The sequence below is a fragment of the Amphiprion ocellaris genome, chromosome 19, assembly GCF_022539595.1.
Source record: "Amphiprion ocellaris isolate individual 3 ecotype Okinawa chromosome 19, ASM2253959v1, whole genome shotgun sequence".
Lineage (NCBI taxonomy): Eukaryota > Metazoa > Chordata > Actinopteri > Pomacentridae > Amphiprion > Amphiprion ocellaris.
The window spans coordinates 21,300,351-21,530,354 of NC_072784.1; the positions used below are offsets into that span (position 1 = coordinate 21,300,351).

The 230,004-nt window shown below is 41.7% G+C and overlaps 3 protein-coding genes and 1 long non-coding RNA gene across 12 annotated transcripts; 1 reads left to right on the forward strand and 3 right to left on the reverse strand.

The window, feature by feature from the left end:
* The first annotated feature begins 12,928 nt into the window (after positions 1 to 12,928).
* adgrl1a (adhesion G protein-coupled receptor L1a) lies at positions 12,929 to 166,174 on the forward strand. 7 transcript variants are annotated; one of them, XM_055005084.1, is made up of 26 exons: positions 12,929 to 13,010; positions 111,045 to 111,222; positions 124,755 to 124,968; positions 126,434 to 126,543; positions 132,962 to 132,976; positions 140,981 to 141,188; positions 141,401 to 141,665; positions 142,703 to 143,030; positions 144,366 to 144,659; positions 146,051 to 146,154; positions 147,140 to 147,325; positions 147,517 to 147,555; positions 149,311 to 149,491; positions 149,666 to 149,788; positions 150,702 to 150,910; positions 151,001 to 151,174; positions 151,731 to 151,934; positions 152,460 to 152,680; positions 153,007 to 153,073; positions 153,250 to 153,341; positions 153,488 to 153,656; positions 153,935 to 154,090; positions 155,236 to 155,332; positions 158,222 to 158,344; positions 159,788 to 159,805; positions 159,898 to 166,174. In XM_055005084.1, exons 1-26 carry the CDS (start codon positions 12,933 to 12,935, stop codon positions 160,806 to 160,808), a joined length of 4,764 nt encoding a protein of 1,587 aa, XP_054861059.1. In that variant the 5' UTR covers positions 12,929 to 12,932; the 3' UTR covers positions 160,809 to 166,174. The 7 variants fall into 7 exon arrangements, with proteins under 7 accessions (XP_054861059.1, XP_054861061.1, XP_054861062.1 ...); XM_055005087.1 differs by lacking the exon at positions 12,929 to 13,010 and adding an exon at positions 61,923 to 62,012; XM_023277936.3 differs by lacking the exon at positions 12,929 to 13,010 and adding an exon at positions 71,646 to 71,903.
* LOC118470833 (uncharacterized) lies at positions 45,769 to 71,295 on the reverse strand. The gene is made up of 4 exons (XR_004847991.2): positions 71,155 to 71,295; positions 49,544 to 49,699; positions 48,979 to 49,101; positions 45,769 to 45,835 (listed from the first exon to the last, which is right to left on the reverse strand). It is a non-coding gene; the product is annotated as an uncharacterized LOC118470833 (long non-coding RNA).
* Positions 166,175 to 168,450: 2,276 nt separating the features above from the next.
* Positions 168,451 to 173,512, reverse strand: LOC111573699 (uncharacterized). 3 transcript variants are annotated; one of them, XM_035951768.2, is made up of 15 exons: positions 173,370 to 173,512; positions 173,084 to 173,184; positions 172,817 to 172,945; positions 172,661 to 172,706; positions 172,511 to 172,564; positions 172,286 to 172,361; positions 172,087 to 172,188; positions 171,705 to 171,776; positions 171,514 to 171,603; positions 171,198 to 171,284; positions 170,994 to 171,050; positions 170,838 to 170,897; positions 170,128 to 170,211; positions 169,754 to 169,853; positions 168,451 to 169,661 (listed from the first exon to the last, which is right to left on the reverse strand). In XM_035951768.2, the coding sequence occupies exons 1-15, from the start codon at positions 173,473 to 173,475 to the stop codon at positions 169,620 to 169,622; spliced, it is 1,206 nt and encodes a 401-aa protein (XP_035807661.2). In that variant the 5' UTR covers positions 173,476 to 173,512; the 3' UTR covers positions 168,451 to 169,619. The 3 variants fall into 3 exon arrangements, with proteins under 3 accessions (XP_035807661.2, XP_023133755.3, XP_035807662.2); XM_023277987.3 differs by having other exon boundaries at positions 172,087 to 172,191; positions 173,370 to 173,511; XM_035951769.2 differs by lacking the exon at positions 171,198 to 171,284 and having other exon boundaries at positions 172,087 to 172,191.
* A 29,616-nt stretch (positions 173,513 to 203,128) lies between these two features.
* ppap2d (phosphatidic acid phosphatase type 2D) lies at positions 203,129 to 219,974 on the reverse strand. Its single transcript, XM_023277952.3, has 6 exons — positions 219,104 to 219,974; positions 207,420 to 207,577; positions 206,970 to 207,256; positions 206,782 to 206,839; positions 204,952 to 205,128; positions 203,129 to 204,718 (listed from the first exon to the last, which is right to left on the reverse strand). The coding sequence occupies exons 1-6, from the start codon at positions 219,309 to 219,311 to the stop codon at positions 204,614 to 204,616; spliced, it is 993 nt and encodes a 330-aa protein (XP_023133720.1). The 5' UTR covers positions 219,312 to 219,974; the 3' UTR covers positions 203,129 to 204,613.
* Positions 219,975 to 230,004: the final 10,030 nt, after the last annotated feature.

A 230,004-nucleotide genomic window follows, 5' to 3' on the forward strand; every position in this document is an offset into this window, starting at 1 on the left:
AGTAGCTTTACTTGTTTCCAACTGTGCTAATGATAACTTATAGGTAGGGTGGATGCTGCATTATCTCACCCTTTAAAACAATGAAATGGGCTTTGAGCATAGTCGGTCTGGGAACATAGAGGTAACAGACAGCAGCTCTTCGGGGACCATTGGTATACCCCATGGTATATATGCACTACCAGTCAAAAATCTGGATACACCTTCTCATTTAATGGTTTTTGATTTTCGTGACTATTTACATTATAGATTCTTAGTGAAGGCATCTTCCTTTCCCAGGACAGGCCTCATGTGAGCCAGTATGGTCGTAGCGCTTGATGGTTTTTGCGACTGCACTTGCGGGTACATTCAAAGTTTTTAAGTTCTTAAAGTAATGATGGACTGTTCTTTCTCTTTACTTAGCTGATTGGTTCTTGCCATAATATGGATTCTAACAGTTGTCAAATAGGGCTGTCAACTGTGTACCAACCTGACTTCGGCACAACACAACTGATGGTCCCAACCCCATTAAGAAGGCAAGAAATTCTACAAATGAACCTTGACAAGACACAACTGTGAAGTGAAGACCATTTCAGGTGACTACATCATGAAGCTCATGGAGAGAATACCAAGAGTGTGCAAAGCAGTAATCAAAGCAAAGAGTGGTTATTTTGAAGAATCTAAAATATCAAACATGTTTTGACTTATTTCACACTTTTTTGTTTACTACTTAATTCCATATGTGTTCATTCATAGTTTTGATGCCTTCAGTGAGAATTTACAATGTAAGCAAACATGAAAATAAAGAAAAATCATTAAATGAGAAGGTGTGTCCAAACCTTTGACTGGTAGTGTATATGCCATGGTAATGTCAGTGCGCTACCTACGCAGGTGTGTGACCTAAATTTGTTTTTCAGAGGAAATTATTAATTCGTTCCACCAGTGACATAGGCTTTGCAGCACATCCACCATCCAAATTAAGCATGATTCAAAGATTTATCGAGCGTAGACTGGTATAGTCAGGCTGACATCTTACTGTAAGAATCAAAGAACTCCAATTCAGTCTGGAGAAACTACTTAAAACAGTATATTTTTACAGTTGAAAACAAGTAACCATCATGCAAACATAAAACAACATTTTGACTACTATGTAGTTTTGTGCTACATCATCGCCTCTGTGTCGTCTCTGTACTCTGTGTAGAGTAAAAGCAATATGAAACACAGACTGAAAGCAGTGTAAAGGTGCCTATGAATAACAACATGAAGCACACTGTGACTTCAGACAGTAAAAATCACTTTCATAAAGACAATATTTATGTACTACAGAGAACAAAAAGTGGAAGTAGAGTTGAACGAGCAAATGAGAACTGTTCACCAGGGGATATGAACAGTACATGGTGTATTATGTAAGGTGACTACTGATTTCCAATGCCCTGTTATGTGGTGACAGCATAAGTCACAGCACGTGCTGTGCAGTGCTGATGGAAATGGTAATAAATAATCCAGGAGTACAATAAGGACAGATAAAATACATGCTACTGTACTCTTTTTTAAACAGCTATGAAAGTCTTAAATAGAGGTAGAAATGCAGTTTATTTACAGTATTATTAGAAATGATTGAAAAGGGAAAACAGATAATAAAACAGTTGACTGAGTGCAACATATGAACACATTGTTTGAGGTAAAGTGTCCTATTTTATACTGAGAGGTAAATAATATGACACGCACATTATTATCATTGCATTTAAGGATGCTACTTGGGAAGGATATTATATGCGCTCTTCAGTCAAATCTGTGCCTAGCATGGTAAATCCTTGCAAGGAATAATGAGGTCAAAGCCCAGACACCTAATATCACCTTTGTACATACTATGTATTCAAGTGATGAATCTGTTCCACTCCAGCTGGCTGACTGCCTTGCTACAGTTTAAGTTTGGCTTCTTTTACACAGAGCGATTTCCAGCCAGTAGGATCATGGCAAGCATCCAGGGCTTATCCTGTTATCTCACAACCTTCTTCCTGCCCATACCAAGATAGTATACATATGGAGTTTTGGGTGTTTTGTGCTAGCAGTGTTTGTTTTGTTTTTGTTTCTTTCTGAATTCTCAAACAATGAGGAAGGACCTCAATGTTGCCCAGCTGTCTCAACAACTTTCTGACATAGCCTGAACAAAAAGGTCAGAATGGAGTCTGGTCTAACTGCTGTGTCTGTGTCTTACCCTGATGACTGTTACTCAGATTTTTCTGTGTTTAAAGAAAGTCGCAGTCTGAAGTGCATCAGTGAATATTTCCAGAGCTGTCACACCAGTGATGTAACCATTATGGGTTCTGCAGTGTGGAATAATGCTGAAGTCATTCCACTTGCAGTAAAAGTGATTTTAATAATGGCTGTCAATGCCTTTTATGTTTCATTATTTCTCCTGCACCAGCAGCCACGGTTAGCCCAGCTTGAAAAATATAGTTTTGAAAAGCTAGTGAAAATATTTTGGAAATGGCTGGACGGTACATGCTGGAAAGTGTTGCCCCACCACACCATGTGTGAAACATTCACTATACAGTAGTTGGCTCATGGTTAAGCAAACTGCTGGCCTTTTAGTTTTTGAACCACATAGAGCTATTGCTGACAGAGCTGTTAGTTCCCACTGACCCACTGTGCAGTTCTTGTTTGGATATGAAAAGAAAGACAAGGATGGACTAACTAGTAAAATAAGGACAGAATGTCAAACTGTTTGTCTTCTTGCCAACTTGTCCCTCAGTGACTTTTCCACTGTCGGAAACTATAAAACACTAAAAAAGGTTTTATTGACAAATTTTCATTTCCCCTTTTTCCCTTCAGCTTCCCTTCTTTTACAAGGGGCCTACATCAGAAATAGGGCACTGCTTGATACTGTATCTGCCAAGATTAAAACTGTGTTCAGACATATGGCTAGACTTAAACTCCTGAGTGCAAATTTACATTTTTTTGACAGGTTCTTGTTAGTGGTCTAGGTGAAAACATAAAACTAGAGTAGATAAAATCCTTATCAGTAGAGTCTCTGAGATCAGCAACAACCTGTCAGGAGAGCCTAATTTATATATTTATTTTTCAGTTATATTTTATTACTCTTATTTTAAAGGCTTATCCTACTAGTTTGTAAATATATATTACTCTGAAATAAAGCTTACTTAGACTAATTTGCTTAAGTGAGTAAATATACATGAGCTCATAATACTGCATTGCAATGTTTCTGTAAGGTTGTGTATGCAAGGTATGTCTGGTGATTTCCTGTCAGTTTTCACATTGCAGTCATGTGACAGGATAAGATTTTCAAGTGAGATGTAACATGTTACAGTAGATCACCATGGTGAATAAATAAATACCAAAGTATGGTGCAGTCATCTTTAAAGTTTGATAAAATGTTCATGTTAAAACATCTGACTTATTCTGATATGAAACAATGTACAGGACAACACCAAATTAACCCGCTAGCAGCCTTTGCACACAGTGTTCTGTGTACTGAATTCTGTCACAATATGTGCAAAAGGACATTTCCCTTATATTGCTGAGAAAAAAATAGTTCTCATGCACACAGAGGAACTGTGCTCATTTAACACCACTCCTTCACACCATCCAGCTGACGTTTTATAACAGTGCTTGTCTCACAGCGGAAGAGTGGGTGAAAGACACATTTTGTGTTGCAACTTGAGATATGCTGATAACTTTTTTATGATCACTGTGGCATTTGTGTCCAGAATATTTCACACTGTAGATTTTGCCCTTATGGTAAAATATTTCAGAGGAACTATTACAGCAAAAACTCTTTATCGGGGTGCTGGAGGTCATGGTCTGTCACCTTCAGTAAAATCAATGAAAAAGGGGAAATAACTGCAAGGTGGAAGGAAGATGGCTGTTGCGCTTAGCTGTACATTTCCCTTTTCCTCTTATCATATGATCGTGTGAAAAAAAAAAACGCCTTTAATGTCTTATCAAACATAAAGTGCTTCCTGACTGCCACTGAAAAAGGATGTAAGTGTAAAGCCCCTCTCTAGTCATTGATTACACCTCTAAAACACATGTTTATGTATAAATAAATATATATATTTGTATATTTTTCTATGAAAATAATCACTTTCCTTCCTCAAAGTGTCTTAGATCTGACTGCATTGTTGGCACCTGCAGAATGAACAGGTCTATTAAGATCCGACCTCTATTTCCATCCACTGCTCACTTGTTTGTCAGCTCACCTGCATTGAAAAACTACTCTACACTACATAACTGCAGGCAATAATATGGGAGTAATTCAACCCTACATGTCTGAGTTATGTATACACTACCAGTCAAAAGTTTGGACACACCTTCTCATTCAGTGTTTTTTATTTAATTGTTTTGGACATTGTAGATTAATACTGAAGACATCAAAACTATAAAAGAATACATACGGAATTATGTTGTAAACAACAAAGTGTTAACCTTCAGCATAAGTGTACAATGTGGAAAACAATACAAATAAATATAAAGCACTGAATGAGAAGGTGTGTCCAAACTTTTAACTGGTAGTGTACACTACTGTTCAAAAGTTTGGGGTCACTCAGAAATGTCCTTATTTTTGGAAAAATAAAAAGACTTTTTTTCCCCAGACATTGCTAATGTGGTAAATGACTACTGTAGCTGGAAACGGCTGATTTTTAATGGAATATCTCCATAGGGGTAGAGAGGCCTGTTTCCAGCAACCATCACTCCTGTGTTATAATGCTACATTGTGTTAAGTAATGGTGTTGAAAGGCCAATTGGTGATTAGAAAACCCTTGTGCAATTATGTTAGCACGAGCAAAATTGTGAGTTTTCATGGAAAACATGAAATTGTCTGGGTGTACGTATGTCGAAGACACCTGGGTCAAAATCAAAGCCCAAGAAGTAGAAGTCTTCACAGAGCACATTAATTCGGTGAATAGCAACATCAAGTTCACTCAGGAAGATATGAAGGATGGGCAGCTGCCTTTTTTGGAGTGCTCAGTGCATGTTGACGAGAATGGAGGCCTCAGGAAACCGACACATACAGACCGATATCTGCTGTTTGATTCCCACCATCCACTGGAACATAAACTGGAGGTCATCAGAACGGAAAGGAGAAGGAGTATTCTCACATTAGGAAACTTTTGAAAGGGAGTGTATATTCAAGTTGGAAATGGATTCTGAAGGAGAATAATGATGTAGAAAGTTCCACCCTGCAAGTTAATGAGATTGATTCCTTATGTGTGTTTCTGAACCTGTGCCTTCCAGCATATTAAACCTTATGGAGATGTGAAAAAAAACAACATAAAAGAACCTTTTATGATCACCAGCAAGATTTAAAACAAAAACTAAACAAAAACTGCATGACTAAAGGCACAGTCTTGCTATGACCATACGTTGACCCTTTGCGGGTGGCTTTACAGGAAGTAATAGTAACAGGCTTGGGCAAGATGATACATCAAAGCCACAAAGATTTTGCTTAGGTTAGACACAAATTAAAATGGTGTGTTCATGCTCACTAGGAATGTTTTTTCATGGTAAAATTGCATTATCTAGTGGAGGAAATTGGCATTGCATCATGACCCAATGAGATTCTTCTGTAAGTTGAACTGCAAATGTTTGAGATCCGGTTTACAGCACTTGTCTCAATCTCAGTTGCTGCATTTAAGTCTCTGGTGCAATTTCTATTCTGTATCATCTTGTTTTGTTGCTGTTTTGCTTGTTTTAAAATTCTCATACTGTGGAGGTAGGTGCAATAATGTATCCGTTGTGTATAGGGAAATTTACATGCTTGTTTAACTATAAAAATCATGAGAAGTCTTCTCGGTGCTGCAGATTAAGGCAGTCAATTTCTCAGGAGAGACCATATTAGATTTAAGATCATTTTCAGTGCAGAGAATTAGTCTTATCAGCTGCAATGTGGAACAACCATTTGCCTCCTCTTACTGGGTCAGCAAACTCAGCAAGTTTAAGGGAAACTCTTGAAAACGCTGACTTGAGCATTTTGCTGGTTTACATGTACAGTACCAGAGCCAGGAGGCTGCTCTCGGGGAAATGATCAAACCATGTTTTATGTTAGAAGAGAAATAAGCTACTTGCACTGCAACACCTTCTCCAAGCTCCAAGGTTTAAAATCTGGAATTTTTGAGGCTAGTTTTGATCACATTGAATGGGATTATTAGGCAGAATGCATTGAAATTCTCAAGCAGTTAAATTTTATATCATAATTTTACCTCTTACTTTTATGAGGCAACTGTGAAGTACCATTGTAATGCCCAAGTAGCCTTTTCCCAATCAGTGTGCCTACTCAAGGACAAACGGAAACTTTGCAGGCTCCTCTACAGTCTTAGTGCACTTAATGTGAAGGCATTTATTTAATCTGTTATGTAGTGATGGTCCTCTGATACCCGAGGCTTCGACACATGCGCTGTAGCTCATGAAGCAAACGTATCGAGCCACTGTGCCGAGGCGTGGTTTGGTCACGTGACTCGTGACGTTTGAATCACTTCAGTGACGTTTGAAGCACTCAACTGCTTCGAATCACCTGATTGGTTCGGTTTGTTATGTGAATCACTCAGCGGGATCGAGTGTTCCGGGATAGGAGATCCCTAGTGTTGTTCATTTGAATTGTTTTTCGCAGAATAGATTGTTTTTTTTGCTGTTGTTTTTGCTTTGAGAGTTAGTAGTATGTCAGATTTCGTAGAGAATATATATATATATATATATATATATATATATATATATATATATATATATATATATATATATATATATATATATATATATATATATATATATACATATATATATTCCCAACTCACCACCCCCATGCCACAACACCTGGCACAGAACCTTGTCAGGTGCTTAGCTGACAGACTACAAACCAAAGAAAAGAACAGTTCACTGACTGTTGCTACACTTGTGGCTCTGCAGTTCAAAACTTCTGGATTCACCAATCAGAGTGGCAGCCAGTGTGAAAGAACGTTTAATAACAGAATGCACAACAATTAACATAAAGAATACCAAGCAGCAGTCATCTACGTCACAAGCACCACCACAGCCTCGTCCTCCACCACCAGCAGCACCTTCCACAGGTATTTTTTTTTCTCTTCTGAATAGGGAATGACTGACATTTCTGGTGATGATGATGATGATCTTCAATATTTTTCAGTTCAACTGTGGAGCCTATTAGACGAAGACGCAAGTAGAGCCTGGCAAATGCAAAGCGCCACAGCGAATGCAATTGTAGAAAGAACGGCAGACCCACTGGCTTACTGGGCAACCCACAAAACTGTTTACCCAAACTTGTACAATGGAGCCAAACATTTCCTGTGTACCTCAGCCTCATCTGTGCCGTGTGAACAGGTTTTTTTTTTTCTAAGGCTGGGGAGATAGTGAGTAAAAGAAGGAACTGCTTGAGTCCCAAACAATGTTCCCTGTAATTTTTCATGAGTCTGAGCAAACACACAAACTCCCTGAGCGTCCCTTGGACCACTGTGAACAACATCAGACGTGTGCACTGTGGTCACACCAGCATCACATCCATTCAAGTTACATGGTTCATTAAAAGAATCAAATTACAGCATTTACATTTCTGTTAAAACACTTTGTCAACAGGAGCCAGTTGAAGGCTGCAGTGATTTTAGTGACACTACAATGTATAAGAGTGAAGTTATTGAATATTTGTCTCTCTTTACTGTTGCAGCGGTTTTGCAAATTGCAGACGGACCCTGTTCACTCCATAGACACCAATGTTATTCCTGTAGCTTGAAAGACAGCTACTTTTGATAAAACTGGGCTTGTAGCACATTGTCTGCCTTGCAACAATGGGAAAGAGGCACCGTTTATGTTTTGACAACCTATATCTAATGAGTTGTTGATGCTGGAAGTCCGAATCTGTGAATATCTTTCCAACTTTACTGAACTTGGGGCCACTACAACCTAAGGAGTGATATATTTAATTCTGAAAAAAGCATTTAGCCATACTTAAAGCTTTAAGTGCTTTATTAACACGGAACTAAAAATTTTGTATTGTTTTATTATCACAGGTTCTGTCTGAAAAGAGGTGGCATCATTTTAAACAGTGAAATCAAACTAACAAAATGTAATGACCAACCAGTGAGCAATACTTGATTCTGCAAAAACATAAACAAATTTTTTAAAAATCTAAATCTTATCTTAACACAGTTAATGTATTAACTTATTTTTGTGTGTATGCATGTATTTATTGATTTATTTAGTACTGTCAACATATCAGAGTTCTGAGTGAATTTTTCTTAAGATAGGCAAAGGCCACTTATTGATTACATATAGGCTCTTAAATGTTTATTAAAAACTGAAAAGCATTTAAAAAAAAACATCTTAGGCATTTATTGAGTCACTAAAATACTGTAGAGTACAGACCACATCAGCATGATTATAAGCATCCTCTGGTAAATTAACAACCAGATACTGATGTCTCTCACCATATGGACTTCAGGAGATGACTGGGGGATGATAAACTGTGACCTACTGGTTGGGTTCTCTCTGTTCTCATGTTTCTTACATGTTTGTCCCCTGACAGCCGGGTCCTAATGTTTTTTGAGCAACACACCATACTATGACGTTTTTACAATGATGGTTCTACTATGGAACCAGTTTGACATGTTCAGGTGTTCTTTGTGGGAAAACTTAGAGATTTCAGGTATCAGAAGGTGGTTTTCAACTTTCTTTGTTAACTTTCTGCTTCAACTTTAAATTAAATTTCCTTCACTAACCCAGCCCTCTGGACTCCCAGTAAGCTGTGTTCCTATTGGCTGTCCAGGTGGCTGCTAGGTGTTATCAGGAACACCTGAGCAGCTCAGTGTCTTCCTGCTTTATTTAGCTGCAGACAAACATTTCCTCTGCTTCTGTTCACCACTGAACCGGGTTTGGCTCCATTGCTTTAGTCTGTTCTTTAGGCGTTGGCTTTCAGATTCCAGCAGTAAAATAGACTTTAATGTGTTTCTTGGTGTGTTTCAGGGCTTTGTACTGGATAGTTGTCTTGGTAAATGTGGTTCTTTAGCCACAGTTAGTACATGGTGCTAATGTGTGCAGTGATTAGTGGATTTGCTGCAGCTGAGTTGTGTCTTTATCTTGGCTGTAGTGAGTCTTTAGAGGTTTTTGTTCTGACACATTCTGTATTCTTGTTTGAGAACCAAGGTTGGTTGTCCAGAAGGTAAGAGTTCCTGTCCTGATTCTCTGTTCTCAGAGGTTCTCTGGTAGGCTGCAGGAGACTTTAGCGTTTGGGTTGTGCTAGTTTGGTTTTTGTATGGTTTCATTTGGACGACTATCTTGAGGCTCCTCCATGTGGTTTAGTGAGGTTTTCTGGAACAGTTCTACAAAGCAACCTGCAGCAGAAGAGACTTTGAGAGTTTTTAGGAAGTTCTGGAGAGCAGACTTTAGAGCAGCAGAAACATTTGTCAGCGGTTTGAGCAGGAGAAGGTGAGCTTCAGAGTAGAAATGAGACGGAAACCTTCTTGACCCGTGTGGTGAGGTCCTGTACCAAGAGTCTGAGCAGGTTGTGAAGAGTCTGTAGTTCTTTGGTCTGAAAGCACAAGAAGAGTCGACTCATTAAAGGAGAAAACAGGAGATATTGTTGGTTCTTCTGTCGCTCTGCAGTTTCCTTAGACTGAATATCAAGTTTATATATTAAATGATTTCCCATGTGAGCCCAAGAAGACTTCAATAAACTCCCTCCATCCCCTGGACACAACATATTTTATTACCATGTTAAATGTTGTTTTTTTTTTTTTTTTAATGTTTTTGAGTTTTAATCATAGTTTTTTCTCTTTGCTTGTTTAGTTTTGTCATCTGTGTAAAAGGTGCTAAACAAATAAAGTTGAATTGATAAACTGAATAATTGACTAACTCATGATTGTGACAACAGAAGTATTTTAATTGCGATTTAAGGGTTTATTTCATTTTTAAGGTTGGGGTTAAAATCTTGACAGAAAAAGAAATAAACTACTTAACAAAAAGCAATTAAATCAAACAAAAAAAATTTATACAATAAAACTTTTACAAAGTTTTATTGTTAAAAAGATTTAAGAAATTTAAGATGTAATTTTCTAATTAAACATTTAATTTTTTAATTAAATGTTTTGTCTTTTTAAAGGTTTAATAATCTAATTAAATGTTTTGCATTTTTTTAAATGTTTAATATTCTTGTTTAATTTTATTTTTTAAATGTTTAATTATGGAAAATATTTGATCTGTAATTTTTAATATTTGTATTTTAAAAATTTTGTTTAATTTCATAATGACGTATTGTATGTTGTTGAATTATCTAATTCAATATTTTGTCTGTTTAATAGAGTTAAACATTAAATACAATTAAATTATATATGCATATACCACCTTTTAATGTTTAATTTTCTTTTTAAATACTTCATTGTATTTTCTGTTTAATTCCTATTTGAAGTTTTATTGTCTTTATGATGTAATTTTCTAATTAAACATTTAATTTTTTAATTAAATGTTTTGTCTTTTTAAGGGTTTAATAATCTGATTAAATGTTTTGCATTTTTAAAAATGTTTAACATTCTTCTTGTTTAATTGTATTTTTTCAATGTTTAATGATGGAAAATACTTTATCTGTAATTTCTGATATTTGTATTTTAAAAATTTTGTTTAATTTCATAATGACATGTATTGTATCTTGTCGAATTATCTCATTCAATATTTTTGTCTGTTTAATAGAGTTAAACATTAAATTACATTAAATTATATTAAACAGACAAAATATTGAATGAGATAATTCGACAAGATACAATACATGTCATTATGAAATTAAACAAAATTTTTAAAATACAAATATCAGAAATTACAGATAAAGTATTTTCCATCATTAAACATTGAAAAAATACAATTAAACAAGAAGAATGTTAAACATTTTTAAAAATGCAAAACATTTAATCAGATTATTAAACCCTTAAAAAGACAAAACATGGGCGCCCATATAGCTCAACGGGTTAAGCGGGTGACCCATGTACAGGGGCTGGTCTCCGACGCAGCGTCCCGGGTTCGAGTCCCGCTAGTGGCCCTTTGCTGCAAGTCTTCTTCCGTTTTCTGTCTCTCACTACACCTATCCAAAAAAGACAAAACATTTAATTAAAAAATTAAATGTTTAATTAGAAAATTATATCTTAAAGACAATAAAAGTTCAAATAGGAATTACACTGAATATACAATGAAGGATTTAAAAAGAAAATTAAACATTAAAAGGTGGTAAAACGTTTAAAAAGAAAAACCTTAAAGATTTAATCGAAACATTAACAGACTGTCTGAAGGTTCAAACTAACAGAGAACTACTCAGGAACTTAGAAGATATCAGTCCTTGGACTGTCTGGAAGTTAAATCTAACAGAGAACTACTGTGGGACTTAGAAAATTTCAGCCCTCAGACTGTGTGAAAGCTCAGGTCCTGAGGACTCGGGAGGTCTGGAGGCTTGGAAAGTCTTGGAACTGAGGGTTCAACCCTCCAGCACAAAGGCTGAAGTCCAACCTCCTGAGAAAAACGGTCGAGTCGAGACTCGAGTTAAAAAAAACTCGAAAATGGAAAAAAAAATAGATGATAAATGCGCAAAAAAAAAAAAAAAAAAAAGTATCGCGCGCAGCTTAGAGAGAACAGTGGTCCCAAAACTGTTGATAAATTATTTCTCAATAAAACCTCACAACCAGTTACATAAGCACACCCTCTTTACTGACCTCTTTACCAATAAACCCCAAGACATACTTTGCCAAAATCCATAATAATCCATAAAATCTTCATTTGCACCAGCCCCATGTGAAAATGACATCAGTCTGTATTTGTAGAGCATCTCATGAATGTAGCAGCACCGTTTAAATGTTTCATAACACAGAATATAAGCAAAGAGTATATGGGGATACAGACAAACATGGGAAATAAGAAACGTGCTCTTCAATAGTTATTGTCATTATTATTACTAGTAATATTATTTTTGTGTCCACTACAACCCATACAATCATCTAGTGTAGTCAAACAGGAATGTGTGCATGGCGAATCAAATCCAAAACAATCCATGAACCAGCGACAATCTTGATTGCACTTCATATTATTGACCACTAGATGTCCTACTCGAGCACTGTGTGTCATTGAGGCCTCGAGTAATGAACCATATTTTGAATGAAGTGTCGAAGCTTCAACAAAGCCTCGATCAGCCATCACTACTGTTACGCCCAGCCTAGGGGTCACTGTGCGTAACACGAAGAGGCATCCTTCCCCTGGTCCCAAGCATTTCCAACACACGTTTTCGCATAAAGTTTAGGTGTTTATTTCTCAACAAATTTTAAGAACTGAAACAATGGGGACTGGTAACTGAAAGCGACAGTGAGCAAAACCAAAAACAACAAACAAAACGACACTAAGCTATTAACCCAAAACTGATCTGCCAAAAACAAAAAGGTAAACAGAACAACAAAGTCTAACCTCTCTATCCTAACTTAAACATGAGAAAAAAACGGTTAAACAACAGGTGGCTGCTCACTGCGATTACTCAATATTAAATCCCTAAATCACAGCTGATCACTGGAACCCAAGTGTGCTGACTGTAGGTTGGAAGCAGGGTAGGATGTAGCCACGCCCTCTGACCCTCTGACACGGAGACGACGTCACGGTTCCGCCTTTATATCGCGGTCTTCCTGGTACAGCCAACCAATCCAGTGCCGAGCCGTCATCCTGGCGACCAACCGTGGCCGTGGTGCGGTGCAGCCCTATTTGCATACATGATAGGGACATAGAAAGGACACACGCAGCACAGGAGACGACATAAACGACCGCAGTCGAAACAAATCAGGCAAGTCAGTGCTTCATTTTGAACTCTGTAGCAAGTATTGAAGCAAGGAATCACATCTTAGCACTGTAACAAATGCATTTTTTCTGTTCTTTTTTCCAAAAAATCTGTCTTTGAACTTGCCAAAAGTCATATGAAAACGTGCAGCTGTGTTGCTGGGATGTCAGCGGCTGCAGGTACAAGTAACACAGGATTCATTCACTTCACACAAGTGAGTACAAAAATACACTGACACAACTCTTTTTGGAGGGAAATGTGAACAACCATTGGTGCTGCAACACGTGATGTGCGTTTGCATTTCACAAGGTCTGAACAATTAATCGAAATGTTATGGAAAATCAACCTACATCCCAACAGCAGGAGCTGCAATTATTGGAAAAAGTGTGGATAAAATGTGTCTCATCATACCTTTTTTAGAAATGAAGCCCTGTGGTGTTGCAGAGATTCCCAGCCTACTAATCTAATTCTCCAGTTTTAATAAGATTGTTTTGTCACAATATCATTTTTATTGAAATACAAATATTGCTACTCCCATTAGCATTGTGTCTCATTTTTAAATTGCAATATCTCTCTAAACACTCACAATATTTTTTTAAAGGATACACTAAATGGTGTAGAGCCTAATGATTGTGCAGCCTGTGTTTGTGCTTTGATGTTTTGAAGTGAAGCTGCTGTAGAGTTTGCATTGTCAAGGCTATGTGCTGTCTGCACTAATGATATTTCATTTCTGTGAATGCTTGTTGCACCCGCTGCGGTATACATATTATCATTTTTATTTAACTGTCAGTTTTGTCCTCTTTTCTGGTAAATTCTGGTGAGGCTACAGAAGGCAAACGCATGTTTGAAGGGCTAATGAGCCTTTCACAAGGACTGCTAAATGCCTGGTGCTCTGTGGTAGAATTTAGTGATGCTGTTCTGCTAGACATGTTAATACGCTTTATTTTAGAGCCTGAATGAGTTATTTAATTTAATAAGTAGGTCTTATAATATTGTCATCATTGTGTACTCCACCCACTAAGTTAAAAATGCAAAGTTTGCTAAAAGACTCCAAGCTTTGAACAAATTACCCTATTATTTTTACAACCTCAGCAACTTAACATCTGAAAGATCTTTGGCCTTTTCAGCAATCTTTTTGACTTGAACTAGTGCGTGCCAAGATTCAACATTGAAGACTGTCATTTAGTCTGAATAGAGAGATGGACAGAGTGGCAGATGCCCTTTTAATTCCCCACAGAGAGATTGAACTGGACTCTTCTAATTTGCTCCAAGTCTCACAGCCTCCCTCTCAGAGGTGGATGTGAATGAATTTTGAATCATCTCGCAATGCAGTCTGGCCTGAATAATCAGTGCAGTTCAAACTCAAATTAGATACAGGACATGAACTGTACATTATCCCGCCCTGTGCTGTCATTATCAGGGAAGGTGAGAGAGGCTGTCTTTTGTCACTCATGAAGACGGTCAATTCTGCTGGATGATTTGCAAAGTGAGTGCTAAAGAGAAGGCAAAACGGTTGGAATTTGCATCCATCTTCAAACCACCAACAGTCTGTTTTTCTCTGTAAGCGGGTGAACAGTGATGTGCCCCGCAACAAAATATTCCTGACCTTTCTGAACTTCATCCATGAGAACTGCTGCATATCACAGGAAAGCTTCACAATACTCTGTCCCTGAGGTGCTCAGGCCTCCAGAAAAGAAAGCAGTGAAAAGTTCTCCACTTCTGCTTCTTGCTTTGGGCTCTGGCCAGACGCTCTCAGTGTGTATGGAGATGAAGACATTGCAAGCCTTACCACAGTTTATTTGCTGTTTGTTTGTACAACTACACCAGACAGCATCATGGCAAGAAGCATAGATTTGCAGAAGTGATACAGAGGAGGACAAATTTAGAACAGTATCGATGGAGCAATACATTTTAATGCTGCACTTACTGAGGCCAAAGCAACTACAGGTCATGTTGAATTTGCTGATGAATTACAAAATGTATCTCATATTGAAGACAAGGTTGTTAGGCTTGTTGATTCTGTTGATGAATTATAAAATTGACTGCATAAAACTTATTGAGTATTCCCAGCAAGTAACTCCTTGCTTTACCATTTAAATTATTTAAGATCTTGTGTCACAGACAGAAACACAACAGTTATTCTTGACCAGGTTTTTCTAAACAAATCCTCCACCTTTCCTTTCAAGCTCTATTAATATATTACTTTGCACATATTCAGCAAGTGTACAGTAATTCTGGACTAGTGTATCATGTTGGGATATATCATGTTAATGGCGATACCAGACACCCTCATTAAAGCTGTCAGATCCTGTCGTTGCACCCAGAGTTGTGTGCCATGCATAGTTTATTATGTATTGCATTATATTTCTAAAAGTATTTCATGAAATACTGTTTACTAAAGTCTGTGAGGCTATTAGCCAGATTAACTCTGAGAAATTAATGCTTTATAAGGGCCATTTGACCCGCAGTGGATGAAGGATGGTAGTTTAGGGCTTTTTAATGGTTAATAATGAGGATATTTATGTTCTAACAGGGCCGACTGACCGCTGTAACTACACTGTGTTGGTAGAATGGTGGTTTTCAGTAGAGAACAAAGTGGATGAAGAAATAATTGTTAGGAGTTGAAATATTTAGTGTAAAATATGGAGTAAATTATCACATATTAATTGCATTCATGTGATTATTATTATAATACTGTGGTAATATTGCTGGGGATCTGTGCAAATAAGTACTGTATTTGAAGCCACACTGAACCACTAACAGCTCAGCAATTGCACACTACAGAGCACTGATGTCTGTGCCTAATGTGGATTTAAGCATTCACTGCTGTCAGCACCAAGCATGAGACAGCCCATTTGTCTTAAAGTGAGCCCATCTAGACCGATTCAACATCACTAAGTTAGTAATCATCATCAGGGCTGTACTTCATATTGCATGAAACGCATTTGAAGTCGATTCCATCATTTGATTGCAGGCATTTACAGTACAAATGTAACTGTGCGTTTGGTTTTTGAAGAACACGAACACAAAGCTGTAGGGCTTTGCATTGCACCATCTTCAGCAGTGTTTATAACTTCATACCATCGTGTCCATGTATACATCTGTAAAGGGAATATCACAAAGTTTCACCCATAAGTCTTTTAGGAGTTGTGAATGCAGAACATCCACCCAAGTGCTTCGGCTAAAAAATTCTGCTTACACTTTAAGAATTGAAGCACCCTGGAAATGCAGTTGAGTAGGAAAGTGTGTGTAGAAATTGTGCAAAAATGTGGAACCACGTGGAACTCAATGCCAGAGATGTATTACCCACTTTGTAGGATCATTTATTTTAATCAATAGCAATAACATCAAAGACAGCAAGTTTTTAAGGTTGTGTGTGCATCTTTTTCTTTATTGTGTTTCTGTTTGTTCTAGTACAATAACTGACTTACTATCAAAATTTACAGTAAAGGTTTGGCTATTAGTGCAAGCACACACTACTGTAGGTACACTAGTTGCAGTCTCAAATCCCAGACCTCAGTTTGGAAGCCATGTGTGCAATGTGTGAGTGTAAGCATTTTAAGATTCTTGTGAACTCACATCTGAGACACTAAAATGTGTTGATGTTCCTTATGCTTTGTACCGTTGTCCTTATTGTCTCCACTACTATGCAAGCACCACATGTATTTGCCTGTGTACAATTAATAGAGAATAATTTATTCAGACATCCCTTGTCAGAGGAATTGCTTTTGAGTTGTCTCAAGAACAACAATAGCACACTTCTATTACTCATCAGTACGTTTCATCTGAGAAAGGTGCAGCGGCGCCTCAGCTGCGTGATAACAACTGACATGTTTTGAAACTCTAAAATAATTCAAAGGGTGTAAACTCTCCAAGTCATAGATCAAATTCAGTCTCTGAGTTGGGAAATGGTAAAAGAGTTTCAGAGTTTTATCGGTGTTGCTCAAAATCAGGCTGTGCATTCCACTTTAGCTTCAGTCAGGGCTGAGTTTGCAGAGAGCTCTTGCTTTCACTGAGAAACTGTAGATAAAGCAGAAGTTGGTCAAGTGGCCACATATCGGGGAGGTTGTGAGGCTTGTTGTGCTTGTGCTCAACCAGCAGGATGCACTGCAGCCCCATCACACTAACTTTAATGTCATGAAAACTATCAAGCTGAAAAGCACCATTTCAGCGAGTCTGAGATGAATATTTATGTATGTGGGAAAATGAATACCATTTTTCACATAAATGAATATCTGCACTCAAATTAGAGGTTGGAGAAATGGCGGAGATTATCTTGTTGCTTAATACTTAATTGAAGCCAGCTCTAATTAGCTTGGCTATTATCATCCAACTTAGAAACAATTCCAGATTTCTAAAACTTTTCAACGTTGTGAGAATAGAATTTGGCCCCTAGAAATAAATTTAAAGCTACTGCATTATGAAGAATTCTAATCTGTGTCCTCTTGTCACAGCCTCACCCACTGTGACCTCTTTTTAATTCTCGTCCTGCTCAACATTAATTTAGCTAAGAGCAAAATCTCTGAATTAATGTTCCCTCATTCCTTTTTCTTACTGTGTCACCTTCATTACATGCTGTGTAAGTGCTGGGTATCTTAACCTCTCACAAGCCAGATTGGGGTTCAACTATGTTATTGCTGCAGCAGATTTTCTTCACTGTAATTCTGAACACTGCTGGCTGAGGCAAATGACACAGCGTTTGCTATACAGAATGGAGATGTGCTTTGAGCGCTGGGACTATGAATAGACTCCCCGTGGTTTTTGTAAGGGTATAATTCCTCTGGTTGTGTCTGCACTGCAGGCTGATGGCAGCTCTGATTGTGGCCATACTGCGTCGCTGCCAGTGTGAATGAACTGCTCCAAAGTGATGTCCTGCACAAAGAGCTTACCTGGGAACAAAGCCCGACAGATTTCATTGCACTGTAACTATGCCAGAAATCGTGCCTCTGGACCACAAGCACTGGCACACCTGCAGGGTGTTTTCTGGCATGTCTGACATCCATATGCACACGAGTGGCGCCGGTGGTGATTGATAATTTCTAACCTGTGAGCAACCAACACTCACCCTTCCGCCCTCCAGAGCTCTACATACAGTATATTCTAAATACCTGTCAAACAGCAGCTCCCATTCTGCCACCTCCTTCTCCTGCACTCTCTCTTTTTCCACCTCCATTTGAATTATTGAGCTCTTTCTTTCAAGGGGACCAGTTTCTCTCATCAGATGTGTATAGGCCATCAAGTTTGCTTCACCGCTCCTTCACCCGAGGCTGCAGCCGCCCCCATGTTGCCTCATGACATTGAGGAAATCACTCACATGTCCCTCGCTTACTCTTCACTCACTCCACCACTTGCTCCCTTTCAATCTTTTTTCAAGCTCCCGCCCTCCTAACCCCTTCTTTAAATCCTTCTTCCTTGCCTTTACAATCTTTATACCCTTTTTTCTGCAGCGTTCCTCCCTCTATTTCCTTCAGCCCTCCCTCCCTTCACCCCATCTGCTCTCTCCTTCCCTTGCTCTGTTTTTCTGTAATGTCACGGCCCACTGCTGGGTGTCACTGAATTGATGGAGGGAAAAAATGGAGGCAAGGGAGGGGCTTGACAGGAGTATATGCGTGTATAGATGTCTTGGTATGTGAGACGGGGAGAGAGAGAGAGAGAGACGGACAGAGAAACAGACATTATGCCTGCAGGTGTGTCTTGTGTAAAATGCGCCGTCCTGGTGAAAACGCACTCGGCAGTTAGTGCGCCACCGTTTGCAGTAAAGCCATACAGCCTGGTGTTTGTGACTCTTCTAATGGTGTTCCATTACAGTCTCCCAAAGGACTTCTTTCTGTACATACACACACAGTCTATAGTCAGTTTTCACTGACTTATTATGCAATCCTGTGCCACCTGAAGCCAAATGCATTGTCTGCCACTAATGTACACACTTGGCAGAACCGTAGCATACCGATTAAACTGCAACACTGCATCTCATGTTTACCTTGCAGATGACTGCCAAATCACTGCCTCTATCTGACTTTGGAAGAAGAGCAGAGCTGTTTGTACAAAGAAAGAGATCAATGATGCCTGTATTCTCAGTTTTGTTGCCGTAGGTTCATTTGTGCCACAGAAATCACTGAAGCAAAGCTTAAAGATCCCGTTTAAAACCGATGGTAGCGGCACATGTGATCTAAAACCTAATCAGGGAGGCATTTCAGCGAGGTACAATTGCAACATTACGAGAGTCGATAAGACCTTACTGTTTAATACAATGATTTTCACGTGTCATCTCTCTTTATCGCTCAGGTCAGTCAATAGAATTGATTCAATCAGCAGCACAGCACAAAACACAACCTGAAAAAAGAAATCACCCATTCAGTGGCAAACACAATTCGCATTGACAGTGGTAAACATCTCATAGCCCCAACATGAATGCTCACACAATTACCAAACAAGGACTTGGGGACCGGGGCTTGAAGGTGTTTATGCACAAAGGATTTGGACCATGAATTTGGGCGGGAATTCTGTTTGAGGAAAAGACAGATGTGTGCTCAGCCACCAAGACAGTAAATTCAGTGGGAAGTGCTTTTGGAAAGCCCCCCACAGCTATTCAAACAGATTAACAGCAACAAACAGCCAAACAAAGCACTATAAAACACTGACGGTGGACGGTCGCCAACCGAACAATGGCAACAATTGATTTATGCTTTATGGGATGTATTGTATGGAAGGTTGGGAAGGTTCATGAGAGAAAAAGAAGAGTAGTATTTTTGTGTGTGTTTCTGTGTGTAGGATTAGGGTTGAGAAAGGTCTCTGGCATGAGTGGGTGGTAAAATGCCCCAACTCCTGTGATACGTGATGATCTGAGAAGGAAGTGGGAAGTGGCTGATCCGGTCCATGTTATTAGTCGAGCTCTGTTAGACCATGTAATAGCTTCACAGCGCAACAGGGAGCCGCTGTTCCAAGAGCCAGCTCTGCCCAGTATGACATCCCGATATGGAAGGTATTCGTAACAGTGCTACAGCAAAACTCGCAGGATGGCTGTGTACAGGTGTGTGTGTGTGTGTGTGTGTGTGTGTGTGTGTGTGTGTGTGTGTGTGTGTGTGTGTGTGTGTGTGTGTGTGTGTGTGTGTGTGTGTGTGTGTGTGTGTGTGTGTGTGTGTGTGTGTGTGTGTGTGTGTGTGTGTGTGTGTGTGTGTGTGTGTGTGTGTGTGTGTGTGTGTGTGTGTGTGGCTAGCTCCTCAGAGTGTTTGCATAAGTGCTGATTCTGCTCTTCCAAACCCTTCAACTCTGCATTTTTTCACACACTTTCCCCCCTCTGCTGTGCCCTCATCTCCTCTCCTCTCTTCATCGACACACAGCTTGCCTCCTCGCCCTTTGCCTCAATTCGTCACACATACCTTTTCATTACCCCTTCCGCCCCTTACTGCCCTGCCAAAAAATAGAAAAAAGACCTCCACTACTTTCTCCCCTCACGGAGAGTTGCAAACACCATGAGGTAAGGGGGTATCAAGCAATAGCCTATGGAAAAGTGAGAGCTTGACATTTATGAGACAGCTATGAACCATGATGACGGTGAAGGGAACGAGTGTATGCAGTGTGGATGGAGTGGTTGGTGTGTGTGACTGGGAACAAGTGACAAGAGAGGGGGTGACATCATCTAAGAGCCAAGTGTGAAGCAGTTACTTAGGATGAGTGCAAACACATCAAGAGGGGACACAGATTCTTCTGACAAAAGGGGAAAAATCATCAAGTTATGTAACCTCAGGAGGAAATGACTCAGTGGTAAAAGTAAAAACAAACAAACAAACAAACAAAAAACAAGCAGATTGTGTTTATGAGTCACTCCAGGTCTGACTCGGAGCTCAGGAGAATGTTGATCTTATTTCTCAGGAGGGCACTTCACCTGTTTACTGCAGATAACAAGAGGTGGCCAAGTCACAGGGAAGCATTATCACTTATAAAGATTACACTTGGAAATATCTACCTGCAGATCTTTAGAAAGGAGCTGTGTGCAGTTTGATCACACACACATGCGACAATGCTGGTTTATGTAAGTTTTTCAACTGCTGCACTCCCAGGCAAATTTTGGAACGGCACTCTTACACACACACTAACACACATACGAGCTTAGATACACATCAGAGCATAAACACACACACTCACTCCAAAGCGTGTGCTCATGCAACCATACAGCATATTTAGCTAAGTAATGAAGCAGCATTGTTTAAAGAGAGAAAATACAGCAAATGAATCAATATACAGCCCTCATGCCAGGGCATTTTATGTGGCATCTGTTTTCCATTCCTTTGCTCGGCACAAAGAGTTGGCTGGGTGCCGCGCCACTGTGGCCAGTCTCTCTCAGCCAGGGTTGAGGTATGCAATCTGCATTGGGCTTCGTCTCATTCGAGCTCACAACAGTCTGGCTGAACGCGTGCTTGTCTTTTCCCAGAACTTTGGATGTATATCTATCAGAATGGGCCCAGAACAAAGAAAAAATGCAACTGTTGAACTCTACAGGAGATCTGTAATGCAGTTTAGTCAGCTGCTGCAGGATTGTATAGTTTTTCTTGTCATTTTTTTTTGTCAATAACACACTTCTTCTGATGCACTGATCCATAGTCGTCCTTCTTCTCCCCTGTTTGGTTGCTTGCCTGCATCCCTCCCTCTCTCTTTTCCTGAGATTGGTTCCCATCTCCCATGTCTCTTTCTCTCTTTGCCTCATTCTTAGCTATTGTAGTACCACTGGGATCTCATTAAGCTCCTAACTTCAAATAAATAAAACAAACTGCTGAGACAAAATGAGAGTTCTATATCTTACAAAAAACCGAGTTGTAACGAGTTTTCCTTTCCCTCTACTGACACCTTTCTGACGCTCTTTCCACTCTTCCCTGCCTTTGTCTCACTGGCTGCCTCTGTCAATTCAGTTAATTTCAAACAGGCTTTATTGGCCTGACTGAAACATTTTGATGGCGCCAAAGCTTTAGAAAAGAAGAGGAAAAAAAAGACATGCTGCATTATATCTGCCTCTCCATGTCTTCTTCGCTTCCCAGCATCAGCGTATCCCCACTGTTCCCCTGCCAGCGTGCAATCATTGCAGCCAGCAGAAAACACAGACTATCTCCTTTCTCCTTGCCCATCTTCCTCAGCCTCTCCTCTGTTTGGGTATTTTTCCGCTATTGTCCATCTGTAAGAGCCTTGAAACAGAGATATTCCATTTGTCTTTCCCATTAGCGATGAAAAGATGCCAATATGGATAGAGTGGAAGCTGTGGCGTCTACATCTCTCCTCGTTTCTCCTCTCCTCCCTCTGCCTCCATGTTTCTCCCATAGGCCTCTCCTTTGTTTCTCTCTGTTTGTCCAGCATGTGAGTGTGCACAGTAGCAGGTCTGCGTATTTTACCATCTTCTGCAGGCATCAGTCCCAGCTCATCATTTGTTGCTGGACTCTTTGTCCTAGGGTGATGAGAAAGCTGAAGCTGATCCAAGAGTTTCTTTCATGCACACATACAGGTTAGAAATGGGGAGACTTGACCTGCTGTTGCAAGGGTCGGCTTTGTTACACACAGATGAACTGGGAATGGACCAGGCAGGGCAGAAGTGTGGGTCACAGAGAGAGAGAGAGAGAGAGATGAGCATCCTGGGAAAATATCTTATTATTTTAATCGATCAACCTCAGAGGGTGAACACCACCAAAGATCTGCCAGTGGAGAATCTGGTGCCTGGTGCTCGAAGGACTTCCGCTGAGATCAAGAAGCTGCTGGTGTCGATTGAGAAAAGGCAGAGGGAGAGAGAGAGAGGAAACAGAGCGATGGGAGAAAGCAAAAGAGAAAAAAATAGAAGGATAAAAGAAATCTTGATTTTGTCTGAGAGAGTATTGATTTTTTCCTCTGGGTTGGCCATGTGCGCACAGCCTGTTATTAGTTTAGAAACAAAAAATGGAATGGTGTGTGTGAGTGTGTTGTATATGTGTGTGTGTGTGTGTGTGTGCTGCCTCGCTGTGCTGTTTGCATATGTTTCTAATGTGTCAGAGTTCATGTTGCCTGAGTGACCCCACTTGCGCATGTGTGCGTTTGTGCACTGAGTGTGTGCAGGCCTGGCTTTTGGACTGTTCTATGGGCCTGTGTGCTTTGGAGCCCCTGGCTGGTTGGAGATGTTGGGATTAGAGGGAGATTAGAGTGGTGATTACACAATGTCTTCGCTCTAATGATCCCAACTGTTTGTTCATCTTATCAGCTGCGCTGCACTGGATTCCACGACTGCCGCTGATGTGAGATAACGCACGGATTACTCCAATACCTCCAACCCTCCGGTTCCCCAGCTCCAACCGCCACGCCAGTCAGAAAGAGTGACCTGAGCGCAGAGGCCAAACAAACCTCCAGGGAAGAGAAAGAGATGGACATGTACTGTAGGAAATTCATAGACAGAGAGGGTGATTCACGGGGCTGACCTCTTGAGTCCACAGAAGCATTAGCCAGAGTTCTCATTGTTCACTGAGACAATACACTGACCCCCCGGAGAGCCCTCGGTCTGCAGTGCAATGTACCCGCACAGCCACAGCATATTACAGAGGGAGCAGCGGGTGGGAGCAGCGATAAGGTGTCCAGTGTATTCTAGAGTAGTATGGTGGTGAGAGTGTACATTTTCTGGCTATTGGGGAGAAGTATGAGGTTATTAGTGTGTGTGTGTGTGTGTATGTGTGCGTATGTGTAGTGCATATTTCTTTGTAAAAAGAAAATGTAGCTGGTTTCGGTTGGTGTGGCGGCCTATGAAATAAAGGAGAGCGTGTGACGATAGGTGTGTGTTTTTAATAAAGTAAGGATGCACAGGTTTGTGTGCTTAAGCGTGTTTGCCTAAATATGACGGTGTGCATGAGAGAATACAGTATATGTGTGTATCAGCATGTGTGTGCGCACTTCTCTCCATGCCTGCATGCCACTCTGATCTCCCCATTACAAGGTCGATTAAGCCACTAATCCCCAAAATACACGCGTCCAACAGCACGACACTGGGAAAAAAAAAAGTCTCCCAAGGAATAAATGGTTGAATCTTCCCTTCCCTGTTGCTCGGAGCTTAAGCCACACACCAGTGCAGCCTGCTACAGAGCATGAGCACAGAAATGTGTTTTACCTCCATAACCACACAGTCAGGGGATTAACAGGCACCCCAAACCCTGGAAAAGCAGCTACTTTTACACTCCTGTGGCCTGCGAAGTAAAAAAAAAAAATGAATACGCAATGATGGTCACACAGCAGGACTTGAGTGCTATACATTAAGTATCTTTTATGTTGAGTAAGATTCACAGGATAACTGATTTTCAGGATAGATTTGGTATAGGCTGTCATACTTGACAGTGGACGGAAAAAAAGGTGAAAAACAACAGTTTTAAGAAAGATGAACACAAGAAACAAAGATTAAAATAGTGTAGCAGTCATGACCAGTACCTTATATAATATCTTGTCCTCATGCCTACATACTGAAAAATTACCATGGTTCTTTGCTCATGTCGTGCCCTGTTCTCTTGATGGAATGTGGGGGAATCTGCATAACGCTTAATTAGAGTGCTGGTGTTCAGAGCTGACTCCATCAGGGAAATGAACCAGAGCAGAGGACCAGGGGCCCTCAGAGCCAATGTGATTCCACCATCTACTGCCTAATTTGGCCTGATTTACCTGGAGCTATGGTTTAGCCCTCAAGTCCAGGGGGGGCTAGCAGTCATCCTGATCCATTCTTCCATGTCCTTGCTTTTCAGCAAAGTTGGCTTTACATAGTGAAGCATATATGTTACAGTTCTTCATTTAATTCATTTAATTATATTATATGCATGATCATCTTGGTTGTTCAGGATAAATTAAATAATCACATTTTGCTTGCAATCTGTAACTAAATGCACAAAGATAGCCTTTAAGGACCACATTGGTCTCAGTTACGGTGGATATTGCAAAAGAGCAATAAAGTATTAACATATACAACACTTTGTTGTTGTTAGTGCAGTGTAGTGAAGTGATTGCCAGGTTGTGTATGGAAGCTGTATAGTGTCATTCATTTTCATACGAACGACACTCTTGTCAGGTGTTTGCTCCTGTGTCCCACAGTTTTCTTTTTCATCCCAAATCATCTTGCTGCATTTGCTTCAGAATATAATTTATGACCTGCACACCTTGAACTGAACTTAGCTGCTAAATGTTAGCATTCTGCTCCCTTAACAAATTCCACCTTGATAACCTGAATGACCTCGAACATTTATATAGCAAACAGTAGCTGCTCTGGAGCTGAAGGAGCTGTTGTAAATACAGAAAAAATGTTACTAGAATAAATGATTTTGTTAAAAAAAAAACACTCATGATAAAGGGAATATAGTAAATAGTGGATTTTATGTTGTACTCTTGGATCATGACACTGCAGATTGTGGTTGAACGGGGCTCAAGTGGTCCAGGCACTGAAGGATAAATTACTGATTTGGAAGACAAAAGTGCACCATATGTTTTTAATATCTGCTCTTACCTGGGACGACAAAATCCCAAAAATTTAAAACACAGCAAACAGCTGTACAACTTCCTGACTGCATTTTAAGGAAATAAATTAGATCAGATTATATGTGCTGGACACACCTAACAAATTCAACAACGCCTGACTCAAACCTTAGGTTACATATATTCACAGTGGACTTATGTCATAATGGTTTCACATAAAATGTATAGAAAATATATAAAGTGCCTACATCCCATCTACACGATGGGAGTGATGTGGCCTGTGTTCACTGTAGTCAACATTAGTCCAGCTGCTGGGAACAGCTGCTCAGCTGGAACAGATGTCCACAAATACTGGTGCACTAACCTGATCAGTGTAGGAAATTTTATAGTATTTATTACCACTGCTAAAATCTATGTCTACTCAACACAGCAGGGTGCCACTGATGCAGTTTATCTTGCACTTTGCTCTTGGCCTGCATTAACCCAGCACCTGCTTGCTGCTTCTGTTCAACATGCTAGCATGAGCGTAGCTAAGCCAGACAGCTGCCAGACTACAAGAGGTGTTATCACTATGTGCTGCAGTGTTCATCCACACAACCGCCACTGATAGCAGAGATAGGAAAGCAGACATTTTTCTTCCTTAGATGGGAGGTGCAGTCATTCTGCAATTTGTGTGGCACAAAACAGGTGGCCAGCAATTACACCTGTAATTCATCTCTTTATATAGCAAGAGGCCCCACCTAGTGGCACAACCTTGTACTACAGTAAATCGACATATTTTCTGGCAGCTAATCCGCTATCCAATAATATATTTTGTTCAATTAAATCATTATGGGGAAGTAAATAATCAAAAATCAATCAGCATCTCTAAGAAATACTGAAAATTGGCCATGGCTCAGATGAACAAGTGAATTGTCCAATAATTCTAGGGCTGATGGTTCAATCCTCAGCCCTTCTATGTGCCAAAGTGTCTGTACGTAAGACACTGCACTCCAAGTTCCTCCCAGTGGAAGGCGCACCTTGCATGGCTTGGTGTGGGAGTGTGTGGGAGAAGCAGAAACACATTGAAGAAACTATCTTAGGTTAAAAAGGTTCTATGTAAGCGGAGACTATTTAGCATTTACAATGTATGATCTCAAACTGAACTCCTGTGCAAATAGGGCTTGTGTGTGTGTCTATGAAACATAGCCTTTGGACTAATACGATGTGTGAAAAATTCATATGTACACTACTGTTCAAAAGATTGAGGTCATTTAGAAATGTCCTTATTTTTGAAAGAAAAGCATTTTTTCAATGAAGATAACATTAAATGAAACAGAAATACAGTCTAGACATTGTTAATGTAGTAAATGACTATTCCAGCTGGAAACAGCTGATTTTTAATGGAATATCTCCATAGGGGGACAGAGGAACATTTCCAGCATCCATCACTCCTGTGTTCTAATGGTACATTGTGTTAGCTAATGGTGTTAAAAGGCTAATTGATATTTAGAAAACCCTTGTGCAATTATGTTAGCACATGAATGAAAGTGTGAGCTTTCAGGGAAAACATGAAATTGTCTGTTTGACCCCAAACTTTTGAACAGTGGTGTATATTCATACTTCTCCTGGTTTTGATTAAAATAAGCAATGATGGTCAGACTAGTTAATTGTAAAATCAGTCTTTGGTTGAACATATGTCGCTGTTTTTTTTTTTCTACTGCTTGCATATCTAGCACAGTTCTCAACATTCCTGTGTGCAGTGGTGCCACACATACTGCAAGCTATACTACCTTTTGTATGTTCCTGTGGTGTCTGCTGGAATACTTGCATCCTGTCACAGCTGGTGGTCTCACAGCTCGCCTGTGGGATATAGATCTCTTCTACTCTCCAAGGATCCAGTTAACATGGCTGACCTCTATCTCTGCAGGCTATGTGCTCTTAGAGATCTCTGTCTGGGCCTGTCTGCTATATTGCACCACCAGGAGCTGCCCAGGAGAACCTCTTTTGTGACCCTAGTCTAATTGAATTGTAATGAATCAGAAGTTTTGTTTCTGCTCTTTTTAATGTGCAGGTTTGTAATGAGTTTGCTCGAAAATAATTTCAAAACCTAAAACATGTTGTGTCATCATAATAAATGAGATCACGATGGTAAGATACAGATTTGTCAGTTTTGTGATAAATTGAAACTAATCATATGGACTGGTGATAAAACTAATTAGCATCTGGCTTACTGAGGTAATTAGTATGAAGCAATGCAAGTGCAGTCAGTTCATTTGTCCTGCTTACTTATGGCCTATGAATGCATAATTAGCCATGTTAGGGCACAGGTGATGTATTGTAGCTGTACAGGCCAATCATTAATAATGGATATGTGTCACCTTATCTAAAAATCTCATGAACTGCAAAGTGAGAAAACCCACCAGAGGTTTAGAAACATTAAAATGAAATTACATGCAAATGATCCAGCTCATCTTTAAAAAAAAAACAGACATTAGTATCTTTCTTGTTATAATCCCTCTTATGTAACAGTTAAAATATGGTGCGATTTTGCTCCATTTTGTGAAGTCACACCAAAGGGCTAATGTTAACTGCATTAATTATGGTAATAATATATTCAAAGTCTTAGATGTATCCCCATCAGTGCTCGATTTAAGCTAAATACCTGGTTTATCCTTGATTATCTTCTAATGAGAAATTAATTAGTGTTTTTCTGAAACATGATACAAGAGCATCAGGAAAATTAATTACAACCTTCCAGGTGGTTATGACAACCTCAAAAAATTAAATAAATAAATAAAACATTCTCATGACAAGGTATCTCTACCATCAAAACCAAAAGAAACAACAAATCGGGTTGCACAGTACCACACACAGTTGCAAAAAATAAATAGAAAAGTAGGCTCCAAGCAGCAGCATTATAATGGTAGTCACTGTGACAGATGAGTACATTGTTTCTACTCTGATAGAATTTATTCAGACACTTTACTGCATTCTTTTCTCTATGCTCTCACAGATATTCTCCAGAGTCCAGATGTCGCCTCTGGGCATATGAGCATGTGTGTGATTTTGTGTTTGTTGAAAGTGCTATTTTTTTGCAGTGTAATTATATAGTGCACTTTGCAGAATGGTGCTGCTGCTCCAGCTGACCAATCAATGAGTAATGACAGACTCAGAGACCTGTAAAGAGATTGACTGCAACCCGCGACCCCTTCGTCTCATTCAGATCTTAATCACTGAAGTCCCGTAGGATCCCATGATGCATGTCTGGAAATGTTTAGGTCAGTTTGACTCAACAGGGGTATGAACTGCACAGACCTCATCCCTCTTTCCACTCCTTGCTGTCCCTTTCCTCCTCCCCCTACAGGGCCTGATGGAAGTGGGAGGAATTGAAGCCAATAGCTGAACTGTATGATACCTGAGGGGGCAAAGCGGTTGTATAAATGGAGAAGTGAACAGCATTTTAACCTACAGACAGAGTCTGCAGGTTAAAAGGCCCAATCTCACATGGTCATGGTCAAACTAAGAATGGAGGAGAGATTCATTGAAACCCTTAATGAAATCCATTGGTATCTACAGGCAACCTAATTAAGTGAGGGTCGCTGTTTAATTGCATTTTCAAAAGGCTTTTCATTTGATTGGTGTGTTTTCATGTTCTTGAAGCAGCATGGGGGTAGGCTGTAAATGCTATTCCATTCTGTCATTTCTTATGTATGATTAATATTCAACACTGCTTCTCCACTGCTTTTAATCATTATAGTCGTTATGAATGTTTTGCCTTCGCACACCCACATGTAGAAAACCTCTACGGTCCACTCAAACCATTGTGGGATTTCCATTGGACTATTTAATAACCTCAAAGTAAATTTGAGACTCTATGATAAAGCATGTCACTATCATTTGCTGTGAGTCCCCAGTTGTTGTGCTACACATGTGGTTCATTTGGAAGAATGAGGAGAAAGCCGGTGGGAGGAAATGTGTTGTTGGTTGCCTACATTATTCAGCATAAGGTCAGTTTATTTTGTAGTGACAATAGCGTACATCCAGACTGAAAATCTTACCAGAGTAACAGTACACATCTGTTGAGTGGGGAGAAATAAAAATGTGGAGACGAGGATAAAGGGAGGGAAAGATATTGTAAAAGTTACCTTAAGTGCTGAGGAAAAATTAAAAGGTATGAAATATTCAGCAGTTAAGGACCGCAGGCAGTTTTAATACACAGATTTAGACACCTACTCTGTGAAAATAGAGCAAAAAAGAAGAGAGAAACAGAGAGAGAGAGAGGGAGAGAGCGATGATGATTGAAAGGCAGAGGGGGAAGGGGTGAATAGAGTGTGCTGCAGTGAGCCAGTCCCTCAGGAGCACATTCAGTGAACAGTTCTTTAGTGTGTAGGTGTGTAATGTCCCTTTGTAAAACCTGCCCTTGCTTCTATAGCAACACGCCTCTGTGGCTCAATGCACCAACGTGTGAACTCAGCTCTGCATGCTTTCTGATGGCCACCATCCTCAAGTGTTCCCACACTCCTTAACAGAAATAACACTCTACTCCACTGTGCTGGAGCTGCCGCTGCCGCGCTGCTGTCACTTCATTCCGACACTGGAAATGCCTATGAAAAAGCTAATCTGTAAAAACTCAAACTCATTCCACCATGTGAAAAAAAAAAAAACACTTTGAAAAACAAAACAAAAAAAAAGTACGGTATTATGATAAATGTTTCCCCCTCAGGCAGCAGAAGGCTGATTTAAAGGTCTGTTAAGTAAACTCTGACCTCTATTGGCAACCACAACATTAATAGAACTCATCCTCTCCTACACAGTCAACTCACTCCCCTCCCCCCTCAAAGCACTCCCACTCCCTCCATCCACAGTGGTGTGTAACTGAAACAAACAACGAAGCTGCATCCTCACAAGTGAGATGAATAAGGTGGCTAATTAGACACGAGATCCAACAGAAATAGCCTGTGCAAAGGTAATGCATCACCATGTAAAGTAAAAAAAACAAACAAATACTGCTGCGTCATTGGCTTTTTTTCCCCCGGCGTGAGCACATGGGTTTTCAGTCTTTATAGTTGACATGCTAAAGCTAATGGTAACACTGTTTGTTTGTCTGTAGCACCATTCTCTATCATTTTGTATTTTAAAATGTGATTATAGATGACACAGGCTTCTCTTTTGAAGATAGCATATTGGCTACAAAGTAGAGAGAAAGAGATCACAACACCAAAGGGAATAATCATTGAGTCATTTGTATTGATCAAAATCTATAAAAACCTACTTGGTAGAAATATTATGGCCATTTTTTGGAAATAAGACTGCATTTATCGCCCTGTGAAGATGTGTCTCTTCGGTGTCTCCCATGGAAAGCGCAGAAAGTGCACACGGCTGCATTATGCATCGATTGTTCAGCTCACTGTGCGAATTAAAACACTCCCAAAGTGGACAGTGTTTTAGCAGATGAACTGTCTAATGAGTTTCCTGAGATTGACTCAGGACACAGCGTGCACGTTTAACAACTGCATGTACATATTGTGCTTCTCCTAGATGGTCGGCGCACCTTGAATGTGATGTGCGGAAAGTTTTTCTTCTGCTCCTTTGCATATTTCACATTTCTGAGCTTCAGGCAAGGAGCATGTGGGGGGAGAGCTGACTGAGTGGATGTGACTTTATGCAGCAAAGCTTCTGATAAAGCCACTAAAATACTTCTTAAGCTTCACATTTATCCTAAAACATGTCACCTGGGGTTGACTTTTAAGCCCTGGTGCCTGACAAACTGTTACGAGGCTGAGGATAACTCCCACTTTGAAATGTCCATATCGTTTCAAGAAGACAAGGAAGGTTAGTTGATTGAGTAAACAACTGTGGAGGGACTCATAAGGTCTGTGTCCCATTTGGGCATTCAACACCTGTTTTTCTACCCAAAGTGAAATAATTCTTCTGCTAAAACATTGTCTCCGAAAATTAAGCAAATCCCTTACAAGAATAAACCAATTTTTCTTTGAATCCCTGCTTCCAGGGGAAATAAACTGGTCTGTGGCATCTGTTACCAGCCTACTTGCCAGAATTGTATCACCAGTGTCCATATGGTCACTGTCACCCAGAGTCGATCTCTTTACAACTTAGTTTTCTTAATTGAAATAAATATTTTCATTTCTCTCCCTGTAATTGTAAGTAAATTGGATAAACATTAGTGGTGAGAGAGATGATAAGACGGGACAAGCGTGAGGGGAAAAAAAGAAAATGCTTGTAATGAAGGAAAAGTGTAAAAAGCTGAGAGGGCACTTATTGAGTGAAGTATGTGTGAAAATTGAGTCTGAAAGCTTTGTCTGTGGCTGGCAGTTGTGTTGAAAAGGAGCTTGTTCACCATACTAATAGACTAGTCTGTGTTTTGGGGAAGGTGTAAAAGGATACAGAGCCATGTGATAACCCATATATATATATATATATATATATATATATATATATATATATATATATATATATATATATATATATATATATATATATATATAGGATATTACACAGTCATAAGTTTTCACCCTAGACAGGCCACCAGTCTATCATTTCATCACAGGACTAACACAGAGTGACAGACAACCATGCACTAGATTCGAACCCTGGACCTTTATAGCTGTGAGGTGACACACATATATTTTATATATGTATATATGAGACCAGATTCATTTTCAGGAATAAATGCTTTTCATTCTCTTCTGCAGTAATTCTGTGACAGCTGCCAAAACCAGGTAAGGTATTTCCAATTCCCCCTGCTGATATGGACAGTTTATTTAAAACTGTATTTTATTTTGTCCATTAAGGCAGAGCATAAAAGAGAGCGGGTTACGCTGACACACACATGTGCGTGTTTAGAATATGATCAGACACCTTCCTCTCGACAGGTGACAGTACAATGAAAGCCGTCAGATCAGGATACTCCGTACATGAAGATTTCTCTGCCTTTCATTATTATTAATTGCTCCTGGAGAATTTCACTACATGTTGGTTCCCTGTCAATTAAATGCACAACAATGAAGACAAGCTCACCTCCATTGGCCCTCTGTTGCAAGCGAACCGCTTTTTTACATTTTTTTTTCCTGCTCAGGAATCAATTCTCAATGGTAGACTTCAGTAAGCTCATTAGGCTCTCACTAGGCACCAACTCCATTACGGCTGCATAATTACCAGAGTTCTGCCTTCATCTCCCTCTCTGAAAGAAACACCTTCATTCTGGGCCTTACAGTGATTATTGTTATGATACATCACTTGGGAACTGAGAGCTGAAATTATTTTTTGCACCACTGTGTGCTTGCGGACTTTGGCCACAGATGTATTACAAAACCTTGACCCTTTCACGATCAGTATTTACCACCATTTGCACGCAGTATGTAGAGTTATATATGAATACTGTGATTTTTTTTCTTTCCTCTGTGTAGAATGTGTCGTTTTTCATGTCCACTGCGCATGCCTGATATGTAATCCATTCATCAGGGTTTCTTCCATGCAGAAACTACGTATTTATCTGATTTACATATGTTCCTCCTCTCCTGCATATGCAACTGTGTATTGTTGTATACAGATATGAAAGTGTGCATTTGTTTCTATTTCCACGTCTTGTGCGTGTGCGGTGTGCAGTTTGTGCATGTGTGAATAAATGCGCAGATGGGATTCGGGTGGCTAGAGCAGGGAAGGTTGCAGTGGGAGTAGCAGCCACGCTTTGCCTGTCTTTCTTTTCACAGGCTGTGCAAAGGAAGTGTAACATGACATGGAGATAATTAAAAAAGCAGATCCATATATATTAAAAACAGCAAAGCCCACGGTAGCAGGACTGGGCCAGGGATCATTAGGATTCTGTCCATGCTGTAAACTTAAACTGGGCCTTAGCTAACCACCCTGGAGGTAGAACAAGCCTCTCAGAGAGCTGATATTTCATTACTACAGTCTGCGGGGACTGAGAGTACACCCTCACCCCTGCCCCACCTCCCCCATCTCCCTGGCTTGATCTGTACCTGCCTCGTACAGAACTGGACACGCCCTGTGAGAGCATAGCCCATACTATCTTGACTGAAAAAAAAGACATTTTCAGTCCAGCCCACACGTGTGAGGTGATTCAACAAGCACTCCAATCCTGTAGATGTTACCTCTCTGAACAGGTAATATTAAATGTTACTGCTTGCCAAGAAATAAACAAACAAAAAAATAATCTTTTCTAAGCCAGCTGCTATGAATATCAGCACACAAATTTGCTGCCAGGTAGATTTTATTACTTTTAGGCCTCAATTCACATGAGAGCGAATGTGAGCTGCGAAAAGGGTGTGGAAAAATAACAGTGTATAAGTAAAGCAACGGGATGTACAACACCGAGATGTCAACACATCTGGTTCTGTTTTGGGCATGTGCCGCTATAAGCTCAGCTACCATCTTCCCGGTAGTGTCTTTGCTCCCCCTTGTGTGGGTTTTTCTTGAGGTGGACTGCTATGTATATTGCTACCCCTGGCTGCCCTGAGAGCACAGGCACTGGCCACGACAACTGCTGTAACAACACAGTATATGATCTAATAGGAACCCAGTTGTTCGGAAGTGAATATATTTCTTGAGGGGATGATTAAATGAGAACACTGCAGAGGAGGTGATAGATGAAAAAAAACAGATAGAGATGTGCTGGGAAGGAGTGGGAAGGCAGCAGATAGTGAAAGAGAGAGAACAGCAGAAAGAAGTGAAAATTAGCAGGTGGGAGTAGGAGAGCTGAAATAAAGAAAAGGAGAGTGAGGCAGGCTGAAAGTCATAGACAGATCATGGAGCAGGAGGGAGGAAAGGAGGAGAAGAGTCTGATTGCTGGGCAGAGAAGGCACAAGAATATTAGCTGTTTCATTACACAGAGCGAGAGCCCAACTCTTTCCACACAGAAAGGTTTAAGTGTCTTCCATTCCAGAGCTCTAGCTCCCAAAATGCCCCCAGAACAGAGCTCACTCTCTTCCCTCACTTTCACCACAAAAGCAGGATCACCACACCGAGTAGTGATGCACAATGCAGGATTATTGCAGATATGCTGATGTTTTCCAATTCACTTTAGCCAAATGCTAAAGTAATTAGTCCACCTAATTGCAGAAAAATCTCTCCAGTAGTTGAATTAAGATATAATTACACCTACCTCTATCATGATGACCCGCTGGTGGGTGTAGACATCATACAATGCTTTTCAAATGTTAATGTTCACTGAGCAAATTAAAAAAGACTTGAACTTACATATAAAACGTGCATATTTTTTTTAATATTTCATCCAGTACTTTCAAACAGAAATGTGAATCTTTAGACTTACAGGCATTATCGTTATAAAGCATGTATCGGTGGATATCACTAACATGCTGGTTCCCTAGTGAGCAGTCCACCAGACTGTGTATGTGTTAACATGTTTACATTAGAATATTGTGGAAAACAATGACACTTTAGTATGTGAAAGCAACGTTCTAGGAATTGTAAGTGGAATTATATAAGGATGCACATGTCTCTTATATATAAATGCTAAGGAAGTGTTTCTTGTATGTTGGTAAATAGGGCAGAGATTATGCTGTGGAGGGCAGAGAAGGGTTTGCCTGTGTGTGTGTGTGTGTGTGCGTGCGTGCGTGCGTGCGTGCGTGCGTGCGTGCGTGCGTGCGTGCGTGCGTGCGTGCGTGTGTGTGTATGTGTGTGTGTTTCTATTTTACTGTATCTGTAAAAGAAAGCCAGAGAGGGAGAGCTGCAGGTGACTTCATCAGTCAGTGAGACGGGTGGGTTCCGTCAGTGTGACGGCCTCGTCAGCGGCCCATATTAAACACATTAAACACTGGGCTGAGCTCCTCATTAATCAGCCCAGAGGGATGACAGCCAGCTCTGCTATCGGCCCTATACATCCACGCATGCCCAGGGCTGTCTGGGCCCCAGGTAATATACCCCTTCCGCAGATAACACCATGATAGATCGACTGCAGCCGTTCTGATTGGGGCTCGCTAGTGTAATACCACCTCGTCTGGTTTTATCAGAGAAGTCCATTGAGCAGTCACGGCAGATCAGCTTTTCAAACACTTCATGATTCAACTGATTTTTGACTGGGAGGGAGTTTCTTGTTGTTCATGTCAGCTGATTTAGTGTCAGACCTATAAGGTGGGACAGGTACTTTAAAGGTACCATCCAATGATAATTGTCATGTCTACAGCCTCTTGGAGAGAGTGATGACATCCTGTATGCAGGCTGTCACATTAATTTTAACAGTGTTATTAACCCTTCAAGAGATCCTCTACAAGCTTGAGAGGTGTGATAGATTAATTCTCACAATTTCCTACTGTGTGCTTAGTATGAAGTATCTTGGATGCCTGTGTCCACTACATAGAAGCTGCAATTATTTTTAAAGACTACACCTGAAAAGACTAGAAGTCATTTATCATTTATAATATAATGAAGGCAAAAGAAAGTGATACAGTGCATGTTAACTTTTGAGCACTGCCATTATCAGGCTTCTCCAAAAGCAATTCTTGCATTCTGACTATAACTGATTTCTAATTACACTGCCTACCTGAAGGGTGGCTTTTAATCATCCTTGGTCAGTAATATGAGTCTCATTTCTCCTATGCACCACACACCACGCTGATACCACAATAGCAGGCACCTCATCCATAACTGCTTTCCATTTTGCCCTACCTTCCAGAACACCCTCTCCCACCCACCCATCCCTGCTTCCACCAACACCCAAAAAACAAAAACAAATCCTCATTCTCTAGGAAAAGCATCTGTGGCTGATAGCAAGTGATTTGCAAATCACAGCAATAATTGCCATAGTTAGTCGTCCAGTTTGATTAATGTGGCCTTGTTAAGGGTCCTAAGACAGGAGAAAGAATAACTGTGATGTGCGGTTCAGTTAGTTGGGATAGAAAGTGTCATCCAGGTCCGGCGGTAGATTGGGGTTTCTTCTGCACCACTAGGTGTCTCTCTTCAGATGGGTTAGAGTTTGGGTTTGGAACTGAACAGTGCTGAGAGAGGTCAGACCCAGAGGAGGGTGGAGAGGGGAAAGTGAGGAGAAGAAAGGAGCAAGGGCAACTTTACGAGGTCCTCTGCTTCTCTTTGTGCCCTTGTTTGTACACAGACGTGACTGTTTTCTCTGCTCCCTGTAGAGCCATAAAGGCTTAGCGCCTAGCTGTCTAACTGCGTTTGTTGTTTTTCAGAACAACCCTTTAGGTGCATTCTGCTCTCCTCCTCAGCTCAACGCATTTGTGATGTAAAATGCAAAAGGTACAACTGTTGCCTATAAATTCTGCAGAGATAAAATGTTCCTAAAATCCTGGAGCCAGTGAAAGAATTGTCTTCTTTTCATGTATTCATTTACTCAACAAGTACTTTGTATTCACCATTTATCGCCCTTTTTCACCTCCATAGGCTTTTTGTTCTGCCAAATGCACATTTTCTTTCTCTCCCTCCCTGGTTTTGTTGAGATATGCTGCTCTGCTTTGCTATTCCTTTGTCCTTCCCCCCTCTTCGGAAGGAACTCAAACATTTCCTCCATGCTCTTTATTGTCTGCTCCTCTATTCCCTTGTATCAACTGCAATCCTGAGCTGCAGAGGTTATATCGTTTTGTATTGGAGGGTCAGAAGTGCAGCAGTATGTTCGCCCACGGGCAGCTTATCTCAGCAACGCCATAAGACTAGATTCCAGCAAATCCCACTGAAACTGCATAGCATATTCGATCTAGCCGAAATACTTGCAGAATGAAACTGGAATGAAAACTGCAGCACAAACATATCCATAGGCTTTCTATAACCTCTTTGCATATTTGGTTTACTGTCTATTCATAAAAACAGACAAACACCATTTTATTCCCTGGTGTTTGTGTTTCCGTGTGACAGTATGCAGGCCTCTCAGCTGTGAATCTCCAGAGCATGTGAGAATGTGGCCAAGCAGCAGTGGGCATCATGTTGCCACAGTCTGTCTGTGCTGCTGTGCTGTGGAACAGACATGGAGCCAGTGTAATTACTTCCATTATCACTGCCACACAACACAGCACGACAGAGACAAGGAAGACAAGAATTGGAGTTGACTCATAATGGGACATGTGAAATCTACCTCCAACTTGTGCATGTTGGCAGACTGAGAGAGAGTGGTGGGAGTCTCAGAGAGAGGCAGGGTGGTGGGAGGAGACAGGATGCGAAGGAAGCTAGACAACAACAACAACAGAAAAAGGTTTGCTGTGGTTCTGTGTGTGAATCTTCCTGTATTTGCACCATTTTCCTTTTCATGTTTGCAAAGAGAGGAGAGCTATGCAATCAGTTTCTCTCCACAGCTTGTAATCAGCAGGCATGTCAGTAAACACTGTTAATGGGGGTGGACACTTTCTCCCTTCTCACCCAAGACCCCTGCAGTAGCTAATTGGGATAAATGCAACTCCATGCTTCATTTACCCTCACACTCTCTATTTCTTTCTGTCTTCTTTCCCTCCTGTTTTTTTTCTCTTCCTTCGCTTCTGCTTTAACCTCGTCTTTACCCCTCTTTCTGTCTTCTGTTGCTCTCCTTGCTTGTTCTCTGTGCTTGTTAATAGCTTTCCGGCTCATTGACATCCCAGATGTTTGTTTTTTTTTTTTTTTTAATAATCAAAACATGAGACACAGCACAGTGGACATGACTCTGTCTCGTCCACCATGTGTGATTGAAATGAGCCCTTTGTTGCGTGCGTTTAATGCTGACAGACAAAACATTGATTGTGTAATGAATGAGATGTGAGATGCTGTGAACAAGCGGAAAATACAAATCACTTGCTTCCATTTTCTTTGATTAGTGTAAACTACCCCGCAACAGAGACACGTCGTACCAAAAGTTCCTGCGTGTATGCATACCTCATGTACCTCAGAGTAAAGAAATAACTGCTTGATTTGATATTATTCATTATGATTTATTATTTTGCCGCTACTTTCCACCCATGCTCTGTGTATATATGATGGTGTAATGTATTCATGGGTCTTGCTGCACCATCATTGCTTTTGTGATGTAATCTCTTTTCCCTTGGCTTGGACCCCACCTGTGGGAGAAGGAGAGAGAGCTGTAAGTGCTTGTGTGATGTAAAATGCCTAATTTAGGGGGTGATTGATGGTTTAATATTGCAGCCTGCAACCTTGCTGCCCCCACCTACCCAATGAAGCTGCAGGCAGGTGTGAAACTCAAGCACTGTGTGAGTATAATGTCACTTTCTATTCTCACATTCAAACCCAACCGGTGGAATTAAACCAATTCTGAGTTTGTTTGTTTTCGTGTGTGTGTGTGTGTGTGTGTGTGTGCATGCGCGTTTGGAGTGTGTGTACACTGTGGGCATGCTGGAGCGTTTCTTCTATAGTAGCACTGCTAAAATCCACTTAGATATATTGACTGTGGTCTAGAGTCAGTGGTCAATTATTGCAGCCATTTCTGTTTTCCTCATTTTAACCAATTTTCTCTCATCTCCCCTGTCTCCTCTCTTTTCCCTAAGATAGAGTGCAAGTTCTCAATGTCGTTACAATTCTCTTAATGTCGTGAATGCCCTCAACCCTCCGTCCATTTTTGTTTTCCCGGTCTTCTCATTTTCTCTCATCTGCATGCTTCTCTTTCAGTGTTTTTAAGCCTTCACGCTGGTGACAGGCATGGCTAGAGGCATTATGTTTTTGGCTTGAGCATCCTATTTTCAGTATCGCTGCAGATCTCTTGAAGGCCTGAAACAAATTTGTTCGAATTCAGTAAAAATGTTCACTTGAACTCTAAGATGAACTTACTAGATTTTGGTGGTCAAAGATCAAGGTCACTGTGTCCAAGAAAGGCTTTTGGCTGTAACTCAGCAATTCAGCAAAGTTTGATCAAATCTCACACAAATATCTGATTGTGACACCATAATATTCTGCAAAAACACATTTCTGGCCATTATAAAGCATTATAAAGCACTTTAACTTAGGAGCAAAAAGCAAGATTGTGACAATGTTTCACATTTGGTTGGATACAAAACTGGGGACACTAAACTTGAGGACTCTTCTTGAAACTGTAGTGATTGCATAGATCCCCTGTGCTGCTGGATGAGAATTTCTAGCTTCTTTGCAGCAACATCTACACTACCGTTCAAAAGTTTGGGGTCACACAGGCAATTTCATGCTTTCCATGAAAACTCACACTTTTATTCATGTGCTACCATAATTACACAAGAGTTTTCTAATCATCATCAATTAGCCTTTCAACACCATTAGGTAACACAATGTAGCATTAGAACACAGGAGTGATGGTTGCTGGAAATGTTCCTCTGTACTCCTATGTAGATATTCCATTAAAAATCAGCTGTTTCCAGCTAGAATAGTCATTTACCACATTAACAATGTCTAGACTGTATTTCTGATTAATTTAATGCTATCTTCATTGAAAAAAAAATGCTTTTCTTTCAAAAATAAAGACATTTCTTAGTGACCCCAAACTTTTGAACGGTAGTGAAAATTTAAAGTATTATTTAATATTTTGTGTTCTATCAGAAACGGCTGCATTGGCCAAGCATGTAAACATGTGAAGATTCTTTTTCTGTCTTTCTCAATGAACTTACATGCCCTAAAGCCTTCACTACATGTGTTATATGAGTCTAGTCAGACAAAGATGCAAAGTGCAACCTGATGGGTCGAAGGGGGCCTATAGCTGCCAGGCAGTAGTTCTAGTTTGTAGTTTGCTATTTTAGGATCCTGCAGATTTTCATGCTAGATGTGCAACAATACATCAGTCCATGTGGTATCATACCCATATTGTTTAATAAACAAATCACATTGGGCTCTCCAGAAATACAAATTTATCTGTCATTTTTACTATTTTAAAAAAAAAAAAAAAATTGACAAATACTGTGGGGTAGAACCACAAAACTGCTTCCTATTTTGTTCCACATCCCCAGTCTGCTGTTTTCTTTTAATGATAATCATTATCTCTCCCAAACCTTAATCTCTAAATTTTGTGAGTAAGCATAATCATCTATAGTGATTTCATAAAAAGTCATGTAAAACCTTTGAACTGACATCAGAAAGTGTTCCAGCGTTATTTATCTGCTACCAGGCACTACACCCTTAGTTTAGATATTACAGTTAGTTTCAGGAGACAAGAAGTTGAATCAGTAGATTTATGGAAGACACACTGCAAGATGTTTACTGCAAATTTTTTTTATGGGATGTGAATGAATCTGCTCTAAAGGCAACGCTGGATTGGCCCTCAAGTTGAGGGAACAAGTGAAAGTTAAATTTTAAAAAAAGGGCAGACTGTGCCTGGAGGTGTGGTAGTGAGTTGTGAAAGACAGATGAGATGGGCCAGGAAGTTTTATATTTACCAGATGTAGAAGAACATCTGTGCAGGAGAAGATCGTTAAGTTTCTGAGGTTTCTTTTTTGTGTGACCCTTGCCACCAAAAACAAAAATGAAGTGCTGTTTGCCACAAAGTCATGCAAATTCCCGGAAAGAGTGGTGGGTTGCTTATTTATTCAACACTTGCTAACAAGCAAAGTTTGCTTAAAACTCGTGAGTGTTGACACGCCCACAGCGACAAGCGAGTGGTGGCAAAGGTGGTGCCGCACGATTGGATCTTCATGGTAATGCAAGTCATGTAAGAATGTTGTAATTGGACAACTCTTAAAGTCGTTTGTTTTTTGCAGGTGTTGATCTTTTTGTTGTTTTGCCTTGCAGTCTTCTCACAGGGTCCCATTTGTTCACTGGCTGATCTAATTCCCTTCCATCAGTTCTAGAATTATGCGAAGCTGGACAATACATGAGGAGCGGACAGGAAAATAATCAGTCACTTTCCAAAGTTAGACAAAGTGCCTTTAGATCCTTCTGGATGTGTTCATCACCGCGTCAGTGCCGTTGATCTGTATTCTATACAGTTCTCAGCAGGGAAATGAATCATGGTACTATGCCTCTGAGTCATCTGGCTGTGCAGAAACTATGGTGTCATTATGTTGATATTTTGCCTACTATTAGCCATAAGGAACAACTGCTCACAGTGATATGCATAATGCCAGCCAGTGTGGACAAGTGCTAAGAAATACACTAAGAGTACTTTTTCTGAATTTGAAATGCAGCAGCCACACACACCTGCACACACACACACACGCACACACACACACACACACACACACACACACACACACACACACACACCACATGTGCATGTGTATGGACACAGTCTCAAATGGTTGTTGTGCTAATATGTTTTTAATGTCTTTGGGATGCAGTCGACATCTCTAATTTGTTTTTGTCTAAGCTGTGTGCTTATGCGGACGGGGACATCAAAGCAGTAAAAATAGCATTTCTCATTAACCATCCTTTCCTTCTCATTTATTTTCCTCATCCTCACTTGCCAGTTTGTCCACGAGTGTTTTTTTAGGCACAGCTTGTGAAGTTGTGAGGAGGAGTTGCTAAGGAAAAGATAATGGGCCAATGCCTGGTGTCTGTTTACTCTTTCCTATATTCAGTCCTCAGCAGGTTTTCATCAGAAACTCATAATCATTTGAATTATTTACTGTACAAAGCTTGTGTCAAATCAAGTTATATAATGTGAATGAAACATCCAGTTTAGTTGTTCAAAGTGACAGATGATAGCTTGGCATGAATAATGTTTGAGACAAACAGAAATAACAGTTTGCAGCGAGCGGTTTGAAAAATGAGGTCTGATTTTCAAGACAAGACATGAATTTCATTTATGCTATTGATTTCAGAAGGACTTTGACTAGAGCCTGACAGAAATATTCATCACTCGATATTATTTGCTGATATTGGTGTCACAGATTGTCGGTGTATATGTTGTCCCTCTTTTACAGAAAATAATGCAGAATAGAATCCACGTCACATCCATCCATCCATAACTTATATACCGCTTAATCCTCATTAGAGTTGTGGGGGGGCTGGAGTCTATCCCAGCTAACTCAGGGTGAAGGCAAGGGACACCATGGACAGGTCACCAGTCTATCACAGAGCAACACAGAGACAAGCAAGCAGACTCACATTCACACCTACGGACAATTTAGAATCACCAAGTATCCTGAGGATGTTTTTGGACTGTGGGAGGATGTCAGAGAACCCGGAGAAAACCCACGCATGCACAGGGAGAACATACAAACTGCATGCAGAAAGATCCCAGGCCCAGACCAGGACACGAACCGGGAATGCTAACCACCGAGCTACTGTGTAAGCCATACACGTCACAGCTGAACAGAACTTGCCTGAAGTCTAGCGGTGTCTACATGTTAAGTTACCAACTAGTTTGTGAGGTACATTGCTGGAAATTTAATGGATCCCATCATTTTCCCTTTTCAATATAATCAACATACTGTTTGAATGTACACCAATCAGCCACGACAATAAAATCACTGACAAGTAAAGTGTATAACATAGATCTTACAATAAAACGTAAGGCTGGGTAACCTTTTGGCATTCCTTTCATGTTGATGCTACTTTGATGTGTACTACCCACCTAAACATTGTTCCAAACTGAGCACACCTTTTCATGACAGCTGCACTCTCTGATGGCAGTGGCTTTCCCAGCATAGCAATGGGCCCTGCCACACCTCAAAAACTGCTTAAGAATGATCAAAGAGCACGACAAAGGGCCCAAGGTGTTGACCAGGTCTGGATATATCCCCGATCCCAATCCAAATTGAGCGTTCGTGAGCATCCTCCCACCAGCCGACAGGACTCAAAGGGATCTGTGGCCAACGTCCTCATGCCAGACACCACAGGACTGTCCCATAAGTCCAGTGTCCATGCATAGATGGGTCCCAGTTGGTTTAGTTTGACGAAAAAGCAAATTTTTTTTAAGCTACTTTACTTTACTCTGTAATAAAATCTATGTTAGCATTCACATTAGCATTCCAAAACATTACATTTATATTAATGGAATTTCAAGGTCTTGCAATATTTGGTGTTATTTAGTAGTTTTTGTGTCTTCTCAATGAAAGTACATATTGATACCTGCATTCGCTTTGTTTTGGGGGAGCCAGAATGTTGTTTGTGTCACTGTAACCTGCAAGTTGATAGTATTGGTATATTTGCATACGTGGCACAGGAAGAATGGTTAAAACTACAGTAGCATTATTAAGCTAATTTTTGTTTGCTGTAAAATGAAGAAATAGAACTGCTTTACCGTATTTCAGTGCATGCTGAGAGGTAATTGTCTCTTAGAGCTGCAACAAACAAGTGGTCCATCCAATCTGCTGTTTTTTCGGCAAACCAGATCTCACCTCAGTTAACAAAACCAGCTTTGCTTTGGGTATTTTTGGCATAAAAATTTGTTTTGTCAAATTAACAGTGAGGTGAGGAGAGAGCAGTATTTGACTGATTTAGTGGCTGATGAAAACTATCTCACCTCTGCAAGGTATTACAGGCTTATTATTCAGCTCATCGTGACAGTTTCATGCCACTTCTCGTGTTTTCTCTTCATTTGTCTTGGCTCTGTTGCAACATGATGAAAAATGTACAATATTTGCCTCAGCATTAACAGACCTACCTGAAGTAACGGTGCTTAAAATCTCTATGCAGCTTTAAAAGCTTCTGGTTGACTGTAGATTGCTAACAATAAAGACAACAAAAATCACTTTGCACTTATCTTATGGTTTACATAGCCAGAGTTTAGCAAGGTGTGATATTTCAAACATATTCTGCTCTCTTCTCAGCTCAAGTTGTCCAAAATTAATTGAATTTGGTTTGATCTTCCTACTTAAAACATGTTTTTATATTTTATCCAAAACAGCAGGTACTATGTAAGTGAAACCATAGAATATACTTACATCACCAAATATGATGTATAATAATTTTATACATGAATTAACCTTTAATGGATTACCTTTACAGTTAAGTAAAATGAAGTCAGTAACTTACATTTCATCTCAGTGAAAAGTGTGTTGAATGAGGATATATGCAAATGCTGGCTTGCCAGTGAATGAAAAGCTATTTATTATTCTTCTTGTCACTGATTCAGCCTGACTGTGAGCAACTCAGTATGGTCAAATGTTGCTGCTGGAAAATAGTCAGTTCTGAAAGATGTGATCTTGGCCTAAATCTCTGAATTGGATTGGATTTGGTTTCCATAGTAATGGCCACAGACTAGTCCGTCCTTTGAATGGTGCCAGTGAACATGCATTTTTATGACTGTTCAGCCAGTCTGTATAGTTTGTCATGGCCCTCTTCGAACATTGCTATTCAACAAATATGGTGCTCATTTTTATCATATACCTAACTAAGGGGCTTTTATATGGTTATTTCACTGAGCGGATTACCATCAGTTCTAATATGCCTTCAAAACAGTGTGAGACGAGGAGTCTAACATAGATGTTGAAACAGAACAGGATAATGCTAATCATCCCGGCCATAACAGAATACATTATTCTTAGCCACTTCATGTTGCTGTGGAAACTGTTTTAGAGTCAGTAGGTCTGCCAAGGGTGTGCAGATAAACATGTCATTGTGTGTATGTGGGTGTGTGTGTCTGTGTGTGCACGCACATGTTTGTATGGCTTGGCATACTATGTGTTTTATCAATTGAAGTGTTGCACTACCCAGCGGCAATGCGTGTTTGACGGGTTAATTTGAAAAACAGATGAACAGATTCGGAGATTCATGGTGGGTGAGAAAGAAATGAAAAAGTAATGACGGAGAGAAAAGAAAGTGACAGATGATGATGGAGGTGGGTGGGGGAAGCACACTAAGAGTGGCAAGGAAAAGAGAGCCACAAAGAGGGAGTGAGAATAGAGTCTGGTTCAGGGGGGAAAAAAAGGTGAGACAAAGACAGACAAATAGACAGAGAGATAACGCTTGAAATATGAGGGTGTATTGTGACATGTATGTACAGTATATATAGATTGTTATGGGGGCGTGTATTAAACCATCTCTGCGAGGTGCGATGAATTGGCGCTATTAATGAAAGTGTGAGCCACTGTGTGGTCATGGATCCTGGACACACACATAGACGCACACTGTGCTCCCTCTTCAGGCTCATATCATTACCCATCATTACACCCCCCATTTGGCATCAGCCTGCCAGATCGATCATGGCCGATAACTCTGTCTCACTCCAGGCCGGCCTATCTATCTCTATCTCACCCTCTTTCTGTATCTCTTTTTCACACCATATCTCCTCTCTCCCTGTCTCAACCCCCTCACACAACTCTCTCCTGCCCACAAACTGTATCAGTATCAAAATTACTTAAATCGTCCGCCTACCCTATCCTCGTTGCTTTTAGCTTTGCTTTCTCTAAAGTATCTCTTCATCTCCTGCCGACCAGATCTCACTATCTAACATTCACTAATCTCCTGCTGACTCCTCTTTAGGTTTTGTACCATATTTTCCTAAGTCATATCTCCAGCTTTTACCGCTGTGACAGGCACAGCAGTCACCTTGTATTTTCATTTGTCACTGACTTGCTTTCAGCTTCACTATAATATGCCTCTTCTTCTTCCACTGTACCCTCCCACATCCTTTCATCTTTCTCTCAGTCTCTGTCAACCCATCTTGCTCTCGCAGCTCGGTCATACCAGCTGTGTCTTTGCACGTGACTCACCGTCGCTTACTCTTCTTTGTGCTCCTCTTCCTCTTCTAAATCTGCACCACCATCTCCTGCTTCTCTACAAAGAGAAAGTGGTGCTTACATCAAGACTTAAAGGCTTAAGACTGGGCTCAACAATCACTTGAAAAACTTGAGAGTTTTTTGTGTTTGTGTATTCATAGTGTTTGTGTGCATTAAGTGTCAGAGAGCGAGCAACATGCAGATGCGAAGTTGAACACTTTCAAAAGAGTTAAAAACAAAGGAATGCATTCATGCTGGTAGTACTGGAGGGTTTAATCACATAGCCTGAAAAGGGGGGAGAGCGATGAGCTGCTTTTTGTCTCCTTTTCCTTCACTGTCCCTCTTTGCTTACATCTCTTGATCTAATGATGCTCTTGCTTGTGTATGCTCCACATTGATTCTAATTCAATTTGGATGGAATGGGTCTTTCAGACAATTGTCTGCAGCGATGGCCCCAGATGGATTTTTAGCTTCTTCTGCAGGCATTAGAGATTAATGGGAGGAAGGCCACACTGGACAGAAAAGAGCAACAATCAATTTCTCAATAATCCCATATTTACACATTCTCATGTAAAGAGAGTAGTAAAGAAGTGAGAAGGAGAGGAGTGCACCACTCTGAGAGTAAAGCACCTCTCTTCTGGGAAAAAAAAATGCAATACAGGAACAAATTAATGCAAAATTGCCACAACGAGGAAAGTCAGTGTTCTATATTAATGACATGCCCTTCAGTTAAAAAAAACACTTTCCATGAAACATGGGCAGAGACGTTTGATGAATTGATATTCGATGATGATTCACTTGAACCTAGTGCTGCCTCCAGAATAGTAAATAGACTTATATGATGATGCTTTTATATTTTCTATATTGGCCATTCACTTTACTGATCATGACAATATTTTTTACATTAATCTACTGTTTGATTAACAGACCTTTGATGGTTACAGGTATGTCTGTGGATACGCTAAACATCTGCTTGAGTCACAAAACAAACAAGTACACATGCAGTGTGCTGAGATTCACAGCTTGTGATTTTGACAGTTAAGTTGCTAAGTATATTGTTGTAAACCGTTGGCTAAACTGAACCATAAAGGACCCAGGTTGTGAAAAGGCACAATTTCTCTTTGAACACCTTACAAGCCTGCTGCCTAAGAGTCAGAGCTTCTGGCTATGGTTTCATTTGAATGCTATCATGCAGCGACATGCAGCCTTTGTACTGTAGATTTGCTTTGACATAGTCTGTTTTCATGCCCACTGTTGTGACACCATTGCCGCAGGGAACTAAGTGAACGCGTGTCCCTCTGAGCAAGCGTGCACAAGCGTGTTAGCGAGCATGTGCACTTGTCTCGAGGCATATCGCTAAACTACATTTGTCTCACTTCAAAACACTGGTGACTTGCCAGACGTGAGCTGTGTGGTGATGTCATATAAAGCAGCCTAAAGCGGCACGGGTCCACACTGTAGCATCAATGGCCTTATAATATCCCCGGCTCTCTGAAGTGGGAAGTGTTTTCTTGCTTTCCAACTCTTTGAGCATCTGGCTGAGATGGTCTCTGGAGGCCGTGTTATAAGCCCCTGACTCGCTCCCTGCAGGCCGTCTCACTGACAGGAGATCAGACTACATCAGTATGTGTGAGAGGTACAGTGGGATCTGAGGGATGGATCCTATTTCAGCTGATCCAGCACACTGAGAGGTGGTTGCCAGAGACTCACATACACACACACACAGAAAAACTTACTTTGTGCACCTTTGTCTATGTGTGTGTGGACATGTGTGTGCCTAGTTGTGTGTGATGTGAGTGGGCTTTAGAAAAAAGACAGCAGTGAAAGGCAGTTGAGATGGTGAAAGAGTGAGAAAGAGAGAGAGATGGAAAATATGTTTGCCCTGTTCACACCGATCTGTTTGTGTGGGAGTGCATTAACATCTATGTGGGCTGGAAGGGAGGCTGAATATGCAAAACAGTTGGAACAAAGGCTAATAACTCCGAAGCTGCTGTGCAAAAAAGATGGTACATTTCCTTGACTTATAGCCAAACAGGCTTCGTTTGGAGGAGGAACACAGGTTTCTGTTATTTTTTTTGAGTAGTTTAGAGAGCTTATCTGAACCATAGGGAGGTATTTTCAGTCTCAATGGCAGACTGACATGGGTTATTCTTCACATTTTAGCATTCATACTCTTTCAGCAGAGTTCATCTATTATCCTCTAAAATAAGCTTAAGCAATGTATTTAACAACCAAAAACCTGAGAAAACTGTCTTACATTCCAGTTTCTATACTGAGAATGTTTGCGGAAGAAGGACGAATGGAATTAAGGTGATAACTGTACTAACTGGAAGGAATCGGAGTGTGTGATTTAGAAATTTGTGAGTAGAAGTTATTAATTTATGAGCTGTTAATCAATCTGAGTACTAAACTGAGGGAATGAGAAAAAAATGATGTGTACACAAAATAGTAATCTGATGGGACAGTTTGTACTTTAGTACAATGTGCTAATTTGAAGGAGCAATTCATGAAGAAAAAAAATCACCCCAAAATGTACACGACTTCATAGAAAACAATGCATCCAGTCATTGTTTTCACTGTCACTTCTGAGATGCCTTTGTTATTACTGAAATATTTTTTCAGTCATTCAGTCAAGAAGCACAAAAGGCACTGATGCCATTTTTGTATGTTTGTGAGCTAAAAATGTCAGAGTTAGGTTGCATTTTGAAACAGACAGCATGTGTGAATGGGGATCTTTGCATCGACGTCTGATGTTTGCTAGAATGCATACAGGGGAGTGTAATAATGTGCATGTCTGTGTATGTGTGCCTTCTTTTATATCAGTAGTGGAAGGTTGCCGGCAGTAAAGGGATTTGAAAAGTGTGATTTTGAACTTCTTCATGTTAGAAGTCAGTTTGATCAATGTCTGCTGCAGCTCTCACTTGCTTCAGGGCACAGTGAACCACTGATAGATGAATTCCTCTGTGTGAGTCCTTGGACTGATGTGTAGGTGTACAGTGAGGGGAAAAAAGTGAACAAAAGCAAATCAGAGTCTAAAAATGCATGTGTGCATGTATACTTACAATAATATCTACATACTGTATCTTTTTAGTATGGTTGAGGTGTGGGTGTTGTGTATCTGGGAGCCTCTGCTTCACTGTGTGTGTGTTGTGTTTACTGATTCAATCACATATTCGAAGGCTCTAATTAGTATCATCTTACCCGGAGACTGGTGGCGGCTAACAAAGACACCAGTGAGTCTCTGGACTTTATCATCCAGTCCAGCCACTGAGTCCGCCTGGCAGTCAGGCCTCGGTGCCCAGTCTGGCCCCGGAGCCCAGCAGCCTGCGGAGGAACCCATGTGCAGAAAACCTTTTAGAGCTCCAGCAATCCGATTAAGGCAGCTCTTTTTCTGCAGCACTGTTGATGCTGAGATAAGTGTTCTCGTGGACTCCTCAGATCAACTCTAAAAGCACTATTTCATTAAACCAAGAACTCAAATTTCTGAGTGGATCATTTTGGGTTTTTTCATACATTCTTGATAGGTGAGGGAAGCTTGCATACATGCACACACACACACACACACCCACACACACACACACACACACACACACACACACACACACACACACACAGCTGCAGCCATCAAGATGTGAAATAATGATGCTGGATAAAAGCTACTGCTGACAGAGTGAGCGGTGCTTGATGAATAGGCACGGAAAGATAAATTTTTTTATGCTTTTGATTTGCAGAAAAAGATGGGAATTATGAATCTGTGTATGCTTACTCTATGTGGGTTTATGATTGTGTGGTTTCTCAAAGACAGGTACAACTTGAAAAGCCTCCATATTTATCTCCAAGTGTTCTGGCAGAGCGTCAGTGGGATGATGGATGATGTCTTCATCGGTGGCCAATTCTCTGAAGTTGTGGTTTGAGCGCTGGACTGAAAAACAAGATTACATTTAATGGACATTCACTCCCATCCAGAATTAACTGCAGGCTAAACACATACAGCTGCTCATAACACTGCGTCCAATAAACCATTTCAGTATCCAGTGTTTAAAGAAATGGCAAAGAAATGCACAGACAAATACAATTACTTGCAATTTTCACAATAAATATAAATACTTATATTGAGCAATGAGGAACATATCTTCAACTGTCATCTAAATGAAATAAAACGTATTCACTCAGCAGCTGGCAGTATTTGAATAAAGTTTCATGCAGCTTAGTAAGGATGTGCTGTACAGAGTATGTGCTACCTTTGATACAGTTGATGTTTAAAATGTGAAAAAAGTTTTTTTCATAGAAAGCTGTATCTCTAGTACAAATTTAAACTAGCTGTAAACCTTTTCTGGTCACAGTGATTTGTTTTAATTTATAGAGGTTATACAACTTCTTGTAATGCTGAGACATTGGGGAATATAAGTTGTATCAGTTTCGCAATTAGCAGAAAATGGAAAACTGTAAGAAGGTGCAATATTGGGTAAGCGACAGAAAAGCCTTGATAATACATCACATGAAATTTGTGGCTCAAACAAGCAATAATTCATACCAATAATTACTGGGCTCTGCAGGCAACTGCTTCATCAACATATTATTATTTGTCTTGTTTTTTTTTGGATTCTGTAACCAGTATTAATATATTAATGTAGTAAAGTCATGCTTTTTTTGTTGTTCTTCCACCTCCTCCATTTTTCATGGTAATGTCAACGATTGTGGATTGACTTAGTAATAATGTTTCAAGCAGTTACAACACCACATACGTATGCATAGCCAGTCACAGCTCCCTATCTCCATCAGAGGGTGACCTTTAGCACGGCCTGTTCTGTATAGTTCTCCTCAGGGTGCAAGGATGTGGGCAGAGCTCGGCTATATACAGTAGGAGTACTCAGTAGGATCAATAGCTCTCTCTAAAGCTGTTCCCAGACACATCTGCAGTACCTAGGGTGGCCTTTGTGACACAGAGATAAAGAGAAAACACTCCCCAGGCTGTTAGTGTCTCCTCCTGTCCCTGCTTACCCCCTCGCCCCTCCTCCTCAACCCGCTCAGAGGAAGACAGATAAATCAAACTCGCTTGACAGAGGGAGAAGTATTGCTAATATTTTCATGATCCACAACAATATTGTTGTGACTTAACCTTTTCTTAAAGGCGAGGAAAAAATCCCGCCATCCATCCACACGGGGCTGTGCTGAGACAGCTGAAAGAGCTGGAGGGCGGGGTCCATGTATATTTACTAACTCTCCACTCCATCCATCAAAAGACACAGCATGCTGGCTCCACCTGTCTGTCAGTGTCCTCTCAGATTCCGTGGCAACTTCCTCTCCCCCGACCACTCCATAGTCTCCTCCACTTGATATGTGCATGTTTAAGGAGAACGCTCTCCTCTTCGTCTTCGCTGACTCTTTTCTGTTTCTGGTCTTTTGTTGCTGACTCCAATCTTCCCCCCTTTTGCTGTCTTTTCCTTCCATTTCACGCCTCCTTTCTTGTCCAACTCCTGTATGCATTTCCCCAATGCTTCTTGAACAGTAGTACTGTGTAGTATGAGTGTGCTGCCCAAGCAGGTTAGAGGAGGTAATTCGAGGCCCTGAAGGTGCCGCCAGGCTTGGATTTAGTTCTGGAAGGTGTGCTGACAGTCAGCAATCTGGCGCTGATCACACCAAAGTCACACAGATTGGTAAGATCTGTAGAATCCTAGTGGGAAAAGGGTAAGTGTAAATTAGTTAAGGAGAGAGTGCAGGAGAAGGAGTGATTGTAGTTTTATCCACACAGACAGAGCCAACAGAGATGTCACTTTTACCGTAGGCCATGTTAGCTTTTGAGCTGAAGCCCATTTGCACCTGACAAAGTGGAAAAGCAAGCTTTCTGCCTGAATCCACTTGTGTGCAGGTTGGGCATAGTCTTTGTGCTACACATGCGTTGCTGTAGTGTGAGCATATTTAGAAGAATCAACTGTGATTCAGTTCACTGTGAAAATTTCTTTGAAGAAAGAATAGCACATCTCAGCTAAAAGCTTCCTTTTGACAGAACAATTGACACACACTCAATTGTGCGCCATACAAATACACCCAGAAAGAAAGTGAGTTGGAGTTGAAGTTGGAGTTTGAGTGGAGTAGACAAGCGTCTGGTATAGAAGCAGTTTTAATATGTTAGCCTGTCTCCCTGCTGGCCTCCCCTCCCCCTTTCAGGGACGGCACTAATGCCATTAAGTGTGGGACAGATCTGTTCCATGTCTGCAGGCCTGCCAGTCTACTGGTCTGCCCCGAGACCACTCTCCATCTAATCCTATCCTCTCTCTCCCTCTATCCTCCTCCTCCCCTCCACGCCAGAGACAGGAAGAGGCGGCTGGGAGAAAAATCTAATAAATAAATGAGAGGATGCAAGAGGAAAAAAAATATATAAATTAAGTTCTCCGTTCTCGTAAATCATGTTGCCAACTTCCAGTAGACAGGAGGGCGGAGCTTAGGGGGGAGAGAAAGGGAGACCATAGGTGGACGAGGGAGAGGGAGGCAGTGAGCAGAGAGAAAGAGACGAGAGACTGTGAAAGGGAGAGAAAGAGGTGCGGGAAGCGTTTCTATTCCACCCTCAACCTAGGCTCAGCTCTGGAGACTCGGCGGCGAGGTGTTTTTAATTGATTTTTGATTAGATAGACATGAGGAGGGGGGTTGTCCATTAGCATGAGGGGAATGAACCTCTGAGAGGAAGTGAGTGAGAGAGCAATGTACAGTGAAGGAGAGAGAGAGAGAGAGAGAGAAGCTGAGATGAAGAATTGTGAAAGACACTGAGGCAAATGACAAGTAAATAAATGCATATACATATTTGATATGCACCAGTGGGGTATAACTTTTTGTTAAATTCAAACTGCTTTGCTGCTTAATTAACTAAATTATATGCTGTAATTATACCCTATTCGTCAGGGATTTATGCATGAACAGCTTCCGACCAGAAGATAATCTTCGGCCAAATGAAATAACAGTTTACTCCAGGACAAGTTGAAAATTCAGGTTCTTTCTCCTGGGCTCTTAATGCAGCGAGATGTGTTAAGAACAATGCAGGTCAACAGTCGTATTGATAATGTGAACACTATATTATCTAATTCCCCAGCATTAGTAACACCCACCTATAGTCCTACATCTAAACAGTGTGTAAAAGGTGGATCTTTATTTTAAAGATAAAAGCTCTGGGACTTCTGGTGTCTGAAGGCTTTCTATATAAAATTGCATTAAATGTCTCAGTTGTAATTGGCAGGTAAGGTGTCTGTAAGCCCAGCTAACCATGCTGTAATTTCTGTAGCTGCACTGGAGTCATCATATAACAGAAGGATCCTTTAGGAACATAGAATTGTTTTAGCAGTTATATCAGATGTAAAATACCCACTTGTCAGAAAATAAATACAGTAGAACAAGATGAAAACACACGGACGAAAGAGCCCGTAGCAATTTCAGGGCATAACTCGAAGCACTCCTCTTTTAATGAAATAACATTTTTTCTCAACAATAGAATTTCTAGGCAGCAAAACACATCTATCCTCAATTCAGCCCACTTGGGGGATGTTACCACCTTCCTTTTACTTGTTAAGCTATGACAAGCGGCTGATATTAGCCTTTGGTCAAACCCACTTTATACCCGATGTATCTCTGGATTGTGTCTTCTTTAGGGGTTCTATAATGGCTTCTTACAGATCCTTAAGATTTTCATGAAATAAAACTTAATTTCTGTTTCCAAGTTTATAGTTAATGATTGGTTCTGCGTATACATCCCATTTTGAATAGTCCATTGATTCTGCACTGGAGTCAAATTACATTCACAGTCACAAGGGATTCACAAAAAACAAAGTGTTACTGTTTTTAATTTAATCTAATTGAAGTCACAGCTTACTGTATGCTGTCCATATCAGAGCTGTGTCAAGTTACTCATAATGGAAACAGAGCTTTTCCTACAGCGGCTGCTTTATGTTAATAAAAATTTTATAGGCAAAAGATGGGATGGCTTCTACTCACAGGAAAAGCAGCATACTTGTCCTACACAAATAAGGCCTCTCAAACAAGACACCAATTATTATTTTTAAAATCTTATCTATCTGCAGATCCTTTTTATTTATTTATTTATTTATTTACAAGAGAGTGATGGAACAGAAGTCAACAGCCACAGTGAATCTGGAGATTAAAAGCTGCAGGTGACAAACTGCTCTTCAGGCTCTTCAGAAAGAAGGAGTCTCCTTATTGTTCACTGTTCTTGTGTGGAATGTAAAATCACACCAAGATTGCAAAAGAATTTATTCATTAAAACAAGGTGGCTTTGTTTGTCTGTCCTGGAGACAGATGCAGCCGTTGCTTGTCTGTTGTAAGTCTGACCAAGAAACATCTCACTTTCCTGTATTCATTTAATTCATGTGTGTGAGCACTAAAACCAGCTACACTTTTAAATGCAGGACCTATTACCAGTTGTTAAAGGAAGTTTGTAACTTGTACTTCAGCTCACACATGTCCATTAACATGAACAGCTACTGTGAGTAAACCGTGAGGGTCCATAACGGCACAGAAATCATAAGAAGAGTGTCTGCTCTTATCTCATAGTTAGCCCTCCCTCAGTCTCAGTGCAGTTATTCGCTGTTATTTGGAGATTGAACGGCATTGTTTTCGCTCACAGTAACTGTTCCACAGTTCCAATAAACCGCTCCAAACATGTTTAGTGTGATCACACTCTTAAGTGTCCCTTCATGCCAGGAGCAATCAACACAAGAACTTGTTCCTTAGTCTCTGCAAACTGACAAGGTGCAGAAGATAAAATCTGGTCACCCCGCTTTTTACAATTAGTTCATGTTCGGGAGCAAAACTCACACATTTTCTACTCACACATGCCGTTGTGAAACTAATAAATATTTTCATAAGCCTCAATAAAAATGCAATTGTACATTTTGAGAGCGAGATTCATGATAAAGTTGCACAATGATGTGTTTAATTAATATGATGATTTAGCTTCTTGTTACTAAATTACATGTTATATATTAGAATTAATATTCTGTGTTTCTTGGTTGTTGTGTTGCTGCTTATGTACAATGGGCCAATTTTCCCTGAGCAATCAGTTAGCTATTTTATTTAATCATAAGTCTACCTTCATATAGATATGCAGGCAAAGACCCTGCCCCAGTAATGAAGAAAACAGAAGGGAATTTGCTGCAATTATTAGAAATCCCTTATAGGAAGACTGTATTGCCATCAAGAAAAAAATGAACTATCCTCACAGAGAAAAAGGCACTGACAAATGACCTCTCACATATTGATCGCTGTACACCCAGAGCCTCACGCGCAGCATAATAAGAATGAGCAGCAAGCACAGCAGCGTTGATATTTGTTGTGGTGTTTTCTTTTTTTTATATATATATATTTCCTATTTGTCCTCAGGTTTAGTTTTAATGGCTGAGCGAACCAAAGAGAGAAACACAACACAGTATTCTCCAACCATAAATTAGATTTGCACCTCCAGCAAACTTTCACTTTGCTACTTGGTAACTTATCTCAGTTCTCATAAGTTTTCTAGTCTCCAGACGGCCCCCTCCTCCCCTCCTCAACTCTCATCCTCTTGGTCAGTGAAACCGGTCCCAGCTGCACTTAAACAGAAACCCAGAGCTGCGGACGTAGACACATTCACACACTCCCACTCCCTCACCGATTCCCTCTGAGGCACATAGGGTTAGAGTAATATCCAAAGTGCAGGTGGGACCTCGATGTTGTAGCGAGGCTGAACAAAGCAGGGTGAGAGCATGAGCCAAGTAATGGAGTGATGATCACTGCAGAGATTGAACAATCAAAGTGGGGAGGCCGGTGGTGGGGGCACTCATGGACTTAGGGAACTTGCACACTAATTGTATCTTATGACTAATTGGTAAATTAGTGAAACCTATTTCAAGGCGCCAGGCTTAGCTTTGGGGGACACCCACAGCTCATTATAGACTCATATTCTGGGCAGAGGAGGAGAAAAATAAAGGAAATTATACAATTGCTCAGGTGAGAATGGCAATTAAGCAAGTGCTTAAGAAGAGCAGGAAATGAAGCCTCATACACGCATAATTTACTATACTCTCCTGTGTCGGGCTTTAAATCACCGCTGATCCAGGGCATGTATTTATGGTGGCACGGAGAGGGAACAAGCAGTGTATGTGTTTTTGTGTACTTATTTGCATCAATATGTTTGTGTGCTTGCAAACATGTGAGCACGACTATGTTTTCTTACAGTGTATGCATGTAAACATTCATAATTATGCATACTAACTAAGGTTGGTATGGTCATACTGCAAATTTGATTATTTACTTCAATGCAAATTACAGAATCTTTAAAATAATGTCCCTTCAAGGTCCATAAATGGTAAGTATGCTCTCTCAGTGAACCCATTATGCATCTTCCTGGAAAAATATTTTTACACATTAATGCTATAGCTTTTCATCAGTGTAGGCCTAATTGTATGCAGAAGAATTTTGCCAATTCCTGCAGGGTTTAAGAACGGAAGAGGCCAGCTTTGTTGGGAGAGACACACGGGCTAATTCATATGCCCATATTGCTAGATTTAGGTTAGATTTAATTTGAATCTCAACTAAACATCCTGAGTCCATGAAGATAAATGGCTACGTAGATGAGAGCACTGGATGTCAAGTTTGGGAGCTAGCTGTTCCGTTTTTCAAACATTGATTCACCTGTTGTAGATTACACAAATTCTGTTTAAGGGTAGATTTGTGCTCCTTCAGAGTGTACCTCTCCTGAGAAAACTCTAAGCCATGTAATATCCAAAAACACATAGGGAAGTATGAGGCACAGCAACTGCTGCTAAGATTCGACAGAACTATTAAGGAGCAAATGATAAGATGATAATAATCTTAAGGTGAGATTTGTATAATGGAGTCATCTACATTTTGTCTGTGGCTTCGATCTAAGGCATACTTTTCACAAAATAACAGAGTGCGTCTTCAGAAGTGCCAGAGATCAGACACAGGGTTGTTCTGGATAAGTTCTTAACCTTCAGTCCTCCTCATCTTCTCTTGTATTCCCCTCCCTGGCATCCCCTTATCACACTGTCATTGCATGTTGAGTATTTACTCGCCCGGTCGTGCCTCCTCTTATGCTTTTGTTCCATCTCTTCATCACCATTTTTTAGGACATTTGCAATATTTCCACAAGGACACCATTGATCCCTCCAAAACCCCATCACCCGCCCTCCCTAACCAATTTGCCAGCAGTAAAACTAATATTGTCTTTAATCAGATGCAATTAGGTCTGCAAGTTAAGATCTTCTCCCAATTAAAACTCATTAGGCCCATAATGTCATCAGGGGAGTCTTGAGTAACCACCACTTGCATAGGCAGCCCACTTGTCACAAACAACAGTGCAAGCCAGTAGCTCTGTACCACATGAACGGTTTATTACAGGACAGCGCCAAGGAGAGGAGTTTCAGGAGTGAAGGTTCAGCTTTTTAGCCCATTCAGTCACTTGAACTTTAGCTTGAGAAAAGCAAAAATTCAACCTGTGAGAGTAAATTCAAATGGGAATGTTTGTTGTAACAGCAGCCAGGATGATTTTCATATAAGTATAGTTGTACTATGAAGAAGTAAACGTACATGTAAAGGTTAAGACTGCATGAGTCATGTTGGTCCTTTAGTGTACTGGATGGAACCTGGGTAGCAAAAGCACAGAATAACTACTGCTGTGTTGGCATGTGTGGATTATATTGTGACACTTTAGTTCATTCCCATCAAAAAAAAAAAATGTTATTGTTAAAACACGATAGCTTGGAAAGCTGTTAAAACAATTTTAAAAAAAGAAGCAGAACAGATGAAGTGTAAGTATAAAAGGTCTTTGGAAATGGAGTTTTCTAAAATATCACAAACATGCCTAAACTCATTACTCACCACTTTTCTAAACTGGTGTCATTTGAAATGCTGTATATTGTGACCTGAAACAAAATGCCAGTGATTATCACAGTATTTCAGCAGTGATGATTCAGTGTTTGATAAATATGTCATTGGGTTAGTCATATTAAATTTTCTATTTGTCATTATTTAAGCCTGGGAATACACTGATGATACATTACTGACGTGTATGTAGATACGTCTGAGCAGGGGTGCATTTTATAAAAGTTACTTAACCTAAGGTGAAACTAAATGAAGCATTATTAAAGGATTCCACAAATGACACTTTGAATGGAGGCATCTACACCATTGTTTTTAATGACGGTACAATGTTGCAAACCTATAATGATTCTGGGGCTGACTAACAAAAGCAAAATTTAACACAACAGGGGTTAAGCTGCGATCATTGCCTGTGTTGTTGTAAACCTGAGCCACATATGTGCACTGTTGCTGCATGCATGTGTCTCTATATATTTGCTCAGAGAACAAACAATCAGCAACATGGTAGATCCACGACCCTTCCGTTACACAGCTGTAAACAAAAACAGTAGTAAGGTCACATTTTAAATTTTCATTACCGATTGCAAAAGAAATAAATAAATGGATTAGGATGCACAAAACCTAATAAACCATAAGATAACCACGGATGCACAGCGAAATGAAAATATATGAAGTCACTTCTTTTCTGCTTCTCCTGAACTACCCTACATTAAGCTACTACAAAACGTTGAACAAACCCAGACAGCAAAACTGCTGAAGGTATATTGAATTTGTGGGTCTCTCTGTCATGCTCAAAAGCAGTTCATCATTGATTCCTGTGCCCACCACTGGAGAGTTTTCTAAAGCATTGAGTCAGAACTACCTTGAAGTTAATGTGCTAAAGGCACAGATACATGGAGCTCATGGTAGATATAGGTATCTCAATCCTTCCTTTGAAAGCTCTCACATATTCTCATTGGGCATGTAAAGAAATTTTAAAGTCTACTGTTATGGTTCTGCAAACTTTAAATGACCAGAGCAGGGATCCTTTTTAAATGTACAGTATGTTTGTGATAAGACGTGTGGCTGCTTGGTGAAAAAGGGCATTTATCAATATGACGGTGTCAGTTTTGTGGGTAGGGCCTGCAAAATGTCTGTGTGACACCAATCAGCAGTAATTACCGTAGGGGTTAGAGTTTTCCTCCTGCCTCTAATTGGCCTTTGCTGTCAATCAACAAGTGATTTCTGTTCACAATTGAACTAAGGGGAATGATAGAAGCAGCGATGGCGGGATAATTGAAAATAATTGAGCAAATTGCAGATTTGAGAAGTTGGCTTCATCAGCACTGCGGGGGCGGAATATGAGCATGTGGAGAGAGGAGAGGTGAACAGAGGAAAAGCCAGATCTTAATGATAATGAACAAAACATTCGTCTCCATTTTGCCTCCACCCCCGAGGATAGATCTGCTTATCTGAATAATCAGCCCGTACATGCCTCAATGTCACACACATGCGAGGAGATGAGCACCTTTGATCTCTGTATCCTGTGCTTCAGCAGCTTTTCACCAGCCTGAGGGCTTGCATCCTGGCCCTGGTCTGAAAAACCCCTCAAGCACAGAGGAAGTGTTCCTCTTTGGTGCAACTGTGCTGTTTGAGTCTCTGCATATGTGTGCTGTTGGCACAGTGTATCAATATACGGAGTGTCTGTACATGCCAGTGTGATTTTTCGGCTATGTCCGACATGTAATGACTTTGTCCAGCATGAAGTCACATTTGTAAATGTACAATGTTGGGGCAACTGTAAAGACTTTATATGCAAAGTGTATGTAGGAACATAAATGAAATTCATTCCACTGAATTTTTTCGGTGGGTGGATTTGTGTATCTGATAGTGTCGCAATGCCAACAAGCTATTGGGACTAAAGACAGTCCCTCAGTTTCAGTTGTTTGTCATCTCTTCTGTTTCTTCTTCCTACTCTCCCCATCCTCAAGAGCTGCTTACCTTCCACATCTTTCAAAAAAAAAAAAAAAACATCTCGCCTGTAATTTACATTTCCATATGCTGCCAGTGGCGCCAGGGAGAGTGGATAATTGGGTTGAAAGTGGTGACGGTGAAAGCAGGATAGAAAGGGATACAGAGAAGGCCAACTGAAAAAAAAAAACAACAAAAAAGCCATTACAGGATGGTTTCTTTTTTCCCCCCTCACTCGTCATTTTGCCATGCTGCTCTTAACCACTTGTGCAGCTGAAAAGATTTACCTTGGCCTGCTATTCTCTCTCACTCTGTACTCGCCTCCCCCAGAGCCTCGCTCCCACCCTGCTCCTGCCTCATCCATATTCATCCTGCGTCTTTCTCTCTCTCTCTTTCTCTCTCTCATTCCCTCTCTCCCTCTCTCTCACACCCTCTCTCGCTCACGCTTTCTCTCTATCTCACTGTGTCACCCACAGCATGGCGTTAATACACCAATTAGTACTAAGAGCAGATAATGGACTATGTCATATTGCAAAAGGGAAAGAGAGACACAGAAACGGAGCGAGTGAAAAAAGGGGAAAAGAGAGAATGATGAGAGAGAGTGAGTGAGAAAAGGAGAGAGAGAGAGAGAGAGAGAGAGAGAGAGAGAGAGAGAGAGAGAGAGAGAGAGAGAGAGAGAGAGAGAGAGAGAGAGAGAGAGAGAGAGAGAGAGAGAGAGAGAGAGAGAGAGAGAGAGAGAGAGAGAGAGAGAGAGAGAGAGAGAGAGAGGTGGTGGAGGTGCCTTAATAGATGCAGTCTCTGAAAATGTTGAAATGCTGCATTTGCTGTGAACATCCCAATGGAAAGAGAGTGATGGGAAGAGCGCTCTGGTGGTCACAGGTGGCTATATAAAAGCAGAGGTGTTACACCACCGCTTTTCTGGCTCCAAATACTGATGTCTGTTTGGCTTTGTTGGACTCTTTAACCCTTTCTTATTGGTTTTCACCTTTTCAGTACAGGAAATGCCATACAGTTTTCTTTCCTGCCATTGTGTTCATATCTACACCTACAGGCCTTCTACTCCACTACACTGTATATACAAGGTATGCATAAATGATTTTAAAGACTTCCTTCAGTGTTTGTGCTTCTGCAGAAGTGTGTTTTCGTTTTTATATTTAATTTAAATCATATGGCAATACCATGCTTTTGGATCAAAGACATCAATAATTTCATAACAGTGATGAGTTAAATGAGTAGTTAAAAAGTTGCAAATAAGTTCATAGTGTATAAATAAATAAGTTAATTTCATGGTTAAAAAAAAACTGTTCAAAGGCTATGGTTAAAAAGTTGTCAGTGAAGGACCTCTCCATAAAGTATCGTTTTGGTTACTGCAGAGTGGGTGCTCATCTCGTATATAGACAATATTTGGTGTTTTTTTTTTTTTTTTTTTTTTAAATCTCAGCGAAAACAAACTAGTGATTCGGCAGAAACAGCGTCGACAAACCTCACGTATCCGCTGCATTGACTCTAAAACGTTTGAGCCTTTGGGAAATTTTCGTCTTTGTGAGTATTACATGTACAAAACACTTACGTGCACAAATGTTATGAATTATTACTTTGAGTAAGTTTTGTGAACTCCATTACCAGTTACCAATGCTACCGACGTCACGCGTATTAGCTAGCTGTTTGGGTTTAGCATAGCCTACCACATGTACAATAAATACTAATTGCATTTTCCTGTATGTTACAGTTACTAATTGTCACATTTGACTACAGGATATCTTTATAAATCCAAGAAAAGAAAGCCTTGTGTACAGTTACGTGTTGTCTCGTTAATGGTAACAGCCAATATAAGTCCGGACAAACTTTGCAGGATGAGAACGGGGCACTTTATTGAACCAGCAGCAACTGTCCAAACTTACAGTTCATCCAGGGTACACAGCTGGCTTTTCACATTGGCCCTCTATGATTGGCTGTATCATCAAGGTGCATCTCACTATGCCTCCGCTTCCACACTCATATCTGCAACAACACACACCGCTGCAGCAGTCCTCCTTGCGTCACCCTCACTGACAAACATACACACATACACCGCAACCTGCCTAGGTTAAAGGAGAGCAGGCTTGGTCTGCAACACAGGTAACTGACACAGTGTTTACTTGTTGTCATGGTTACGGCGACGCCGTCCCGGCCGCTATATCTCGCAATGGAAAATCCTTAACAAATCTGTGGATCCAGACTATAAGCGGCATCACTGCCAAAATCTAATGATGTGGTCCTTTTGTCATTTCTGACCTTCCCTGAAAATTTCATCCAAATCCATTTGTCTGTTTTAGAGTAATGTTGCAGACGGACGGACAGATTCACAGATCCTCACATAATTCCACCGTTCCTTGGCGGAGTAATAAACAAATCAACACCGAGAGGTAAGTCGCCCTGCACATGCTGACTATGTTTGGCTCCACATACAGCTGTAAGCCAGCTTCTCAACTATAAATATATAATCCAAACTAAATCTGGTTCCAGACTCCCCAATGAGCTCCAAACGTGTTTGAGAATGACCCTGACACCATTCAGACCACGATTCAAAACACTGGCAGCTCACTTCTCCCATTAAGCAGCAGGAGTATAAGGGGAGTGATATAAGACAGAAATAAATTAAAAGTGTTAAACTGTTTAAATTTTTTGAGATTTAGGTATTGTTAAAGATGTATATAAGTTGGTTCAGGTTGTTCGGTCATTATTTTTCACTTTTTTTCAGATGTACAGTTACAGTACAAAATGTTTCTGAACCGTACTGAATTTATTTGATTTCATGGGCAGTTATTGATTACATGCAGACACTAATAAAACTACCAGGTTACATCAACATATATCACACTAATTCAAGTTAGACATTAAGATTTTCTGGACCGTTGCTTTAATACATTTTCTCTGACTGGACCTCTGAATTTTAGTTGAATACCCCTGCAATAAACGGCATGTTGGCCCTCTTTTTGAATACAGAAAAAACCCTAAAGACGGAACAGTACACCAACTTACAGTAATAGGCACACTCTGCAGGAAAGCGTTTTTTTTCACCGAAGCACAGGTGTTTAATAAACATGTTAAGTACATATATATTCCCTTCTTTGTTGAATCTGTTTCCTCATGCAAAATGAAATGCGATTAATATAGATTAAAAAGGAAGGATATTTAATCGTGATTAATTGAAATTAATCCAAAGTGACCCTGTGATTAATCTGATTTAAAAATTTGTGTTTGACAGCACTATTAATTATGAAACAGATGCTTGATATATTATTCATTAGTATCAGACATAAAGCCCTCAATTCATCATAAATAGTAATCTTATCTCTATCAAAACACACGTGAACATTGTTCTGCTGATTATTTTATACAGCACACATTGTAAAATGTGATGCGTTTTCATTACAAGTCTTGCAAAAAGAAGAATTCGGTTTTGTGGTAATGGAGATAATTTGTCAATCAGTGCAAAACAAGAAGCTGCATAACTGTGAAAATCGGAGCTTTCTGTGAATAGGGTAAGTTGTTATGTAAATAATGGTGCCTCGTAAACATGAACTCTGACTAGAAAAAATTGGCATTAATCAAACATGAGCTAGAACAAATTAAAATATGCCAGCTGTATGAGTCCATTTTCTCCTCCTTTCAGAAGGAAACAAGAAATATTCAGGCAAACAGGAGCGCTGATGCTTTGTTGATAAAGTCTGTCTTATCATGCAAGACATCGCTGCGTTGAGAATATAAATGCAACATGGAACACAAATGAACAAAAAGAATGGTTATTAACAAAGGCTGAGATTTTCAGAGTCACGGTCGAGCCTGAATGAATTTATTCAGTGCTAAAACATCCCCACACACAAGTACAAAACCACTACAATGCTACACAGCGGCAGGCTCTTATCTAAGGTTTTCTTTCATTTTTTTCAGGTCCTCTGTGTATTTGAACCACTGCATTTATCAACACTTATCTGAATCATTTTATATGGCCAAAAGCAGGAAAGTAATTACGATGCAGTGCCTAAAAAATTGAAGTCCGCATTTGAATATAGCTAGAGTTTTGATTTGTATCCGCTCCAAAAAATCTGTTTCCTGTGTGTTTCTGAGATGCATCTATTTATTTAAGAGCCTCTTCAGACGATACAGCTGTACTTGAAAAGATGGAAGGCAGATGATAATGATATTGAGCACAGTGAACTTTACACTGGAAAATGTTACATTTACTGTACAAGCAAATGGACAACTGCTTTGTAGGCATATGTGGTAGTTTTCTGTTCTTCTTTGTGTTTATAATGTAATTTTAGAGCAACCACTGACCATCCTAACCACAAAATGTCATGTCATCCCACTTTTTTGAACTACGTGTAGGGCATCTAAAAATCTTCACATCTAAATTCCATATGTTCATTTTTTCTTTTACATCATTTGACCTTCTAAGATGTATTATTGATAAGCAAAGTATTCCAGCTGCACTATTTCTAAGGGACCACTGCTTGTCTTTAGAAGGCCAATCAGCACTTCATCATTTGTAGTCATTATTACTGTTGCTAAGAGACCATGGTGTGATGAACAACTGCTCAGACTTTGCAAAGTATGACATGATGGTTTAAAGTTTAAATCTGTCCACATTTGCTTTTCAGTGGTCCAGGCTGTGCAGTAGGTGATGAGGTTCGCCTGCAGTCTAATTACTCAGTGCACTTTGTGACTTTGCATGAATAGCGTCTAATCTTGAAAAAAATACGGAGAGAGCATGAGACTGCCATAGAGCACAAACTACATTATGTTAGCTGTTTATTGACACAATGAGTCAGGCGGCCCATGAAGGTCAATTGACTAGATTTGAGAGCGGTAGAACAGGGTAGGTACTGTGTGACAGAAGGGTAAGTGGCAAAGGCATGGAGAGCCCATTCAGTCGAACCCAACATTAGCTATCATAATAGAAACTGACAAAAGCATTTTCAGAGGGAAGAGAAAAATTGCAACATGCACTGTGCACTGGTGCAATTACTGCATGATATGGGCGTTAAATAATTTCGTCTGGCAGTGTACCTTAACTCGTGTTCACCTGGAGACGAACTGTGCCTGGCATTAATCATCCAGAATTATCATCAATCTTGGCAAGGATGTTCTGAAATTTTTAAAGAAAAACTCTTTGTTCAGATATTATGGGTAATTTGAGTTAAAATTTAATACATAATGGGTTTAAAGTAGATATAGCAAATAAGTTTCCAGTAAATAAAAAATAACTGAGAAACACAAAATAAATATGCCTTGAAATGAGACTATGTTGCTTTTTTGTTGCAGGGCTGATTGGAGGATAACAACACATTAATTTTTATTATGTTTCAATTACTTTTATTTCATAACCATTCAGCAATCTTGCTGAAAACTAGTGGAACTGAATCACAAATAGGGAACAGTAAACATGGGTTAGCCTCTTATCATATTATTATCTATTATTGTTGATTAACCTAATTGGATAGTAATGCATTAGAGAAGAGTCTTAAAGTCAACAGACTGAAGCAGTAACACTAGTATTTCAATAAATCTAGTTAATTTTAACTAACTGTATTTATTATTATAAACTACAACTGTCAAAAGAGACTATTTAATGGCAGATGTATGGTTATGTGTTGGTGTCTTTGTGTGCAGAAGAAATATGGAAATTCAATTCAATTTTATATATATAGTGCAGATTCACAACATAAGTCATCTCACATCATTTAGCATAGTAAAGTACAGACCTTACGAATTACAAACAGAACAGAAAACCCCAAAATCCAAATAATGTGGTGGCTTTGCAGACACATTTGTGTGCAGACCTCCCACAAGCCAACTGCACTTTGTCCCTCGGCAGCAATGTCAAATACTGAAAAGTTGGCTTGAACTGGAAAGGGTAAAGAGGCAGTTCGATATAATGAACAACGCATGCCTTTGTAAGCACTGCTGATGCAACAGGCCTACCAGTAATGCTCTCTGATGTCCATCCATTATTTTTATCACTTGGGATGTGTTCCAATATCCATACTACCATACTATATAATATGCCAGAAAAAGATTTAGTATGTCCCATTACATAGTATGCCAACTGCAGTATGCCAAAAATATCAGCATGTCCTACCACATCCGGTCGTGTTTTGCAGTATCCAAGCAAACATGCTTTTCTGGCCATTCTGACCCACAATCTTCTGTGCAGTGGAAGACACCTCACATACGTCATGGTGGCTCACACGAGTATAAACAAGCGATCAGCCACCGAGAGTGCACAGCCGAAAGATGACGGCTCATTTCGCACTGCAGATTGTGGCAGATGTATGAGCAAGACGGTCATAGCGTGAGGCACAATGACGAAGTACTTTGTACTAGTATGCATTCTGCACCAGTACGTACTTTGTAATGGCAGCTGCAGTATGTACTGAAAGTATAAGGAAAATGTATGTGATTTGAAAGGCAGAGTTGTTTGCACTCCACTGAGCAAAATCAAAATGACCAACAGCACTAACATGAGCAACAGTGTCTACATTTTCGGTTCAACATATTTTTGACTCTGCTCCCAGGGGGCGGCCAACAGCTACAACAGGTAGCTGTATGTCTGCAAACCTATGCCTAGCACCAATGTGATACCAGTGCATGTATGTTTTTTCCTGAAGGCTATAGCAGCAAAACGTCCAAGTGTAGACAGCTGAAAAAGGATGTTGTGGCTGTTGGACTGTTGCTGTATGTGTGTATTCAGTGTATTGTATGTGTAATAAAATATAATAATACTGTATAGTGTTTGTTATGGTATTGGTGTTAACCTATGTTTACTGTTTCCTTCGCTTGGTAGTGCACTTTCGTCTATGCTGCAAGGTTGATGTAATATGGTCCCTTTATATGAGAAGTACAACATTGTACTTGACTAAAATAAGTTCTGCTACAATGAATATCATAAATTCTGGACTGGGCATGCAGGACTTGCAGTCTCTCTCTCTCTCTCTCTCATATATATATATATATATATATATATATATATATTCAAAAGTTTTAGAAGGGCTCAATTTTTCCATTTTTTAATTGAAATTCAAGTAGTTCAAGTTCAGTGAATAGCTTGAAATGGTACAAAGGTAAGTGGTGAACTGCCAGAGGTTTAAAAAAGGTACGGTTAGTCAAAACTGAAAAATACTGTACATTTTAGAATTATACAAAAAGGCCTTTTTGAGGGAAAAAGAAATGGGTTAACAACTTAAAGTTGTTCTGCAGTGAAGGAGGTTGATCAAGCCTTGAACGTTGGTGCTACCAAATCCTACAGGTGTCCCAACAGGTGTTCACAGAAACTGTGAAGAAAGTCAAGGTGTCAGTGAATACAGTTTTCTTCACCATCAAAAGACATTCAGAAACTGGGGAAAACTCTGGCAAGAAGAAATCTGGAAGACCTAAAGTCACAACAGGACCAGAGACAAGTTTCTGAGAGTCAACAGCTTGATGATAGGCGTCTCACAGGACAACAGCTTCAAGCACAGCATAATAGTGGTCGTAGTAAGAAGTCTCAATTTCATCTGTGACGAGAAGACTTGGAGTTGCAGGTTTGACAGGTCCAGTTGCAGCAAGGAAACCACTGAATTAAAAAGATGAAAGATGTCAGAATTACAAAAAGGCTTTCCTGGGCCACGAAACACCACCAATGGACTACTGAAGACTGGAAGAGGGTATCATGGGCTGATTTTTGAAATCTGGTTCATCATGCAGGATGTTTGTACGCCGTCGAGTAGGAGAAAAGATGGTTCCTCAGTGTGTGACATCAACTGTCAAACATGGAGGAGGAAGCATGATGGTCTGGGGCTGTTTTGCTGGATCCAAGGTCGGTGACTTGTACAGAGTGAGAGGAACCCTGAACCAAAACAGCTACCACAGCATTCTGCAGCACCATGCAGTATCCTCTGGTATGTTTGTAGTTGGTCAGGGGTTCATCCTACAGCAAGATAATAACCCAAAACATAAGTCCAAGCTATGTCAAAACTACCTGAGGAAAAATGAACAAGATGGTAAGCTTGAAAACATGGAGTGGCAGCACAGTGTCCAGACTTAAACCCCATGGAGCTGGTTTGGGATGAACTGGACAGAAGAGTGAAAGCAAAGCAACCTACAAGTGCCACACATTTATGGGAACTTCTGCACCAGAGTTGGGAAGAACTTTATGAAGAATATTTCATTTCCATTGTGGAAAGAATGACACAGTGTGTTCAGCTGTTGTATCTGCCAAAGGTGGCTACTTTGATGAGTCAAAAGTTTAGAATATATTTAGTTTCTAAATAATTTTTTGCATACATTTGCGTTTGACATCAAACAATGAATATGAGGCAGGAGATCAGCATTTCAACTTTTATTTCCAGGTATTTACATCTGGATCTGCGCACACAACTTAGAAGATAGCATTATTTGTAATGGAACACCACATTTTTAAGGGAGCAAAGGTATTGGAACAAATAGACTTAAAATAGATTAAAGTGAATAATATTTATTTTCAAATCCTTTGCTTGCAATAACTGCATCAAGCATGTGACCCACTGACATCACCAAACTTTTGCATTTTCTTTATTGATGCTTTTCTAGGCTTTCACTGCAGCCTCCTTTGGTTGTTGTTTGTTTTGGGGGGTTACTCCCTTCAGTCTCATCTTTAGCAGGTAGAATGCAGCTCTGTGGGGTTGAAGTCTGGACATTGACTTGGCCAGTCCTTCCACTTGTTGCCCCTGATGAACTCCTTTGTTGCCTTGGCAATGTGTTTTGGGTCACTATTTTGATGCACGATGAAGGATCTCCCAATCAGTTTGGTTTCATCTTTCTTTAAATTGGCAGACAAAATGTTTCTGTAGACTTCTAAGTCCATTTTGCTGCTGCCATCATGGGTTCCATCATCAATGAAGATTAATGAGCTCGTCCCAGAAGAAGCCAAGCCATGACATTACTTCCACTGTGTTTCACAAATGAGCTTGTATGTTTGAGATCTTGAGCAGATCCTTTTTTTCTCCAAACTGTAGCCTTTCCGTCACTTTAGTAAAGGTTCATCTTTGTCTCATCAGTAAATAAAATTTGTCCCAGAATTGTTGAGGCTTATCTCTGTACTTTTTGGCAAATTCCAGCCTGGCCTTCCTATTCTTCTTGCTAACGAGTGGTTTGCATCTTCTGGTGTTGCCTTTGTGCTTTTGTTCATGAAGTCTTCTGTGAACAGTAGATTGTGATACCTTCACTCCTGCCCTCTAGAGGTTGTTGCTGATGTCACAAACAGTTGTTTTGGAGTCTTTCTTTATAGCTCTCACAATATTTCTGTCATCAACTGCTGCTGTTTTCTTTGGTCTACCCGTTCGATGTCTGTTACTGAGTACACCAGTGGTTTCTTTTTTCTTCAGGACGTTCCAAATGGTTGTACTGGCTATGGCCAATGTTTGTGCAATGGCTCTGATTGATTTTCCATATTCTCTCATCTTCACAATTGCTTGGTTTTCACAGCTCTTTGGTTTCCATGTTAGTTACACTTAAACTATAGATGCAGTCTGCAGACAAAACCCAAATCTGAAACAGAACGTAGACATTGAGATCTATTTATTGTTTGAATAATCAATGTAATAGGACACACCAGGGCCACAAAACACACCTGTCAGTCACGTTTCAATATTTTTGCTCACATGAAAAATGGGTGGGTTCAACCAAAGATTTCAAACTTTGCTATCTTCTAAGTTGTGTATCAGATCCAGATGTAAATAATTTTGATCTCTTGTCTCATATTCGTCATTTGATGTCAAACCTAAATGTTTTCAGTCTAGAAGTAAAAAGCATAAAGGAATTGGCCTCATTATTCGAATATTTTTGGAGGGGAGTCTATCTATCTATCTATCTATCTATCTATCTATCTATCTATCTATCTATCTATCTATCTATCTATCTATCTATCTATCTATCTATCTATCTATCTATCTATCTATCTATCTATCTATCTATCTGCACTGTATTAGCATTTTTAAGCATGTAGACCTATTTGTAATTATATTTATTTTTGATGAGTCTGATAACAAGCTGAGTAATACAACAAGCTACAACAAATTTCTTACAAGTGCTGTAACAGTGTATGATGGATTAATCTGTGACTTGTTGCAGTGGCACCAATCTGCACTACCACCATGTTTTAACATAGAATAAGACTAACTGCAAGTGAGAAACCTATTTGCACAGTGTGGTGCCTGCTGGTAGTTCAGTAGGCTCGGGAGGAACAGGTACTTCCCGTGCTAGAAGTTTCAGCTCAGCTTGAAACTGTTGCTGTGTGTCATCCCCTGAGTCAGTCTCTTCCCGTAGAGAATCTTGTATGTGCCGTAGAGTAGCAAAATCATGTTCCAGAAAAGGGTTTTAAGTTGTTCATAGCTTTGTAGTCCACAGATTATTTTCTTTTTTCGCTCTCACCCGTGAACATCCTGGAGAGCACCTGAACCGCCAATTTATGACACCCAGTGCAGCACTCCATCTTGTTTTTTCAGCAACCTCTCTGTCAGACGAAGAACCAAAAAAAAAATAAAAAATCTTTTGAAAAATCCATCTGTTCCTGTGCAGAGGGGCAGCAAACTGTAATCTTAAGGACGTCCTTCCTTCTGTGAATCAGTGCTGTGACATTAATCAGAAAAGTTATTTAAAGTGCTGTAAAACTAATGAAAAAAATACAAAGCCCATTTAGATAGATTTAAATTCATGGTGCACATAAGTGAAGAAATGATAAATCTTCTATCTGTAGAAAGGAGTCAATTGTCGTACGGTTGCATTTAGATGACTCCCACACTGTCATAGCTGTGTTTATTAATTCACTGAGCATGCAGTGTGGAAATTGTTGGATTTTACAAAACTAAATCTTTATTACTCACTGAAATACACTGTCCAACACTGAGGATTTGACTTCATCTTCACATCACTGAATGAGTTTGAGCTCTGTCTCATCAAGGTTCAGTCATAGGCTGACTGCATGCTGCCTCATGTACAACAACTTCGAAACGCTCATTTCAGGTTACTGCAGTGAAAGCTCAGGTGATACATGGTAGCACTGGCTGTATTTTATATACAAATATTGATGTCATTTTATCAGATTTATGTTGTGCAAAAGTTCTTAGAAGTGACTTTATGCAGAATTAATTGCCTAACATGTCACAGTCAGATGGAAAGGTGAGAAAAGTTCACCTGTGAGTCAGTATTTATTTTTTTTCCTCATGCAGGTACTTCTGTAGAATTACACCACTGCAATTAAATTTGCAGAGCAATCACAGATGGCCATTTTTAAGGACCTCTGGTGGTTCCTGAACCCCACCTTGGGAAACCACGTGGGTTGAAAAAAGAAGTGCTGGTGTGATACCAAGAAAGCAATTTAACTAGTGGGCGGGCAGAAGTGGAACATTTTCCTGCCTTAAGTCCGGCTTGGTTATAAAAACTGTCTTGAAACTGTCTTTAGGCGACCAAACTGTATGTGAAAGGCAATGACATGCGCTAGATTGTAATAGGCCCGATACAGGACTGCAGAGGTTGAAAATAGCCTACCGTGTGAATGGTCCTGATGAGAGTGTGCGCTGCCTGCCGACAAAGACGGAAACTAGACACGAGTGATCCTCTCGGTGCGTCAGGACGCACAAGACACCCGCATATGGCCTGTGTAAATCATCCTAATTCCAACGGGTGATTTCCAAAACCGTAGAGCTGCATGAGGGTGAAGAGTCTACAGTATAAAAGCGAGACAGCTGAAACACATCAGACATCCGAGTCTGATTTGCCTTACGCAGACGGTTTGCGACGCTGGTACATTTGCTCACATGCTCACCATCTAACCCGCGACGGACGGACGACACGGTTACAGCTTCAATTGTCTTAAGATCCCACTGTCGCTTAACATCGCGCTCACTCTCTTCGGTAGTAACTGTTACTGTTTCTATGCAGGACAATGGTGTCGTCGCTCTTATTTATTTTGATGCCCACACGGGCGCATTTTCGTGAGAACCTGCTCTGTCCGTGAGGATTTTTTCCCCCGGACTGCCATTATTATATATATTTTTTATTAATAGTCGGGTGGATTTTTTTCTCTCTCCCCCTCTCCCGTTTTTCTTTCTCCCGTCGGTTTGTCTTTAAGATAGCAGGCTATTAATTTTTAATTCTTATGCATCCGCACGAAGACGTTGCCATAGAGGAGAAAACGAGTGATAACCAGAGGGGGAGAAAAGGAGAAGGAGGCAAGTGAGGAGAGAATGAATGAGACACTCTGAGCAATCAAGGAGAAGGAGATTGGAGGAAACAAGGTAGGACCGACGCACAGTTTTTTATTTCATCTTATGTGCTTTTAATACATGTCATACCAGTGCGACATTAATAGCCTGTAATGTGCACCAACCGGGCTCCTCGCATCAGCCTGCGTGAGGTGTTCAACCGTGTAATCCGATTTATTTATTTAATATTTTATGTTTGACAGATACGGAGTTCATGTTTACGGTGCGTCGCTGGCAGTCGCTTCATATTTAAAAATGCGCCCTGAATGTTCTAAACTAGTCGAATCTGAAAGCAGGACTCTTCGTTTTGTGGGCCTATTCATTGCACCGTGGCCTGCACACTAATAGATTTAGGTAATTTTAAATAATACGTACAGTGTGCGAGCTTGGAAACGACAGTTGGCTTGTCCCGCGAAAACATTATCTATGGTGGAGGATTTTTCAGTTATGGACAAACAGAGGAGACATATGCGTCTGGTAAATAACCCACAATGTAAGTGATGGAGTCTTTATCGTAGCTGAAAAGTAGATAGGAAAAAGTGATATTCTGGGATGCATAAGTGGTTTCAGTCACTGTTTTTTTCTTTCATTTAAAAAAAAATCTGAGCACAGGTTCATTCACTCGTTGGCTGTTAGAGGAATAAATGCATCAGAGCGAAGTGCAGCCTGAAAGTGAACTGCTCTGTCCAATCCCCCATGTCCAGCAGTGCACTATTAATCCTGCACCTCTTCAAATCATTACCTATAGGCCGGGCTGCCCTCAGAGAGGTCTGGGGAGCCCCAGCAGTCCTTGAGGAATGTTTCAGGGTGTCCCCAGCTAAGTGAGAAATTCCTTCAAAATTTGACTTACCTGAAAATCCCAGTTACAAAATGCATCCAAAAGGCATGTTGACAGGTTCATGTCTCCACATCACCTCCGTATAGTATAAAACCACAGCAGGAAAAATATCCTGATGCATCCAAATTTAATCAAATGTGACCCCGTAATGTTTAGGGGTTCATATCGTGAAAATTGAGGCGCCATTATAATATTTCTATGCTGAACTAATTCCCAATTTAATAATGAAACATCTAATAAAAAGGCATCAGCAGCCTATATTGTAGTTATGATGAATGAAATTAAACCTTTTGCCTTTGTGTGTTATTATGATAAAATTGAACCTGAGGAGGCATATAAGAAAGACCCTGAAAACAGTTATTTTCAGCTGGTAAGCCCTTTCCTCATTTCACCGGGGTGCATTGTGTTTGTCCTGCCAATTCTTGGGGAAAAATTGGCATGTCTACTATTCTGAAGGGGCTGAATGAAATTCAAATTCTTCAGGTGGTAAAACAGCAATATTGCAACTGTCTGATTGCGTTATCTGGGCATTCAAGAAGCCAGACTTGGAATTGGTTTACTGCCAAACACACTCCCCAGGAAGACAGAAGGATTTATTTCCCCCTTGTCTGTGTGTCACATCACCTTCAGAAAAATTATACCCGGCTTTCAATGGTTGAATAATAGTCATATATTAGCATGGCATTAATGATCGTCAGCCATTTAATAAGTCTCTAATCATAATTAGATTTATTTCTTTGTGAGTTTTCGGAGGCTCTGCGATGCTACGGTCAGGATTTGATGAGCATATTGTTCTGTTCAAAGTTGTGAAGCAAATACTGTATACAGAACCTGACTGATGGTCTTTCCATAGAAAAAATGAGTTATTTAGGTTTATTCAATGTGTCCAGTTTTTAAGAATGTTTCCACTGCACATGCATGCATACAACAAATGCACACACTCGTGTGTGTGTCCATGCATGCATGAAGGTGCACGCATGCACACACACATACTATTGTTATGAATAAGAATAATCGTGCTAAACTCTAAAAGGCGGTATGGTTGTTTGTCTTTGACCGTTATGTTACTTTCTCTTATGTGCAATATGTATGACACTTTACAACTCCTTGACAAGGCTGAGTAAACGAATATGTTAATAAAAATGAGCAGAAAGATAAAGCACTGATACGAATTTCAGAAAATGACTTATGATGTTTCACACTCTCAGGACTGCTGAATGTACGAATGTAAGAATAATGTAAAAAAGACAATTTTTTAAAAAATGCTGAAAGCTTTTGGTGTCATGGTAACACCTCACAATGTTTTTATTTTTCCCACCATGGCTATTAATTACAGCAAGCAACACATACGGAATGCAACATGCCAATAAAAGGATTGTTGATTCTGACACAGCATGGAGATTTATCTGTAACCTGTGAGGGACGCTGACATCTTTTTCACGCATAGGATGGTGTGAAATGAAAATGAGTACATCTTTGAGTAACACAGCATAACACTAAATTATTCTACAGTTGCACTTAGGGTTTGAGATCGCAAATAACATAATTGTAAAAGGTAAAGAAGAATATATGACAGTTGTACGAATGTACCGAATCCCCGATTCAATTATATTTTTTATTTTGAGGTCAGAATTGTTTTCCGTTTTCTATTTTGTGCCTCACCTCAACAGGAATTCATGCTGTGGTTGATATTGTTTTGGTATCAATCTAGATTTTTCAGAAAATGTTGGAAAATATATCCAGAAAATAAATCATAAAATATACATATAATCATTAACGATTTTGCACAATGATCCATTTACTACAGCCGCCCATTGTCCAGGACAAATGCTTATTTTTCTAAAACAAACTTGAATTTAACCTGCACATATTTAGCTGTAACTAAACAGCACAAAACATCTAGAACCGTGAAATCGGCCATCACTTGACAGTACATATCAAATTATTTTCATTTCTTAAATTTGCTGTGTGCAGAGGTAATCATAACACACAAACACATACACACACACCTAACAACACACACTTCACTGTACACATGCTGGCATTGTAAGTTTGTTCAACCTTGAGGAGGAAATTGCTTGGAAATATTTCGTGCTCGTACAGAACATACACTTTCACCAATGCACTGCAGTATATTCTGATGATAAACATAATCTTAGAGTTGTCTCTTGATGATGAAAGGTTCCCAGATATAATATCCGATTAGTACTCCAAGCCGGCCTGTCATAGTCTGCAGAACAGCGGAATTTATTTTGTTTTATCATGTCCGTGGTCTGTATAGATTTGTTGTAACTCAGATTATTTGCAATTGTAATGAATGAAAAACAAACCTTTGCAAGATTGAATTGTACCCGAATGTGAATTTTTGACCTTTTTTCATAATCTCATTTCTGCATAGCGTAGCTCACAAAATAATTCAAATGCCTGTTGCAGCATCATCGCAGTACATGATTAGAGCGCTCCCTTCAGCCTATTTCATCTCATTAGCTTGGAGATATCCACTGATGGATGTGGCAGTTTTTTTAATAGTATCTGATCAGGTGCTGTGTACCTCTGTAGCCCTTGAGCATCTGCAAAGATTTTTTTTTGCCCTTTTCTGTTGTGTTAAAATGCTGTGTCTCTCTCGGGCAGTTTTGCTCTGGACTGACCTACCGTGGAAACTGTTTACTGTGTAGTGCCAGGCAGCGTTTTCTTACTCCTTCCCTTTGTAGGCAGCACCGTTTACCTGGCAGTGGGATTTCTGCGGTTGTCACCAGCCTGATAAGACTTGTCCTGACAGGAAAGCCATTGTGACTATAATGACAGTTATTGTGGTTCAGTGTTTTACCACAGCCAACAAAACACACTGGAAATGGGTTTTAACAGCTGCTGTTGGACTAATTATTCCAATCAAAAATACCCTATTATGTTTTCTAAGGCCATTTGTAATGTGTTGGCTGTTTTTCCCTTAAATGCTAGATTACATTTTGGGAGCATAAACATGCAATAATGGATTGGAAAGAAAGGGACAAGGAGAGGAGGAGAGGAAAAGAAAATAGAGGATGAAGAGCAGAGAGTGCAGTAGCAAACAGGAGAGGCACATAATAGGCAACACGCAGAAACTGTCTTTGCTGTGGCAATGAGGTGCAAAAGCGATGGGCCATGCACGTCCATTTTGAAGCTCACGGCCTTTGTGTTGAGGAGTTCTCCGTGAATGTAGCCATGCACTCATGCAGCAGCCTGTAACTGCAAGTTATCGGCTCTGTGGTCTCTGCTACATCTGGAGAAAGTCTGGAGGTGTGGGTTTTGAGAAGCCAATCTTACAGGAACCCTACCACACGCTAATTCAATTCAATTTCTGCCAGCCCTGTGCATGTGTAGGCGCCGGCATGGCGAAAATGAACAGGAGCAACAAGAGCGCATGAACAGGAAAAATCGATGAGGACTCTTTTTCATAAATGGAGTGGGTGTTAAATTAGCTGGATTGGCCCATGTAGCAACACGTTGGATTGAGTGCCTGGTGTATTTGGGTTGTGTCTATCGACTGAGAGACGACTTGGTGTACAGCAGTGAAAAGACTGTGATGCTCAATCAATGTGACCAATCAGCCTCACCAGCAATTCATTCACTTTTACACAGATTTGTCAGGGAGAAAGGGACTCTGAATTGGTGTTTTAAAAAAAGTGTCGCTGCAGTTTTGATGATCAGTATGAAATGGTTACCTTTTCGGGGGGGGGGCGTTTCCTGCCTACAGTAAATAGTCACAGTGATGGATAGCTTAAAGGAAAATGCACCTCAACCGTTCCGCTATTGGGTGATCCTTAATGGAGCTTTCACGAACCCTTTTTAGTCTGTCAGATTTTTCTATTAACATTGTTAGAAGCAACGTGAAATACCAGCTCGCTCACTCTGTTTGCCAGTTTTCATTTCTTAACATGTATTTCATAGATTTTCAAGCCCTTTGTGCCAAGCTACAATTTGGACGGCACTTGAGAATAATGATCACAAATCAGTATAATCTTGGTTTGCAGGATGTCTGGCATTTTAGGAAATCGGTTACGGCAGGTCCTACAAAAGGTGCATAATGCTGGTAACACCATGAGATCAATCCCAGTCCATCTGCACCGATACCAAACCATGTGTGAAATCACAGAGACATGCATGAATGTGAATATATGCAAACACTTACACTTCTGAAATCTTTTAACATGAACTCAGGACTAATTTTACACAAAAACGAAAATTCCCATGGAGTGGACTAGAGGAGCTTAAAAAAAAGCATTGTATATAAAGAGAAAGATGAAGAGAAGGTCCGTCTTAGTTAAACCCTTGTCCTCACATAATTGGAGTAGCTTTCCTCATCCAACCTGTCCATCTGAAAAAGGAGGAGCACACAGATGAAAGGAAACAGGGATCAATTGACCTAATAGCTTGTCCAATCAATCCTTATGTTTTTCAGATAGCTTGATGGAGGGTGCAGGCAGGAGTGCTGGATGAGCCCCTCTAATTGGCTCGACCAAAACGGACAGAGCGGGAGACTGAGTGGTAATGGCAGGTGGAGTCGTCACTCCTCCTCACACCTGGTGCTCTTAGTCTCCAAGCATCAATAGTGACACCTTTATCCTCATTACCTTCAGCTTAGCGCCGTGTACAGACCCTTCATTTACTGTTGCAGGTCTCCAATGTTCCTTATTGCACCTTCAATTATAGAATCCACTTTCTTTCTCGCTTACTGCCACTGACACCTCACCCTCATTCAGTGGCTATCGGAGTTACTCAGCATTGTCTGTGCCATCAGTGCATTTGGTTAAGCAGTAGAATTTGGAGAGACATTTATATCAACATGACCCTTACAAACAATGCTCACCCGAGTCATCCCACAGAGGACGGCTCTGGCGGGTTCGTATTTGTGTCAGCGTCACTCCCCTCGGAGTATATGGTGTTGGACTGGTGTGAGCGTGTTTGTGTTTGTGTTCCATGCTGTGAGCTGTGAGAAGAGGCAACGTCAAGAAACAACACGGGACCAAAAGAAGCTGCTTGTTTTCCCATCTGCCGAGATGGGAGTTGGAGGGAAGCAGGTAGAAAAAAAAAAGAGAGCGATGAGGCAGAGGGGAGGAAGAGGGGGAGGGGAAGGGAGATGGAGAGGTGTGAAAGGGCACGTATATTCATAAACAGCTGCAAAAACACCTAGAGCATTATACATACAGTAGGCAGATGCCAGATAATACAGAGATGGGGGGGGGGGGGAGGGCACCAAGACAGAAAAAGTCCATAAACACCTAGAGCAATGAACTTGGAGAGAGGGAGAGAAAGAGAGAGAGAGGGAGAGAGAAAGCAAGTGTGAGAGAGAGCACATCCGGGGTGGATTAATTAAGGATTATAATTATGTTGGGACTATGCATGTCTCGCCTGAGACTACCCAGTGCCTCGCCTCTCCAATCCTTGTGCCCTCTGCTCCTCTGCACATATGGACACAAACCACAGGAAAATACTACCCACACTTGCGGTAATATAGATTCACCTCTCTGACACTGTTCAAAAAAAGAATGAGTGCAACAGTGTATTAACCTTTTTTGCTGCCGTTTTTTTAATCGGTCAACTACAACATGGATCTTATGATGTTAGCCTTTGTGCTCGTGCAGCAAATTTGGCAAATGAATCTGTGTGCTGCATTCTAGACATTACAATAAGACCTGTCTGGGTTTGTGACCAGGCATTGGTTCAAAACCCCAATGCGGTAGTGCGCACAAGTTTGTGACATCTTGGCTGTAAAACTAATTCAGATTTGGATTCTGTTTTAAAGAACGGTTAGATGATCTACTATTTCATTTGTATTCATCAATTTAGAACATTTTATTTTCTTCTAAAGGTGATACAGTGAATGTGTTCACACATGTCACATTTAGAAATAAAATTTATTTGACATGCTTTTGGCAACCTAATGGAATTCAGTTCTTTTTTTGGTTTAACTTGAAATAGAGCTGCAATGATTATTTAAATAATTCATTATTTGCCAAATGTTAAATTAATCACAGACATTTTTGACAGTTTTTGATAACGCTGGAGTAATTTTTTAGAGAAAAATGTCAGAATTCCTTATTTGTATATTCCCTGGTTTCTTTCCTCCTTTCCATCCCATAAATGGAATATCTTTGTACTGTAACCAAAATGAGCTGTTTGAGAATCTCATCTTTGACTTTGGGAAGCATATTAACATATTTTTCCCCCATCTTGTGGTATTTTATAGACCAACTAACTAATCAATTAATAAAGAAAATAATTGACAGAGTAATCGACAGTAGAAATCAATGTTAGTTGCAGCCCTGCTTGGAAAGATCTGTCATTTTCACTGCAATATGCTCCTCTACATTCATAAACTAGCCACTGACTTTTTCTCTCTGTCATTTGGTCCACGGCAGGCAACATGCAATGTTTATCAGAGATTCTTTTCCAAGTGCCTGCTGTGGTTGGACATGGAGCTGATGAGAGCAAAGGGAATGAATCAAAACAGTAAAGTTATGAGCTGCAAAATCAAAGCCAATGCAATACTAGTGAGCTATTATAGATACAGGCAGCAGAGAGCGTTTTCTAAGATTTACGCTTGTGTTATAAAGATAGGACTGAGACTGTAATCTCCTGTGCCACTAAGTGCATCGAGCTTTGTGTTTTTTCAGTGAAACTGCTCAACAGTCATCAACTGGGGCCCCAGTGTGGAATTAACAGTATCAATGTGAAGTAAGGCACTGCTAAAAATGACCATGCACACTCAACAATCCCTCTGTGGTTCCTTTTTAAATGTGTTTATAAAAACGACACTGTAGGGCACCGATTTTTAGCAGTCTGAGCGCTTTGCTTCTTCTTTTTTTGGAAACATCAACCAAAAATGTGGCATGTTTTATGAGAAAAAAAAATCTAAATGACGGGCACTGTGGCAGACTGTGGTGAATGATGAAGACACATATCTGATGGGATGCACGGGCTTCTCTGTCAAAGTGTGGATATGCTTTTAATCCAGCAATGATTACAAACACACCACTTTTGCTCTTGTAGTCCTGTTAGAACATGAACCACTCGTCGTACGTCATCCAACCGCAAAAGACACTGGCCAGACCACAGCTTAACCTCTAGTGCCCTCACAGCCCCAAGACAACGCAGAAAAGACACACACACACACACACACACACACACACACACACACACACACACACACACACACACACACACACACACACACACCATAACATAAACTGACCACCAAAAGCACACATGCGCACACTTCGTGCAGCCACAGAGGCATTTAGGGAACAGAATGGGAAGGATTTAATTGAGTCTTTGATCATTATAGAATTACCATGTGCCTTCTTGGCACCCTGGTTGTTGTTTCATGGATTAATCATTTTCATTCAACAAATTGTGGAATCCACACAGCAAATCAGTGTGCTGCCTGCTTGACATAGATATGCAGTTGGAGCAAGGGAATTTTAATGTGTTCTTGCCCTCCAATTGGCTCCAGTCGTCCATGCGACTTGATTTATTTGACAGATTGGTTTTATTGATTTACTGAATTAATGTGGTGCCAGTTTAATCAGTGTGCTATGGAACTATGCAGAATTTGACATCTCTGTGAACTCAAATGAATTGAGTGTATAATATTGATCTGGTTATCTACAGTATTTATTCAGCTATTTGTCTAAGAGCTGATTAATTCAGTGTGTACGAAATAATTTAGGTGTGTGTTTATGAGGCTGTGCAGGTGTTTATGTTTGTGTGTCTTTCTCTCTGTGTTTGCGTAACTGGCTGTGCATCTGCTCTGCACTGAAGCTGTCATCCAGTGTTTGAAACAGCAGTATTTCCGATTCATACCTTTAGCTTTCTGTACATGCAAAAGCGTGCTGCTACTCTATGTTACTAAATGTTACGTCACACAGGCTCTGCACGTTCAGCAATAATAAACATGGATTTACACGCAAATGCACACAAACACGCACTCTAACTGCAGTGTATGCGTTTGTGGGGGTTGTGTTTGCATTTGTGCCATGTGTTAAGTGTCACTGTGTAACAGCAGCATGCGCTATAATTACAGATCATATATTGTGGGGTTGGAGCAGTGTTCAGCACTGGTGTGGTGATTGAGCAGTATCTGTCAAAGAGGGCCAGAAGAGGGAGAGCAGTTCTCTAATTAGAGCTAACTCAGGATGGATATGGATGCTTTCTGACAGCTGTCTCATCTGATTCGGCTGCCTCTGGATGAGAGCAGTTGTTTGGAGATGTTTGTTTAGGCTCATTGTGGATAAAAGTAGAAGCTTTGCACGTCTCTTTCCTCTCATTTTGTGTGTAATGGAGGACCATGTAATGTTACTATTACACAGAATCTCACCTGTCATTTGGGTTTTCTGTATTTATAGGGCTGATTCTGTTTGCAAGACATTTAGCAGCCCTAGATGTAATCCTGCTAGAGTACATGGAGGTGAAAACATCAGAAATCATCAGTGATATAGCCGAGGCTTAGCATGTACATTACAGCAGAATTGTAACACTGTATGCTATTTTATGTAGATCTTAAAGCTGTTCTAGATCTAGAAGTAAAATCAAGCAAGGAAATGGGTAACTTTTTAATGGAGGGTAAACTCAAGCATGTACTACAGCAGAAATTAAAGCTCTTACTCCATGTGTTTATTTAATCATATGACATGGACCGCAGCTCAGGTCAGAATTATCATACAAGTTCAGACAACTGCAAAGGGCAGCATTCTGTATTCCACTGACATTTCTGCTGTGCATTATATTACACCGTATTTTTAATAAGATGTATGAGTAAAAATACAGTGGGAATGATCCCCAGGCTTACGGATAAATAGGATTGGGTTTGTACTTTGATTTTGAAAGAATTATGTATGAATGTTAGTCATTCTGTTTTGTATTACTGGCGGTTTTCAGTCACGTAGCACGGCTAGAAATTATACTGTATAGGTTCTGCATGCCTGAAATTCATTTACTGCATTCAAAGAGGAAACACCAGCCTTCAGTACTATGCAGCATTTTCACAGAATGCTTTATTTTTTTTTAAACTACAGAACTGCAGTCAGAGAGGTTATGTGCATGCTAGGAACAGGGTTTTAACTAGATTAGGGAAGTGCTCAAATTATTGCAGCTGTCATGTAAACATGTTAACTGGATTATCTTAGCGGAATTAAATCCTGAATTGAGGAAAGGATACCGCAATTGACTGACCTCAAAATCAATCTTTCGCTGTACTCTTGTATTTACGTCTACTGTGATTTCTTGATTTTTTTTTTGTGTGTGTGCTTCTGTACAAAGCGGAGACATGGCTAGTGGTAAAAAAAAAACAAACCCAAAGGAATACAACGCAAAGGACATTTTTCTGTGGAGCGACAGCAAAAAGGCTTTTGTCTAACAACTTGAGGTTACAGAGCCTGCGTTCTGGGGTTCTGTAAATTCATCATCATAACAAAACAGACACAAAGTCCCTGTAATTTCCTTGTGGTGCAAAAAAAACCAAACATGTTTTGTTTGGCTGCTTTGCATCAGACAAATCATGTGAACATCATCTACCGAGCAAGTTACTGCAAATCATAATCGTACAATTGCCTTTAGGTGGTTACTCATTGCAGACAGGTTAAAGTGTGCATTTAAACAAACAGTTCACACCGATGTGCTACTTTGGGTCTCTGTAAAGCTGCTAGACTGCATTTTTTAACTTCCTCTTTCCATAAATGTGGATGTGTTTTTTCTCTGTAATAACAGTCTGAAAGCATCTAGGCCTACATTAACCTCTTTTTCTGTGCTCTTTCTGTTACCCTCTAAACAATTTGTTCCGCCCTCACAGACTCTATTTGTCGACTAGTCTAAATAATTACGGTGTTTCAGCCCACATACGTACTTGTTTGCTCACCTACCATTTCAGGTTTACAGACCTAAATGTCTATGTGTTCATTGGTTCTCCTAATATGTGCCTGTTTACGCTCTCTTGCCCCTGTAACCTGCACTTACATGCACCTGTGTGGACTCCCCTTCCTCTGCGAGTGTACTAACGTTTGCCCCACACTCACCTTCTCTCTTGCTCATGTGCCCCCTCACTCACCCTTTGATGCAAGCAGATATGGATGGAAATACAAATTACCCCTGATGAACCCAGATATTGAGCTGTTTTAAAGCTTGAGGCTTTAGACAATATCCCTTCCTTGCTCCAACATGCTAGAGAAGGAGGGGCCGGGGTTTCTCACTACATTGAGGTTTTATGGGATTTATGACCCTTGTCCCTAGCAGCCATCTTTCCCTCCACTGGCAGTTCTCCCACTGGGTAGAATTAGCAGGCGAGGAAAACAAACAAATTACAAGGAAACAAATACAACATCTAATAAGCATGTACTGACATGAAGAGAAGGCTTTCAGCAGGATGCAGGCTTGAGAGGGAAAACGGAGGATAAGCAGTGTATAATCTTCACTCTCTGTCCCCTGTCTTCTGTTTTTGCATTTTCCTCTAATTTCCTCTTGCCCCGCTGTCCCCTCCACCCTCTGTGACTCGCCGGTGGGGCTCTCCGAGGAGATCATCTCTGAGCATGGGCAGTGTGAGACAGATGGGCGGATGATGGATCTGACGTGATAGACAGCAGGGTGATGGATGGCTGGCTGGCTGATAGGGGATTAATGCAGTGCTGAGGCCGCTGCTGCACAGCGGATGGCTTAGTGATAGATAGATAAAACTGACGAGCAGATAAACAAGAGAGCACTAATCCACGCCCCCTTGACGGACAGAAAATCAAAGTGAGGGAAAAGAGCCACAGAGGGAGAGGTGGACCTTTATATGGCCATCGCAGGGTGTAGAGCTTTCATGGGAGGGAATGTAAGTGGATGCAAGGTGAGATGAGGTAGGATGCTGAGGAGAGTTAAAGAGGGGCATTGTGTTGCAAAGATGTGGAGGCATGGGTCAGTGATAACACATCGAGTGAGGATTCATGCTTGATTTTTTTCTTCGTTTTTCTTTTTTTTCCCCACTGGACAATAGCATGAGTTTTGGTGATATGGCATGGCAGGTGACAGTGACTGCTGGCGATATGCTATTTCAAATGATAGCGAACAGTTTTAGTGCAGGGGAGAGATTAGGCATCACGGTAAATTGGCCATAGAGGGATGTGATGGGATGATTGGACAGCAGAGAGTGTGCTGGTCGGGAATAGAAGATAGAAGATAGGCATTATTGTTGTGCCTGTTGGTATTTTTTTTAATGCACTTCCCTCAACGCAACAGCTTAACCTTCCGTGTAATGTACGAAAAAATAAAGGTTTTGTCTCTATGTTTATGCAATTCAACTAACTGCTGAGTTGAAAAGGTCTGTCGTGATGAGAGGACGAGAAAAAAAAGTAGGAGGAGTGGAGGACAAGCCCACAGAGAGTTCCTCTGAAAATAGGGAGCAAGCTGCCTATCCTTGCGTTATTATCGAGCGCTAAGCTTTGTCTCTGTTCACCGTTTCAGAGGACCCCAGGGGTTCTGGCATCGATCCGGTGTGCTTAGAATGCACTCCAGTGTCACCTATTTAAACATAGGGAGACACTAGCCAACAGAGACAAGCCTTTATTTATCAAGCCTCTGATTTTGGCTGCATGGATGACAACCTGATTAGCACTTAAAGGAGCTCTTAAATCTTATATTGGAATAGATGGAAGCAATCTATACCGGGAGAGAGACAGCAGTCTGAGTAGGAGAGTGTTAGAGAGGAGGAACAGAAAGGTGGAGGACTGTGTCATTCAGGGGTTTAATAAAGGGGAGGGACAGGCTGGATGAGAAGTGTGTGATAGTGACAAGCAAGAGAGGAAGAGAAAGTGTGAGACAGGGACCAATGGATGAGAAGTCGAAGGAGCAAGGGGATGAGAGCGAGAGCAAAGCATGTTACTGAGGAGTGATGGCGGAGAATGGGGGACCAGATGAGACCTCAAGTGGCTGGGACAACGAGCGAATGTCAAATAAGTGGGTGAGAATATTGTGAACAAGTGAAGGCCTGAACAAATGAACAAATCGCTGAGCAAACAAGTGGGTGATGACTGTACATTCGTGTGCGTTCATGCAGACTGTGGTGGTGTCGGGACACGTGCGCACGCAGGAAAATGAATGAGTGAGGCATGATAGAACAGACTAAGTGAGTGAGTAATGGGGGTTACTGATGGGTGTGTTGACAGAAAGTGTCAGCTTTAACCACACTGACCTGCGAATACAGGCTGCATGCACAAGTGGCTGAATTTGAGTGCCAGCTTGGACGTGAACTGACTGTAAAATTGGATGTGAATTTCGAGTTGGATGTGAAATGAATGTAAATACGAAAAGTAGGTGGATGGTGTTTGCACATTTATCTCTATGTGTCAGTCTCCTGTCGTTTCTACATCACTTTAGATGAGCCCAGGAGATGAGCATCTCTCTAGTCTCTCACACATAAATGCAGCTACATTTGAACACCTCATTTCATCTTCTGTGTAATTATAGCAAGTGGGCTTGCACAGTGATATTTTTCAAGGAAGATCTGCCATCTTTGCTGCTTGTCACCATCAAGGCACTAAAATTAAGGCTTGCGTTTTTAGGTCAGATTAGACTCCATTAAATAATCCAACCTTTTTAGCATTCTGTAAGCGGAAACTGCATTGTTTTGTGTAATAGATGACTATATTAACTCTCATAGAAAGAGGAACACTAAGCGACGCCAGTGCTCGATTAGAGAAGAGCTGTTACCAGAGTGGAGCAGGATAATTTATTCTTCTTTCCCTTGGGATGCCAATGACCAATTCACTCTCCACGGTGAGAAGTATGTATATGATTATGTGTGTGACGGTGGTGGTAGGTTGATGTAGGGACATTTGTGATGAGGGTATTGTCTGTCCTTTAGCCTGTGCTACACTCAAATATTTCCCCCTCTCACCTTGTCTATGTCCATAACATCAGCAGCAAAACAATACCGCCCAAGAAATGTCAAGAGAATTTGCATGGCATAAATGCACACACATTGTTTACTGTCTCCCCTGCTCTGCCGGCTTTTCCCTTTTTTTTCTGCTTGCTCGTCTCTCTCATCTCCTTGTCTACTATAGCTCCATCTCCTGCCCTCTCCACCACCCTTGGCTGCAGCATTCTTGTCTGACCCTGTCGTAGTCTCCTTCAGGGTCTGCCTCTTGGTGATCAAGCTCCATTATTTATGCTGTATCGTGTTTCACCATCAATTACCGCAATGGAACAATTGAGACAGATTTCCTTGACTGTCACAATAGCAGCGAGACTCAGCAGAGGTTGGAAATGGAATTAGCCTTAAATGGAATTTAATTTTCACTGTTGTTGTCTCTGAAGCCTGTCTACCACCCAGACTCAGTGACTCTCTTTGGTAGTGCTTTCACTATTGTGCGTTGTGCGTGAGAGAGATTACTGTTGTGCTGCTTAATGGCAACTGTAGCATTTGTAATGTGATGCACATGTGCAAATGCGTCTGTTTCCTATAACACTGTACTGCCATTGTGCTGCACCTTTGCTCAGTTTTATAAAAGAAAATCTTACAGTGACAATTCACAGTTAAGACTGAGAGATGTCAATGCGTCAGTCCATAATACAGCAGGATACGAGGAGTGCTTTGTTTATTTTTTTTCTTCTGACGGATGGAAAAATACGGTGGCCTGGCAAAGTCTTTTCAAACCAACAATAGACGACATTTTTATATCCATTGAATGCAAAATAAATACAAATAAGAGTCCTACATGAGTCAATAAATTACCAGACTTCATCCACAGCAGCTGGCACTGCTTTGACATGAAATACATAAGCGAATGAATAAGTAAATAGATAAATGAATAAGAGCTGTCGATGTGTGAATCAATGTTTATGGATCGCCATCCAAAGGACCTGCTGTGCGGCCGATCAAATGAATGTGGTGGCGATTTTATGTCTGCAAGTCGATGTTTGTAAGTTAAGCTGGCTCTGGGTTTGAAGCTGCAGCGATGTTTTGCTTCTGTTTTCCGCTGTATAGGTGTGTATGTATGTATATGTATGATGCATTTGGCCTTGTTTGAGGGGTGTGTGTCAGTGGCAGTTATGTTCCCTGAATAGCAATGGTGGCTGTTGTTTCTGATGAATTCCGTGTGGTGTTTTTCCGACTTCTCTGCTCTCCTTTTCCTTGCGCTTAACACAAACATAATCAATACTTGAATTAATGTGCAAGTAAAGAGGCAAAACATGTCACACTGGCCTTGGCACAAGCTGACGCCCTGCCCCCACCCCAACAGCCTCCAACCCAGCTGGGCTGAGCAAAGTCAAGAGAGGGGGGAATTAAAAGACAGAGCAAGAGTGTGTGGAGGAGAAGCGTTCATACCGAGCACATTATGGAAGTAAATTAGAATGCATTCAGAATATGTCTTTTTTGCTGCTGTATTAATTTTACTAATTATTAGTCAAGAGGTAATTATGTCTTGCTTCACGGTTGATGCCTCTTGACAAGGAGGCAGCGGTGTGGTGAATGATGTGTGCACTCAAGTGTTGGAGGTGAGTGCAACGTAAGGAATAAAGAGCAGTGACTACAGAATGACTAGACAGGCCACAGGTGTGGGTGTCGGCTCAAGGTAGGGTGTCTGTCTGTGTGTAGGCATTAGCATTTGTGTGTTGTGTTTGCGTACGAGTGACAGGGTGTGAGGCTCAAGAGGCAGAACGGTGATTCGTGAGTATTGTATTCCCGTAATCTGCTCAGATCAGATCAACCAGAGCCAATAATGCAACACTGAGCCTAATACCACACTGTTCTTTCTTTATCTCTCACTTCTCGTTCTCTCTCTCAGTCTCTATGCCCCCCCATCCTCTCTCTGTATTTTGTCTTTTCACTGCAGTGGGAGCCAGCTCTGCTGCAGAGGGAAAGATGGAGTAAAGATGGAGAGAGAGAGAGAGAGAGAGAGAGAGAGAGAGAGAGAAAGACAGACTAGAAAGAGTCAGGAAGATTGATGGTGAGAAATGGAGATAGGACTAAGAAAGCGACTCAGAGAACAGATGAGGAAGGTGGACGGGATTGAACAGTAAACGAATACTGCTCGGCTTGTGTGTGCTCCTGTTAGAGCCTGATACCGAATCAAACAGTGCTCTTTCTCTCTATTGACACACAACCGGGGACAAACATACACACACACACTGGCCACAAGCATTTGAGTTTGTTTTTGGCCAGTGCTGGGAGGTGCTTGGCAGAAGAAATTAAGCCTAACAACCGTGGCATCTGTCTCAGCAGCAGGAGAGTCCCGCCTCCCCACCCACACATGACCTGCCCTGCTTTCATTCACTGAGCTGCCTGCTGCCAGCCTCAGGATGGGCTGCTGCCTCCGCCACTGCCCGCCACCCCCCTCCGCCCTGGCCTCTCTGCTGCCAACCACGCTGTGCCCGCGCCCATGTTTCCCCCTCGAGCAACAACCAGGAGCCTAGCGATATGGCTGCTTCAAATATTCATAACAGCCACGCTGCAACACAGTGCTCTCTGCTCCCCTCCATTTTGAGAGGCAATTCTCATGCTGTAGCTGCTGTTGGCCTGAACACAGTATTTGTGCTCTGAGTCAACTACTCTGTGGTCAGTGTGTATGAGCAGTACGTACTATAAGTGTTAAGCAGGGCTTTGAATCTTCAGTCTAGCCTCCCAACTGATTATCTGTGGAGCTAAATATAAGCACTCTTTCCACCATCCCTCCATCTAGTACCAAACCTCCCCCTCACCCAGAGCTAGAACAACCACCAGCCTGCTAAAGGGGTCGTGCTGCTTTACACTACACGGAAACCTAGCTGAAACCAGGGAAGAGCAAACTGGTACACATGCAGAAGAGACGCCAATGCTATACTTAGGCACAGGCACACCGCTGGGCCGGTGAGTAATACATGCAAAGACTATTAAGAACAGAAATGTATCTGGGCTTTTCTGCACACACAAACATGTAGGCCCGTAGAGTGATGTGAGAGGCAGCTTCCGGTAAAAGAAGTTCTACTATGTGTCTCCCAGGAAGCCACAGGCTGGATAAACATCCATGTGGAGAAACAGCAGATGCCTCCGTCTTCCTCTAATGCCTGCTCCCCCCTTTCTATTCACTGTCATCCCTTCACATCCTACCACCTACTCAATTCTCTCTCTTGCTCTCTCTTCTCTGCCTCCTTATTGAGGAATACCTCACACTTGCTCTTTTCCGCTCACGTTTTCATCGAGGCATATCCCCTTTCTTTACTCACTTTCCCGGTGTCGTCACCAGTTCTCCTTTTTTCACCATCTCTGTCCCCCTTTCTTTTGTTCTTCCTCCCTTCTCATCATGCAGGCCTCCTGCTAGCCCAGGGCCCTGCTGCTTATCCTCCCCTATTTTCTCGTTGTATCTCCAGATTATTTCTCTGGGGGGCATCCTGCGTATACTCTCCACCATACTGTGTTATCCAGCTCATCAAGTGGTTTGGAGTGGATCAGGATGGGTGAGGGTTCAGGCTTGATGCGCTGGCTTGTGGCAAACAGGTGGCCCATAGGGACAAGCACTAACAGCGATAAGCACAAAGGCATGGGAGGATGGAAGTGTTTCTATAGCAATCTTTCCCGAACTGGCATGGTTTCTAAACAACAAGCAATTATTTGTTATGGTGTGCCATCAATATCATGATGTTGGGAAGCTACACAGCGGGTCCACCAAGCAGTAGCAAACTACAAGACAGATGGGATGGCTGAGGGCATGAGCTTGAATATTATCTGGCTTTGTAGTTAAGTCTTAGAGATTGCTTTTATGTGATTATTTTAACTGCATTGGGGCACCCGCAAATTAGCATTGATCATTGTTGGTTGGCTAGCTTTTAATGGCTGGGCCACTGTTTAATGTTCCTGTCAGGGAGGGGTTATCATGTAGCCCGTTTCTCCTGCCTCCTGTCCTCGCAACTGCTAAATGGCAAGCCATCTTCCTAAGAGAGAAAGCGAGAGAGCATGGGAAAGAGAGTGGTGCAGCATAGAGCCCTTATTAAAGCTGTCCTCCAAGGCTGCCCTCTGACTGATTCCCCCTGTAAATCTCCCCTTTAATTGGAGAGGGCACAAGAAGAAAGGTACTGCCTCAATCACAGATGCATTCTGTGTCTCTAAGAATGGCTGAGAGGGAGAGAGAGAGAGAGAAGGACCGACTGATATGTCTTCAGAATGTATGGGTAGATGCCAAACAAGAGTCAGATACAAACATGATGAGGATTTGAGAAGCGAGATGACATATTTACATTCAGCTGGGAAGCGGGAGGCGGGAGGTGAGAAGATGAAAAGGTAGCATGGTAATGGAGAGAGACGGGCAGAGAGGTGTGCCAAGGGTGATGCAAGGAGAGGAGGAGAAGGACAATGGGTGAGGAAGAAAAAGTAATGGAGGGAGACAAATAGAAATGGCTGGCAGTGAAAGAAAAGGAAGGTGTGTGTATGTGTGTGAAAGACTGAGAGAGAGAGAAAGAGAGAGGTAGAAGAGGGACAGGCTGATTTCACCAGAGTTGCAGCCCGACTGTCCTCCCTTAATGGGGTTGCCATGACAACAGTGTATAAGAGAGTGAGGCTCCAGCAGCCTGTGTGGTATGTGGATGTGAATCTGTGTGCACGTGTCCTGCTCCTCAAGTGATTGATTGCCTATGAGACAATATACAGTACAATACTATACCACAAGTGCACTTTGGGCAGTTTTAGTGAACAAAAGAAAAAAAGTGCGTGGAAGTTTATTTTCTCTTACCGTTTGTTTCGTCGGATGTCCTTGGTTAAGTGATAAAAGGCAAGTGGGAGGGAGAGGGAAGGAAATGAGCTGCATCTCTGTCTCTGTCATTGCACCTACTGGCTGAGCTAAGTAGGTGTGCTGTAAGCTGTTGTGTAGTGGCCATGTCCCTAGTACCACTGAGGTTAGGTGATGTCATGCCAGTCAAATGACGTTGTTTGGAGGCACCCAGCTGTCAAGGAGCAGAGGCAGTCCCACAGGAGCACCAATCTGTCATCATTACATTGATGACACGCCTAACACTGCAATGTCATCTCTTGTGTGTGTCATTGCTAACGAGCAGCGCCTTAATTGTAAAATTAATTGAAAAACATTTTGATTAAAGACCACTCTTACCACCCAGGCCTTCTTCCATCTTCATCAGCTCCCCATTCACTTTCTGCTACCACCTCTCTATCCCCCCGGTTATATCATTTTCGAGTTTCCTCCCAGGCTTTCAGAAGCTCTCTCATTCACACACTATTCTCACTTTCTTTCCTCCGTCTCCTTCTGCATTGTGCATCTCTGACCTTCTATTTTCATCTGTGCTCGGTTTCTCCTTCAACCCTTTCCAACCTACCAAAATGTTCCCTAGCCCATCATTTTCTCCTCCCCTCAGCGTACTCATTTTCTACTATCTGTCACTCTCTTCTTTCGTTAGGCAAATTACAACTCTTTTATGTGCTCAATCTCCATCCTCATACCCTCCCTCCCTCTCCTCCTCTTTGTCTTTTCCCATCAGGCTCCCCTCTGTGCTGCTGTCTCACTTGTCTTTGCTCTTCATGTCTCCATTACTGTCTGTTTTTACATCCTCAGTATGTCTGTGTATCTATGTTTATATACAGTGATGGAGTTAGAAGAACAGAAGTTGGTATGGTAGTTGTCTGTGGCCAGCTTTGACTTTTAACTGCACCCCGAGTCCCCTTTAGCCCTTTGCAGGCTCAGAGATCAGTCAGTCTGTCGTCACTGACTCTCATTCACTCACACTCTTTCTCCGTTTCCTCTCTCTTTTGCAAAGCCCCAGGGCCTTAGGGAAAGAGGGAGAGTGATATGGCTAGTGTACGTTCTCTAACCTCCCCTCTCATCTTGCCTCTCCTTCTGCTGCTCTCTATTTCTCCCCTGTGTGGACTGGGGTCCGGTTTATCATTCTTCCACAGGCTGCACACCAAGATTTCTGCCTTTTGTGTAATCAAGTGTGTGGGGTTTTTTTTTGCACTTGTGTCATTATCTACACGTGCCTGAGAGCATACAGCATGTGTAAGTGCAAAATTCAAAAGGTGTAAGAGAGTGAGAGTATATATAGGCGGGGATAATTGGAGCAACAGGGCTCATTAATGCCACTCGTAATAATGATACAGACAGGGAGGAGACATTGATCATCAGCAAACGATCAATAATGGGCTATATCGATGAGAACAACGGTTTGTCACCATGCAGATCGACGTCCCTGTAGGACACCGGGCTCCTAGCGGAGGGTGTTACTGCCTCACCACAGGCTTTTATCTTCATTTATTCAAGAGGAAACATAGGCACAAACAAATGCCCCTCTGATGAATGTCTGTTTTCTGCATAATTAGGTAAACATAACGGATTCATGAATTCAATCATCCCATGTGAATAATGTGCTCTAAATGAGGGTATTGAACAGCACAGTAACATCCCCAAATTCTTCATGTTAGCCTTAATAGCATGAGAAAGGGAACTTGAGGGGAAAAATGTACTCATCTCAAACTAAATCAGGTGCCTACATGGGGGAGTTGAGCCAGCCCTCTTGTCCTGGCTTGCTTTAAGTAGACCACTCCTGTTGGCTGTTTTTCCAGGACTTAGACTGTTTTGGAGGATAACTGGCACTAAAAGAAAAGACAGCAAAATGACTGTAATACCGGGTGGAGCGTTGCCATAGAGACGCAGCGCCACAGCTCCTAAGGAGATAACACATTCAGTGCTATTCCCTTCATCGTGATTCCCACATCCAAGGATGGAGCGGGAACAGGTGTGATCAACAGCTTTCTTAAATATAAGAGGGGAGGGGTAAGGGAGTGTTTGGCACCAGGGGGGACAGTCTCTCTCTGAATTTTAAAGCTTGCTCTGCAGCAATGACAACCTTGGGAAAAGAGCGTGAGACAGGTCCGAAAAAATGCCAGCATGCACTGAAATACAAAGCAAGGGGATGTAAATAGCAGGACGATTGGAAAGTGCGTGTTAATGATAGTTACATACTTACACATGTTAATATTAAGTACAGTTTCTGATACTTTTTGCATCACACACTGTATGTTATTTCGGTGATTCACTGGGGCTGCAATTGCAAGCCTATCCCTCCGTGCACACCCTCCTTTTTTTACACTTTCTTCTTTCATTGTCTAGAAAAAAAGAGGAGTAGGCAATGTTGGACAAGATATTCAGTGTGTTCCTCTTCACATTCATGTGTGTGTGTTTGTGTGGGGCTGGCCCAAAGGCAGATCACCAAACAGCTGTCTGTTAGTGCCAGTGAGTAGACATTTGGTCCACTCGACCTGTAACGCTGGCACACAGGGTGGGGAATGGTGTCCAAGTCTTCCTCTCAAATCCTCTGTCCATCCTTCCATCCCCTCTCATTGTCCCCGGGGCAGCAGGCGGCCTCAGCTAAATACTGATCTGCCTGAACGGCCACAGGTGCAGTAGGGGGTCTGTCCCACTGCCAAATGTTGTGCCTCTGTTTCCTTTGGGCTTATGAGAGGGTTGTGCTTCTCTCTCTATCACTTCTGGAAGGATTGAAAGAGCTGCAGATGCAAGTGTTTGATCAGCCTGCCGATACAACAGAAAAGTCCATAAAGAAAACACAAGATATTGAAACAACAGAGAAGGAAAATTCTGATGAGGATTTTGCACGGGCTGAAATAAATAACAGCAGTAATGCCACTGTTTGGAAAGTGTCGTGCAGCTTCGGTACTCATGAGTAGAGGATGGAGGTTTGGTTGCATGGATGGACACTGCAGAATGCCTGCAGCTGTCCTCAGGGAGTTGTGTTTGGTGCGGATGTGTCTGCCAGGGGTATCTTTAGAGAGGCACACTGCAGACATCCCTTTGGGAATGCAGGAAGAGGAGGGAATTGAAGAGAGCTCTGGTTTCATGTCTCAATCAGGGAGGCTTCACGAGTACCTCTCAAGGCTCAAGTAGAAGCTAACGTCCATTTGTACTGTATTTAAAAGAGAATACCTGCACTTAAGGGTAGCCGATTTGCTTCATGTAGCTGAACAGAGACAGTGAGCGAAAGCAGATACATGCGTAAAAGCCTCTCTTCACTTATAGATGGACACATAGCAAAGCAAACCTCTTTCTGATACTCTCTCTCTCTCTGAATGCCCTTGCTTTCTCATACGCTTTATGTCTCCCAGGACAGTGCTCAGAAATCTTGAAATGGGGCCTAACCCACGAAGCAAAGAGGGAGAGTCGTTTAAGCTAAGTTAAACAAGGGCACTTAGATTTTAAAGGGCCATAATCTTCAAAAAGGGGTGCTTTAAAATCAATTGACAAGACATATAAAAGGTAAAGACAGATTGAGAGGAGGAAGGTGTAGTTGTTGGCAGTTAAGTGACTTATTTTTATGAATAGGCATGTTTAATTGAATGTCACTGACACTTGTTCTGTGCATGCATCTTTGCCTATGTGCATGTGTCCACGACTGCAAGTGGTGTTTGCGTGTGTGTACGTGTTTGCTGGGCAGTGCAGGTGGGCTGGATCAGCATCCAGAGTAGCACTGAGCCAGTGATTCAGTCCGTGCAGTTTGGGCCGGGATCCAATCAGGGCAGCCATCTGGTGACCAATCAGGGCCCTGGCTGTGATGTCACAAAAAAAGAGATCTGGGTTCCATGGGTACTGGGAGGAGTAAATGCCATGAATCACACTGGACCTCTGTGCTGGTGAAGCTGGCTAGCTGGGCCGCACAGCAGACTATAAGGCCATAGCAATGTGAGCGTCAGCAGATTGGATTATGACACGTGAGGTTGGCGAACTGTGCTGCTGACCAGGATGCTGGGTCACTGAAACCAGGCTGTCATGATATCTGTGCCTGTAAATGTGGGAAGTGTTGTATTTGTGCTCCTTCACTGACAAGCAGGCATTGTTGGCTTGTATACAAGTTTTTTTTGGTTATTTTTTGTGGATCGACAGCCTCGTACACTTATTTTTGCCTTCAGTGTCTTTACTGGAGAAGTCTTGTGGAGGAATTTGGCATTTCTGTCTGTTTCACTTTGCAGATGGTGGCAGTGACACTGGAGCCCACACAGTTAGGGCACAAGGACAATGTACTGTAGCTGGTGTGATTGACAGCTCTGTTAATTCTTATGTGATTAATATTTCAAGACGCTTCTCCATTTGAATGACTTTCTAATGTTAAACAGTCACAAAGAGCGCAAGCTAAGTCTCTAGCACACAGTGAGTCACCCTGACCCAGACCTACAGTGGAAATGTTCCCAGCTTTCACACTACTTGTGGTTAGCAGGCCAGAGGGATGGCGGATGGCTGGCAGAAAAGACAGAAAGAAGGATGTCACAAGAGAATGGCTGTCACTACCAAAAGGCCCTCTGCAGGGCATCAGAGGGGAAACAGGATAGGCTGGCAAGAACGAGTGTCAGTGAAAGTTGACCTCAAAAGGCTTCACAGCACCAGAAATTACTCTAAAACTCAGGTCTGGGAATATTTCATCAGCCCTTAAGCAAGATTTAGAACGAGCAAGCTGGCGATGTGATACAGTTATAGTAGTAATGCAAGGCGATACTGTGAAATCACATAGTACATTATGTCTCAGGCTCCATAAAGGGGTTTGCATGTAAATAGTGACAGAATCCAAACTAGCCCACAGTATTTAATATAAATCTCTCAATTGAGATGTATAGTGGCATGGATATAGGAGGAGGGATGGACTGTTGTGATTACTAAAACCAGTTAAATCCACCCTCCTTCCCTCTGGTGCTTATCTGATCAGTCAGGCAACCAGCTAGCCCCTCAGCATGGGATTTAATATCAAACACAGCCCATAAGCTGTGTTCAATAGGCATGACAAGGATAAACATCAGTGGAAACACGCAATGTACTACTGGCCTTGCCTGCATAAATGGGCAGCAGGGGTGAGGCGTGTGCAGCGTCTTGACATCAGTGCATACGTAAGTAAACAGGAGAGAGCCCACAAGCTGGACTTCACATATGCTACCCACAGAGAGTGTGAGTGCAAAAAAGAGGAAGAGAAAAAAATAGGGAACTGTAGAAAAAAGGAGTGAGAGGTGGAGGCAACCATGCAGAGAGAGACAAATTTGAGGGCCTTGCATGGCAGTGCAGGAGGCAAGAGGTGTATGAGTTTGTGGGACTGGTTGTGTGTGAGTATTTGTATGCTCGGTGTGTGTGTGTGTGCGTGTGCGTGCGTGCGTGTGTGTGTGTGTTCCCGCACTGCCGCCCTGGTGACTTCAGGTGTTATCTTCTTAGCCTCCAGACGTGACAGTGAGATAATTAGAAATGTTAGCACTCACTGGAGCTTGTACTTCTATGAATTCTCTGTTTCTCTCTCACTCTATTTCTTTTGCTCTGTCTCTCATAAACACACACAGACTTTTACACATACACTCTTCAAGTCTGCTACCTCCCTGAGCCTGTGTCATGAATGATGCCCATAAAGTCTGGAATGACTTGGCCGTGTTTCAGTGGATTTAAGTTAATATCAACACTAACATCTGTAGAAATAGTCAAAAATCGGTTTTATTGTGTTCTATTTTTCTTACATTTTCTACTTTAATTTCATTTGTTGGAAATTCAATCATTGAAATTGTGAGAGTTAATTACAGTATTTTCAGAAAGGCACAGGTGATAAGGTGAGAATGGAATCATGAATGTGGCATTTATTGCATTTGCACTTCGATTAATTAAGCTGTAGAGTAAGAATTGAGGCTGCAGTTGCATTTTGTTTTTCCTCGAATAGACATAGACAATAGACATCTTTTTTTTTTGAGACAGCCAACAAACAGAGCCCTGTTTACTGAAGCAGTGGGAGGACACTGTTGAAATTCTGACAAATGTCTTGGCTCTAGGAAAGGGAGAGAGATACAGAGGAAGACATGCTCACTGGAGTGTTTCACATGGAAAAATGAAAAGTGACAGCAAGCTGACGGAGGGATGACAACCTTGTTTGTCCTTTGCTGGATGATCAACATGTGTTACGTGGATATGGGTCCCCAAGGTGGACATGGGGTGGCTGATACAGAGAGTTCCACGCTTCAATGGAATTCCCCTGCCTTTAAATTAGCATCCTAACTCCGCTTACTCAGCTAGCGACACAAGCTGTGGAGCAGTGTGTGAACACCAGTGATAATGAAACGGCACACCGTCGACATCATTAACGATAATCTTGGCTCATTTTGTGCTGGGACGTCTAATCCTAGGAAGATGGCATGAACAAAAGGAAGAGCTAATTTTGTCTGAGCAAGGCACATAAACAACTTACTACCATCACCTCACCAGCTCCCACCACTCTCCACACATCTGATGCTTTGTTAGTGGGATGAAGTACAATAGGTTGGTTTGCAGGAAACAGATCCCAGGTCAAGGCAAAGGCTTGTCTGGAGGCGTCTCCAGCGTGTGTCTAATTGAGCGCTGTGTAGTTAATTGTTTGTGCGTGGGAGGGGAGAAATCAATCTGTTTTCTCATTGCCGTGACTTCTGGGCCCTGGGGTGAGAGACTGAAGCTGGCAGACAGACACACACACACACACACATACACCAACAGCCCTGCCAAAAAAGCCCCAAAACCATGCCTTGCAAGCACAACCCTGCACATGCAGACCCACAGCTTTCCTGTACTGGCACACACACTCAGACGCGCACATGTACACTCATTCCTTAGAGGAAGAGGGGTGTGCACGAAAGGTTATTGAGTCGGGGTAAAGTCAGATCCATCTATCGATTGGCTGCTTGCTGAGAGAAGAGTCAGGAACGTGAGACCTGCACGGGTCAGAGGGCCAAGAGACAGTGGGGATGAGAGCCAAGCCTACAGAGCTTACAGCTAGCAGCGCTCCCTCCACACCCAGCCTCTCTGAATGCAGAGCCAGCGTTCTGCTTTGATGTGGATATTCAGAGAAGCTCTGTTCAGCTTCATGAACATTAGAATGAGATTTCTTCAATTTGTAATTTGGGTCAGTGCCATATGTCAGATCAATGGGACAGAAAGAGATGTATAGAAGCACCTAATTGTTATCTTTATCTTTTTCATCTGTTTCCATTTCAATAGATTATTCTATACTTAATGTATAGTATATATAATTAATCTACAGTGAGCTACTGTGTCAATTAACATATAAATGCCTTCTACAAATAATGAATTAATTTGCATATTCAGCTAATCAGCTCATTTGCATGTGTTTAGTTATCTTTAAGGGTGTTACGTTTATGACTGAGTGCTGCTGTCAGTGAATGCCTATTTGCATTTTAAATCTTTCAGTGCGTGGAAAAAAACATTGTTTTCTTCGATGCCCCAGTCTCCCCCACAGAGCAAAAACGGGGCTGGTTTAGGGGGAATTTGCAGCAAAAGTGAGTGCCACCTGAATAATTTACTTTTTCTTTCAATGGAATCAGAGCCCAAACTCACTTCTCATTTCACTTGAGCCACCAAACCTTCTATGCCATTGGTGAAAGCAGCTGGTGGAATGTCTGCAAATCCCTCCTTGATTGGCTGAGAGTTATTTATTTTCACCCAGTCTAAAAACTCTTTCATTATTGATGGGAATAAAGCAAACTGGGATTTGATGATGAGATGTGAAAATAGGATGAGAACTGCAGAGAGATAGAAGGAGCATGTGAGAACAAAATAGGGCCAGTGGGGGGTGTGGAGGGACAGGAACGTGAGCTTGAAGAAAGAGATCTAGAGGGGGAGGGGAGATGAGGTGGATGAGTACTGTCAAAGAGAACAGAAAAACGGATGTCGATGTTAGATTCAAGAGGCCTTATTATAGGCCTCATGAATACAGATTATGGAGACCTTATGAGCCTCACAAAGCCAGACGACCTTATGAGGCTCGAGGATGGAGGACACCCTACTGTAGAACAGCTAAAAGGAAGAAAGAAGACAACAAGATCCAGATGGAAGGAAAGGAAGGGAATGCCGATCTACTGAATCCAGAACACCCACCACAACTATTGCCAGAACCAGAACTGGTGGTCAGTTATCCCATCGGCCTGCCACCACCAGAGCTACGGTTCAAACCAAAACTGCAAGTTACCCATACCTAACCCCACCAGGGGAGGAACACCATCCAGAAGATGCCTGTAACAGGAGATGCAGGCTAAATAGAAATGTGATTTCAATGAGCTAAAAAAAAAAACAAAACCCAAAAATTATTAACTTAGTCTGTAAGTAACTGAAAATATATGACTGTGAAAACTGTTTTATAGATATGTTCCAAAATTGCGAAGAAAAAATATAAAGATAGATAAGTTATTTGTGATTAAGCTGTCTGTGATGAAATGTGTAATTCACTCTGTTTATTGATTATAATGGATAAGTACTGTGGAAAGTACTAGATAGGCCATGCGGACACAGACAGCTTGGAGAAATGTGAAGCTTTTTTTAATATGGCAAGTGCACACGTTTGTCGTCATCATGACCCAAACGCTGGGTGAGTAACCTAAGTACGTACTAGAATTGAAGATGTTTTGACCCTAATAGATCAATAAACCTTATCATGAGCACATCATGAACTCGGTCACGTCATCTGTGACGCAACCTGGTCTAATTGGTATAATTGGTAACATATTGGATGCCAGTATAGAGAAGATAAAACGGATATAAAAGCAGTAGGTCTTAAGATAGCAAGTGTTCCCTTATTGACTGCCTGGGGACACTGCGTCACTTTGACTGAAGAAGAAGATTTAAGGAAAGAAGAGTGAAGAAAGAAGGATTTGAACATTAGTCAGTTTTAAAAAAGGACTGACTGATGATAGCAACCTGGCCAAAGAGCTGAGGAATTTTATTGGAGATTTGTGGAGGGATCCGTTCATTCAGTGACTTCTCACAGATTCTAAGGGGTCCATCAGCAGTTTTATCTATATTGCACCATATTACATGTGTCATGTTAAGGCCCTTCACATCGTAAGGTGAAGACCTTACAATATTGTATTATAGACAGAAACATAACAAATCCAAATGATTCTCGTTGAGCAAGCTTTTTGGTTGAAGTGTGAAGAAAAATCTCCCCTTTGACAGCAAGAAATATCCAGTAGAACCTTGCTCAGGGAGGCCCTGAGCCCAAACTGACAGGTTGGGTTCAGAGTAAAGGGGAGAGAGAAAAGGATAGCAGGTAGAAATCACACAGTGCATAAGAGAACAATAAACACTGGGAAGGTCAATGAGGCAAGCAACCACTGATCAGAAATGTGTTTCTGCAGAGCAGTCACCTGCAGAGAGGACAAAATACAAACTACAGAAGAGAGAACGCACAAAGTTAGTGACATACAGTGGTGAAGAGCATAAGACAGGAAATTAGAGGAGAAATGCATTATGAGAACAGCTTAGGTCTGTAGCAACATAACTAAGAAATGGTTCAAGGTTACCTGAGTCGGTGCTAACAATAAGCTATTTCAAAGAGGAAAGTTTCAAGCCAAATCTTAAAATCAGAGAATCAGAATAGACAGAAACAAGGAAAGAGTGATTTAATTGAATATTGATTGTTGTACCTTGAAATTTATAACCTTTGAATCTTGAAGTTTTACTGTTCATTGCTGATATCTGCATTTTAATGAAAGGTTTGCTTGCTGTATGTTTCTCAAAAGATGTTAGGAGCTTCTCCTTGGTGATGTATAAAGTGCAGATTGTGTGGGAGATCAGGTCCACAGATGAAGCCTCTTGTCGATTGGTCTAGACTTTTAAATCAACATTTCTCTAGCAGCAAAAGTATATTTGCAGCTTCAGTACCTCCAGCCAGGTTCTGTAGGGAGCAGTTGTGGCTCAGGTGGTAGACTAGGGCATTCACTAATCATAAGGTTAGGGTTCCCTGGATCCTCTGTGTGCTGAAGCTCCTTGGGCAAGACACTGAACCTCAAAATGTCAATCCCAGTGGCAGACAACCACCTTGCACGTGTGCCTGAATGGGTGAAACATATTGTAAAGTGCCTGTAAGCTTAAAGAGGTATTATATAAGGACTATTTACCATTTAAATAATATCCATAACCATAACAGCTGCTACAAACAGAAAGACAATCTTATGAAGCGATGTGTTTTTATTCAGCATTTTTGGGGTTGGCCAGTAAGGGGTGTTAGTGAAAAAAGTGTGGAAGGTTTTGGGAAGATGGCAGCTAGTACATGGATGAATCTCCTTCGCTTCAGCCTTTATTTCATGACTCGAATCTTGTTCGGGTATTAACTCTGGTTTGCTAATGTTTCCACCTTAATGTGAGGCATAAACAGAACTCCTGTGCTGGAGTACCTTGGTAACAGTACACACTGTACTATCCCTCATTTGGATGGCAGCAGCAGGCGCCATGAGATGTCTGTTGATTCATCTCTCTTTGTGCGCTTGGTTCCCTTTCTCTGCCGAACCTTTTTACCCAAACAAAAGCAGACGGAGGGAGTGATTCAGAGTGACCAGACGCCTGAGACTCCCGAAACGAAGGGGGAGAAAGGTCACATGAAACACGAGGCTCCATAGAGACCACCGACCGGAACGAAATGTGTCGATGAACTGATGTGCTTAAGCCTCCAGAGACAGAATGAGATGAAGGGAAAAATTAATATAGGAAAAGATAGAAAAACAGCTTTATTTGTGTTTGAACACTTCTAAAGGTGTGTATCTGGATAAACATGTCTCATGGTATAAACATTACTCCAGCAAAAATCTCAAAAGATGTGCAATTGTGTGTGCAGTGAATTTCTGGGAATCTTTGTAAGTGTGTCTTTTTCTGGGATTTAACCCCAACCCTTTCTGGGCATGTGTGTGTGTGCTTGCTTAACTTCAGTCTATGAGTATTAGTCAGAGAGATGGTCAGCACAAACCCACTGGGCCCTCTCCCTGTACTAATGGGCATTCACCTGGTATAAATCCTAGCAAAATCTTCCACCCATGCATCATTGATAATTAACAGAAGCAGACAGTGGAAAGTGGCATCTCTTAAGATCTGACTGACTGAAGCTCTGAACCCTGGGGTCCAGGCTGTTTCTCCCAAAGGTCCTTTGTAATAATCAAACCACCAACACTACCCATCCCTTTTCTGGAACCTCAAAGCATGAATGTGTGCACTTGCATGTTTGATTATGTGTTTCTCAAAGGAAGGATACAGATTCAAATTAAGAAGAGGTGATGACGAAGTAAAGATACTCTCACTAATCTTTCCAGAACTAATGGTAGTTCAACATATAGCCTGAGGCACTGTGTGGATCTGAGTATTATGTCATGCTAATGTGCATGCTACTGTTAAATATTTACCTGTACTATTCTTAGAAAGCTGAGCACCAGACAAAAGCAGAGGTTGCTATTTAAAGTCTTGTGCTGAAGGATTGATTTTACTCTTCTGGTATGAACATGTCAGTGGTCTGTTTTCCCTACCTCTGCTCAGACCTGCTTCAAATTACCAGTAACAATGAATAAATGTAGGGTTTTCAGCACTGAGTTGAGATTTAGTCGAATAAGGTGACTGCATGCTTGTGCTTGCATGTGTCAGTGCACATGTACACTTTTATTTATTCTCCGTTTTTCCTGAGTGGCTATGAAGGCTGCTACTGCATGCTATATGTGTGTCTTAATATGTGTATGTGTCTGTCTGTGTGTCTGTGTGTGTGCGTGTGCATGTGACAAAGGTACATGGAGACAGGAAAAGAGAAAGGAAGTGACTGACAGCCATGTTTTAGAATTGGGGCATGTCAGCCAGGCCTGCTGTGTCAGAATCTCCTGATGCCCACTCTGCACATCCTAAAGCTGGATAACCTTGGCAGGCAGATTGGGGTCACTGCTATCAAATTAGATACATCACTCACACATACACAAACATACACACACACACACACACACCATTGCACACTACAAATCATTCCGACATGTGCATTTGGAAAAGGTAGATATGTTTGCATTGACATAAGACACACCCACTCACTGTATTCCTATGATGTTCAACAGAAATCATCTGGATAATCCAGACAGATATGGAGGGTCAGGAAAGTATGCTTTTAAAAGTTGGAGCATGCTAAAATTGGCGTAAACTGTGTATATGGACTCCCTAGCTGTCATGGTGAGAGAATGCACTGGGATGATAAAAGTCCAGATACACTCATCTGAGCTTTAATTAATGCGCTCTCAAACTAAAGGCCAGAAGCATCATAAAGTGCTCTGAATATAAATGCTTCATGTCTGTGTGTGGGTCATTTACATACTGTTGTGAAGCTCTGATATTAGGACTGCTAATACAGTAAAGCTCTCCTGCTATTGTGTCAGAAAGCCCAACCATGAGAAACAAAAGCTTGAAAAATTAAACACTGACTTTATCAAAATGTAGTGACAAATTTTGTAGTTTTTCCTAATGGAATCTTTTTTTTTTTGTTTTGTTTTTGTTATTCTTTTAACTTCCAGTTGACTGCAAAGATTTCGATCCCAAATAATCTTAAAACCGTTGGATCCACCACAGCACAACAATATCATTTCACTTTTGCAATTACTGTGTTCACCCCATGGTCACAACACTTCATATACTCTAAATTTGAGGAAAAATGTTTTTTGTTGCAACAATTAAGCAAGAAGTGATTGATTTTTTTCACTGTTCAGCACTAAAATATATATAAATACACATTTTAGTCTTATTTTTGGTCATTTGGGTGCTACTGACTAACTAGCATCATTAAAACCAAACCAACACCTCTGTGAAGAGGAGTGCATCTCTGAAGTGGCAAGTTGAAGATGTGACAGAATAATTAGTTGATAGGGCCACTGACACAAAAGATGGATACTTCCATTGTATGTGTCTCAGCAATGAGATGAAAAGAATGTCAACCTATTTTTAAATGTCACTGTCTCTTTTTGTTCTGAATCCCTGCTCTACTTTGTGCCACAGATCTAAACTGGGTCAACATCACATGTGGTGCCCCGGTGGGCTCTTCAGTGTGTGTACATGTGTGAGTGTGTGTGTGTGCGTGAATACTTCAAGCCATGTTCATGTGCATTTTAGCATCCAGCAACATTTAGGAGGTGGTGTCTACAATTTACTCTGAGTTAATCCCAGAGCTAAACAATTACGAATGAGTTTTTTCCTCACGTAATTATTGTCTATCGTCCCCAATTAGGAGTGAGAACGCATTATCTGCAAATTGTTTAAGTCTGTTGGCGTAGTCATTACTAGAGACAGAGCAATCTGGATGAGCAAGAGTGTAAAGGGAACTTGCATGTGTTTGTCTGTAGAATGTGAATTCATAGTGGGTTTGTACATAGCCTGGTGCTTTGCCATTGTGTACTACACTGCAACAGTGAGACGGGGGTTGCCCTGCCGGAGCTTTCAGATTAATAGACACTGATAATAACACACACAACTCACGGTGCTTGTGTCCTTAATGAAGATGGATCTAGCTGGGTCTGGCGGTGCTCAGGCACTCGGGGTGGCAGGCTGCCAGTCACAGCCAAGTGACATCTGGGAACAGCTCAGTGCAAAGGGTGGGAGCGAGCTTCACCAGAGAGTACAATTTCATAGCATTATCATGTTATATCATAATCCATTGTTGGAGGCTCATAAGATTAATGTCAGAGCCATCAGTTATCACTCTTGTTGTTTAGACTTAATGGTCATAGTGAATTATTCATTTCTTTTCATTGATTTGCAATGCAAGTCACGCTGACAAAGTTGACAGCACAGGTTGACTGATACGGAGTATATCTAATCTGACTGAGGAGGAAGGGAGGCAGAAATGCACTAGAAAGTGTAAGAAAAGAATCACAACCAAGAAACAAAATGAAGTTATGTGTTATGGAAAAAAACATGAGGCCTTTTTATTTGCCAATAAGAAATTGCACTTTTGAGAGCCCCTGTGGTGAAGTTTTATTTTTTAATTTTTTATCTTATTAGCAGATCTGTACAGTGTTTGTAATAGATATATATTCAGCATATATACATTCAGTTTGTGGGGGAGTATGTATCATTACTTTTATTCAGGCTTTCCAGCTTCAACATGTACAGAAGGTGAGCTGGTGTGCTCGAGCAACTGCAAATGAGGAAGCGTGAGAGGGGTGAGAAGTGGAACCTCATAGATCCAAACATTCTACAGGAAGAAAGGATGTAGAGTTACATCTGAGCTATTTAAAGGACAGGGCAGGGGACAGGACTATTACTTTATTAAATGTGTAATTTTGATAGACAGAGATGAGTTTTTAGGGGTTTCATCAATGACTGTAGAGGGACTGTAAGATGACTGCCGAATTGGGTCAGAGGTATCATCCCTGTAAGATATTAGAGCTCATTAGAGTGGGGCTGCAACCAGTGTTTGTGCGAGAAGACAGGTGGGTGCTAAGGTCACTTCCTCTGGCAGCTGTGGCGGGAATCACAGAACAAGCATTGATGGGTGGTGGCATTGCCTCCTGTTGCATCAGTAATAATGAACAGTGACAAGCTCTCCACAGCCACAATAAATCACAGACCGCACTGGAGACACTGAAGACCAGGCCGGGGAGCATGCTCTCTCTGGTGCATGGTGTCAGTGCTGACGAACAGACTGACTGACTTGTTGGCTAGAGGCAGACTATCTCTGTCAGTCATTCACAGATGCAGCAGTGTTATCACACACAGTCAATCCCCTTCAGATACACATGCGCTCTGATTAGCATGTACAGATGTCACTCAGGAATATTGGACGCTTGCTGGCTGCTTTATAGGCACTGAGACTTTTTAAAGAGCTACTACTGTTTTAGAAATAATAATGTGTAGACTCTGTAGAGTCTCTACACTTTGTAGAGATGAGGAGTTGTGTGGGTTGGGGTTTGAGGAGAGCTGCATCCAAGGGTGGATACTGGAGCAGGAAAAAATTGTACAGGAGTGTCTATTGAATAAAGTGAGAGTGTCTCTTTCCCTCCCCCTTCCCCATCATTCCCTTTGCCTTTACCTCTTTGGCAGCCACACTAGCCCTGTTTGATATCCCTCCACTGTGTTCTGCAGCTCTGCAGATTCCCTTGTCTCATTTGCATTCCCTTAAAGCACACTTCCATTAAAGTCTCCCCCTGTTTTTTGTCTCTTTCCTCTTTCCTTCTGTTTCTTCAAATAGGTCTTTTTTCCCTGGGTTGCTCTTTTGGAGGGAGCCTTATTCCCTGATGACTACACAGCCTATCCCTGCTCTCCCTGAGTCAGTAATCAAACACATTGGCCCTAATACACAGGCCATTACAAGAGCTCTGATGTTCCATCTGCACACAGACGGCACAATGGTGTCATTATATAAACAGCCCTGCTGCTGCAGCCAGCGAGATACTACCACACCAGAGCTCCGGCCTTAACTGACCTACCCCAGTAAATAGAGAAGTGTTGGGATGATCTGACCTGAATGTGCTTGTGTAGCTGCTGCTAGCTTAACAATATTATCCATCCTGCATGACTGCACTACTGTTTACATTCTAGTAGGCTATCAGTTCTCACCATGGCCAAGATCATGTGGGCTGTTGAGCGTCAATGCAAATGTAATAGAATCAAGTTGTTATGAAGGAATAATATCTAATGCTATTATGTTGTCTTTGCTAGCGATAGCCTCACCAAAAAGGATTAGGGAGATTAATGATAGGCCCAACTGGAAGATAACAGTGAAGAGGTTGGGAGGGCAGTGGTTTATTCTAGGTGGTATCGTATTTTTTTCTGCAGTAACAATGAACCAATCTTTTTTTTTTATGCATACAGAGCCTAAATTGTACAGTGTGTGGAGATTAAGTTATATTTTAAAAAGTCAAATGACATGGTTTCCTGTTGGTCACATTCTAGCTTTGTGTTTCAACTAAACTCTGTCTCATTATCAGATTGATATGATTCCACGCACTCCATATATAAGCAATTTTGACACATACACACACTGTAACTGGCAAATCCAAATTGCCACTGTGGCTTATTTAAATAATCATTAAATCATTAAATTCGACTGTCATACCTCAGCCTCCTGGAAGGTAGGTTTGACAGTGAAAACACAGCCTCCCACTCAGCAAAGCTTGATTGCAGATGGTGATGGTAATGATATTTCATGGTATGTCTGTTACATTTCGAAAGGAAAAGTAGGATAATTATATTCACTTTGACGAGTGATTACTTTTATGGAGGTGAAGAAGTAATTAATGAATTCTATCTCATCCTCATTTATTGTTACACTTCTTTGTATTGCTCCCCCTTGCCTAACTCAAGAGAGTACAGAAGAGTAGCAAGTGTGACAAAGCTTCAGTACCAATGAGTCAGAGGGAGAATTACTTAGAGGCCCCCAGGCAAAGCATAGACTGTTGTCATTCTCTGCAGTCTCATCATACTCCACACAATACTACATGAATAGGCTTTACTGAGTGTAACAATACTTCCCTCTGAAATAAAGTGCCAGTCTCCGACATGACTGATACCGAATCGCACTGAGTAAGAAAAAATTAGGTTGTTTTCAGTTCATTCCAATTTAAGTAGATGTCTATTTCAACTGAAATTTTACTTGATTACAAATATTTAATGTAGCAGTTTGCATCACTTTCTGATTTGTAAGTGAGTGATTGCCATTCAGTTTTCCTCGCTCCACTGTGTCGGTTGCTAGGAGGCAATCATTTCCTTCATAGCGGGAGCTTTGCTACTGAACCAACTATTTGTTGTTGAAGCATCTGAGGCATAAACATCAATCCTAATAGCATGAGAAATGCTGGTGCTTCATCACAAGATGCAAAGGCTTCTCTTTGCATGAAGAAACTGACCATCATAATTTATGGCTGTCAAATCTTTAAATCAATCATGAGTGTTTTCCCAACCAAATAAATCTGTGTTTGTGTTTTCCCAATCCCCACGTTGCCCCCCATTGCCCTGCATGATTTTAACTTCTTCATACAGCATACCTCATTTCCAAATACTGAAATGCTAATTACGATGTTAGTAGTTTTCAAAACACCCTATGGATACAAAGTATTTTTGGCAGAGCTCTCAGTAGAAAGTGCTTTTAAAGCTGCACTGTTAGTCCAATCAGCAGTGTGGATCTACAGCCTTCTCTCCATCAATTGCCCAGTCTCACACATGTATACTGAGCTGACTCACACTTATCATGCTTGTCTCCCCCACCTTGATATCAGCCTCCCCTTAGCAGGGGAAAAACAGGAGACAGAAAGCCTGAAGCTGTAGCAGCTCTGAGAGTTGCACCAGCTTTTCTAATTATGCAGCAAAAACTGTCTACGCAAACTCTTTGTTCTCCCTCATTTGGAGTCTAGTCGCGTAATGTTCCTAAATGCCTCTTTCTTGTGCACAGAAATAATTTGAGTGATGGGGTTAACATGAATGGTTCTCATGACAGACACACAGACTATAACAGTACCCCCCATCCCGCATATAAAGGGCTTGTGACACCCTGTTCTTGATGAGCATGTCTGCTAAAGCAAACAGATCTTAATGATCATGGTGATTATCGTAATGATCCAATAGAAGTGGATAATGAGGTTATTTGCTTTGGATCAAGGAAGCCTGCAAATTAATAGCCAAAGAAAGAGAAGAAGATGAGTGTAGCATCTGAAACAAGATGACAAAGCTGTGAGTGTAACTCTGCTGCCATTGGATTTAGACAGCTGCATGTTTGTCTTTGTATTGATACAACTGGCTGTCATTTGCGTTCCTCCTGCCTTTGCTCTTGCTCGCCCTCCTCACCTTTTCACCAGTCCTGTGAAATTACTGTCCATCCTCCCATTTTGAGGCCTCTGGTCTCATAGGGATATGACGTTCTGCTCTATTAGAAGAGAAACAGTGATGATAATAATGTTGGATGTGATCAGTGCAAAAGGTCAGCTTCTGGCCTCAGGCATGTAACATCCTCCAAGTAGGGAGAGCACGAAGGGCGAAGATACCCATATCACACCCTCCAAAGACTCCTAACGGATCCTCCACCCAGAGGCACACTGACTCATAGATACAAGCAGGAGGAATAGTTTATCCCTTGCCTTTACTTCCTGCTTTTTTGTGTTTGTTTTTTTACTATTCCTTTGCTGTTCTCACTTGGCTATTTTCAGCAGGATCCCCTCCCTTCCCTCTCATATTTATTCTCTATATACAGAAAGCTACCATTCTTTACTTGTTTTTTTTTCTTACTTCCTTTGCTCCTTCTGTTCGTTGTTTGTTTGTTACTCAGGCTGCATGATGCTTCCTCTCTTTTTTTCATCTCTTGAGCTCCTCCTTCCTTTGTTTGTCATCCCTTTTTGTCTTCTTTCCTTCACTTTGGCCCTCTGTTCACTTCTCCTTCATTCTTTCTGTTCTCCCTTCCTACCACATTGAAATTGAATGCTGTGTAATGCCAGCATTCTTTTTGTCACAAAATAAAATCAATTTATCCACCCTGCACTTTTTTTTCTCCTTTCCTCCCTCAATCCCCAACCTGCCCTCCCTCCCTCGCTGCTCTCTTTCCCTAGCCCTCCTCATCTTCTGAGACCACAGGAGAGCTATTGTTGACAAGCACAGTCAAAAGAAACAAGAGAAAAGACAGATTTTTCTTATTAAAAGCACAAAAGTTGTAGAGCAAAAAAACCCCAAAATGCCTGTCACTGCACAGGATGGAATCTCTTTTTGACCATTAATAACAAAGCGAGATTGGGGGGTAGAGACGCCATAGTGGGAGAGTAAAGGCCATTGGAGGGAGCCGGGCATTCAAGGCTGCTACATTGCATGTCTATTGCAGTTTGTTTACTGCTTTTCTACTTTTTCTTTGTCTCTCCTGCCCTCCCTCTGAGCGTGTCCTTTTCTCTCAGCTGCTGGTCATAGAGGGTGGTCACAAACAAACTGAAATTATGGCACAAGCAACATTAGCGCAGAGGTAGTATGTGTGTGTTTGCGTGTTGTACATATGATAGAAATAAACGCTGGTGGAAAGAACAGCTGCTGCGGATGTGCTTTGCACTCTTTGTACTGCTTTTGTTCCCTCTCCCTCTTTGCTGTTTGCCCTCCGCTTCGCTCTCACTCTGTCTTGCTTGTACTCTACGACATCCAACATACTAATCCACGCTGCGACACCCAGGCAGGTCTGTGGCTGTGGGCCGGCATTGCCACTGGGGAGCAGGTTAAATATCAGAGAAGGTCATGAAGAGGAGGGGCAGGAGAGGTCGAGGGAAAGTTAAATCAGTCGTGATGAAAAGAGGGGGTGAAGCCACCCAGCCAGTCGAGACCTGCCGTCTTAACAACCAGGAGAGGAATGCTTGGTCGTGTCTGCATGTTTTTGTGTATGTTGTTCAATTACAAGGATGAAAAGATTACATGAATGAAAAATGCAGGGGCTTTTATAATTCAGAGTTCTTGACTTATAGTTTGGGTTCATGCTGGAAATCTAAATAAATAGATGCAATTTCTCCGCGTTGTTTGGGGACATCACACATTCTGCAATATGTGCGTCATGCAGCATCTTTAAGCTCTTTTTCACGTTATATATATTTGGGTTTATTTTCTTTTGCATATGCGTCATTGAGCATGACACATATGTTTACAGTTGGAAGGTTTTTGCTCTTGACGAAGATTACAGAGGTTTTATAGGATCTGTAGGTTTGCCAATTAAACATAAATTTGTAGAGCTGGAGCTGCCAAGTAGCAAGACTGAAGTGGTAATTGTGTAGGTTATCTGAAAATGTTAAGGCACATGCTTATGAAATGAATGGAGTTCTTGAAAGTCAACAAAGCTCTATATAGTATCCCCACTTGTGCGTGTGAGAGTGCATGCAACCTTCCTTTTTCGCACAAATACTCCCACACACAGACGCAGACCAATTTGTCTGTTTCATCAGCAAGCTCAGCAGGAGGAGTATTAACTCTAACAATACCGTCTTTACTGTTTTCTGCCTTTCAGCCCCTGCAGGCTCTGCTGTCAAAAAATCAGAGCTCAAGTTCCAGATTGTGATTTATTTCATTAGGCAAATGAGATGTGTGAGCCCTACAGCACTGCTGACTGAGTCACCACTTTTCACTGTCTCCATTTGTATGCGTGCCTGTAAACACATACACAGAAGACATGTATTTTTCACATGAATATAGCTCTGTTAACAGCCCCAAAACATATGTAGCATGTCTGATTCAATCAGGCGTCCAAACATTTCAAAATGATGAGCTGGTAGTGGCAACAGCTGTTGCCATGCCATCCTGCACAAAATGGCCTCAGATCTCCCATCTGATCATTCTACCTGACCACCACAGGGGGAGCTCCTCTCCTCTCCTCTCCTCTCCTCTCCTCTCCTCTCCTCTCCTCTCCTCTCCTCTCCTCTCCTCTCCTCTCCTCTCCTCTGAGTTCCTATCACACATTCCAGTGACAAATTCAGAATAAGTCAACACCCTTTAATTCAAATGCCATGCTGAGCCGTGAAAAGAATGAAAAAACAGAACATAGTGACATACGATATTTTATGAGACACTTACCTGTGTTATTTCTAACCTCTTTCCCTGCAGGATCACCCTCAGGGAGGGTGTGAGCTGAGGAAGTGCCACCCTGCTCACCTGTGCCTGCTAACCACCTCTAAGCTTCAGCACCACCCTGCCCCCCGCTCAGCCTCAAACATGGCTCTTGGAGCCTGGATCTTCTTCACCTGTGCTGTGGCTTTCAGCAACATCGCTCCATCTTCACAGGGTACGTAACAAATAACAACACTGTGTGGTACTATTTTTTACAGTTACAAGCAAACAAAACAATTTGTGTGATTTTGTATTGATTCACTGATCCAGTTTGGAATATTACACATGAGCTCCTCTGGGTTTCACTGTTCCCCACAACTGGCCATGACCGGGTTATTGCAAATGAGGATGTAATATTTATACGTTAGCTATGTGATGAAGGTTGTAAGCATATTGACTTGCTGACCAGGCTAGAAATGCTGCACTTGATTAACTAAACGGTCTCTACAGGAGACAGAGAGAGAGAGAGAGAGAGTAACTGAGGTGGAGATTACATGTGAGAATGTCAATAAAATTTCTTGTCATCTTGATGTTACTCGAAGCGTGGCAAGAAAATAAGGGGGAATCCGTGCATGTAATGGTGCCATATGTGTGACCTCTTTGAATGTGCCTTGTACCATGAGATATTTCGTTTTATGTTTGTGTGGTGTGCTCACAGTTGTAAGCTTGGCTGCAGGTGACCTGGTTGAGCCGAAGTGATGCTGGAGGGGGTGTGTGTTAAAGGACTGTGTATGAGGAAGGAGCGGGGATTGCAGGGGGAGGCGACGGGATGAGGAGGGAGAGGAGGGGCTGTTGGGTGTCCTGCTAGTGGCCTGCCGCACAGACAGCAGCACACCATCTGCTGTATGCTCTCAGTCAGGTCTATGCCAACAAGCCGCTGGGTGATGGACAGCTAGGATAAGGAGGAGGAGCTTCAGGGAATCATGGTCATCACAGGGAGGGGCTAGTAATTACGAATAAAGAGTTCTAGGAATTGAAGCTTTCAGGGAAAAATTAAAATGTGTTTGTCTATGGTTGTGTCAGTATTGGCTGTTTCATACCCTCAGCAAAAGCTCTGATTTAACAGGTGCTGTTTTAATTGGAGTAGGTGCTGTCTTTTTCCATCTTAATTTGGCTGCTTTTGTCACACTGGATTTGTGTAGCGTACGTTCTGTTCCACTCATTTGGCCTTGGGCGTTATGTTGCTTTGTGTTTGTGTGCATGTGGGTGTGAATATTTGTGTGAAAATAAGCCTCCAACTGTCTGTGTGACCTAGCACATTTGGAGTTTTAATAATCCATTAATAATCAATTGACTGTTATCAGTTTAGCCCCTAAGCAGAGGCACAGCGTTTGGTTTGATGAAATTAAGAAAAATCTTCTTTTTTTCCCCCTAATAGAATCAGGCACACAGACAATACACATTGACAGGTGCTCATGCACACCCACACTTTTTGGTGCACATAATTTTGGCAGTCGAATTTTGACTGAAATTCTTTCTTTCTATTGTAGCATGACCAAAGGAGCAGGAGAGAAAAAAGAAAAGCAAACAAGGGTAGTAGAATTTAAAGGAAGAGGGCACAGTTTTGAAGTGACGAGAGCTGCTCAAATCTCTCTCAAAGTAATCAAAGCTCATTTGGAAACCTGCATGATCATCACACATGGCTTCCCAGTCTAATGTGTAATCCTGCTCCTCCTCAGTGTCCCGACTAATCTGCCACGCTTTAACCTCACTCCGCTCCTGACTGCACAGTCTAATATTTACCCCTCACACTCACACATTTATTCTCCTCTGGAAGCAGTTCTTTAGTGCAAATGTTCCTAACCAGCGTGAGCTTTGTACACATACTTCTTCCCTGCTCTCTCCCACAAAACCTCACTCACTTGCCCATCTCACATGATGAATATTTATCCACTTAAATCACTGCGCACTTCTTCATTTTTCTTTGAGATGCAACGACTGTGTAAAGCGAAAGCAATATTGTCATCTGTGAATACAAACTCATACTAACCTAAGCAAAATCATATTGCACTATTGTCATAATCATATTGCCATATACAAATCCCCACACCCCTGTTTCCTGGCAGACTCCTTGACAGACTGACATGCATACCTTGACAAACAGAATGTCCCGCTGTTTCTACAGAAGGCTTGAAAATGTACCACCCTTCATACTCAATGCTGTTGATCTGAAAGCCCATTAGGCTTGCTTAATGTGGCAGGCATTGCAGGCAGCTGCGCTGTTCATGATGAAGCCCTGACACAGAACTTTCATTTAGCACAGCGGAGGCAGTGGTGTATGCTTATGTGTTTGTATTTATGTGCACCAGTGGTGGCAGCCAGACCATTACGAGGCTATTTGTAGGTCCTTTCAGTGTGTGAATTTGCAAGCATACAGTATACTGCATATTTGTACATGCACTATGTTCATGAGTGCATAGTGATGTGCACACGCTCGGGTCTATGTGAGTCTTTGTGTATACGTGAGTGTGCACACGTGTACAGATGGGTGCGTGTGTAAGCATTTATGAGAGTGCGTGTGTACCACTCATACCAGGATGCTAGTGTCAGCTGACTGGTTGAATCTGTTCTCATCTCCCCTGTATTTAAGTCTTTGCTCTCAGATCAGTCATGTGGAAAGGCCCCTGGTCCTTTACTGCACACGCAGACATTTTTATCTGTCTTCCCCTCCTCTCCCTGGCTTTTCTTTTCTGTGCCTTTTCCCCTGAACAGTAGCTTTTATTTAAGGATGGGGAACCAGCTGTTTTTACACATCTTCTCAACAAAGTGCTTAGTCTCTTGGCTGTCCTTGGATGGTGACAGAATGTCTGAATGAGGACTGATCTCAATGTAGTATTTTGCTTTCTATAATGCAAGGGGTGGATAGCTATTTTTCATGCAGGGCCACATGATGAATTTACTATGCCTCTGCAAGCCAGATGGTTTTTATGACTGAGCTGACAGTTATTTTGGGTTTAAGTGTTGCTCAACCCAAGATTTTAAATTCTGAGTGAAGATCTAAAAAAAAATTGTTGACTTGAAACCAGTATTGGATTTTTTTTGCACACAGGCATGGTGAGAGCGAGAGAGAGAGAGGGGGAAGATTTTCAGTTTTGCAATACTATCATATTAAAATTATAATTTCAAAAGTGTGACCTACTCGCAAATTCATAAGAATTGATTCTCTGACGGATCTGTAGCAATGATATTTTGAGAGGAGGCAATAAAGCAGTAGTGTAACCTTGCTACATGAACTTGACTTGTTGTTGTTGTTGTATAATTTGCTGAACAGCATTTTGTGTTGTTATAATATGTGTTTTGTAAACTTATAGCTCTACACTTTTTTTAGTAGTAGACAGATCATAAAGAACTATGTCAGGCAGAGCACTGAAGTCGTTCAAGGCATTAGATGATGAGAATCAGATGACAATAGAATAATCAGTTACATTCAAACAAGTCTGCAACATGGACCCTATAACTAAGCCTGTCTCCCAGAAATGATCATTGTGTGGAACTAAATGACATCAGTAATTCTGACATATGATGATAATGAATGAGCCCTGATCTCTGCACTTCGAATGCCGTCCATCCACCCGGGCACCATCCTCACAACGCTGGTGCAGTTTATAAACGTTGCACTTCATTTATTTGAAAAAAAAAAAAGAAAAGAAACAGAAAGAGAAAGAGAAAAAAACAGGGCCTGTGAACATAATCCAGCCAGCGATTATGTTTGCCACCGAGCACACTGTAATTGGAAACACAGTTTAGTAATATAAGAACATAATTTCTTGGAGACAGGGTTGTTATAACCTGTCAGGTTCACATTTTCTTCTCATTGCTCCAAACTGCTACACCTGCTACAGTTGAAGTTGGGCTGATTTATTATTTGTACTGTTTTATCATATTCAGATATGTGTATTTCACATTTCTGTGATGTGTGAGTTTATTGAGCATAGAGTCCAAAGAGAAATTATTCACCAGAGTAGAGCAGTTTCTTTTCATGAAATATTGTATAACAGTAAAACTATGTGTTTCTATGGGCCATCCTCCAAACATTAGTTGCAGAATTTCAGGCAGGCAAATGGTTTGAGCTGGACTTAAATTATATAAATTTTAAGTTTTACAGACAAGTTTCATTTTCAAGTTTCTAATAGCTGGAGTTTTATTGATCAGGGCACTCACAACTGGCTGGTTATGTATTCTCTATGAACACACCCAGAAATTGGAGAAGTAAACGCTCATATTTTGTCTAAAAATGACCCTTGAATATCTTTTTCCATGTTTTTTTTCTCCCTCATAAAGCTGAAATCCACAGGCTTCACTGACACTAATTGCCAATCTAGTGTCTTGTGAATATTCTATCATCGGGATTTTGCAATAAAAAAAAACTGCTGTAAAGCCTTTTTTTCTCCGGTTTCCTCTCTCCATGCCTCTTGTGTGTGTTTTCAAGCTTCTGTTGGTTCCCCGTCTTATTAACAACAGTCAGTGCTTCTCACTTCTCTCACTCCGAACGCTCACCTCTCATTTTCATCCAATCTCCCCGCTCTCGCTCCTCTAACACCTCAGCTATTACACCCTCTCTCTGCGTTGTGATGTCCTTCTATCTTCTATCGTTTTTCTCATGACCCCTTTTTCTAGTCCCTCTATCACTGTTTTGGCTCTCCATCCATTCTCAACCTTCCCCAGCCTATTGCTTTACTCACACTTTCTATCAGGCCTCCCTCCACGAGATTAATCCTGCCACCTCCCCCCAGTCGCTCTGTTTTTCTTTCCTTACCCTCTGCCTGCCATCTGTTAACAGTGCGCATCTCTTGTCACTGCCATTCCTTTCTCTTTCCTTTCTCTCTCTTTTACCTCCTTCTGTCTTTCTCTCATCTCTTGTTTGCTACCTCCTCGCTCCCTCTCCGGTGCTGGGGGTTGCTGCGCTCTTCAAAGCCCTTGGCTGAGAGCAATAGATCACAGAGAGGCCTGTGTGAGTGAAAGGTTAATGGATGGCCTTTGAACATATATTGGGAGTTAGGGGTGGGTGGGAGAAGGAGGGAGAGGCCGGGGTGTTGAGGCGGTGTGTTCTTTCAAACCTCCCTTTGAAGATGACGCACGCCACTCTCATGTGTCTGCGCCTGTATACAGGGGCTGTGCCATTTTGTTTATTCGTTCGTTCACAGCGTTAGTGTACGTGTGTGTGTGCCCATTTTGTTTGTGTGTTTGCGTTTGCTTGTAGTTGTGTGTGTGCAGGGGCATGTTAGTTTGTGTACATTGATTTGTGTACTGCAAACAAGCTCCTACATAAAGGATTGGAGACTGTGTTCCTGTTTGTGCAGTCGTGTGATAGCTGCCTCTTTTCTCTCAGGGCCTCGCTGTGTAACTTTGAGGCTTTGTAGCCGTGAAGGACTGTGGGTATGTGTCCAAGAGTGCTGTTTCCTTGAGTGTGTGCAGTGTGCGTATGTGCCAAGCGTGTCATGTGCTCGTGAATGTGTGCATTTGCTTCTCATGTGTTTTGTAGACTACAGATTGATAATTACCAGCAGCAGCTTACTGCTGGCAGCCAAGGGCAGAGAAAGTAGAGAGAGGGGCGGGGAGAGAGAGAGAGAAATGTAGGGAGAGAGATGGATGAGTGGCTAGGCCGGTGAAACGGTGAGAAGGAGTAAAGCAGGGGAATGGAATCCGATGGGAGGAAGAGGGGAAAACTTGAGGTGAAGGGTTAGGACGAGAGGAGAAATGAAGACATGTAGAGAACGAGGGGAAGGTGAAGAGGACGGGTGGGGAGGGTAAATGAGAGACTTTCCGGGTGAATGAAATTGGATGAGGGATCGAGGGATAGTGCCGAGGCAAAAAGGAAAAAAACAGAGAAGTGGAAACATACGTTATGTAGTATGGACATTGCACTGCAGGTGAATCAGAGGGTACACAAGTATAAGAGGAATTATGGAGTCTTGGAACCAAATCCATTTTTATTTCATAGGTATGAAGAGCATAGGAGCCTCCAAATTGCTGCACACTGTAGTTAACTGCAAGTACTTGAAAATGGATCAGCTCATAAACATGCACTTTCAGATACACACAGACACACACACTGTCCACACATCTGAGCCTTTGGCTTAGTGTATAAAGAGGTTAATTAAGTGTCTAATGCAGTGGCAGGGCTGGGCTTTGACACTCATCTTTCCTAACAGGTCTCTTGATGCGACTTGCAACTTTTCCAAATGCACTCACACACATCTTTCTGACAGCATGCCTTGCAAGCTACTCACTCAGTCTTCCCTTCACTCCTCCACACTTTCTCACTATCCTTCCTTTTTCCTATCACTTTCTTGTCTTCAGTCTCTCACCAGCTTTCTCACATTCCTCTCTCTGCTTATGTGCCTCTTCTTCATTCTTCCCTTCTCCCTGTGGCTGTTTCCCTGCAACACCTGCAGTTTTACTCCACCACAGTGTTTATATGAATCTGGGTCTGACTCAGTGTCTGCTGGCCTGCCTCCTGTGATATGTGCTGAAAACAGAGAACAGAATAGAGCTGTGCTGGGCCTGTAGCACAGCTCCCCTCCCTGGGGAGATGGAGGATATTTTACACCGGGTGAATCTCCTACTTTTTAGGCAGGCTGATTTTTATTTTGGGCTATGCCGCTTCCCCCTGTTGAGGCACTTTTATTGCATAATTAGACGCCAGGGCCAGCAATGAAGTGGTTTGACAGTATGAGCACGTCTCGCCTTGCCTCCCTCCTCGAGTTTGTGTGTGTGTGTGTGTTGTTCAGTGTCTCAGTGGCTTTTTAACCGCCTGTCTTAATCTCTCTGCTATGCCTGCTAGTTCCCCCCACAGCAAAGTTTGTCAGCACACAATGAGAGTTCTCGAGGTTGAGGATGAATGAGGGTTAGGGCTTGTATGTATATGCCTGCAAGAATTTGTACGTGTGTGCATTTGCATCACGCCAATCCCTGGGCATGTGTTGCACAAGGGTGTGTGTGTCTCTTTTCCAACGGGGGCCACGTTTAATTCTCTTATGAATGATGTAATATTATGGGCTGTGCTGTAATTCAGTTCAGTTAGAGGACTGGGCTGCTGAGGAGAGCGGCTGTCTGTGTTGAGCAGATCCGAACAATGGGAGGTCTTCTCTTGCACAAATCTATCTGCCTCGTTCCTTTTATGTCTCTGACCTTGTGCCTTCACAAAGAACGGTCGTTACGCTCATCTTCTGCCAGAATCTGGTTTGAAGGTTTCTATCTTTTTCTATTGTTACCCTGTCTCATTTGCTCTGCCATTCCATTTCTCCCTCCCTGTATGTTAGCTTGACTTGGCTCCATCACAGTGGATGTATGTCATTTTGGCGCTGCTTTGTGTTCTGACCTTATAGCAAGGCTGGTGACTCCCCATACAGTCACTCCTCATCTCATCTCCCCTGTCTGCTACAAGCAAAGGAGTCAGAGATGAGATAGCATCCTAGCTTTGAGGCCAGCGTTACCCCCTCCCATCCATACGCACACACACACTGTCCCACAAGCTCATGCACCTCCCACCCCACCCCTTGCACCCTCATGTTAGGCCTTTAGGTTTGTCTCAGCATGTCACTTTGTCACAACTCCTCAGCTTGAAGGCTGCTTGAATGTGACAGTTCTGGCCGCATCGCCTCAGCTTGTCTGTGGTGACGGGCCATGCTCCAGCGAGTCATTACGCTAACTCGCAGTGCTAAGTGAGTCGCTAAGATGCAGCGCTAAGCTGATAAAGGGCTGTAGAAATTGGTCGGGATGATTCCCTGCTAGAGCGGGATTCCCATCACTGAGACCTCTCTGTTCTGTCCAATGACTGTAAAATTACTTGTTCTTCCTCGCCAGCTTTGCAAAGGAACCAACCTGAAACTCATGAGAGAGTTAGTTCTTTGGGCCAGTCCTGATAGTGAGAGCAGTGTAGTTGTATGCAGTATACTTTTAATATTTCTCTACATATCCGGGCAAAAAAAGAGGGTAATCACCTTGTAGCTGTTTTAACTTGAAGTTAGTTTTAAGAACTGCGATATAACAAGAATCTCTCCTCATCAGCAGCATGACCACTTTCTCAACTACTGATACTTCTCGGTTAAAATGTTTTCTGCTTCAGTATTTTGCTAATACCCAGCAATAGGCGATGACTGCTGGAACAGACAGAGGGGCTAAGAGGGGCTGATCACATTTCAGACCCCAAATGACAGTCTGCCAACTAGCAAGTCAGCCACAGGGCCACAGAGCTCCACAAGTATAATCTCCTATTGTGACTCAATTGCAATGTCACTGGCTACCTGCAAGGCCAAACCTTTCCACTCAATTATTACCGAGAAAACACACTGTAGAGCTTCTGTGACAATGCAGTCGAAGGTCAAATTGTCAGAGATGGTGAACTCAAGGTGCTTTTATATCTGAGAGCATATAGGGGATGATGGAAAGTTTCAGGCAATGTTTTATTGAAGGGAAATCTTTTTCTATTCACTGTGGACTTTTCAGAATTCTAAATGTCATCTCTCCTAGCTGGGCTTGACATAACAAACAACGACTTTCTCTTAGCTTTTCTCAAGTGCTGGTCATAGCTTTTGATTGCAAATCACATCTCTTTATCGCTCCTTATTATGGTTGATCTTCACACGAATTTGTGTGCATACATCTGGGCATGTTAGAGTAGGAATAGATTTCAATCTGTAGATGTAGAACGACAATGAGTGCACGAAGACTAGCTTGGCTTCTGCAAAATTATGTTCTTGTCTGATGGTCCAAGCATCTATCCACCCCCAGGCTTTAATTACTGTGTGAGGATAATGAGTCAAATCCAATCAGTTCTCTCTCTTGCTCTTAATTTGTATGGAGCTTCTATTTTGAAGCCAACTGCTTCAGCCTCTCACACCAGCTGCCCTGGAGTGACACCAGGCGCCTGTCTTGTGTGTGTGTGTGTGTGTGTGTGTGTGTGTGTGTGTGTGTGTGTGTGTGTGTGTGTGTGCGTGTGTGTGTGTGTGTGTGTGTGTGTGACCTCTGTCTCCTGCACACTGCCACGTCCATGCAAATCAGCTTGTATAATTATTGAATTGGCTCATAACATTATCAGTGTGTGACAATTGGCAACCATTTCTCATGGATGACAGATATTAACACAGTTTTATATACCATGGGAGATGAGTCACAGTCTCACTGTGAGGCATTCCATCCACCTATGCATATGGCTGCTGCTAAGAAAGACACTTTGTCATTCAGCTATTATGAGTCTGACAGGCACGGCTAAATGGCCATGTGTGTTTGTGTGCGTATCTGTCCGTGTGTGTTGGCTAAAGAGACCCTGAAACCTAAATGGATTCCTGTAGAGTGAAGGACAATCGTAGCCCATGGCCAGTCCAAGCTTATCCTCTGCTCATCTCATCTCAGCTCAGCTCAGAGTCGGCCACGGCTCCAGCTAGGCCTCAGGCCATCTGGCTGGCACACTACCACACGCACACACACACACACACACACACACACACACACACACACACACACACACACACACACACACACACACACACACGCACACACACACACACACACACGCTGGCAAACATGCACAGGCTCTCAGTCCCCCAAGTTAAGTTCCCTTCCTGTTTGTGAATACACCATTCAAAAATCTCTGTGTGAATGTAAGGTACATCCTTCTGTATTTACACACTGAAATCCACCTTAGACCTGCAACTTGTCAAAAAGTGGTTGCGTAGGTGTGAAATATGTTGGTGTGAAACACAATACAATATGGCGTAAGCAGGGATTTGCAGTGGTGCCAGAAATAGGCTAGTTATTATGGTTGCTGCCACCATTAAAGTATATTTGCTCAATAATGGCTGTGTTCAGTTATGGCTAAGTATATGCTGTAACAGCTGTGCAGCAAAAAATAAATTCTGAAAGAGATAGTGGATTTAGGTTCATAGAACACAATCTGCATAAATCCACACTTGTAGGTTTTTTTTTTTTATCACCAAGTATACATCAGCGTTTGCTCAAGTTGACTAAATAAACACGTGTCACATTCCAGGCAGTGAGTTACAGGTAGTAGGCCAGACATAACAGTGATGGTAATGAGCTAAACTTGTTATTGTTTATTTAAGAAAGATTACAAATGTGATAATTGTGTTAAGCATAATTTGCTTACAACCCATGCACAGATGTGGCATATCATCCCTATATATTGAAATGGGAAGATAGATGTGTGACTGAGGATGACAGAATCTGTGAATATTGTGAGCTAAATGAGGTACAGAATGAAATTCAGTTTAATTAGTACCCTTGGTATTTTATATCATGACTTGCATCAAATATTATTTAACAAGATTCACGTTCATGAGATACAGCAGCTCAAAATTGGCACAAATTGCATGAAACTTGTGTTTCAAATTTAAACATGCTCATCACATGTCTTTGGCTTTACATAGCAGTTAAACACCTATTTTAATTTTTTAACCTGTAGCCCATGTTTAAATGCATGTATGTTTATTATGTAAGGACTTTGAGAACACAAAACGTCAAATTCTTTGTACGTGTGCACATGCTTTGCCGAAAAAATGGTTCTTATTCTGATGACTGACAATGAGAATGGAGTTGAATACCTTTTTGATCATGTTTTTTTGCATTTTCTGAATATCTTTTGGAGGCAAGGGTAAGGGAAAGAAGGAAGAAAGAAACATATGATCAATAAACTCTTCAAACTCTGTTCTGTATAGACTGGAGACTGTTAAATATGAACTGGATCAAATATAAAGTGTTTGGCACCGTTAGAAGCAGATGAAGTATTTGTTGTCTTTGGATTTGTGTATTATGTTTTGGGTCTGGAGGGCTGTGTTTGTATACTTGTTGTATTTCCCGTGAAATATCTCTTGGAGCATTATTTGCAGTAAGTTTATGTGTAATGTTTGGATGATGTTTATGTTTGACTAGTGTCTAGTTTTACATGTGTCTCTGGAAGATGCTGATGTTCGATGATGGGCGCTTACATGCCGTAATGTTTGGTGTGTTGTCTGAGTAATCCTGTGATGGTGGGGTGGGTTGTGTGGAGACAAGAGTAAAATAATCATTCATTCAGTCATTCATTCATTCATTCATTCGTAAGGGAATCAGCATATGAACCAGCAATGCAATGGCTCATTTTGGATCAAAGATGGTGAAGAAATGATGAATTTATTTGGTACTGTCAAAGCAGTAAACCAGTAGAAATAGTCAAAGTGAAGTGGGTTTTGACCAAGTGCAGAGGACTTCCACTGTATGTGGGTTTGGGGTCACCCATACAATTTCATGTTTTCCGTGAAAACTCACACTTTTATTCATCGTGTTAACATAATTGCACAAAGGTTTTGTAATCATCAATTAGCCTTTCAACAGGATTAGCTAACACAGTGTAGCATAAGAACACAGGAGTGATGATTGGAAATGTTCCTCTGTACCCCTATGTAGATATTCCATTAAAAATCAGCCGTTTTCAGCTAGAATAGTCATTTACCACATTAACAATATCTAGAATGTATTTCTGAATTATTTAATGTTATCTTCATTCAAAAAAATGCTTTTCTTTCAAAAATAAGGACATTTCGAAGTGACCCCAGACTTTTGAATGGTAGTGTACATTAGTGTTCAGTTCAGTAGATGGCTCTAAATAGCAAGAAATATTTACCATCTTAAGTGTGCTTGGCAAGCAAATGACATTTAGCGTCTGATCTGCCACCTCTGGTATGGACTAATGTTCCTGTTGTGTTGGCCCACAGTGCAAATGGACTAAGTGTGATCACTCCTGGTGGCCCCCTTCACTTTTACTCTCCTCTTGGCTCATTGTGCGGTTCTAATCGCTGGCCAGCTGTACACTGCTGTGTATTTACACCACAGGGTAGTTAAGAGAACAAGGCCACACACTGGCACTACGCATTGTAATCCCACTGTGACACCAGAACTCTGTGTGTGTGTCTTTATGTATGTGTGTGCTTGACTGTGACTGTGCACACTCGTCTGCCCAGTGCGTCTGCGTCTGTGCTAATTTGTGTGGGTTTTTGCGTTTGACTGTGGACTTGTTTGTCTGGCCTCGCCTGCTGTTTGCATCTCCGTGTGCTTTAATTAGTATGCGCTTTTGCATCTAGGCCTTTGTGATTTGGCACTGGCACTGCATGCTGGCGAGGCATAAAAGATTTGAAGTCTGTCTGTGCTAGTCATTCAGCCTTAATGGCGTTAGTTACACAACTGAACTGAAGTCCCCGCTGCATAAATGGGTGGCATTTAGAAACATGAGCAAGTCTGATGGCAGTGAATCATGTAGCGCAGTGCTGCGGAGCATGTCTGGAATGACTGACATTGACATTGACCCAGATGGGCACTCCTCCTGAATGGACAGCGGCTGAAACTTAAGCAGTGCTAGCTCAGTGTCAGGAAAGGGAAAACAGCTCAGCTCTGTGGGTTTCAGCACTAACAGTAGTCGGGGAGAGGGGCTGAGTCAGTGCCCTTGTCTGCCGCTGAGCCCGTCTGGCAGGGGGAAGTGCTGTGCAGTGAAAGCCTCCATTTATAAAGAATTTCCACCGTGTTTAAGTGGAGCTAGCACTGCTCTGTTTAGATTTGACAGTATGCCGACTCTCAGCCTAGTATGTGCCATGTCTTCTCTGCTAACATTGCAAAGGAGATCTCAGTCAAAGTCCACTTGTCCTTCAGGACAGTGGATAGCTCCACACCTACCAGTCTCTGATGCAGCTCCAACTCCTGGGATGTTATTTTCCCAAAAGGAGTTTAGTCAGTTCAGGACCACGGACAGCAGCTTCCACAGTCACTGCCATTAGACTCACTACGCAGGAACACTGGCTGTCCTTCAGCCTCACTTTCAGATCACTCACTCTGTCTCGACTTCTGTTCTGTTTCTGTGCTCCTGCTTTCACCCAGGCTGTAAAGGAAGCTGGCAGCCATTTTGTTATTTATGTGTGTGATGTTGAATGCAGAAGCAGTTGGGAAGGGTATGCAGTTATGGAGAGAGCTGGAGAGACAATGAGTGTCTCTCTCAGCACCTCTTCGCAGCCCTCTTTCATGCCTCTCAGCCTAGCTCAGCGATTAACCCTGAGTACCCCGCTGTCCCTGCTGACCCTTCTCCACACAGAGCCACAGCAGTACATTGACATGCCTCTCAGACGACTGATTACCAGCAGTGGGTGTGCAAATGGTGTACACACCAGAGGTGAAAGTGTGCACAGACGCTAATTCTCTCTTTTTTTGCTTGTTCTACCATTACTTCCTCTTTTGCTCAGACTGAATCCAAAGGTTCCACTCTGGTGCCTTGTTGAGGTGGAATAAAAGATGCTAGAGAGGGCATGCAGTTCTTGTGCAGCGTGGGGATGAGGATGATAAGCTGCTGAGTTGCTGTGTGTAGGAGTTTGTTAACATTTGAAACTCTCACAGTTTGTTTCACAAGTGGTGTAATATCTCATTGGAAAAGCTGGTATGTCTGCAAATCCTTCATGCCAATATGTGATCTGCAATGTTTAATTGCGGAAGCTGGATGGCCAGTCTGTGCATCAGCCGAGCTGAAATATTACTGCTCTTTGAAGGCCAGTCAATAATAGCTAATTTGTGTTTTACATGAGGACAATAGGAACCACTTTGGTAACACCTGCTTTTGTCAAACCCTACGCATAATATTTACAATTACACTGAATAATGAAGTGCCTCCTAAAAGTATTAAGGTTCATTGAACTATCGATAACTTTGCCTTTCTCCTTCTCTCCACTCCAGCTCTGAGCCGGTCAATGATGCCCTTCGGCTTGATGCGTCGAGAGCTGGCGTGTGAAGGCTACCCAATCGAGCTGCGCTGCCCTGGAAGTGATGTCATCATGATTGAGACGGCCAACTACGGCCGCACTGATGACAAGATCTGTGACGCAGACCCCTTTCAGATGGAGAATGTGCAGTGCTACCTTCCCGACGCCTTCAAGATAATGTCACAGAGGTAACTATTGATCTGTTTAGATCTTGTGCGTGTGTTTGTGCAGAGTCAGAGCCTCGTATTGGCAGAGGAAACAAGATACTATTTCACACAACATAATTCCTCCAGAATATCCTGCTTCCCCTCCTGAGGTGTAAGGCTTGGTCACCTTTGGGCAAACTGCACATTTGTGAGAAGAAGCAAATACAAGTAGTAAAAACACTAAGTAGTAAAAATAATTCATAATGACAACTCTGGACATGATTCCAAGTCCTAACAAGCTAATTAAGTCCTAGTAAGGAATGAAGACTTTCCAATCAGCACCTGAAGTTTGCATATTGTTTTCTAGTTTTAAGTATGTGAAATAAAAAAGAACAGAGCATGATCAAAATCAAAGAAAGGTTAATTGCTTGTTTGCTACAGAGCTTGCATTGACTCTTATTCACTTAAAGACATAGATTTGATATGCAGTTTGTCCATGAGTACCCGAACGAGTACAAATGTGTGAAATACTGAAGTCAGCATCCTTTTTGTGAGGCGAACACCACTGCATCCTGGCGAGACATTCGTGTGTATGGCAGTGAGAGGATGAGAATGCATATGTTTGGGATTGCTGTAGGAGTATTTGTAGGGCTTCCTAACGCTGCTCTCTGTTTGCGCTCATCATTTGCTTCCTCTGAGCACAGATCAATGGAAGCCCTCTCCCAGCCATCCATCACGAATGTAATGGAGGCACTAGGTGCTGGGTTGTGGAGAGAGCAAGAAGGGGGAGGGAACTAGCAGGGGGTGGGGGAGAGAATTGAGGGAGGGGGTAAAGGAAGGAGAGAGACTTCTAGAAATGATGGGATGATAGAGTGAGTGCAGCAGAGATTTGAGATACGAAGGGAAAGAAAGACTGCGCAAGGGAGAAATGCTCAAAGCTGGATAGAGAAGGATTATGTGTTGAGAATGAAGGAGTGCATGTGTGTGCAGATGTGTGTCCTCAGCGTCTATGTGTTTCTCGGGGTGTGCAAACGTGAGAAGGCATGCAGCGATGCGGTTTAGATGTACGTATTATGTGCATATGAATGTTTCCTTGTGCGTGTGGTGTAGAGTATTTGCCTTAGCTCCCCTCGTCCTTCCCTGTTCTCTCACCTCTAATTGCTCTCACTCACAATCCCCCAGGAGACGAGGCTCTTACGTCACTCGCCCTCTCTCTGCCTCTTCCCTCCCTCCTTGCTTCTCTGTATCTTTCATCCCACTCCTTTCCCCCCATTTCTCCCTCCCCCTCTCTTTCCCACCTCCCTTCGGGTGCAGCTGTCACATGATCTAGTCTAGTGTGAAATTACTCCCTTCCCTACCGTTCCCTCTGTCTTTCAGAGCCTGAAGATGTTTTTTTAACCACTCCTCTTCGTCTTTCTTACAATGGCACTCGTCATTTTTTTTGTAACACTTACTTCCTTCCCTCTCTCTTTTCTCCCTTCCTCCCCTTGTCTGCCTCGTCTCGCAGGTGTAACAATCGCACTCAGTGCGTGGTGGTAGCAGGGTCGGATGTGTTCCCGGACCCCTGCCCAGGGACCTACAAGTACTTGGAGATCCAGTATGAGTGTGTCCCCTACAGTGAGTACTGAGACCCCGTCACCTCCCTCCAGCCTCCCCATTCCCCTCACCCCATTCACCACCCCTCCCATCCCTTCCTCTGCCCCCACCTGAACCTCTTGCCCCCTCTTCAACCTCCCCCAAAACCCTCGAAAGAATGACATTCTTAAACTCACATGTGCACACTTGCTCTCTCTGGATTTTGTCAACACAATCAAAACACAGAGACAGACAGTCATTCCTCACCTGCTCTCTCTGTCTCTCTACTCTCTCTCTGTCGTACACTGCACAGGCACACACATGCACACACTCACAGAGCACTAAACCTTTTTTCTTCATCGACAGAGTGACGCACCAGTAGCTGAGAGGGATTTTCACATGGGGGAAGGTGCTCCACAAACACAGGGTCCGATAAGCACTTCACGCACACCCACTGCAAACATGGGGTCAGCCCTTATTGGCAAGCACAGCAGTGTAACACACACCGCCCCACACTCACGCACTGATTAACTCGGGGGCATGCCACTGCCTTTATCTGGTGCCAAACACCTTTGCTGTCCCTCTGATTTCCAATAAAAATTAAAATTGGGCGCAGTGAGACTTTAAGGCAGGGGGTGTTTGTATGTACGCCACACCTCACAATAGGAATATAAACACAAACTGCAAAGGGCTTATTTTAGACCACATGACCTGGAGCGCCACTCATTTTAATGTCCCCATGGTAACAGCTGACTTCCTCACTGCACTGCTCAAAACTCTGTGGCAGGTGTGACATGCACACATGCCTGCACACACACACACCCACAAACACACACACACACACACACACACACACACACACACACACACACACACACACACACACACACACACACACACACACACGTCTACCTCACACTCGCAAAAGGGGGACACACGGTGGCTCTCTCTCTTCCCTCTCTCTCCCTTCAACTCTTCCTTTCTGAGCCAAAGCATGGACACACAAACAAGAGCACACTCACACAGCCAAAGGAGCAGGCACAGCAAGGATTATATGGTGTTGTGTTGATCCTCGCTCATGTGAAAATCTCCGCTCAGTGTCCCCTCCTCCCTCTCATGTATTATTACTCTCAGCATGGATCCCCTCACTGTGCAGGAGCACCTGGCTGGAGGGGAGGAGCCATGGCGCTCCCCTCCACTGGGCAGAAGCAGAGTTGGGGTGCAGGAAAAGATTAAGGGTGTCGGGGTCAGTTGGGGGGACATTCATCTTATTGGGGTGTGGGGGATGTTTAATTGATCGGGGAAGGGTATGGGATGATTGTCTCTGTTTTTTTCCTTAGGTGCTGATGCTGTGGTGAGCCACAGGACTGAGATCGCATCAAGCCACTAACCTCCTTTATTCTTCTTCTTCCACCTCTCACTCATTCCCACTTTGCATATTATCTCTCTCAGTCATCATCACCTCTCTGCGTCTCTCTTAACTCCCTTTTTTCTGAATTCTCCTTTTCTATCTTTCACTGTCAGTCTGCACTCCAAAGTGTTAAATCTTAATCCATCTTCCTATAAAACTCGTTTTTCTTCTATTTTTGCTCTGTCCATCACTCTACCACAGTATCTTATCACTCCATTCTATCCAGTTTCTTCTACTGTCTCTGTTTTTTTTCTTTTACAGGTTGGACAAATATTCAAACATGGAACTATCCGTGGACTTTGAAGCACATCTTTCAATCTCTGCTCTTCCTCTGCTCAGTGGTTTTGTGTCCTCAGTTTACCTTGTGAGAGACTTTGTTATGTCAGGTTGCAGCCGCAGTCACTCATAAAGAAGTTGGGTTTCCTGCATTGGGGATTATTCTCTGGTGTAAATCTTTTCTTCACAGCCTTCCAAGTGGCAACAAGTGTTCTTCTCGAGTGTCCTCTACGCTCTGTTCTCCTGCCTTCTGCTTAATGTTAATGGCGGTCATACCGACCCTCTATAGTGACTTTTCTTGTTCGTCCTCTGATAGTTGCAGAGATGCTGTAGCTTGGTGTCCTGTTCTGTATCAGCCACGGCGGGTCAAGGTAGCGTAACTCAGTTGTACCTGCTTTCTTCTCCTCATGCATTCTACCCCTGTCTTTTTCCCTCCGACTGCGCAAGGGAGCTTGTTCTCTCTGCAAGGCAATCAAAGGGATGATTAAATAGCTGCTGACTTGCAGTTTTCCTCCCAGTGTTTGGAAAAAAACTTTGTTTATTGCGTCTGAAGTATGGCGCGGCTTAGAAAATTGGAAGCTGATCCCCCTGTGATGAAAAGTCCCGCCTGTCTGAGGTGACAAAAAAGAGCCAATTACCCCTGTCCTCTGCCACTCTCTTCCACTAAGGAAACACAAGCATGCTCCACTCATTCACACTCCCACACAAAAATAGATACAAGTATGCATACACGGGTATGCACACAGCTCACGCTGCAAGCTGCTCTACGTGTTTGTGCTCGTCTGACAAACTAAATACGACCTGACACATTCAGACTCAGAGCTGGAACTGTTCATCCCAAAACCTAGTCACCGTCGCACCGCACGCCACTCAACTCGGCCACTTTTAATTACCAGGAGAGGGGGCGCGTCGCTCTCCTCAGTTCTGCCTCAGCAGAGATTTGTCAAGATTAATTGAATTTGCTGCTGCTAATCGCTCTGGTAATGCCCCATCGTTCATGTCTGGCTAGGGATGCTGGGCACTCTGGTATCATCCGAGGCTGACGCATGTTTTTCGTTGGTTGTCTCGACAAAAAGGTGAACGGCGGAGAGATGATATGTTAAGCCGGTGTGTCATACCAGCTGAGATTGTGCGCAGCCGTGTTGATGGCTGCGTGTGATGTTTGCATCTGACAGGGTCCTCTGTGTGAGTGGCGCCCGTGTCACACGGGCGCCATGTTGCCAGTCACCTGAAACGGCAAGGTGACAGCCAGAGCTGAGCTGACATGAACACACACACCTCCGCTGGCGGAGGCTCACCCAGGCGTCCTGAACGTGTGTGTGTTGCTGTGTGTGGGATCGCCTTGGCAAAATACAACACCCACCAACAAGTCAAATCATATCTCATCCAGTAAAAAAGCACTGCAAGGCCCCCCCTGCCACGTAACATTGTTTTTGCCATCCGGAACAGAGCAAGACAAAATGGCTCAACTGAACTCTCATTTCACACTGTCACAGCCTGCTGGATTCCATTAAGACATCACAGATCCGTGGACACAGCTGCAGCATGTGTTTACTGCAGTGAAAACCCTACGCTGCAGTCTTAACACAGATATACACCGAGTCAAAGTAAATCTACCCCATGAGAGGACTCTACCTGTCCCCCCCTCCTCCTTCTTCAGGACATAGTTCTACATCATTATTGATTCCTAATGCTGTCCACTGGGATGATCCATGCCAGCTATCCCAGAGCCATTAGACCTGGTGTTGCGCCTTTGCTCTTTCATCAGCTGTGATTTATCTTGTTAATATGCACACTGCCGGTAACTGTACAGGCCGTACAGTAGAGATTCTACAGAGCATCTTAGCTTAACTCCATGTCCTCCACTTCTCCATTCATATTTTGTTACTCTGCCGCTGTTTCACTTTACAAAATTGATTCTTCCCCACAAATGTATTCAGCACTGCCTATTCGTTATGAGACATCGCTTTTTGGACACAAAGCCGCTGGAAATGATAGTTGACTTGTCGGGAAGAGTTTGTCAGTAGAAGGAATAATGGCACTGTAATATGACAAGTTTTCAGGGGAGGAGAGGAAACACTTTGATGTAGCTGAAAATGAAATTCTATTAATATGTATAGGGACACCATTAGACGTGTGTCTCATAAATGTTTGGTGAATGAGAAGCAGGAGTCTTTGCGCAGGCCATGGAAAGGGATGACTCCTTACCGTGAAAAATGTAAGTGCGAGAAGGAGAAAACAAAGAGGAGAGGGGAGGAGGGTGTAAGAAGCTAGAGAGGACACGCAATCTCTCAGCTCTGTAAAAGAGACAGAGCTGTTGTCCTGCAATGCTCCGGCAATATGTGTGTGTATTTGAGAGTGTGTGTTTCTAGCTGTACTCATTAGTGTGGGAGTAATTGATAGGGTTGTAGAGAGCGCTGAGCAGAGTGATTAAGGGGAGAGAGGGCAGTGCCTTATTTCTCAAAAGAGCCCTGAAAGAGAAATGTTGAATGAATCAGACAAACAACCAAGGTGGCCTTAAACTAACCTTCAGCTCACTGTGAGGACAGTTTGATGAGTTTCTGTCTCTTTTTTCTCTGTGTTTCTGTGTGTGTGTGTCCCAAGGAATGTGTGATGAACTGGTGTGTGGCTGTGCTTTGTGTCTATTTTTCAGGACAACCAAGAATAGAAGAAATGGAGTCAAGAGAAGTCTTCCATCTCCTTTATGTTTTTTTATTTCTTTCTGCAGCTTTGAAGAGGTTTTACTTTCCCTTTCTGTCTTTCTCTCTCTACATGCCACTACTGTGCATCACACGTCATTTTCCTCCTGTTTAGATAAACACAGTCAGTGGCCCATTTATATTATTGAATGAAGGTCATCATTTGTGAAGGACTACTTGCATGAAGTGGAGAAGCTCTGTAGGTGCAGGTCAGTAGAGTCCTTGGACATAGGGGGAAACTCCATATGTTTGGGCTCTGCTGGATTCTAGTGTCTCCATGCACGTCCTGCAGCTGCTACAGTGAGGATGAAAGCTCTGGATACTCTCTGGCTGCTCTCTTCCTCCCCTATCCTTGAAGCTAATGATTGCACTCGCAGTTGGTGGTAGGGATGTAACGCTTTTTCGCCACCGCCCCAGCCTCACGGTATTTGCACTCGTGGCTTTGCCATATTTACTCCTATAGGCTGCAAATGGCTTCCATTCCCCAGGTCTTCATGGAGGTTGTTTGTCTACTTTGATCTTGGCATACAATGATAAATGATTAGGGTGGCTGCTGATACTGATGCTGCCACTGCCAAGGTGCAAGGCCATCCCCCACAACAGCCCAGCCTACTGCTGCTAGCAGTTCGTTTTTCCTTTGTTTTGCTTGCTGTGTGTCTCTTTACATCTCTCTCTCCCTCTCTCTATTGCTCTTTCTCTCACTTTTTTTTTCTCTTTACGAGCAACCCTGCAAAGTGTCGTGACAGTTTCACAGGACTCCCCGGGGACGTCAGACTTCCCACGACACATACATGACAATCTCGCTCGCCGTGGGGATCCACCAGCCATGTGCCTTTTGACACGTCTCTTCCCGAGAGACATGAAGATCCACTCGCACACCACTTGTGCCTCAGCAAACACAGAGGAAAGGCAAGCGCCAGGGCTGTATTGCGAAAGGCGGAGATGAGGTCCTTGCTTGCTCTTCCTCTAACCTCCAGCTGCTAACTGACCTCCCCAGATGCTGCGACACGAACAGGTTCCAAACGGCATCATGGAGGAACCACACCATACCAAACCTGTTCGAGTCAGTTGAGGCCTTAGTGTGACACACCATCCTATTGATTTGTGTGTGATGAGACCGCTGTAGACATTTCTCTCATCTCTCTTTTGTTTCTACCCTCTTTTTTTCTCCCCTCCCCCCCGACTGTGTCTCTTGGTTTCTGTCTGTGTTTCTGAGGCGTTCCACTCTGTCAAGCCCTCCCTTTCCCCTGTTGTTTGTTCTCTTTTTCTTTGATGAGCCAGTCTTGGCCAGGCAAGCCAGCAGCTCCCCATTGATTGGATGGTCGATGGGTTGAGTGTTTTTGCTGGCTTCTATAGCAGGCATCCTGACTCTGTAAATTGAGCAAAGCCAAAAGCACCGCTTTCTTTAGATCAAGGGACCGCTCTAATGTCAACACAGACTGTGTTTGGAAAGAGAGCAGGAGAGAGGGATTCAGTGATCTTGCCGAAGACAACTGCTACACATAGAGACATATTCATCGCCACCTTTCCATCCACCATTCCTGCATCTCTTCCTCTACCTTTCCCACTCTTTGTTTACTTCCACAGCTGAAGAGGCCTGCGGCGCCAAGATGCTCTCCCTTGGTTTTTCTCTCCACCAGGTTGCTGGAGCTGCACTTGGGGCATAAGGGGAAGTGGGAGGGAGCGAGGGAGGGATGTGGCAATACGATGGGTGGAGGTGGGGTCGAGAGTGTGTGGTTGGGGGTGGACTGTTTTGTTGGGGGATTATTGATAAATCTGAAATGAAATGGAAATGGATTTAAACCCAGGTCAGGCCATTTTCCCCTTCTCATTTTCCATTTGAGCCATCCTTTCTCTGAGTAGCCAACCATAACGCAGACAGATAACTTGCTTTAAAAAAAACGACAGAGAGAAAGGACAGCGTTTTATTTAATCTCAATTTTCTCTTTTTTCCTGCACTTGTTTTTCTTTCATTCTCTTTACTTTCCCTCTTTCTCTCTCCCTCTCCATCTTACTGTCTTTCTCTTTTATCTTTCTATCTCCCTCTTTCTCCTTTTTTCCGATGCTTGAATAGAAGTGGATCAAAAAGGTAAAGACCACAATGAACATAACAACCACAGCTCGCCCCTTCCTCCCTCCTCCTCCTCCTCCCTTGTCTCCCTTCCTCCCCCCATATTCCCTCCTAACCCAGCACCTTGTGTAGTGGTCATGTTTGATGTTGATATCCCTCCCTTTTCTTTCTCGATCTCTAATCGTCTTGTCTGCCCTTCTCTTTCTATCTCTCTTTGACTTGTAACCAAAACTCTAAAATCCTTCTAGATTTCCTCCTTGGTTCTGATGACATCAGCCTGACCTGCACGCATGCACACACACACACGCACACACACACACGCTCTCACACACACACACACATGCACACACACACGTTCACACACACACACACACACACACACACACACACGCTCACACACACACGCTCACACACACACGCTCACACAGACACACACTCACAAAAAATATCATGGAAGGTCAGTCCAGTATCTATGAGAGATAAACGAGAAATTAACTTCATTCCTTTCCTCTATGAAGTAGAGCATCTCAGCCTAAGTGTACAGACAACATGCATTCGTATCATTTCGTGGATGGCAAATCTCTCCTCTTTTTTTCCATCCCTTTAAAAATCCATTTTCATCTTCACAGTGTTGCCTCACACACTTGACAATACACATTTCTCATTATTCAGATCTCATATTCACATTTCTTGGATAGCGTTCCAATCATTTTGCTACTACAATTTATCTATCCCCACAGATCTAAGAAAAAACTTTCTCCTCTCTCTCTGTCTGCACATTGTTCAACTGCTCCTTTTCTCCATGCTATATCTCTTCCTTTCTTTTTTTGTTTCTCAGGACCAATTCAAAGTTTGTCGTTGCTGTAATATTCAAGGCAAAAACATTGTGTTAAAGATAACGCAGCAACTGGGCAAAAGTTGCTGTCAGATCATTGTTACATTACGCCATTTCCAGGTTCTTCAGTGTCCTTCTCTCATTCTCTCACTATTCCTTTTTTAATCGATCACACGTCCATTTAACTCCTCTTCTTTCACTATCCCTTTACCTACTGCTTATTTTTCTCTGTTGCTCCTCATCCTCCTTTCTTTCGGTCTTTTTCTCTCATCTTTCTCTGATTGGTTTATCTCTCAGATCGCATCTGGCCATCACAAGCAGCCGCAGGCTTTTTAAAGCATCTTTTACTCTTCTCTCCCTCCTCCTTCTCTCTCTGTCTCTTTGTACAGTTTGTCACTGCCACCTCACTGTTTTCTTTATTGCCCATGCACAGTGACCCCCAACCCCCAACACCCCGATCCACCTCACTCCCCCCTCATTACCTGCCCACATCAGTCCATCCCCTTTTGGTTCCTTATGTGTTCAAGGAGAGGGGATGGGGGAGGGAGGTGTATCCCCCTCCTTTGGGGAACGCTCTGGCTCCTTGTAATGGCTTCTCTGATGCAGTTGGGCTTTGCCACAAGCACTCCTAAAGAGCCCCAATCAGCATGGCCAAGCACCTCAATCACAAGCTTCTTAAAGAGCAAAGACAGACCTGACCCACATTCAAGGTCAGGACGAGAGTAGCGGTCAGCTTTCCAGCTTTCCAATGAGCCTTAACTCCCCCTCTCAGTTCCCAACCCTCCTCAACTCTCTCTGAACCCCCTACTCACATCTGTCTCAGTCTCAGTCAATTCCCTGCCTGGCACCATGGCTGGATCCATATGTTGGAGGAATTAACTCCTACAGAGCTTGCCATTAACTGCTTTATGGAGCCCTTTGTCTGTCGTTGTGTCTGTAGCTTTTCATTAACATGGATCATTGTCTAGCATTTTTCTCCCACCGCAATCAGCCATTTTAGCTCACTCTCCCTGCTTGTGGTGGAGTAGAAAGCTACAGAACACCTCCTCCGCCTTCTGCTTCCACCTCACCCAACTGGTTATATTTATTTACTACTCTTCCTCCCACTAACACTAAAATGAATACCCCTCCACTGCTGCTAAACACACTTCCTTTCTCTGTTTATGGCTGAATTAATATTCCAGACTTGTGTTTTGCCCCTGTCTGTCAAATTAATCTTCAGTGATTGATCAGCTGATTGACAGATTGGGTTCAGGATGGCGCTCATCGCGAGGTGATGTCACTGTTCAATGAATGTCCAACACTTTGTCAACCTACCTACCTACTGTGAGGCTATTTTAAGACATCAGGCTATTATGTTGGCATCAGCCGCCTTCTCCCATCCCATCATTCCCTCTTTCCCTTTTCTCACCCTTGTTGCTGACAGTCTAGCAGGGTACACTACCCACATCATTACGGTATTTTCTTTATCACTGATGACAGGACCAACCAAGAGTTTTCTTACCTCCAGTTTGTTTGCTTCTGAAGGATTAGAGGCAAGAAAAAGAAGCAGTTTTAGACTACTGTGCACAATCCCAGCATTACCATGGAAGGTGGGATCAAGGAGCACACAAGGACAAATCCGTCAGTCGCACAAATAACTCTCCACATGTGATTTGGAAAAGTGGAAAGGAATGGGAGAAAAATAATTGCATTGTGTGGCAGGGAAATACAAAGAATGGCTGTGAATTGAGAAAGACAGAAAAAGCAGTTGCTATAGAGACGATGAGTCAGGCAGCATCCCTTCATTAGGAATGACCCACCACACACGAGCACAGTCATGTGACCGAGCCAGTGCAGACACCCTTTTCAGTGGCACAGGGAGGTAGGGAAGAGCATGAGAGGATTGACTGTACATGCAGAAGTCACTGCATTGTTAGAGCCAAAGAACCGAGAGGTGAGTGAGTGAAGCAGGTGGTCATGAATATAAAGCACAGCAGCTGGTTTCAGGACCGTTATGCAGAGACAGTATCTCTAAGAGACCTGATTCAGAGCAGGAGGGAGGAGGGGTGGGGGGTATTCAGGGCGGTGGCAGGCTAGGCTGATGTTACAGCCAAGCAGGCTTGTTGTTACCCTAGCTCTAAAGCCTCAGTCAGCTAGTATAGGGTAAGCCCCTCTGTCATCTACTGTATCTGCAGCCTGAAGCCTCTGCAACTGTGTCCCGATCAACTTTCCTGTCACTCAGTGTCAGAGTCACACTGAGGCAGATAAGACTTTGCTTTCAATGGACACTATCTCTTGGTGTTGCCTGCTTTTGGTCTCAGTGAAGGGTATTCTCTGGGGTGAATGTTTGGGTTGATAAAGGTGCCAGTTGGACACCTGCCTCTTCCACTGTCTGGACAGTGTGTCCTTGCATGCATTGTCAGAAAGCGTGTGTGTCCTAAGGGTGTATGTGTGTGGCTGTTTGTGTTGTATTGTGTTTTTACTCCCTAAGACCTCACCCCCCATGTAGTCTAAAAGGAAGCGGAAACACATTGGGAGCCCATTCCTTCTCCTTCCCTGTTTCTCTCTTCTACTCTCTGTCACTATTTGTCACTCCTCAGCAAATTAACTCACTCCTAATTCTCATTTCACAGGAAATAACCTATTTACTCTCTCTTACTCCACTCCTCTCTCTTCTCTCGTTTGCACACACAGAACACACTCACATTCTTCTTAACGCTTTCTTCCTTCTCTGTCTTTCTAAACTGCACACAAGCATGCCTCGCCAAACACACACCCACACACACACACACACATACTTACATACATACACAATAAGACACTCCTACACACACTAATGGGCTAATGAATGCACCGACATACCATCAGGAGACTCACTGCACACTCATGCACACACACTAACCCTTAAAGCCCATTAACTGTCCAGCATGGATGCAGGGTACCATGCCATGCTCCATTCTGCCCCCTGCTGCCAGTTTGCTGCACCTGCCAGTAACAGGTGGGGGATTCAATTAGAACAGCATGCTCTCAGCAGTCAGTCCTGTGAGCACGCCACGACTGTGGACTGGACTGGGCAAAGGCTCGGGCCAGCAGAGCCTTTAGATACCCGTAGGTAAAAGAAAAACAAAAAGACAAAAAGAAGAAGGAAAAAAAACACAAACACCACAAGGACGCCACTTAAGAAACAGCTGCCAACCATTGGCAGGGGGTGTTTAGATCATCAAAGTCGAACATTAACCATCACCATGATGCTGTCACATCAAACATGAAAACAGCATGGAGTGCAGAAGACAACCAAAATGAAAAGTCTAAATTTAGCCTAAAGCTGTCAGCGCTCACTTTTAATTGCGTTACCAGTCGATCACAAATGGGCGCTAGACACGAATGGGAGATATTAACTGTCATTTTCAGGAAAGTTCTGGAGCTTTCATCACTTTATGCTGCAGCCTCATATTGACAAGTAACAGCTGACCTGTGCCTGGGAAAGGGATTATGGAGATAAATAGTCAATTATTACAGCAGTATTTCCCAGTATGTGTGGCAGTAATTGGCATGCTAGAGTATGATAGCTACAGCCTGGGTTTTAATCCCTGATAAGGTAAGTTCCATTAGCCATCTGGCTAGTTTGTAGGGTAAAGAAGTGTTGTGTCTGTGTTGCCTGGTGACTTCAGTGGGATGATCATGACTCCAAGATTCCCTTCCGCATCCAAATAGGAATTAATCTATTAATCCATCTATCTCGCACAATCCCAGATGGCTCTACTACAGCTAACCTGCTCTAGCCAGACTTGGATAATGCCTAATCTCAAGACTTATGCCTAATGCTTAATGCCTAATGCCTAATACCTCATTCATACTGTGGTCATAATAGCCTTTTGTACTACAGACTCCACAGCTACGGTTTGGCTGCTCTAGCTTCCCGCTGCTACAATCACCCTTCACAGTTAGAAGAAGAGAGAGGGAGGCAGAGCAAAGAAGAGGCAGAAAAAGCTAGTAAACAGGAAGGCAGCCAGGAAGGCTGGGGAGGGCAGGTCAGAGTTAATGAAGCCCCCTAGGCAGAGTTTGCAGGGTGTGAAGCGTGGCCACTGTTTCTGTTTGGCTTGTGAGTGTGTGAATGAGTGTGTGTGTGTGTGTAGGTGTGTGTGTGTGTGTGTGTGCCTCATGGTCTGTGTGTATAGCCTAGAGGCCGTTGATGAGCCCCTTTGACACCGGGCCCACCCAATGTCCAGTTCATTAGAATAAACCGACGTGCATTGATCGCACAGGAGAGCAGGGAAGAGAGAGAAACATGGAGGAGGAAGGCAGACGATGACAGACTGTTAGTCTCTGCTGCACTGCAGTTTTATTGGGGTGATGAGCTCAAAAGAGTACAGACTGGTTCCAATTTAGTACATGGCTGGAAGGTTAGGTGCAATAATGAACAGAATCACATAGTATTTTTGGGCGGAAACTGTCTTGGGCACCATTTATTGAGGGTGAATTGTATTGCAGAAAACAACATTTTTTTGACCATAAAAGATTGTTGTACTTCTCTGTCTCTTATCTGTATGTAATGGCAAGTCATGACTCACCATCACATTCTGCCAACATTCCAATTCCAAACCATTATGACTGTCATATCAGGAGCTTTAATCTGGACATGATTTAAAGGATCTGAAGTGCAGTGGCTAAAGCTGGTATCCACAAAGAATACACAAAAAATGTTATCTTTTTAAAACACAAAACTCGTACACTTACAATGCTAAGATATTTTTTTCTCTGCTCTTAGCCATGTTGTTTAGCTTGACAGGTCAGTTTGACTACCTCAATTATGTACTACCATGTTTTTATCTATAAACCCTGAGCTCAGAAGTATAAATCGAGTAATGTCATGTTTAGTTTATGGTAAACACTAGCCACTCCCATCTGACAGCATCAACGCGGCCTTCGATTCAGACGCTCTCCAACACATATGTTGGGTTTGTTTCATACTGACTTTACAGCTACTGAACTAAATGGCACCAAGTTGAATCAAAACACTCGTATTAACTTCCATTCAATCATGCTATTGCTGGACTTTTTTGGGGATAATCAGTTGAGTGAGCGTGAGTCTTGTCATACAGGCATTACAGATTTACTCTGCCTTCTCCTGCAGTGTAATATTTTTCAGTTTCTTTGTATTGTGACAACAGAGAAAGATGCTTGCGTGCATGTTAATACTTTTGTAACAGGTCATCCTTTTCTTGATGGTCGAGAATAGGTTTCCATGTTTGTTTTTCTTTGTCCTTTATTCTACCTTGAGGCAGAGTGTTCCTATCTTTGTTTATGGGTCACCTACATGCAGAGCCTTTCTGCATGCTGTTTGTTTCTTTATTTACAGTACCATTGTACTTGAAGGAGTGTCCTACTTGTATTGCTTGTTTTTTTCCACTCATAGTTTTCTGCTTCCATAATAACTCACCCTTTACAGCCTTTGTTTCAAATATTTTGGAGGAGAGTGCCAGATTTAACCATTGCTCTGAACATTATTTTGCATATTTCAGTCACCCACATTCATATTTGCAAAGCAAACACTTCAGGCATCAGTACTTTCGAGCAAACATTTTGGTTTCGACAATAGAGCATGACAAGCCTCCTTGTGAAGAGTCTGTATTCAGTGTTTGTTTATGCCTGAGTTTGATTAGATTTCTGTTTGGCTGCCAATTTCAATCCCTGTTGGACCACCACCCCACAGAACAGGCAAATTCCTAAGTGGCCCTGCACCGCAGATCACCAGGCACTATCAACGACACCATGACAGAAAGCAAAGAGAAAAATCTGGATTTCCGAAAGCCTAAAGTGACTCCTCCACATCTCTGTTGTGATTCTTCTCCTGCACAAAACCCCATGCAATATTCAAGACAGTTTGAGCCTAGACTGGTCCATCACTCTAACAGTCACTGTGTGACAGTGTATGTATGCCTGTGGGTGTGTGCATGCATGTTGTGTACTGTCCTTGTGTGTATGGCAACGGTCTGTGTCTGTCTGTGCATTCGTGTGTGCATTCCGTCTGTATCCAAATGTCCCTGCAGTGTCCAATTAGTTCAGAGATGCATTCAATCATGAGGTGACCAGCAGGTGTCTGGTTCTGTTGCAACCCCAAGCCAAAGAGACACATAAATAAACTGGCAGAGGAATACGTGGGGACTCCTCAGCTGTTTTATTCTGAAGTCTCTCCAACTCTCCTGCCCTTGCTCTCCCTCTCTCACTCTCTCTCTCTCTGTGTGTCGCTGGGGCCTCTGTGATGTCAGAGTAGTGAGGATGCCAGCAGCTTTCCTCATAGATCACCTGACACGCCCGTTGGTCCCAGGGTACTCCCTCTGTCAGGCAGGGACACACGGCGTCTGCCAGCCAATTTACACCAGTCCCCAGTGAATGACCTCCACCTGCCTAAAGTGGACATTCTCCATGCCTGTGTACTTGTTTGGTGTATATGGATTGTGTGTAAGGGTTCCCACTTGCTTTGTGTGTACATCCATGTCTATTTGGAAATGAGCTGCTGTTCGGGTGTCTATTTTGTGTGTGTGGCTTGCCATGTGGGTGTGTGAGCCTGAGCTGCAGTTGCAGAGGAAGGGGAGGCCTAGCCAACCTCACATCTTTACCCCAGGATGCTTTTTTTCTTTGAGGCATTACTCTTGACTGAGAGCCAAATTTGAGTGCTAATAAAACAAGCTCCACAATTACTGTTTTACCACCCAGTGGCAGAGCAAAGAAACAGAGGCCTTTGAAATAGAAAATGCACAATCAAATAAAACTAGGCCAAGATAAATTAGATTAGAGACTACATCTAAGCCGCAGCGGCAGCCAGAAATCTCCCATTTATCATATCCAAACATTTTCCAACCACAATGCTGAACTTCTACAAATGAGCTTTTATATGTTCCTTCATTTTAAATCTGATAATGTACCTCACCTTACTCCCCTCTCCTCCTCTCTCCCATTCTCCTCCTATTCTTTGTCTCCTTTTCAATTCTCAACTTACCTTTATCTGCTCACATCTTTCCTCTGTCCCCTCCACGTCTCTTTCTTCTGTTCTATATTCTTTGGTCTTTGGCCTTTTCCCATTTCCTCTCTCCCTCCCCTGCCATCTCCATGATATCTTTCATTTCTACAATGCTTTGTTTTCATTTTGTGTCTCTTCCTTTCTTCCCCTCCTCTCCGCTCCAAACACCCCTCCTCTACTCCAGTATTTGTGTGTCCGGGGACGCTGCTGAGGGTGCAGGTGCCCAGCTCTCAGCAGGAGGCCGAGCACCAGGCAGGGGCATGGTGTAAGGATCCGCTGCAGTCTGGGGACCGTCTGTACGTCATGCCCTGGACCCCCTATCGCACTGACATGCTGTATGAATACGCCTCCTGGGAAGACTTCAAACAGAACCGAGCCACCACCACCTACAAGTGAGTGCACCTCCCACTGTTGAGGATGATCAAATGGCATGTGCTGCTGTATTGATTAATTGGCTTTTCATGTGGATGTGGTTGGTGATAGCAGAATGGCCCCACTGTGGTGTCGGCGTGCTCACCATGAGGCCATCTTCTGCCATGCAGAGCAGATAAATTGATTTGCTCATCTGGATTTCTGCCCTACTCATGAGGTTCTCTCTCAACAGGCTGCCCAACAGAGTTGATGGCACGGGCTTTGTTGTGTACGACGGTGCTGTATTTTACAACAAAGAACGCACACGAAACATAGTCAAGTATGACCTACGTACACGCATCAAGAGTGGTGAAGCCATCGTCACAAACGCCAACTATCATGACACCTCGCCCTACCGCTGGGGAGGGAAGTCGGATATTGACTTGGCTGTGGATGAGAATGGCCTCTGGGTGATTTACGCCACTGAATCCAACAACGGACGGCTGGTGGTCAGCCAGGTGGGTCAGCAGCGGTGCACAGAAGGGGATGCGATGCGGATTATGAATGCAGGAGTGGATTATATCAAAATCTCTCGGACTAGTCAGGCAAAAGGTCATACGTACACATGAATAACTTACAAGGGGGATTACACAAGCACACTGACAAATAAGATGAAGAGATGTTGCCGGACAAAGAAAAGAGTCACATAAACATAATCTGCATGAGGTTAGGTATAATTTTGTATCTCATCATATCAAAGCACTGATCTTCAATAGTAGGGTAAAGTATTGTTTTGTGATTTCAAACATTGCATGATTCACTAGCTTATAATCATAAAATGGTGACAGTGTTTTATAACCATATACAGTACTGTGCATATATTTTTAGATATATCATACTGTTTATCTACTGTAGTACAAATTCACATATCTTTGCCTTGCTCACTCGGCAGTCTTAAAAATGTGATCCATCACTGTAAACTTCACAGCATTCATTTTTTAACCCCAGTCGGTTCTTTGTTTCTTAACAAACAAAACTGCAATCAGGCAGCAAGTTCCCACACAAACAGAGCTTAAATTAATGTGTTGTTCAGACAGACGGGTCCCATTTATTATCACTATCTTTGACCTTAGCAGGAAATTGTTTTTCAAACCATATAAGTTAAACTATCCATCTAAAATATCAAACCCTGCATGAGCTATTAGAGTGTGGAATAATAGAGCAGCAAAGTAATAAACAACAAAGTGATCACTTTCAACGTCGATGAGTTTCATTTTTTACTTTTCCTACCTCAAACTCATGGAGGACTCTATTATGCAGTTTGGAGGTGTATTTCCAACAGATCCCCATTAGTTATGTTAAGAAACAACAAACAATTTAACATATCTTCAAGCTGCATCAATACAAACTGATGTCAAGAAATCAGATTGTATAACCTCTTAAACTGAAAAATGTTTAAGAGAATATATAAACTGAAGCATCACTTGGAGCTATCTGGAACTGTAGTTTGCACATTAAGTTTTGACCAAGTTAAGCATTTCTTCTTTGCCCACAGGTGAATCCTTATACTTTGCGCTTTGAAGGCACCTGGGAGACCAGCTTCGACAAGAGGATGGCGTCCAATGCCTTCATGGCTTGTGGAGTGCTTTATGCTGTGCGCTCAGTCTACCAGGACGATGACAGTGAGGCAGGAGGCGACTTGGTGATGTATGCCTACAACACCAACCGTGCACGAGAGGAACCCGTCAACATCGCCTTCCCCAACCCCTATCAGTATATTTCCTCCGTGGACTACAATCCTCGAGACAACCAGCTCTATGTCTGGAACAATTACAACGTCCTGCGCTACCCGCTGGAGTTTGGACCACCAGACCCCACCACTGGTAAGGAATGATCCTGCAGAAAGCACACGGTCACAAAACATTTTGTGTTTGTAAATAAATGCAAAAGTACAAGATAGTCATAAAAACAATGTATTTTCTCCCTTGATTACACTCACGTCTTACCACCATGTTTAACCCGTGACTAAGCTGTAAAGTTGAAAAACCAAGTCAATAGTTCTGTAAGATTGTAAAATGAATATTTACACTTAACACTCTAATAAAGTTAATTATAGTGACACTACCAAAAGTGTTATAAATAGGAATTTTAGGAGTACAGACCTCACAGTGTTTCCTTCAAGGAAAAGATGTGAAACAGATTCTGTATTTTGCATATAAATTTCAAAGTTTATTCCATAAAAAGATCATCAAATGTACTAGGAATGATTGCATTTCTCTTACGATTATTTCATATCTATAAAACATGAGATCATTAAAGAGAGTCTTGTGTTTGTCCAGGGAGAACGGTTGTTTGATTCGGCAAAACACACGTTTCATCGTATAAGTAATCTGCTATGCTATAATGCATAATGATGCTTTTTGCTTGATCAAGGACACTTTAAACAGGCCGTGCAGCATGTGTTTATCTGACATTTGGATGCCTCAGATATCTAATCATTATTTTTCCATCCCCAGCCATAGTTACACTAAAGAGCAGCCTCTCAGGTATGACTGCTGGAGCACTTCATATCAACTTCACTTTGTCATGGATAATGAAAAAGTCATTCCGAAATGATAAGGGGGAGGATGAAATGGGAACGCCACGCTGCATTTTGGCAGTCCATCAGTATGAGAGGGTGGTTTGGATGTTCTGTATATCTGAGCTGCATAAAGGCCTGTATGAAGCTCAGATTAGGCCCAGAGAGAGACGAGGCAGAGACAGACGGGCGGCAGCACTCAGAGAGTTGTGCACCGACTCTGTGTTTGATCAGTTAGGATTTTGTAGTTGTGATGTGTGGCTTTTATCTTCGCATTAGGTTTGGTTGTTAGTGATGGTGACTTCTCTGATACATTTGATAAATTATTTACTTCTCTCAGACTTGTGATGATGCTTTCTCGCCATCTCCTCCCCTGCTTCTTCTCCTCTCTCTGGAGAGCAGGCTTTGAGAGCCTCGAAAAAGTATTTGTCACCCCAATTATTGTCAGAGTAACTTTTGAACTCAGCTTCTGAGAGACATCTTATATTCACATGCATGTGTCCTTCATTCTCTTGATCTCTTTTCTTTGGCTTTTGCTGTCAGGTTTTGCTGCTCTCTTAAAAAGTCCTTGCATCCTCTGATAAGTCTCTAACTCACTCCGTTTCTCATTTGTCTCTCTGAATTGCTCGGGTTACATCAGGCCCTCTGACTACTACCCAAGTGACCACCACTCTTCCAGCCAGGCCTTTCACCTCCAGCGCCAGTCCCTCTACCGCCCGCCCTCTGGTCCCCACCTCACGGCCAATTGGCTCCATCAACAAGCATCCTGATCTTCGACCAATCACAGCCACTGTGCCTGTGACCCGCCGACCACCCCGTCCTCCTCCAGGCCCAGAGCAACATGTCTGCGAGGCCAAGCTGGTCCGTGGCGTCCCGTGGCCCACCACACAGCCAGGAGAAACAGTAGACCGCCCTTGTCCCAAAGGATCTCTTGGTGAGGACATCTGCATGTGTATATTTTTAAACATCCCTGCATTTTTCCACTCCATGAAGCAAACAACGTGTTTTACTCGCACTGTACGTCCTCCATGCATGTGGATGTTTGCAATATATATCTATGCATGTACTCAAGTGATCAGCATGTTGGTGCTCTCATGCTTGTTTTTTTTCCACTGTTGCCTTCTTCTGTCCCTGCGTCAGTCCCACCAGTAGGCACAGTCCCCTAGGACTCTCAGATGAAAGCTCGTCCTCCTCAAATGAAAGGGCTCATCTCCCTCAGAAACAGAGCTGATTGAAAGTGGCGAATAATGAAATGAAAGGCCACACAGCACAGGCTTCACCTCCCTTCATGCTAGTTACTGTACCCCTAAACATCCAGCCATCAAAAAAAACTCCCTCTAGTCACAGAAAAAAAGCACCCCCCCTCCCCATCTTCCTCTCCACTCCATTTTGCTCTTTCTTTATGTTCCCTCTGTGTTAAATTAGCAGCTGGCTTAATTGCCTCGTCTTGGCACAGCTCTCAAACCTAATCTGTGGTCGATGGAGGAGAGTATAGAAAAAAATGGGAGAAAGGAGAGAAAAATCAGTGGGAATGAGAAAAAGGGTGTATAAAATGCAACGGCACATCTGCTCTGATCCTGCTACCACTATGAAGCGATGCTGCATTGTCTCTGTCGTCTCTGCTCTTCCGATCTGCTTCTCCCCTCCTCCCTCCCTCCCTCCCTCCCTCCCTCTGTGGTCTCTCTTCTCTCCTGTTTTTTTTCCCGCCTTGTCTTTGTGACTTGATGTTGGCTGTTTGTGTTAGCGGCAGCAGATAGACCCTTCTCTGGTTTTATCCCCGCGTGGTGTCCTTTCTCTGAACCCTCGTAAGTGAACAGAAAAAAACAGAGCTGGAAATGAGGTTTGGTGGAAGGTGCTTCCCTTCAGGTGTTTTTATTTGACAGTGAGGGATCATACCTGATGTCTTTGGTGTGTGCCTGTGTGCACAGAGTAAATGTTATGTGGTACGTGAGCATGTGTTCCTTTTAAATCCTTCTTTTTAAGAGCATGAACACCCTGTTCTGCTGCCGTCGTTTTTCTTTCCTCTCTTTCTCACTACCCCATACTCCATTATTTAACCTTTTTTACTTCTGACCCATTTTCTTTGAGACTTTTACTCAACCTCCCCTTTCCCTCTCATCTTCAAACACTTGGAGTATTGCATTTTTAAAATTCATTTCCTTCCATTTTTCTTGGTTCAAAAAAAGCTATCACACTTACATTTTTTGTGTTCATCCCTCTCCTCCACACTTTCCCCTTTAATTGCAGACACCTAATGCTTATTATCTCTCCATTACTCTCCCCTCCTCCCCACCAATTTCTTCCTCCTCTGCTTCTTTTCTCCAGGCATCGCTTCGTTCCAGTGCTTGGCGGAGCAGGTCATGTGGAACCCACGGGGTCCTGACCTGAGTAACTGCACCTCCCCGTGGGTCAACCAGGTGGCCCAGAAGGTGAGACCTGGAGCCCTACCCCCTGGCCATGGGTCTGTCCCTTTCCTCTGCCCCTCTGCCCCGGCCAGCCTCCCTGTCCACCTCCACGCACACATTAACATATCTCTGAGGCTGTCCTGATTAAAATACAGACTCCTTTCAACTGGCCCCTTCATTACAAGGCATCTGCTCTTAATGCTTAATTAACTCTATTTTTTCACTAATATACTTTAATTACAGCTAGGCTAAATTATTTTTTAAAAATCCAGCTTAGGGTCTCACAGCTTGCAGCAGCTCTGCCATTTTAATTTCATTCAGTTTCACTTCAATATAATCTCTTACACCTATGCAGTTGCTAAACTCTAAATGATGCACTGTGGTTATTACGAAGCTGACTGCCGTATCAACTTCTAAATTGTGGTACAGTACACACTGCAGTAATGTGATCATTTTACAATTTTGTCCAGCTTTCACACAGTTCTACAAAATGTGAAATAAATGTACACATGTTAAGACAGCTACATTTCTGCTGGAGACATCTTTGAATATTTTGCTATGCACACCGTCGATCGGCTCTCTTAAAGGTTTTTTAAGTGTGCATGTGCCTGGAAGGGTAAATAGCACTACTCTGAAAAGTAACATCATTGGAAGAGTCCATTATACCTTCTCCTTTGGGCAAAAATCAATTGCAATTGCAAGGTGGTTTCTAAGGGTGTAATTTGCAAGTGAAGCCACGCTAGGCAGAATAAAAACTTCATGATGTGGCCATGTTTGTTTACAATGATACAAGAAAAGCTGTTAATAAAGAGGGAAATCTGATTACTGCAGAATCAACATGGAAACGTAGGGCTTTTTTCTATGTACACAACACGGTAGTGTTTATAGACCCTTCTCTTGGTGTATGTAAAACTGTGAACATTTAAAAGTTTTACAGCAAATCTGTTTAAAGAACCTTACACTATAGCTGTATGAAAATGAGTGTATTTTATGTGTGTTCCTTCTGCAGATAAAGAGTGGGGAGAACGCTGCCAGCATAGCTGGTGAGCTGGTGACCCACACACGGGGTCGGATCCAGGCTGGAGATGTTAGTTCCTCTGTCCGACTGATCGAGCAGCTGCTGGATATACTGGACGCCCAGCTTCAGGCACTAAGGCCTGGAAACAAGGAGTCAGCCGGACGAAACTACAACAAGGTAGAAGAAAGTGCAAACACGTGCATAAATACACAAACACTCCAAAAAAATATTTAATTCAAGTATTAGCAAGGAAAGCTGAGGTTAATGTGAATTTACCCCTCTGGTGCACATACAAGGACTGTTGGGTTTTTAATTTACATTTTTTTTGTTTAGTTCTTTAATTCCAGGCTTTGTTTTCTCCCTTCCAGTTTCAGAAGCGAGAGCGGACCTGTCGGGCGTACATCCAGGTAGCATTTCTCTTTTATCTGCCTGCTTTACATGCCTGTGGAGTAGGACTGCTCTGTGACTTAGAATAAATGAGGGAAGATAAATCCTTGAGCAGACTAGGTTTGTGGATGAGATTCCTTTTGCTCAGTGCTCTGTTTTATGATTGATGCCGCCTTTGGAGTCATCACTTATAGAATTTCTGGTTTGTGCTGAAGAGCAGCATGAGTAAGATTTGGAATAACTCCTGGCACGGCCATGTACACTTTTTAAATGTTGAAGGATTTCCCAGAGCAGCAAAGGATGAGTTACAGTTTTTTGATTGCTCCTGGTGTACATAGATTTGAAATATGGCTTCAGCTAATGAAGAAGTCATCTGTCTGTGACATAATGTTAGCTTTGTTGCACTGTAATAACGCTTAAATGTATAAAGCTGGCCTTGGCCTCATTGTGTTGCACAATAAGGTACAATATCTGTCACTCTGAAATATAATTTGACTATAGTATGAAAGGCTGCATTTTGTGTTACTACACCCTACTGTGCTTTTTCAATATTTGTGCAATATCTCTGGTTCTGAGAAAGCTGTAATCTAATATCATGAAAAGGCCTCGTGTATGCTTCTCTGTAATGATGAAATGCGGCACTCTCCAGCGCACAGTCTTTATGTGTCTTGACCTGTCTGCAGCATACTGTAATATGACCCCGCATCTTCTGATCTCAGTTGGTGCAAGATGAATGTAAAGGCTGCTGTGTAGTATGTAACTGTACCATTTTTTTTTTTTTGGTCACTCTCTGCAAGGTAGCTCAGGATAATAACTGCTGATCCAAGGATAAACCAAAAACACTCTGTGTCTTTTTCCTCGTGTAGCAGACAGAGTGCATTCTGATGCTAAATTCATTTTCTTAACAGCAATAGTCCTCATTCTACACAGCAGTCAATCCTTCATTTTGAGAGGCCTGAGCAAGAGAATTACATGATTCATCAAGCAGGCTACTCCAATAAATTGGATAGCTGATACAACCATCAAAATTGCCATTAAATGAATTGTAAGTGTGAAATAGAATGGTAATATGTCTGACATTGCACAGTAATAAATGTAGTGCAGGGGAGTGGTGAGTTTCTAGGAAATGATAGTAGAATAGTGGACTTTGTTCTCTCAAGTGCTCATATAATGTGGTTTAACTTTACAATAAAACACACGAAATGAGAAATTACCAAGGCAGTGAAGAACAAATCAAGAACTAACAGGTAATTACTAAGTAGCTAATTAATGGCTAATAGCACTTCCTGGAACCAAGAACAGACTGCTAGATACAGTGTTAATGAACCAGTGTGTAATAAATAGTTACCAAATATCCAGAATTAGGTTTTCTCAGAATTGGGTGCTAAATGACACAAAACCAAGGAGTATAACAATCCTATTACGAACATGCAATTTTGTGCTCCCCTGTGTGCTGTTGAGCACAATCCTAAGTAGGTGTTACCTTCCTGTTACTTTACATTACGGCTTTGTGTCAACTCATGGAAAGTAGAAGAGTGGCGATATGAAAACAAAAAACAAGCATTATTTAGCACATCTGCATTTATTTAAATGATCAGCTCATGTTTTACCTCTAATGAGTTAGTTCACCTAGTTTCTCTTTTGTTACATGTACTTATTAGATTGCTTGTGCCTTACTCTAAGGTGTTCTTAGTAATATTCGTATTGGCTAATATTATTAATAGTGTTAATGCTAATAATAATAATAATAATACAGCACCTTCTGCATGTGCTAGGCGGTGGTGCAAACAGTGGACAACTTGCTCCGTCCTGAGAATCTGGAGTCGTGGCAGGACATGAACAGCACAGAGCAGGCTCACACTGCCACCATGCTACTGGACGTCCTGGAAAAAGGAGCTTTCCTTCTGGCCAACAACATGTACGGGAATCGCTTTTCTGACCGGGCCCCTAGCATTGGTAAGAAACATCATTAATTGCATTCATTACAGCGGACATATAGATGAACCACTGTTTAGACCACTATATGTGAAATTGTGCCTCCAGATTGTGCCTCTAAATTCCTTCTGGGTGTGTCTTTGATAGCAAAGAGGTTTTATTTAAAGTGTCTGCTAACTGTTTTTCCACCATCAGACCTCGAAGTGCACGTTGTAAACACAGAGATGGAGCTGCAGGACTTGTCCTTCCCGCAGGATTACGCCAGCGACAGCACCATCCAGCTTTCAGCCTCCACCATCAAACAGTACAGTCGCAACGGTCAGCAACCCTCACCCCTCCCCGTCCTCACCCCGAGGACTGAAAAATTGCACTGTCCTGTTCAGCCCACTCTCTTATGTTTCCATTTGCATTTTCATGGAAGCTTAAAACAATCTGCATGCAGTTGACTAAGTTATTGGTTCATAATAATAGGCTAATCAGATTAACAAAAGCGCTGAGACAATTTCTTTTCTTGATGGTTTCTTAACAGCAGTCTTAATAGAATAGCTGGGGAGGCGTGTAGATTACAATCGGCCCCAGTCTGACAGAGCAATCTCAGCACTCCCTCTCCTCTCTCTTCCCCATTCCATTCCCTCGCTCCGTCTTTCCACCATCTTATCCCCCTCTCCCATCTCTCTTGTTTCTAAACCCCCCCAACACACACACACACACACACACACACACACACACACACACACACTTTGCCATCCCCCCACCCACCCACCTCTCCATCGCTACCCTCCTCCTTTCCATGGCCCCCTCAACCCTACCCTTTTCTGTTTTCTGTCTCCGCTCAGCTCTGCAGTGGGAACGAGATTAGAATGATTGAAACAAACGCACATGAAATATTCATATGGAATAATAAGAGATCTGTGAATGCTTGAGGGATGAATGTTCCATTGCCCTCCACATTAAATCTCGCTCTCTTCCACCAGTCAAAATGAAACGGTCCTTACCATCATTCTAACCTTCACTAACTCTCTCTCTCTGTCTCCCTTTCACTCACCCTGTCACTCCTTACTCTCCGTCTCTGCCACTCTTGCTTCCATTACCATATTCTTCCCCTATTGCTGTATTTGGCATTCCTCTGTCTTTACTATTCTGCCTGTATTTTCTCTTTTCCTGAAACATTTGTTTCACTCATTTTGCTTTTGTTCCTCTTCATCAGTGTGTGTTTCTCTCCAATATGCAGGACAAGTCAAGGTGGTGTTCATTCTGTATAAAAATTTGGGATCCTTCTTATCCACGGAGAACGCCACAGTGAAGATGGAAGTGGACGGATCGAACCAAGATAAGAAGCGCTTGGCAGTCAACTCCCACGTAATTGCTGCCTCCATCAACAAAGAGTCCAGCAGAGTGTTTCTCACTCAGCCGGTGGTCTTCACACTCAAACACCTACAGGTAGCCTAATTCGAATTCTAATTGAATCGACACCTTGATACATAATCCTTTGACATTTTCCTTCATCCCTCTCTATGTCTTTTTCTGCAGTTGGACAACTATTACACTCCGAATTGCTCCTTCTGGAACTACTCTGAGCGTTCCATGACAGGCCAGTGGTCTTCGCAGGGCTGCAGGCTGCTGGATACCAACAACACACACACCACCTGCTCCTGCAGCCACCTCACCAACTTTGCCGTGCTCATGGCTCACCACGAGCCCGATGTAAGTAAACAAGGGCGTGGCAGAGACACGGTGAAAATGGAAGCCGGGTAAAATTTATGCAGATGTTCGCTCACTCCTAGTCACACGCCTTCACACACATGCACATTAATATTTCTTCTCAGGGCTGACAAGCTCTTTGTTTTGAATTTTCTCTTTTCCTGCTTTCACTCCGACATTCAGGGAGGCACGGGCTTACAAATTCATGTCCCTCTACTTCTAGCTGACATTCACATGAATTTGAATGTCATGTATTATTTTTTTCAGGACGTCTTGTCTCTTGTCTTCACACTTTAGCTCCTTGCATATATTTACAAATATTAAATAAGGCAATTTGGCTCTTTCTCTCCCCCTCCCTCTTTCTATCCATCCCCCTATTGTTTCCACTGCTTATCTCCCATCCCCCCATTCTTCTAACTCTTTGTTTTTTATTTTTCCTTCTCTATTTGTCTGATTCTGCTGCATTTCTATGTCCACCTGCCTTTTTCCCCCTCATACCTCTCCACAACATCAATCATCCATTTCTGTTTACCCGACATTGCCCCATCCTTGATATCAGGGGCGGATGCACAAACTGATCCTTTTTGTGATCACCTGGGTCGGGATTGTCATCTCCCTAGTGTGTCTAGCGATCTGCATCTCCACTTTCTGCTTCCTGCGAGGCCTGCAAACTGACCGCAACACCATCCACAAGAACCTCTGCATCAACCTCTTCATCGCCGAGCTGCTCTTCCTCATCGGCATCGACAAGACTGAATACCATGTGAGTTTGCAAGCACACAAAGTTATACCCGCAACAGCTGTTTAGTTTTTGCTTGTTTTCTTAGAGAGGAATTTTTTTTTTTAAAGTGCAGTAACTACTTCCATTCCATATCCTCCTTTAAAACTCAACTGACATGCCTCAGCACCTATTGAAAGTTTAGTTTTTATGTATTCCAACTTTAAAATGACAGAGTTACAGCATAACACAAGCGACTCTTTAAACTTTTTTATTGTATGACTGAAATTGAGGCAGTGTGTCATTACGTTACTCTATAAAACGTTTACTGCTCTGTGTAATGAATTACCACTCAATAATATGCACAGAGACAGTCACCCAGGGGGCAGCTTTTCATTTTCCCCCTGTCAGTGTCCAGTACTGTTAGCCGATAGTGACTCTTTTCTGTCCTCTCCTGTTTTTCACTTAGTTATATGTCTTAATCTTAACTGTTTCTCCTCCTTCATCGTAATATTTTCATCCCTCCTCTCGTTCTCCTCCCTTGACTCTCTCCCTGGCTACATCCCTCAGATTGCCTGTCCCATCTTTGCTGGCCTTCTGCATTTCTTCTTCTTGGCTGCCTTCTCCTGGATGTGTCTGGAGGGTGTGCAACTCTATCTCATGCTGGTGGAGGTCTTTGAGAGCGAGTACTCCCGCAAAAAGTACTACTATCTGTGCGGCTACTGCTTCCCCGCACTGGTGGTGGGCATCTCAGCAGCCATAGACTACAGGAGCTATGGGACCAAGAAAGCGTACGTGTGAAGACAGGCCTTTTGCACCTGCAGATTGAGAAGTAGGATTATGCTATTCCCCCAGCTGGAAATGTAATATGTAGTGCTTTGTGAACGGCTCTTGCACCTCCCCACAGACTGGGTTTTCTGAACACACTTAGCCAAAGCCCGATGATTAGCCTTCATATGATAATCCGCTGAGACAGGGAAATAGTGTGCGCATGCCTGCCAGTGTGCGTGCATCTGTGTGCATGTGGCTCGGAGTGTGTGTGTGTGTGTGTGTGTGTGTGTGTTTGTTCATTGGCTTAGTTGCACATAACTCTCCCTTTTCCTCTGTGCCACTCCAGATGCTGGCTGCGAGTGGATAACTACTTCATCTGGAGCTTTATTGGACCCGTTTCATTTGTTATTATGGTATTAGCTTTACTGTCAAACAGTATTATTCCCTTCCTTTTTTTTCAGTCAAACCAAAAGTATTTCATCAGTATGCTTTCCAAGTGAGGTTATTCGCAGTTCAGATTCAGTATTTTGAGAGGAGACTGTAAAGTTCATATCACGCTTAGTTATTTCTGCCTATCTTCTGTCCTCAGCTCAACCTCATTTTCCTCATGATCACTTTACACAAAATGATCCGCAACTCTTCAGCACTGAAGCCTGACTCCAGCCGCCTGGATAACATCAAGTGAGTTCAGCTTATTCAATGTGACAGTGTCTCTTTCAAGAAAAATAAAGTTATGCTTTATAAACCCTACTTTCAGACAGTTTCTGAATTGTTTCAATTTTTCTATGCATCAAGTCATTATTTGGTAACATTTTCTTGCCTATCAGGTCATGGGCTCTCGGGGCTGTTGTCCTGCTCTTCCTGCTTGGACTGACATGGGCTTTTGGCCTCCTCTTTATTAATGAGAACACGGTAATCATGGCCTACCTCTTCACCACCTTCAACGCCTTCCAGGGCATGTTCATCTTCATCTTCCACTGTGCCCTGCAGAAGAAGGTAACAACAATATTTCTCCTTGAAGAGGGAATTAATATTATGACTGTATTGTGAAACACCAGGTGAAATGCTGCGTAGACATGTAGATAGAAGTCTGACTGATATTCAGCATACATGTTCAGAAAGAGTACATTAGGTACATTTTTGCTGCGGCTGTGTGATAAAAGCCTCCGTTGCTCCAAATTAGCTTCAACCTATCGAAACTAAGTGTTTGTGTTTACAAGTGACTCTAAAACCTGCCCGCTGTGCCCATGGTGTTGTTTTTAATTTTTTTACAGGTCCATAAGGAGTACAGTAAATGTCTGCGTCACTCCTATTGCTGCAGTCGCACGTCCACCAACAGCTCCCACGGTTCCCTGAAGAACTCAGGCCTGCGTGCCAACAACCGCTACTACAGTGGCAGCCAAGCTCGCCATGCAGCGGCCCACAGACAGGTGCAGGCAGAACAGACCCACGCATGAACTAGCGGCACACACAAAGCCGTGCAGGCGAACATCTTTTCACATCAGTCATGCCACTACTGAGCTTTACTGTGTGTTTTTTTTTAGAACAAATGGAAAGTAAATCTGCCTGTGCGGCAAGCTGCTTTTAGTTGTACTGATCAGCTTGTTTCAGGGGAATGGAATGAAAAATACATTTTCTTGAATCAAATAACTCTCTTGATACTGTCTGACTTATTTGACGCTGTCAAAAAGGATGTCAAAACAAAAGAAATCGCTTTAAAATCAAGGGAAATTTCCTCACTCTGCACTCATTGAATTTTTTTTCATTTAGGTCTGTTATGTAAGATTCTGAAGCACAAAATGAGTGTATCTGTGGGGGTTTGATTGTTGATCAATACCAATGAGTCACCGATTACTTTGCAAAGCAATTGAATTTACTTACTTTAACTTACTTTTCTGCCCACAGTCAAATTAGATGTGCAGCAAGCGAAACATCACAGTCTTGTAATACATATCGTTCTTAGTGACAGATTTAAAGTGCGCTACATCGTGATTTATGATGCATCCATCAGATGGTTCCGTTGAAAATCTGTTCTAATCAGTCAGTTTACGCTCTCCTGTTGTAAAAATGTTACTTTAATGTTTCCTTCAATTACTGGCAGCCTTGTGCTTAGCAGGGTAGATGACTCATTTATAAAGATATCCTTTGAAGTACATGTGCAGTATAGACACAGGCACCATACAAGACATCCGGAAATACTGTACATGCTGGCATATGCACAACAGCACAGACACATACACAAACGAGAATTAGTCCTCACAATCAACAAACAAGCTTTGCCACAATGTAATAAGATTCTCCCAAATAACAATCGTATCGGCTGCTGCAATCATGTCCGACACATCTCGAGCTTATTAGCTCCCCTCATGATAACATGACAAAGCTGTGTGCCTCTTTACCCGACGCCTCAGTCTCTTTGTCTGGCGTGTTTGCCTATTGTTCTTTGCGGATTAGAGCGAGCCCTACAGTTTTGATTACAGCTGCCCCACTGAGTTGCAAAGTCTACCCGCCATGCTTCTATATTTAACTTGTTGTGTGTTTGCTGCCACTCACTGCGCCCTGCTCCTTCTTCCAGAGTCGGATCCGCAGGATGTGGAACGACACGGTTCGGAAGCAGACGGAATCTTCTTTCATGGCGGGAGATATCAACAGCACCCCAACACTCAACCGTGGTGAGACTTCCCCCAATCACTGCTCTGTTTACCCTTCATTAAATTATGTACACTGAAATGCTCACAAATGCGTATATTCTAACATGCCCACATAGACTTACTCAACAAAATAAATAAATAAACCGTGGTAATGGAGTGGACAGAGAAAAGCATTAGAACCGCAGGATGATGAAATGTGTGTTCATATTCCCTGTGTATCAACTATTGATGCAATTTGCCTTGCAGCGACTGAGCCAACCAGCAAATGGCAGTTAGTAGCAGCAACATTGTAAGCTGAATAACATAATGGTGCAGAATCAGTTGGTGGATGGTGTGTTTCAGTTTGCAGTGTAGCAGCAGCTGCTGGTCAGTGAAAGCACTTAGCAGCAGCAAAAATATATGGAGCTCAGCTGCTCTGTTATGTAAATATGTGTGTAGTCGGTTTAAGTGAGTTCATGTTTGTGCATGAATCTTTCAAATGAGCTCCAGCTATTGTAATTAAGCAGATTTAGGTGTAATCAAACTCAAAAAAGAGGCAGTGAAGCCACTTGACCACATCACGTAAATCATAAATTGTTTTTTAACTTTCCATTACCCTCAGAAGCGGTTGTGCAGCTATTTGCAGGGAATTTTTAAAAACGAAGAAGAGTCATTTGTCTCCTGTGAATTTCAATTTTTCAATTAAAAAATGTTGAGCAGGGATATAGACAGTCAGTATTGCATCCTCCTTAAACAATTTTCATTTTCGACAGTTTGCACAATATTTGTGCAATACTTCTGTCACTGAAATAGGAAATGGTCTTTTAAGATGCATTTTTTTGCACAGTTACTTTTGTAATGTTGATTACAATTTTTTAATTTTTAATTTTTCTCCCCTGATGGATATTGTCTATATATATATATATATATATATATATATATATATATATATATATATATATATATATATATATATATATATATATATATATATATATATATATATATATACATTTTTCAACTGTGTTCTCCCAACATTTTGCTTTGCTAGGAGACTGATCGTAACTAAATACACTATGCTATATGTATACACCATGATTTCTTTGCTTCTAACTCATGTAGTCCCCTCTGAACACACAGCACATGAATAATACTCTAGCAATTATTTAAGATCTCAGGACATGAAAAATGCGTGTCTCAGCCTCAGCAACTGATGGCGTCACTGCCGCAGCAATCAGTGACACTGAGACGATCAAGGTTGGCTCAGGTTCCAGATTGGGCTGGGGGGTGTTGATCATGACACAGAGGCAGTTGCTAAATCAGCCGTCACTCTCTATGCTAATTTCATCCATTTTGTTTTTAATGAACTGATTAGCGTGTGAGCGAACAGGGGGTAATTATTCTAATTGAGGAGAGTGACAGGAGCAAGGCAGGGGGTGAGGAAGAGGTGTGCTCTGAGTGAGCTGGATGGATGAGAGGTGTGTATATTAAGTCTGTCTGTGCGAATGTGTGTGTGTTTGTGTGTGTGTGTGTGTGTGTGTGGCCGGGTGGGTCGGTTTCCGGGGCTTTTCGTCACGATAGAGCAATCACCAGGCCTGGAGGAGACACACTATGTGGATCATTCCAGGGTGCGCTGTCAAACACAAACAACTGTGCTGTGAAGCCTTTATTTTCCGTGCTTCTGAGAAAAGTTTGGCAGAAAGTGAAAGACGAAAGGGAGTGCGGCACGGAGGGAGGGGAAAAGGGAGATAGAGAGAAAGGCGCTATCATGGAGCAGTAATTAAAAAGGGAAAATCTGGAGGAGAGATGCTGCATCGTTATCACTGGTATCTCAGATCTCTTTGATTTCCCCACTTCACTTCTGTATGAACCACAATCTTTTTCTGACAATAGTAATCTGTCCAGAAGAAAAGGCACGCGGCACTAACACACACACACACACACACACACACACACACACACACACACGCACATACACACAGCCTCCCATGGTTCCCCTTGCCCTACTTTTTCTCCACACTTAAAGCTAGTTCCTTTAATTTTCTACAGGATATTCCTAGGAGGTACATACAGACAGCTAATCCCAACTAATTTGGTGGTATTTGAAAAAATTCTGGCGTGAGGAACTGAGAAAATGTGGTTGAGTCAACACAGCGAAGCAAGCCAGAGAATGAAGGGAGAGGGGTTTTGTGTGGCATGCCAGAAAGATGGACAGAGGAAGTGTAGTGAGGAGGGAAAATGACAAATAAATAGCTGTGTGCGAGTGCATATTTTACTTTTTTAGAATTCCCAGCTCCCTTGCTGCGTGATGAACGGTAGGCTGGAGACCTGAAGGTTGCACTTTGCCTCGGACGACTCTCTGTCATGCTGTCCTATTTTTAATTTCATGGCATTTCTGTTCGAGTTGCCTCAGGCTGGAGCCATACATGGGCATTATACAACATTTTCAGTGTGCCATTTCTTTGAATTATATTTGTCTTGTAGTGGCATTCACATTTCACTGTGAAATTAACTGTGTTTCAATGGCTGCACCCTTAGACTACATAATGGCATGCATTACTGTTCTCCCCCATCTGACTACATTGTCAGGAGCCAAAGGAAAAAAAAAAGAAGAATGGCAATGCTCCAAACAGTACCTTTCCCCTGCAATTGTATTTTTACTCAAAGGTTACAATCTACAGGCATAAACACTGAGGACAGCACTGTGAAATGCATTACTCCATAAAGCACTGGCATAACAAAAATAACCCCATCTGAATAAACAGTAAATATTTTTATGATTCCAGATGTTATTAGAGTCTGGAAATGTGAATTTCAGAACGTTACACCTATCGTGTGCCATGTTTCTGTGCTTCCTATTGCATACATTTAAGGGAAATTTATGATTATGTTCATGATTATGTTCATTTCTTGAATGTTTGTGTCTTGCAGCGACCATGGGAAACCACCTTCTGACGAACCCGGTGTTGCAGACTCGCACCGGTACCTCTCCTTACAACACTCTGCTGGCTGAGAGCTTCACCCCGCCCTCACCTGGGGTTTTCAACTCGACCGGTTAGCTCCTCATAAACACTTCAGTCAGTGTGTATAGTACAGTGTGTGTATATACAATACATGCTCAGCTTGCTGTCCTTCTGTCTGTTATTCTGTCAGTAGTTTGACATGGTATGTGCACCTCACTCCTGTTGCGTATGTGTGCCTGTGTTTGCGTGTCAGCTTTTTTTTGTGTGTATGTGCAGTTTTTTTTGTTGTTTTTTTTGTCCTCCCAGACTATGTAGCTGTCAGACGGACTCACTAGGCTGAGCAGAACAGAGCCAAGCAGTGCCTACAGCCTAACCAGCCATCTGGTCAGATCTTGAATCTTCATGAGAACAGCCACAAATTGATTAGGAGTTTAGCTACAGCTGTGGCTGCCAGAAATCTTTAGGATGGTTTTTGTGTTCCCAGGCAGAAAAAAAAGTAGTCAGCTTGAATCCTGATGGCCATAGAAAGGGCTCTGACAGCTCCACGGGTAGAGACAGTCCATCTGGATGTAGGTCGGTCAGGTGTTAATACTCACTTTAAGTGTCTCTGTGTGTGTGTCCTTGCTTCTGTTGCAAAATGAGACTGTTCCAACAGCCTGATAGCTGTTTTATCGCATGTCTGTGTTCCCATTCCACTCTTTGGATGGCTATTACTGCAGAATTAGACATGTTTTGTTAATTGCTCCATTACAGTACCAATATTCACTGTGTGTGGCTGGTTTTTGGCTGAGTGTGCACCCACGGAGTATCAGGCTTAGCGTCTGAGGACCCAACTTTAAGGCAGCGTTTCTGTTGAATATTTTAAAGCCTCTCTGCGCAATACGTCAAGCCTGATGGCCACGGGCCTGGCAGCCAAGTCATTTTTAGAAGAGAGTGGTAGAGGATAGAGAGAGCACTTCATTAGAATGTCTAATTACCCACACCACCACTGTAGAAGAATGTTGATTAAAGTCATACTACACATTAAATTTTAAATACGAACACATTTCTCACTCTTTAGGATGCTGTGGCTTTTGCTTTGCTGTGATGGTAATTTGGGAGAAAAAGCACAGCATCTTTGGTGTGTGGAAGTGAATTCATAAAATAAACATTACTGCTACTCTACAAGGTTTTGTATGAATTATGTATGTATCCAGGTATCGCTGACAGTAGTAAATAAATATCCCAAGTATTTTTCTGAAACTTAGATCTACTGTATATGTTGGAGGAATATGGTGTCAAACAAACTGGACTTAGTTGCATAAATCAGAGTCAATGTGACTATGCATGTGTTTGGTTGTGTGATAAGAGTTGGTTTGATGTGACAAGAAGAGAGAGAGGGGAAAGGGGGCAGAAAAGAATATTTTTACACCATTTCTTTTGAAATGTCTTGAAAATAAATGCATTCAGTTGTAGCGGCATCAGTAAAGAACACTTACTTGCTGTTGTCTTTCAATTTATTTATACTCCACATGACTTTCTCTGGGATGCACAGGAACCTTCCGTGACCCAAGTAAGTGCAATTAACATTTTCTTCTCTTACTGACATTTGAGTCTCAGTGTATGATAGTAATGCCCATACCCTCTGTCTGTGTTTGGGTCCAGAGAGTACATTATCTAAGGCCCGTGACCCCTGTGGAATGGAAACCCTGCCCTTGAATGGTAACTTCAACAACAGCTACTCCCTGCGCAGTGGCCCAGCAAGTGGAGGCGGGGGCAGCTGTGATTTTCTGGGTGGCGGTGGCGGAGAGAGTCCCTCGCCCATGTTCAATCCCCGCAGCTCAGAGACGCTGGGAGGGGGAGGCATCCGACGAAACCTCTCAGAAGCAGCAGCCTTTGAGAAAATGATCATCTCTGAGCTTGTGCACAACAACCTGAGAGGTGGTGTTGGAGGAGGAGGTGGAGGTGATGTAGGGGACAGAGTGTATGGGAGCCTGGCCAGGGGACGTCCTCATGGCGGGGTTGGTCGGGGGTCAGCGGTGGCTGGGCCAGAGCCGTCTGTAAACATGGATGAAGATGAGGACTTTCTGAGAGAGGGACGGCAGCGTACACCGCAGGATGTAGAGCTGCTTTATAAAGCTCTGGAGGAGCCCCTGCTGTTGCAGCGTGCTCAATCAGTCCTCTACCAGAGCGATCCAGAGGAGTCGGAGAGCTACACGGCCGACCTCACGGAGAGCCTGGGCCACAGCGGCCACAGCGGCCAGAGTGCTGGCGGGCAGGGAGGCAGAGTGCCAGACTCCCCTGCTCGTGACTCCCTGTACACCAGCATCACCAACCTGCGAGACTCACCCTACCCTGACAGCAGTCCTGAACCCCTGGAAGTGGTGCCTCGTTCAGCTCAGCCCCCTGAGGAGCTGTACTACAGCTCTGGGAGGCCCGCCTTGGGCTCTCGTGGGGCCCCCATGCAGACCTTCCACCAGGCCCCGCCCCGGAGACCTAGTGGGGAGGGACACCAGGTTCAGGAGCCTGTCCACAATGAGGGAGATGGACAGATGCAGCTGGTCACCAGCCTGTGACTGGAGCCTTTAGGAGGAAGTTGGGGACTAATGTGATGGCCAGAGCCTCCTCCTAGCCCGTCTCGTTCTCGTGTCTCTCCACTTTCTGCTTGTTTGGTTGCCTTTCTTTCTCTTGACGTTTATTTAACTAACATATGAGTAAACAGAATGACCTTCTCGGGGAGTCGTGGCTGACTCTGCAGAAGCAGCCTTTATCTTCAACCCCCCTCCTGTTTTATGGAGATGAGTGATGGGTGTTTTTCCACAGAGTGTTCTTCGGCTCTGTCTAACCCCAGTCATCTCCAGTTCTTTTGGTACCCTAAGGCCAAGTCCAGCACTCTGAATGTACCAATCCACCCCCTTTACCTTTTGGACATTTCAAAACTTTCAAACTTTGTTAAAGTTTTTTTTTAATGTAATTTATCTTCAGACCTGCCTCCGGAGATGGGAATATCATTTTATATTTTATCTCATTTCCCTTTCTTACCATCCATAGGTCTTTTTCGAGTCGTCATTTGATAGGAGTAGTTAGCTGTGGAGACAGGGAATATAGTAGACTATTATAACCTAAAAATGTCTCACAGAAAGCTCTTCATTGTTGCCAAAAATATCTTTTATTGAGCCAGAACAGAAACTAGAACATTCACACGGCAAACAGACACACACACATATACACTCACTCATCTAGAAGTGCTCATTACTGAACATCAAAAGTGAAAACAGTACTCCACCTAAGTAAAAGGGAGCACGAGCTTTTGTTCCAAGCAGGCAGTGGGAGCTGAATCAGTGTAGTTGCCTTCATTTTCTCTTGCTGTGAATTGACGACTCTGTACAGAAGTGGAGTAGAGATGGAGACAGAGACTGAGGAGGAGCTGCACCACCCCTCCAGAGATGGAGATACTGCACCCATAAGACTGGCCGATCCTCTCCACTGTTCTCTCTGGTTGTTTGCTTTAGGCATTTGAAAAGTTAAATGACTGCCTTGCTATTGTTTTGAAGAGAGTATTCAATTTGTTGATTGGGTCTTCATCCTCTAGGGGCTGCAAGTGTGGATTGGTGTTGCCCCCCTCCCCTTGTACTTTGCTGTTAGAGCCTAGCCAGTTGAAGTGGACTTGATTACTGCGTGTTTTTGTGACGCGAAAGACTGTGAACGTCGCAAACCCGCTGGCCGACCAATTGGTGTAACCGTGTACATAGGAACCACACGTGAATCTACTTTATTCCTACTATGTAAATAGAGACACCAGATGATCAAAAGCAACAAAAAGTTATAAATACTATGAAAATGACTTCTTGTACTGCAACAGACTATGACAGAAAAAAATAAAATGTTTTGGAGTTTGTGACCTGAATGATACACTCTATCTCTCTCCCCCATTTGCTTGATCTCTCACTCTCTTGCTCTTCTGTGCCCCAGCAGTGTGTCATTCAGCGAAATTCCTTAGCTGTCCAACGGCAAGAGAAAGGCAGAGATAGAGAGAGATTAAGATGTGTGGTAGGTTTTATTTATACAAATGAGAAAAAAATGGAACAAAAAAAGAATCCTGGCACAATTTTCATGTGATATAATCCATTACATGTTGTTAGTGTTTGACCTTTGACATTCCCAGGGTGGAATCACCAAAGGCAGTGGGAGGTGCGGGGTAAGCGAGATAGATGTTGTCAAATGTTAATCTGTGCATCACTGGCACGGTAAAGCATTGTGGGTGAACGACAGCGTCCAGGAAGTGATTTGGTTCGTTCTTGTATTATTTGGAAGATATAACCAGATTACATACTTTTGACAACATGGGTTTTAGCATGTATGATAATGAGATTTGTTTTGCTATCAGAGAATATTGCATTTTGCTGTTTCTTAAAGATAGTTTCAGCATTATTCCAGAGCCTCATGTGACAATTCATTATTTTCCTGTGTGCATGTGTTTGTGTGCATGTGTGAGTTTTGTGAGCGGCTGAGCTGTGTGTGCAGTGTGTCTGGTTTGTGAGCGAGTGGGTGTCGTGCACCAGACTTTTTGTGTGTGCACAGGCTATTTTTGTGACATGACGTGAATGCACATCAGACGGGGAGGGAGGGATACGTATCTCAGAGAGCTGCCATTACTTTTCCGCCTCAAATGGAAGTTGCTCTTGCTATAGTGTTCAGGTACAAGGAGGACAGGAGAAATCAGGCTGCCTCCAGAGACATGAGGTAACACTATACCATGAAAATGACAAGCAGGGTTTGACCGATTGGGAGGAACGTGTTTCCAATATGCCACCTTATGCAAGCAAAATTAGCTGTCAAGAGAGAGTCGCTCATGAGACTGCCTTCATCCAGCTAAAATCTATTTGACCTTTTCAACAAAAAAAAAAGAGTTGGCCTTCTTTTTCACTTTATTTATAGTTATTTGTTACGGTTTATTTATCGTTTTTTATAAATGTATTTGGAATTTTTATTCACATTGATTTATTCATGGTGTTGTTGTTTTTATTCTTTTTTTTACTATCTCCTAAACCTGCAGCAGGCAAAGAGTGTGATATGTGGACACAGCGTGAGCAGAAAATAGATGCATCTACTGCAGTGTGACATTTGGTGAGGGCCTGAGTGTCCCACTTCTAAGAGAACCCAAAGGACAGCTTTTAGCTGTGGCTCCTGGGGCTGAAAGAGAGAGAGGGGGTTAAAGACAGATAAGGAAGAGGGATTACAAGGATTTGCCATCATTTCTTCTTGTTATTGTAATCACTTCTGTAAGTAACACTGTATGAGCCGTGGAGCAAGATGAGGCTCAAAACGACTGCTCCAGTATCTTCACTTGAGCCATAGGGGAAACGTACAATACTGCTTTGGTGGTGCATGACTTGGATTCTGCAGCTGAACCAAGAGAACTGTCTGTGTTTACAAATGAAAAGACAATATGCACATGTATTCTGTTCTGCTGCTGCAGTGCCGGACAGGTGAAGTGCAGATCTTATGGCTCAGTGGTGGGGCACCGTACCGAGGCAGCGCTCTCTGGTCAACTGAGGACAACTGAATGTATTTTAACAAGCAGGACTGAAGATAAAACAATTCACTCCAGGGCGTAAGTGTTAATGGGAAACACAAGATGGCCATCATTATCTTTATCCTCACTGTTCTCATCACCATCATCATTAACGCCATCCTTCCCTCATTGTATCTGACATCACTTGCTGATCCTGATCTCTATACTGCTCAGCTGGGTCTCACCCCAGGGAGAAACGCTGTTTGGACAGACACTCCCCGTGAGAGGAGGAATGTGCGTCACCTTGGGCCCGCTTCTCTTTTTTCTTTGTTTCTTCCAGCACCACCGAGATTCCCCCCCCCCCCCCCCTCCCACCTCCAACTCATCCACATTTTAATATCAATCTCAATGGACTCCATTAGTGCAGTACTTCTTTGAGAGTGTTAATTTGTTTTGTCAAAAGCTTTGTTTGTCCCAGATTAATATCTCAATAAACAGAGGAGGGCTGTACTGTGGTAAATGATAGTGATTATACAGTAGAAAGTCCGCGGCCCACGCTGTCGGACGGAGGCTCGCGCAATGGGAGTTTCTCCACCATTCAAAGCCCTCCAAACCTCTGATTACAATAATAACACCGTGGGTACTAATTTACTGCAGTGAGCTCACCCTCTCCCTTTCTCTTGTTTTCTGTCTCTATTTGCAAATGTTTTACCCAACTCCGTTTCCATGCCAGTGGAAAGCCTGACATGCGTGTACTTCAGTGGGTGTGTGGGAAGTTGTTTAAAAGGTAGGATACCCAACCTTTGACACAGTGCTGTTTCGCTCCCGCAGCTTAGTGTCAGTGGAGAGTGAGCTGTGGCATTGTTCAGTCTATCATTAGACAGTAGTCCCAGCAGGCCGACCGTCTGCTCCTTCGCAGTTGAACCTTTCACACTCAGACAGTTTTGTGTGGTCCATATAATGCCAGGAGGGTGGTTCGGAGGGGCCAGGCTACTGGTGTGTGAGTTCAGCAGCAGCACAGGAGCAGAAGGTCATTATGTCTGCAACGACTGGCCTGAGAGGCGACAGAGCAGGGACAACATGAGCAGAGATGTCACAGATGTCACAAATACATGGCCACAGGCAGTAAGAGAGGGGGGATGGCTGGTGGTTTTGCAGTGAGGCTGTGGAGGATTGTGTCTGGCGATAAGGAAATGGATGTGCTGCTTTGTTTCACATGGCTTTCTACTGATACTTTGCGGACCAGAGGTTATCACTTTATGGTTTAAACTGATCAAGCTGGCATGTCAGAGCTCAAGTTCATTCATGGAACAAATCTGCCTGTAGAGGAAGAGAGTTGATTGTTGTTTGATGCTTGTTGAAATGTGAAAATGAGCCAATTAATGCACGATTTTTAGAGTGCCTGCAAATGCGACAGGATTTTCCTACGGAGATTTCTGAAAAGTCAAAAATAAACAATTATAAAGTAGTACTATTTTGCTATTGATTTCTTGTTATGTGTCCAGATGACTACGATACAGTACTTTGAAGGTAGTGGCTGAGAATACAGGGGCATGGCGTTTACACAGCGATGAAGATTTTGCTCCTTGTCTTTTGTGTTGAATGGAGTTATGTCAGCATTTCAGGACCGTGGCCGTCTATGGCGCACAGGATGGAACTAACAACATAGGGGCTAATGGGTAGTATGAGGTTAAACAATTTAATACACTGCAGTGGAGAAAGATATGATGGTAAACATTCAGCCACATGCATCATTAGCAGAATAAATTCGTAGGTGTGATTTTTTTAATATATATTACTTTTCCTCCACTGGGTGCACTATTTCTGAGAGTGGGGAGGAGTTGATCTGTGCCTGCATGTGTCTATCCTTGGCTGTAGTCCATGAGACAGGCCAGGAAATGTAGCCTCACACAATCTGTCATCAGAGGGAGATAGCTGGCTACAGATGATGTGAATGGGATATTCTGAGTATCGGCTAAGGGCTGTATAAATAGACTTGGTACAGTAGAATCTGGTCAGTATTAGACATCCCTGAAATGCTTAAGCTTATGGAAATTAATGATCTTGTGCCAGTGGTTTTCTTCGGAAGGCTGTATGCTTTGATAGAAAGAACTGACATTGTGCCATGTGGAATTGCCGCATATAACACCATTTCTAGAGCTCTCTATGATTTTTCTATCAAATGGATAATTTATCATGTATCGCTGAGGCATTTGTAAACTGAGGTAAATATAACGCTTTGGTTGTGTTTCTGTTTTCATTCAGGAATGATGCTCATTTCTCTTATTTGATTTTGTTTTGTCTCACAGACATTGCTTTTACAGCTTTCTGGGCCAAAGGGGATGATTTTCTGTGAGTGTTTCCATCATTGCAGGTCAGATCGACCTTGTATCAGCACATATTAATAAAAAAACTACTGAAAACATACATGTTCATGCTTGGCTGTTTCTCTGATAACATCATAAAGGGACTGAACTGTGCTGTGTGTGTGTGTGTGTGTGTGCGTGCGTGCGTGCGTGCGTGCGTGCGTGCGTGCGTGTGTGTGTGGTTGCAGACTGATGTATAGGATAATTGCTTGAGTGCTTTTGTATGTGGCAGTGCTATAAGAGGGTAACAGCACACAAAAATTATTAATCTTCTGCTATTCCATATGCATATAAACTTCAATATGCCTTCCCTCATGATGATTCAAACTGGAAATGAAAAGATGTCTTTAAGCACTAATACAGTGATTATGTTTTATTCATGCACTATCCTGCAGGTCGCACCAGCATTGTGCTGTTCATTTGAGTACCATAGGAAGCAGGGGACTGAAGTCAAGCAGCCCAGCCCCATCCTGAGTCAGCTCCCCTTTGAACCACACAGTATGCATATGCAGATTTGACCTGGTGGTTGGGATGATGATTTTGTCAAACACTGGTCTGTATCCAAAGCATACTTTACAAAGTGATCAAAGAGGCCCGGGGAAAAAAAAGCAAGCTGTCAGTTTCAGAGACAAAACCTAGCCCGCTGATATTTGGGCAGGGACTAATAAAAGCGTTGTGCACTCAGAGGGAGGAGAGGGAGAGAGGACTGCTTCTATACTAATCTGGAGCGAGCAAGGCTTTGTTTCACTACAGCAACCCTGAGTCAGTATTACCAAAACGAGCTACAGCAGTGCTTTCAGCCATCTCATGTGTGTGTACGTACATGTAGACCGGTGGGCATACTTGCTGTGCTGGATTTGGCTTTACAAAGCATCAGTCAAGGTTAATTAATCATACGGTTTGGTGTGATCCCTGATGTAATCTTTTAATAACTGCGGTGTGAGTATAGATTACTGACTTATGAATGCAACACTATTTGCCTTCAGCTGTCTATTAAGCCACAGCAGCACACAAGAGTAGGCGACCTTTAGCACACTCCAGAGTAAGCATAAACATTGTGATCAGCCAGCTCAGTTAGAGATGATACACATAAGTGTCTGTGTTATTGCAGCCCATCTACTGCAGCGTTCCTTAAACCCTCTCATCCCAGATGTGTGCTCAGTGCTCAGCTCCTACTGAGTTAGCTTTCATGACTGCTCATAATCCCGTTCACAGTGAAGAGTGATAGCTAACTAATTAACCAATGTCCAATTATTATATGCATCAGGGCACAGAGTGTTCATCTGTAATTACAGCCTTCCTGCAACTTTGCCTCGCCCATAGACCTGTTTTTTTTTTTTACATGAAACTGTATGCTGTACATGTATGATGATATGTGATGACCTACCCCCTACCCATCCACCCATCTGTCCAGCGCCTGACTTGTTCATATGTCCTTTCAGTGAAACTCCCTGAGAGGGGAGGCTCTCAGGCCTTGACCATTCAATCACCCTCTTTTCACCAGCGCTACAGTAACACTTTCACACACGTATCAAACATGAGCAACAAAGCTTCTAACCCCGGCCACACTCACTTCCTGGCACTCAGTCCATTCGAGAGGTGAAATGGCCATTGCACATTTAGGGAAGCTTAAAATAGAGCTAGACATTGACAAACCAAGACTCACAGCAACTGTCAGCAGATCCCAGGAGATAGAGAAAAGAGATGTATTAAGTTCAGTCTGAATCACTGTGTGTTTGTGTGTTGCTGTAATTACTGCCATACATCAAGCCACAGGGGCAACCAATCTTTTCAGTGCTATGACATACAGTATATAACACCTAAATTACCAAGTGATGTGATATGTACTTAATGTCCCTTTATTGGTTGATTAATAAATCAGAGTGCTGTGCTATAAAATACAGTGATAAAGCCAAACACAAATGCTGATTGCAATGGGCTTGATTTATTAACAAAAAGGCATTTTATTGTAGATAGATAGATAGATAGATAGATAGATAGATAGATAGATAGATAGATAGATAGATAGATAGATAGATAGATAGATAGATAGATAGATAGATAGATAGATAGATAGATAGATAGATAGATAGATAGATAGATAGATAACCTTTATATAGGTAAGTCTATAAATAGGTTGGTCCAGCAATAAATATACAGTAATTGCATTTACATTACTCAACAAAAGTAGTAGGGGGTAATTGTGCTGCCCACGTCCCTCTCTGTTGTTGGACTCATGATTATTTACTGCCCCCTTGTGGTTTTAAAGCTGAAAAGTGCTGTGTTGCGTTCAAAAGCTAAGAATCCAAGATAAAATGACCACGCGGGAAATCCAAGTGAGGAGAGTACATTTATTTCAAATCTGACTACAAGAAGACATTATTTTTTAATGCACTCTTTTAAATCATGCAATGCAACTGATTAAATGAGCTACAGAACAAACCTGCATAAGCACTATACCATTTCTGAATTCACAAATGCACAGTGAAATGCAAACTGTTTGACTAAGACAGAAAAACATGCTAGCAAAAAAAGACTACTATGATTCAGCTGATTATATATTTAAAAACAACAAAAATTACAACATTTACAAAGATTTCATTGCAAGATCATGCAGTAATGGTAATGGAGGAAAGCCGTGCTTACTTGATGATTAGTTACTTACATAATTGATCAGAATGATAATAAAATTGGAAACAGAATAATCAGATACAGCAAACTAAAAAATACATCAAAATCATATAGTTGTAGAGGGAATCCCATTAAAACTACACATTTTAATTATTTGGAAGCTGTGTTTAGTTTCTGGATATTTATATACATTACATTATATCATAACTCTTATATATGTATTTCTTATATAGCTGTATATATAGTACTGGCATCTTTATGGTCCACCCATCCATTGGTCAAGCCAAGCATTTAATACCATCAGTAACAAACTTCCCATTATGCATTATGTATTTTCAAAAGAGACCAGTGTCTTCCATTTCGTCCATCAAGCTACACTGGGATTACTGCCAGGTAATATAATCATTTGGCAAACTGTAATAATTAGTGTGCATTTAAATCTAATGACCCGGATCAATATGTTATCCAATCTGTTGCATCCACTATTCATATGTATATGTTTATATATACTCATCATTAGGCTAAAGGTAACACTAGTTTCTACTGGAACTGTCTCATTTTTATTCTGTAAAGAGAAATTTATGCAAACTGACTGTTTTAAGGATTTTGTAATTCTATAGAAGTTTGCATATTGGGCCTGTAAAAATATACAAATCTTCTAAGATTGTCCTTGTAAAGAGAAAAAACAATTGTGGGTTGAAAATAATTATTTGTACAAAAATGCTGGATTTGACAACAAAGGAGATGCCAGTACGGTATTACTATAATATATAATATGTTATTATTATTATTATTATTATTATTATTATTATTATTATTATTATTATTATTATTATTATTATTATTATTATTATTATTATTCATGTATGCTTCCACTAATTTTTTTTCATGTTGTGTGTAGACTCCACGTCAGTTTCCTGCAACAAACAAAACCTTGTTCAGTCCAACAAAAACAACACAATAAGACCATTTTACTGAAAAAACAACATATAGAAATCCGCCTACTTACTGGTGCAACAGAGCAACCACTGACTTGGTCTGGGTCAAAGCCAGGCTTGTTCACCAAAGCTGTAGCTTCACATGTCATGTCAAACTCTGGGATGGCAGCTCTGGAGACAGAAACAAGCAGGAATAGAGACATGAACCTCTGCAGTAAAGTTTGGTTTATGCTCTCATTCTGTGCAGATGTCAGAAGTTCAGTCTGGCTCTTCAGATTTGGGATGGGGCTGTGCAGGATACTTCATAAAGTTACTCCTGACAGCTGTCGAAACAGCAGCAACAGGCTAAATAAAATGTATGAAGGAGACTGGAAATTGGAAAGTGACAGATTTCTTTTTGGTCACAGTTATGAGAGCGAAATGACTGAGTAACAGGCAATCTCACCGCTGATTCGGCAGCAGCGGTCGTCGTTCAGTCTCATGGTCTTCAGCATTGTGATCACCAACAGTCCATCCACTGGGCATTTTCCTGATTATGAAGAGGTATTCACAGTCATTATCAGTTATCAGTCATGCACAGAAAAACCTCAGGGTGAGCGCTTCAGGTCATTTCCTAGTTTACCCTGGAGTGCCTCATGTCCATGCATTGCTGTTGAATATTCTGTCTAGTATGTTACATTTCCTGCTTTTTTTGGTTGGTGCTATATTATTTTATGCTACATTTTTCAGTTTCTATATTAATTCAGTTCAGGGGTTTATATTAGGACATGATGACATGCTGAGTGAGTGCTACTTCTTCTTCTTATTTTTTATTTCAATAGCAAATTGATAGTTTGTGTTACCTTTCATCATAGTATATCACCACATTTTTCCCCCTTTTTTTTTAAAAAAAAAAAGATCATTTGCAAACCTCAGCCAGTTGCCAGTAAAATAATTGCATTTGATATGTTTAATAATAAATATCATATACTACACTTCTAATAATAACTTATCCTGTTGGAGTCAAATGGAGCAAACACATAATCATCTTTAACAAGACACATTTCACCTCACATATCCTTTTAAAGAGTCATCATCAATGTATTGTAAAATGAGAGAAATGTGGAAATCTATTCAGTGCTATTACAGTGATAAAACTACAATTATCTAAATTACCTGATAGTGTCTTTTCTTTCATTACTCTTCTCTCCTCCTGGATCATCGTCCTTCGGGTTCCTGAAACATACGTATACAGTATCTGTTAGATAATAGTGCTAACTGAAAGGAAACTGATAATGAACACCTACAGTCTTTTCAATACCAAAAGTTTACCTGTTCAGGGCTCGGTGACGAGATTCCCCGTTGACTTTAGGGGCAGTTATATCGTCACTGCAAAACAAATACTTGATTAGAATGGCACAGATTCTTCTGAGAAATCTCATTCCCTACTTGCCCAGTTAAAGGGGCATTCAAAGTAAATCTCCAAAGCTAAACAGACTTCAGGCAGAAGAAAAACTAACTAATTGTCATTCTCACTTTCTAGTTTGCTGGATTGTCTCATTCCAAAAGCTGTGGTCCAGACCAAGAGATTGAGGAGTTTTGCCATCAGCCTTAGAATCAATACTATGGAGACAAAGGTAGCTTTTAGTAGATTAGAGTCTAGACTTTCTATTGCTATTACAACACACGTGCACACACACACACACACACACACACACACACACACACACACACACACACACACACACACACACACACACACACGCACACACACACACACACGCCCTGACAAACAGGCTAATATGGGGTCAGAGTGGATAAAGATGTTTTATTGTTATAGTGGCAACCTCACCAGTGAACATGCCCATTTCCAAGTGGGTTTTCTTCCCCAGCTTCATTTTCACCACTTCCATGTGGATCTCTATCATGACGGGTTACATTCCTGTAATGACAAAGAACATACACAAAAGTTCATTATAAGTTCACAGAAAGGATTTAACTTCACTGATCTCTGCTGACGATTGTGTCTGAATGTTGCCTCACCTGACATCACCGTTCTGTTGAGTCTCTGTATCACCATGTGTGACTTCCTGGAGTTCAGTTCCTTCAGAATGTCTTAAGAGGACAAAGAAACAAGTTTACTTTCAGCAACACCAACAAGTATCCAGTAAACATTTTGAATGAAAAATGAAGTACAGTAATTACTGTTAAAGACTGAAGAATATATTTTGGAGTTTCTAACTGTAAGCAGGCAGAATTGTTTTAGCACTGATCAGCCATTCCGCTTGTAAAAGCTCTGTGGTCATCTACATACACTAATGTTTATACACTGAACTACCTAAAACTTAATCACAGAAATGCAGATATGTGTGCTCTAATGAACAGACCCAGTTGAAACATACAGAATGTTAAAAGTAAGACTGACCTGATTTCTCTCTCGCCCCTCTCTGCCAGGAAAGTCCCTTTTCTGAGACCAAAGCAAGTCAGCAGATATTGTAAATAACCAGGTGTGGTTGCTTCCTGCTGCCTTCTAACAGACAGAAGAAACAATTAGCAAACACACACATCTAAATCCATGCATTACATTACATTAACAGTAAATTATTACAAACAACAGGACTCACCTCCCTTCTTTTTTACAAGACATGTAACTCCAACAAAAGATCCCAAATCCAACAGCAATCAGGACTACACTTATACCTGAAATTTTCCCAGGGATGGCAGACAAAATGCAACATGTTACCTTCAAATATTTAGTTACTTCATCTATTCAAACTCATTCATAGTATTAGCAATCAGAATGGTGCATGGTATTCAAACAAGTCACAACAGAATAAATTTTTACTCACAGATGTAGCCCCATGGCTTTAGTGGATCAACTGGATCAGAACTCTCAGGTTTACCTGTTTAGGATGAAGAGGTGGTACAATTTTGTATTATGTACACATAATGTATGTCTAGACATAATTAAAGTTAAATAATAAATGTCGTTGCCTTACTGATAATTTTTATATCCAGGATGATCTCTTTTACACAATTCTTTTCCTGAAAAGCAAAATGTGAAAGGGTAGAGTAAATGCTTAAGATTTACAACAAAAAATAACAATAAGACTTTAAATGATGGAGTGCATTTAAGTACATAAAGTTAAACTCACATCAGGAATTGTGCATGTCACTTTGAGGTCTTGGCAATGTTTTGTAATGACCGAGTAGTTGTCCATGCGCAAAACTTCAGTGGAATAATTGAAGGACTGTGAGCTCAGCAGAGCAGTCGCAATAATAGTCTGCATTAAAATAACAAAAAGATGACATCATACTTTCACTCACCTTCTGTTTTTTATTCAAACACACAAATTGAAGGATCAAAAAGGTTTTATCAAACTTATTTGAGAAAGCAAAATATGAATCCACTAGAGAAGCACCTTGTTAGCTTCAATGCTAATCTCACTGCGCTCAGGACATTCATGTGTGAAGTTGAATCCATCAGGAACTTCGACGCAGGAAATGTTCCTCTGAACGTATTCTACAAAACAACCAAATACAACGTCAAACTAAATTTTAGGCTTACTACACAAATTCAAAATAACAGACACAGTAAAATGAGGGACAGCTAGGCAGAGCAAACTGCTGTTACAGGAAGTAAATCATATCTTGAAAAAACATAAAAAACATGGAAGAAATGCATTCTTCCAGTGCTCAATCTCTTACCTATTGGTTGTCCAATGCAAAATGGTGTAATTATGAGTGCAATTAGACACATTTTAAGTGCCTTTTTGTCGAAGAAAAGCGGAGCCGAAACAGCCGTGTGAATCATGACTGAAAAGAGGAAGTGTCTGAGTTCAGGAAGTGATGTGAAAACAAGTTACATAAAGCCAGAAAGTTAACCCATAAGGACCCATAGTGATACAGGTGTCACACACCCTTTAAATATTCTGCAAAGTTCCTTATAGAGCTTTATTCTTGAATTTAACTGATGAAGTCCCAAAGTGACATCCACTTGACATACTGGTGAAGTTATGTGACAGTATGTGAATTGTTGTCCCCATGACATCAGTTCCAAAATGGTGGAGTGACTGGTGAGCACATAGGAGAAAACTTTCTCTTTTTAAAAAGCTTGTTTTTGACAGCAAAGGTAAGTTTCAACCCATGTAACAATTATAATTCTTTAATAGCATGTCCAAGATCACATTTAAGCTGTTCTGACCACATTTCTTACACAAATTGAGAAATAATCAGTTTAGAAAAAATTGCAGAGACACACGTCACATTTGGCCATCAACCAAAAAACTGTTCTAATGTCATGTGACGTATTTGTCACAATAAGAAAAATGGCAATGAGTTTCTCAAATAGTTGTGGTCAATCAGTTAATTTGTATCATTGTATTTTTCTGTGGTTCATTTGAAAGCGCATTTACACCAATATAAACAAAGAAAATAATGTTAAGTTAAATAAATAAATAAAAAAATGTATTATGACACGTTTTGCATATCAGTCCCAAAACTGCACATTCCCTTTACCTGAAACACATTTCTTGGTAAATAAATAGACAAACAAACACACAAACACGATTTTATTATCCTATGTTGGTCCTGTTTCAGTGTCTTTTTTTAAGTCGTAGTATGAATAAGCAGAAACGATACAGTGTTCAGGATGAAGATCATCACTGGAGATGACAGTGACTTTGACGGATATGAAAGTAGCTCGGATGAAGATCCTGAAGACCCTGATTACACTCCCAGTAAAAAAGAGATGGAGAATGACGAGTCAAGTGGGTCTAGTGATTCAGGCAGTAGCAAATCAAATGATTTAGATGACATGCCACAGCCAAACATGGAGCCAGGGCAGCAAAATACACTTGTCCAAGAAAAAAAAAAAACAGTTTTCTTGGAGAAAGAAAGCTTTTGAGTGCACATTCAAAGGAGAGGGTGTCACACCTTTCGATCTTCTTATCCCCCTTGAGTATTTCAGAATGATCATAACAACAGAAATGTTTGAGTTGCTGAAAGAACAAATTTGTACAGCATGCAAAAATCTAAATGTCCAACACCTCTGTTAAAGAATTGGAGATATTGATTGGTCTCTATCTGCACATGGGTCTTTGCCAAATGCCAAGAGTTTGTTCATACTGGGAAAATGACACAAGATGACCTATGGTGGCTGACTACATGTCATGCAACTGTTTTCAGACCCTGTTGGCATCTCTACATTTCACTGACAATACTGACTCATCAAACAAGCATGTACAAGACAAGTGTCAGAAGATCTGCCCGTGGCTTGATATGTTTCGCAAACAGTGCCTGGAAATTATACCAGAGGAGTACAACTCTATTGATGAGCAAATGGTGTCCTTCATAGGGACATACAGGCCAATAAGACAGTGTGTGAAAGGCAAGCCCCATCCTTGGTGATTAAAAATTTGGGGTTGCTGCTCTTCCTCTGGAATTCTCTGTGATTTTATGGTGTACGAAGGTGGTACTGGGAAAAAAAAAAGCCTCGCTTGGCATGGGAGGTGATGTTGTGGTCAAGCTGTGTGAACCAAAGTAGTTGTAGTATTTGCTGACAACTTTTTTCTTCAGTACAACTGGTGCACAGATTTCTTCAGCAACAGATCTACTTTGTCGGATCTCTTCGTGGCAGTCGCTTGGCTGGTTGTCAGCTTTAAGATGAGAAAAGTCTTGCCCAAAGAGGCAGAGGATCTATTGATGACAGGGTGGAGAAAAACGAACCCACTGTCATCGTCAAATGGTACGACACCAAATCTGTCACCCTGATCTCGTCATACGGTGCAACTGAGCCCCAAGACAAAGCTCAACGCTGGAGCAAATAAGACAAGGGATTTGTTGTGTGGGTCAACAAGCATACAACGTGTTTATGAGGGGTAGGGGTGGGGGGTCGCAAAGTACAACTACCACATGAGGTCATGAGGTGGTACCTCTACCTGTTCTGGCAAACCCCTCATATTGGCCTTGTCAGTGCATGGCTGATCTACCACCATAACTGTAAACTATTGGTCCCCAAAAACCACTGAAACAAAGAAGCTTCCAGGCAGAAGTTACCACGAGCCTGATTCTTGTGTGTTCACAAAGAGGTCACCCTATGCCAAATCTCCACCACCACCACCCAAGAGAGTTCGTGCTGGAGTTCCAGATAATGTTCGCACTGACAACGTTGCACACTGGGCTGTGGAATGTGACAAACATGGCCACTGCAAATTCTGCAATGTCAATGCAACCACCACTCTCTGTGAGAAATGTGATGTGCGACTTTGCTTCACTGAGGAAAGAAATTGTTTCAAATGGTGCCGTATAGCCTAGACTGACATAAGAACTGAAATGAATAGTTCAGACATGGTGTGGATCGTACGATTGTTCAGGTTCCCTTCAGTGCTTTGTTTTTGCACTATGTCTTAAGTTTGCTGCCTTTATGTGTTGCTCAATTTTGTACAGCAATAGCATATTATTGACAAGCCCTCTAATATGAGGCTGTTTTATTGTTTTATTGTTCAGTTTTCCCATTTTTGTGCTGAAGACCAATCTACATAATAATTTGTTGCTAAAACCTTATTAACAAAGAAGCAATTTTGATGTATATTGTTGAAATGCTGATGATGCTATTGAAAAAAAGGGAAAAAAGAAGAAATTGTTAACTGAATGTATTTTCAAATAATATATATGATCAAAAATTACATTTCCTATCAATGCCCAATATAACATATATGTAACATTACAGATCTTGGACTCTAGGGAGTGTTTTTCCAAAACAACAGAAATGTGTTCCATGTGGTCCATCTGGTCTATTTTATATCCAGCATAATTTTTTCTTATAGAAAAATGGATCTGGGTTCTTATGGGTTAAAACAATGGATGAATATATCCCTTCACTGTTTTTACCAATTTAATCACATTTCTTTCATTTAAGTTTTACTTTTTTAAAGTCGTCCCAACAAATCAGTAAACCTGCTACGTATCAATTTCTCCTGCTGCTGGATTTGTAGTTTTACACACCAACACAAGGGGAGGCCCTTGTCATCTGTGTCAGAGACACGCTATGAACGCAGGGCTGTTGTGAGGAAATGCGAACTCACCACAGGGATTTATTTTTATTCACAATAAAATTAAAATAAGAACAAGACAACAATTCATGTCTTACAAATGCTTACATGCTGCAGCCCAGTATGAATTCTGTATTGCAGCAAAATGTTTTTACCACTCAGGTGAATGTGTTTAAATTGATCTGAACTTTTGTCGTGTTCATCCCCATGAGATCTTTGCAGGCATTTTGTGGACAGAGGATGGCAGTCCTCCCAACATATTGTAACCGTGAGAGAACAGAGGCCTCAAAGTGCGCAAAGAGGCCCCTGTCATTTCCCTTTCAGGCAAATACACACACTCACACAGTGCAAAGATAAAGCAGAAGCCGCTATGGTGCAGCATGCTTCATTTACACTGCATCTTCTCTGGTCCACCGAGAAAAAACAGAACACAGTCTGTGTCACTCAATACGGGCCACCTCTTTATCTCTTCAGCTCTGTCTACTTCCTCCATTTCTCTGTTCTTCCCTGCCTCTGCTTTACCCTCTTCTGTCTCTGTTACATGGCAATAATCCATCAGCATAGTTGAGCAAAAATGTGCTTCCAAATAATACTATCAAGTTTCCACCTTCAACATAATTATCACGCTGGCTTAAATGCGAGAAGAGATAAAGTGACATTGAAGCCAATGAGATTTACTTATTAGCCAGTTTGGTGTGACTAACTTGTTTAACATTACATCATCCATGATCACTTCATCAGCCCTCAGCTGAAACCTTAATGAATAAAGATGACAGCATCGCAACAGACATGAATGAAAGGGTAAATGGACTTGGCTCAGCTCTCTTGGGGGAAACTGTGTTGCAAGTGAACTTGTCCAATCATCTGATCCATTTTCCATAGATATCAAGTGACAGTGGGAGGCTTGGATATCCTACCATCCCTCCTCGTATCCACAGAGTCCCTGCATAAACAGAAAGGAACAGAGATGACGCAGGACAGGCTGAAAACACACGCAGAGCTAAGAACATGCTTGTCCCATGGCTCCCACTACTACAAACATTACGCAGCTAGGTCTGAAGTCTGAATGAGTTGATTCGAAACAGCCTAAACAGGACTTTTGGGGTAAATAATCGCAAATCTGCTGCTCTTGAACCGTCTCCCCATCTGTCTCAGCTCTTTTCTTGTTCCGTTCATAAGAGCAGCGATGAGAGATAAACAGCTCTCTTCCCGTCTCACTGCCACTCGCTCAGTCCTTAGTTCTCTGTCCATGTGGAGGAGGGTAGTAGAGTTTTGGTTTAGGATTTTTTTAATATTAACAATAGAAGGACAGCGGTGAATTCACCCGCATACAGTTCATTATTATGAACCCAAGTTTGAAAAACACTGTGGTGCACCATATGGGGTGTGTGAGATGTGGAGTCAAAGTAACATCCCAAGAATCCTGAGTAGGTCTGAAACAATAGTGCTGGCTGCTCAGTTCTCTGCCTGGCTTGAGTTTGCATAGCTCCACAACGGTTTCAAAATACACCCGGTAGAAAGTAGACCGCAACCAAAACAGCTCAAACAGGCCAGGAGTGACTCTTTTTAAGAAAACAGTATCATATTCACACCCTGAAAGTGAGCATTTGGACTTTTTCTATAGATTACGCAAATTTTCCAGTTACATTACCCAAGCTGAGGGCAACATCACAGACATTTACATGGCATTTTCTATTTCCCCTGAAACCCAACCTTAAAAGTGATAGAAATGTGCCAAGGGAAAGCACTGAGTCAGCGGGGGTGCTTTCAAGTAAAATGGTAATAAGCATAATCCTTCATTCTGAGTGCAAGACCAAAGGGGAGGACAGTTTAGAGAACAGCAAGTCGTGCTGGGACTGTTACAGACACTTTGGGCGGTCCAGTTGGCTCAGTATGAAGCCCGAAACCCCCACTGGCACAGGTTTGATATCACAAAGGGACATCTAGACAGTGCCAGCACAGGAAGCACACCAATACCAACACACACTGACATACTAACTTGCATAACAAGAAATATGTACACAGCAATCAAATTCATGGGTGCCCTTACAGATCTGTAATGTGTCAGGGTGTTCTGTAAATATACTAAACATTGCAACATGCTGTGTGGTTACATCATGGCAGTTATTTAGCAAGCAATGAACAGCTAAAAAAAGTAAAGTCCGAACAAATATTCTTCATAGGTGCTAGGAGCAGAGTTGTCATGGGAATATATGAATAGTTAAAATCACAGGGTCTCACACAATGCTATGTACACCCCCATCCCATCTACACTTCCTACAGTACACACATATAAAAGCCCCCTCCAAAGTGAGCCAACTCTTCGCTTCCAAAACCACAACTCCCCTTTACAGAGTTTGATGAGCCTGGGCACGGCAACCTGATCCTGCTGAGAAAGTCTTATAAAAGGAAGAAAATAAAACAGCCCAATCAAAAACACCTCTGCTCCATAGTGCCAAACATAAAATATCTGAGAGATATGCGCTAACAGACCAAACCCTGCCTGAGGGCTTATCAGTGTTCTAATAAAAAAAGGCCTGGTGTAGCTGCGGGAGGCTATAACATAAAAAAAACAGCCATGTCACAACCCTGTAGAGTTTGATGCACAGCAGCTTTTGTTCACATGGTGCCGAGGCACATGTTGCGCAATTTGGACAGCCGCTATTACTGTAATCTGTTTTCCAGCTCAATCTCCTGAGAGGGATCTCTGTCAGAAAACAAACCTCTCTGTTTGAAGCATGGCCTCCAGTTAAACTTGTTCAACTTTTGCTTTTCTCTCTGTATTTCACTCTGCTCTTTATTCTCTGTTTTCTCTCCCACTTTCCCTCTCACTCCACTTCTCATTCCTGTCTCTCTCGCTCTCTCTCTGCCCTATGCTCTCCTTTCCCCCCATGCATTTCTTTTCTCTACTCTCTTCATTTCTTTCACCCCTCTTTGATTCGTCAGTGGAGTAAGTCTCAGTGTTTTGGCCGGGCAAACCCAGGGCGAGCGTGTCTTGTTACAGCAATCCAGGCTCTCTGATAAAGCCGTGCATTGTGAAGGATAATCCCTCAGAAACAATCAGGATTTTTATATCCTGCCTTCTGTTATTTCTGTAGCCTCGCACACACATATATATACCCATAAGTTGCACACACACGCACACATACACTGCAATTGAATTCACAGACATCACCATTTGTTATGACACACACATATGAGTACATTTACAAGCACTGGCATGCACTGAGCACTAAGTGGACTCATGAGAAAGTATGCAAGAAATTCACATCAAATTACCCATTCGGTTAATTTTGTTTATGAGCTGCTCTCTGTGTATACTGTTTCCTGCGATTCACAACGGCATCCAAGACCGTCCTACCTAGAACTATGAGGGGCATGACGGGGGTTTTAGGGGACAGGGATTTGTAAGCCGGGGAGTAGCGGCAGCGCTGTTAAATGTCAGTTAAGTCAGTATGTCTATCAGTGTCATGTTTTGTTAAGGCAGTCCTTCTGTAGCCTTTCACACTTGGCTGATCCTTATTGTTAAATAAACAAAGCCTTGTGTTTGGTGGTGCTTGCGGATCAGCGATGCACTCACCTGAAAAACTGGAGTAGGACGGAGGTGCACTGCATGAAAAGCACATTTTAACACATTTAAAGTTTCTCATTAAAGACAATGAGCCACCTGGCCATTTTTGCAGCAGTCATTTTGAGATGTAATAGCACGTAAAGTACAAGTGAAGTTAATAACATTAACAATGGATGTGTGCCATTTAGGTGCTCGTCTTCCGGGGCCATGGTAACTTAGGATACTCAAATTGAGTGGTGCTGTCATTTGGGTTATTAGTTCCACCGGTGAATTTCTTGGTTTAAAAATCTTCTGCAAAAAAGGCTTATTGTATGAGTCAGTTTTCAATCTCCAGCTGTGTTTTTATGGAAGCATGCCTATCTACTGAAAACACTATTCAGTTCATTAAAATCCATAAAAGCAGCTGATTTGCACTGTCAACAAATTAAGTTCAACCACACATGTTTTCTTTTTTTTTTTTTTTTTTTCTTTTTTTTATGAACAGTTTGCCATTTCCAGGCAGCTGTTCAGTGTCTAGACAGGTAGACACCTCTGAGGTTCCTGGTATGGGATTGTCTCCCTGTCACAGCCATCATTCCTCATCATCCAACAGGAGGTTTCCTTCCCTTGCTTTTCCACTGCTGTCATCATCTGTCACCAGAACCAAGGGGAAGGAGAAACATAATTACAGTACAGAGGCAAAGAGCAGAGCTGTAGCTGTCAGACTGACATTGTTCAACAATTACACCAAATGCCTGTAAACAATTCATTGTAAAAGTGGCTGTAGCCCATCTATTGCCCAACAGAGATAGAAGAAATGTAATTTATTGGAAGAGGTAGTATTAGACAAATAATAAAAGATAAAAAGACTAACATGAGCAACGGATCTGATAATGAGCCAGTACTGTTATTAAATTTAATATCTACTACCTAAATTGCTATCTCAGTCTAGCAATTATGCACAAGCTTTTCTTGGCAAGTGATGTTAGTGGATCAGTTTTACACACACTAATTACCCACTAGTTCACCTCACTCATAACTAGGAATTAGATGAATATTGGTGGTTGTCTGCTGTGTGCATGCCCATTAAACTACAGGCACTAAGCTATCATCATACTTACATAAACATAAAGCAGATAAAAGGATACACACACACACAGGTCGGAGAACAAAGAAAGAGAAGCCTACACACTACTTAACAGTTACCCAAGCTCCTATAAGTACACATCTTTGGTTCTCTAATATACTGCAATACTGTGCAGCTTTAGCACCTCAGATGTTTAGTTTTTACTCATACTGCTCACATTATGCGACTTTACGAATGTTATTCTTTTTTTCTCTATTGCTCTCTTGACATATATAATCCCTTTCTGGTCCTTTATGTTAGAATTTGTCATACACACCCAATACTGTGTGAAATGGTGAATGTAGCAGAGTATAGCGATGCATATGAGAGACTATGATGGTATGTATATGGGAATGTGTGACTCATGACCCCCTTCTGGGTAAAGTCAAGTTTTGTAACTAGTTTGCATGTTCATACAGTGTTTTTTTATGTTCTAGACAAAACATTATGAACAAAATAATCAGTCAAAGCCATAGCTGAGCATTTTCACCTTGAAACTGGAGCATACCGGTGGCAGTGGAAAATTCACTGATTCAGACCTCCAGGGTTTCATACATAGCAAACCTAAGGAACCAATCTGGTCAACTTGTGAGGTGGCGCTTACTGTATCAATATTCTTCTTCAGAATTAGTGTCTGGTTCTACCATATATGCATAAAACACTCCAGCGTTACAACTTGCCATCGCGTAGTAGTTGCAGAGTGTTTGAGCAGAGTCGAAGATGAGCTGGTGTGCTCGAGCTTGAGCGGTGGGTGCACAGAGAGGTGCAGACTTTATATTTTTGCACTTTTAAACCTTTTTTAGTCAAGAGAGAAACATTTTTGATTTATAATGTTCCACTATGTATCTTTGATTTAAAGAGATGAGTGATTGGGGAGATATGTATGTGGACATTTGTATTCTCACACACATGTGACGGCATAAACATGTCCTCTACTGGATGAAAACAGACTACAGCAAGACAGCAATACACAAATAATGGCACAGACATGCTGTACACTGACTCGGTATGTTTTCTACACGCTGCTAATGACAGCTGTTTTCTAAAGGCATAGCTCTTATAAGACGAGGAATAAGCAGTGAGGTCAGTTGTATGCATTCAGCCGCATCAGGTTCACTTGAGTAATATGTTGTAGTGTGTTTAAGTGACAAATGGGCTGTTTTTATGATTCCTCCACCTATATTAACATGGGCTGAGTGTCATGTCACACTTATTATATATTACCACCACATGTGAATGTGTGTTTTGCAGGAGGCCTAGCTCGTTGACCTTGGAACCTCGGATCCTCCTCCCATTGCTCCACTGCAGTCGTCACTGACACCTCAGCAGTCCTGACTATTGTTTTTATTCCCGTGATCTTGTTTTTGCATTCCAGTCTGCCTTCACCAGCTCAGGAGTTATGGAACAATATGAACACAAACACAAATTCACACACTAAACATCTCTCATCCTTCACAATGCACAATATAAACAAAATGGTTTCTGTACTGACAGCGCGTCTGGTCTTGTTCTTGTTAGATAAGCTTGTTTTATTGAAGAACATTTTGTCAAAGTCCAACTCATTTGTCATGATTCTGGGTTAGATATGTACCTGTCAGTTTTATTACTGTGTACAGAGAAGGCTAGTTGAATGTGTTTACTTCTGGTTTGTGTCACAGGTGGCATAGAAGGAGACGAGGAGCTGGATCACTGGCTGAAAACAGCTCCTCCTCTTAGTAGCTAAGGTCATTCAAACCTAAAACATTCAACTTGACACTAAAATAAACACACAGCACTTTATGGCGCCAGGCCTTATCAGATAACCTTTTCTATTGTAGTGTACATTCCCAACACCTCTTCACGCTTGCAAAGACAATAATGTGTCCTTTAAGATGGTAAATAGTGGCTTATGAGTATGCTTTTATTGTATGCAGGCCTAATGATTAGCTAGGCAAAGAGGGGATCACATTGTTCACGTTTTCAACAAATACACATCAGTCATGTGAATATTTTGTCCCCTAAGGAAATGTTCAGCTGTGAGCAATGTTCCCTGTAATTTTTCATGAGTCTGAGCAAACACACAAACTCCCTGAGCGTCCCTTGGACCACTGTGAGCAACATCAGACGTGTGCACTGTGGTCACACCAGCATCACATCCATTCAAGTTACATGGTTCATTAAAAGAATCAAATTACAGCATTTACATTTCTGTTAAAACACTTTGTCAACAGGAGCCAGTTGAAGGCTGCAGTGATTTTAGTGACACTACAATGTATAAGAGTGAAGTTATTGAATATTTGTCTCTCTTTACTGTTGCAGCGGTTTTGCAAATTGCAGACGGACCCTGTTCACTCCATAGACACCAATGTTATTCCTGTAGCTTGAAAGACAGCTACTTTTGATAAAACTGGGCTTGTAGCACATTGTCTGCCTTGCAACAATGGGAAAGAGGCACCGTTTATGTTTTGACAACCTATATCTAATGAGTTATTGATGCTGGAAGTCTGAATCTGTGAATATCTTTCCAACTTTACTGAACTTGGGGCCACTACCACCTAAGGAGTGATATATTTAATTTTGAAAAAAGCATTTAGCCATACTTAAAGCTTTAAGTGCTTTATTAACACGGAACTAAAAATTTTGTATTGTTTTATTATCACAGGTTCTGTCTGAAAAGAGGTGGCATCATTTTAAACAGTGAAATCAAACTAACAAAATGTAATGACCAACCAGTGAGCAATACTGGATTCTGCAAAAACATAAACAACTTTTTTAAAAATCTAAATCTTATCTAAACACAGTTAATGTATTAACTTATTTTTGTGTGTATTCATGTATTTATTGATTTATTTAGTACTGTTAACATATCACAGTTCTGAGTGAATTTTTCTTAAGATAGGCAAAGACCATTTATTGATTACATATAGGCTATTAAATGTTTATTAAAAACTAAAAAGCATTTTAAAAAAAACAACTTAGGCATTTATTGAGTCACTAAAATACTGTAGAGTACAGACCACATCAGCATGATTATAAGCATCCTCTGGTAAATTAACAACCAGATACTGATGTCTCTCACCATATGGACTTCAGGAGATGACTGGGGGATGATAAACTGTGACCTACTGGTTGGGTTCTCTCTGTTCTCATGTTTCTTACATGTTTGTCCCCTGACAGCCGGGTCCTAATGTTTTTTGAGCAACACACCATACTATGACGTTTTTACAATGATGGTTCTACTATGGAACCAGTTTGACATGTTCAGGTGTTCTTTGTGTGAAAACTCGGAGATTTCAGGTATCAGAAGGTGGTTTTCAACTTTCTTTGTTAACTTTCTGCTTCAACTTTAAATTAAACTTCCTTCACTAACCCAGCCCTCTGGACTTCCAGTAAGCTGTGTTCCTATTGGCTGTCCAGGTGGCTGTGTTCCTATTGGCTGTCCAAGTGGCTGTGTTCCTATTGGCTGTCCAGGTGGCTGCTTGGTGTTATCAGGAACACCTGAGCAGCTCAGTGTCTTCCTGCCTTATTTAGCAGCAGTCAAACATTTCCCCTGCTTCTTTTCATCTCTTCATGAACCGGGTTTGGCTCAGTTGCTTTAGTTTGTTATTTAGGCGTTGGCTTGCAGCTTCCAGCAGTAAAATCATCTTTAATGTGCTTCTTGGTGTGTTTTAGGGCTTTGTACTGGATAGTTGTCTTGGTAAAGGTGGTTCTTTAGCCACAGTCAGCACATGGTGCTAATGTGTGCAGTGATTAGTGGATTTGGTGCAGCTGAGTTGTGTCTTTATCTTGGCTGTAGTGAGTCTTAAGAGGTTTTTGGTCAGACACATTCTATATTCTTGTTTGAGAACCAACGCTGGTTGTCCAGAAGGTAAGAGTTCCTGTCCTGATTCTCTGTTCTCAGAGGTTCTCTGGTAGGCTGCAGGAGACTTTAGCTTTTGGGTTGTGCTAGTTTGGTTTTTGTACGGTTTCATTTGGACGACTATCTTGAGGCCCCTCCATGTGGTTTAGTGAGGTTTTCTGTAACAGTTCTACAAAGCAACCTGCAGCAGAAGAGACTTTGAGAGTTTTTAGGAAGTTCTGGAGACCAGACTTTAGAGCAGCAGAAACATTTATCAGCAGTTTGAGCAGGAGAAGGTGAGCTTCAGAGTAGAAATGAGACAGAAACCTTCTTGACCCGTGTGGTGAAGTCCTGTACCAAGAGTTTGAGCAGGTTGTGAAGAGTCTGTAGTTCTTTGGTCTGAAAGCACAAGAAGAGTCGACTCATTAAAGGAGAAAACAGGAGATATTGTTAGTTCTTCTGTCGCTCTGCAGTTTCCTTAGACTGAATATCAAGTTTATATTTTAAATGATTTCCCATGTGAGCCCAAGAAGACTTCAATAAACTCCCTCCATCCCCTGGACACAACATATTTTATTACCACGTTAAATCTTTTTTTGTTTGTTTGTTTTTGAGTTTTAATCATAGTTTTAGCATAGTTTTTTCTCTTTGCTTGTTCAGTTTTGTCATCTGTGTGAAAGGTGCTAAACAAATAAAGTTGAATTGATAAACTGAATAATTGACTAACTCATGATTGTGACAACAGAAGTATTTTCATTGTGATTTAAGGGTTTGTTTCATTTTCAAGCTTGGGGTTAAAATCTTGACAGAAAAAAAAAGATTAAAGAAATAAACTATAGTAAAAAAGCAATTAAATCAAAGGAAAAAACATTTAATATAATAAAACTTTTAAAAAGAAAATTAAACATTAAATACAGTTAAATTATATTAGGCAAAATATTTAATTAGATAATTAAACGGAAGATACAAAGCATGTAATTATGAAATTAAACAAAATTTTTTAAAAAATTAAACATTAAAGATGAAATATTTTAGATAATTAAACATTTAAAAAATACAATTAAAAAAGAATATTACACATTTAGAAAAATACAAAACATTAGATTATTAAACCTTTAAAAGTCAAACTATTTAATTAAAAAATTAAATGTTCAATTAGAAAATTAAATCTTAAAGACAAAACTTTAAATAGGAATTAAACAGAAAATACAATGAAGCATTAAAAAAAAGAAAATTAAACATTAAAAGGACAAAACATTTCAAAATCTGATCAGACATTAGAACAGAATAAAAGGTGAGAACAGAGCAAAACTAAACATTTAAGAAGAATCAAACTAAAGATAAAACCTTTGAAAGGGCACCAGTTAAACTTTCGAAGATCAAATTAAACAGAGGACACAATAAAATGATCAAACGAGCAAAATCAGACAAAGTCCTTAAAGTGTTTTCTAGTCTGAAATGAAAACATCAAGTTGTTTCTTCAAACATTTCCTCTTTCTATGTTCTTGGTATGATTGTGGACAGATTTACTAAGAACTCATTTCAGAAAACTGATTTCCAGATAAAGTCTACTAGAGGTTGAAGGTATCGATCAAACTAATGTTACCTTCTGATCTCCACAAACTTTACTGTTCAGTGAAGAGAATCAAAGTTTGTTCAGGATTTCTAAAAAACCCACAGGTGAAGGTCTAAGAAAAACTCAGATGAATGGTCTAAATGTGAAATCAAGACTCATGGTCACAAGTTTTAAGGCTTCTGTTAACCAGAAATTTCAAACTAACAGAGAAGTCCTGAGAAACTTTTAAAATTTCAGTCCTCAGACTGTCTGAAGGTTCAAACTAACAGAGAACTGCTCAAGAACTTTTAGGTTTTCAGTCCTCAGACTGTCTAAAGGTTCAAACTAACAGAGAAGTACTGAGAAACTTTTAAGATTTCAGTCCTCAGACTGTCTGAAGGTTCAAACTAACAGAGAACTACTCAGGAACTTAGAAGATATCAGTCCTTGGACTGTCTGAAAGTTAAATCTAACAGAGAACTACTGTGGGACTTAGAAAATTTCAGCCCTCAGACTGTCTGAAAGTTAAATCTAACAGAGAACTACTGTGGGACTTAGAAAATTTCAGCCCTCAGACTGTGTGAAAGCTCAGGTTCTGAGGACTCGGGAGGTCTGGAGGCTTTGGAAAGTCTTGGAACTGAGGGTTCAACCCTCCAGCACAAAGGCTGAAGTCCAACCTCCTGAGAAAAACGGTGGAGTCGAGACTCGAGTAAAAAAAAAAACTCGAAAACGACAAAAAATAGATGATAAATGCGCAAAAAAAAGAAGAATTAGTATCTGAGCGAGTAGCTCAGGGGGATAAGAAGAGGATTACCAAGTGGAAGGTCGCAGGTTCAAGACCCACCACTGGCACTTTTCTTTCTTTGTCTTTGTCAGGATTTTGAAAAAGTTTAAGAAGTGTCTGGTCTTGAACCAGCGACCTGCAGCTCCATAGGCAAATCCTTAACTTACTGAGCTACAGATCAGATGAAAAGAAATAATTTCGTCGTCCCTTTGGCATCGTAGTTCCTGAAGTGACCACATGGGCAGAGCCAAGGCGGAGTCTGGGTGGAGTCAGGGCGGAGAGTAGGTGGGGAGGTGGGTGGCGGCCTCCTCCCTCTACTCCCCCACCGCCCACCACACCTTCCCCCGCACGACGAGTTCTTCGAGTCTCCATGAGTTCCTCGAGTCTCGAAAGGTTTTCCCGAGTTTCTTGAGTTTCCATGAGGTCGGAGGCAGAACAAGTTGTCATGAAGAGGTGTTGAAGTCGGCCAGGATGGACTGACTTTTTATAGCGACTAGAAGGAAGACGACTAGAAGAGCAGGTCTTTAACCACCATCCATAAAATCCATGGAGTCGACTCCAGAGAAATGAAGGAAGGTCAACTTTTATCAGCCTCCATCCAGATGTTCAACTCGATATCTTTGAGATTTTTAGCACCACAAACCGTTAGTATCACACTTTATTATCATTTATTAGGACTTTAATTGAATCCACCAGCAGATTTAGTTTTTGTTGAGAAATTTTATTCTTGTCGTCGTGGGACTGCAGTATTTAAAACTGTTCCTTCTATTTGACCTCATGTTTATTAGTTTTAGTGGAAAAAGTTTGAATTGTCAATTAGTCTCTTAAAAACTAAATAATAAATTGGATTAGTCAAGAGGTTTAAATTTCTTACTTTGTCATATTTTAAATATGACAAAACAATATAAAAATAAAGCATCTTGAGGCAATTTGACCTGTAACTGGTGTTATATAAATAAAACTGAATTAAAATTGTATGTATCTTGTAATGTTGCAGTAATTCAGCCATATATGTTGGAAAACACATTTTCTTTGTCCACTAATCTGTTGATTGTTTTCTCCAGTATTTCATTTCTTGTTTTGGTTTATAAAATGTCAAGCCCAAATATATTCAGTTTACGGTCATAAAAACCAAAAAGATTTACATTCATGATGCAGGAATCAGGCAGTTTTTCACTTTTTATCTTAGTTTAGTCAGAAAGATAGTTAATAATGTGTGAATTGTTGCAGCTTGTGAGCCGTAAAAGGTTTTAATCTTTGGGGCTGAGTGTCCAAAAACATTTAGAAACCAACATCAACAAAACACTCAACAAAGGGAAATCCAACTTTTGTATGACAATGTCTAATTAAAGGACATTTATTTCCAACGTAAATGTGTGATATTCATCCTCTGGAGCTTTCTCTTCGTATCGTCTTCCACTTGGACTGGTTTGGTCGGGAGCATGTGCAACAAACATTTGAAAAACTGCACTTTAACATCAATGAATGACACTGAAGTTTAATCTCTACATAAATGAGACTGAGTCTGGATGTGCTGCTCTGTCATTAACTCCTAAGTTTAGGGAAAGTTCAAACAAAAGAGGACAGTTCAGATAAGACTTAAGAATGAGCTTATTTTGAACAAACATCTCAGACTTTCTGAGCTTCAGCACCTCTAGCAAGATATTTTAACAACAAGCAACTCAAGAGATCCAGAAGTTGGAGAGAGTTAGCTTTAGCTGAGCCAAAGAACATGTGGGATGCTAACCTAGCAAACATTTCAGACTTTTCTCTGTGAATTCTAAGAAATAATTTCCTATTTAATGACAGAGCTACACATCTTAACTCAGTCTCATTAAAACACACTCTAATTCAGTGTCATCCATCCATATTAAAGTACAGTTACCCAAAATGTTTGCTGCATGAGCTCCAACAAATCCTGTCCAGGTAGAAGGGCACTTTGACAAACAGGAAGTGGACGATTCCAAGCAGATTTATAGAAGGGGGAACCGGACTGTACTAAGTGTGGTCAAGTATAGAGGGGTGTTTTGTGGGTTTTTAAGGCTGATAATGATTATTAGTGAGACATTTGGAGTAGATATTCATTTGCAGTAAATGAAAGTATTTAAAATCTTGGAGTTAAACTTAGAAGAACACAAACTTTAACAGAAAACTTTGCTGATACGTTTTTGTTTTGTTTACAGATGTTAAGTTAAAGGAGTTTTATTTGTGATATATAACCAATCAAATGACTCCAGAAGACAGAGCGACCACAGGTAGATAAAGGTTCAGAGCCAAAGTAGCGCCATTTTAAAATTTATTTATTACCGTAAATCAGTAAAAAATAAAATACTGATAATCAGTAAATCGGTCAGCCCACAATTACTACAATTCTACAATGTATGTCTCTTTGCTTTTACTTGTTATTTGTACAATATACGATGTATATTATGCTATTTCTTCATACCAAAGGCTATACTATGATGTTTTCTAAGAGACATACTATGTTACTCTGTTTGTTCTGGCTCTGGGCCGCTGCACTCCTCCTCTGTTGTTTTCTGGATTGTACTCAGCTGCATGCCTTCGTCCACCCGGCCTCCGTTGACTCGTCCCGCCTGCCGTCTCTGGAGCTGAAGCTGGATTGGAACAGACCAAAGTACAGTCCAATCACGATGCCAGCTGCCTCTCAAAAGGCTCCTTTATCTGGCAGGTGGCAGCACTTCTTCTGAGGGGAAGCTGAGCTGGCCCAGCAGAACTTTGGAGATGTGTTCCAGTGGTTGGTGGATGTGTAGGGAAATAGAGAGGGACCTTTGAATTGTTCAGAAAGGAAAACAGGAAACCCATTGGTAGTTTTAGTTTAGGGTGCTACTGCAGTGTGTTTTTGGGCTTGAAGAGGTGAACAGGAAGAGGTTTTTTTTTCGTATTGATTATTTTTTACTTTGTTCCTGGTTGGAATGCCCATCAATGTCAACATGAAGTTCACTTTTAGTTCTGTTTATTTATTTTTATTTTACTAACACCCATTTGTTTTTAACCCCCTCACATGTTGTGTTGTTGTAAACTTCCTCTTTCAAATAAATACTCGTCTAACCCTCTGGAAACCAGCGTTTGGACTGTTTTTATGTTGCCTCTCACCTACTGACAGCTGTGGACTAAAGGCTATACTGTGACGTTTTTAGAGCGACATGCTATACTATAGGCTTTTTTAATTGACATATTACTGACCTTTTTTTGTTTTAGTTTTTTTTTTTGTTTTTTTAGCAACATATTGTAAGAATTTGAACAGTTTTGAAATTTACTATACTTTTACTTGTGCAATGAAATATTATTCTATGGCCTTTTTTAGATGACATCATACTCTGATGTTTTCTTGAATAACATACTATTTTGACAATATATTGCACTATGACATTTTTTGAACCACATATACATGACAATTTTAGGCAACATCCTATCATTTTGCGCTTTTTGAACCACATAATAATCTATGGGGTTTTTTTGCCGACATACTATACTATGAACTACAGGCCATACTATGTTATTCTTAAGTAAAGCATACTATACTTTGACATTTTCTGAACTACATCCTATACTATGGCGTTATACACAGAGTGCTTTGGTTACATGTTGATTTATAATCTAGATTTTTTTCTGTTTTGTTTTTTGACGGGATTACCACAGACCTGACCGTGAACACCGTCGACACCCACCTCAGGGAGACGCTGCCTAAGATCTCAAGGCTGCTTGGTCGTGGTCTTTCTGGCACGTACTCTTCAAAGATGAGCCAGGAAGTTAAACACTGATGGAATGACACCAGGTCTAAGCCGACAAACTTCCAATTCCTCCTCAACCCATAGTCTCTGGGAAACCTACATGGAGTAAGAAAAGTAGACAGAGAAGTAATTAAGTCTGTACACAACGTATTAAAAAGAAATCATGCTAATAAATTAAGTACAAAGAACCGAATTCGCCAATATACTGGAGACCAGAGCTATTTAATTTGATAAGTATAACCTTGTTTAGTAACATTTCAATCATTTGAGAGCAGTCCTAAAGAATTGCCTGTAATCTGAATCATAAAATGGGTTTGGAGGAAGAACATAGATGGTAATCTGGATATACATGAGTTAGGCTTTATAACTACTATTGGTAGTATTGGTGCTAGTAATAGCAATGTGACTACTACTAGTAGTAGTGGTAGTAAACTAACTACTGCTGCTGATACTGACACTGCTACTACAACTTGTAATACTATTACAAATGCTGATACTACTTCTATGACTCTAATAGCGGTTTATACTACTACTACTGCTTGTACTTTTGGTATTACTACTACTGCTTGTGCAACTATACTACAGCTACTATTAATCGTCTGGTATTTGGTTGTCAAGCTGCTAGCTTGTCTTAGTGTTTTGCTAGTGGCTAACTAGTTAGCTTTCATAGACTGGAAGCTCTCAACAGGATTTCATAATGAAAAAAGAGCCAAAAACTATTCTTACCTATGAAAAGTCATTCCAGGTGTCCTTGTCTTAATCGTATGATGTAGTGTGTAATTGTATGCAGCACAGTGAGACGGCATACTTGTTGTTTCCGTTTTCACGCCGTCTACATCAACGGAATGCACTGAAACTTTGCCCACACTAGCTTAGCCTCACCATAGCACGCAGCTCAAAGGGGCGTCTCCTATCTACTCATTCATATCTATGAGAACAACGGTGGCTGCACCTAAAGACGCCTGACGTTGATTAGCTGCGTAAATACCATTATATACAGTCTATGGTAAATACGTATGTGAATCACATCATTGGCTGCAGCAGCCATTCACTGGTCACTCACTGACTCCCACTGAAAAATAGCACAGAATGAATTGTTACATGTTTATTTTATTTACAATTTAGGTAGGATTTTTTTGTGTGTGCGCAGCGCAGCTTTTCTGCGCGCGCGGCGACCGTGTCAGCAGTGTCAAAATAGCTGACAGAAAACTAGGTACTCAGTGTACCTTGTTTCTCAATTCTATTCTAAATCTTGTAACAGACATCCAGTAAGGTATTAATGTTTCCACAGTGTGTCACTGTTACGGCCTGCAGGAGTGGATGAAAAACAGCACGCTCACACACCATGTAATGCTCCTTCGGCAGCTCCAGTCCGAATTTTATTACAAAGAATAAACATACATACAAACAACAATTCTGTGACATGAACATTCAGATAACCAATTCATAATTATTACATAAATCCCAAAACATATAAAAACACGATTTCAACCAACACAACACCGTCGTCCACATGACGTGAACATGCCGTGAGCGGATACAAAGCAGCTACAGTTAGCCAGTTAGCCCAGATAGCCCACTCAAACATCCTGTCTCCATAACAGCCAGAGTAATACTCTGAAAACACACACCCAACTACATATCACACCAACACAACTCAAACACACCGAAAACCATATTTTGCAGAAATCGTACCTGCAGGAGTGGACGAAAAAGAGCACGCTCACACACCATGTAATGCTCCTTCGGCAGCTCCAGTCCGAATGCTACACCACGGCGGCAGGCTCCCCCTTCCGGCCCCCGCAAGCACGACTAATCGACCACGATCAAGTCTAACAAGTGGATCACAGATCCTGACAACCTCTCAGCCCACAGATCCCCAACATTACCCAACAGTTTCTCAAACCTTTGCCGTTTTTAACAACATATTCAACAGTTTTAACAACAACATATTTAACGGGTTTTAATTTATTTTCAACACACGTTAGATGAACATTTCACAAAATCCCATCCAAGTTGGTATAATTGTCCCTTTGCTCATTCATCACACACATTCAAGTTGTTATAGCTGTCTTTGTGTTTATTCATGACTATCACACGCTCCCCTGCAAAATTAGATGTCGTCCCAACATCACATTCCCAAACCTTATGTTCCAATTATCTAAACTGTGTTTTGAACGTGATCACATCATAGTTACTGTTTTTTTTTTTCATAACAACCAACACAGGTGTACTCTTATCCATCACTTCACTAAACCTAGTGATCTTTTCTTTTCACTCAAGCAGTATTGTACTAAATACACTAAACAACCTGAATCATTTTTCCTTTTTTTTAAATATGACTAGCATCCCTGCATAAATAGGGGTTGATAAACTTCGAATGGATCTGTCCACATTGTCACTGACTGAACTTGTCTATACCCATATGGCATAGGTTGATACTGGTAAGGCATCTCATTTGCATGTGCAGCACTATAACACACTGGGGTCCCAAGTTGGTCATAGGTGAAGATTTTAGGGGGTCGCCTTTCTCTTCTTGGTAATTGATGCCCTGATTCTCTATCACCATCACCAAGACATGAATATGGGGATTCTGGAATGTCATCCTGAGCTCTTTCTAGTGGCTGTTCATCTTCACCTTGATTACCATCCACTTGCAGCACATTTTCATCCTGCCGTGTCTCAGACTCATTGGTGGGCCTTTCTTCAATCAGTGGCCTGTCAGCCCTCAACAGTGTCATCTCTTGGTCAGTGTCCTGCATAGCAGCAGACTCACTAGTCCTGTCCACTATGGGCACCTGAAGCGGTACTACTGGTCTGTAATAGTACAAACATTTATCTTCATTTTCCTCCTCTCCACCATCCACATTTTCTGAGACTGTCTCGGTCATCCTTTTCTGTTGTTTCACTGTCGTTGGCTGGATTTCCAAGGGTAAGTGATTTGCTTGTACTATGTCATATGCATCCTGCATTTCATGTTTCCATTTCTCCATGTATGTTCGATGGTCAGTTTTCCCTGTCTCAGTGGTGAGGCCAAATAAGAGGTCAATAGGTAATCTTGGAGACCTTCCAAAAAGAAGGTAAAAAGGGGAGAAACCTGTTACCTTAGATCGTGTACAGTTATATGCATAGATCAACTTGTTCAAGGATTCTTTCCAGCTTGTCTTCTGTTTGTCAGTCAGTGTCTTTAGCATTTGCAGTAATGTGCGATTAAAGCGCTCAACTTGCCCATTTCCCTGGGGGTGGTAGGGTGTCGTTCGCGACCCTAGTACACCACAGTTCTTTTTTAGCTGGGCCAAGAGCTGGTTCTCAAATTCACCACCTTGGTCGTGATGTATTCGAGCTGGCAGTCCAAACTTTAAAGCATAGTCATTAAATATTAGATCAGCAACTGTTTTAGCAGACTTGTTGGTGGTGGCATAAGCCTGTGCAAAACGAGTGAAATGATCGATAATTACCAATATGTACTCATATCCACCTTTACATTTGTCCAAGTGGAGAAAATCTATCGACACTAGTTCAAATGGCTGTGTGGTGACGATACTGGTGAGAGGTGCTCTTGTTTCTTTACATGGTGTCTTTTGTTTCAAACATGTACAAGTCCTTGCCACGTAGTGTTCAATTTCTTTCTGCATGTAAGGCCAAAAGAATCTATCCCTGATCAATGATGTTGTTCGATCAATCCCCTGATGGCCCATTTCATCATGCAGTTGCATTAGTACAGTGGTCTTATATTTTTCAGGTAAGACTAGCTGTGTTTTGTTTGCCTTCTTTCTGTGGAGAATGCCATCTTCATCAACATGAAGTCTCTCCCATTCACGCAGCAGACATTTACTTTGCATACTGAGGGAATTAAAGTCGTGTCCTAATGGCTTTTTGTCTGATTTTACACTGCATTACTGGACCAATAGCCTGGTCATCTCGCTGTGCATGTCGGATCTCAGTAACAGAAAATGGTTTGTGTGTCTCGCCACTGGCTGCTGGACATTGGAGAGAGCTAACCTCTGGGCAAACTTGTGGTGACCTTGATTCTTGTGACTCAATAGCTTGTGTTATCGCTGCCACACAGTCTGATGCTAACTCTTCAGTACACTGACCCATCATCTACTCAATATTCAGAGGCATTGTCGACAGACTGTCAGCATCCACATTCTCTTTACCAGGGCGATATTGAATGGTAAAGTGGAAGTCTGCAAGCTCAGCGACCCACCTGCATCCAGTTGCATTGAGTTTAGCGCTTGACAGGACATAGGTCAGTGGATTATTGTCAGTGAACACAGTAAAGGTAGGTGAATAATACAGGTAATCTCTAAATTTCTCGGTGATCGCCCACTTCAAAGCAAGAAATTCCAATTTCCCTGAATGCAGATGGTAGTTCTTTTCAGGAGCAGTCAATGTTCGAGAGCCATATGCTATCACACGGAGTTATCATTCTGATGCTGGTACAGGACTGCTCCGAGACCATGGCTTGAGGCATCTGTATGGAGGACAAAGGGTTTTGAGAAGTCTGGGAACCCAAGGACTGGTGGCTCAACCAGGCAGTCTATCAGCTACTCCAATACACATTGGTGTTCTTCAGTCCACAGAATGGGTTTGTGTGAGGGCACTCCTTTAGTTTTTCCTATACCTCGTCTTGTATTGCTCCTGTTTTGTGACCCACTGTTGTCTTCTGCTGTCCCTTTCAACAGATCATAAAGTGGTCCAGCAATACGAGAGAAGTTCTGTATGTATTGCCTATAATAGCTTAACAGGCCCATGACAGCTCGTAGCTCTCCCACATTGCTTAGTCTTTTATCTTTCAAGGCTCGCACAGCGATGGTATCTGCTGGATCGATTTTACTGCCTTCGACTGAAACAACTCTTCCCAGGTAGCGGACCTCATGTTTAAACAGTTCACACTTGCTGGGCTTTAGCTTGACCCCATACTTCCTCAACAGCTGAAGCACTCTTCGGACATGGTCCGCATGATCCTCAAATGACTGACTATACACAAGCGTGTCATCCAGGTAGGGGACGCAGATGTTGTCTCGCACTTCCTCCAAGCACTCCTCCATACACCGCTGGAAGGCTGCAGGTGCGTTCATTAGTCCAAATGGAATCCTTATCCATTCGTACAGACCCCATGGAGTCACAAATGCTGCCAGAGGTCTACTGTCTTCATCCATGAACCCTTGGTGGTAGGGCTTTCCTTGGTCCAACAACGAAAACCATGAGTTGCCACCAAGACTGTCAAGAATGTCCTGCACTCGAGGGATTGGTTGTCTGTCTGGATGAGTCTTTTTGTTTAGTTCTCTGTAGTCTATGCAAAGACGTAGGCTGCGATCTTTTTTTCTCACACACACGACTGGTGAGGCATAAGGTTAGTTGGATTTCTTCACCCATCCTTGTGCGATAAGATTGTGCAGATACTCTTTCATTTCTTTGTATAGTGGTTTTGGCACTGACAAGTAGGTGCGCGCTACAGGGTCCATATCCTTTAATGAAATGCTCAACTTCAACTTGTTAATACATCCAATGTCATCATCTGTTTTGGAAAAGGAGGAGCATTCATCACGAAGCATGTTCTGCACCACTACTCTTTCAGGTTCACTCAGGTGACTCAAGTTGATTGGTGGATCCCACTGAGTATCAGTGACTTGCTCACTCTCCACATTCATATTGCTCACTGACACTGAGGGACAATGGTCAGATTTCTCCAAAATGGTTGCTGGATACACAGCCTGGACCTGCTGTAAAGTACCCACAATAGTTTTTCCTAGCAACTCAATATCATGATCAGTTGGATTTGCACATTACAATGTACGGTGAAACACCACGTCTGAGCTTTACAACAGTCTCACAAAACTCAAGGCCTTCAGTCCACTGTGGATTTATGTCTGGCTCAAAAAGAAGTGTGGTGTCTTTCTTCAGTGGTTGTGTCTGCACTTTACAGTCAATCTGAACAGAGATGTGCTTTGGTATGATGACTTTCTCTTTTGTTGTCTTCGCAACATAGTCACATGACTGTTCTGTAGTCACCAGTTCAATGAAAGCTGAAACACTGTCTCTCTGAAGGATTGGGAAAGCTGCTCTCAATGTTTCATGCAACTGTTCTCTTCTGTTGGCATCAAGCGGTTCTGTGGTGCTGGTTTTCACTATTCGTTCAATGACATTAAAACCTAAGATTGGTTGTGAGAGACTGCCTCCTTTCATCACTAACATGGGGACAATAAGTTCTTTGGCGTCAGCATCATCTGCAGCTAATCCAAATGTGACCTCAATGAAACCTCTGTAGGGCATGTTCTGTCCATTGGCAGCTATGATTTTCAAGTCATCAGGTGCATCAAGTAACTCAGACACATCTCTTAACTTTTCTTGTGGCAAATGTCTCTTAATCCACTTCTCATCAACAATGCAGACTTGAGATCCTGTGTCCCATAATGCTTGAGTCCTATGGCCTTGTATGTAGCAATCAACCACACACTGCCTTCCTACCAAATCAACAAGACAGGATTGGCTGTCCTCTTTCTTGGTGTGAGTGACATTTACTCTTGGATGAGAGTGCTGATTTACCTGTGGATGAAGATGCTCACTGCATATTTTTCTGTGTTTTGGCCAATGTTCAACTTGACAGATTTTGGAGCAGTAATTGTCTTTTTTACAGGATGCACATCTTTTGAATACTCTGTCTTTCCCAGAGACACCACAGTGTGAGCAGTTCTGTTGGGACATTCTGCTTTTGCCGGTTACTCCCTGTCCCGTGGGGGTAACCCTCTTTCGTTTAACAAACTCTCTTTGTCTTGTCTAGTTCCTCTCATTCTACAGCCAGCAAGGAAATGTTCAGTACTACCACATCTGTAGCAATGGGTGCAGTAATCACTTCCACTTTGTTGACAGCCAAAACATTTTCTAAGGCGTGCACGACCCAGGGCATGATACTGGTACTGTGGTGCAAACCTTTGTTGGTACTGAGCAGTATCTCCTCTTCGTCCTGGTCCTGGGGGAGGCCAGCAGCTCTGTGGTGGATACTGAAACTGGGGAGGAGGACTGCATTCGTGTGCAACAGGTGAAGGGATATACTGTGTCTGTGCTGGGTTAGGTTGTCTAATGGCCTCTCTTATTTGTGCAACTTCAGCACCTAGGTTTTTCAGAACTGCCATGTCAGAACGCATTTCTTTCAGTTCATTTAGTACCTCAGACTAGATTTTGCTGGTGAGTTCCCAATTTGGGTTTTTCCTTTTTTTATCTGCAGGTGTGTCATTAGACTGGACTGAGTGCACTGACATTGGTCGTTGCTGGGCAAGTAGTTTCTTTTTATTTTGTCTCTCTGCAGCAGTTCATCACTTCTTGTTGTTTGTTGCAGGTATGGTTGAAGGTCACTTTGAATACTATCATTTTGCAATCCTGTGAGGACAGTATGAAGGAACATACTCTGCACAAGGACAGGATCATATTTGAGGCCAGATTCTGCTTCCTGCGATGCAAACAGAATTTTCTGTCTCAAATCCAGGGCTCGTATCAGGAAATGCTGTGGGGTTTCTTTGCTGCTTTGGACCTCTGAAGTGAGTTGTTTGTACAGTTCTGTTGCCCCCTTCTCTTGGTAATGGGACCTGAAAATTCTTCTTAGGGTAGGTAAGGTCAAGTTTGTTTTGCCCTCCAGGTAGCTGCGCAGTTGTAAGCCTGGTACAATTGCCCGAATCACTGCATCGACTGTTTCTATTTCAGGGAATTCTTTGCTGATGCCTTGCTCAATTTAGTGTGCTAAGCTAGAAAACGTGAGTTTGTCTCTTTGTCCTGGTTCCCCAATTTGGCCTGATATTTGGAATTCCCTGCCCCACTGTAATGACAGACGAGGTTGCGGAGTCTGTTGAGGAGGAACATGGTCTTTTTGATCACTACTACTTTCCCCACTCACTGACTGTTTGGTCCCACTGATTTGGTTTGCTTTCTCCTGGAGTGATAATGCTAAAGCAACCTGTGATTTCTCTATCTCTTTTTGATAAACGTTCTCCCTCTGACAGTTGCACAACCTGCTCTAGCTCCACATCTGTCTGTTTAACATCATAGGCTACTTGTTCTAGCACACATTTTCAGCAGCTTCTTGTAACTCACAATTTTATCTTTTAAGGTTAGTAATTCTGCCATACCCTGATCCTCAAGGTTATCTGACTCTTCTCTGTCTAAGTATCTTGTCACATGTGAAATTAGCGATGAACGACTTTTCCCTGATACCTTTTCAAACTTTGATCCAGCAATAGTTAGAAAGTCACAAACTTCGATCAAAGCATCTCTTGTCAGTGTATACAGTGCACCTCCAACTTCCAATTTTAAATCTTCTTTCTCCGAGGAATCCAATTCAGTTTCTGACCTGTGGACAGGATCCGTATGATGTATAACGTTCGCTTTGTAGAGTAGACAACGCAGCTCCCCTGGCACCAGCGGCAGACCTCAGGTCGCAGGCAAGTGTCTCTACGCAGTTGCTGAATCACCACACAGTCTCATCCACCTTGGCTGTAGATGTAGAGGGTTGAGTGATGATCTGGACGTCTATCCTGGACAGCTGGCCCTCGTCACATTCAATCCCAGCGGTGCCTCCAAAATGTTACGGCCTGCAGGAGTGGACGAAAAAGAGCACGCTCACACACCATGTAATGCTCCTTCGGCAGCTCCAGTCCGAATTTTATTACAAAGAATAAACATACATACAAACAACAATTCTGTGACATGAACATTCAGATAACCAATTCATAATTATTACATAAATCCCAAAATATATAAACACGATTTCAACCAACACCGTCGTTCACATGACGTGAACATGCCGTGAGCGGATACAAAGCAGCTACAGTTAGCCAGTTAGCCCAGATAGCCCACCCAAACATCCTGTCTCCATAACAGCCAGAGTAATACTCTGAAAACACACACCCAATTACATATCACACTAACACAACTCAAACACCCCGAAAACCATATTTTGCAGAAATCGTACCTGCACGAGTGGACGAAAAAGAGCACGCTCACACACCATGTAATGCTCCTTCGGCAGCTCCAGTCCGAATGCTACACCGCGGCGGCAGGCTCCCCCTTCCGGCCCCCGCAGGCACGAGCAATCGACCACGATCAAGTCTAACAAGTGGATCACAGATCCTGACAACCTCTCAGCGGACAAGATCCCCAACATTACCCAACAGTTTCTCAAAGCTTTACCGTTTTTAACAACATATTCAACAGTTTTAACAACAACATATTTAACGGGTTTTAAATTATTTTCAACACACGTTAGATGAACATTCCACAAAATCCCATCCAAGTTGGTATAATTGTCCCTTTGCTCATTCATCACACACATTCAAGTTGTTATAGCTGTCTTTGTGTTTATTCATGACTATCACATCACCGTCCCATTAGCAGTGCATAAGTGTGAAAAATACTTCATATGCAGTCTCAGATGATCAGCAGTACTGCATAGTGTAGTATATAACAGAGCTTGACTTGCAAAGCGATGGTATCTCCATCAGATAGCACAAAGAAACTGTCCTCATCAGATAATATGAGCACTATCTGTGTGTACCTATGTGCTTGACTGATAAATTAGGTATGCTGATGATTTTACTGTGGAGTATTTGACCAGATGCACGTAAACATGCAGCTGGGTTTCCACATTTGGAAGTGATTGTGGCACAGCTACCCACCTGTAGTTCCCCGTCAGCTCTGTGGATAAGTTTTTGAAGGGATTTCTTAGCTCACTCAGTGAGTCAACATGGCTTGGCACATCCTAATCCCTGAAGAGCAGAGAGAAACAGCAGTGGAAGCAAGACAATTTATCCAACCAGGAACATGCAAACTGATGTTTTTAATAGACTCATAACAGGACACAATGTGCCCACTTGCAGTTCTAATGGCTACGGCTTGAGCATTCACTAACTGTCATTTCTATAGGAGATTTAAAAATATGCATAGCAGTGGGAGCAGGCCTGAACCTGAGCATACTAAAGAGTCCATTAATCCTATTTAATTCTATTAAGAATTGGACTATAGCTGGATAAGAGGCCAGCAGAGTTCCAGAGACTAAGTCTGTAATGCCTTGGAGAACCATAGTGAAAAAGCTCTTACTTAATAAAAATTCATATACAAGGACATTTCTTTTCCTCTTCACAGTTGAATCAATTTACAGTGTTAAGCAGCTTTTATGTGGTGGTAAACAAAGATGGATTGAAATACGTGAGGAGTGTGCAATGAGGTGTTTCATGTCTTCATTAAAAGGCATATTTCTTTGCTTCAAACTGAGGTAACATTTTGTAAATGAAATTTGGACAATCAGCAAATGCATTGATGCTGTCATCATTGTCAGACAAAAACACGTGTGATATGAGTGTCCTCGCACATGAAGAAATGCACAGGTGAGCTACGTGACATCCGCAGGACACTTATCTGTGTGTTGATTTGGATCAGTACGAGCATCCGCCTTGCTATTTTTGCACCCGTCCCATTTTACGAAATCATAATCTTATCAAGGAATTTCCCAAAGTTAAGTGTGAGCACTAATAGTCAGAAAGTGGCTTTAATTTGCTTTCAGAGGGAAGCGTGTGGACGTTAATGGCTTTCACCTGTTGAGATAACAGTTCAAATATCACCTCCATTCTAAATGGCCACAGCGCTGGACTACTGTTTCTTCTGTGTGCACAATCGCAGCGGTGTCAACAGTGAGGCCCTTTTGACTGGACCTCAGTAATCAGAACACAGAGAATCTCCCTCCGCTTGTTGACTCCCATTCATTTCCATTAGGGCCAAAGGGTGAGCCAGGAGTACGGCAGTCGCAGTGTAAACGAGATGTCATGTTTGACAGGGTGTGTAAGCTCAGCTCAGCGGAGCCTTCCTCCCGCTCAGCTCAGTCACACACACCTAAACATGAGACAAAAACAAGCAGCGAGAGGCTGACACTGATAGACAAGAACCTGTCACACAAGCATGGGCATATACGTTGCTCAGGAATGAAACATGTCTCCTTAGTTACAGTATTATGAAACAAAACAAGCCTTAAAACCATGATCACATTCCTTCCCACCCTGACACCCCACACCCATCATCCACACTCTCCCCAATCTACCACCCCATCTGTTCTGCCAACTGCTCTATTACACTTTCCCTTCATTACTTGGTTACTTTTCCAACCCGTCCTCTTACCTTAACATTATGCAAACAGCCATTACTGAGGTTTTCTCTCTTTTTCCCTCCCATTCTGATTTGGCTGGGTTTTATTCTCCTCCCTAATCCTGGAAGTGGACTGGAGAGAGAGAGTGAGAGAGAAAGAAAGAAAATGCCTCAGACGCCCCAACCTGTATCTGGCTAAGCATCTCCATGGTAGCATGACCCCCTGAAACAGCCCATCATGCTCCACTGCACTTGAAAAGGACCGAGTGCAGAGAAGGAGCAGAGCGAAGAAGGGGTGTGAAGGGGAGAGAGAGAGAGAGTTATGATGAAGGAAACTAGGATAGCACTGGAGTGGAAGCTTCCAAACACAACACACAGTTAAATCACTTATCATTTCAGTGTTTATGTTTAGTTTCCTTACCTCCTCACAGTGTCTGGTGTCCTGTGTGAGCAAAATGAATGGCTGTATGCTGACTGACTTACAAATGGCTACATGGTTTATTTTACCAACTCTGCTCATGAGTAGCCAGAGACAACCAAGATGGCATAAATATTGCGACATAGTGATTGTGTGTGTGTGTGTGTGTGTGTGTGCGCGTGTGTGTGTGTGTGTGTGTGTGTGGTAGACATGAAAGAGACACAAGGTGCATCGCTTCTCAGTCTGCTGATGCCGAAAATAATAGAGGACAGACCAAGTTAAAAACATTCAACATTCATTTTAATGGTTTGGTTTTGTTGAGTACAGTGGTTATTTCTGCCATCGCGGCATTCACAGACAATAACAAACAAATAACAATAACTGGGAACACAAAAAATATAGCTTTCTGATAATATCTGTGGCTCAGTCTAGTAGTTACAACAGGTACAAAAGCAACTTTCCGTACCTGATCAACACAAAACGTAAATACAAACACTTACATTAACATGTAAAAACTGTCCAAAACTTGAACTAATACTTTTGAAATTCTGTGTGGTTTATAAAATGGCATAGCTATTTACATTCAGTTTGAATAATTATAATTTCAAGAAAAAAAAAAACAAATATAGTGTATGAGTCTGACATTAACAAAAATAAACACTGATTATTCAAACTTGTGATAAAATATATAATATTGATTATAATTAGAAGGTTCCATTATCTATGTTCAAGTGCTATTAATTAAAAATGCACAGGAGGGCTGCTGGGGTCACAGCCACACATCTCCTGTCTGAGTGGCATAAATCAAGGTGCAGCTCAGAGATTGGAGTCCAGGGGCAAAAGCGAGAGGTTACAAAATTCAGTCAAACCTCCACCTCTGAGACACAGTCAAAGTGGTTAGTACAGAAAAGTGGCAGTGAAGTGGGAAGGTAAGTTACCAGGTCAGATTCCTCCACCTCACTGCCTTGGTTACTCAAAAAAAAGAAAGATAACATTGTATTACACAAATACTGTTTTTTTCTTTGCTTGCATACAGGTTATTGTTTAATCATAGTGATGGAGGACAGTCTGATTAGCAGTGGCACACGAGGCCGCCGAAAGTAAAGATGGTTATAAGTTGAAGCCAGTGCTCGTTCCTTATCACAGCCAGTTCTGTCACTTAGTACAGAGCTGTCTTTACATCTGAGGTTGGATGGTCTCAGTTCACAGCTGCTGAGTGATGTTTTCCAAGCAGAGGATCAAAAACAAAGAGGAGGCTGGCATTTTCTCGTCTCGCACCCAAGACCAAAGAGCGACCAGCTCTGCTTTGAAAGCTGACTAAATGCAGTCACCAAAGGCCTCCATCCCAAAAGAAAACAAGTTCAAACTGGCAACTTTCAACGTTAGCAGCTACTAAACATTTTCTTGAAAAATAGACATTTTTAATGTTTTTTTTTCATATATAAAAAAATATCTGCAATATTGCTATGCAGTTCTTTTCACTGGACGGGTTTGACTTACAGTCAAATGTGCTTCTTTTCTTTCACATGTATGAGTGCGTGAATATGTTTGATTGAATGTATGTTTGTGTGAGTGTCAATATGCCCGAAAGTGTTAGTGTTAGATCATACTCTTTAACCACATCATTCTCTTAGAATGATTCCCTTTCTTATAAACTAAAGTTTCTCTCTGCTATCTGCTCCCCAGTTGTGCTTTCTGCCATTCTCCCTGTATTTTTGTGGTCCAGCGTCTCTCATCTTCTGATTCCTGGAATGATTGCATGCACCTGCTAACAGACAGTTTGCTGGCTGGACAGTGGACTCTCCAGGGACATGCTAGTGGGAGACAGGTCTGGACGGGCACAGGGCTTAAACATGGAGGAGATGTAGAAAGCCTGCAGGCACAGACAGAAACATGTCAGGAAATGTATGCCGACTACACATGCTGTCAGTCTTTCTAAAGAGTGTATCTTTAGAAACACTAAGAGAGGTCAGACAGAGAAAAATGAGGGGGACCGCATATTGTTTAAGCTAATTCAGCCAACAGAGGTCTGAGAGAGACAAATTCTGTGAAGACAAAGATAACTGCTATTCCAGACTATTTAGACAACAGTGACTTTGGACATACCACCCAGTATGCAGTGAGCCCTCCTTGGATGAAGCCTGTGAGGACATCGGAGGGGTGGTGACGGTAGTCGGAGATGCGGGTCAGACCGGTGTAGATGGCGATCATCACTAATAGGAATTGTATTAGTGGGCGTAATAGCCGAGCTCCTCTCCACGACAGCCTTGCCTGCAGGTAGAACTGCGAAAAGAAAAAAGAAGATAAATATTGTTATTCTATTCACCACAGACAAGAGAAACTTTGCATGTGGGCACTTGTGTGTTAATGTATGCCCCACAAACATAAACTGGTAATTATGTCTAATGACTCAAGTTCTGTAAACTCAGGCAGAACCCTTCAAGTGAATCGTGGGCATCCATTATATCTGCTAGCCAGAGGGGAAAGAGAAGATTGGCATGAATTTATTAACACTCTCTAAGCCCTACTTCCTCCTTTTGTTCATCCCCATCTCCTGCATCAGTGCCGCAGTTACAGAACGTCTGTAAAAATGGGGTCACAGGGTGAGCGTGATGCAGATGTGGGGTCAGCTTTATGAGGTGGCTGGCGGTCTGTCTGGGCCCATCTGCCACTGGGGAGCATGTGGCCTACATTCCTGCAGTGAAGCCAACCCTCTCCATGTCCTCTCCCTCTCCTATCCCAACTGAGAGCAGGTGTCACTCTTCCTGCCTTTCACATTAGCAGCTGGCCAGGGTCCGGGTGGCATGTAGCTACAGGTCTGACGCATTCTCTCCTGGCTGTCTACAGTTGAAACATTAACCAAGGTGCACGGCCTTGTGTTTGTGCTTGCAGTGAATGCAATGGTATGAGAGAGGAGAGAAACCAGTGCTAGCAAACACTGAGGCTCTTGTTTCTCTGACCACTTATTCGATTCAGTTCTCTACCCATTTATTTCTCTTATTCAGTCCCACCGTACTCATCCTTGTCTTTCACTTTCTGATCAGAATGAAGCTTTTCATTGGGACTTCAATAGCGCAAAAGTGCAAAAAGGAGAGGCTGAGATTTTCTTTTCTCCTCTCTTTGAATTTTCCGAAGTGGCATCGTTATTTCATTCATTTTCCCCGTAGCCGTTTCAAATATTTAGGTCGCATGAAAACTATCAATTAAGGTTTATTGACTGAGAATACATGAGGAATGTGAACATTTTTATGGATAATAATGTGCTTTTGTCTCCCTCTAACTGTCATTTTTTTCCCCTCTCACAATGACTACTGGGTAGTGCAGTGTGAGAGAAAGAGAAAGATGAAGAGATGGGGGAGGCTGAGAGGGTGTCTGCTGCTGAAAGAAGCCTGTCGATCTCTCAGCAGGCATATTCAGCCCTCCACCCCCCTCCTCTAAATGAGACCCACAACAAGGCCTCCTCTGTCTGTGCAGTCTCTTCATCTATTCATGTTCCCTGTGGAAAACATTCTCCCTCATTCTCTACTCCCCCCCTCCCTCCACCTTCTCCCACCTCCCCATCTTTCTGTCTCACCAGCTCTTTGGATCTCACCAGGATGCCTGCAGAGAATCGCTGCTCTCAAACATCTCCTCCCTCACGATCAGGAAGTGGGAATTTATTTAACAGCACATGTCTTTGGTGTGTGTTTACGCATGTTTAATTAGCTTAGTTAATAATCACATGCAGTGTTCCTGGCCTTTAGGGACTGGTGTTGTCTTTAGTAACTGAAGAGAAAGTGAGGGCTGTAATATTCCCCCTAACACTGGAAACACACTGCCAGATACTGGAAATTAAACAAAAAGAGCTCAGGTAAATGTGAAGGTCACATTCCAGATGTGTTTAAGTGAGAGTGTGTTTGTGTGTGTGTGTGTTTTTGTCAAACAGGCACGACTTACTGCCAGGTAGAGCATGGTGTACATTGCGAAAGAAGCATGGCCAGAAAAGAATGACTTCCTGTAAAAGAAGATCAATGAAAAAATGCTGAAGGTTACACATTAACTGCTTGAGTAAAGTTACTGTATGCCCCACCCTGAGGAAACAAATCATTTCTCAGCAAAAACACACATGCATACAAACCACACACCTTGCCTCCTCCACCATTTTAGGGTTAGGCTGGCTGCAGTTGACCTGGTGCACGTAGCTGCCCGGGGTGCAGTTGATGGATGCATAGGTGATGTTGCAGACAGACAGAAAGTTGGGTCGCAGGCGGCCCACGCTTAGCTTGGCCATATTGGTGAGAGACTGACCCACACAGCAACCAAACAGGAAGCTTCCCAGTTCCTTGTACAGGCACGACACATAGCGGTTTCTAACAAAGGCCCGCGAGTGCACGCCTCGAAAACGCACCCGGTAGCATTCACCCAGTGCAATCTATGGAGGAAATAAAACAGGAGAAACCTTTCTGTTGCGCAAACACTGGAACGGTGAAAGTATGTTTGTTTTAAGAACAGCACACGCTGCATTATACCATATCAAAGTGATGATAACATTAACTCCCTGTGCCTACAATGCTAAAAAGGTAACACTGCCTTACTGTTAGGCCGGTGATGGCTATGCCGCCGGCGATGAGCAGGACGTCAGGGATGGCCTCTCGCTCTACGAAGGGATAGGTGATGCTGGAGTCACCGCAGAAAAAGCCTCGTCTGTACGGAGTCACTGCCTTCAACTCACATGCAAAAAATGGTATGGAGGCTGATAACATGTGGGAGAGAGAGGGACGGGGGGCGGACAAAAAACAAAAGATGGCTTGATGAATGTCTGAGATGTAGTCTCTGCAACATGGATCACAGCAACAGAGATATTTGGTACATGCAGCTCACATAAAGGTGGCCTTCTCCTGTCTCACAGGAGAATGCAACATAATAAGGGGGCAGAATTGAAGTGTCTCAGTCATTCGGTGGCATTATTTGCACATTATCGGTGATCAAGCATTCCACACATAACTGCTTCCACCAAAGGAGCAGAGAGAAGGACAAGGGTTGACAGACAGATGGAGAGATGAGCATGACAGTGAAGAATTACGACGAGCAAGGAAAAGAAAGCAATTAGAGAGGGAGCACGTTGCACAAAAACTTCAGTGTGCTAAAAAAGGACAATAAAGTCACTGTGCAAATAGCAAGGTATTGTTTAACAATGATCTTTTGTTCCAGAGAAAAGCAGTGACTTCCAGTTCACTCTATCTGAGTTTATATTAACAATTTTTCTACACCATGTTTCCGGCTTGGTCACTAATTATAAGAACTCTGTATCAGGTGAAAGGGGCCAAGGTCTGGCTCTCTTCAGCAAATAAACTTCACATTCTGAGGGTGAAAGTTCACTGGGTAAAAGTTGTGCAACATTTTAATGACAAGAAGGGAGATGGTGTCTGTGCCCCTGTGAAACAAGGGCCGAGCTGCACAGGCTTTTATTCTGCCTTGTATTTCAGACTAATAGCCAAGGATCCTATAAAGGCTTGCCCAGCGTGCTCCACTTCTCTGTCTCTTATCCCATGTCCCCTCGTCACCCCATGGAATGCAGCAAGAACATGGGACTAATCATTAACCTCTGTGCCTCTCCCTGTCATCCCAGGCCTGCTGGTTGGTTGGAACGCACCCAGGCCAAAACACTGATCCTGCCAGGGAATCTCTCAGACTACGTGACTGACTAGTGCACAGGATACACATGTAAAATCTAGCCAAAAAGAAGAACACACAAATACGCACTCAAACACACAAACAATGGCCTGAGAGCATGTCTTTAATCATGATAAATCTGAAGTTTTTTGACAGATAGCTATGTCCTCCTTTACAATTGCCTATACTGACTTTGCTTCAGTTTTACCCATTATGTGTATTACAATCATTTAGTCCACTAATAAAACATATTTGTTCAACCTCACAAAACTGATTTAACACTGTAACCAAGATAAGAATCTATAAACTTAGGATTACAAGCATCAAACATATGAAGAGCTACAGTTTAACACTTAAACCATGGATATGGTCAGATATAGTCAGTTAATCTGGATTTAAAAAGACATGCTACCATCAAAAGTGCTTACTAATGAACTCTAGTCAAAGTCAAGCTGCCCTGAAGAAGAGATAAAACACAGACAAAACCAGGCATACTTCCATATATTCCAAGAGATGTTAAGGAAGTAAGGGAGGGAAGGATAGAGGAAAACACATTGCAGACAGATAACAGAAGCTGTGACGCCAGCAGAGAGAGAGAGAGAGATAGGAAACACCTCTCATCTCACCATGATCTCTCACTCGTCTCATTCAGCCGCCATGTCTTCAGGCAGCTTGTCACATACATATGTTTCATAAATTCAGCTCAGTTACACATTCATGGAACACATACATGCATCCCTTCATCATTTATTTTGAAGTTCTCGGTTGGTCTCTTTTTCTTTATGTCAGTTTAAGGTCATCAAACCATTGCAGTATTTATATACACTACTGTTCAAACGCTTGGGGTCACTTAGAAATGTCCTTATTTCTAAAGAAAATCTTTTTTTTCCCATGAAGATAATATAAAATTTATCAGCGATACAGTATAGACATTGTTAATGTGGTGAATGACTATTCTAGCTGGAAACGGCTGATTTATAATGGAATATCTCCATAGGGGTACAGAGGAACATTTCCAGCATCCATCAGTCTTGTGTTCTAATGCTACATTGTGTTAGCTAATGGTGCTGAAAGGCTAATTGATGATTAGAAAACCCTTGTGCAATTATGTTAGCGCATGAATAAAAGTGTGAGTTTTCATGGAAAACATGGGTGACCCAAAACTTTTGAACGGTAATGTTTAGTTTATTAGGTACACGTGAATAAAATAATCTTATCTTATGTGATTGGGGCTGCAATAGATTACACAATACAGAGAGGTATTCTTTATATTCAGTACAGTACATCTTGAATCTCTTAGGACTAGCAACATCACGCAAAACTGTTTAATCGTAGTGGTTATTATTTTAATTTTAGTTTGCATTAGCTAAGATCATTGGAATATTAGATAGATGTGTGTAATTTAAAACAAGAGGGTTCTGTATCGTAACTCCTTTTTGCCACCTGCATAAAATGCACATTTCTGAATCACCCTTATCTGTGTATCATGTCCAAGTGGAGACCTGCAGAGATATGGTCTGTTTCATCACTGATTCAAATTCAGTGCATGTTTTTTTAATTATTTTTTTTATTTAGCTATGTCACAATACACTCTATTTTAAACATGCTTTTAGTGAAAACACATCCAACACAAAAACACAAAAAGTGGATGTTAAATAAGGAGCTGACAGCAACTTAGGGGTCCACTGATGAACAGTCTGGTTGATTATTGGATCGAACGCAAAAATAAAATTTCCAATTCCCCCCAAAATCTAATTATTTTTTAAAATGTGCTGCTTTGGCTCTCTCTCTATTGGCAGTCACCCCTCCATGGTCTCCAGAATCTGACTCATTGCACATCACCTATCAACACTGAATGATAAATGTTGAAAAGCTTGCATCTAAATCAACATATGTAAAAACAAAGATGAGCAAAAGCATTTCAACAAAAAATGATGTTGGAGTTTGTCTTGTCGAAATGTATATTTTCACTTCTCCAAATATTGTTTATTCTTGATCACTGAGATTCTGTATGTGTATCAGCCATGAAAAATACACATCAGTCGACACCTACAGTACCTTTCTACACAGACTCAAACATGCTGCATTTGCTTTGGGTATTTTTTCATGTTCTGCGTTTGATAAGTAAAATCCTTCAGATGTATTTGAGACAATTTTGTGGTAAATGGGCACCATTTCAGAGGCTTTATGTCTTCCCTATCATCCACTAACAGCTTTTCTATGCATCAGATTCCGCAATAGGGTCAGTCCTCTCTCAATAATCAATATGTTGCTGCATTGACAGAGAGATAATGGATAGAGGATCCATTAAGGCCCGAACACTCTGCAGTTACAGCACGAACATGGACTTCTTAAGGGATCATTTTCAGTACATATGGTCTAATGAGACCCAGGAAGTGCTGAGCCAGGCAGAGGTATGTTTTATGACCTCACGCCTGCCAATACTGATGTACTGTTCCCCCATTTTTGCATGAAGTCCAGTTTGCCTCTAATTGGCACAAAACAATGGTTACTATAAAATGGCATATGTGTTCATAAAGCTTCTTGGTAAAGCAAATCCAATAAATCTAACCTCAGATTGAGTTGTGTCACAAATCCTGAGTGCTATACAAACAGGAAAAAACAAATATACCAGAAACCAAACCGTATCTTACATAATGCTACACAAAATACAAGCCCCCTTGTCACAGTTGCCTCTATGGTTTGCAACTACATTACAACTGTTTTCACAACAAGACACAAAAACACTCCAGAGACTCTCACATCATCTGTGGGGCAGCTGTTAGCAAACCTCTGCACCTGGCCAAGACATGCTCAAAAGAGAGCCAGTCCAGGAGGGCCTATGAGGGGACCCAAAATGAGGCAGAGGAGTGGGCCGTCTCACAGAGCCAGGCCAAAATGTGCTGCTCGCTGGGCCTAACATTCAAAGCAGGAATGCTTTCAAATAGTCAAAAGGGACAGAAAGAAAGAAAGGGGAGAGGGAGGAAAGAGAAGAGGGGCTATGTGCTTCACTCTGAGAAACTCTTCTGGTTCTAATTTACACATCTATGACCACAGCCCAGAATGAGCTCACTGTGAGAGGAGAACAACAACAACCAAAAGCAAGAACATTTTTTTTAAAAAGCCTATGGAGAAAGTGATTAAAGGAAGAGTGTAAAGAAAAGAGGGCAGATGGTAGTTATTCATCGACATTCTTCACAGTCATACTGCTGTACATCTGCTGATCGATACAGTGTCAAAGTAAAAACTGGGCTAGAAAGTATACCCAGGAGGCAGGAAAATTGACAAATGGGGGTGAGGGCAGTATTACTGTTGTGAGAGAAAACTGGAAAGATGGAGCCAAGAGAGATGCAGCAAGGGTTTCTCTACGAAGAACAGCAGACGGAGGCGATTAGTGGTGGTTCTGGAATGTGAGGGTCAGAGATGTGGGCTCTGCTGGGACCCGCTCTGTAAACACGACCCCGCCTCAACCAGCACAATACCCCCAACACACTCACATACACATAAAAGCCACACTTGGATGCAAACAAACCATACCCGCGGCCGCATAGACTAACAGACAACCAAACAAACCACGGAAAAACCACCAGCACCTGGAAAGAAAAAAAAATGAGCTGACCAAATAAACTCTGACAGGGCCAGTAAACCACGTGTAATCAAACAGTCCTAAAGATGTGCATCAAGGCAGGCAAACAGCACAGGGAGTGCGGATGCTGTCGGACAAACAGCCTGCGCATCCTCATAGATTAACATGACACAGCCTAAAGCGATACCTATGCCACAGTAACAGCCATCTGTCTCATCACACTCAATAATATTTGACTGTGCAGGCCTCGTTCTAGATTTGCCCTTTGATAGAAGTGGAGGACAGACAATTAGTGACCTGTCAACGCAGGTCCATCTGGCCTACAGCTTAGGTCTGGGTTGCGCCTTTGCTGTCCAGCACCCTTCACGGGTGGTCCACCCTCACGAGGCCCCTCACCAGCTTGCATGTGCCAACGTTCCAAACTAAAATTTAAGATGCTTGTTTACCTTCAAGTCAACCCTTCAAAAAAATAATAAGCTAGTGGACTGAGTCGTGCAGTGTGGTAATTTGAATCTCTGAAAGCACGATAATCCCTGGTAACGACATTACAAGAAGCAGCATGGAGGCCTGCCTTGCATGCTCATAAACAGCTGTCTGTAGTTGAACTGGGTGGGCTTGTGCAATTATTTTCACAGTAATGGCTTTAACTGCACAACGCTGTCCTCACGAACTAGTCTTGACATGCTTTTTAATCCAGAGATGGTCCAGGAAGAGACTTGCAGGTCCCATGTTACAGGTTCAAGCACACAAAAGAACAAAGAGACACACAGAGACAGTTGCTCTGTAGGGCAGGTAACCCTTTAACAAGAGATGAAGTCATTCACACCAAGACTGTGATTATAATTGGCAACCACACACTGCAGCAAACCCCATTAAAGCAGTGTGCATGTCTGTTACTGTGTCTGTGTAGAAGTTCCTGTACTTTCTTGGTGGGCCAATCCAGGTGATAGAAGAATGAGTGTTGGCCTCCTGCATAGACATACACCCTTTCTGTTTTCCATAATTAGCTGGATTGTTCTGAGAGAATGGCCTGTTGTGTCTGCCCTGATGGCATCACAAAGAGATTTATCACAGAACAAAGTGGGGCTTAGGAGCCACAACAGTCTTGGATCTTTGGTAACCATCTGCTATCATCAACATCTGCAGCAGCTGGACTCCATACACCCTCTTAAGGGATAGCTTCATTTATCATCATACATCCACCTCATGTAGAGATGCAAAAGCCCAGAGAGGAGCAGCTCGACAGCTTAAAGTACCTTACTAGCCAATATTTATGTTTATTGAAGTTTTAATCCACTAAATCGCAAAACCGTTGCACAACTATGTAAACTCCAAATTTTTAAAAGCATGATGGTTCCAACTGCCTTTAAGTTGCTTTACCTTCCATCAGCGCACCATGATGAGAGCTCTTGCTTGCCCTTTCCACTGTTACTGTTGCCACTGGCCAGTGGAGACATGCTTCCCACAGCTGCTTCTGTTCTCTCCACACTTCATTGCCCTGCTTCCTGGAGCCCGGCTCTGGAGTTCAGGGCATGAGTGGTGAGGTTTGAAGTGGGCTGTCTGTCTAGCTGTCTGATTCAGCAGGAGCATAAAGGACCCGCCACTGTGGTATGTACCTTGGAAACTTTAAAAGAGTTCTCTGGCGGTTCTTGTGGTGAGAAGGTAAGGGTGTGCACAGCGAGGTGAGGGCTGGCAGTCTGCAATGTGAGAACGACACGGGGTTGCGGCTCAGACAGCAGGGGAGGTATTTATCATGGTGAGGCTTGACTGTGGTATAAGTGCATGTATGGAAAAAGTTGAGGGCTTCAAGGCTGTTTTGTCGTTGTGTTTTGGTTTTGCAGTGGAACGTGCAGTTGGAGCATCTTCAAAGCAGAGTTTGAGAGGACAAAGGGAGGGAAGTCTCCAGCAGGTGAGATGTGACACAATGATAAAATGGTCCAGATGATGGGTGTACCATAAAACGGCACAAAGAGGGGCTTTCTAAGTCTCCCTATAGCGGGACAGACAAGAAGAAGACAAGTCATTAGTTTTGACAGATGCAAAGGCGGGGCTACAGCTTGTATTTGGACTCAGGTAGATAGTTTGATGGTAAGCCTCTCCAGACCCATTCTCACTAATGAGCGCTGAGAATTAGAGTGCTACACACATCTTTATTCATTCATTATGGCTGATACCTATGGACCACCCTGGGCACTTATGGAACCGTCATCGAGGAGAAGGTTGCAGCTGTCTCATTAAAAGTACATTTGAAGCTGTTTGCTGTCAGAACCTTTCCTATCATTTTCTGAATGCTACTTCCTCACTAGGACATAAACAGACAGCTGTGTATACGATCCTTCAGGCACCCATGGGTCTGACCTCTGACCCCTACTGTAGATCATCAATCCCTTCCCTCTTTCCACGGCTCACTCTTCTCTTCTTCCCTGAGGCTGTTCACTCATTCAGGCTCTCACTTGCCCCTCAGCCTTTAGGCATCTGAGCCATTGCTAAGACCCAAGCTGATTCCAGGCTACTAATGGGTGAAGGAAGATGTACAGCAATACAGCAGTTATGTTGTCGGTCTAAGGAAGGGTGCACCTAATGGATTCCTGAACCTCTGCAGTGTTGTCAAATGGATAGGAGATGCATTAATAGACTAATGAGGGAGAGTAAGCGAAAATCACTTCTTCCACTAGCTAATGATTTGACTGAGCCATTTTTAATGGCTCTCCATCTGTCAGCCGCAGAGTGACGCCAATGTGTTCCATAACTTCGGAGTGACGGGGCCTAAGACGTGCAGCAAAACAGGACCGGCAAATTTGTCAACAAACAGCATGCACATGGCAGCTGTAGTAGGGTGTCCGCTTTAACAGCCGTAATGACTCATACACACACAAACACCCACACCCACACTTTTACTCACACACACACACACACACACACACACACACACACACACACACATAGGAAACCATTTAATATTCCTGGGCCTGTACACACCAGCATGCTGTGACGTGTCGGCCTCTTGCTGTCTCACTCACTTGGCAGCTTTCTCTGCCAAAAGAACTGAAACAAAAATCCTCTAACATAAACCCGCCGCCTGCCGAAAACACATGCAGACATATAAACACACACACACACACACACACACACACACACACACACACACACACACACACACACACACACACACACACACACACCGCATTACACTGCTAGGACACCTTCAGTCCGAAAATAGAGTTTGTCTAAGGAAAAGAGGAGAAAGAGAGAAGGTGGCATAAGTGGAGATAAGCTGGAAGGAGGGAGCCCTTTTTGGATTTAAGATCGCATAGGTAGATACCAGTTTTCTCGTCCCGGCATGCTGCTTCATGTCTAGAACAAAAACACATTCACACACAACGATGATCAACTCCTTCCAGCTTTCTCTTTCTACTACACACAAAGACTTGTTTTGTTCCAAGATTTACTGTTTCATCAATTCACTTTTTTGTGTTCACTAGACAAACCATCAAAATGTAAGGGTAGTTCAAATCATTTTATTCCTTTCTATAATTTCAATCAAGAACATCTCGTGCATATCAGGTATACATGAAAATGACACCGTTTTGTAATTAACCTCAAGAACAAGGTCAAACCCAGTGGCAATCATATTGTTCCAGGATAAGCTATATAAGCTAATAGTGGGTTTTCAAGTGCCACTTCCATTCATTCCCCAATTACCCTTAAGAGAGTCAATAACTGACTTTATTGGGGTGATGACAGAGTGAAGACCACCTGTCTAGGAGGGAAACAGCAGTGCAGGCTAGAAGGCCTGTCCCTGCATGCTTGTCAGAAATGACAAATGCCCCAAATTTCCTGACCTCTGGGTGGCTGGACGTTAGATCTTAGATGCAGCCACAGGGCAAAGATTTTGTCTTCTCTCTTTGAGTCAAACCCCCGCAGCCTCATCAGGAATGCATGCACACGATTTAACCCAGAAGAAAACACTTGAAGAGATTCAGGCATTTGCATTCTGCAACTTACGCTGAACTTACTGACACTTTGCAAAGCATCTATCATGTACGTGCCCAAACAGTCCCATAAACAACACTGCAAGTACAAGTTTGTTAGTAAAGCCTGGGGTTGAGTAACAGTAAGATCAGGTAAACTGAGTCAAAGCCTCTGTTAATGTCTTCAGTATCCCAGCATTCCACAGACAGATTAAAGTTCATTTGTAATACCACAACACACTAACTTTCTGTCGCCACTTTATGTGTGAGGCAAACACTTAAGCCACGTGCAGAGACGGTGATTGTGGAAACCCTCTTCAGCTGATCACATAATAAGGATAGATGCTTCGGGGTAAAATTCCGCAGTTACTGTTGTGAATGAGCCCCTTTACAGGCTGAATAATGCTGGTGGGTCAACTGTCTGAGGGAATCTGAGGATGGCACTCTTAAGGGGAAATTTTGGTTAGTCAGAGATAAGAAGGATAAGTGAAATGAAGGGCCCAATTCATCTCTAATAAGTGATGACATTCTCTGCCAAATGCCCACAGATGAGTCAACATCAGGCGCATGCAGATAAGCATGATGGTTTCCAGGACAGAGACAGTCTGACAGATGGGAATCTGTAAGAAACCTAATAGCTAATAAGCTCTATCACTAGCAACAATGTGCTGTAGTGTACTGTACGTTATGCTGTCATTTTAAGACACATGTATTGTACGCAACAAATCACCACTTGTGACATCTAGTAGATAGCGGTGTGGATGTAGATCATAAATGATATTTCCTGTTAGCACATCGTGTTGCGTTTAATAAAACTGCTTTTGTTTTGTGTTATTTTGCTGATAAACTAGCATGAATAGGAGAAACAGCTTATTTCAAAATTCTCAGAATTTCATATTACTACAAATCAATTATGAAAATATAAATACAGTAAAATGTGTTTTTTCTGGCACTGAAATTTGAAAATGTACCGGAAAAATCGACATATTAAATCAAAGCAGGATTGGTGCGATTGGTGAGTTTCTATTTATTTCGATCCGGCAGGCTTTCTAAATCCTCTCAGCTGTGTCCGGCTCGATGCTCTGTAACTCACTCTCAGCGCTGTTATTTAGTCAGAGGGGGATAAGAGGGGTCAGGGCACGCAGTTGTGTGCGAAAGCAAGTGGCGTGCTCAGTTCGTGTCTGAGGAGGAGAACTGAGAGAAGCCATTTCCTCCATTGTGCTGACTGATGCTGGGTCGCTTGCCACTTCCTAAACCCAGAAGAAAGCTGTTGAGAAGTGTGCAGAATGAACAGCTAATAGCATACCTGCAGGGGTTAAGAATAACACGGCAATCAAACTGCCTCACACTGTTGTTTTGTTTGCCAGGCTACTTCCTATGTTTAACTGGCAACAAGCTCGAGACCTGTCAGTCTGCCTAGACGGGTTCTGCCTCTCTTCTATTTGCCGGTCCGAATAGTATACTCACTCACGCACCACTGGTGTTCCCTTCCCTATCCCAATCATGTGACATGACGACATGAAATTTATTAAATTAGATTTTGTCGCTTTTCACAAAAAACAGCATAGGGGCCAAACGGAGCCATCCGGCCTTTAGAGGATATCTGATTGCTCCGAACGAGGCTGAACACTGGGGGAGAACAATTTAGAACATTTACTCAAGTACTATTCAAGATCAAATACAATTTAGAGGTTGTGGCCCTTGACTGGAGTATTCCCATTTTATCATCCATCAGAGCGCGAAATTTCAGAGGAAAATATTGTTGTTTTTCCTCTCTGTAAACTGTCATCATTATGTTCTTTCTAGAGTACCACTAGGTATTCAGACACAGAATAATGTCCTGAAATATTAAGCATTATTGTGAATTTAACACGTGAATCGGTTCTCCAAAGCAGATCTTGAATAACTTAATCAAAATAAGGTCTACAGTAAAAAAAAAATCTATATTTTAAATTTTGGACAGTAATAATTTGTTACATTCAGTGTTTGACGTCATATTATGGATTCTAGTGAAGGTTAAATCTTGTTATTATAATCATTTCTGGAGCACAACGAGAGAATGTGACATTCTCACTGTATTAGGTCTTAACGTATTCAAGTGTATTACTGCTCTATATTGAATCAAAACTCAATTTCACCTATTATAATTACAGGTCGTATCCATATAGACAGAACTGGTTATAATTCATGTGACAAAGTATCAAGTAAAATACAAATCTGCAATCTCAATAATAGATTAAACCACTGAGAGCATTTTTTCATTAAGTAAACCAAAAAAGAAGGATTAATTCCCAGTAAAACAATCCTTATGTGTCACATGTGGTTCAGTAAATTCACCATCCACCTCTGTGCAATTACAGAGAAACTCCTTTTGGTAATTCCTTCATTGTGTTTATGATAGTGGCCCCTCACTTGTGCACGTGTTGTTGCCGATATTCTACTTCTTCTTGTGCAACCTGCTGGTTCATTTTATTAAATTTAAGCCTACATACCCTTCCAGCTGAGCATGCCAAATTATGAGGGGCTAACATTCAGTAATCCTGCGGTGAGAAGGGGCTGGAGTGCTCAGCGAACAGGGGTAATTTTCGGCACGAGAACACAAGCACGGGGCTGTGGGGTTTTCTATCCCTATTCCCACGTTCTTCTCCCGGGAACTTTGGGCGTTGCCATGGGAACAGATGAATTCCCGGGACAACTCCGCTGCTGCCAGCTGACCCCCCCCTCCCTCCCCTCCCCACCCCCCTCCCCTCCCCACCCCGCTGCCCCCACGTGCACCGAGGAGTCGAAAGTTTTCAACAGTTTCCATTTGACTCCTGGAAGAATGCTTTGCAGCTTCGTTAACTTTTAATAATAAACCCCTCCCCGGTTTGTGTTCTTATCATATTTCTGGGGGTAGCAGTATCATTTCAAAGCTGATGTTGACATACAATCATGCAAAAGATACTTGCTGTATTGGGAGCTTTATATTTGTGTGTTAAATTGCAGGCAAACTCGTGCGTAAAACAGGCAAAAGTGATTCATGATAAGTAGTAAATGCTCCTATTCTTACCGACACATAGGCATATTACGTCCAAACCGACAAGCATCTTCCTTTTCGTGCAAAACGAGCTCTCCTCCTCCGGCTGGGTGAGAAAATGTTTCCCAGCTCCATTCTCTTTCCCCTCCCCGGTTCCCCCGCTATCAGCTAACCGCAGCTGGAGCTCCGCGTCCCGGGGCAGCGTGTTGCTGTGAGTACCGGTGGAGTTGAACTTTTGCATGTCTTTAGCTTTGAATAAGTTAATGACAGCTTGTTCCAAAGTAGTCAGTCCTTTTTGTGTCGTAGCAAAAAAACAAAACAAAACAGAAAAGGATATTCCCAAACTTTTTTTCTTTTTTTTTTAGTCCGTGCGTCGTCGGTGCCACAAATCCATGTCAACTAAAGTTTGACAGCGGCAGCAGCAGATCCTGGTCAACCAGCCAAGCAGCTGCTAGTCGAGGTAACGTTTGTCATCCAAAAAAGCAAGAGTGCGGAGGGAAATCAAGGCTAAGGGCAAAGAGGAGACAGGAGGGGACACCAACTTCAACTCAGTTTAACCTCACATCAAACTTCTGAGTGGGAGCGCGCTGTACTGTCTGCCCCTGAACACACCAACATCTACATTAGTGTCACAAACATTAATGAAAAACTGAACCATGGAGTTCAAGCTTTCAAAATAAATTCCTTCCTCCTGGAATGTTCCCTCCCACCGTCCGTAGAGTAAACGGAATGCGTTTATTTTGGTTAAAAATGCGCGTTATTTCCGCTCCGATTTGGTCTGACTTTACGCACTCGATGCTGCTCCCCAAACCTCCGCGATAAAGCCTACAAAATCGATGCGCTATCGATCAGACCGGAGATCACAACGTGTTCGATCCTCCTGTCGTGACAGCTGTGTGGACGCTGCTGTCCACTCAGATCGCCTCCTGACGCACTAAACTGGCCCATCCGTGTCAGGACTAGTCTCTGCTGTTGTCCAGACAATTAAAGGAGACTTTATTGTGTTTCACTTTTTTTTTCTTCTGTTTTGTTGGCAGATATGGGGGGTACAAGAAAAGAATCCACGAATACACAAAACTTGGGCACTGACTGTCCTAGTTAAGATAAATAGTAACCAAATCTCTTGTATTTTCATTTCTTACAAATACAAGCATATATTTAGTTAGTTAATTTTTTGTGTGTGTTTTCCCCTTTCGTTATTTCTTTTTTAGATTTATTAATTTATTTTGCACTGAGCTCTGAACCCTTCTTGTTTCATCAATTTGATATCACACTTGATTAGTGACCAGTGCAGCAGATGATATGGGTAAAGTCCTTCCCTCAGTGAGGCTATGACAACTTCATGAAATCTCATGATCTCATTTCTTAAAACCGAAGCTTCAGAGGTCATTTCATTCCCTCAGAAATGAACTCCTTCTGGTGATGCCTTGCTCATGGTGACTCTGGATTAGAGGTATCCTGCCACCTGCTGTAAACACAAAGGCACAGCTGCTTCTCAAAAGCCTGCCTTTTCAAATCATTCAGACTTTGGCTGCTGAGGTTGGTGAAATGTGCTTGATGTTGCAACAAATGATTATTTTATTTTTCATTATCATTTAGTCTTCTGGCTATTGTCTTGATTAATCAATAGACCTTATAACATGCTAAAAAAAAAAAAAAACACTCATAGGCATATAGACATTCTGGCCCAAAGCTCAGGATATTCTACTAACCATTATAAAGTGCTTAAAAAGTGTTTTGTTGTTAACATTTATTGACAATAATTTAATTCTGAGTATTCAATCACTCAGCTCAATCATTTCAGCTCGAACTGCAGTACTGCTGTCTCATATTTTCCACTGAGTTAAATTTTATGTGAGATGAGTATATCTTCAATTTCACACATAAATGAGAAAGGAAAATAAAAGGAAAATTGCTATGCCAAGATAATTGACTCATTATTCAATGCAGATAAATTGAAGTTGAAAGAGATGAAGCTAATATTAAAACAAGATTTGAGGAATTACAATGTGAATCAAACATTTCCTTTAGAATTTAAAAAAAAAATGCTCCACCCTGACCTGCAATGGATTATGGAAATAGAAAGTACTGTATAAACTGAACAGTGAAAGTTACACATGAAAACATTTTATCTCAGGCACTTTTCTATTTGTTGCTTTCTGCTTTCATTCTTATTTTATGAGCTACATCGTCTATACACCATAGTCTTCTGTGAGGTAAAACTTTGAATCCAGAGTCAGATATTCTTTCACTCTTGGATTTACAGTAAATCAAACGATTCTAAGCCTCCCTCATGTTTTTTTCCCCCTTCAGATTCAGCTCTTTTATTGATTTTACTACAATTGCTCTGCAAGCAAAGCAGCACAAAAACTTCACGTGTTAGATCTAAACCCTCTTTTAGATTAACCTTCATTGTCTAAATTAAGGCTTGCATCACATAAAAAGAACTGCTGCTGTGCTGGTTTATATGACTATCTTTAGAATTTGATGTAAAATTGGAAACTTGTGGATCAATATTCACACAAACCCCTAATCAGATAAAGGAAAGTGACAGAAGGGTCATTCCAGAATTGGAGGACATTTGGGATTCCAAATTTTTTGAAAAATAAACCTTCTCTTTTACAGTTTTCTGCTAAATATTCATCAATAATAGGTAATAAACTATCTAAGGCTTGACTGATTGCTTGCACATCAATGGTACCATTTTTATTCCATGTTTTATTTGTTGTTTGCTAACCTTACTCTAATCACAGTAACAGGGTTGCTAATCCATGCTAATGTTAGCTTTTCTCAGGTGTAGAAGATGGATATTTAGCTAACTGTTACTGCCGACCAAGAGGACAAACTGACTGATGGCAAAAAATAACAATAATTTGTCTCATCCTGATAATATGAGGTAGAGTGAGACATTCAATCAAGGCTGACAATGTTATGAAAATCTTAAAAATAGAAGAGAACATAGCTTTGCTCTATCCATTCTTTCGGAAAACTGTTTGATGATGATAATTCCAGTGTATCATGTGATTCACTGTTTTCTTCTTCTTCTACCAGCTAAAAAGGTTATGCTAACAGGGTTGTTGTGGGATACATGTTCCATGCATAATAATTATTGTTTAAAATATTATCTTGATTAAGAAAATTGCTCCCACAATTACAAGTGATGTCAATAAAAGAAAATACCATAAAAATGAAATATAAATTTAATTTTAACTGTTTTATTTGAGACTAAATTTGGTCATTGGGGGGTGGGACATGAGAAAAATGGCATTTTAGGGGGGACTCCAGATTTATTTGGTATTTCAACAATAGTTTCAAATATTCTTTACTCCTAGTTTTTGTTTTTTTTTTTTTAAGATTTGGTCTCAGGACAAGTAAATTTACACAAAACTGCATGTTTTAGCATTTTGTACATGGACTATTTGAAATCCTACTTATTCCAATGATAATATACAGCTGCTTGTGTTTTAGGAATAAACTTTTGCTTTTACTGTACGTTAAGAATTATTACACAAAAGGAAGAATCTTCCAATGACTTTTTTTAGACTGGCATTTTCTCTTCTTAGTTAATGTCTCTATTTTGTGCATTATTAATTTACCTCCACTAGATGGCCATAAATCATCATAATAGTAGTGAGAAAATTACAAGAAGTAACCCAACTGTATATCAACAGTAGTCACTGAGAAGTGGATCTAAAATGGCTGGAGACACAATGACTCTTTCTGTACTAATTTGATGAGATGGTGCACTGTATGTTAAAACGACAACCTTTAACTTGTAGTCTTCTGTCTGTACTTGCACAGCAGCTCTGCTTTGTTTACTTCGGTGACTGTCTACGACAATTACATGTCGGTGTCATCACCTCCCACCCTTCCTTCCCTCTTTAACATTATGTGTGTTTGTTTGTGGCATTAATTTATCCCATAATCGTAGACATCCATCTTTGAACACTCTATTAACACACTATTTTTTTTTTTTTTTTTTTTTAGCTCAAATGTCATTCAGAAACACTCGTACTATATGGTTTCCTCTGTGCTTCTCGAATGAAACTATGATTCATTCCATGCCATTTAATTTGGCTTTTGTTCGGAAAGTATTACATCATATGAAAATGCAGAAGTAAGCTGTATGCAGCGCTGAAGCGATTTTTGTTTCCTTCTGACTTTTATTGTCTTTGTCATCACAAGCCGAAAAATGCCGTGGACTTCTCACTGTGCTTTAAACGTGCAAATGACTGGATACTGCCAACTCTCATAAACGCAAGTGCACTTCTGCTTTTCCAATCCAACAAGAAAATGTCAATTTTTCTAAATATACAATCCTTCTGTTCTGCAGTGCGCATGTGGATGAAAGTCAGTGACAAGTCGGGGCATGTTGTTTCTTTATTGTGTTCCTTGACCACTGCAAGTCATAAAGGTACCTCAGAGCAGGTGTCAGTCTTCCTGTGAGTCCTCTGTTCAGTCTGATGACACATACCTGAACCAAAGCCCATCCTGTTTTGCTGCCATGAAACTTTCCCCGGGCGAAGTACAAACAGAGAAAGTGAAACCGCATTTACTGACCTCAACCAGAATTTAGAGGCAGGTGGGAATTTTCAAGAAGTGCAATTAGTAAACAACTTTTCATGACATTTTGTGTGTTCCACTGCTCTAATTTGACTGCGGTGTTTCTGATTTGCTCTATCTTTCCATGTCAGCTAAGATAATTGTTTACTGAACTTGTGAGTCAACAATATGTGGTTTATTAGCCTGCAATAGTTACTCTAGATTCTGGTCTTTTTAGCCTTTACACATTCACCCTCAGTTTCAATAACTTAATCGATAAATTACATTATTACCTGTTTTAATCAACTCACCTAACCATATTAGCACATTAGACTCCACCAGAGTAAGTTTTAGTGTATTATGTTAAATTCCCCTAGATTTAATGCAAACACTTCTTATTGAGGGGAAAAGAGGGAAATATGGAAAAAAAACAGCAAAGTTATGATTTTCAGTGTTGCATCATAAACACATCATAAATAAGGAACTAAATGATTCATTTCAGCACAGATTTATGTCAAAATTCTTTGTTCCTTCCGTCTCTCCTTGCTAGTGAGTGTTGTTCCTCCTTTACATTAAAATAGGGCCAGCCCCCAGGCGCAGATATAATGTGGGCCTGCTGTGTCTGCCTTCACGAACATACAGGGGAAAGTACCATAGATTTCTTGGTTGTATAGATATTCAGAGCAGAGCAGAACACAGACAGACATTAAAACATCCTCATCACATGTACACTCTGATCTCAGGAAGCGCACACAGCTTTGGTGCACAGTAGAGGAAACTCGGGACCTGTACATTCGTCATTTCTTATCAGCTGCCTTCCTGCACTCCCCAGGCTCAGACTGCGTTGAACACTGCCGCTGACTGACGATGCCACAGCCTACCCAGCATTCCCTGGTCTACATCCTCCTGCTGTGGACCACCATCATCTCCATAATCCAGGTTGTGTTCACCATCCTCTTCTTCACAACGGGACGTAATGGCCTGGTGAGACCTTTTCAAATAGTCTCGGATGGAACTTTACAGAATGTTAAAGAAGATTATGGTGATGAGACACAAACTTTACATTATAAACTTGTGCAACAAGTTTTCTAATTACCGGTCACATTGGGTTGAATTAGTACGAGTGTGTCAGAAAATGTCACGACTGGTGTGTTGAATTACCTGTGCAGTGCAGCTGTTCTTTTATGTGGTTTTGGCAGTAGCACAGTTGGTGAGAAAGACACCTCTGCCTGTGGTCTGCAGGTCTTCGTCATATCTCCCAAACAGTGAACGCTTGTTCATTGTGTTGATCTGTCCATTTCCTATGCAAAAAAATACAACAATAATAGAGCATTACTTAAGTGGTTAGAGTAGATATTTTACAGGAGAATGTTTCTGATAGACAGTGACTAATTGTCTGTTAGAAGACAGAGAAGTGATTCATTACTGCTTGATTTAGCAATGCCATTTGGAGAACTTGAATGGCCTCATAGCACCTACAGCTGGTTCAGCTTTCATTTGCGGCACCTATTTTGTTCGTTTGTTCCAAAAGCCTCTTGTGCAATTTAAGCATATTTTTCTGCTTCTTCTTTCTTTTCTAGTCTCAGAACAGTAGCGCTGAAGAACCAGAGCCCAGAATCCAACCCCTACCACACAGTACACTTTTGGTAAGATATCCAGAGTTTCAGAGTTTGTGTTTCTGCTGTTGGCCTCACTGTGTTGTGTTAAACATTCGAACAATCGGAACACACATTCTCTTGGTGAAGAAGATTTCATGATGTAGTTATTAGTTTTTCTTTTTACTTATTTGTAAACCCAATATTTCAGACACATATCTCTTGCAGGCCACACAGGTTTGTCTGAAATTGCTTCTATTTCTTTTGAGTTACTGAAGTCGTACAGTGTAACCACTCTCCTCACCTCTTGGAGGAAGCACAATGACGTCATTGCCACATTCGGGGAAATGCCACTAAACTAAAGACTTGTCTCTTCATTTTCCTTCTGAAGAGAGTGCACAATCTATAAATGTTCTCACTTTGAAGATGGAGGCGCTGGTCTCATCGCCATATTAAATGAAATGCATCTTTTATGTAAGAGGTCTATGTGTCACTGTGGGAGCCATGTTGGCACCTTATTTTTTATTAATATTTTCAGATTAATCCATGTCCTCTTCCTTTAACAGCCTTCCTCCAAGAATGTGTTGCAGTTGGGGTCAGGCAAAATGATCACCTTTACAGCTAACATAGGTAAAGACATTTTAAACAAATATATAACACTATTAAACTATAACTGTTGCCTAGGACAACAAATTCCCAGCTAACAGCAGCTTTTCTGTCCCCCACAGACAGAACAGGCGGAATTAACTGGGTCACGAAAAGTAACAAGGCAGGCGTGATCTCTAAAGAAGGAGTCGTTCTGAAGATTCACAATGATGGATACTATTTTCTAAATCTTCAGGTGTCTTCATGTAAAAACTCAAAGAATTTGGAGCACACTGTGAGACTGAGGAGCAAAGACAAAATTTTCCTAGAAGGTTGGATCAACACCAAAACCAACACCACCGGCATACTCAGCAAAGTGGAGGTGATGTCTGCACCAGTTGACCTGGAGGTCAACATCGATCCGCCAATCACGTGTATTAATACTAATGAATCTGCAACCCACCTGGACATCATCTTCATGGCCAGGCCATGGTAGTGCTGATGATACCCGTGTCCAACTCTGAAACCTCCTCTGTGACAAACCTGCTGAAGCAAACATGGTTAAGAGTATTTATTGTTCTCTTGAGACTGAATTGCTTTTACTCTCGGATCACCAGCTCCGCAGATCACAAATTTTGCAGCTGGAGAAGTGAGGTGTCACAGAAAATGTATTTTTCCACAGGTAGGCAAAAAAAAAAAATCACCCCTTAAATTTACTTCAAATGAAAAATCATTCCACAAACATGTATTACAATTATATAATGGCTTTTCCAAATTCACTCTTTTAAACTCAGCAATATGGAAATAAAGTGAAGTGTGATGTGGGCATAGGGGGGATTTTCCCTTGTTAGGTTAGAAAATCCAAATTGGATTGTTCTCACCGCCTCTCAAACAGCTATGAGTGACGCTGGTATCTTACTGAACCTGTCTTTCTCAATTGTTCAAACTTTGTTCCTTGTTGAAATTTCTTTCTTGTCATAGTTAACTGTAAGAGTGTATTATACTGAAGTGCCACATTTATTGGCAGAAAAACTTTTTTTTTTCCAAACCAGAGTTATTTGCACAGCTCCCACTGGTTAATTGCTGTTTTCTTTCTTGATACGTCTTGAATGTACTGTATGAATTCTATATTTATGCTGTATTTATTTATTGTTGGGACCCACACGGCATAATGAATGTATGTCACTGTGTGACAATGTGTGTCATTATGCAGTGTGTATATATATATATATAGTGTGAGTGGAATGTATGTACATTGTTTTCTTTAGTTACTGCAAGAATGTCAAACAAGCTATGCGAATCAGACAACATGGTTGGCAGTTGTCTAGCAAAAAACACCAAAACTATTTGTTGTAGATATTATATAGTGGAATTCTTATTGTCTTTCACAGTCTGCAATTATTTTGGTATTTATTTGTTACTCATGTTCCTATTTTCATAACTGAAATTTAAAGGGAAACGACTTGGCAAAACTAACCTCAAAATTTCCTTCACATCCTATTTAGCACGGTATCACAGGTGAAATCATAAGTCATGGTGGTTAATTCAGAGAGTTTCATGTGTTAAGAGATGTTAAAAGAAACATTTTTTGTGTCACTGAGTCTCAGGAACTAAATATTTTCCAGAACAGCATTTAAAAAGGCTTTTATTCACGGAACATCTAAATGTGAGTTTTTACCATTTCACTGTATCAACATATCTGCTGATGTGAAAATGTATGAATGTCACAATTAGAAGTTAATTTTTGTATATTGTGTATTATATTGTCTTTTAGTGTGTTTAAAAGTCCCAATGTGGAGCTAAACAGAACAAATGAAATTGCAAATATGAATTAGTGATTTTGAATTGTGAGTCATTTTTCAGACCCTGAACATGAAGTGAAAGTGAGAGGTCACAAGTTAACAGTGGGGTACCGCAGAATTGCTAATACAAAGTGGGACCCTCCCTGTCACATGCTGTTGAAGAATATCCCCTCCAGACTCATGACAAGGCAAAAAAAAAAAAATGTTGCTCTAATCTACACATCCACCATCACTTCTACTGACCTACACCACAGTGATGGAGCTAAATTACAGAAAAGGTCGTTGGAACATGCTGTTAGTCATCACAGGCCAGAGACATATTTTCCAAGTTGCAGGTTTCATCTGAAAGCTCTTCTTTTCCAAACCTCAGCCACAGAGTCCCATATCTCTTACTGTTCACCGTATTAGCTGCTCAAACCGCAGCTTTCGGTTACAGGAGATGTCCGAGATGACGATTTCAGATGCAGATAGCAGATGTACCCCGTCACCACCCACTCTGTCTCACTTATTAGAGGCATCTGCATGGGTCGGTTTGCTTCTACTCTTGCTTTCCACTTCCCAGAGTCAGAGCAATAAGTTGCGTATCCATATGCAGATTTGTGGCAGCTTGTGTGAAAACCTTTGTCGCCTCTTCACATCGTTTCCACCCAGACATCATGGCTTGTGCCCTTTGTCAGTCATGTTTTCAACATGCAATTTCTGAATAATCAATATGTCAGTCATTACAGTAATTTGCCAAAATTCAAGATGATTTTTTTTAAAAAGAAAAAGCAATGTCTTAATTCCAGTCAATGCACTTTTTCCATTGATTAAAAATTGCATTACTAAAAATCGTGTAAACACAAGGCTCAAATGTATGTACACTACCAGGCAAAAGTTTGGACACACCTTCTCATTCAATGCTTTTTATTTATTTATATTATTTTCTACATTGTAGATTAATATTGAAGATTAATGCTTTTTTTGTTTACAAGATAATTCCGTAAGTATTATTTTATAATTTTGATGTCTTCAGTATTTATCTACAATGTAGAAATTAACTAAACAAAAACCATAGAATGAGAAGGTGTGTCCAAACTTTTGACTGGCAGTGTACATGTATGTATCAGTTTACATATTTGTTTGGGATGTTTGTTTCCAGGAAACCCAGCATCCTCTCAAAGCATTGCTTGAAAATGAAACATGAGCTCTCCACTGTTCTGTATGTGATCAACAGACCAACACAAGGGGACAGTATTTAGCTGTGGACTGTTTCACGTGCCAACCATTTCTTTCACTTCTGCCTTTCATAAAAATGTTGTCCCAGGTATCATATGTGACGTAATTGTAGAAAAAAGCCTCCTCGGTGGCTGACAGGTAGTCCTGTTTTTTCAAAACTAGAGTGTAAAAATTGACAGTGTCTCAGCAGATTAACATCTGACGACACAGGCCTGCTTTATGAATGGAAAATGTTTGTTTTATCCGTGGAAGTGTGAATAATTTGATTCAGATCATAGCCAGTTATAGAGTGCTTTCATCCCACTCAAATTCTCAGTAAAAGTCATGTCTAGACTGGAGTTTAATGATGACAAGCAAACCACCGGCATGAATCCCAACCACACAGCTGATACAGCTCCCCCATGTTTGTTGGTGTTGTCACACCTCAGAGGTCAGCCAGCGCTGGAAGATAATGACTCACGCATGCATTCATGATAAAATGAGAATGTAAGTAAGAAAGAAAGTACCATGTGTGAAAAGAAGCCAGCCAGGATATGATAGAGAAGATGCTTACAAATACATTTACACTTCTGGACTTGGACTTGTGATTACTATCTCAGAGGTGTTTTCCCAATTTGAACAGAACTTGCAATACATGCATGAGGGAAAATTAGCTTGTGGTAACCTACACATCTGCCTGTTTATACACAACACACAAACAGTTGTGTATCCATGATTTCAAGGACAATACATACACCTACATTCATTTCCTGAGACTCTTGCTAACCTTTACCAGAACTTCATAACAGCAACCTAATCTCAAAACATGTCTCCCCCCCCAAAAAATGAATGCATTACAGTATTTTAAAAAGGCAGATCCCCATAATGTGACTGTGTCAAAAGATTTTGGTTCCCACAACCTGAGAAATACCTAGACCACGCACACAAACACGTGGTCCTGCTACACTATACATTCGTACCACTCATTGCTCTCCAGGTCTGGGGTTGGAAAGTGACTCAGGCAATCTGCCGCCGACACTCCCTCCCTCCCCCCAGTAGCCCTGACTACCACTTCCTCTTCAGTTTACAAATATACAACTCTGTGGGTGTTTTCAAGAGCAGCTTCTTCGAACAGGTAGTGATGAAGGGAAAGTGTAGCAGGGACTGCATGAGAGAAACAAAAGAGAACGAAGAAAGAAAGAAAGAAAGAAAG

What these genes read in the sequence shown, in the direction of transcription:
- adgrl1a (XM_055005084.1), top strand. Translation starts at nt 12,933, where the DNA reads ATGAAAACGTGCAGCTGTGTTGCTGGGATGTCAGCGGCTGCAGGTACA. An exon ending in CCGGACGAAACTACAACAAG is followed by an intron (nt 147,326 to 147,516) that starts GTAGAAGAAAGT and finishes TCTCCCTTCCAG; the next exon opens with TTTCAGAAGCGAGAGCGGAC. An exon ending in TGACCGGGCCCCTAGCATTG is followed by an intron (nt 149,492 to 149,665) that starts GTAAGAAACATC and finishes TTCCACCATCAG; the next exon opens with ACCTCGAAGTGCACGTTGTA.
- ppap2d (XM_023277952.3), bottom strand. Translation starts at nt 219,311, where the DNA reads ATGCAAAAGTTCAACTCCACCGGTACTCACAGCAACACGCTGCCCCGG. An exon ending in TAGCCATCACCGGCCTAACA is followed by an intron (nt 207,257 to 207,419) that starts GTAAGGCAGTGT and finishes TTTCCTCCATAG; the next exon opens with ATTGCACTGGGTGAATGCTA. An exon ending in ACACCATGCTCTACCTGGCA is followed by an intron (nt 205,129 to 206,781) that starts GTAAGTCGTGCC and finishes TTCTTTTCGCAG; the next exon opens with TTCTACCTGCAGGCAAGGCT.
- LOC111573699 (XM_023277987.3), bottom strand. Translation starts at nt 173,475, where the DNA reads ATGATTCACACGGCTGTTTCGGCTCCGCTTTTCTTCGACAAAAAGGCA. An exon ending in ACAATCCAGCAAACTAGAAA is followed by an intron (nt 171,051 to 171,197) that starts GTGAGAATGACA and finishes TTTGTTTTGCAG; the next exon opens with TGACGATATAACTGCCCCTA. An exon ending in GAAAGAAAAGACACTATCAG is followed by an intron (nt 170,212 to 170,837) that starts GTAATTTAGATA and finishes CTTCATAATCAG; the next exon opens with GAAAATGCCCAGTGGATGGA.